At 38.5% G+C, this 243793-nt stretch overlaps 1 protein-coding gene across 2 annotated transcripts; it reads left to right on the forward strand.

Moving 5' to 3' along the window:
- The first annotated feature begins 51598 nt into the window (after positions 1-51598).
- NOX4 (NADPH oxidase 4) lies at positions 51599-231706 on the forward strand. Of its 2 annotated transcripts, XM_061406013.1 has the most exons (18): positions 51599-51729; positions 52440-52535; positions 86308-86418; positions 88217-88301; positions 93573-93670; positions 99223-99250; positions 107132-107204; positions 109292-109372; positions 126784-127000; positions 129538-129702; positions 129819-129881; positions 151127-151187; positions 179421-179502; positions 206461-206580; positions 208103-208211; positions 212358-212426; positions 213830-213930; positions 231567-231706. In XM_061406013.1, exons 1-18 carry the CDS (start codon positions 51673-51675, stop codon positions 231685-231687), a joined length of 1737 nt encoding a protein of 578 aa, XP_061261997.1. In that variant the 5' UTR covers positions 51599-51672; the 3' UTR covers positions 231688-231706. The 2 variants fall into 2 exon arrangements, with proteins under 2 accessions (XP_061261997.1, XP_061261998.1); XM_061406014.1 differs by lacking the exon at positions 51599-51729 and having other exon boundaries at positions 52449-52535; positions 86312-86418.
- Positions 231707-243793: the final 12087 nt, after the last annotated feature.

Genomic DNA, 243793 nt, shown 5'->3' on the forward strand with positions numbered 1-243793 from the left:
GCCTGCCAGGCTCCTCTGTCCATGGACTTCTCCAGGCAAGAATACTGGAGTAGGTTGCTGTTCCCTTCTCCAAGGGATCTTCCTGACCCAGGGAAAGAACCTGGGCTTTGCAGGCTCTTTACCGTCTGAGCCATCTAGAGAGGAATTAGGAAATACTAAATCAGGAAAATAAGGTCTATGCTATGCCCAGAACAAAAGCCATTCTTCAGAATGGCTAGGAAAGAGTCTTCCTGTCAGATCTAATCACAGGGCAGTGCCACTGAGAGTAAGCATGTCCAGTGTGTTTTTGGAGAATTAAGAAAAACATAAAAACAGTAGTTGAGACTTGGAATACCTGAGAAAGTGGAATTAAATCTGCCCTTTGTGTAATAATTTTGTTCTATTTGTCCTCTCAACATAGTTGGGCAGCTGGAGATAAGATAGACACTGTGAGACGAGTCAGGTGATAAAATCAGACATCACTATGTGGGCACTGTTAGAGAAGGGTGTGGAGAGTGATAAGAAAAAGCAACCTGGGATGATCCAGTGGAGCTAGGACAAGCTGTCTAGAATTAACAATCTTTGCATTCTGAGTCATGCACTCAGACTCAGGAACCACTTTCCTGCGCAACAGGAATCTGTGCAGGAAAGTGTTCCTGACTCTGAGTGCATGAATTTATAACCTGGGGGCTTGTGTTCAGAGATGGGGCTCTGGTTCTTGGGAGTTCAGTTAGTCAATATAATTAGCATTCATTGTTATAACAAAGAATCTTAATGTTAACCACTAATCTTCACCACTTAATGGAAAAACATTTTATCTCTCACTCACAGTGAACCAGTTGGAAGCAGATCTAACTGCTCTTCTGAGCAGCTTTACTCCAAATAGTGATTTGGGGAACTGGGGCACCAGGTAATTTTTTCTGAATTTCCAATCTGAGTGAGATAGTCCTAAATGATGTCACCTTAGCACAAGGGCCTTCTTTTTATTGTTGCAACAGTCTGAACTGTTGTATCTTTGTGAGGCTTCTCCCACTAGACTGGGAAAACTTAAAGGTGGCAACTGTATCTTTAGTCTGTTTTGGGTAATGAAATATGTTTGGGGGGGGGGAAACAAAAGAAGAAACAGAAAAGAAAGGAAGGAAAATATGAAAAACTCTGTTTTAAAGGAAGATTATATAGAAATTACAAAGAAAACCAATTTAAAGAATTCACGTAGATGGCAATGGCACTTATTAGTAATAGGGTGATAAGGTTGGAACTGTGGCAAGTAATTTAAAAAATGCCATTTATTGAGAGCCTACTATTGTCAGACACTGTGTTTGGTACTTTACATAGTTTTTTCTAATCTATACAACCATGATTTGAGATCTATTGCATTATTTCCATTTTTAAATATCTAAGGCTTAGTGAGACTAAGTGACTTCACCAAAATCGCTCAGACAGGTGCATCCGGGATTCAAATTCAAGTCTGTTTTACTCAGTTTGTGTAAGTCTTAATACTGCTTCATCTGAAATCTTAAAATTATTGTTGTATGGAAAGAGGTTTGGCCCTAGGTATGTGGGTGGGGTCAAGTGTATGGCCTCAAGGGTCTCATAGAAAAATGCAGAGTTAGAGATTTACCATATCTTTGTAAGAAAAGACTTAGGCCCCTAGGGGCAACTTGATCTTTGTGGTCAGTGAAATTTTGCCTGTTAATTCTCTTGATAAAAATCAACTCTGGCATATATGATGTTAGAACTGTTGAACTGTAATAAAGAGAGGCAGCTGGAGCTAACTTAAGCAAAGCAGGATAAAAAGGATGTCATGAAACCCAATGGGAAGAGTGAAGCTTGGCCACAGGAAGTGAGTCTTAGCGAGGCAGTAGTGAGTGGTGGCGTGAAATGAGATCTTAATTCCCTGCCCAGTAATTGAAGCTGGGTAGCCTGAATGAGAACCAGGAATCTTAGCCACCAGACCAGTGAGTGCTAAAGACTAGAAGCTATTTTTCCCTGTATCTCTGAATGCATTTATCACAGAGGCATAAACTGTAAATGCAGGTACAACATTGATTACTAGAGACCTCTGGTGTTCTTGGCTGGAGAATCCCAGGGACGGAGGAGCCTGGTGGGCTGCTGTCTATGGGGTCACACAGAGTCGGACACGACTGAAGCGACTTAGCAGCAGCAGCAGCACAAGTAGGAGAACACAGAGAGAAACAGTCTGTTTAGTTAGGATGGAAGCAAGGCAGAGCTACACACCTGGAAAGAAAGGATGTGGGACCCCACTAGTAAGCAGTTGGTTGTCATTTATATGGGTCAGTTCTTCCAAGCCTTTGTTCACCTTCAGCCAAATATCTGGTTTGTTTTTCCACACCTGATCTATCCTGGGACCCTTCCTGGGTTGCACATGCATCCCTCAGCCAAGACAGATCTTGGAGTGAATGCTTCTGGGAAGATCAAGATGCATTATGTCCTGGCATTATCCCCTGACTTTTCACCTACAAGGAGCTTTTCTGTGCATGCGTAGTGTCTTCTGTGTCCTTAAAAGGGAGGGATCAGAGATCCCTTAATCCTTTACTCAAACAGGGTTTTGCTCCTGCCATGATTATTACTTTAAGGTGCTTATAAGAGACAAAGACAAGCTATTTACCCTGTTTCTGTTGTCACTTCCATTTTGGAGAGCAAACAGGAGGCTGATCATAAATGCCTGAACTGGAGCCCACCAATCTCTTGTCTCAGAAAATGCTAACGGGAGACTGATTGCAGGTGCCTCGTCTTAAACCCACTTCTTTGCGCCCCGTGAAATGCAAACAGAAGGTCAGCTGCAAAGGTCTAACCTGCAACCCATCTATCTCCTGCCTCAGAGGGACTGGGATTGGGTTCTGGAAATAGAAACTATTGACAGCCCAGGCAGAAGTCTCTCTTTCTCACTTCAGCTTCTCTCTATATATGTTTATCCTTTTTCTGTACAGGTTGTCATCCTCTGCTTCCCAGTCTACAAAGCCACACACATTTCTTTTAATTTTACTTCTTGGTCATTAATTTTACTTCTGTGTTATTAATTTCAAAAAGCCAAATAAGGGATCCCAATTAGTTCAACTGGTATCAGATGTCTATTCATGAACCAATAAATGCTGACCAAGAAGGAGAGAAGTGAAGTAATGAAGTGATTGGTAATCTAAAAGAAACAGTCTTCTTGAAGAACGAGTATAGATTAATTATGTGTGTATGTGTAGTAGCAGAAGTGAGGGGCAGGAACTTAAGGGGTCTTTATGCTAGGCAGCGGAGAAGGCAATGGCACCCCACTCCAGTACTCTTGCCTGGACAATCCTATGGATGGAGGAGCCTGGTAAGCTGCAGTCCATGGGGTCACAAAGAGTCGGACACGAATGAGAGACTTCACTTTCACTTTTCACTTTCATGCCTTGGAGAAGGAAATGGCAACCCACTCCAGTGTTCTTGCCTGGAGAATCCCAGGGACGGGGGAGCCTGGTGGGCTGCGATCTACGGGGTTGCACAGGGTCAGACACGACTGAAGCGACTTAGCAGCAGCAGCATGCTAGACAGACATTATGAAGGTTCTACTACAATGACCCTGCTTATAGCTTGTGGCTGAAAAGAATATGGCATCTGGAGCCAAGCAGATCTAAATTTGAATACTGTTTGGCAACTTATATAACCTTGTATAGATCATTTTAGCTATTTTTTACTTATACTATTGGGTTTATAATTCATTTTTTCATAATTACTATGATGCTTGACAATAGAGTATGTGAAATAACCAGCAGACATTGGGTGCTAAAAACTGATATTTGCCATTGTTATTAAAGTTCTTTTATATTTTCATTTATTTCTTTTGTGTCTTTCATTTATACTAAAGTGAGCTTCCTCCTCCCCCAATTATATCAGTATCAGATCAGTCGCTCAGTCGTGTCCAACTCTTTGCGACCCCATGAATTGCAGCACTCCAGACCTCCCTGTTCATCACCGACTCCCGGAGTTCACTCAGACTCACGTCCATCGAGTCAGTGATGCCATCCAGCCATCTCATCCTCTGTTATCCCCTTCTCCTCCTGCCCCCAATCCCTCCCAGCATCAGAGTCTTTTCCAATGGGTCAACACTTTGCATGAGGTGGCCAAAGTACTGGAGTTTCAGCTTTAGCATCATTCCCTCCAAAGTAATCCCAGGGCTGATCTCCTTCAGAATGGACTGGTTGGATCTCCTTGCAGTCCAACGGACTCTCAGGAGTCTTCTCCAACACCACAGTTCAAAAGCATCAATTCTTTGGTGCTTCTTCACAGTCCAACTCTCACATCCATACATGACCACAGGAAAAACCATAGCCTTGACCAGACGGACCTTTGTTGGCAAAGTAATGTCTCTGCTTTTGAATATGCTATCTAGGTTGGTCATAACTTTCCTTCCAAGGAGTAAGCGTCTCTTAATTTCATGGCTGCAGTCACCATCTGCAGTGATTTTGGAGCTCAGAAAAATAAAGTCTGACACTGTTTCCACTGTTTCCCCATCTATTTCCCACCAAGTGATGGGACCGGATGCCATGATCTTCGTTTTCTGAATGTTGAGTTTTAAGCCAACTTTTTCACTCTCCATTTTCACTTTCATCAAGAGGCTTTTTAGTTCCTATTCACTTTCTGCCATAAGGGTGGTGTCATCTGCATATCTGAGGTCATTGATATTTCTCCCGGCAATCTTGATTCCAGCTTGTGCTTCTTCCACTCCAGCGTTTCTCATGATGCACTCTGCATATAAGTTAAATAAACAGGGTGACAATATACAGCCTTGACGTAATCCTTTTCCTATTTGAAACCAGTCTGTTGTTCCATGTCCAGTTCTAACTGTTGCTTCCTGACCTGCATCCAGATTTCTCAAGAGGCAGGTCAGGTGGTCTGGTATTCCCATCTCTTTCAGAATTTTCCACAGTTTATTGTGATCCACACAGTCAAAGGCTTTGGCATAGTCAAGAAAGCAGAAATAGATGTTTTTCTGGAACTTTCTTGCTTTTTCCATGATCCAGCAGATGTTGGCAATTTGATCTCTGGTTCCTCTGCCTTTTCTAAAGCCAGCTTGAACATCAAGAAGTTCACAGTTCACGTGTTGCTGAAGCCTGGCTTGGAGAATTTTGAGCATTACTTTACTAGCGTGTGAAATGAGTGCAACTGTGCGGTAGTTTGAGCATTCTTTGGCATTGCCTTTCTTTGAGATTGGAATGAAAACTGACCTTTTCCAGTCCTGTGGCCACTGCTGAGTTTTCCAGATTTGCTGGCATATTGAGTGCAGCACTTTCACAGCATCACCTTTCAGGATTTGAAATAGCTCAACTGGAATTCCATCACCTCCACTAGCTTTGTTCATAGTGATGCTTTCTAAGGCCCACTTGACTTCAGATTCCAGGATGTCTGGCTCTAGATGAGTGATCACACCAACGTGATTATCTGGATCATGAAGATCTTTTTTGTACAGTTCTTCTGTGTATTCTTGCCACCTCTTCTTAACGTCTTCTGCTTCTGTTAGGTCCATACCATTTCTGTCCTTTATCGAGCACATCTTTGCATGAAATATTCCCTTGGTATCTCTAATTTTCTTGAAGAGATCTCTTGTCTTTCCCATTCTCTTGTTTTCCTCTATTTCTTTGCATTGATCGCTGAGGAAGGTTTCTTATCTCTTCTTGCTATTCTTTGGAACTCTGCATTCAGATGCTTATATCTTTCCTTTTCTCCTTTGCTTTTCACTTCTCTTCTTTTCACAGCTATTTGTAAGGCCTCCCCAGATAGCCATTTTGCTTTTTTGCATTTCTTTTCCATGGGGATGGTTTTGATCCCTGTCTCCTGTATAATGTCACGAACCTCAGTCCATAGTTCATCAGGTACTGTCTATCAGATCTAGGCCCTTAAATCTATTTCTCACTTCCACTGTATAATCATAAGGGATTTGATTTAGGTCATACCTGAATGATCTAGTGGTTTTCCCTACTTTCTTCAATTTAAGTCTGAATTTGGCAATAAGGAGTTCATGATCTGAGCCACAGTCAGCTCCTGGTCTTGTTTTTGCTGACTGTATAGAGCTTCTCCATCTTTGGCTGCAAAGAACATAATCAATCTGATTTCGGTGTTGACCATCTGGTGATGTCCATGTGTAGAGTCTTCTCTTGTGTTGTTGGAAGAGGGTGTTTACTATGACCAGTGCATTTTCTTGGCAAAACTCTATTAGTCTTTGCCCTGCTTCATTCCGTATTCCAAGGCCAATTTGCCTGTTACTCCAGGTGTTTCTTGACTTCCTACTTTTGCATTCCAGTCCCCCATAATGAAAAGGACATCTTTTTCGGGTGTTAGTTCTAAAAGGTCTTTTAGGTCTTCATAGAACCGTTCAACCGTTCAACTTCAGCTTCTTCTTCTTCTTAAGCTTCTTCTTACTGGTTGGGGCATAGACTTGGATTACTGTGATATTGAATGGTTTGCCTTGGCAATTAACAGAGATCATTCTGTCGTTTTTGAGATTGCATCCAAGTACTGCATTTTGGACTCTTTTGTTGGCCATGATGGCTACTCCACTTCTTCTGAGGGATTCCTGCCCGCAGTAGTAGATATAATGGTCATCTGAGTTAAATTCACCCATTTCAGTCCATTAGTTCACTGATTCCTAGAATGTCAGCATTCACTCTTGCCATCTCTTGTTTGACCACTTCCAATTTGCCTTGATTCATGGACCTGACATTCCAGGTTCCTATGCAATATTGCTCTTTACAGCATTGGACCTTGCTTCTATCGCCAGTCACATCCACAGCTGGGTATTGTTTTTGCTTTGGCTTCATCCCTTCATTCTTTCTGGAGTTGTTTCTCCACTGATCTCCAGTGCATATTGGGCACCTACTGACCTGCAGAGTTCCTCTTTCAGTATCCTATCATTTTGCGTTTTCATGCTGTTCATGGGGTTCTCAAGGCAAGAATACTGAAGTGGTTTTCCATTCCCTTCTCCAGTGGACCACATTCTGTCAGGCTTCTCCACCATGACCCGCCCATCTTGGGTGGCCCCACGGGCATGGCTTAGTTTCATTGAGTTAGACAAGGCTGTGATCCTAGTGTGATTAGATTGACTAGTTTTCTGTGAGTATGGTTTCAGTGTGTCTGCCCTCTGATGCCCTCTTGCAACACCTACCATCTTTCTTGGGTTTCTCTTACCTTGGGCGTGGGGTATCTCTTCACGGCTGCTCCAGCAAAGTGCAGCCTCTGCTCTTTACCTTGGATGATGGGTATCTCCTCACCACCGCCCTTCCTGACCTTCAACGTGGGATAGCTCCTCTAGGCCCTCCTGCGCCCGCGCAGCCACCACTCCTTGGACGTGGGGTTGGTCCTCCTGGCTACCGCCCTTGACCTCGGACATGGGGTAGCTCTTCTCGGCCGTTCCTGTGCTGTTGCAGCCTGGCATTCTTGGCTGCTGCCCCTGACCTCGGCGTGGGGTAACTCCTCTTGGCCGCTGCCCTTCGGGCATGGGGTCCTCCCGGCTTCTGCCCCTGACCTCGGATGTGGGGTAGCTCCTCATCCCCGAGCTTAGTGCGCCCATTGCAGCTGCCACCGTGCTTAGTGCACCAAATATATAGGTTTTATAATATCCAAAATCCCAAGAAACAGAAGCCACTGTGCTATAAATATTACCTGCACAGATTGTATCATATCCGTTATTTGTACACTGTGTCTAATTTGGTAAATAACTCTCAGTTATTTTCCAGTCTTGGATAAATTTACCACTGAAAGATTTCTAGATTGCCATTGAAAAAATGAAAGCATTAAACCATCTGGAGACAGGGTTTTAGACTTTGTAAACTGAAGTTAGAGTAAGGTCACATCCCTGTCCCTTTGGCACTGTACATCTGGTCACAGTTTATCTTTCATAAAGTGATTGGTGGTTGATATTTTGTGCTCTGCTCTTTTGATGGCATCTTCAAGAATCTTGCATTTCTAAACAGCTCAGGAGATATTCTGGGATTAGCATGAAATAAAAATATACATCATATTTGTGGTTTTTAATGAATAACCTTTGGCTTCAGGACTGTCTGGGATCTGTTCCCAGGTATTTTACCTGCTTGAATGTCTTCTAATATTATTGTTTATTTGGTATATTGAAGGTTCATATATTCAGGTTGCTTTTCTTGATTTCCCCAATGCATTTTTTCATCTCTTGCACGGACATTGGTTTTAGTTAACTTGATGATGGTTGTAAATTGAACACATTGTACTTTCTTCTTCCTACCTTAAAGTCAGCCTCATCACAAAGTCACTTTAAAAAAAATTCTTTTGAAAACTCTTGAAAAGAATGCAAATCTTTATTGAGGGTCTCAAGGGATTGATGAGAAAGGGATTAGATGGTACATCGAACACCAAACTTCTAAAAGCATAGTAATAAATGCCACATGTTTATTTTTCAGTGCATGGAGATACAAATATCAACATATATGAAATTTAGAGAAAGAGATCAGAATTAATGAAAACATGCTCAGTGTCACATGATTAGGAAATAGCAAAATAGGATTCCAACTCAGGCCTGTATGGTTCAAAACTCTATGCTCTTAATCACTATATGTAGCTCATACTCACATCAAATATGAAAAGGTATAGAAAATATTCACTGCCTTTAAATTTTATTCTAGGAATTCTCTTACAAAGGAAAGCTCTTTTCCCCAAACACCTTGATAAGCTCTGGAGGCACAAAGGGGCCTAAATACTCAGTTGACTGCAACCGAGGCTTCAGAGAGAAAGAAACATTGTGTGCTGAATATTCCTATTTGGAAGAATTTTTCACACACCGGTTTCTGACTCCAGGCATTTCAAATATTTTTTTCTCTATTATGCACATGTCTACCAAAGTTAGAGTAAGTTCATGTCTTTGTCCCTTTGGCCCTGTAGCTTCAGACCACAAAGTTAAGTATATTGTCAAATGGACAGAGAAATATTCCTACAACAGAAGAGCTTATAATAAATATAAATGAAAGTGAATTATAAAGGTATTTATCATTAAGTTCAAACCATATGAATTCTCAACTCAGTGTTGCCTTACTTACCTAGAAGACATTGATGAAAGAAATTGAAGATGACATAAATAAATGGAAGGATCCACTGTACTCATGGATTGGAAGGATTAATATTCTTAGAATGACCATACTACCCAAAGCAATCTAGAGATCTAATGCAATTGCTGTCACAATACCAATGACATTTTTCACAGAACCAGGACAAATAATTATAAACTTTGCATGAAAAAGCAAAAGACCCTGAATAGCCAAAATAATCTTGAGAAAAAGAACAAAGCTAGAAGTAACACACTCCTCAATTTCAAATTATTCTACAAAGCTACAGTCAAGAAAACTCTATGATACTGTCACAAATACAGATACATAGATCAATGGAACGGAAGAGGGAGTCCAGAAAGAAACTCATGCTTGTATGTTCAATTAATCTGCAACCAAGTAAGCAAAAATATACAACAGGGAAAAGGCAGTCTTTTTATTATGTGGTATTGGGAAAACTAGACAGCTACATGCAAAAGATCTAAATGGATTTCTTTGTTACACCATACACAAAAATAAACTCAAAACAGATTAAGACTTGGGTGTAGGACTTAAAAACCATAAAACTTCTAAAAAAAATTAGGCAGCACACTCTTTAACACCACTCTTAGCAAGAATGTTTTTTGGGTCTGTCCCCTCAGGGTCAGGGTCGGGGAAAGAAAAATAAGCCAATGGAACTACATCAAACTCAAAAGCCTTTGTACAGTGAATAAAACTATTAACAAACAAAAAGCAGCAGCCTACTGAATGGGATAAGATATTCGCAAGTGATATATCCAATAAGTGGTTAAAATGCAAAGAACACATACAACTCAATGCCAAAAAACCAACAACCAATCAAAAAACCGGTTAGAATGCCTGAATGAGTACTGAGTACTGAGTGAAGTCGCTCAGTCGTGTCCGACTCTTTGCGACCCCATGGACTGTAGCCTACAAGGCTCCTCTGTCTATGGAATTTTCCAGGCAAGAGTACTGGAGTGGGTTGCCATTTCCTTCTCCAAGAAGATCTGAATAGATATTTTTAAAAGAACATATGAGGATAGACTGCAGACAAATGAAAAGATGCTCAACATCAGTAATCGTCAGGGAGACACAAATCACATCCACAATGAGATAGGCCCTCACACCTGTCAGAATGAGTATCGTCAAAAATACAACAAACAACAAGCATTGGTGAGGATACAGATAAAAATACACAATCCCACTTTTGTGTGCTCATGGTGGGATTGTAAATAGTTGAAGTCACTATGGAAGATAGTATGTCTATTCCTCAAAAAATTAAAAATAGAACTCCCATATGATCCAGAAATGTCACTTCTGGATATCTAATACCCTCCCTCCAAAACCTACTAATTGAGAAGATATATGTACACCTATGATCATTGAAGTATTATTTACAATAGCAAAGACATGAAAGCAATCTAAATTGACATATAAGTGAATTGATAAAGATGTGATATACTTACATATATATTAAGGTACATATACACATAATGGAATAGTACTCAGTTGTAAGAAGAAAAATCAAATCTTTATATTTGTGACAACATGGATGGATCTAGAGGGTATTATGCTAAGTGACATTTGTCAGCCAGAGAAAGACAAATATGCATGGTCTCATTTTTATGTGGAATCTAAATAATAAAATAAATAAACAAAATGAAAACAGACTCACAGATATAGAGAACAAATGGGTGGCTGCCAGAGGGAAGAGAATTTGCAGAGGGATGGTGACTGCAGCCATGAAATTAAAAGACGCTTACTCCTTGGAAGGAAAGTTATGACCAACCTAGATAGCATATTCAAAAGCAGAGACATTACTTTGCCAACAAAGGTCCGTCTAGTCAAGGCTATGGTTTTTCCTGTGGTCGTGTATGGATGTGAGAGTTGGACTGTGAAGAAGGCTGAGCGCTGAAGAATTGATGCTTTTGAACTGTGGTGTTGGAGAAGACTCTTGAGAGTCCCTTGGACTGCAAGGAGATCCAACCAGTCCATTCTGAAGGAGATCAGCCCTGGGATTTCTTTGGAGGGAATGATGCTGAAGCTGAAACTCCAGTACTTTGGCCACCTCATGCGAAGTGTTGACCCATTGGAAAAGACTCTGATGCTGGGAGGGATTGGGGGCAGGAGGAGAAGGGGACGACAGAGGATGAGATGGCTGGATGGCATCACTGACTCGACGGACGTGTCTGAGTGAACTCCGGGATTTGGTGATGGACAGGGAGGCCTGGCGTACTGCGATTCATGGGGTCGCAAAGAGTCAGACACGACTGAGCGACTGAACTGACTGACTGACAAAGGAGGTGGAGAGGAGTAAGAGGTACAAATGTCAGTTATAAAATAAAAAATCCATGGGTATGTAATTTATAGAATAAGGAATATAACCAAGAGTATCATAATTACATTGTATGGGGACATATGGTTGCTAGATTCATTGTGGTGATTATTTCATGATATGTAAATGGTAAATAATTATGTGTCATACCTGAAATTAGCATAATATTGTATGCTAATTTATTTAAAGTATATTTAATTTTTTTTAAACAGAAAATTTTGAAGCTAAAAATAAAATTTCTATAGCATTATTTAAAATGTCAGTTTTCTCCAAATTGATTCACATTCTTTTGCATTTGGCTCTTTCATTCAGCATAATCATTTCATGATTAATACATATTGCTACCTGTATAAAAATTGTGTCCCTTTTGATTACTGAATAGCATTCTATCATGTGGATATACTGCATTTTTACTATGAGCACCTATTGATTGATGTTTAAATTAGTCTTAGCTTCCAGTTTGGAACTACTACAAACTTTATGAACATCTATGTACAAATCCCTATGTGGGCATATCTTTTATTTTCTTGGATAAATGTCTACCTGTGGAATAGCTGAGTAATATTATAGATGTATATTTAACTTTATAAGAAACTTCATAAACCAAATGGCTTTGCAATGTAGTTATACCATTTTACATTTGCACCAGCAATGAATAAAAGCTTTAGTTACTCGATATCCTGCTAACATTTAGTATTATTATTAACAAAAATCTTTTTAAGCTATTTTAGCAGCTATATCCAAGGTATTTCATTTTGGTCCTAATTTGCATTTCTCTGAATTGAGTATTTTTAAGTGTTTATTGGGCTTCCCTTGTAGCTCAGCTGGTAAAGAATCCACCTGCAATGCAAGAGACCCCTGATCGATTCCTGGGTCAGGAAGATTCCCTGGAGAAGGGATAGGCTACCCACTCCACCACTACTTCAGTATTCTTGGGGTTCCGTGGTGGATCAGATTGTAAAGAAACTGCCTGCAATGTGGGATACCTGGGTTTGATCCCTAGATTGGGAAGATCCCCTAGTGGAGGGCATGGCACCCACTCCAGTATTCTTGCCTGGAGAATTCCTAGACAGAGGAGCCCGGTGGGCTACAGTCCATGGGGTTGTGAGGAGTCAGTCATGAATGAGCGACTGACACATCACACACACACACACACACACATACACTACAATGTACACTTGAATATGTAAAGTAAGTAAATCATATGGGAATATGAGGCCATATTCTGCAATGGTCAAAATGCCAGAGAATATTAGATAAACTTTCTGAGTCTTGGGGTTTTTTCACTTACAATATAGATTAAATTCTACATATTATATTGAAATAAATGGTACAGCATAAGTAAAATGTTTATACTTAGTAGCTAATCAGTCCTTTCTTTCCCCTTAGTTTCTTTTAAGTAATTATGTTTCTTTCCTTTAGTAAGTATTCCCTCAAATATCATTCGGGAAAAAACACTAAGAACTTGGATCTACTTGACCTTTGTAGTAACTAGGTATTAAGTAGTGCTCTGCTCTGTGTTTAAGGTTAACCAATTTTCAGGTATAATTTTTGGATTTTTTTTCCACTTTTTCTCTTTTTTTAAATTGAAGTATAGTTTCCATCAAATTGAACAATATTCACTAATGAAAATAATCATAAAAATGTCATATATTTTTAAATTAATATTTTTGGAGTATAGTTGATTTACAATACTAATTTCTGCTCTACAGCAAAGTGATTCAGTTATACATATACATATGTATATACATTCTTTTTTACATTCTTTTCCATTATTTTTTTTAAACTTTTTATTTGTTTTTAATTGAGGGACAATTGTTTTACAATATGGTACTGGTTTCTTCCATACATCAACATGAATCAGCCATATGTATGCATAAGTCCCCTCCCTCTTGAACCTCCCTCCCACCTCCCATCCCATCCCACCCCTCTAGGTTGTCACCAAGCACCAGTTTGAGCTCCCTGAGTCATACAGCAAATGCCCTCAGGCTGTCTAGTTTACATATGGTGCTGTGTGTGTTTCAATGCTGCTCTCTCCATTGGTCCCACCCTCTTTTTCCTTGCTCTATGTCCCCAAGTCTAGTCTCTATTTCATCTCCATTATTGCTGAAAATAGGTTCATCAGTAACAACTTTGCAGACTCCGTGTATATGATATTTGTTTTTCTCTTTCTGACTTACTTCACTCTGTATAGTAGGCTCTAGATTCATCCATCTCTTTATTGATTGATTTATTTATTTTTTTGTTTGGGGGGTAGAATTTATTTATTTATTTTTAAATTTTATTTTATTTTTAAACTTTACAATATTGTATTGGTTCTGCCATATATCAAAGTGAATCTGCCACAGGCATACATGTGTTCCCCATCCTGAACCCTCCTCCCTCCTCCCTCCCCATACCATCCCCCTGGGTCATCCCAGTGTACCAGCCTCAAGCATCCAGTATCATGCATCGAATCTGGACTGGTGACTCGTTTCATATATGATATTGTGCATATTTCAATGCCATTCTCCCAAATCATCCCATCCTCTCCCTCTCCCACAGAGTCCAAAAGACTGTTCTATACATCAGTGTCTATTTTGCTGTCTCGTATACAGGGTTATCATTACCATCTTTCTAAATTCCATATATATGCGTTAGTATGCTGTATTGGTGTTTTTCTTTCTGGCTTACTTCACTCTGTATAATAGGCTCCAGTTTCATCCACCTCATTAGAACTGATTCCAATGTATTCTTTTTAATGGCTGAGTAATACTCCATTGTGTATATGTACCACAGCTTTCTTACCCATTCATCTGCTGGTGGACATGTAGGTTGCTTCCATGTCCTGGCTATTATAAACAGTGCTGCAATGAACATTGGGGTACACGTGCCTTCCATTATTGTTTATCACTGGATATTGACTACAGTCCCCTGTGCTATAAAATAGGACCTTATTGTTTATCCATCCTATGTATGAATATCTATATAAGTTTGCCTCTGCTAATCCCAAATTCCCAATCCATTTCTTGCACTGTTCTCCTTGACAACCATAAATCTATTCTCTGTGTCCGCGGTTTGGTTTCTGTTTCATAGGTAGGTTCATTTGCGTCATATTTTAGGTTGTATATATAATTGATCTACAGTACTTTTCTTTCCATTTCTGATTTACCTCACTTAATATGTTAATCGCTATTTGCATCCATACTTTACTTTTTTATATTCTCACTTATGTCTTTTCTCTTATCAGGGGTTGTCTTTTGTCCTTCTTCGGGGTTATCAATATTCTTGCCACTTGAGAGTATTTTAATTTCTCATATTGGGTCTAATCTTTTATTTCCAGGTAATCTATACACATAATTAGTTAAACTCATTATAAGAGATGCTGGTATAAAGACATGAAACTCTGAGCTCACTCTTGTTACCCAAGAGCACAAGTTCCAGGGATACCTAGTTTAATTGCTTGAAAGACTGCTTTTTCCTACTCTCTGGATAACTGGTTTTCGAGAAGGACCCTACAATAAATTGTGGATAAACTAGTATGGATTGACTCTACTTTCCTCAGTAGACATTACTGTTACATTCAAGAAAATTAGGAGTTTACTTTTAAAAATTCTACAATCAATAGTAGTTCTCATTCAAAAACTCTAATAATTTTCATGTCATTTTTCAGTATTTTTCAAACATTTGCCCCCCACTTTATTTAGACAATTCAAACTTCTCTTGCATCTGGAATGTGTGTTTGTGTTTGCTGATGGATAAGAGAGATACATTTTGCAATATAATTCCTAAATATTTTCTTTTGGTGGGGTTATGTAATGGAATGTTATTGAATGCTAGACATTTGGGGGAATAATTAGTATGTTTCTTTTTAAATCAGTAAATATTTATCAAGCACTGACATGACAGTATGTACTTTGACATGTAGCAAGGGGGAAAATAAGGCTTTTTGCCAAATAATTTTTTTCTCAAATCCTCCAGGCAACAACTGTACTGTCTAAGCCCTTTTGTCTACTCAGAATCATTCTACCACTAGAAAGCTACCCTTCCTTCAACACTTCCCAGTTCTAAAGAGACCATCTGTCATAATGCACCGTCTGTAGTAGTCCTATTCCTTACTTTAGTATTTGGTCATAGCTCAGCAGGTAAAGTACTCCAGTATTCTTGCCTGGAGAAGCCCAGGGATGGGGGAGCCTGGTGGGCTTCCGTCTATGGGGTCGTGCAGAGTCGGACACAACTGAAGTGACTTAGCAGCAGCAGCAGCAGGTAAAGAATCTGCCTGCAATTCAGAGGACACAGGAGATGTGGGTTCAGGGTTCACTCCCTAGGTTGGAAAGATCCCCTGGAGGAGGAAAATGGCTACATACTCCAAGATTCTTTTTTTGAAAAATCCCATGGACAGAAGAGTCCGTCAGGCTACAGTCCAAAGGGTCAAAAAGAGCCTGACATGACAGAGGAACTAAACCCATTGTTTGCCACTGCTTAGCTCCTGAAATTTTGGCTTAATAAATCTCTTCTTTCTGGAATGTTTCCCCTTACCTTGATATCTCAGAGCTTCTTTAAAGATGTCCTTGATTTCTTTCATTGGCAGAAATTTTCACCTTTAAAACGATAAAAACTTGTATAGGTCACAATTTATGGCACTTGTTACTTTTTATCCAATGCTTCATTTATCTTCTGTTCAAAACCAAAATCACCTTGAAATCTGTTGTTGCATCTGCAAATCTCTCCCTAGAACATAGTACAATTTCATATAGAAGATATCATCTATCTTGAAAACCTTCCCCTAGCATCCTGCAAACCAAATGGAGTGTTTATTTTTTATGCCTCCACCATACCTTGCACTTATTCAAATCACAGCACCTCTCATAGGGTTCAAAATTTTTATGTTGGCCTGTCTCCCTTATTTTTCTATAATTTAGTTAAAGACTTGAAATGTGCTGATTACCATTTTATGTGAACAGCCTCACTCAGTAAGTAGGAATGTAACAGACACTTAGTATTTATTGAATTAATGAATAAATGCAAGGCATTGTAATCCAATGTAATGACTACAAGATATTCTTTACAAATTACAGTTTAAAAAATTTATTCCAATCCACATCTTTTTGGTAAAATTTCAGATCATAGTCACAGGTGGACTTTTAAGTGAAAAACTACTTGAATGACAAATTAGGAAATTGTAAAAAACAAAATATATATTAGGTACCATCTCGTTGAGCCTCCTTGCCTAGCCAGTTGGAGTACGGCAGCCCTGCAGTTTAGTGGAAATACTCGTGTCACCCAGTTCATGAAGGGCAGATTTTCTCATTGCCTCTTCCATTTTTCCTTTTGTCAAACCATACAGCTTTTCATTTAGTATTGGATTATCCAATTTGGCAAAAATTCTGGGAAGGGATTTCAGATTTTTGTTTCTTAGTGGAGTGAATGCTGCTGTGGACTCATTCCTCAGTTACTAGAGTGTCAAAGAGATAGAGAAAACCCAGACCAAAATGCTTTTGATATACTCTTGCAAGGAACACCAAAATTGCTACTGCGTATCTCTAAATATATATATGTGTGTGTGTGTGTATGTGTGTGTGTGTGTATATATGAAGATCACTAAGATAGAATTCCAAAATAATCATACTATTTTTGTTAGGGTAACTACTAGTTCTAATTTTGTTTTCCTCTGATTTTACTGCTTTCCTTACCAACAAGTAACATTTTTGCCTCCAACTCTCATCCCACTGATTTTTTATAATCAGTATAAGAAATTCGATAATTGAATTTTTATGATTATTTTCTTTACCTGTGCAGAAAACATCTGAATTTTACTGGTAAGAATTATGATCTGTTCCTATTAAAAACACAAATAGTTTCCTCTTATGAGATGTTTGTCTCTTTCCAAAAAAGCTTATTTTATTTTTTCTTCTCATTTCCATTCTTTATTCTTCACTTAAATTTTTTTTTAAGTCTGTCTCTACTTCTATTTTGATTTTCTTTTAGTGTTAAAAATAATCTTAGGTCTATTCAGCCAGTTCATTTAATCTTTGTTATTTGGGATTTAAAATCCAACGTGATGTAAAGTCAAAAGTTTCTGACATTTGCTGGAATTACTTCATTTGAGACTCCAGATAATTTTAACTTTGAGTTTTACAAATAGTCTGCCAGTGATTTAATTTTATTCACTGAATCAAAATGTATTCAGCACCTACTATGTTGTAGGCACTGTGCTGGGTGCTGGTCATACAGTGGTGGACAAAACAAACATAATGCTAATTCTTTCGTGCATGTAGCCTCATGAAAACTATATATATGTGAAGTAATAAGGGAGATAAGCACTGAAAAGCATATAAGTGTTTTCAAATCACATAAAAGAAGTAATAGAAGGTTTACCTGGTCAAGTAATGTTTATCCAGATATCATATATTGATGTAGGCAACCAGATAACTTGAAAACTTGATGAACAACTGGAGCTGAAGTTAGCAAATATATAAATTTTATAAACTGGGTCAAATATTAAAAATAATTTAAAATCTCAGAAGACACTCCAGAAAACAAAAGCCAGTAGAGCTTACTATAGAAAAGTTGGAGCTGAAAAGGGCAAGAAATGCAAGCTTTCTGGCATAGAGCACGCCCCAACTTGTACACAAATATTCCTAAGAGTTTTTTCATTCTAACCAAAATTTAGAAGCAATCCAAATGTCCATTAACAGGTAATGGATAAAAAATGTTATGTTATCCCCATATCATGGAATAAAAACAATAAAAAGAAATGAAAATTGGGAAAGGAATATGGTCAAGGCAGGAGGAGAAGGGGACGACAGAGGATGAGATGGTTGGATGGCATCACCCACTCACTGGACGTGAGTCTGAGCAAGCTCCATGAGTTGGTGATGGACAGGGAAGCCTGACATGCTGCAGTCCATGGAGTCACAAAGGGTCGGACACGACTGAGCAACTGAACTGAACTGATACTACAGTTTCTAACCAAGGAGAAAAGACATAAAATAGAAGGCATACAAATTGTGATGGAAGAAGGAAAACTATCTCCTTTTGCAGATGACATGATCATGCTTATAAAAAATCCTGAGGAATTGGCATAAAAACTATTACAGCTAAGAAATGAGTTCCAAAAGTTTACAGTATACCAATTAAAATTCCATACACTAGCAATAAATAATCTGAACAATGAAATGAGGAAATCAATTTCATTTACAATAGTATCATGAAAATATTTATAAATAAATTTTACAAAGGACACTTGTATATTAAAAATTATAAAATGTTGTTGAAAGAAATTAAAGAAAACCTAAATAAATGAAAATATATTCCATGCTCTTGAATCAGAAGACAATATTTTTCAGATGACAATATTCTCCAAATTGATTTATAGAATTAATGTGATCTGAATCATAATCTCAGCTGGCTTTTTTTGCAGAAATTAACAAGCTGATCATAAAAATTTTATAGCAATGCAAGTTCAGTTCAGTTCGCTCAGTCATGTCCGACTCTTTACGACCCCATGGACTGCAAGCAAGCCAGGCTTCCCTGTCTATCACCAACTCCTAGAGTTTATTCAGTCTCATGCCCATCAAGTCAGTGGTGCCATCCAGCCATCTCATCCTCTGCTGTCCTCTTCTCCTTCCACCTCAATCTTTCCCATCATCAGGATCTTTTCCAATGAGTCAGTTCTTCACATCAGGTGGCCAAAGTATTGGAGCTTCAGCTTCATTATCAGTTTTTCCAATGAATATTCAGGACTAGTTTCCTTTAGGATTGACTTGTTGGATCTCCTTGCAATCCAAGGGACTCTCAAGGGTCTTCTACAACACCACAGTTCAAAAGCATCAATTCTTCGGTGCTCAGCTTTCGTTATAGTCCAACTCTCACATCCATACATGACTACTGGAAGAATCATACCTTTGACTAGATAGACTTTTGTTGGCAAAGTAATATCTCTGCTTTTTAATATGCTGTCTAGGTTGGTCATAGCTTTTCTTCAAAGGAGCAAGTGTCTTTTGATTTTATGGCTGCAGTCACCATCTGCAGAGATTTTGGAGCCACAGAAATAAAATCTGTCACTGTTTCCATTGTTTTCCCACCTATTTGCCATGAAGTGATGGGACCAGTTGCCATGATCTTAGTTTTCTGAATGTTGAGTTTTAAGCCAACTTTTTCACTCTCCTCTTTCACTTTCATCAAGAGGCTCTTTAGTTCTTCTTCACTTTCTGCCATAAGGGTGATGTCATCTGCATATCTGAGTTTATTGATATTTCTCCCCACAATCTTGATTCCAAAGAGTAGGACATGACTAAGTGACTAACACACTTTAACACATATATCTATTCCTTCTCAGATTTTTTTTTTCCCATATAGGTTGTTACAGAGTATTGAATATAGTTTCCTGTGCTCTACAGTAGGTCCTTGTTGGCTATCTATTTTTTATATATGAGTGTGTATATGTTAATATCAACCTCCTAATTTATCCTTCCCTCCTTTCCCCTTTAGTATCCTAAAGGAGACCAGTCCTGGGTGTTCATTGGAAGGACTGATGCTAAGGCTGAAACTCCAATACTTTGGCCACCTCATGTGAAGAGTTGACTCCTTGGAAAAGACCCTGATGCTGGGAGGGATTGGGGGCAGGAGGAGAAGGGAATGACAGAGGATGAGATGGCTGGATGGCATCACTGACTCAATAGACATGAGTTTGGGTAAACTCTGGGAGTTGGTGATGGACAGGGAGGCCTGGCATGCTACAGTTCATGGGGTCACAAAGAGTCTGACACAACTGAGCGACTGAACTGAACTGAACTGAACCAGAAGTTTTTTTCTAAGTCTATGAGTCTGTTTTGTACATAAGTTCATTTGTATCATTTTTTTAGATTCCAGATATAAGTGATATCATGAGATATTTGTCTTTTTCTCTCTGACTTATTCCACTTAGTATGACAATCTCTAGGTTCAACTGTGTTGCTGCACATGGCATTATTTCCTTCTTTTTTATGACTAACATTTCATTGTATATACATACCACATATTCTTTATCCAATTCATCTGTTTTGTGTTTGTTTTCAAATGAGATTTAAAACCAAATTTTACAGTGCGGGAGACCCAGGTTTGATCCCTGGGTTGGAAAGATCTGCTGGAGAAGGAAATGGCAACCCACTCCAGTACTCTTGCCTGGAAAATCCCATGGATGGAGGAGCCTGGTGGGCTACAGTCCTTGGGGTTGCAAAGAGTCAGACAGGACTGAGGGACTTCACTTTCACTGTCACTTTCTAGGGGACACAATGAGTTAAGACAAAGCTCTTCTGGAATTCCTTTCATGAATGTGGAAATATGGTAACAAAGAGTTTGACAAATACTTCTGCAAAGATTTCAGTAAAATCATTTATTCAACATGTTTTCAATGCCAAATATGTTCTGGGCACTCTGCTAGATCCTGGTCATGCAGTGGTGTGTAGCTCAATACAGAGTCCTATTCTAACAATACTTGAGACCTGCTGTATAGCACAGGGAACTATATTTGATATTTGACAATAACCTGTAAGAGAAAGTAATCTGATGGTACTTGTATATGTTTATATACAGAACAGCAGCTGCAAGTGTGATTAGTGGGAGAGAGTCACAGAATAGATTTAGAAGCACATGGTAGGTTAGGTAAGGATTCAATGGCCAAGAGGTGTTTGATTTGGGATTAAAATGAACATACTGGTTTAATCAGGGCCTCTCAGATGGCACTGGTGGTAATAAGAGTCACAAATTCTATCCCTGGGTTGGGAAGATCCCCTGGAGGAGGGCATCGCAACCCATGCCAGTATTCTTGCCCGGAAAATTTCAAGGACACAGGAGCCTGATGGGCTATAGTCCATAGCGTCACAAAGAGTCGGACATGACTAAAGCAACTTAGCACACATTGATTGGTTTAATAACTAGGAAATAATGCAATATGTCATGAAATCCTACAACATATCCAGTAAAATGTTTTTTTAGAAAAGTGCTTGGTAGAGCTCAGAGTCAAGCTCAGCAATACCAACACCTACTAATGATATTTATAATCTGCTTGTAAGAAGATTGGTGGTCCTAGTGAGAAGGTGCTCCTTTCATATGTTTATGAGTTCACTAAACTGTGATGATGATAAGGGAAGTAGGGTCTATTTGGAAACAGGTCTGAGGTATGTGTGGAGCCCACGGAAAATCTGGAGAGCGGTTCTCCTCTTTGGAAAACTTTACTTTGCCCAAATAAATGCAAGCCTCAGAGAACATGAATCCTAGAGAATACTGTCAATGTTTCTGAATCCTTAAATGTGCTCCAAGCTTCAAAGTTGGTGAGATTCAGTGTTCTTTGAGAGAGGACTTAAACTGTCTTCTGATACACAGTTATTTGTAAACAGGAATCTGTCTTTGTCATCATGTTTGCAGTTAGCTAGAAAAGGACTAGTCTTAAACATTAACCCTTACTTATGAAGTTTCTACCAGAAAATCCTTCTCCAAACTCTCCACTAAAAGGTGACATGGACTCCGAAAGAGACATGTCACATTGCTGCATACTAACATAACACAAGTAGTTATTTCTAGAAAAAAAATGTTGCGATGTCAAACAATCCAGAAATGTTTATCTAGGATCAATGAAGCAGCAGCAGAACTGTATTAAAATTAAGAATGGGCTTCCCTGGTGGTTCAGTGGTAAAGAATCCACCTGCCAATGCAGGAGACACAGGTTAGATCCTTGATCCGGGAGGATCCCACGTGCCGCGGAGCTACTAAGCTGATGTACTACGAATATTGAGCCTGCACTCTAGAACCCAGGAGCCACAACTAGTGAGCCCAAATGCCACAACTAGTGAAGCCTGTGTGCTCTAGAGCCTGTGCTCTGCAACAGGAGAAGCCACCACATTGAGAAGCCCAGCGCTACAGATAGAAAGTAACCCTCACTCGCTACAACTAGAAAAAAAGCCTGAACAACAACGAAGAAGCAGGACAGCTGAAATAAATAAATAAATAAATTGGAAAAAAATTAGAAGAGACTTTATCTACCCTGAGATACTGAAGAGAGTGAGTGGACTGCAAACTCAGAGAGGCTTTAATTAACAGATTTCTTTTAGGAGTGAACAAAGTTTAAATCCTGGAGTAGGATTTTTACAAGTTAAGCACTTCCTAGGTCCAAGGAGTGTTACTCAAATAATATGCATACACAGAATGTAAAGTGATGCATCTTTCGGCTAAGATGGAAAAATGACTTTTTTTTTTTTTTCAGAAAAATGTATCAAACATTCGAGGTTTGTGGGACATTCTTTTTTTTTTTTTCTCTAATTTTATTTTATTTTTAAACTTTACATAATTGTATTAGTTTTGCCAAATATCAAAATGAATCCGCCACAGGTATACATGTGTTCCCCATCCCGAACCCTCCTCCCTCCTCCCTCCCCATACCATCCCTCTGGGTCGTCCCAGTGCACCAGCCCCAAGCATCTAGCATCATGCATTGAACCTGGACTGGCAACTCGTTTCCTACATGATATTTTACATGTTTCATTGCCATTCTCCCAAATCTTCCCACCCTCTCCCTCTCCCACAGAGTCCATAAGACTGTTCTATACATCAGTGTCTCTTTTGCTGTCTCGTACACCGGGTTATTGTTACCATCTTTCTAAATTCCATATATATGCGTTAGTATACTGTATTTATGTTTTTCCTTCTGGCTTACTTCACTCTGTATAATAGGCTCCAGTTTCATCCACCTCATCAGAACTGATTCAAATGTATACACAATAGAGTATTACTCAGCCATTAAAAAGAATACATTTGAATCAGTTCTGATGTGGGACATTCTTATCTTTTCATTTTCTATCCATTTTTCTTAAACCATTGCCATCTGCCATTATATATTAACACTAAACTCAAGTATAAAATAATATCTGCTTTGGTAGAAAATTACATGGTTTGATAACAAACAGACTGGTTACAAATAGGAAAAGGATTATGTCAAGGCTGTATATTGTCACCCTGCTTATTTAACTTATACGCAGAGTATATCATGAGAAACACTGGACTGGAAGAAACACAAGCTGGAATCGAGATTGCCGGGAGAAATATCAATAACCTCAGATATGCAGATGACACCACCCTTCTGGCAGAAAGTGAAGAGGAACTAAAAAGCCTCTTAATGAAGGTGAAAGAGGAGAGTGAAAAAGTTGGCTTAAAACTCAACATTCAGAAAACGAAGATCATGGCATCTGGTCCCATCACTTCATGGGAGATAGATGGGGAAACAGTGGAAACAGTGTCAGACTTTATTTTTCTGGGCTCCAAAATCACTGCAGATGGTGACTGCAGCCATAAAATTAAAAGACGCTTACTCCTTGGAAGGAAAGTTATGACCAACCTAGATAGCATATTCAAAAGCAGAGACATTACTTTGCCAACAAAGGTCCGTCTAGTCAAGGCTATGGTTTTTCCTGTGGTCATGTATGGATGTGAGAGTTGGACTGTGAAGAATCCCCAAAGAACTGATGCTTTTGAACTGTGGTGTTGGAGAAGACTCCTGAGAGTCCGTTGGACTGCAAGGAGATCCAACCAGTCCATTCTGAAGGAGATCAGCCCCGGGATTTCTTTGGAAGGAATGATGCTAAAGCTGAAACTCCAGTACTTTGGCCACCTCATGCGAAGAGTTGACTCGTTGGAAAAGACTCTGATGCTGGGAGGGATTGGGGGCAGGAGGAGAAGGGGACAACAGAGGATGAGATGGCTGGATGGCATCACTGACTCGATGGACGTGAGTCTGAGTGAACTCCGGGAATTGGTGATGGACAGGGAGGCCCGGCGTGCTGCGATTCATGGGGTCGCAAAGAGTCAGACACGACTGAGTGACTGAACTGAACTGAACTGAAAGTATAATCTTTCATGTTCTTTTATAATAAATATTAATAATATCACTTTGGGGCACTCTCAATCTGCACAATTTTGAAAAGCGTTGATCTGGGGCTATAGTTGTGTTTAGTTGCTGAGTTGTGTCTGACTCTTTGCAACCCCATGGACTATATAGACCCCGGCTACTCTATCCACAGGATTTCCCAGGCAAGAATATTGGAGCGGGTTGCCATTTCCTCTGCCAGGAGCTGTAGTAGTCTCAGTCTATCACACTCATTGACAGAATCCTATCTCAGGTATATGGAAGAACATTTTGTAGACTTCACATATTGCCTGGTGAGTTGGCCTATGATCGACCCAGGCGAATAGAAGCTACATCCTGGGATATATATATGTATTTTTTCATCTCTCAACAGCAAATATAGGCTTCTTTGCTCTGCCTGATTTATGAGGAATGCTCCTGCTGTCATCTCCTAAGTAGCTTAAATCGTTCTTCTGTATAGAATCTCAATGATGAGGGTGCCTCCTAGAATAAGTCTGAGAGTGTGACCACTTTGGCAAGCCTGATACTCTCTGTTCTGGCTAGAGGCCCAACAAGTGCTTTGCAGATGGCTCTTCATGCCTTCAGATTAAACCAAGATCTACTTCTTCAAAAGAGACCACAGGTTCCTAGAAAGAAAGCAGGAAGCTGTTTATTCACTACTCTGTAGATTCTGATTATCCTCATTACAGGAGGTTGTGCACATTTGTACTACCAACCACCCCAGGTCACCCTTTTGATTTATGAGGCCTAGCAGAGTCTGGCATAAAGAAGGTAGAGAATTTTGAGTGAACCTTGGTCATCTTTACACAGAGTGACATCAGCGGATGGATGGCAGCTGGTTAAAAATCAGGAGACACTGACATATCCATGCTTTAGTTCTCTCTCAACCCCTGAATGACTGTACGCCCTTAGACAAGTTACTGAGCCTTGCTAAGTCTAAAATTTGTCACTTTCTATCCCAGCAGTTCCTTTTCCTATGCTTTCAAGGTTGATTCTGACCGATTAATTATTTCTTCAGATTATGTTGCAAAATTCAGTTTAATTCAGTAATGAGGTTACAATGGCTCTCCCAGGTGGTTTTATATGCTTCTTTCCTGAATCACTGTATATTTGTTTTAAATTTGCTGGTGGATCAGTAAGTAAGGAATCTGCCTGCAACACAGCAGATGAGGGTTCCATCCCTGGGTTGGGAAGATCCCATGGACAAGGAAACAGCAACCCTCTCTAGCATCCTTGCCTAGAGAATCCCAGTGGACAGAGGAGCCTGGCAGGCCACAGTCCATGGGTTTACAAGAGTTGGACACAACTTAGCAACTAAACCACCACCACCACCACCATATATTTGTTTTACAGTTGCTAGTGTGTAAATTCTCCATGCCTCCACTCCACTTTTATCCTCATCTAATGCAATTTGGGTCTTCTACAAAGGCAGAACCAGCACTAGGCAGACGGTTTCATCTTGCTTTATCATTCCAGACAATTGCTGCTTCTACAAGAACCATTACAAATGGCAGTTGGGGCTGGGTGAGGCAGGTGGCCCACATTGGCCCCTGACATTATAGGACACTGACCTTTCATTCCTTTGAAGTCAATTTTTATTCGAGATTGAGACTATTTTCAATTAATTGTGCTGGTTAATGTCTAAGAGACACTATTTGTTATATTAGTAATCAAGATAGATTGTGTCTTTTGCACTTCCATTATCTTTGGGCCATGTAATTCTGTTGGAAGAAAGAAAGTAATTAGGTTTGCTCAGAGTGATTTATTCTTCACAAATATATTCTGCTTATTGTTTCTGATTCTATTGTTTCTTTTCTTGAGAAGCAGAATCATGGCATTTACCATTTAAAAAAAAACAAAAGCAGCGTAAGAGACATATTTCTATGAAGTCCTCAGTGACATCATGATCTCAATTTGGATCTGAATTATGCTTCTTGAATAATATGAAAACATTAATTCTTCCTCTGTGCTGGAGCTTTCTGTCTGAAAGTTTGTATAGTATAATGGAAACCTTATTCAGTTATACAACTCTGAGTTTAAATAATAATACTTTGCTGCTTTGTGAATTTGGCAAGTGGTTTAATGTTTCATAGCCCCAGTTTTTCTGCCCATAAAATGGGGTTAATAATAGCTATCTTACAGCATGTTGTAAGCCCTATGTAATAGAGCATCCATAACAAGCCTGGCACAGTGCCCAGTAGATTGCTGATTTTAGTTTCCTGTCTTCACTTTCTGACTTCACCCTCATAAATCTTTCCTAAGAAATGTCCCTACTTTGGCAGCCTCTGGTCAAGTCTGAGAGAATGGGAATCTATGACATGTCATTGGGCAAATGGTCATGTCTTGTTTCAGTAGCTGCAATCTGGCACCATCCTGAGTATATAACAATCATAAGTAGATTTTTAAAATATGCATAACTACCTCTATTTTCTCAGTGTAAATAATCTTAGGAAAGCAAAAGAAAAAAATGGCTCAGAGATGTTGATGATTAAAGTTACCATCAGGTGTATTTGGAAGCTCTGGGCTCTCTGCCCCCAGGTCGGCCAAAGCAGCATTTTTTCCAGAGAGCCAGGGCTCATCCGCAGGGCACGTCTCATCTGTAGTACAGACATACCAACTGTGGAATAAGGGTTTGGACTCCTGTCTGTAAATCTGCATGCTATTAAGATCTTACATCTAACAGTGTCTTCAGGGTTAGGGGAAAGTTAATTTGTATATCAATAGCTATTGCCTTGTACCATTTGAAAAGCATGTTTGTTTGATCTCCCTAATTGTACACATTCTAAATGAACGGCTGCTTAGTATAAAAATAAATCTCCCTCTATATAAACTATAAAGGCAGATACAAGGTCTGAATTGGTTTATGTGAGAGTGGATGTCTAACTATTTAGATTTTATTTCCAAGTTATTTAGATTCCTTGACCTTTGAATTAACTTGATTTTTCTAACAAATCATTTTTGTTTTTAAAGTCCCATCATTGCTATTCGTGGGGGAAAATAACCCTCTAGAAGCTTTCTTCTACTGAACTTAACTATGAACTCTCTAATACTTACCATATGCAAAATACTAAATTGGGCACTGCAGAAAATGGGAGAAGGCTAAGTGAAAGCAATTAGAGCAAAGGAGAATATTACATAAGGTCGTTCAAAGTTAGAGAAGCCCATCATTTAGATACTGGATTGCAGTGAGGGATAGATTTAAGGATGACTTTTAACACAAAGTCACCTACATACATATACACACATCTTTAATCTCCTTTTAATACTTAAACAGGCATACCTCAAAGATGTTGTGGGTTTTGTTCCAGACCACTTCAATAAAGTGAATATCTCAATAAAGCGAGTCACGTGAATTTTTTGGTTTCCCAGTGCATGTTCCAGTTATGTTTACAATATACTACAGTTTATGCCCCTTCATGGATCACAGCTTTGTCATGCAAAGGGACTTGCATAACTCAATGAAGCTACGAGCCATACCATTCTCAGCCTCCCAGGACAGTTGGGTCATAGTGAAGTGTTCTGACAAAACATTATCCTAAAAGATGATGCTGTTAAAGTGCTGGGCTCATTATACCAGCAAATCTGGAAAACTCAGCAGTGGCCACAGGACTGGAAAAGATCAATTTCCAGTCCCAAATAAGGGCAATGTCAAAGAATGTTCAAACAATTGTGCTCATTTCACATACTAGCAAGGTTATGTTCCAAATCCTTCAAGCTAGTCTTCAACATTACGTGGACCAAGAACTTTCAGATGTACAAGCTGCGTTTAGAAAAGGCAAAGAAACCAGAGACCAAATTGCCAACATTCACTGGATCATGGAGAAAGCAAGGAAATTCCATACTTGTGCTTCATTGACTACGCTAAAGCCTTTGACTGTGTGGATCACAGCAAACTGTGGAAAATTCTGAAAGAGGTGGGATTACAGAGCACCTTATCTGTCTCCTGAGAAACCTGTTTGCAGGTCCAGAATTACTGTGGACGGTGACTGCAGCCATGAAATTAAAAGATGCTTGCTCTTTGGAAGGAAAGCTACGGCAAACCTAGACAGCGTATTAAAAAGCAGAGACATCACTTTGATCCATGGGCTGCAGAACAGATGCTGTGTCAGCAGACATGAAAACATTAATCCCACCTCCACCAGAGCTCTTGGGTGGCCAGCTGCATTGTCAATGAGCAGTAATATTTTGAAAGGATTTTTTTTTTTTCTCCTGAGCAGTAGGTCTCAGCAGGGTCTTAAAATATGCAGTAAACCATGTTGTCAACAGATGTGCTGTCATCCCAGCTTTGTAGTTTCATTTAGAGAGCACAAGCAGAATGGATTTACATAATTCTTAAGGGGCCTGGGATTTTCAGTGTAGTAAATGAATACTGACTTCAACTTAAAGTCATCTGACCAAGAGAGTCAGTCTGTCTTTTGGAGCTTTAAAGCCAGCCATTGACTTTTCCTCTCTACCTATGAAAGTCCTACATGGAATCTTCTTCCAATTGAAGGTTGCTTCATCTACATTGAAAATCCATTGTTTAGTGTAACTAACTTCATCAATTATTCTAGCTACAATTTCTGGACAATTTGCTTTAGTTTTTTTTCCCTTAGCACTTGCTACTTCACTTATGACTCTGATGTTATAGAGATGGCTTCTTTTCTTAAATCTTATGGACTGATAACTTCTGCTGTGTGTGTGCTCAGACACTCAGTTGTGTTTGGCTCTACGCGACCCCATGGACTGTAGCCCACCACTCTCCTCTCCGTGGGATTCTCCAGGCAAGAATCCTGGAGTGGGTTGCCATTTCCTTCTCCAGGGAACTTTCCTGACCCAGGGATCCAAGCTGCCTCTCTTCCATCCCTGCACTGGCAAGACATTCTTCACTAGTGCCACCTGGGACCCCTGCTAGCTTCAAATGTTTCTTCTGCAGCTTCCTTACCTTTCTCACCCTCAATAGAATTGAAGAGTTAGGCTTGAGGGAACACTTTGACTGGTTTGATCCTCTATTCAGACCATTAAAACTTCCTGCATATCAGCAGTTAGGCTACTTTGTTTTCTCAAAATTTTAATTTCCTTCAAGAACATTTCCTGGGACTTCCCAGGTAGTCCAGTCGTAAAGAATCTGCCTGCCAATGAAGAGGATGCCGTTTCAGTCCCTGGTCAGGAAACTAAGATCACCCATGCCATGGGGCAACCAAGCCCGTGTGCCACAACTAAGAACCGATACAACCAAGTACATTAAAAAATTTTTTTAAAAAGAAAAAGAGCATTTCCTTTGCAATTACAACTTGGCGAACCAGTACAAGAGGCCCAGCTCCAGGCCTATCTTGGTTTTTTGATGTACCTTGCTCCCTAACCTCAATTATGTACAGGTTTTGGTTTAAATGAGTGATGTGTAACTCCTCCTTTCACTTGAACACTTAGAGGTCACTGCAGAATGACTAACTGGACTAACTTCAATATTGTTTTTTCTCGAGCATAGGCAGGCCCAAGAAGAGAGGAAAAGTTGCAGGAATGGTCTGTCAGTGGAGCACTCAGAACATACACAGTTTTTATTGATAAAATTTGCCATGTTATATGGGCACGGTTCATGTGCCTAAAACAACTACAATAGTAGTATCACAGGTCACCATAACAAGAATAATAATAATGAAAAAAGTTTGATGTGTCATAGTATTTCAGTGGTGTTTGACATATGCTGTAAACTCCACACTACATTATTCATATTTTTGTTCAAAGTATCAATTTATATACTGCTGCTGCTGCTAAGTCGCTTCAGTCGTGTCCGACTCTGTGCGACCCCATAGATGGCAGCCCACCAGGCTCCCCCGTCCCTGGGATTCTCCAGGCAAGAACACTGGAGTGGGTTGCCATTTCCTTCTCCAATGCATGAAAGTGAAAAGTGAAAGTGAAGTCGCTCGGTCGGGTCGGACTCTTAGCGACCCCATGGACTGCAGCCTACCAGGCTCCTCCGTCCGTGGGATTTTCCAGGCAAGCGTACTCTAGTGGAGTGCCATTGCCTTCTCCGAATTTATATACTAAGAAGATGTAAATAATATGAAAAAGTTTATATACTTACCCACAGAGTCTCCTTGCAGTGATTATCGTTCTTTTGTATACATTTATGCTTCCATCTGGTATTGCTTTCCTTCTGCCTCACAGCCTCCATTAACACTTACTGTAGTGTGGATCTGGTAATGATAAACTTTTTCAGGTTTTGTGTATCTGAGAAAATATCTATTTAACTTTCATTTGTGAAAAGTATATTTGCTAGGAATAGACTCATATGCCTGGATATTTATTTCTTTATTTCTGATAGCAAAATTATATTTTACATTGAAAAATATTCTTTTTCCAAAGATTTGCCTGAGGGAACACTATGTATTTGGTATTTAAATTTAAATTTGCCATGTTGAGTATTCCTGAGTGACCCCACAGGTGATGGTATGGTATCTATGTCTGTGAATTTTGGCTAACCTTGAACCTATTATTACAAAGGATGTATGCTTGCTGTGCAGAGTGACCTGGGCATTTTATATTAGATGCTAGACTTTGTATTTTACCTTATTGATGTTGGACATTCTTATATTTCTAAATATATTCTTGAGATTTTTCCAAGGTCACAGTTAAGTTACATGGGAAGAGTGATCCTTTTTGACTGATTTTGTCTTGTTTTGTAGATCAAAATGACATTTAATCTAAGGCTAATCCACAGAGGATCTTTTCGAGTACTCTACTCAAAATCTGGTGAATTACATATTCTCCAGGCAGAATGGTGGGAAGAGGCACTGCTCCTGGCTCTGCTTGACCAGTGACCACTGCCCCCTTTTATCTTTCTGTAGTTCTTTTTCTGTGCTCAGGCAGGTTTTTTCACACTGATCAATACTGAGGGGCGGCCACTGAAGATTTCTGGAATTCTCTATTAATGCATCTGCTCTTCTATGTGAAACCCTTTACTCTCCCAGACTCTCAGCTTCATCCTATCAATTCAGGAGTCTCTTGGGTTCCAGCAGTGTCCTCACTCCCCACATCTCAACCTAGAAACTTTTTAAAGGGAAAGACTGGGGCAATCATGGGATTGACCTTGCATTTTTTCCCATTTTTAGAATTCATTACCCTTCCTCACCTCAGGTTCAATATCTTGAAAGCATTGTCTCATATATTTTGTCTGGTTTTTCAGTTGATTCAGATGGGAGGTGGGAGGAAGGTCTGAGAGGGAGGGGACATCTGTATACCCATGGTAAGGTCATGTTGATGTCGGGCAGAAAGAACACAATACTGTAAAGCAACTATCCTTCAATTAAAAATACATATATTTTTAAAAAGGAACACCAAATCTATTCCTTGTTTCACTGTTTTGACTGGAAGCAAAAGTCCAATTACTTGTATTTCAATATTTGTATGTTAATTATAAGTTGTGACTCTACTTTGGAGAACTGGTATCAGTTTTCATTGCACTAGTAAATTAAATTATTGTTTCAAGATCCCTGTGCTTCCCTAACATTACCCTTGCATCAAATAACACAACATTCTCTCTTCACTGAACACCCCTATTCAGTTGTCTTTTCCCTAGTCATATTAGCATGCTAACCCTGAGGTCTCTCAGCTTAAACATTAGGTTTTTAGAAAGGTCTTTCCTGACCCTTGCTTCCCATTTTTCCCATATTATTCTTGATCAAGCATTTTCATTTTTATTATGATCTATGTATTTCTAATTTTATTTTTGTTTACTCATTTACTAATTACTTATTTGAGTTTAATCTTTCTCTTCCCAGTGATTTTTGTCTTCCCCTCTAGTGGGCCCAATTTTCTTAAGGTACTTTACGTCTAGCAGGGAAGACAGACATTAGCAGTTTCTAACCTAAAAAGCACCATGTAGGAGAAAATTAAGGTGATATTGAAGTTTTTAATGAGGGGACCTAACTTCTCTGTTAGGTTTTTCTGAGAGAGTAGTAGTTAATCTCAAAGACCTTAAAGATGAATAACAGCTAGTAAAGAGTGACTGAGGAAAGGAAGAAGGAATTGTTATACTTAGTCTGGAGAAAGACGCTTGTTGCGGAAGCTAGGTGGGCATAGAAGGAAAGGTGATAGGTAATATTCCTACCTTAAATTTGAACTGGAATTCCCAGGTGATAATACTGGTAAAGAACCTGCCTGCCAATGCAGGAGACAGAAGAGATGCAGGTTTGATCCCTGGGTTGGGAATCTTCCCTGGAGGAGAGCATGGCAACCCACTCCAATATTCTTGCATGGAGAATCCCATGGACAGAGGAGCCTGGCAGGCTACAGTCCATAGGGTCACAAAGAGTCAGACATTACTGAAATGACTTAGCATGTATGCATGCAAGTTTGAACTGTTACCATGTTAAAGAAGAATTAACTGTAGTCTCTACTGCTTTAAAGTTCAGAGATAAGACAAGAACCAACATTGTTGGTATAATGGTGAACATAGCCACCTTCTAGAGATAAGACAAGGGAATTAAGAAGATAATTAAAGTCATGGGATTTTGACACAATATCAGGAAGATCTTGGACACCTGGAAATGTCCAAACCAATTGCTTTTAAAATATAACAAGTTCTCTGAAATTAGAGATGCTCAAAGATTGTATGATCAATATTTGAAGGTATAAATAAGCCTATTTTTCAGTAGTTCCAAATGTAATATTCTAGTCACCAGTACCCTGAAATATAATTTATGCTGGGACTTAGACTAGCAGTTGAATTTATTCATTCATTTGTTTGACAATTATATGACAAATACCTCCTAGATGCCAAGTATCATTCTAGGTACAAAGTGAACAGAAGAGCCTAAAATAAGCCTGATCCCAGTCCTTAAAACTTGTAATCTAGGAAGTGTCAGGTCCAGATATACTAGCAAGGTTTCACATTAAATATTCCACAACTGAGCACTGTTCTGAAACATCTTTGTGTTGCTCAGGGTGGCTAGTATAAAGCTTTCCTTGAATGGAAGAAGAGCTCATCAGTGGATACTAAATTTAACTATCTCTCCCACACATCTGAGCTTCCTCTGGAACTTTTCCTTACAATTCCTCTACCTTGTTAACTAGTACTTACCCTGAAAGACTCAGCTCATACTTCACCACCTTCAGAAAGCAATCCTTGAACAACTGTCAATACTCCTAGCAGATGCTTTAGTGTTTTCTCCTCCTGGGTCAGCGCTGTTCCAGGACAAAGGGTCATCCTGGGCAGGATGATTTGGCATTATCTCAACATAAGCTGTAATAACTTTTGCTTATGGATAGGAGCTAATGAGCATGTTGTGAGACAAGGGTAAAGTGTCCGACTCTTTGTGACCCCGTGGACTGTGGCCCACCAGGCTTCTCCGTCCATGGGATTCTCCTGGCAAGAATACTGGAGTGGGTTGCTATTTCCTTCTCCAGAGGATCTTCCCAACCCAGGGATGGAACCCAGGTCTCCTTTAACGCTTTAACCTCTGAGCCACCAGGGAAAAAGCCAGAAATGGACCTAGAGGCTGTCATACTGAGTGAAATAAATCAGAGAACGAGAAGTATCATAGGACATCCCTTACATGCAGAATCTAAAAAGAAACGATACAAATGAACTTGTTTACAGAACAGAAACAGACTCACAGACAGTATTCCCAGGTGGCTCAGTGGTAAAGAACCCACTAGTGGTGAAGGACCCGCCTGTCAATGCGCGAGATATTAGAGACACGGATTCGATCTCTGGGTCAGAAGTCTCCCCTGGAGGAGGGCATGGCAAACCCCTCCAGCATTCTTGCCTGGAAAATTCCATGGAGAGAGGAGCCTAGGGGGCTACAGTCCAGAGGGTTGCAAAAAGAGTCAAACGTGACTGAGCACACACACACACAACACTCCATAAATAACATAGAGAATGAAAGTATGGTTGCTAGGGGAGAAAGACGGAGGAAAGGGAGAGTTAGAGACTTTGGAATGGACAAGTACACACAGCTATATTCAAAAGGGATAACCAAGAAGGGCAGAGGGAATTCTGCTCAGTGTTATGTGGCAGCCTGGATGGAAGAAGAGTTTGGGGGAGAATGGATCCATGTGTATGTACGGCTCAGCTCCTGTGCTGTCCACCTGAAAGTATCACAGCACTGTTAATCTTCTACACTCCAATATAAAATATTAAGTGTTTTTTTTAATTAAAAAAAATACCCAAATAGATTATCTGGTGTCCCAGACTTCTCACTTTCACCCCTTACCTGTCAGTTTTCCAAAGAACAGATCAGAAGCTATTTCTACCACTAGATTTGGGAGGGCTGATGATGTAAAACCCCTTTCAGAGCACTGTCGCCAAGGTGATCCATATCTTAAATGTTTCATTAAAGCATCTCAAAGTTTGCCTTCAGTCAATAACAGTGGTAAGGAAAAAAGTATTTGCATCACCAGTTATCTGACTTTAGGCAGTTTCAGTTTGTAACATTTCTTTCTTTTTTTTTTCTTACTTTCTGTAAAACACAAAGTAAAACAGCCATTTTAAAAGGGAAAAAAAAAAAGGAGTAGAGACAGAAGGCCCTTCTCTGACTCAGTACCATTCTTTTCTGTTTCGTTACCACCCATACTGTGTTTACCAACTGGGCATATACACTACTCAAAACTGCTTTAAGTAGAAAAACTCTAATTCTGTAATCTTCTGACCGCAACCTCCATTGTTTTGGGGATTCATTTTTTAATATTTTTATTACACCTCTTCAACTATCCAGAATTCTACAGTGTCCAGTTAATTGTCCTATTTTTTCCTTATCCACTAGCCTCTTCTTCATTTCTTATCCCCTGTCTCAGGCACTTTGGCCATCTCTATATTTCCTTGCCCCTTTGCCTAAAAAATATCACGCTTTAGTTAGTACAATTCTCTCCCTGGGTCAATGGCTCCATGTTCTTGAAATTCATTTAACCACAATGGCACAATAAAGCTGAGAGATTGCTCTATAATTCATGACTACTACTATAATTCGTGACTATAATTCATGTCAGTTTTAACTGGCAGTATTCCTGTGTTTCTCTGATTAGCTGTCTTTCCTACTTTCTACAACTACTATTTTAAACCTTCTCTATTCTCTCTAAACTTTTGATCTCTTGTCTCACTTCTGGCAATTTCAGCAGGTAAAACTTTTTCTATTTTGCAGAAAAAAATGGAAGCCATCACAGGGAGACCACTTCAACTTCCCATTTCCAACTTCATAAATCTTCCTGTGTCTTCACCACCTTTTCCTTCTTCCCTTCTGTTAAAAGATGTATTCTTCTTCCAATTAAACTCTTCCTGGGTTATGAATTTCATATTCTTCTTTTTAGGAACTTTTCCTATTGACTAACTTCTTAATTTCTTCTACTATTTTTGTACTATCTGCTTTCTACTGGATACTTTACATTGACATTAAACACCCTCTCCCACCACTAGAGAAAAAAAAAAAAACCCTGATTTTTTCCACCCCTTTTAACTACTCTCCAGTCTCTCTTCAGCCCTTTATAGCCAAATATCTGAAAAAATATCCATTTCCATTTCTGGCATGCTAAGTAGCTTCAGTCATGTCTGACTCTTTGCGACCCCATGGACTGTTGCCCTTCAGGCTCCTCTGTCCACAGGATTCTCCAGGCATGAATACTGGAGTGGGTTGCCATGCCTTCCTCCTAGGGGGTCCTTCCCAACCCAGGGATCAAACCTGCACCTCTTGGGTCTCCTGTATTGGCAGGTGGGTTCATAACAACTAGCATCTCCTGGGAAGCCCTTCCGTTTCTTAGCTTCTATTAATTTCTCAGTCCACTCACTTTGGTTTCTATTATTCAACCAAAACTAGTACACTAAGCTCTCCAATGACCTCTGGGTTGATTGTGTTAGTAGATACTTTTAGTCTTCACCATATTTGACTTTTCTGCAGCTCTTCATATAGTTGAACGTACATTATTTCTAGAAGTACCATTTCGTTTTGGCTTTTTGACGCTGAGTGCTTCTGTTCCACCCCTACCTCCCCACCCCCACCCCCGCCCCGCCCCAACCTCTGCTCTCTTCGTCACTTCTCTCTTTTCCTTCCTTTTTTCTATGGGTGTTATATGTTAAATAGCCTCAGTGCTCTGTCCTGGGCTTGATCCCATTCCCTTTCCCTCTTTCTCTCTTTTCCTCTCTTTTCTTGTTATGCTTTCTACCTTAATGACTTAATTCACTCTCATCATTTTAAATACAATATGGATGTGAACTGCTAACTTTGTAATACATAAAGCAGTATATATTTTATATCCCAAATACATATATTAAAATTTAGACCTCTGTATCCAAATGCTATTCAGTATTTTTTGTATGTTTCTTATAGGCAGCAGCACAGACCCATTATTCCAAATTGAAATCCTAATTCCTCCCTTCTCCACAGTGATCATGTCTATGGTGCAATCTAGTTTAGTAAATGTCATCTATACCAGCTGGCTGCTGAAGGCTGAGAATATAGTATGACTTTTGAAATCTCATACTTCTTCATCATCAATGTCCAAATTAATCACAATTTTGGTAGTTCCTAGATTCTAAATATACCAAAACTCTATCCATTTATTTCTATTTAAACTGTAAAACCCCTGTTAAATTCACCATCATATCTCACACATCTGCTACAATAGCCTCTGACCTGGTCTTGTATCCGCAGCGAGTGAGTGAGTGAGTGAGTGAGTGAGTAAAAGTCATTCAGTCATCTCCAACTCTTTGTGGACTATACAGTCCACGGAATACTCCAGCCCAGAATACTGGAGTGGGTAGCCTTTCCCTTCTCCAGGGGATCTTCCCAAGGCCTGGCTATTGCCCTTCAAATACCAGTTTAAATACTGCTTAATGAGAAAAGATTCCCTAGGACTCTTGAATAGAGAAAGTTTGTTTATTTTATATCTTAACAGTGTTGTCTACCTATCTCAGTAGAACTTCCCACAAATGAAACTAATTATTATTATTTATTATTATTATTGGCTTGCCTAATGGCTCAGATGGTAAAGACTCTGCCTGCAATGCAGGAACCCAGGTTCAAAGTCTTTTTTTTATCAGGTTCTGAAAGTGGCTCCTTTTAATTATGATAAACTAACACTAAACACATCTTGTATATCTTCTGTAAGTCCAATATACAATGGTAGAGTTAAAAGCTCCCCAGTTAAAGTACCCTGAGAAGGACAACATCACCTATGGAAATTGCAGTCAAGAACACACACATAGAAATATTATTCAGCCATAAAAAGGAAGGAAATTCTGACATATACTATAAATGTGGATGAACATTGCTAAGGTTGACTTATGCTAGTGAAGTGAAAGTTACTCAGTCACGTCTGACTCTGTGATTCCAAGGGCTATACATACAGTTCATGGAATTCTTCAGGCCAGAATATTGGAGTAGGTAGCCTTTCCCTTCTCCAGGGGATCTTCCCAACCAAGTATCAAACCTGACTTATGCTAAGTGACATAAACCAGACGTGAAAGGACAATTATTAAATGAATTCACTTATCTGAGGTACTTAGAAGAGTCAAATTCATAGAGAAAGGAAAAACAATTGTTGTTAGCAGATTCTGGGGAGAGGAGAATGGAGAGTTATCGTTTAATAGATACAGGATTTCAGTTTGGGAAAATGAAAAAGTTCTGGAGACAGATGGTGGTGATATTTGCATAGCAATGTGAATGTACTTAATGCCACTGAATTCTACACTTAAGAATGGTTAAAATGCTACATCTATGATGTATATATTTTACCACAAATAATTTTATAATTAAAAAATAAAGAAAATCATCCTTTCAGAAATGTAAAAAAAAAATGAAAAGCTCATAGTAGTTTTCATCCAGAGCAGATGTTAAATTATCCTGGGCAGGAACTGTGAAAGCTTCCTGCTGGGGAAGTAGATTCCTTGGTTAATGAGTCTGCCAGACTTGAAATATCTCCCCTGTTTATTGGCCCCTGTAATTTTGATTTTGTGTGTGTGTGGGGTGGGGGTTGGATTTTTTCCCTATCCACTATCCGTATCAGAAGGCAGCAAGAAAGAGTGTGCTTTACTTAGGGCAACTTTAGGAGACTGAGTATTGTGTTAGAAATTTAACAATCATAGACTCTTGTATACCAAGCTTGTGGTTTCTTTGGTAAAGACATGGCTTCAAAACCTTAGTAGAAAAATGAGAACACTAATTTAAAAAGATATCTGAATCCCCATGTTCACAGCAGCATTATTTACAACAGCCAAGATATGGGAGCAACCTAAGTGTCCACTGACGGATGGATAAAGAAATTGCAGTATATAAATACAATGAAATATTATTCAGCCTTTAAAAAAAAAGAAATCTTGCCATTTGACACAACATGGATGGACCTTGAGGGTCTTATGCTAAGAGAAGCAAATCAGAGAGAGAAAAACAAATATAGAATAATCTTATTTATACATAAAATCTAAACAAAGCACACACACACACAAATAAACTCAGAAAAAGATTGGTTTTGTGGTTCTAGAGGTGGGGAAGCTGGGCGGCAATGGGAAGAAAGATTGGGCATTGGATGAAGGTTGTCCAAAAGCACAAAGTTCCAGGTATAAGATAAAGAAGTACCAGGAATATAAATAGGACATGATAAATATTATTAATACTGCTGTACGTTATAAATGAAAGTTGAGAGTAAAGCCCAAGAGTTTTAATCACACACAGAATTTTTTTTGCTTTTTCTTTTTCTGTATCCATATGAGATGACGGATGCTAACTAGATTTGCTGCAGTAATTGTTTCCCAGTATATGGTAGATAAACCATTATGCTGTACATTTTAAATGTATAAAGTGATATATGCCAATTATATCTCAATAAAACTGAAAAATCACAATAAAAACGTTAGTATACTTTTTGTTTCTATACAGTTCCATGCAGAATAGCCACACTAAAAGACATCTTTTGGACAAATTTCCATAGAGATTACAGAAAGTTTTCTAGAATTTTATTGTGTTGTTTGCTCTGCTCAGCTTTCTTTCCCTTAACTTAATGTCAGCCATCCTAATGCCATATGAAACTAAAGTCTTGGCAAGATGGTTGGGAAGCTAATAGTCTTAAATGCATATTTTCCCTCTGGCTGAATCTGATGAAAATGTTATATCGTGCTGTTTGTGGAATAGAAGCAGTTGACTTTTCCAACCTTGTAAGGTCCCAGACTAATGGCATTTTAATCCATTAAAAAGCAGGTCAAGGGTAGAAAGACTTTCCATTAGCAGAACTATAGTCTCTTTCATCTCTATTTGCAAATGGACCATTTCTTGTCTAACTTTGGTGCATGCCTTTTGAAGCACTTTGCTAAAAATTCCAAGTAACAGCCAACTTGCACAAAAATCTGCATTTTTAAAGCCTATTCCTCTAGAGCTACAAGCTTGTGGTCTGTTTCCAAGTCAGCATGTATTTTTGAGCGGTATAACAAAGGCACCTCTTTCTAGCCTGAACATCTCTCAGCCTGCTACACAACTTGCTAACCTGATGTCACATATTTTGATTTTTATGATGATGGTAACCCACTTCCAATTTCTATAATAATAGTGTACAGGCTGAGTAAATGTAACCTTAAATATAGTGTGTCAGGATTTCATTTCTTTCTCTTACAACAATCAAGAAGAAAGCTATCCAGGCGGGCAACTGTGACTCACGTAATCCAAATTCCTCGTATCTTATTTCTTTGTTATCATTCAAAGTATTATCCCTACCTTGATGTTTGAAGTGTATTTCCAGCCTGTGGGGAAAGGGAAAAAGGAAAATGGAGTGAAAGCAGCTTCCTTTGTGATGGGGAGGTACATATCCCGTTGTTCACATCACATTTGCAGAAATAGCCAGTGCCTACTACTGACTGCAAGGGAGGCTAAGCCATGTCATTGCTAGGTGGGCATGTTTGATTTCGCTGAAACTCAGGTGATTCATTGCAAAAATGAAGAAGAGGAGAATAGAGAAAGATTTGCGGACTCAGCCACTCCAATGAAATCCCACTGATACAGAAGTAATTGGGTGATAAATTATTGCATCATAGTTCAGAATTCAGTTCAGTTCAGTCGCTCAGTCGTGTCTGACTCTTCGCTACCCCATGGACTGCAGCACACCAACTCCCAGAGCCTACTCACACTCATGTTCATCGAGTCAGTGATGCCATCCAACCATCTCATCCTCTATTGTCCCCTTCTCCTCCCAGCCTCAATCTTCCCCAGCATCTTCCCCAGGGTCTTTACAAATGAGTCAGTTCTTCACATCAGGTGGCCAAAGTATTGCAGTTTCAGCTTCAGCATCAGTCCTTCCAATGAACACCCTGGTCTGATCTCCTTTAGGATGGACTGGTTGGATCTCCTTGAAGTCCAAGGGACTCTCAAGAGTCTTCTCCAACACCATAGTTCAAAAGCATCAATTCTTCAGCACTCAGCTTTCTTTATAGTCCAACTCTCACATCCATACATGACTACTGGAAAAACCATAGCCTTGACTAGATGGACCTTTTTTGGCAAACTAATGTCTCTGCTTTCTAATATGTTGTCTAGGTTGGTCATAGCTTTTCTTCCAAGGAGCAAGCGTCTTTTAATTTCATGTCTGCAGTCACCATCTGTGGTGATTTTGGGGGCCAAGAAAAAAGTCTCTCACTATTTCCATTGCTTCCCCATCTATTTGCCATTAAGTGATGGGACTGGATGCCATGATCTTAGTTTTCTGAATGGTGAGTTTTAAGCCAACTTTTTCACTCACCTCTTTAATTTTCATCAGGAGGCTCTTTAGATCTTCTTCACTTTCTGCCATAAAGGCGGTGTCATCTGCATATCTGAGGTTATTGATATTTTCCCCAGCAATCTTGATTCAGGGAATGGCAAACCATTTCAGTATTCTTGCCTTGAGAACCCCATGAACAGCAGTTCAGAACTGAACATATGTAAATAATTGAGCATGTATAAACTTGAATTAAGGACTATGAAAGATCAGTGGAGGCACAGTGCTGCCTTCAGGGAGAAACTGATTCAAAAGTGGTTCCAATAAAGAATTGATTCCCAGGTGGCGCTAGTGGTAAAGAACCCACTTGTCAATCAGGAGATGCAGGTTCAATCCCTGGGTTGGGAAGATCCCCTGGAGGAGGGCACGGCAACCCACTCCAGTATTTTGCCTGGAGAATCCCCATGGACACAAGAGACTGGCAGGCTGCAGTCCATAGGGTCGCACAGAGTCAGACAGGACTGAAGTGACTTAGTGGGTATGAAATTTGCTAGGCTATACATAGTTGTATAAGGACATAGAGACATTTAAGTTTCTTTGTCAGTAGAAGCAAGAGTGAGTCATGTTTTTGAAATTTCCAGTCTCAGATTCTTGGAGAGCAGGCAGAGAGTCTGAAGGTTAAATTCCACATAAAGCTGTTGAGGAGGAAGGAAAGACAAAAGTCAATTTTTATTTTCTTTCATGTTCCTGAACTTGTTTTCCATCCAGTCTAGCATAAAACCTTTCCTACTCTAGACTGAAAAAAACATACAACCTAAATGTTGGAAATTATGTTTTTTCAGTGCATTTTCTAAGGACTGAAGCCCAGAAGACAGCCTTTCAGAGCTCTCTCTGAGGGACAGCTCAAAAGAGCCAGGATCATAAGAGTTCAAACAACAACGACAGAAAACAGGTAGTCAAAAATGAAAAGACTACTGTCAATTAAAGAAAATCAGACATCTCTAGTTAATGACATGGTGCTTTTGCTATGCATGGGAAGACACAGATTCTGGGTTCATTGAAATCATTGCTTTTATAAGCACCCTCTGGTGGCTCAGATGGTAAAGCATTTGTCTGCAGTGCAGAAGGTCTGGGTTTGATCCCTAGGTTGGGAAGATCCCCTGGAGGAGGAAATGGCCACCCACTCCAGTATTCCTTCCTGGAGAATTCCATGGACAGAGGAGCCTGGCGGGCTACAATCCATGGGGTTGCAAAGAGTCAGACACAATTAAGCAACTAACACAGCAACCGCTAACTATCTAGGGACAGTATCCTGCTTTTTTTACACCCTGAATCCCCTCAGGGTGCACAGAGGCTACGAGCTTGATGGCTGCAACTTCCTTTGTGTACCGACAAGATAGCCTACATTTTTCATCCACACTACACTCTGGGCAATTAGAATAAAATTCTGTAAGTGCTGATTTTCCACTTGGAAAATAACCTTAATTGTTATTGCATGCTAGAGTTTCATTCACTCATTCACTAAAAATATTTTGAGCTCTTACTATATGCCAGGCTTTAGGTAATGAAGAAAAATGTCCTGTCTTCAGTGTGCTCAGAATTTAGTTGGAGAAAGAACCTAGAAAACAAATCATCAAATTCGGCCTGATAACTATTCTGAAGGGGCTTCCCTGGTGGCTCAGATGATAAAGAATCCACCTGCAATGCAGGAAACTTGGGTTTGGTCCCTGGGTGGGAAAGACTCCCTTGTCCAGGTAATCTATCTATCCTAAGAGAGGGCTACACACAGAGGACTACAGGCTCACAAAAGGTTCCTGATCCCACTGGGAAGAATCCATGTGAAACTTTAAGAAGAAAGGATACTCATCTTGAGCTTGGAGACTGAGTGAGCATCAGTAGGTCTGGTGTGCCAGGAAGCAAGAACACCATGCATACATGGATGAGACTCTGAGAAAAAAAGAGTATATTTGGGGGAGAGAAAGAAGTAACGACATCAGAAATTCCATGTGGGTGTAGAAAAGGAAATACTGTGTAAAGATTACTGGAAGAGAATTTGGGAAATTTATTCTTCTCTGGGCTTTAATTTCTTTCACTCAAAATAATTACTGAGCATCTACTCATGTTTCAAGTCCTATACTCGGCCTCAGCATAATAAGAATGAGCAAAAACAGAAATGTACTTACCTTTGGGGAGTTCACATTTTATGAAAGAGATAGGCATTAATCAAATAAACTCATAAACATATATAAATATACACTATCAGGCTGTGCAATGACCCAGTGCTCTGTGTGTGTGTATGTGTGTGTGTGTACAGGCAGGGGTTGGTGAGCTCAAAGGGCTGAGAAAAGGATTTTAGTCTCCTCCCTAACAAATTAAGTAGAAGTTAGAATGGTCTCCAAAGTCTTTCCTATTCAGATGTTTTTTAAGACTTTAAAACATACTATTCAACATGGATTGTAATAGTTGTAGCTTAAGATTTTTATGGTATGTTTAGAAAGTGAAGGAAGACTGGGAAAGAAGTCCCATCTTATTTCCTCGACATTGCAAAGATGTTTGAGAATGCAATCAGAAACGTGGAAGCAGGTGTTAAGATCATTTTTTTGGGAGGTGGGGGGCTCCTGGGACACTTCTATTTAAAACTTAAAGAACAATAAAATAACTCACACATCCAGGAATTATTTCGTTAATGGCTGCATTCAGGAAATGCCACACAATAAAAAGAAATAATGATAACGAATAGACAAGACAGTGTTTTGAGAATGTGCACTGTCTTAGCACACTAGTAATTTTCTACAGACCTCAGATTGTTGGAGAGTCATGCCAACCATGGCTCAATCTGGGGGTCAAAAGTTTTACGGCTCAGAACACATGGAAATTCTAATTCAGCAATGACTAAAGGGTGTAGAGGAAGGAAATGCCTCAGTGACCTTGTTTCTGTCCCTGTGATTCAATTCCCTTATGTATAAAATTAGGATGAAGTTAAGCATGGGCCTACCCATCTTACAGAAGAGATTTGAGGGTGAAATAAAAAATAACTAGAGGGGTTGTGGGGGAAGAAATGTAATGAGTTTCTATAGAAGTTAGAGGCAATCAGTATTTCTTACAATTATTTTTGTGTTAAAAATAAATTTTCTTTAATAAGCATGGCAATGGTACTTTTATTTGTTTGTTTTTCATTTTAAAAATTGTCTGCTTGCAGTAAAAAATTGTTTAGTCTGTGTTGATTTCCATTTATTTTTGCTTTTTGAAATTTTATTCATCTATGACATTCAGAAGTTTGGGAAAGTATTCTATGTAGAGCAGTTCTGAACAAGAGTTTATTATTATTTGTTTTTATTCAACAAACTTTTATTGAGCCTCTTCAGTCTGGCATTCTTAAATTGCTTTTACATTAGCAAGCTTTATTTTCCAACAAAGTATCTTATCCTTGAGGGTGTAAGAAGCTCTCCAGCTTCTTCAGTTATTTCTCAGGGAATTGACCCAGCTGTGTGAGTGCACGGTAGACATTCCTAAAGGCCTGAATCAGAAGATGGTTTACACTTGTTTTTGTGTTAAAATGACAATGAGTCACTGTCTGGAACTTGTCGCCAGATTTGCTAATGTTAAGCCTTTAGGCCATTTCTTGCTAGTTCCCTGAGGGGTCCTTCTTCCTTGACAAGGGTTCCAGGGACAAGGTGTAGCTGCCCTTTCTTTTTAACTTGGCTGGCAGTTATTCACACCTTGAGGATTCTTTTGCCCACTCTACCAGTTACACTGCCTGCTGGGACAGAGTTTTCCTACCTTCTTCTTTTCTATTTGTAAGAAAAATACACAGGCTCTTTTCCATTTTTGAGTTTAACACTCATGACTCCTCGTAAATCAGATAGGGATACCCAAAACAGTAAACTCAGTCGAGTCACAAAGGTTAAGAAAGTTTATTGAGTTCTATCTGGCATGATTCCTCGTCTATAATTTTTGACTACTTGACAGAAAAGTAAAAGTTCCAACTTTTATATCTTAATGTGAATTTCCTCAAAATTCCTTCTCTCAGGCTGGCATATCTAACCGGGGAAAGAAAATTAGCATCAATTAAGCTACTTCAGGGGCTTCCCAAGTCGGGCAAGTGGTAAAGAATTCACTTGCCAATGCAGGAGAGGTAAGGGACATAGGTTCAGTCCCTGGGTCTGGAAGATCCCCTGGAGGAGGGCATGGCAACCTACTCCGGTATTCTTGCCTGGGGAATCCCACAGACAGAGGAGCCTGGCTGGCTACAGTGCTTACGGGCTAGTTCATAGGGTTACAAAGAGTTGGATACCACTGAAGTGACTTAGCACATGTATGCAAGTTACTTTAGGGCTAGAGTAAGCTGAATAGTGACCACCCAGATATACCACAGCCTAATCCCAGGATCCTGTAAATATTATTTTTTATATAAGACAAAGAAGGTTTTGCAGATATAATTAAGGATCTTTAAGTGAGGAGATTCTCTTGAATTATCTCAGTTCAGTTCACTCAGTCATGTCTGACTCTGCAATCCCATGGACTGCAGTACCCCAGGCCTCCCTCTCCATCACCAACACCCAGAGCTTGCTCAAACTCATGTCCATGGAGTCGGTGATGCCATCCAACCATCTCATCCTCTGTCGTTCCCTTCTCCTCCCGCCTTCAATCTTTCCCAGCATCAGGGTCTTTTCCAATGAGTCAGTTCTTCACATCAGGTGGCCAAAGTATTGGAGTTTCAGCTTCTTCAGCATCAGTCCTTCCAATGAATATTCAGGGTTGATTTCCTTTAGGATGGAATGGTTGGATCTCCTTGCTGTCCATGGGACTCTCAAGAGTCTTCTCCAAAACCATAACACAAAAGCATCAATTTTTAGGCTGTCAGCTTTCTTTATAGTCCAACTCTCACATCCATACATGACTACTGGAAAAACCAGAATTAGCTGGGGGCCCTAAATACAATCGAAAGAGTCTTTATAGAGGCAGGGGGTGATTCTGTTGTAGGAAAGGGACCTCTCCCAGGGCCCAAGAGTCTCATCTAATACTCGGGAATGAATTGTCCAAGGAGACAATGCTGACAATGTAAGAGACTTTATTAGGAAGGGCTGCCAGGGCAGAGAGAAGCAGGTGAGGGAACCCCAGAGAACTGGTCTGTCACGCTGCTCACAGTCTCAGGTTTTATGGTAATGGAATTAGTTTCCAGGTTGTCTCTGGGCAATCATTGTGACTCAGGGTCCTTCCTTGTGTTGTGTGCATTGCTTAGTCAAGATAGATTCCAGCAAGAAGGATTCTGGGAGGTTGGTAGGACATTTGGATTGGCATCCCCTCTCTTCTTTTGACCTTTCCTGAATTCTTCTGGTTGTTGGTAACTTGTTAGTTCTGCATTCCTTACCGGGACCTCCTGTGCAAGACAATTCATGCAAGTGACTATCGTCTTGCCTGGCCAGGGTGGGCCATTACGGTCAGTGGTTCCCCTTACAATGACATATACACACTGGAAGAGGAGAAGCCGTGTGATCGTTGAGGCAGAGAGTGGAGTGATGCAGCCCTAAATCAAGAGACACCAACAGAATCAGAAAGGGGCAAAGAGCAGATTCTCCCCAAGACTCTCTGAAGGGACTGTGGCCCTGTCGACACCTTGATTTTCACCCAATCCTCTGACTGCAGACTTCTGACCACCAGAACTGTGAGAGAATAAATTTCTATTGTCCAAATCCACTAAACTTGTGACAGTTTGTTACCACAACCCCAGGAAGCTAAGATAGGTGCCCACTGGTCCGAACCACATATCCTATGTTTGTGTTAGAGGTGACACCCGTAAGGAAGAGTCCTTGCCCTGCTGGTTATTTTCTGATGTTAATTATCAAGCTAATCAGAAATGGCCTTTGAGCTAAGATCAAATATTGGTATGGGGGCTTCCCAGGTGGCACAGCGGTAAATAATCCACCTGCCAATACAGGAGACACAGGAGACGCAGGTTCTATCCCTGGGTCGGGAAGATCCCTTGGGGGAGGATATGACAATCTGCTCCAGTATTCTTGCCTGAAAAATTCCACAGACACAGGAGCCTGCTGGGCTAATGTCCATGAGGTAACAGAGTCAAACACGACTGAACGACTGAGCACATAAGCAGAAACTTTTCTTTCATTACTGGAAAGTTACACTTGAGAAACTGGAGTTTGAGGGAGCCACAAAAATAAGGATAATATGCTTAACTATTAATGCTATTCATTAATCAAGCATTCTGAAGTTCTGGCTATATGACAGTGTTTGTCCAAAGTCCTGAAATAAACAAGATCTCTGCCCTTGAAGAGGTCTGTTGATGAAGGGAAATAGACACACACACACACACAACTAAAATAATATGTGGCAAATGGAGTAATGACCACATGTCTGGAATATTATAAACACACTGAAGAATGCATAGACTGCAGGATGCATCTGTGCGAGCACAGAGGCAGGGTGGGCCAGGGAAAGCTTTATGGCAAAGGTGTGCCTTTGAGCCGACAGAGGGAGTTGACTAGTAAAGCAGATCAAAAGGGAAAACTTTTCTCAATTTTTTTCAGTGGATTTCATATTTTGAGGGACACTGTCTACCAAAAAAGAAAGCTTCTGTATAAGTAATAAATAATAGACCAAGAACATCTCTAATTGACAGAGTTTATAATCAGTGTAGGATGATCACTATTATTTTACTATTATTTCAGCCACGAGCAAAGGTATTTGTCATTTGATATTTTTTTCTGTGAAGTTTTTTCCAGGTAAAAGTGTGATTTTTTTAAATTATGATTTTTAGACTATTGATACAGCTATAGGATTGTCTCTTCATTATTTTCAAGGACAGTCTTCCTTTCTTGAGAAAGACAGTATCTACCTGCACTGAACAATATGGCCTAGAGAAAATTATATTGAAAAGAACCTCATTCATGAGAGTACCTTCCTGCACATGGCTTTAGTTCTGTTCCTTGGGGATAGCTTGCAGTATCATTTCCTTGTAAGTCAATAGAAGCAGTTAGGACTTAATCCCCTTTTACAGAGCTCCTACAAAACAATAGTGATAAATATAATAATCAATGTTTGTATAGCATCCTATTATGGTACCAAAGAGTTTCACAAAAGTATCTGATTATGGGTTTTTTGGAACTGTAAGTAAAACCCTGTTTTTTCATCTCATACAGGTTTCTTGTGTCTCTCTCTCCTTTCTTCATCTTTATTGTGATGTTCTTACTTTCAGTTAACATAATGCTTTGTTGAGATATAATTGACATGTAACTTTGTTGAAGTTTAAAGCATACATCAGGTTGATTTGATGCACTTATATATAGGGAAATGATTATCATTCAAGCCTTACCTAACACCTCCATCACCTCACATAACCACCCTTTTTGTGTGTATTAAGAGAACATTCAAGATCTATTCTTTAAGCAACTTTCAAGTATGTAACATTGTGTGGTTAATTATCATCACCATGGCTGTGTATTAGATCTCAAAAAACTATCCATCTTATAACTGGAAGTTTGTGCCTTTTAACTAATGTCTGCTCATTTCCCCCTCTCCCTCAGGCAAATTTCTTAATCTCTTTTAGCTTCAGTTTCGTCAACTCGGAAGTGAGGCGGCTCTTATCCACATGGAGAGCTATGAGAATGAAGTGAGATTTTGTACATGAAATACCCAGGACAGTGGCTGACACAGTAAGTACATGGTGAGAGCTGGCTCCATTATTTTTGTCATTTTTTTTTCCTGAAAGTAGTTAAACTTTTATAAAAATTGTGTTTTATTCTACTGTTCTTCAACTGCTTCACTCCTCTCAACTCATGACAAGAACCAGCTCATTTTGCCAGAATCTCCTCACCTCCCATCTATTGAAATTAAGGCTGGAAGATGGCTTCTTCAGGGTGAACTATGAGGAATACCCATGTGTCTCAGAATTAGACCTGCCTCCAGTGGTGACACTCCTTGGCTTCTCCCTGTGCTCTTCTTCTGGTCCTTCAGGTATCACATGGTGGATAAAAACTGGCTGTTACTTATGAATAACGGGCTCCCTAGCTCCAGAAAGATTTGAGGCAGTTTTCAGGATCAGATCATGCATCAAACAGTAAAGTTATATGTTAAAAGAGATGACAAGACTATTAGAGCTCTTTGTGAATTGTAACTGGGATTTGACACAGATTTGTTTTTTGAACTGAGGGTTACAGTCATTAATCAGTTCACAAAATTAATTGAGATAAGTACACTCCATGAGGTAAACAAATGATGATTTTTGTGGAATTTTTAGTTTCAATTATATATTATTGCATGTTTGTAAAATGTATTTCGCTTTAAAAAAAGAGAGAGAGAAAGATAGCTTGAGGGCCATGAGATTAGGCTGCTAGTGGTTTACTTTTTCTGCCACTAGTGGCTAGAGGTGAGAAAGTTCCTAATTTAACAAAACTTTCTCCAACACTTATTTTCATCTGACATTCTTTCACGTGCATGACTTTTTGTTTCTTCCCTAATACTGATAAGCTGCAGTGTAGGATAGGTAGCCTGGGAAAACACTTTCATCTCCCTTCCCCCGGCCTCTGGTACAAGTCTGAGGGGATTCTTATTCCTTAACAGACTCTGATAGCAGGTAGTAAAAAGCACTGAATAGAGTGAATCGGAGCTTCCCTAAAAGCCCCTGAAAATTCCGTCAGTTTTAACCATTAACTCCCTGGACTCTTGACTCAGAAGTTTCTCTAAAGCTCTGCGTCGGTGCTTAGGGATGGGGGTGGAAGGGCGAGTGAGAGAGTTTGAGGTCAGGGTTGTGGTGGCCGAGGGCGGGCTGGGCACGGGACGCGGTCACACCGGTGCTTCTTCCGGCTCGGGTTTCCGCCGGAGGCCTCGGAGAGGGACCTTTGAGGGGGCGGGGGGAGGCGAGCAGTAGGGGTGTGTGTGAGTGAGTCCAAGGGGCGGCAAAGGTCCAGCCAGTCAAAAAGAGTAGGGGTGTGTGTGTGTGTGAGTCCAAGGGGTGGCAAAGGTCTGATCAGTCAAAAGGAGAAGGGGTGTGTGTGTGTGCCTGAGTGAGTCCAAGGGGCGGCAAAGGTCCAGCCAGTCAAAAGGAGTAGGTGTGTGTGTGTCTCTGTGTGTGAGTCCAAGGGCGGCGCAGGTCCTCACTCTGTCTGAGCAACATTCTCCACATCTTGCTGTGTCTTTCCAAGTGGGGCAGGCCGGTGTATGTGTGTGTGTGTCCAAGGGGCGGCGAAGGCCCCCACTCGGCTGAGCACCATCCCCCACATCTTGCTGTCTATCCAAGCGGGCCAGCTGGTGTGTGTGTGTGTGTGTCATTGTGCGTGTATCTGTGTGTGTCTGTGTGTGTCTGTGTGTCTTTGTGTGTGTGTCTGCGTGTGTCCAAGGGCGGCGAAGTTCCCCACTCTGTATGAGCACCATCCTCCACATCTTGCTGTCTTTGCAAGCGGGCCAGCTGGTGTGTGTGTGTGTCATTGTGTGTGTATCTGTGTGTCTTTGTGTGTCTGTGTGTGTGTGTCTGCGTGTGTCCAAGGGCAGCGAAGGTCCCCACTCTGAGCACCATCCTCCACATCTTGCTGTGTGTCTTTCCAAGTGGGGCCTGCCGGTGTGTGTGTGTGTGTGTGTGTGTGTGTGTGTGTATGTGTGTCCAAGGGCGGCGCAGGTCCCCACTCTGAGCACCATCCTCCACATCTTGCTGTGTGTCTTTCCAAGTGGGGCCGGCCGGTATGTGTGTGTGTGTGTGTGTGTGTGTGTGTGTGTATGTGTCCAAGGGCGGCGCAGGTCCCCACTCTGAGCACCATCCTCCACATCTTGCTGTGTGTCTTTCCAAGTGGGGCCGGCCGGTATGTGTGTGTGTGTGTGTGTGTGTGTGTGTGTGTGTATGTGTCCAAGGGCGGCGCAGGTCCCCACTCTGAGCACCATCCTCCACATCTTGCTGTGTGTCTTTCCAAGTGGGGCCGGCCGGTGTGTGTGTGTGTGTGTGTGCGTGTGTGTGTGTGTGTATGTGTCCAAGGGCGGCGCAGGTCCCCACTCTGAGCACCATCCTCCACATCTTGCTGTGTGTCTTTCCAAGTGGGGCCGGCCGGTATGTGTGTGTGTGTGTGTGTGTGTGTGTGTATGTGTCCAAGGGCGGCGCAGGTCCCCACTCTGAGCACCATCCTCCACATCTTGCTGTGTGTCTTTCCAAGTGGGGCCGGCCGGTGTGTGTGTGTGTGTGTGTGCGCGTGTGTGTGTGTGTGTATGTGTCCAAGGGCGGCGCAGGTCCCCACTCTGAGCACCATCCTCCACATCTTGCTGTGTGTCTTTCCAAGTGGGGCCGGCCGGTGTGTGTGTGTGTGTGTGTGTGTGTGTGTGTGTGTGTTCAAGGGCGGCGCAGGTCCCCACTCTGTCTCAGCACCCTCCTCCGCATCTTGCTGTCTTTCCAAGCGGGGCCGGCCTCTGGAGGCTGCTGGGCCGCCTCCCGGATCCCAGACCGGGATATCCCGGGCGGCGGCGGCCACAACAAGCTCTCCGCAGACAAAGGGCGGGCGCGGCGGGGAGCGCGCGCTCGGAGCGCGGGTCCCGGCCGCCAGGGGCGCCGAGCAGACCCCGCGCCGGCCGCAGCCGCGAAGCCCGGAAGAGCCGGCTCCGGGCGCAGACCCCGCCCGGGCTGGCGCAGCGCCGTCCCCGGACTCCCACTCGGTCTTTGACCCTCCGTCCCCTCCCGGCCCCCCGGCCCCCCCGGCCGCACCGCTGGAGCCGCTGCGCCCGCGGCCGCCGCTGCTTGTCGGCCGGCTGGCTGAGAGCGCGGCGCGCGGGCCGGCGGCATGGCAGTGTCCTGGAGGAGCTGGCTGGCCAACGAAGGGGTTAAACACCTCTGCCTGGTAGGATGGCGGGCGAGGGTCTCCCGGCGTCTTGTTTCTGGGGCAGCGATCTTGATTCATTCTCTGAGCGAGCGCGGGTGGGAAGCTGGAAGTTTTGCCTCTAGTGCAAAACATCCTCCACTAACACAAACTTTCTGCCGGGAATACCTGGACATAACCATCTCCTCCCTCCCTTCCTCCAAGCCCTCGGAACTTGCCTACACTTTGATGCGAGAGCGGATGCGGAGGAAGGGAGATCCCAGTTAGTTAACACAGCTTTTCCTTTAACCCCTTAAACATCTTCACCACCCCCACCCCCTTTTCTCTTTTCCCAGATTGTTTCTGTCGGATTTTATTTTATACAGCAGAGCCCTCTTCTTTATTATCTATTCTTCATTCAATGGATATTTTTAAAGCTTAAACATACAATGCTTGGGACTTGGTGATGTCACTCATCACTTAGTCTTGTTTTACCTCCAGGGGTTATCTGTGATCTTTAGGATAACTGTTGCAGCCCAAATTCTTAATCTCAGGTGTACAGGGGCTGAGTGAGTTCAGATACGTTTTCCTCTTAGTGGTTTGCAGCTTGCTGGTCAATTGAGAAAGCTTTTGGCAACGACTAATTGAGGTTCCATTGAGCGTATTGTGTCCGACGAATGTACTTGAATGTACTCCATTCATCGGGTAGTACTTATTTTTAATTCTTTTATCTCTTTCTCCATATGATTTAGCTTATCTGGCTCTCCCTGAATGTCCTGCTTTTCTGGAAAACCTTTCTGCTGTATAACCAAGGGCCAGAGTATCACTACCTCCACGAGATGCTGGGGGTAAGTGGGTCTTGGGTGACCTGGTGGAGTGGGTATAAGGTGGGCAGACGATGCTACAATTCTTGAGCAGTTTTTCTGTTTATTGAAGAAACGTTCGGTGGGTTGTTCACTTCAGGAGCGTTTGTTAGTTTCTAAAGTGGTCACGTTTTCATGATTTATCATTTAAACTCGTGGAAGTTACAATGATTGACTCTTAAGAGCCAAAGATAATCTTATAAAGAGAACTGCTAGGCTAGTAATACCTGAGAAAAGTTGTCACTTCTTGCCAGCTGCAAAGTGCCCTGAAAGGTCTCCTTCACTTAAGGGACCAACCGATGACAGGCTTTTCATTCTCACTAATCAAGTCTTCAGCTTGCCCATCAGCTTATCCAGAGAATTTCTGCACTGCTTCCTTTTACTGTCAGTTCTCACACAGTATGTGTCTAAGGCAGTTATTCATTCTTGGGCATTTCTCAAATGCTTGCCCTGGGTTAGTGGCTGATTATTATTCCGGTGTTCTGGTCTAATAGGAGAACGATATTGTGCAAAATTTTGCTCTGATTTGTCTCATGTGTCAATATTTTTCTTTTTTTATATATTCCATGATGCTTCTGTTTTCATTCTTCCTCTCCTTCCCCTTCCTACTCGTCTCCTGAACAAAAATGGTATCACTGTGCACATCTTACTTTGTATAAGGAGACAGCCTTTTCTAAGAAACAAACAACAACTATAAGACATTAAAAAATCTTAGGGCATATGAAAAAGCAGATTTGGCATTCCTTTTCATTGGAGAAGAAAATGCATTCTGAACAGGAGGTGCATCATTTTCTTTTTCATGGTTTAATGACTGTTTACAATTATGATTAGTTCAGATGAATTTAGTGGAACCAGTCTTCCATTTCCTGTTTTTATAGTTACAAATCCTATCTCTCTTTAAAGCTCAGCTTTTATAGTAGTGCTTGGCACATATTAAGATTGTGATAAATTGAGGGTGAACTAATTGATTTATATTTTATTTTATAGAGTAAAACACTGTTTTCATTATCTGTTGTTCACACAGATAATGGTATTTTTAAAGTTTAAAAATTGGTATTTTTAAAGTTTAATAACTTTTAAAGACTTCTTTTAGAGCTATTTAGAGTTCACAGTAAAATGGAGGGGAAGGCACAGATTTCCTGTATGTTCTCCTATCCCCACACATGTGTAGCCTCTTCCATGATCAACATCACCCACCAGAGTGGTACCTTTGCTACAATTTGATGAGCCTACATTGACACATCATAATCACCCAAATCTGTATTTTAAAAGGATTGATAAAAATAGTCACAAAGATTAAATTCCTAAATCTGAACATTTCTTTCTTTCTTCCTACCAACCCTCCTCCATTCAGCCATATAGAAAACTGTCATGAAACCTTCACTTTTCAAATGGGCACATAAAGAGTAACTTCTCCCCTTTGTCTTCAAGTTGCTTACAATCTAATGGAAGCTCCAACAAGTAAATACATGTAATTCAATAAACAAGTTAAAATTTTTTTCTCTAAGAAATGCATGAAAGTTTACTGGTCTATCATGTTACTTTGTTTCTTAGAAATCCCCCTGGGGTGTAAATTAGCAAACAGGAGGTTTTGCAGTGCAACATAGATCTGACCTATTCATTATATATTACTTGATGAACAACTTGGAGAAAACTCTTGAGAGTTACAGTGGCAAACTTTGCTTTGGAAAATGGTGAATCTTGATCAGGATGTAGATGTAATAATATAAAATCTAAGCCTCGACAACTTGGAAAGACATAATTGAACTTGGAATTTCAGCTTTATGACATAGTATAAACTAAAATGATAATTTACTTAAAAAATAATTATGTTGGAAACCAACAAGTTAGTTTTTTATTAGTTTGGATGCTGTGTAACAACTTCAAATATATTTTGGTTACAACTCATATGAAGAATACACACACACACACACACACACACACACACATATACAACCCAACTAATTGAATTATATGTTTCACCTCTCTCTACATCATCCCACTTTAGTGGTTTTATTTGAATAAGATGATAGGCTAGTGAGGTTCAGTGGTGAGGCCCGCAGAATATAGGCCTGGTACTAAGCAGGGGCTCAATAGATATTGATCAGATGAATGAAGACAAAAAAATAATAAAAGGACTAAACGGAAGACTGTGAGTAGCATGTGCAAGAGGCAGATTGAAGAAGAGCAGGGTCATTGTAAATTAGTTTTCATAGAAACATAAGAATCATCATAGTTCAGTTCAGTTCAGTCGCTCAGTCGTATCCGACTCTTTGCGACCCCATGAATCGCAGCACGCCAGGCCTCCCTGTCCCTCACCAACTCCCGGAGTTCACTCAGACTCATGTCCATCGAGTCAGTGATGCCATCCAGCCATCTCATCCTCTGTCGTCCCCTTCTCCTCCTGCCCCCAATCCCTCCCAGCATCAGAGTCTTTTCCAATGTGTCAACTCTTCACATGAGGTGGCCAAAATACTGGAGTTTCAGCTTCAGCATCATTTCCTCCAAAGAAATCCCAGGGTTGATCTCCTTCAGAATGGACTGGTTGGATCTCCTCCTTAACCATGTAGTTAGGAGTCCATATTTTATGAAGAGTCACTGGAAAAGGACAGCTTTTCTTTTTGACATCATGACTAAAGAATAAAGATGACTTTCACATGTCTTACTTTTCATTAATCACCTATATGAATTTTTTAGTCGTTAGTTTATCTACACCATTTGGAATAGATATCTGTCATTTTAGTGAAAAAGCAGTTCTGTCTATAGTTTGACTATTTGCTTAATGAAGGAGTATTTAATTTTATTTGTCTTAGGCTTATCCTTCCTAATCTTTTGATGATTGTGGTACTGTTTCATAGTAAAAGAACTTGCAAGCATTTTTTTGTATTTAAAGAAATACAGCAGAACAATGAGATATAATTAATTTTTAAAATAAATATTGTAGGTGCCCACATTTTACATATTTAATAACTGTATAGTATGAACTTTATGCCTTAGAGCAGTTTTTCTTAGAGCCTACCAAACACTCACAAGAACATGGTCCCACCATGACAGAAATCCTGAAAAGGACACAGGTATTCTGATAAGTCTCTTTTAGGTAAATTTTAAGTTCATAAAAATCATGATGATATTTCTGGAAATGAGCTTGATTGCTACCACTTTAAAACACTATGGAAACAAAGCTTCCATTTGTTGAACATTTTGATAATAGCATTTAGTCTAAGGTTGTCATTATTCATCTGTAAAATGTAAGGTAATAATAAAGTTGGGCTAATATTACAGGAAGAAAGTGTCCATAGGATATAGCTCATTTGCAGGAAGACACAGACATTGAGAAGCAGTAAATTCTTCGCAGTAGTCTAAAAATCTCTGCTTTCTATTGAAAAACAATTTATTTGACTGTTTATTTAAACTGATGGTATACTAGTCACTTTAGAAATACTGTGTTTAACTAGGAAACTATCCTTCCCCATTGTACCTGGGGAAGTATAGGCTGAGGAATCTGAATGAATGGCTGCTCAAATCCCTTTGGACGGTCACTGTCGAAGTTAGGATTTAAATGCAGTGCTGTCTGGATTTTTACTTTTTTTTTCATACTGCACAGATTTTCTAAACCACTTCACTGGCCCATCTCAGATAGTCATGTCACTGGTTAGTATTGCTCTTTATCAGTGCTGTGCCTGATATAATGTGACTCATACAAAACTTAAAATTTCCCAGTAGTACTTCAAAAGAGTAAGAAGCCAATGACATTAACTTTAATATATTTTATTTAAAATAATGTATCGTAGGTATTGTAATAGATTGAAGCATTCAACATGTGGTCAATACTTCTAAAAATTATTGATGAGATATTTTACATTATTTTTGTCTGTTCTTTGAAATATAGTATATATTTTCCACTTATATACATCACAGCTCAGCTACTAGAATTACTTGGTGTGTCTTTAAGTTTCATAAGATTTTTATAGATGAAAAAGTGGATTCACTCTTTCATCTGTAAGATATCCAAGTTTTTCCAAATATAAAGATTTTCCACTGACACAAGTGAATATCAGTTTTTTCAATTTAAATTAGTAAGATTAATGAACCCAGAAATCCGGTTCCTTGGTGGCCTTGGACACATCTCACATGCTCAGTAGCCACACGTGATTAGTGGCTACCATTTTGGACAGTACACATGCTGGCCGTGGGGAGATTTTATTACCTTCATGGCCAAATGCATTCATCATTTTGCTTTAAGGCAAGCAGCTAGCCACCAGTCAGCCATGTAAAAAGAAATCAGGGTATGGGTAGTCCTCTGACTCCCCCTTTCCTGAACAGGAGTTAATTTTGAATGGGAACTTGTGGGCTCTAGTAATTGGTGTGTAACTGTAAAAATATTTTTGACTTAATCTTCTCTGCTTCCTGGGAGGTGGGAGCCTTTGAGAAAAATTATTTAATCCTCAGAACTAGAGTTATTTTTATTCCTAATAGGCTAAGTGACTGTTCTCAGACCACAGTTTAAGGGTTAAAAAATTACATAAGAACTGCTAGGGAAAAGAAGATCGTAAATGATGGAAGATAAAATAATCTTGGGACTTAATATGTCTTAGTAGGGATTTTCATCAGAACTGTTTTTTCCCAGACTGGTTTGACCCAGGCCTGGAGGCTACATGGTCACGGCTGGTTTATGCCTGAGTTAATGTGCTTATCAGACTGTGCACCTCCTAGGAGATGTTTAATTATGACATGCTGTGAATATTGGAATCTTAAAATTAGCTAAGAGGGGGAAAAAAGTCTTTTGAAGAAAACCAAAGCAAACACTCAAATAAACAAACCAAACAACAACGTTTTTCATCTACGGTGCTTTAAATAAAGGACTCCATTGATTACTTAAGATGAAATTTGTTTTTGATTTATTTCTTTTCAAGGAATGGAAAATGTATGTAGTACTTTAATAGCAAGTGCTAATGTGTTGTGACAGACTCTGAGAGTTTCCTAAATTTTTTGAAATGTTGAGGCAAATTTAACTCAGGATATTTTCATATCAGGAGCCTTCATATCATAGGCACCTATTTCTGAGTTCTATTTCTGACATTTTAATGATTACAGGATGTAATTTAATTGGTATAAGCATTTTAATTTGAGAAGAAAATGCATTTTGTGGTACCAGATTCAGTGTGTCTTTATTTTATTATTTTTTTCCCCAAAGCTAACATTTGTGTATGGATCTTTCAGTTTCAAACTAGTTTTTCTCAGAGTACCATAATGAGAATTTAATTTTTTTGCTTAATCTCACAATTTTTGTTTTAGATCTGCTGAATGGACATGAAGATTTTTTTTTCTTATTTTTAAATTCTTATTGAGATACCTGTGTCATTTAGAAGAAAGTTGTAAGCATTGAGGTTTTTCGAATTGTACAGTGATGATCTTTCTTTGGTCAGTCATTATCCTTCAAGCGATTTAGAAGCATTAACAATTCACCCTCTCAAGTGTCCTAGGAATTGTATCAGAATTAACATTTCTCAGAGACAGAAATCTGATGTCATGTGAATTTCTTAAGGTTGGAGATCGGCGTCTCTGTGTGAAGAACCTAGGATTTTAAGTCAGCATTGGTTTTACAGCTGACTTGTGTGTGTGTGTGTGTGTGTGTGTTAGTCACTCAGTCATGCCTGACTCTTTGTGATCCCATTGACTGTGGCCCGCCAGGCTCCTCTGTCCACGGAATTCTCCAGGCAAGAATGCTCGAGTGGGTATCCATTCCCTTCTTCGGGGATCTTCCTGACCCAGGGATCGAACCCAGGTCTCTCATGTTGTAGGCAGCTTCTTTAACATCTGAGTCACCAGGGAAGCCCACATCTGGCCTGCTGCTGCTGCTGCTAAGTCGCTTCAGTCGTGTCCGACTCTGTGCAACCCCATAGACGGCAGCCCACCAGGCTCCTCCATCCCTGGGATTCTCCAGGCAAGAATACTGCAGTGGGTTGCCATGTCCTTCTACATCTGGCCTAGGCATCTGTAATTCTGCTGAGAAGGAGTATGTGCCTCCTGTCAATTTCAGAAAGGGCTTGATCATTAACTCTTTCTTTTTACTGCTCAGAATATTGTGGTTTCAATTCAAAGAATACTTTGCAATAAGTTGTTTTTTGTTTGTTTGTGTTTATTCTTAACATTCTGCTAAAGTGTTAAGCTTCTTGTTTATTGACAGGTGAAATTAGTTCCATTACACTGAGGCAGTCGTGATGTACTTAATTCATTTATAAGAGATAGAGACTCATGTAATTTTAGACTTGAAAGAGAACTTTGATGTCTTTACTTAGATTTTCCCAAATAGAAAAATGAGACTGATAATGAGCTCATTATCACCAGCTCAACTGGTGGCTTGGTCACTCTCCTGGTTCATTGTTCCTCACTCCAATGTTCAGCCTGTTATAATGAATGACTTGATAGACAGACGTATGTAAGATACATTAAACTCCATACTCTGTAGGTCACTAGCTTTTCTTGTTTAAAGGTGTTGAACTGTTCAAGAAGTTATGGAAAATTATTGACTTACACCCAGGATAATGTATATTTCCAGCTTTACAGTTGTTTTATACTTGTTTCAGACATATCCGTAAGGATTATGATATGTATTTGTATTTTTTTTCTGATTACATGATGTTTGCTAGAATTTTAGCACAAGGTTTAACTTCTTTGTTATACTTAGCTAAATGTGCATTGTATAATTCTCTTTTATCAGTTCAGTTCAGTTCAGTCACTCAGTCGTGTCCGACTCTTTGCAACCCCATGAATTGCAGCACGCCAGGCCTCCCTGTCCATCGCCAACTCCCGGAGTTCACTCAAACTCACATCCATCAAGTCGGTGATGCCATCCAGCCATCTCATCCTCTGTCGTCTCCTTCTCCTCCTGCCCCCAATCCCTCCCAACATCAGAGTCTTTTCCAATGAGTCAACTCTTCGCATGAGGTGGCCAAAGTATTAGAGTTTCAGCTTTAGCATCAGTCCTTCCAAAGAACACCCAGGACTGATCTCCTTTAGAATGGACTGGTTGGATCTCCTTGCAGGCCAAGGGACTCTCAAGAAGCTTCTCCAACACCGCAGTTCAAAAGCATCACTTCTTCGGCACTCAGCTTTCTTCACAGTCCAACTCTCACATCCATACACGACCACAGGAAAAACCATAGCCTTGACTAGACGGACCTTTGTTGGCAAAGTAATGTCTCTGCTTTTGAATATGCTAGCTAGGTTGGTCATAACTTTCCTTCCAAGGAGTAAGCGTCTTTTAATTTCATGGCTGCAGTCACCATCTACAGTGATTTTGGAGCCCAGAAAAATAAAGTCTGACACTGTTTCCACTGTTTCCCCATCTATTTGAAATTAATTTCCAAGATTTTCAATTTTATTTCCCTCATTTGATTATTAATAATATCAATTCATTGAGGACAAGCACCAGGTATTAATTGCTTAGATTAATTTATTTAATCTTTTCATCCATCCTATGGAGTAGATATTTTTAATTCTTAATTTTGAAGCTAAGACATTGAATTAGAGAAGTTCTGTAACTTGCTGATGAATGACAGAGCCAGATCTCTAGCTCAGACTTACTGATTCTAGAACTTGTACTGTTAACCACTGGGCTCTTTTGCCTTTAGTCAATGTTAGTGTTAGACTGAACCATATGGGATTGCCATTTTGATGGAACAAAAATATCAGCAACCTCATATATGCAGATGATACGACTCTGATGGCAGAAAGCAAAGAGGAACTAAAGAGCCTCTTGATGAGGGTAAAAAAGGAGAGTGAAAAAGCTGGCTTAAAACTCACCATTCAAAAAGCTAAGATCGTAGCATCAGGTTCCATCGCTTCATGGCAAATAGATGGGGAAAAAGTGGAAACAGTGGCAGATTTTATTTCCTTATTCTCCAAAATCACTGTGGACAGTGACTGCAGTCACGAAATTAAAAGATGCTTGTTCCTTGGAAGAAAAACTATGACAAACCTAGACAGCATATTGAAAAGCAGAGACATCGCTTTGCTGACAAAGGTCTGTGTAGTCAAAGCTATTGTTTTTCCAGTAGTCATGTATGGATGTGAGAGTTGGACCATGAAGAAGGCTGAGTGTTGAAGAATTGATGCTTTTGAACTGTGGTGTTGGAGAAGACTTGAGAGATCCAACCAGTCCATCCTAAAGGAAATCAGTCCTGAATATTCATTGGAAGGACTGATGCTGAAGCTGAAACTCTAATACTTTGGCCACCTGATGTGAAGAGTGGACTCATTGGAAAAGACCCTGATGCCGGGAAAGATTGAAGGCGGGAGGAGAAGGGAGTGACAGAGGATGATGGTTACATGGCATCATCGACTCGCTGGACATGAGTTTGAGCAAGCTCCAGGTGATAGTGAAGGACAAGGAAACCTGGTGTACTTCATCCATGGGGTGCCGGAGACTTAGCAACTGAACAACAACAATCAGCCATTTCATGTGATTCAACCTCATACAAACTATAAACATTTATTAATCACATTTTATGCCCGGGATAGCTCAGTTGGTAAGGAATTTGCCTGCAATGCAGGAGACCCGGGTTTGGTTCCTGGATGAGGAAGATCCCCTGGAGAAGGGATAGGCTACCCACTCCAGTATTCTTGGGCTTCCCTTGTGGCTCAGATGGTAAAGAATCCACCTGCAAATGTGGGAGACCTGGGTTCGAACCCTTGGTTGGGAAGATCCCCTGGAGAAGGGGAAGGCTACCCACTCCAGCATTCTGGCCTGGAGAATTCCCTGGACTGTAGAGTCCATAGGGTTGAAAAGAGTCAGACACGACTGAGCGACTTTCACTTTCATGCACCAGGCACGGTTAGTTCCTTGGTCTTTTGTAATCTCATTTAATCTTTCCATATTAAATTTAATCATTATAATAATCCCGGAGGATAGGAATGATCACTTTTTACAGAACTGAGAAACAGATTCTGAGTGGTTAGGTAACTTCCCCATGGTTACCCAGCTAACAACCAGAGAAGCCCAATTCGAGCCCACGTTTGTCTCATATTAAAGACCACACTCAGTCATGCTGCTCCTCCAGGGAGGGTCTGAGACAAAGAGGGTTAGAGCCTGGAATTTTCTAGTCTTTCTAGGTAAACCGTTTGTATGTATGGTTGTGTGTTTTGTCTTAATAAGTAAAGGTAAGACTACAGCTTATGGATTACTCTTAACCTTGCAGCAGACTTGAACGCCTTATTCTGGGTTTTTTATCTCGGTCACTGTTAGGTCCGACTCTTTGCGACCTTATGGACTATACTCCACCAGGCTCCTCTGTGGGATATTTCAGGCAAGAATACTGGAGTGGGTTGCCATTTCTTCCTCCAGGAGATTTTTGCAACCCAGGGATTGAAACCACTTCTCCTATGTCTCCTGCATTGGCAGGCGAATTCTTTACCACTGAGCCCCCTGGAAATCCTAGCTGACTGCATTAATTTGCTTAGGCTTCCATAACAAAGGACCACAGACTGGGTGGCTTTAACAACAGAAATTCATCTGCTCACAGTTCTGAAGGCTGTATACTTTCTCCTACAGAGGACCCAGCCTGAGGCAATGAAGCTTTTGGAACTGCAAAATGTTGTAGTACCTTGGGTATTGTTCTAGTTCATTTGTCTCATTTGATAGATTTAATACAGGGCTAAGTTGAATATGGACAGTAGGTCTTTGAACTCTAGTCAGTGTTTCTAGTTTATCATGCTAAGCATTGTGTTGAACACAAAATTGGTTTCAAAAGTGCATAGGTAATTCTGGGGAGGAAAAATCAATGATCCTTTATTCCTTATTCACAAGATTGTAAGCTTTGGAGCTATATGGATATGAGTTTGAATCCTGGCTCAGGCGTTTATGTCCCTTTATGATTTTGGCGAATTACTTCTCTAAATCTAAGTTTAACTCATCTATAAGGTTAAGTTTAACCTTCCTATTAGGTTGTTTGTTAGGATTCCATGAGAAAATGTTAGTGCAGTCTTTGGCCCTTGGTGCATATGTGCATAGCAAAAGATAGCATTATTGTGAATATCAAGTAATATTATTTGATGTTAATGGTATTAATACTATTAATAGCAGTAAATGGTAATATAAATTATTTATGCTTATTAATAAAAATATTAAAATAATTCAGAGAGAGATGAGATAGGAGGAATTTGCTGAACATATGGCAGATGACATTAGGAGAGAGTGACTTTTCCTTTTCTTTGACCTCTGGCTGCCCCCCCTGATCCTTCTGGACAAAGGAAGGCTGCACATTGCTATTTGTAATTGGCACAAAATTTGCACCAGCTTGGTTATGATTGCTGAGTGAAATTTCATCTTGAGATAGAGCACATTTTATTCAGAAAAGCTTTTATTAATCTTTACTGAACTTTGGAGTCTTCAACAGAAAAACAAGGGAAGTAATGCCTATTTCCAGTAGTCATATGTTGTGAGAGTTGGACTATAAAGAAAGCTGAGTGCTGAAGAATTGATGCTTTTGAACTGTGGTGTTGGAGAAGACTCTAGAGAGTCTGTTGGACTGCAAAGAGATCCAACCAGTCTATCCTAAAGGAAATCAGCGCTGAATATTCATCGAAAGGACTGATGCTGAAGCTGAAGCTCCAATACTTTGGCCACCTGATGCAAAGAACCAACTCATTGGAAAAGACCCTGATGCTGGGAGAGATTGAAGGTGGGAGGAGAAGGGGACGACAGAGGATGAGACGGTTGGATGGTATCACTGACTTGATGGACATGAGTTTGAGTAAACTCTGGGAGTTGGTGATGGACAGGGAGGGCTGGTGTGCTACAGCCCATGGGGTCGCAAAGAGTTGGACACAACTGAGCGACTGAACTGAACTAAACTGAATGAGTGTTTCACAAGATTACTATGAACCTTAAAGGAAATTAAAAGAAATAATAACAATAATAGCTAGGGCCGACATTCACTGAGTTGTTCTTCTGGGCCAGATGTGATAATTTCTTTACGCAAAAGAGGAAGCTGAAGCATGGAAATTATAAATAATGTGCTCAAGGATTAAAGTACATTGAGCAAAGCCTATTATGTAATAAGAGTTCCAGAATGCAGCTTTCCTTCCCTCTTCTCTCATCCTTCATATTCATATACCGAAATCCACTTATCTGTTCTGTATTCCCATTAAAACATGATGAAATGATCCTACTTATCTCAAGAGTGTTGTACTGAGCGTTAGGTATGACTTAACCAATAGCAAACTACTTTGAAGAATTGAAAGCATCACAGAAGTAAAAAATAATGGTTATTATTACATATTGTTTCTGTCTGCTGTTCATTCTTCGCAGCTTTTAAGGCTCCAGCCATTGGTACCTTAACAGAGCTCCTTTGGGAGTTGTAAAGGATGGTTTGGACAAAGAAATGAGAAGATTTCATTTTCGTGACAGAGAAGCAGCAGGGTACCCTTAACATCTAATATACTTTACATTTATAGTTTTGATTATTGAAGTGGGAGATTAAAGGGCTGTGACTTGTAACTAATAATTGCCAAGACATGAACTAAAAGTGAGACTTTAGAATAAATTACCTGGTATCTATGTCTTAATGCAGCTTTTTGATGTGATAAAAGTTGATGTAATAAACAGCCTTGCTGTTTTTTTGGTTTTTTTGTAGTTTTTTTTTGGTTCTGGAAATGGGGTTAAAGAAAAAGTACATAGAGAAGAAGATGGTATTTCCATGACCAATCAAATTTGTTTACAGTTTTAGAAGTTGAGTTTGACAGTGACTTCTATCTATGGATAAATGATTTCAACACGTATTTTATAGGCAAAAGTTTCATGCTTTGATGGTTTTCATTGATTTGGACATTGTTAAAGGTCTCCAGACACATATCAAGAATACCAGAGGTCTAATATAGTTTAAGGCAAGAAGAGATGAATAATGTACACAGTGAAAGCATCTTATATATCTGAGATTTTTAAAAAATGGGTATGTGAACACCAAGATACATTTAAGAAATGATCTACGGTGAATGCCTTTCTGACTACAGTCATTTTTCATATGATAGTATTTTCACATAGCTGATTTTAAATTTCAAGTAATTTTTTTGAATATCATCTTAGAAAGCTCAGGTTCATTGGAAGGATCTGAAGTAGTAATGGTCCAAACAAGTTTCTTTTTCCCCCCTCCTTATATTTTGGCTCTTTGTTGACTTCCTTTCCCCGCAATATACCCTCTCTTATGTGCCTTCCAATTGGCATTTTATCCTGAGTGAACTCTCTGTCACCCCACCCCTTGCAGGAATTTGGATTTTAAGGATGCCCTAAAAAGAGATAGTTGTGGAACAAGAAAATAAGAACTGTTTGTTGAAAATACAATACTGATGAGATAGGGTGATTAGAGTATTTTTTATCTCTCTCAGACTTTCCTTGGCCAAGTTACTTTTGATAAGTTACTTTGGGCTTTTAAGCTGTGTTAATTTTCTTGGTTTGAAAAGCATGGGCCCCAAAGCACATTAGTAAAGTGCTTAGAGTTATTCAAACAAAGGTGAAGATACATTTTTCTTTTCTTTTTTTCCCATAGCTCAGAGTATCTAAAGGGAAAACCAAGCAAATATCAGCAGTATATAATAATGGATTCCAAATTGGAAAAAAAAAAAAATCACTCATATAAACCACAAGAATGCAGAGCTTCCGTGTGAAAGTTCCTCTTCCACTTGGGAAATGGCATTCTTTATATTGGGTTTCCCTGGTAGCTCAATACACTCCAGTATTCTTAGGCTTCCCTTGTGACTCAGCTGGTAAAGAATCCGCCTGCTAATGCAGGAGACCTGGGTTCCATTCCTGGGTTGGAAAGATCCCCTGGAGAAGGGAAAGGCTACCTACTCCAGTATTCTGGCCTGGAGAATTCCCTGGACTGTATAGTCCATGGGGTTGCAAAGAATTAGACATGACTGAGCGACTTTCACATTCTCTATATTACATTCATTACCTACAGCCAAATTTTTCTGGGATTTGGGCCTTGGCTTGGATTATGTAAAACCCACCATTGAACTACTCAGCCGTTTTGATCTTGTGCATTTTTTAAAAAACAAGAGAGTGAAAAATGAGTCAAATGAAAATCTGAAAAGTTTAGTTTCTTGGATGATAATGCATCTACAGGGTTTCCTTAATTTTGATTTGCCTGAAGAAAACTGGTCTTAGATTTGTACTGGTTTCAAAGCTTGAGTGTGTTATGCGTAAAGGAGAAAATACACTTTGTTCAATCCACAGATTTTAGATACATGAAATTTAATTTGTCTTGTATGGTACTTATTCTAATTCTTGTTAAAGCCAAGAGTCTGCTATTGCCTTTTCCTTAGCACAGAGAAACTATTAGCTTAAATTTCAAGTATAGTAATATCTGTGAAAATTTCAGATTATCAATGGCAGCAACATAATACAGTGAAGAGAACATGAATTTTGGGGACAAATTGACCTAAGTTGAAATCTTGACTTTACGTCTTAATAACTGTATCTTTAAGTAATTAATTGAAATCTTCATAGTCTTACTTTCCTCAGTTTTAAACTGAGAATTATGTTATTGAATTGAACTACATAAAAATTCCAATGTTGAAACATTTTGACTTAAAAAATGGCAATTTTGCATAGGTTAACCTTATTTTCTCTTTTATAGGAATATTATTATTATTATTATTACTGATTTGAGATAAGCATAAAGTAAGATGAGGAAGAAATGAATTGTGTTTCTTACCTTCCTTCTGATGCCAAGTGATAGTAGACAAATTCATGAAAATGCTAGACTCATTTCTTTCAGGAAAAACTGTTGAAGTTCAGAATATTTTTATATTGAAATATATTTGTAAACGTTTCCTAATAACTGAAAGTTTCCTAAGTAAACTAAGAGAAGTTAATGTCCAATTTTGTGGAAATGTATAAATTCTGAAGAATTGGGTTGGCCAAAAAGTTCAAGTTTTTCCATAGGATGGTATGGAAAAACCCAAACAAACTTTTTGGTCAACTCAATATTTAAGATGATAGTTTGCAAATTATAGTATATGTTTTTTTTTTTCTTCTTTATGGTTTCAAAATGATTTGACTGCTCGGTTGTGTTCGACTCTTCATGACCTTTGGACTGTAGCTTGCCAGGTTCCTCTGTCCATGGGATTGTCCAGGCAAGAATACTGGAATGGGTTGCCATTTCCTCCTGCAGAGAATCTTCCTGACCCAGGGACTGAACCCGAGTCTCCTGCGTCTCGCTCGTTATAGGCAGATTTCTTTACCTCTGAGCCGTTGGGGACTGTCACAACTAATTGCTTTTCAATTGGCAGTAGTTTTCAAATTTTAGCTCCAAATTTGTTTATCTTTTTAAAACTTTCCATTGAGCAAATCAAAGATTGAGGTTCATATGAAGAAGACCAATTTCATAGGACACTAGCAATAGATCCTCTCTGGAAAAACAAAGGATTTAAAAAACCTATGTTTCTGCTATTGGGTAGAGAGCGTTTAAATATATACCTTAGCTTGCAGCACCCAGTCTTCATAGGTCTGTGCAAGGCCCCTGCTTTCTTTCTTACTGTTTATTTGTCTACTAATTCCTTAATCACTCCTTGATCTGCAATCCTGTTTTCCTCCCAACATTGGCAACTTTTCTAATAGTGTGTGGACATGTATCCTTCTATTGGTGTTTTATATGCATGTAGTTTTTGCTTGCTTTTTTAATCCACGAGAATGGCTTTGTGCTAAGGACTTACTCTCTTTCTTGCTTTTCTTCATTTTCTTCAAGCCCATTGTGTTTCAAGGGCTTCCTTGGTGGCTCAGTGGTAAAGAATCCACCTGCCAATGCAGGAGATGTGGATTCAATTCCTGGGCTGAACAGATCCCCTAGAATTAAGAAATGGCAACCCACTCCAATATTCTTGCCTATAAAATCCCATGGACAGAGGAGCCTGGTGGGCTACAGTCCATGGGGTCACAAAATTCAGACATGACTTAGTGACTAAACAGCAACAACAAATTATGTTTCAGAGTCTCTCTATGCGACTGTGCATTTCTTCGGTCCTTTGCCTCTAGCTGCGATGGCACCCTACTCCAGTACTCTTGCCTGGAAAATCCCATGGATGGAGGAGCCTGGTAGGCTGCAGTCCATGGGGTTGCGAAGAGTCGGACACGACTGAGTGCCTTCACTTTCACTTTTCACTTTCATGCATCGGAGGAGGAAATGGCAACCCACTCCAGTGTTCTTGCCTGGAGAATCCCAGGGACGGGGGAGCCTGGCGGTCTGCCGTCTATGGGGTCGCACAGAGTCGGACACGACTGAAGCGACTTAGCAGCAGCAGCCTGCCACATTTTACTTGCTTGTCCTCCTAGAAATAGACAACGTATTCCCCACTACTTCAAGAGACATCATGATGAACACAGAGCATGCTATTACAGTGTGAATATTTTAAGGTAGTTTACTAGTTTTATAATTAAAAACTGCCTACTGGGTTTTCTTGAGATGGAAGACTACAAATTTGTTCATATTGTAACAAATATAAAATTTTGGAATTTACTTTATTATAATGGTTTTAGTTAGATGACGATAGCGGAGGTGATATCACACAGGGTACAGTTCTAAAAAAATAAGACATTTGATTATAATAGCTTGTTTTCAATGAGAAATCTTAGGGATATTGGGTGACTGAAGGGATTAATGAGGTGAGTGTTTTAATTATTATTTAATTTCTATATTTACATGGCTTCTTTCTTAGGTATTACCCATACTGTTAACCATCTAAACAAAAGATAGCCATATTAACAGTTACAGTAAAAGGAACAACAACAAAAGAACATCGGATTTTGAAATACTGGGAAACTGAACAAACCAAGGAGAGAACATTAAAACAGTAGGTGAATACAGTGAAATGAGTTACAGAAAAGACAGGTTAAACAAAGTTGTGTTACAGCAATTCACTAACTTTCTGAGCTGTAAAGTATTAACAGAGAACTTGCACCTGCCTAAAGGAGAAGGAAATGGCAAGTCATTCCAGTATTCTTGTCTAGGAAATTCCATGGACAGGAGGAGGCTATGGTGGCTGGTGGCTATGGTCCATGCGGTTGCAAAGAGTCAGATATGGTTAAATGACTAAACACCACCACCAACCCAAAAGACTAACCAAGGTTAGAAAGGTTAGGAGCATGGAGTGTAAGTGGAGGATTGTTTGGTTTGTTTTTTGTTGTTTTGTTTTGTACATGGCAGCATATCAGCATTTTATTTACTAATATTTTAATACATGTTGAAATACTTTTCTTTTTTTTTTCAGAAACTGTTAATTAAGTGTCTTAACAGCACATAAACTAATCACACTGTAAGAAATATAATATGGCACTTGAATAATATGCAGCTTGAATAATCTTTAATGTTTGGGCCTCTTAAGCGTTAAAGAATCAGTAATTTTATCTCTTAGCCCTCCCATGCCCTCAGTAGTTCTTCTTTACAATACCTGGAGCCCTTTTTTCCCTTGGTAGCTCTCTGTCACTCATGATTTACCTTCTTCCCTGTTCCTGTCCTGTCCTGTCTTGTCCTATTGATCCTGTGCTTTAAATGAACATCTTTCCATTTATCTGAAGGTTAGAATAAAAGAGGTCAGCAAGTTAATGTCCTTCTGAAAACTTCCTCTTTAAGCCATGAAAATATGAAGCTAATGTATAAAATTAAGGAAAACAATAGAAAATACACAAAAATAAAAATGAAAATTGCCCCCTATTTTCATTTAAAGGTAATATTCCTCCTCCTCAAGTTATACTTTTAAGACATTCCCCCTTTCTTTTCTTTAGAAAATAATTTTCTTTTGACTTCCGTATGAATTAAATATTTTTTCATGTATATTTTTCATATTTATCCCTTTGAATATAAGGGAAAATGCAGAAAAGTAATTTATATCTCAGCATCCGTACATACCCATGGTTAACATTTTAATGTGTTTTTTAAATTCAAATTTTTAAAAATAACAATGTGATCATTTCAAATAAACAGTTTTGTACTCTCTTTTAAAAATATAACATTAAATATCACATCAGATTTATCCCTGTAATCACAAGCTGTTACACATGCATTATTTATTTTTAATATTTTACTGAAGGAATAAAAACACACCTCACTTAAACATTCTTATATTTTTGGACATTCAACTGGCTTTTGTTACTTCACTTACCTAGAAAACGCTGTGAAAAACATCATTGTGTAGAATACCCCTTTGGGTATGTCCTTTGGGTATATTATTAGAATTTCAAAGTATGCTAACCCATTTCACTTATTGTGAATTTTTATTTATCCATTTGATTCTTGGTGCTCAATTATTAACTGTATTACATTTCAAAATACCCACCTCCCTATGAATGCCAATAACACAAAATTAGAAACTTCTTTTAACTTCTAAGAGATAACCAACTGTATGTATAAAATCTATGTCAATTTCTATACCTATGTTTATGCTTGTATATGTAGATTAACATTTGTATACATGCATATTCTTAATTCAATAATATCACATTTTTTATTATTATTTTTATTATTTTATTCTATGTTACTTTATTTTTAATGGCTACATAGTAGCACATAATGTGTATGATAATTTGTTTTATATTTCTCTGCTGTTGACCTTTTTAGTTTTTTTTTTTTTTTACATACACATGGAAATTTATTTTAATTATGTAAAACATTATATAGTAGCATTGTATCACAGACTGTACTGCAGTGAATATTTTAGAAATTTATATGTATCCTTGGTTCATTTGTTTGCTATTTACTTTCTTAAGAAAGTTCAGGCTGTGATATTTTAATCTTACTGTTAGGAGAAAAAAATTAAACTTTGTTTACATTTTTCTTTACCAATATATCACATTATATTTGATTTACTCTATTGTTCTACCAGCAGATGGACTAATATGGCCACTGCATGTTGACCAATTAAACACTGAAGAGTTTGGTAGAAGACTCTAATACTTAAATACGTGTGCAGCAGGAAGTTAGGTAAAGGATCTGTAACAAATGACCCATTCATTCAGTCCGTCTTCATCTTACCTGCTCTGTTAGGTGTGTGCGCCTTTGGCTCCCCAGGTGGTGCTAGTGGTGAAGAGCCTGCCCACCAGTGCAGGAGACGTAAGAGATGCGGGCTCGATCCTGGGTCAGGGAGGTCCCCGAAGAAGGGAATGGCAACCCACTCCAGCATTCTTGTCTTGAGAATCCCACGGACAAAGGAGCCTGGTGGACTACAGTCCATAGCGTTGCGCAAAGTTGGACATGACTGAAGTGACCTAGCACACATGCAATGTATCCCGAGTTCTTACTCTTAGAATTGATAACTTCTTGAAGCTATATGCATAAAATATATATATATGTATGTGTATATATATACATTTTTTTTTTCAAAGAAGCACTAGGAGAAAGCCTGATTCTAAGTTGGAAGTTATGGTTAAATGATGCTGAATTAGCCAAAATTGCTAGTATTTTGAAGACAGAGATGGAACTTAAAGACACTTCTGTAGATTCAATTGAAAATGTTATTAACAAATAGGATTTAATTCAGCAGTTGTAAGATAGATATGTTTAAGTAGGTTATGCTTGACAGACATGTGAAAAAAATCTTAATGTTGAATATCCTATATTCAATATATGAGTTTTAATATATATTGTTATGCATAGTCTGATTAAAATTCTAACCAAGTGAGTAGGAACCATTGATATGAGTATTGTTTTCTTCCAAAAGTTACTCCATATGCTCAGGTTATTGGTTATCTGTTTTGGCTTATAAATTTTAGGAGGAATTTTGATAAATTGAAAATGGTGTAAAGATGTGGAAGAACCATACAAGAAGGAAGAGTAGCTTAGAGGTAACTATATAGTCAGCAATTGTGATCAGATGTTCTGAATCTGTGATAATGGAACAACAAGTCTTCCTCTGCTTTTTAGCCAACCAGTCTCTGCAAAATACATTTCATTCCCCAGTGTTTTTGTGTCGGAGGAGGAAGATGTAATAATGACATAGAATCCAATGGTCTGTAACTCTTGAGGCCCTTGTTGTTGGGCCTTAGAAAGGAGTGGAGGCAAAGAGACAGGTGTGAGTATCCACAGTCATGTCATAGATGAATTGTAAAAATTCCATTTTAATAATGTTTGTCAGCTAAAGAGGTCAACTGATTTTCACTTGATACGTGTTCACCTTTTAGAGCAGTTCCATGAAGGAAAGTGGAGGGCATTTTTATTGCTGTTCTGTTAAATTCTTCAGTGCTCAGTTTTGGAGACTAGTGACCTTGGCAGAGGTCACAGGTGGTAGGTGTGGTAAAAATTTCATACCTTTTAATTGGTGACCGTTCACCAGACAGCATTGCCTTTAAAAACCCATGAATGTGTTTGTGTGCAGTTCTGACTACCATTTACATTGAATTAAGTTTTTCCAGATAGACGCAAAGTCTAGAAGTGAATCTCTTCTGCTGTCCAGGCTTTTGGCACAGGAAAGACAGCAGAGAAAATCAGGACGGAACTGTCCTATGTTAGTCTTGCTTTCTTCTCTCTGTAGTAGCTAAATTTCTTTCTGATTCATAGTCGATTTCTAAGGAAAGACCACATTCTCACTGAAAATGGAAGGAAGTTCATTTCTAGAAAGTGCAGAATGAAGTATGTTGTTGTTTTAGTCACTAAGTTGTGTCCCACTCTTTGCGACCCCATGGACTAGAGTTGGCCAGGCGTCCCTGACAATGGCATTTCCCAGGCAAGAGTACTGGAGTGGGTTGCCATTTCCTTCTCCAGAGGGATCTTCCTGACCCAAGGATCCAACCCACTTCTCCTGCATTGGAAGGCAGATTCCTGATCACTGAGTCACCTGGGAAGCTCTAGAATAAAGTATGATGACATATAAAAAGGAAAGATTTGAGTTAAACATAAAATTTCTGGATAAAGTATCAGAATCAACATTACACTTTTGGTGGCCCCTTAAGTTATATGGGAAAACATTTTCTCCAAGCATCCTTCTTTCAAACTTCTTTTACAGACAGTGTTTTAAAAAAAGGCAGTTTATAGATAGGAAGAAAGGCCAACCTGAGTCAAAAATTACATCATAGTTGAAAGTCTCCAGGCAGTAAGTTGACAGAAACCAGCTAGGATCATTTGGAATGAATGAAAGTTTTTTTATTATGGCATGAAGGGGCATTCATGAGCTTTTGGATATACCCCAAGGGCCCTGAATTGGTAGCTTTTATTGGGATTTATTGAGAAATAATTACTCCAATTATTATTAACTACTTTCTGGTTGCTCATGACACATTATTCATTATTGTTTCCATGTGAACCTTATGAAAATAGGTAATCCACGTTTGAAGTAGCTCTTCTTTGAAATATATTTTTGTCTATAAGTGCAATCTTGCTCACATGGAATGTTCATCATATTCTAAATTAATATCCTTATCATAAATTATTATTGGTTTAAACCAAACATTTAAATTAGAGCCACAGTTTTCATTTATAGATACAGAAAAAATAAATTGTTCTGATTTTCTGCCATGAGCCCTTTTATTTACTATAAAGGCAATAAAAAATGCCTACCATTGCCTTGCAAATCATATAGACAACCTCATACTTTATGAGGTTGTCTCTTCTTGCTCATGTATTTGTCTCATGACTACTTTCTTTGGCTTTCACTGCTAAAGGAATATTTTCCCCAAGGAATATTTTTTTGAAATAATTTTCTTTAGTTTTGACCATGCATTTTTGAGGTTCCTAAGAATAGGGGTCAGTTTGGGCTTTTCCACTTACTATACTGCCCCTTTCTAGCTTTGTGGGGGAAGATAAGCATGTGATAAATAGGTAAACCATTACAATGTATTGGGTCAAGTGTTTCAAAATAGGTATAGATAGCGAAAGGCAAAAGGGAAACTTTGAGAAAGATGCCTCAACTTTTTCAGGATATTGGAAAAGGAGAAAACTTTGGAGATGTAAATGAGGATACTGTTGGGGATGTTGGCTTTAGGAAGGCCTCCGTGAGAAAATGAGCCTTGGGCTGAGACTTGAGGAATAATGGGAGTTCATCTGATAGCATAGAGGTAGTTAGAAGAGGTGTAATGGCATCATGATAGAAGAAAGGCAACAGCTAAGCTGCAGGTAGGGAACTGAGATATGCAATAAAGTGTGCAATCGCTGGTCAGGATAATGCATCCAGGAGCTGAACTGAGTTATATAATGCAAAAGTGCGTTATAACTGAGTGCCCTTATGGTTTCAGCAATTTGGCTTATTTACAGGCTTCTAGTATAAGTTGGATCAACAAGAAGGTTGGACTTGATGACAGTCCATCAGAGAGCTCCAGCGGCCCTTAGCGTTTTCTTCACATTGGGTGTTGCTCAGTTCGATACAGAAGATCCCAGTGCCTAGAGTGGTGGGTGTTGGGGAAGTGGAGACACGATTGGTATCTCGGGAAACTTGGTTTGATGGAAAGACCAGGTCCTGGGTTCTCATCCTAGCTGTGAACTAGATAGATCTCTTGGGTAATCACTTTTGGTTTCGGTTCTTTTTTCTTTATTTCCAAAATGAGGGCATGAAAGGATCATCTCAGAGGCTCACTCATTCGGGATCCACCATACATTAATTGCATTCCTACTAGTTACCTGGAACGCTCTTTATTTCTTTAGATACACCTGAGTGGTATCTAAAGTGGAGATGTAAAGCTCATCTCCTATAGCTCCAAGCAGAGCTGAGGATGAAAAGACAGTCTTGGAAAGAGTGATTTTTAAGAAACTCTGCCCTACTTTTGCCTGGAAAATCCCATGGACGGAGGAGCTTGGTAGGCTGCAGTCCATGGGGTCGCTAACAGTCGGACATGACTGAGCGACTTCACTTTGACTTTTCACTTTCATGCATTGGAGAAGGAAATGGCTACCCACTCCATTGTTCTTGTCTGGAGAATCCCAGGGACAGGGGAGCCTGGTGGGCTGCCGTCTATGGGGTCGCACAGAGTCAGAGACAACTGAAGTGACTTAGCAGCAGCAGCAGCCCTAAGAGCATTTAAATTCTATAACTAGACCTAGTTTGTAGATGGCCAGAGATGGGACCATAATAATAGCTTCTGTTAACTTCTTATTTGCCAGATACTGTACTTAATATATGTACACAATTAATATATATTAATATATAATTAATATATGTGCAATATATATATATAATTACCCTTTGGGGATATTATTTTATTTTTCGTTTTATAGATGAGGAACATGAGACAGAAAGGGTAAGAATATTACCTAAGGCCACACCACTATTAGTTTGATGCAAAAGTAATTGCAGTTTTTGACCGTGAATTTTAAATCATTATTACAAGGTTCAAACACATCTTTATTCAAAATTGGAATCATTACAATCAACACATTTTTGCCAATGAGAAATAAGTTTGTTTATTCCTGTAGCATAAAAATCCATGCTTCAGGAACTCTTTGGAAAACATTTTCTGCCTCCTACTGGCTGTGGAAGCGTTTTCCCTGAAAAAAGTTGTCGAGATGCTTGAAGAAGTGGTAGTCTGTTGGTGAAAGGTCAGGTGATTATGGTGGATGAGGCAGAACTTCATACCCCGATTCGTTCAATTTTTGAAGCATTGGTTATGAGAAGTGAAGCATTGGGCCCTTTCTGTTGACCAATACCAGCTGTAGGCGTTGCAGTTTTTGGTGCATATCATTGATTTGCTGAGCATACTTCTTAGATATGATGGTTTTGCCGTATTCAGGAAGTGGATCAGATGGGCAGCGAATCACCGAACAGTGACTGTGACCTTTTTTTGATGCAAGTTTGGCTTTGGGAAGTGTTCTGGAGCTTCTTCTTGGTCCAGCCACTGAACTGGTCATTTTTGTTAGTTGTTATATAAAATCCACTTTTTGTTATACGTCACAATCCGATCCAGAAATGGCTCATTGTTTTTGCATAGAATAAGAGAAGATGACATTTCAAAACGACGATTTTTTTTTTTAAATTTCCGGCCAGCTCATGAGGCACCCACTTATTGAGCTTCTTCACCTTTCCAATTTCATTCAAATGCTGAATGACCATAGAATGGTCGACATTGAGTTCTTTAGCAACTTCTCATGTAGTTGTAAGAGGATCAGCTTCAGTGATTGCTCTCAATTGGTTGTTGTCAACTTCTGATGGGCAGCTACTATGCTCCTTATCTTCTAGGCTCCTGTCTCCATTGCAAAACTTCTTGAACCACCACTGCACTATAAATTTATTAGCAGTTCTTGGGACAAATGCATGGTTGATGATGAGAGTTGTCTCTTCGCTTTAGACCCGTTTTGAACTCAATAAAGAAAATTGGTTGAATTTGCTTTTTGTCTACCATCATTTCCATAGTCTAAATAGAAAATAAACAGCAAGAAACAAGTAACTAGCAAAAAAGCATGAAACAAGAAATGTGCATTAACATGATTATAACATAACCACATTTATTTAAGAATGTATTCCACTATCAAATGGCAAATTTCTTTTTTTTTTTAATTTATCAAAAAATGTTTTATTTTATTCAACAAAAAAATATTTTCTGAGAACCTATTATGTACCAGTATTATACTAGGCATGGGAAATATTTCGTTGGCCAAAAAGCTCATTCAGGTTTTTTCCATAAAATCTTATGGAAAACCCAAAAGACTTTTCTGGCCAACCTAATACAATGGAGAACAAGCCACCTTGTCAGATTCTTTTTTTTTTTTTTTAATTTTATTTTATTTTTAAACTTTACATAATTGTATTAGTTTTGCCAAATATCAAAATGAATCCGCCACAGGTATACATGTGTTCCCCATCCTGAACCCTCCTCCCTCCCCATACAGTGCAAAAACTGAAATTGTATTTTCATCAACGTAATAGTAAAAGTATTTAAACTCAGGTCTGTCTGTCTTCAAAGTGAGAGGTCTGTCTGTCTGCAAAGTGATTCTAAAACAATGACCACCAAACCTGATTGTACCTACTGCAGGAACACCTACAGATCTAAAGAATCAGAATTTCAGAAGGTACAACAGAGATAATATTTGTTTTTAAATAATCCATCAAGTAATTTTAATGTGTGATTAGAGAAATATTAGATAAAGATTTATATAAAATGACAGGAAAATCCAGTGGTTGAATAAAAGGCTAACCAACTGGAAGAATAAGGATGTTTTCTGGTTTATTTAGAAAGAGCATTTGAATTCACATCCCTGTTCTGATGAGCAGCATGTTCTGTTCTTAAGGAAGTAACCGAGAGTATGAAGGGAGGCCTGGGTTCCAGAACTGTGTCTTTATGAACTAACTAGCAATGCAGACAGAGGCAAAAAGGTTGACCTGTATGACATGTAAGGCCTCATGAAAGAGCTAAGTTCTATGATTATACAAATAATTAAGAATTAGGTGTTGTGTAAGCTTTATTCCGGTGGGCTGCTGTCTCTGGGGTCGCACAGAGTCGGACACGACTGAAGCAACTTAGCAGCAGCAAGCTTTATTTGGTTTGATTAAAAATATTTCCTTGGAGAAAAAGAGTTAATAAAATTGACCTCAACGAGTACAAATTTACATAATTTTTGACAAACATAAAATACCAGGTCAGAATATAAAAAAATCTTTTGTAAACCTCTATGCTAATTTTTTTAAATTTTTTTCCTTGAAATGACTAATTGTTGACTCACCAAGAGGTAACTAAGAAAATGACTAATTATTAAAGATTACTAGTAATACTACTCTGGCCTTTTCAGATCCCTTTGGACACCAGTTATACCTAGATATTTACATGTGGAATGTCATTTATATTTCCCTAAAATTGCTGAGAAAATTCCCAGCTGAGAGAAAAATGTTCATTTTGTTAATTTACCAGAAAAGGTAGTTTGCAAGCCCTCTCTAAAGTCAACTATTTCAGCAGAATTTTGTTACAGTTTAATAGTTCTGTCAAAAGCTTGGTTGAAGATGAGGAAAACGTGAATGTAAAAATTTCAGCTAAGGCAAATTTGGAAGGAAAAAGTAAAACTAGAGCATTCACTTCTAATATAGTACAATGGGCTAACACTAATACAATCTTACATTTATGTACCTGCTCTCTCACACTTCTGTCCGCCCCCCCATTTTTTTTTCATTGCAGGATAGAGGGGTTGTTTCTTGATAGCAATTCATGTGAGAAAATTGTAAACACAAGATGAGTCATTATGCAACATAGTTCCTCACAATATAACAGTCTTGGAATCAGCAGAACTTGCCCTTAGTGAGAGAGAGCATAATCTTAACTACTGAATTCTGGTAAATTGGAAAAGGTCACTGAGATGATCGTTGTTGTTCAGTCGCAAAGTGATGTCCGACTCTGCAACCCCATGGACTGCAGCACGCCAGGCATCCCTGTCCCTGACTGTCTTCAGAGTTTGCTCAAATTTGAGCAAATTTGCTCCATTGAGTTGGTGATGCCATCCAACCATCTCATTCTCTGTCATCCCCTTCTCTTCCTGCCTTCACTCTTTCCCAGCTTCAAGGTCTTTTCCAATCAGTCAGCTCTTTGCATCAGGTGGCCAAAGTATTGGAGCTTCAGCTTCAGCATCAGTCCTTCCAATGAATATTCAGGGTCAATTTCCTTTAGAACTGACTGGTTTGATTTCCTTGCTGTCCAAGGGATTTTCAAGACCAACACCACAGTTTGAAAATATCAATTCTTCAGTGCTCAGCCTTCTTCATGGTCCAATTCTCATATCCATACATAACTACTGGAAAAACCATAGCTTTGACTAGATGGACTTTTGATGGCAAAGTGATGTTTCTGCTTTTTAATAATACACTGTCTAGGTTAGTCATAACTTTTCTTAAAAGGAGCAAGCGTCTTAATTTTGCGGTTGCAATCACTGTCCCAGAGAAGGCATTGGCGCCCCACTTCAGTACTCTTGCCTGGAAAATCCCATGGATGGAGGAGCCTGGTGGGCTGCCGTCTATGGGGTCGCACAGAGTTGGACACGACTGAGTGACTTCACTTCCACTTTCATGCATTGGAGAAGGAAATGGCAACCCACTCCAGTGTTCTTGCCTGGAGAATCCCAGGGATGGGGAGCCTGGTGGGCTGCCATCTATGGGATTGCACAGAGTTGGTCGGACACGACTGAAGCGACTTAGCAGCAGCAGCAGCAGCAGCAGCAGTAGCAGCAGCAGTCACCATCTACAGTGATTTTTGGAGCCCTAGAAAATAAAATCTGCCGCTGTTTCCATCTATTTGCCATGAAGTGATGGGACCAGATACCATGGTCGTAGGTTTTTGAATGTTGAGTTTTAACCCACTTTTTTCATTCTCCTCTTTCACCTTTATCAAGAGTTTAGTTCCTTTATCGTTTCTGCCATAAGGGTCGTGTCATCTGCATATCTGAGGTTATTGATATTTCTCCCAGCAATCTTGATTCCAGCTTGTGATTCATCCAGCCCAGCATTTTGCATGATGTACTCTGCATATAAGTTGAATAAGCAGGGTAAGAATATACAGCTTAACGTACTCCTTTCCAAATGTTGAACAGTCTGTTGTTCCATGTCTGATTTTTTTTAAATTTTATTTTATTTAACTTTACAATATTGTTTTGGTTTTGCCATATATCAAAATGAATCTGCCACAGGTATACATGTGTTCCCCATCCTGAACCCTCCTCCCTCCTACCTCCCCATACCATCCCTCTGGGTCATCCCAGTGCACCAGCCCCAAGCATCCAGTATCGTGCATCAAACCTGGACTGGCGATTCGTTTCATATATGATATTATACATATTTCAATGCCATTCTCCCAAATCATCCCATGTCTGATTTTAACTCTTGCTTCTTAACCTGCATACAGGTTTCTCAGGAGATGGGTAAGGTTGTCTGGTATTCCCATCTCTTTAAATATTTTCCACGGTTTGTTGTGATCCACACAGTCAAAGGCTTTAGCATAATCAATGTAGCAGAAAGTAGATTTTTTGGGGGGGAATTCCATTGCTTTCTCTATGATCCAACAGATTTTGGCAATTTGGTCTCTGGTTCTTCTGCCTTTTCTAAATCCAGCTTGTACCTCTGGAAGTTCTCAGTTCACATATTGCTGAAGCCTAGCTTGAAAGATTTTGAACATTAACTTGAACATTACATAGCATATGAAATGAGCACAATTGTCTTATAGTTTGAACATTTTTTGGCATCCCTTTCTTTGGAATTGGAATGAAAACTAAACTTTTCCAGTCCTGTGGCCACTACTGAGTTTTCCAAATTTGCTGGCATATTGAGTGCAGCATTTTCACAGCATCATCTTTTAGGATTTGAAATAGCTCAGTTAAAATTCTTTCACCTCCACTAACTTTGTTCGTAGTAATGCTTCCTAAGCCCACTTGACTTCACACTTCAGGATGTCTGGCACTAGGTGACTAACCACAGCATCATGTTTTTCTGGGTCATTAATACCTTTTTGTATAGCTCTTCTGTGTATTCTTGCCATCTCTTTTTAATCTCAGCTGCTTCTGTTTAGTCCTTGCTGTTTCTGCCCTTTATTGTGTCCATATTTGCTTAAAATTTTCCCTTGGTATCTCCAGTTTTCTTGAAGAGATCTATGGTCTTTCCCATCTATTGTTTTCCTTTATTTGTTTGCATTGTTCTCTTAAGAAGCCTTTCTTACCTCTCCTTGCCATTCTCTGGAACTCTGCATTAAGCTGGGTATATCTTTCCCTTTCTCCTTTGCCTTTCCCTTCTCTTCTTTTCTCAGATACTCGTTCGTAAGGCCTCCTCAGACAACTCCTCTGAGACAACTCCTCAGACAACTGCGTTTCCTTCTCCTTGGGGATCGTTTTGGTCATTGCCTCCTGTGCAATATTACAAACTTCTATCCATAGTTCTTCAGGAATTCTGTCTACCAGGTCTTCCCCATTAAATCTGTTTGTCACTTTTACTATATAATCATAAAGGATTGGATTTGGACCATACCTGAATGGTCTAGTGTTTTTCACTACTTTCTTCATGGGGGGAATCTTAAAATTATCGCAAGAGTTTTAGAGGCCTAAACAATTGTGTTAACCCAAAGAAAACAAGAGTGAGCTAGAAAACCATCCTATTTTTCTTTTCCATTTTTTGGCAGTGCCATGTGGGATGTAAGATCTTAGTTCGCGTTAGGAGTCGAGCCCACACCTCTGCATTGGAAGCACAGAGTCTCAACCACTGGACTGCCAGGGAGGTCTTGAAGCCATCCTAGTTTTAGCTTCAGTTTTTTAATGTTTATTTTAGAATATTTTTATCCAGAGTGGCCTTGTGGGTAGAAGTTATACAGACACATATTTCATGTAAGTGTAAGAAAACAAAATAGATGTTTTTGATGGTAGAACTGTTTGCTCTCTCTGGACATATTCAACAAAGGGTGTGGATTGCCTTTGGTTAGGACTCTCAAGAGAGTAGACACTGGGTTGATGGTGTCATGTGGGTTAGACCATTTTAGTTCTCCGATTTTAGATGTATATGTTTTAGGAAATTATTTAGCAAAATAAACTTACTGATAAATAAACTATTTAGTTGAAACTGAATCCTTTCTATATGTACAGTTCATATATAATTCCATAAAATGTATTTCTTGTCTCAAACAAAATTTCACTATTGTGATGGTTAACTGCACAAAGTACTGCCGTTGCCCAAATTATGTTTTTCCAATTAGTTATGCACATTTCATTCAGTTATCATTGCCAGATTCTAATGTCTTCTTACCACCTCCCTGCTCATGACATAATGCTCTGCAACTGATTTTAGGATAAACACACACATTCTTAATATGACCTATAAAGTTCAGCAAGGTGTAGCCCTACCTGCTTCTCCAGTCTTATGTTATACCATTCTCCATTTCCAATCCAACTATATTGGGCTGCTATTGATTTCTCACCTATACAATGTGCTCCTGTTTTCCGCACATCAGTTTTCATGCTGGGTTTTTTTTTTTTTTCATAAATGTTCTTCTTGTTCCTAAATGACTTCTGCTCACCGTTCAGATCTCAATTCACTTTTCATTTAGTCCAGAAAGCCTGCCTGATCTTCCTATTTAGATCACATTCCCTGTTATATATATATGCTCATATTCTGTAGTTCTCATTCACTGCATTGATCTCAGTGTATTTTTTATAATTTACATTTGATTGTGTAGCTGTTTGATTATCATCTGTTTTCCTTACTAAAATATAACATCCTAAGGAAGAAAGCATGTTTTGTTTTACTTAATTATTGAACTCCCTGTACCTTGTGATATGTATGTATCATAGTAAATGTATGTTGAGTGAATAATATAAGTGGAATAGGTAACACCTACTATGGAAGTACAGGAGAGACTATTTAGAGAAAGGATGGGATATACTACCCTAATCAATAAGGTAATTTTATATAGTGCTTGCATTTTTTAGACCAGTTTTACTTTTCACAAAAGTCGTGAAAGCTAGGATTTTTATAGCACATCATATTATTTTAATTCTATGGATAAGAAAATTTTATTTTTCTTAACTTTACAAATAAGGCCAGTTAACTAGCAAGAAGAATAGTTATTAAGTAACAGATCTAAGATTAAAAAAAGAAAAATGAATGTGTGCTTGAGATTTTAGGAAAATGACCGTGTACTTGTTGTTATACTTAGATACTACATTCTTTTATGTATGTGTGTGTGTTAGTCATTCAGTTGTGTCCTACTCTTTGTGACCCCATGGACTGTAGCTCACTAGGCTTCTCTGTCCATGGAATTCTCCAAGCAAGAATACTGGCATGGGTAGCCATTTGCTTCTCCAGGGGATCTTCCTAACTCAGGGATCAAATCTGGTTTCCTGCACTGCAGGCAGATTCTTTATCATCTGAGCCACTAGGGAAGCCCCACCACGTTCTTTTATAATTTGCTTTATATGGTATCTTTTCTTATAGGACTGTCTTAGTTCAGGCTGCTACAACAAAATACTGGGTGACTTAAACATTTATTTCTTTCAGTTTTGAAGGCTGGGAAGTCTAAGAACAAGATGCCTGCAGCTTTGGTGTCTGTTGAGAGCCCTTTTCCTGGTTTGCAGATGGCTTCCTTCTTGCTGTATCCTCAAGGAGGAGAGAGGGAGCGCTGGTCTCTTCCCTCAATGGCAACCCACTCCAGTATTCTTGCCTGGAGAATCCCAGGGAGAGAGGAGCCTGCTGTCTATGGGGTCGCACAGATCGGACACGACTGAAGCGATTTAGCAGCAGCAGCAGCAACCCCATCTCATCTCAGGGCTCTAGTCTCATGATCTTGTCTAAACCTAATTACTTATCAAAGGCTCCACCTTCAAATACCATCATGATAGGGTTTCAATGTGTATGTTTGGGGAACACAAACATTTAGTCCATAGGAAGGACCAAACTATGTATTATTTATACATACTCTAAAATATTCTAAAATATATTTCTAGTTTTAGAATTTTAAACATGGAATTTTCAGTTACATTTGAGACTTGCCTGCAATGCAGGGGTTCGATCCCTGGGTTAGGAATTTCCCCTGGAGAAGGGAATGGCTACCTATTCCAGTATTTTTGCCTGGAGCATTCCATGGACAGAGGAGCCTGGCGGACTATAGTCAATGGGGTTGCAAAGAGTCAGACACAACTGAGCAACTAACACTTTCACACTTTTTGAGATCTTCACAGGTAAGATTTGAACCATGAAAGTTATGCTGCCATCTAGTGATAACTAACCTGAATGAAATTCGAAAACTAGCATAGCAGGTTAAGCTCTCCAGGAATGGTAGAACATGTCATCCACATAGAATGGGCTGGACACATAACTTAGGCAGACATTTCTTTTTAGTGAACATTTGAAGTAGCTGATTCTTACGAAGATCATGAATTAATAATGACTAAATAAAACAAATCTTAGCTGTAGAATATTACCCATGTAGTAAGTGGATTAGATGGTTTCCTATGATTGTGCCACTTAACTGATATCTGTCTCCGTTTCCTTACTGTCTTGACTGCTTCTGAATGAGAGAATTTTGTACTCTGATAACCTAATAAAAAGGAATTTTCATCTTGGTTTAAAGAGCTAACCATGTTCAGGAACAAACATATATGAGGAAATGAGTTCTTGGTAAAATTTCCAGTTAGATTTTGCAGCATCATAAGGAAGAAGTGGAATGCTAAAATAAGCTTCATTTATCCCAAGTAGACACTTAAAGGCACTTTGAATTAAATTACTGTGATTTAATGTAAACACAGCAATAAAACACTTCCAGATATTCAATAAATGGTTATAAAATACAAAATATATAAGAATTTTCTTTAAAGCACTAAACCCCAAAGAAAATTTGAATAATTTATGTGTATTTCTTAAGACTTGAACATACATGATAGATTTTAGCTGATGTATTTAAGTGAGTTTTTGTCCTAGTACATTAGAACTGCAGATAAAATTATCATTAAAAGCCCTCAAGCTAAAATTTTTTTATATGAACATCCAGATTAAAAAGAGATAACAATTCTTCTATTTCTCTGGAGGCCTAAACAACAAAAACTTATCCCTCTGAAATGATCATTTTGCTCGCAGATGTGAGAAAATTATATTTAACACTTTTTTTTTTAGATAGTCCATAGAGGATTGTTTCTCTTTGTCCATTTACTGGTATACTCATTGAACTGTATCCCTGAGGTGTTCAAACTCATGGTGGAGAAATAGCCTAATTGGAAAGATTAATTACTTTTCATATAACTCAATGAAAATTATGGCTTTCCTGACCTGACTTCTTACCCTGTCTCCCCTTCAGGAATAATATTTCATGTGCTGACAGTAAACACTATGTAACAGAGTTGCTATTTTGCCAGGAGTTAAGTTGGGAATTTCAGGATCATGAGCAATTTTAAGATAAGTAAAGCAGTTGACTTACACCTATTTCTTTTTTAATTAATTAATTAATTTTACTTTACAATATTGTATTCGTTTTGCCATACATTGACTTGAATCCGCCATGAGTGTACATGTGTTCCACATCCTGAACCCCCCTCCCATATCCCTCCCCATCTCTTCCCTCTGGGTCATCCCAGTGCACCAGCCCCGAGCACCCTGTATCATGCATCGAACCTGGACTGGCGATTTGTTTCACATAAGATATTTTACATGTTTCAATGAAACACATGAAAAGATTCTCAGTGTCACTCATTATCAGAGAAATGCAAATCAAAATCACAATGAAGTACCATTTCACACCAGTCAGAATGGCTGCGATCCAGAAGTCTACAAGCAATAAGTGCTGGAGAGGGTGTGGAGAAAAGGGAACCCTCTTACACTGTTGGTGGAAATGCAAACCAGTACAGCCACTATGGAGAACAGTGTGGAGATTCCTTAAAAAACTGGAAATAGAACTGCCATATGACCCAGCAATCCCACTGCTGGGCATACACACTGAGGAAACCAGAATCAAAAGAGACACGTGTACCCCAATGTACACCTATTTCTTAGTTGATACCCTTAACATAAAGTAGCTTTGTGTTTATTCCAAGACAAGTGCACAAATATGACGCCATGTCTTGTTTTCATGTGACACACTGTTTGTATGAAGAATGTAGATAGTATCAGACAACAGCGGATGTCAACATAGCAGGAATTTGATTTAAAATTAGTTGCCAAAAAGTACTGGATCATACCAGAGGGGTGTGCTTCTTTGAAAAATACGTTGTATAGTGTAGTTATGATCAGCTTTGTATGAAGCACAGATGATCTGGGATCTCTCTTGGTTCTGGGTTAGGGAAGACCTTTTTTTTTTTTTTAAATATTGTATTTGCTTATTTTGTTAGTTGAGTTGCAATGTTATGTTAATTTTTTCTGTACAGCAAAGTGATTCAGTTATGCATATATGCTATACATATATGTGTATTCTTTTTCATATTCCTTTCCATTAGTGATTATCACAGGATATCGAATATAGTTCACTGTGCTATATAGTAGGACCTTGTTGTTTATCCATTCTGTATGTAATACTTTGCATCACTAACCCCAAACCCCCAATCCGTCCCTCCTGCACTCCCCTCTGCCTTGGCAACCACAAGTCTTTTCTCTATCTGCAGTCTGTTTCTGTTTCATAGATAAGTTCATTTGTATCATATTTTAGACTCCACATATAAGTGATGTCATATGGTATTTGTCTTTCTCTTTCTGACTCACTTCACTTAGTGTGATCATCTCTAGGTCCGTTCAGTCCAGGTTGATACAGATGGCATTATTCCTTTGTTTGGCTGAGTAGTATTCCACTGTATATATGTACCACATCTTTTTTGTGTGGTATCAGGGAAGCATCAGGGAAGAACTTTAGAGGAGGAGTACTTAGGAGGAAGCCTGAAAGATGGGTGGTGTCAGTTAGGTGGAGAGCTTAAAGGCAGATCCTAGTGTGGAAAGGAGTTATGTGGAGGCTAAGAGTGCTCTAGAGGGTACACAGTTGAAAAGGCCTTTGTTTGAAATTCTTGTTAACTTATCAGTGAACAAAGGAGTCAACTCTGCACTTGTGTGGATGCACAGAATATTCTGAAACTTTAGGGCTCTTACCACCCAGAACATTATAGGAGGAGTGGAATAAGAAATTGACCTTGCCCTGAAATGATGTAATCAGGTGATGAGAGCACTAGTAGAAATGAAAGGAGGCTAAGTTTTATGGCAGTGCAGAAGAGAAAGAGTCCAGCTCTCTTTTGGTAAGAGAGAAGGTAGAGGGTTATTCAGGAGCTGGCGTTTGCCATGGTTCTGCAGGGTGAGGTCAGCAGTGTGTTTTTAGTTTACTTGTGTCCTTAACTGTGTTTTGACTCTTGCCTTATTTGTTCAGCTAGGATTGTGTCTAAGCAGAGCCTCTGCATCTGTTCTTAACCTCAACTGCAGCCTTATCCTCTTACCCATGTGCCGCACCCTCCTGGCTTTCCTTCGAGGATCGCAGAAGGTAAGAAAAAAAAAAAAGTTCTGGTCCCTGATTCCAGCATAGCAATTAAGTGTAAAAGTATCGCGTTAGTCCTACTTAATTTTCATGGTCTGAATTTCTGCTGGAGTGATTTCTTCAAAGATGATCCTGATGTAATAAATACCCATCATCTGTTAAGGTGATCACTGAACTATTCTACAACAGTAAGTTAGGGCAGTGGGTAATAGAAAGAGTATCAGATACTGTGCTAACATATATAGAATTCACATATATACTTGTCAATCCTCGCATGATTTGGGGGGTATTGCAAACAAAGAACCTGAAGCACAGAGAGTTTAATTAACTTGACCAAGACCTTAGGACTAGTGAGCTGAGATCAGCCCCAGTACTGAACTCTTTCCACTAAACTATTCCTCATTGAAGTCTTGTAGTTTCATTTAATTAAATGCAGGTGCGCACACTAGAGCCCTATGCTGTGCTTAGTCGCTCAGTCATGTCTGACTCTTTGCGACCCCATGGACTGTAGTCAGCCAAGCTCCTTTGTCTATGGGATTCTCCAGGCAAGAGTACTGGTGTGGGTTGCCATTTCCTCCTCCGGGGGATCTTCCCAATTCAGGGATCAAACTGAGGTCTCATGCACTGCAGATGGATTCTTGACCGTCTGAGCCACCAGGGAGGCCCAAGAGCCCCACGGGCTTTCAATAATACACAGGATGGCTGCTGGCATTGGTGGCAGTTTCTTAAAACACATTCCTGTTTTGAGCTGTGTCAGTGACTTGAAATAGAGTTCTTGGATATGATGTGACGTCGTGTATGATATTTAAGTGTAAAAGAAAGGATTTGAGAAAAGAGAAAAGCTCTTTGAAAGTTAAAAATCCGACTGAAATTGTTTTCTGCCTTCTCTTGTCCGTGTGTGTGTGTTTAGGTACATGTGTGTTCACTGCTTTCTTCACTAAGATAGTTAGTCACTACTGGATCGATACTGATATTTCCAAAGGAGTTGTTAACATGAGGTCATTTTGATGTTCTGTGAAGTTCGTGTAAATGGATTTACTGCAGTTAAAGTTCTCAATCTTTTCATGAAATTATATTTAGAAACTCTTTACTCTTAATGCAGTAATTTGTGGAAATAACTCTTTCTGTAGGTTGCCAGCTACTGCGAAATGCTAGGTTTAGATCCCTGTGGCTGGCCATTGGCATGGTATGAAGAAAGAGAAAATAAATGACAGGAAATGGAAAGTGCCCACCTAAGTCTCAGCGTTTAATAAGACTTAGAGAATTGTCCCCCAGTGTGAAACATAGTATGTAAAGATGCTTGACGTTTTATTTTTGTACAAGATCAAGCAGGCATTTAAACCTGTAGATGAAATTGTTTTATTTTAAAATAATCTTAGTTTTTGACCACAAAAGGAAATCACACATATTGTAAAATGAAGACACTGCAGAAATATGCAAAGTTATCAGTGAAGGGTCCCCCTAATGTTGCTCTGCCAGCACAACCACAGTTTGAGAAAAATGCCTGCGAGTATGTTAACATGTACAGTAACATTAATTTTAAACAGTATAGGATCATTGTGTAGTTTATGTGTTGTAACATTTTTACCTAACAATATATCTTGTGTGTCTTTCCATATCAATACTAAGCCTCTTCACATTCTCTCTAATGATTTGAGTGTTGTACTGACTAGAGAACACTTCATCTCATCATACTTCATCTCATCAGGTTTTAATTGATAGACCTCTGCTGTATTTCCAAAGCTTTGTGCATGTCACTGATTTGCTGCATCACTTTTATCATATTAAATTTTTTTAAATTTAGGTTCCAAGCCGGAGAACCAGAAGATTGTTGGATAAAAGCAGAACATTCCACATAACCTGTGGTGTGACTATCTGTATTTTCTCAGGTGAGGAAAACCGCAAGATGTTAAGTATTATGTTAGGACATTTTATGGATGGCATTTTTATTATGTATGCTTTTCTTATTATGTAGCTTAATTTTCTCTTCCATGTGTGTAAAGAAATGTATCTAGTGGCATTACAGAAAATGGGTAGGTCAAGTATATTTCTATATGTATTCAAAGTTTGGTCCTTGAGCTGGTAATGATTGTTTTTCTTAAAGGAAATAGTTTCATTTAGAAAGATTGAAAGAAGGTGATTAAAAGTTTTCAACCTCTAAAAGTAATGACATGATAGAAGTTTAAATTCTTGAAAATTAAAATGTGAAATGTGCATTCATAGAATATGATTCCTTCAAAATTATATTTGTTAAATGTTTCTTTGATATTACTACTTGGGCAGAAGAGCAAACGTCAAAATTGTGGAAGTTTATTCTGCTCAATTCCAAGATTAAATGTAAAGTGAGAATATTTGATTTTTAAGAATCATTTTAAAATAAATGTTTATCCTGAGCAAAGTTTTGAAACAGAAAGTTATAAACATTTTTATTAGGTGTGTGCATGCTGTCACTTCAGTCATGTCTGGCTCTTTGTGAACCTATATATAGACTGTAGCTCACCAGGCTCCACTGGAGAGAATCCATGGGATTCTCCAGGCAAGAATACAAGAGTGGGTTGCCATTTCCTTCTCCAGGGGATCTTCCAGCTCCAAAGATCAAACCTGTCTCCTGCATTAGCAGGCAGGCTTTTCACCCTAGTGCCACCTGGGAAGCACATGGACTCTGTCAATGGATTGTATAGTCTGTTCCCAGCTGCTCATCTGCCTTACTGGGAGACATAATCTCTCTGATCTTCATTTTGTTGTTAACCGTAAAATGGATTGACAGCAGCACCTACCTCATGGTTTTAAGAGGAAAATGAAAACATGCATGTGACGTTCTTAGGATAGAATTAATTATTATAATTTACAACCTCGTGAGTAAATTATCTCAGTGCTACTGTGTTTGTTTGCTTAGTCATTCAGTCGTGTCCAGCTCTTTATGACCCCTGAATTATAGAGACCTCCAGGCTCCTCTGTCCATGGGGTTTCCCAGGTAAGGATACTGGAGTGGGTCACCATTTGTGCTAAGGATTAGGGTTGGATTAAAGCTAGAGAGTGATAGGTCAAAAATGGAGGATGATCAGGAAACATTGGTACATTCTTAACTTGATTTTTTTCTAGATGGTAGTTTTGTCCAAATATTCCATCAGTTGGAGAACAACCCCAAGACTGAGATAGTGTAAAGTCTTGCCATGACTGAGCTTGTGATTCAGAGGGTTTGCATTCTGCCGCTCACTAGGGGTCTGACCATAGCTAAGTCACCGTTCTTTTCTTCTTGATTTAAAGATTTATTTATTTTTGACTTTGCTGGGTCTTCACTGCTGTGGGCTTTCTCTGTTTATAGCAGGCTTCAGTAGCTGTGGCATATGTGGGATCTTCCAGGACTAGGGATTGAACCTACGTCCCCTCCATTGGCAGGTGGATTCTTAGCCACTGGACCACCAGCAAAGCCCCTTAGCTTACCCTTGGTTTTCTTATCTGTAAAATAGGGATGTATTATCTATAAAACAGGATTAAATGAGAAAATCCACACAAAGCACATCACTTTTGCTCTGCTGCCTAAAATCAAAAGCTGTGAATTCTTTCAAACTAAAAAACATTTTAGGGTCTTCCCAGGTGGCTCAGTGATAAAAATATGCCTGCCAATGCAGGAGACACAAATTCGACCCCTGGGTTGGGAAGATCGCCTGGAGGAGGAAACGGCAAGCCACTCCAGTATTCTTGCATGGAGAATCCCATGGACAGAGGAGCCTGGTGGGCCACAGTCCAGTTCAGTTCAGTTCAGTCGCTTAGTCGTGTCCCACTCTTTGCGACCCCATGAATCACAGCACGCCAGGCCTCCCTGTCCATCACCAACTCCTGGAGTTCACTCAAACTCATGTCCATCGAGTCAGTGATGCCATCCAGCCATCTCATCCTCTGTCGTCCCCTTCTCCTCCTGCCCCCAATCCCTCCTAGCGTCCAATGAGTCAACTCTTTTCGTGAGGTGGCCAAAGATTTGGAGTTTCAGCTTTAGAATCATTCCTTTCAGAGAACATCCAGGACTGATCTCCTTTAGAATGGAACGGTTGGATCTCCTTGCAATCCAAGGGACTCTCAAGAGTCTTCTCCAACACCACAGTTCAAAAGCATCAGTTCTTCAGCACTCAGCTTTCTTCACAGTCCAACTCTCACATCCATACATGACCACTGGAAAAAACATAGCCTTGACTAGATGGACCTTTGTTGGCAAAGTAATGTCTCTGCTTTTGAATATGCTATCTAGGTTGGTCATAACTTTCCTTCCAAGGAGTAAGCGTCTTTTAATTTCATGGCTGCAGTCACCATCTGCAGTGATTTTGGAGCCCAGAAAAATAAAGTCTGACACTGTTTCCACTGTTTCTGCATTTATTTCCCATGAAGTGATGGGACCAGATGCCATGATTTTCGTTTTCTGAATGTTGAGCTTTAAGCCAACATTTTCACTCTCCCCTTTTACTCTCATCAAGTGGCTTTTTAGGTCCTCTTCACTTTCTTCTGTAAGGGTGGTGCCATCTGCATATCTGAGGTTATTGATATTTCTCCTGGCAATCTTGATTCCAGCTTGTGCTTCTTCCAGCCCAGCGTTTCTCATGATGTACTCTGCATATAAGTTAAATAAGCAGGGTGACAATATACAGCCTTGACAGACTCCTTTTCCTATTTGGAACCAGTCTGTTGTTCCATGTTCAGTTCTAACTGTTGCTTCCTGACCTGCATACAGGTTTCTCAAGAGGCAGGTCAGGGCTACAGTCCATGGTGTCGCAAAGAGTCAGATACGACTGAACGACTGAGCACACACACACACGAAACCTTTTAAGGAAGGTGAATGTATCTCTTAAGGATATATTTCATACAGCTGTTACCTAGGGAAACTTTTTCAGGAGAATTAAAAAGAATGGGATTTCCTCTTAGGATGCCTTTGAACTTTGGAGACATAAAATATGTAGTGAACAAGTAAGCCTTCTGTTTATAATAGAGGGATTTTTTTCCTATAGATTTTAGAAATGCTGAAGCTGTAGGACACAGTTTTGCTTCAATAATGTTTCGCATCTGTGCCATAGTAAGGTATCACCTAGACAGCCTTTTTTCTTTGGAACCCTGTCTTTGCGTGCTAGTTAACCACCTTCAGTTTCCTGTCTATTTACTTGTAGGACCCTTTTCCTTCCTTTAATCTGGGCACTGGCACTAGTTTATGAATCCTTTAAATAATCCCTAGATTATCTAGCATTCTATCCCTTCTCTCTCACTTTCATTTGTCTTTGGGAGTAATTCAGAACACTTGGCCATCTACATATATCTCATATGCTAGGTCGGATTGGTTGTAGAATTTTCACTTTCCAGGCCATGTCTTTTTTTGAATCACAACACTCCATAAAGTATAAATTGTAATGTTTTACTCAGCAATTTTGGTTCATTTATCTTATTAAGTCTCTTATTTCTGTCATCACCATTTTACAGAAGAGTAAACTGAGGCATTAGTAGGCAAGTGATGTGGGCAAGAAAACAGGTTTTCTAACTAATTAAATGTTGCTCTTTCCAGTACATTGTAATGTGCCATTAATTTTAACCTTATTTCATCTATAAGGAAAGCTTGAGAAGGGGGGGAGGCTATTATAGTGCTGTGCAAAATGTCATTTGCTTCTTTCTTCTCTAACCTCATGATAATTTTCTTTTTTCTGACCATGCCAGAAGGAATTTCTCTTCAACTCTCTAGTAATTTCCTAACTCTTTGGTATAAGCTCTGAGTCAGTTGACTACTCATTAGCGCACCATTGTAGGCAGATTATTACATGGTGATTATTATCTTCCTGAGTTTTTGGCCCGTGAAGTTGTTACCAACACTTTTACTCCTGGATTGAAACACTATGTCTTGAATCTGTGGACTGTGAAAACTGTTAACTGGTTAAAAGCCTTTTCATGGGCTTTTATCTTAGGTTGAGTGTCAGTGAAGTATTCAAAATATATAACAGGTTTGGAGCTGTAGGAGAGGCGAAAGATCAGAAAAGATGTAATACAGCAGTTCCCCCTTATCCATGGGATACTTTCCAAGACTTCCAGTGAATGCTTGAAGTCAATGATGATATATCCTGTATATACTGTTTTTTGCTATACAAACACACCTGTGATAAAGTGTAGTTTATAAATTAGGCACAGTTAAAGATTAGCAATAATTACTAATGTTACAATTGTAACAATATGCTATAATAAAAACTAAATGAATGTGATCCTCTTCTCTCTCAAAGTATCTTATTGTACCAATTTAATGCCTCTTTCATCTTAAGTAAACATGCGCTATGGCTGGTCACTTCTGCATTTTAAGGTGTGACAGCAAAGTGAGCACAAAATTCTTTTTCCTTTCCCATTTCTGGGATAGAAAATTCACTCTTACTGTGGATCTTAGCAACCTCAACGTAGGAAATTTATTTTCCTTATTAAGTCAAGAACTTTCACCTCTTCACTTAAAGGAGACACTTTACAGCTTCCTTTGGCGTATCTGAATTGTTAGCATCACTACTCTTGTAGTTTGGGGCCATTATTAAATAAAACAAGGGCGACTTGATCACAAATTCTGCAGTATCTCAAACTGTGGATCTGATAACCAAGCCAGTTACTAAGTGGCCAACGGGTGGGATGTGTTGGACTGAGGGATGATTCACGTCCCAGGTGGGGTGGAGTGGGACAGCCAGAGATTTCATCACACTCAGAACAGCATGCAATTTAAAACTTATAAACTGTTTATTTCTGGAATTTTCCACTGAATGTTTTCAGACCACAGGTAACTAAAGCTTCAGATAGTGAAACAATGAGTAAGGAGGGGTTGCTGTATTCAGGAGATGCTTCAATGAATAAATAAATTCCTGTATTATTATACACACATGTGTGTGTATGTGTGTCAGTGTGTGTTGGTATATTTCTAACTCTTGACTTATTAGGGTTATTTTATTTTGGCTTTTGAAAATTCTGTTTCTTTACGTTATTTCTCATGCTAAAACTGTGTGTAATTAAGATTCTTTGTGCTTTTAAGACTTCCCTTTTAATCGAACATTTTATTGCCTATATGGTTGTCAAAGTGTGACCCTGTCTTTATGTAAGGAGAGGAACCAACTCCCCTTTATTGAGTGTCTCTGAAAACCCCACTGACTGGTGTGACTCCGTAGGTGTGCACGTGGCCGCCCACCTGGTTAATGCCCTCAACTTCTCAGTGAACTACCGCGAGGATTTTGTCGAACTGAACGCAGCAAGATACCGAGAGGAGGTGGGTGGCCTCTGTCTTCTCATTTTCCTTTCACTTATCGTGAGATGACTAATGAGGGTCTGTGATTTTCGCAGAAAATTTGTGCCTTGCTGCTCCTTTTAGGTGCTTTTAAAATGCACTTGTCAAGTTGAGTTTTATTCCTTTTCAGTAGAAAATATATGTAATTACTATTTCACAGTCTCTCCTGCTGAACCTGAAAGTTCGAAGAGTGTCTACTTACTGCGCTCTGCAGTGTTCACATGGTTGCCGCTCAGGCCTGCCTTCTGCCTTCCAACCGTTTTGTCTAATTCCCATCACTCAGTGGAGACTGTTGGGGAAAAACACAACAGGGTAAAAATTTTTCAGGAACTCGTACTGTGCTTGAGGAGGAAAAGGGCAGAAAAGAAAGTTGACTGTTTGATGATCCTAGACCATCAGTTGATTTTACTTAAAAATATTATTGAATTTTAATGCTTTACTTTGTTTTATTTTGTTTCGTAATCCTTATAATAGGTGACCTTGGGCTGAATTCTGTAGGGGGCAATATCTAACTTAGAGGTGCTCTTCTCCATGTGGAGCTGCCCATAAAGTGGAATTGTATGTGCAGGGAGCCGAGCTGGACCAAGAAACAGAACTTGCACAGCCCTGGTTAGATCTCTGTTGCTTGACACTCTCATGGTGTCCTCAGGCTGCCTTTGGTTCCCAAAGCCAAGACTGCATCAACACCAAAATGTTCAGGGTCCCCTGTGATCAGAAGCCCGCCCTGTTCTGCTCAGTTTGGTAGTGACTTAATAGCTTGTTCTCCCCACTCCATCTTCCCCTTATATATCCCCAGAGCTCTCTAGATTTGTACTTCTGTGACCATGCGCTCGACCTCCCTCCCAAGACAAGTCAAAGGCCAAAGTAATGTCAAACAAACACGGACGTAAATCATTAAACCAAAATAACAAGTAGCCCTAGATTAATCCCTTAACTATGCTAGTATCTTTTAATATACCAGTGTGATTGTGTTGACCTGGGGTAGAGGCAGCCCCTAATATTTTTCACTGCTGAGCAATCTGTATGCAGGTAAGTTTCACTCCTGAGAAATCTGTATGCAGATCAAGAAGCAATAGTTAGAACCGGGCATGGAACAATAGACTGGTTCCAAATTGGGAAAGGAGTGCGTCAAGGCTGTATATTGTCACCTTGCTTATTTAACTTACATGCAGAGTACCTCATGCAAAATGCCAGACTGATTGAAGCGCAAGCTGGAATCAAGACTATCAGGAGAAACATCAATAACTTCAGATATGCAGATGACACCACCCTTGTGGCAGAAAGCGAAGAGGAACTAAAGACCATCTGGATGAAAGTGAAAGAGGAGTGTGAAAAAACTCTTCAGCATTCAAAAAATGAAGATCATGGCATCTGGTCCCATCACTTCATGCCCAATAGATGGGGAAGCAATGGAAACAGTGACAGACTTTATTTTCTTGGGCTCCAAAATCACTGCAGATGGTGACTGCAGCCATGAAATTAAAAGACGCTTCCTCCTTGGAAGAAAAGTTATGACAAATCTAGACAGCATATTCAAAAGTAGACATCACTTTACCGGCAAAGGTCTATATAGTCAAAGCTGTGGTTTTTCCAGTAGTCATGTATGGATGTGGGAGTTGGACCATGAAGAAAGCTGAGCGCTGAAGAACTGATGCTTTTGAACTGTGGTGTTAGAGAAGACTCTTGAGAGTTCCTTGGACTGCAGGGAGATCCAACCAGTCCATCGTAAAGGAAATCAGTCCTGAATATTCATTGGAAGGACTAATGCTGAAGCTAAAGCTCCAGTAACTTGGCCACCTGGTGTGAAGAACTGACTCCTTGGAAAAGATCCTGATGCTGGGAAAGATTGAAGGAGGGAGGAGAGAGGATGACAGAGGATGAGATGGTTGGATGGCACCACTGACTCGATGGACATGAGTTTGAGCAAGCTATGGGAGTTAGTGATGGACAGAGAAGCCTGGTGTGCTGCAGACCATGGGGTCACAGAGTCAGACACGACTAAGTGACTGAAATATTTTTAAAAAGTTCACCAGGTGATTGTAGAGTATATGCTATACTTAGTTGCTCAGTCATGTCCAACTCTTTGTGACTCCATGGACTGTAGCCCACCAAACTCCTCTGTCCTTGGGGATACTCCAGGAAGTATAGTGGAGTGGATTGCCATGCCCTCCTTCAGGGGATCTTCCCAACCCCAGGGGTCGAACACAGGTCTCCCACCTTGCAGGAGTATATCTGGCATTAAGAACCATGGAGATGCCAGTGGAAGCTCTGCATGTAATGATTTCATCCCAGAGAGAGCCTCCCATCTCTCCCTATCTCCCATCACTTGCCCTGATCTTATGGGGTTACTTGTATCTTACTACTGCCATGAAAATTCTTTTTTAATCTTTTACTTCTTTGCTTCTCTCTTCTGCTTTATAATTAATATGTCTTCAATAACTGTAATGATTTAATAATTTCATTTTAATATACTTTTTCTTAAGATGCCAGTATTCTAGTCATTTTAGGATTTATAGGTATTAAGTTTATTTCACTTTAAGAGAGATAGATAAGAAAAGCTGTGGTACATATACACAATGGAGTATTACTCAGCCATTAAAAAGAATACATTTGAATCAGTTCTAATGAGGTGGATGAAACTGGAGCCTATTATACAGAGTGAAGTAAGCCAGAAGGAAAAACATAAATACAGTATACTAACGCATATATATGGAATTTAGAAAGATGGTAACGATAACCCTGTATACGAGATAGCAAAAGAGACACTGATGTATAGAACAGTCTTATGGACTCTGTGGGAGAGGGAGAGGGTGGGAAGATTTGGGAGAATGGCATTGAAACATGTGAAATGTCATGTATGAAACGAGATGCCAGTCCAGGTTCAGTGCATGATGCTGGATGCTTGGGGCTGGTGCGCTGGGACGGCCCAGGGGGATGGTATGGGGAGGGAGGAGGGAGGAGGGTTCAGGATGGGGAGCACGTGTATACCTGAAATTTTTTTAATTTTAAAAATAAAAAAAAAATAAATTAAAAAAAAAAAAAAAAAGAATACTGGAGTGGGTTGCCGTTCCCTACTCCAGGGGATCTTCCCAACCCAGGGATCAAACCCACATCTCTTGTATCTCCTGAAAAAAAAAAAAAAAGAGAGATAGAGCCTTAATGTACAATATTTTAGAACTCCCAAGTAAGTGAAAATTGAAAGCTTCTCTTCCAAAAGTAGCCACAGGTAATGATTTTATGTTTTATTATTTTGAGTGGTGTTTTATGATAAATATTCTTTAGCTATAGCAATTTGTCAATATATGTATTGTGACTTACTGTATCATAAAATATACATCTACCTCATCTTCTTCATATGAATATACCATAATTTATTTTTAGTCTTTTTCTTATTCACGAATGTTGAGCTGATTCCAGGTTTTTGTCATAAACTGCATGCTAATAAATTTATTTTTTTTTGTACAGTTCTGCTAGGCAGATTTATAGAAGTAATTTTGGTTTCAAAGGTACACAATTTTTAGTTTTGTTGGACAAATTACTTTCCAAAAAACACTTCCAGTTGATACACTCTACCAATTATACTGCAATGCTTATTTCTATATCTCACTCATTTTTTAAAAAAAAATACTGCTGATAAGATGGATAAAAAATAGTAATTCATTTTAATTTACATTTTCCCTTTTTTTCCGCTTCTTTCCTCCCTTCCTTCACTTCTTCAATCATATCTTTTTCCCCTTGTTCTTTCTTTTAATAAATATTTTGGAGTGCTTAGTAGGTATCAGGCCATGTACTAGATTCAGATGAAAAATACACACACATTCACACGGAGAAATAATGCATATATAAACAGTTGTATTCTTCTGTGACTTGTCTTGGAAAGGATGGGTTTGTGTCATGCACCTTACTGTTCCTGCTGTGTGCTCACACTCTTGTTTTCTCCACGTCCCCAGTGACCCCTGCATTCTCCAGTTTGTGACGGGTGGTACAATCCTGATGGAATAGCTCAGTTGGCCTCATCTTGTCATCTGTGAAACAGTCTCTTACTCTTATACCCTGTCTTCATTCCCTAGCAGTTTTATTCATCTTCTGACGTTTCCTAGCTAATTATTCATATTTCTGGTATTACCACTTTGTTCAGTCCATCTTGTATTTTTCCTAGTTGTTTATGTATTAGGTTCCTCAAGATTATGGGCCTTCCTAGTGGTTCAGATGGTCAGGAATCTGCCTATAATGCAGGAGACCTGGATTTGATCCCTGGGTTGGGAAGATCCCCTGGAGAAGGGAATGACTATGCACTCTAGTATTCTTGCCTGGAAAATTCCATGGACAGAGGAGCCTGGTGGGCTACAGTCCATGGGGTCACAAGGAGTCAGACACAACTGAGCGACTAACACTTTGATACTCTAGATTAGTCTTTAGTTATGTTTTTAACGCCATGTTTCTAACTAGAAGCCATTGGACCTAAGCTGGATGAAGAGCTATTCTTGGGCAAATGGTCCTTATTCAGGGTCCCTGAAATTATTTAAATGGCTTCCCACTTTGTATATAGCTTGGTCTGACCACGGATTCAATGGAGGCATGAGAAAAGTAATTCATAAGTTGTATAATATTAGGCCCCTTTGGATAAAAAATTAATCCACATTCTACTGGGCATTGATATAAGATTTCCAGAAGACAGAAGGGAGTTTATTTCAGTCCATTATTCAGTAGTTAAAGGAAATATTACAGGAACAATGTTAATGTATTTCTAATTAGAAGGAAGCTGTCTTCCTTATTTGAATATTATCAATACTTTTCATAGTAGCATTTGAAACATTTTAGTTCTTAGTGTTCTTTGCATTGAATTTGCACAGCATAACCCCCTCTATATATTTTATTACTTTTGATTCTCACTGTTTTGACACTTGCTAGGTGCAGTTAGCAGTTGTGGTAGACAGAGCATATATTAATGTTTCCACCTTATAGCTAAAAGTATTGAATCCCAAAATAATCAAAGGGTGGGCTTCAGGCCACACCCACTAGCCTGTAATTGGCCATTAAGATGAAAGCTTGGACCTTCTGACTTCTCATCCAATATTCTTCCCTTTTCAAATGGATAAATTTCTTGGAATTGGATTTTGTGTGTATGATAATCTCCTCTGGGCTTCTCTGGTGGCTCAGACAGTAAAGAATCTGCCTGTAAATTAGGATAAATGAATTCGATCCCTGGGTTGGGAAGATCCCCTGGAGAAGGGAATAGCAACCCACTCTAGTATTCTTGCCTGCAGAATTCTATGGATAGAGGAGCCTGGCAGGCTAAAGTCCATGGGGTGGCAAAGAGTAGGAAATGACTGAGCAACTAACAGCACCACCAGCATAATCTCCCCTAGCATTGTAAAAACATTATGGAACTTAATTGAATCTCTGTTATTTCCGTTGGGAGGACAGTATCCTACATGCCTAACACATGGCTCTTATCGCTCACAGACTCCTTGCAGAATTTTGTGTTGATCAGTGTTGTATTTTTCAGACATTTTTTTTTTCTTTTTCTTCAGGATCCTAGAAAACTGCTCTTCACAACTGGTAAGTTGTTATCACTGCAGCTTCTATACCATGTTTATATATATGTCAAAATACAGCCTGGGAAATGTTCATGTCAAACAACTGGTCAAGCATAAGGTTTCAGTGAAACCAAAGGGTAAGGGCAAACCATCAGGGTTCAAAGGAATGAAGAGTAAAATTAAGCACAGTGTATTTGCTTTTCATGTAGTCTTTCTATGGAAATTACGTAATACTAGTGGAGAAGGCAGTGGCACCCCACTCCAGTACCCTTGCCTGGAAAATCCCATGGACAGAGGAGCCTGGTGGGCTGCAGTCCATTGGGTTGCTAAGAGTTGGACATGACTGAGCAACTTCACTTTCACTTTTCACTTTCCTGCATTGGAGAAGGAAATGGCAACCCATTCCAGTGTTCTTGCCTGGAGAATCCCAGGGACGGGTGAGCCTAGTGGGCTGCCCTCAATGGGGTCGCACAGAGTTGGACACGACTGAAGCAGCTTAGCAGCAGTGGCTTAGGAGCGCCTGCCATGTGCCCACTGTTAGGACAAGTACTATTGGAGAATACAGAGGGAACAGGTTTCTGTTTTTTGAAGTTTTGGAGAAAAAACACCAGGCACTCTGAGTATCAGTGTAGTTCTTAATATTTAGTAATTTAGTAGGATATTTTCTGATCCTAAAACCTATAAGGAAGAGGAGAAACAGTCACTAAAATAAGTTATTTTTCTTGAAATGTGCCTCTGTTCTCATTTTTAATTTATTTTCCCTTCTTAAACATGTCCATAAAATCTCAGTCTAGACTATTAATCTGTTAAAGTGCATTTGAACATCTCAAAATTTGGCCCTGATATTAGTATAGTTCCAACTATTTTTTCTCTTTCTCAATCTTACATTTATAATAATGAAAAGGAGACTATATTTGGGGGACTTTGGGCACCTGTTTCAGAGACACGATGATTGTGGATGGGAGATGGTCTGTCATAAAGTCTTGTCTGTACTAACTTATTAAGGATCAGAATTTCATACAGGACTGAGACATGGCTCTGTCAAATGCATTGTTTCTTTTTTGAATCAGTCTTATGATGAAAAATAATAATATTTCAGGTGTTTCCCCCCCTCATGTCACAGCTACATATTTATATATTTTTTTTCTGCCTATAGATTATGATATTTGCCATTTGCAAAGTACATATTTCACAGTTTTTTCCTTAGGAACACAATTTAGTTTTGTTTACAACTTTGCTCATTGAAAACATGTTTTTATTAAAGCCTTAAGAATTGGATGAGAACAGAAGGGAGGAAAAGCAGAAAAATAAAACCTTATGTATGAATGAATGTATTTTTTGGTTCATATGGATTAATTTAAGAGAAATAAATAAGAAGTTTGTTTTAATATTCTTTTACTGGATAGAATATAGTTGAAGCCTTAGAAATGCTTTAAAAAGTTTAGTTTATAAAAGTATAAAAAGATCTCATATGACAAAGATATTACATTAAGAAACTTAGTAAAGTTAATGCTTATAAGTAGGTGGTCTCTCCCTCTGCATGAAACACCGTCATCCTGTGTTCTTTCTCAGAAGTTCCTATGAGTGTGTTGGGCCAAGTAGAGTAATATTATACTTAAAAACACAAATTCCTGGTTTCAGCGTAGAGAGAGACCAAATTGGGACCTGGCGATGTGTTTTATTAACCTTCTCAGTGCTGTTTTACCTTTACTGAGCATCTGATTATACTCCTGAGCATAACTTCTCACCACTACCTACTTGTTGCCTCCTCTCTTACTCTCTTTTCTTCACCTGTTCAACTCTCACTCATCCTTTATGTGTCAGTTGACACACCCCATTATGCACAGATTTCTCCCTAATTCCACTAAGCAGAGCTGATCCGTTCTTGGCCTGGGACCCTAACAGTACATGGTAAATACTATGAATAGTTGGTTTCCTTCCATATACTGTAGAATAATTTATTACCTACATATATGGTGTTTTCCACCGGAAATCAGTTTCTTCACAGTGGAACAGGGCCACTTGCAGAGGATGGAGAGAAAACATTTTGTGGAGTTTCTCTCAATACAAGCAGCTTGAATTGCCCCAGATCAGCATGTCAGTATCACTTTGGTGCCCAGTTCCATTAAGTTTGATGAAAGAGAGACTATACTTTTCATCAGGACCCATTTATTTCCCAGGAACACAGACCCAGTCCCCCTAAATATGATGCTAAAGCTCCTCCATGGAATTTTGACTCACTAAATAAATGTTAAAACATTCCAATTAAGAACTTATAGAATAAATTTAATAGATTGAATTATTCAAACACTTAAAAGTGCATGTATCTCCAAATTTGGTAGTACTTTGTATGATGAGGATAAAACACCAAGTATCCAATTTCAATTAGAAAAACCCTCATAAACAAACACAGTCATGTCTCCAATTATCTTGGTAAAAACAGGATGATGAATACAAGATGGTATATTTCTGACTACATCTGGGTAGGGATGAAAATGATCTTTCATTTCATCTATAAATGGCAGTGTAGTGCAATCATTCATTTTATGGGCTACTAATTAACCTAATATGCATAGATCAAAAACAATAAGAGTAAACGTAATAAGCATTTTTTCCCTAAGAAAACAAGTACAGATTTTCCTTTATAACTTGAAGACTGAGAGAGTTCACAATGTACTTCATTTTGTTAAGTGACTTTGCCCAGTGAACTCAGACTAGCCCAATACTTTCTAACCTGTGCTTCCTCACTCTTGGGATATGTGTGCTAATAGAGGCTAATTTATTGGGACTTGGCTGAGCTGTTATCCAAGGCTAGGTTAGGATGTCCTTTGATGTACCTCGAAAATACTCAGTTTGGCTCTCTTTCAACACTTAATACCCTGTGTTGCAATTGCCGGCTTATCCTTTCTCCCACACTGGACTGAAATTTATTTTAGGGCATGATTCATTTTTACTCTAGCACTTGACACTACAATACAGATGCCCAGAAAGTAGTCCCTGAATGGATAAAAGTCATCTTCTTGGCCTTTTTTAAAGGGAGCATAATTGCTTGATAATGCTGTGTTAGTTTCTGGAAAGGGTATGGAGAAAGGGAACCCTCTTGCACTGCTGGTGGAATGTAAATCAGCCACAGTGGTGGCTCAGATGGTAAAGAATCTGCCTGCAGTGCGGGAGACCTGGGTTCGATCCCTGGGTTGGGAAGATCCCCTGGAGGAGGGCGTGGCTACCCACTCCAGTATTCTTGCCTGGAGAATTCCATGGACAGAGGAGCCTGGTGGACTGCAGTCCATGGAGTCTTCAAAGAATCAGAAACAACTGAGAGACTAACACTTTCATGAAGAACAGTGTGGAGGTTCCTTAAAAACTAAAACTAGAACTATCATATGACCTGGCAATCCCACTACTGGGCATGGTGGTGGTGGTGGTTTAGTTGCTAAATCATGTCCAACTCTTGCGACCCCATGGACTGTAGCCTGCCAGGCTCTTCTGTCCATGGGGATTCTTTAGGCAAGAATACTGGAGTGGGTTGGCAGTTCCTTCTCCAGGGGATCTTCCCAATCCAGGAATCAAACCCAGGTCTCCTGCATTGCAGGCCAGATCCTTTACCAACTGAGCTATGAGGGAAGCCCACTACTAGCTATAGACTGTGAGTAAACCATAATTCAAAAAGACGCATGAGGGGAAGAACGTACTGCTGCTGCTGCATTGTTTCAGTCGTGTCCGACTCTGTGCGACCCCATAGACGGCCCACCAGGCTCCGCTGTCCCTGGGATTCTCCAGGCAAGAACACTGGAGTAGGTTTCCATTTCCTTCTCCAATGCATGAAAGTGAAAAGTGAAAATGAAGTTGTTCAGTCGTGCCCGACTCTTAGCGACCTCATGGACTGTAGCCCGCCCGATTCTTAGCGACCTCATGGACTGTAGCCCACCAGGCTCCTCCGTCCACGGGATTTTCCAGGCAAGAGTACTGGAGTGGAGTGCTATTGCCTTCTCAGGAAAAATGTACACCTATGGTTAATTCATGTTGATGTATGACAGAAATCAAACCAATTTTGTAAACCAAACAATCAATTAAATAAGTAAATAAATATTAAAAAAAGACATATGTACCCCAGTGTTCATTGCAGCACTATTTATAATAGCCAGCACATGGAAGTAACCTAAATGTTACATATGAATGGATAAAGAAGATGTAGTATATAATATCGGAGAAGGCAATGGCACCCCACTCCAGTACTCCTGCCTGGAAAATCACATGGACGGAGGAGCCTGGTAGGCTGCAGTCCATGGGGTCGCTAAGAGTCAGACACGACTGAGCGACTTCACTTTGACTTTTTACTTTCATGCATTGGAGAGGGAAATGGCAACCCACTCCAGTGTTCTTGCCTGGAGAATTCCAGGGACAGGGGAGCCTGGTGGGCTGCCGTCTCTGGGGTCACACAGAGTCGGACACGACTGAAGCGGCTTAGCAGCAGCAGCAGTATATAATATATACAATGGAATATTACTCAGCCTTAAAAATGAATGAAATTGGGTCATTTGTAGAAAAATCATCTGTTTTTAAACTCTTCTACCTGTTACGGAGATATTCTCTGCAACATTCCAGATAATTGGTTGTCCAGTCTCTGTTTAATTGCAGTGACAGAAAATCTTAGCTTTTTTTAAACTGAAGTATAGTCAATTTTCAATGTTGTTGTTAAGCGTGTAGCAAAGTGATTCAGTTATACATGCATATATATGTGTGTGTGTATATGGATATATGTATTTTTTCAGATTCTTGTCCATTATAGGTTATTACAAGATATTGAGTATAGTTCCCTGTGCTATGCAGTATGGCATTGCTGTTTACCAATTTTATATATAGTAATGTACATATATTAATCCCTAAATCCTAATTTATCTCTCCCACTCTCTCCTCTTTGGTTTTTGAGTTACTCATCCCACCATTTTTTTGGACCACTGTATCTGTAATTTTTTTTCTTCTCGTTGCTAATTATAAGTCAGTTTTTCTTCTTCATTGTTATGAAGTCTATTACTTTATAAATTGCAAACTCTGGAATTTTTGTACTTCTGGGAGAGAGAAAGGAAAAATGAATTCTTTTGAAAAGAAAGATAACTTTATAAATCTGAAAGAATATTAAAAAACATTGAATTGATTCTTCTTAGTTTACAGATGAGATTCAATGAGATTGGGATTTGGGTTAAGGGACAATAACAGGGCTATAATTCCAGGATATACACATATGCCCTAGGTTATTTGAGGCTTCTATTTCATCTTGATTTCAAATGGCTGAGGTCAACTATTTCACCCAAAGTCTTTCTAATATGTTTTCCATGATCTGCTCTAAAAGGAATGCTCAAGTTCAGTGTTTGGGGAATATCTGTTCAAATTTAAACTGGTTTCTTGACTTTAGTACCTCTCAGAAAATTTACATTAATGTGCCCTGTGATTCTTCAAGGAGTAGTGAGAGCACTTTTACTGGAAATTAATTCCTAAAAGAATTGATGTTCAAATAATACCCTTTGGAACTTATACCTCTATTCTAAACATGCTCCATTTTTTCAGGTGTTCTGATGAAAGTGATTTGCAGACATTCTAAAACTAATTTCGGCACGTTTAGGACTATATAAAGGAAACCGTGTATGTAGACACAGTAGACGTTCATGAAGCCTCAATGAAATTACTTGAAAGGCCTCTCCAACCACAAATTTCACATTACAGAGCCCTCTGGGATTCTGTCATTTATTTGTTCATTTGGGCAGATACGGATTTTTTCTTTTTTTTCTTTTTTTTTTTTTTTCGGATTTTTTAAATTACTTGGAGCCAGAGAGAGGGACCTTCTCTCTTTTTTCTTCTTTAAATTTGAGTTATAACTGAAGTACTCTAAATTATACATATGTAAAGTATGTTATTTGATCACTTTTGACATATGTATATACATAAGAAACCATAATCAAAATCAAGATAACAAATATGTCCATCATTCTAAAAATGTTTTGTGCTCTTTTGTAATGCATCCTGCTCTCTATCCCTCCTGGTTATGGATCTTCCTTCTACCACTAAAGAATGCTTTGAATTTTCTATAATGTTGTATAAAAGAAATCATAGAGCTTATATTCTTTCAGGGTTTTTCTTGGGGGTTGGGGAGTCTGGTTTTTTCACTCAGACTAATAATTTTGTGGTTCATAGGTATATGTCATTTTTTTAAACTGCTGATTAATTTTTCAGGCACAATAAATAATTATCCATCCATCTGTTGATGGAGACTTAAATTGTTTATAGGCCTTGAGTATTAAAGTGGTTAATGAATATTTTTGAACAAGTTTGGGGTGGCTATGTGTGTGTTTTCGGGGGATAAGTATTTGGAAGAGGAAAGGCCTTGTCATTTTGTAGGCCTGCTGTTCTTTTTAAAGTGAAAAGTGAAAGTGAAGTCGCTCAGTCGTGTCCGACTCTGCGACCCCGTGGACTGTAGACTACCAGGCTCCTCAGTCCACGGAATTTTCCAGGCAAGAGTACTGGAGTGGGGTGCCAAATCCTCCTGTGTGAACTAGTGTACTTATCTTGGTCTTCTGTTACCCCTAGGAAGTAAAGCAATGGGAGAGACAATAGCAAAGGGAGTGCCCAATGAAAGAATTTAGAGGGGAGATGATTTGGATTGGGGCATTAGGGAAAGGCAAGTTTTGTTAGGCTTCCAAATCTGTGTACTGGGAAGAGTGAAAAGGAGGGTGTACTCAAGTATTAAGTTCCATAGACCGACTCCCTTATTTCTCATGTGGCCCTTTTCAAGTGGAAACTTGTTTCTACTGCATTGGAATTTCCAATATTATTTTCCAACCATTCTATACCCTCTGTGACCCTAAGGATGCCTATCAGTATTGCCCTGGTGTCATCCCCAGCTTGTTTGCTTCTGTTGATGGCTCTCACTCCCTGATGGGCCTTCTGTTGCACAGGTGCCTCCTTGTCAAGAAGAAGAGTAGGGAGGTGTCTATACTTCTGGAGACAGAAGTGTGTTAGTACCTTTTCTAGAAAGATTTGAGATGGACTTTCTTAGCTAGGTCATTTAGTACTTACTGTTGCTCATGTGATTGTAAGAGTAGATAAAGGTAACATGGACTTTTTTATTTGATAGCAATAAGATAATAAGAAATGAGACTATTGTGATTTTTCGCTCTTTGATATAGCATATCACCTATTCTTTTTGGATGTCCTCTAATGAGCTAACACTAGGCTTGTAGCAATCTATTACGCCAGTATTAATTTTGTAAAATGACATGTTTGCACGCTTTTTTTTTAAGAACAAATGTTATGTAATTACAGAAACACTGATTTTAAAATATTTTCCATTCTAAGGGGAATTATGTCTGAGAGTATTCTTAAAAAATCAGCACTGTAACTTTTTCCTTCACATTCACCATGTTTTGTTCTACACTTGAAGTTGTGGTTTTTAGAACTATTCAGGTTTTGCTTATTTTTTCTGGAAATTTTTTCTAGATAGTGAAGTCCAAAAGAAATTATTTGACATTGACTCTGATGGAGAAAACCAAAGTAGTTAGGATGTTGGATGTCAGCTGTGTCCTGTTGCATTACTCATTGCTGTTTGCTGTAGTTATGTTCCTGTCAAAGTGTGCATGTAGTCACCATTCTGATCGGAATATTTGAAAATACCAAAAGGGACTTTTCTGTGAAAGGTGGAAAAGATTCTACTTTGCCTTAAGTACCTTGAAACTAATGCTAATTCAAAAAAAAAACAGGTTTTTTTGACAGAGAACATGTAAGGAGATAGATGATTTCAATTAGGCTTCCCACAGAGCAGCCTAGTACTTTGAATTTTAAGGTAATAATTTTTTGTACTTTTTTTCTCAGTATGACTTAAGTTAAAATGTACTTATGTATATTTTTATAGTTCCTGGCCTGACAGGGGTCTGCATGGTACTGGTACTATTCTTGATGTTTACAGCTTCAACATATGCGATACGGTGAGTGTCAGAGCCATTATTTTGATGTTTCTTGGTCAGACTATTTAGATTTCCTTCAGATTATCTTCATTTTCATATGTAGAAAATGTCTTGATTAACCCAAATGCTTAGTCAATGCAGTATTCTGTTTCCTGTGTAACTAAGAGGGAACTAGAGACGTTTCTATATATAATTTCCTGTTTTGGAAAAATTTTTCAGTCAAATATTCTGAGTGATAAGGAATTGTGTATGGGGATGTTTCAAGTAAATATTCCCAAGTGGAATAAAAGGAAGATGTGGCTTAACTAAACATTAAAAAAAATATGCCTCAGTAACTTAGAATAGGGCATTACTATGATGTACACCTGAAACTAATATAATATTATAAGAAAATTATACTTTAATTAATAAAAACAGAATAGGACTTACTTGCAAAAATGACCAAGGCCTTGAACTAAGTGATAGTTGGTAGAAAGACCTGAAGAGGACTTTGCCATATGTGAGAACCTGCTAAGTAATAAAGCTGCCACTGCAAGCTTGTGAGGAAAGGAAGGCTGAAGTGAATGAAATTCTAGCTCCATGACAAAGTTACCTGTGAAAAATTGCACCGCTGAAGATTTGGAGGAAACTTTAACTTATAGTTATCAGTGCTCATAATGGACAAGGGGAAATATAGGAAGTATTTAGCTATCTCAAAATATGAAAACTGAAACTCCTGAATGCCAATATACATTATAAAAATTAAAAAGTAGCATGTTCCTGGGAACAGTATTGCACTCATATGGAACTGTGCGTGCGTGTTAAGCTGCCTCAGCCGCGTCTGACTCTGTGAGCCTGTGGACTGTTGCTCCCCAGGCTGCTCTTCCGTTCTTCTTGTGAGAATACTGGAGTGGGTTGCCATGCCCTCCTCCAGGGGATCTTCCTCACCCAGGGATCAAACCTGTGTCTCTTATGTCTCCAGCATTGACAGGCGGGTTCTTTACCAGGAGTGCCTCCTGGGAAGCCCTTCTTTGGAGCTAGTACATTCTTAAATTTGAATAGTTTACTTACAACAGTTGAGAAATATGCTGTAGAAATGGGTAATTTCTACGAACAGGTAAGTCACCGAAGAATTGAAAGCAAGTAACACAAATGAAATAATACCCAATTCCAAGATACCGGAGATGTATATAGTTGAGTCTGGGTCTGGGGAGACAGGCACTCCTACACTGTGATTGGGTTCTTAATTGATAACCATGTTTTATAGAGCAATGAGTGGTGTATATAAAGAAACCTTACAAACTGTGTGTCCTTTGACGTAATTCTACTTCTAGAAATGTAGATTAAAAAAGATCAGATATATGCAAGAGAGTGCATGTTATAAGGGTGTTACTGATCTTGTTTGTGGTAGCAATCTGTGACTGAAGTAAATGTGACTGTATTGATTATTGCCTAACCCAGGGGTTCTAAAAGGTTTCAGGGGTTGTTATCAGAATCATCTAAGCTTTTATCAGATAGCTTCCCTGAACATCCACTCAGATATATGAAATAAGTAACTGATAGTCTTTTTACTTCTTTCAAACATTTTATAGGTTGTGTTTATTGTACCCCTCCCTTTTTAGAATCTTGGTCCTCCCCCAGGCTAGTAACGCAAGATATTAAAGTTATATACTGTCTAGAAAAATCATATAAAATTTTGATGAACATTTATTTAATTTATCTCCATCTGAATTTCCTTTGAACTACTCTCAAAATACATATTAGGATAGAAACATTAGTTGTTTTTAAATTGAGAATATTGATAAACAAAGGCAGCAGTAGTACACATTAGCAGACTGTTGCCTGCTCCTTAACCTTACATCATAATAATTTAAAAATAAACACCTGATTTTAATTTTTTCCATGTATCTTTATTTGAAATACAAAGAATCTTCAAGATGATAAAGTGTTGCTTATAATTTTTGTCAGTTTTCTGCAATGGTATGTTAATATGTTGATATTAATAGCTAAGTCTCAGACGAACTCATATTTCAACTTTCAATAGTGACATGTATTTGAAAGGATGCATGCTTGTTTTATTGAGATGGAGTAGGAAGTGAAATTGAAATTAAGTTATTTGTTTTTTTCAGAGTTTCTAACTATGACATCTTCTGGTATACTCATAATCTCTTCTTTGTCTTCTACATGTTGCTGATGTTACATGTATCAGGGTAAGTTTAATAACTTTTAAAAATCACATGTGCTTAAAAATGGGGTAATGACAGATGAGTCTATAGAAATTTTCACAGGAAATGGCAAAATTGTTTGGTTACTGGAATTGAGGGTAGTGTCAAGAGTGGGATGAATTGCTCTATTTTGGACATAGCATGTTTTAATGAAACTAGCCTAAAAGTATATTAAAATGGAAAGACAAAATTACTTCTCCCACAATGTTGTAGATTTTAAAGCCTTCTATAATTATATCTTTTTCTCTAATTTTAAAAAAAATTTAATTAGAGGGAATATATGTATACTATTATAGTTATATCTTGATAAACTTTAAAAGAAAATGAGCAGGAAGTGAAGAACTTCAATATATTTAATGTTTGAATTTTCAGGAATTCCTTATGTCTTGCTGCTGCAGAGTTTGTAACAATGGAGTTACCAATTTTTAGTTTAAGAAGTCCTAAGGGCACTAGTATTTGCAGAGAAAGCCAAGGATTTACAAGGACCAAAGGAAAAAACATCTGTGAAAAACACCAGAAAATCAGAGGGAAAAACAATAGCTTCCAAGTTGTTACAAAAAATATACCCCAAATTCTGTGAAACCTTATGTGGACCCAAGCAGTATACTCAAATGTATGGTGCTTAAAATAATTCATTATGTTAGAGGATGTAAGTAATATACTTTTTGTGTATGTTCATGTCTGTATGATTACCACAGTGGACCTGTGGTTTTAACACTCACACTAATATGACACAGTAGGCTATTGTTCGGCACCAGATTCACTTGGTTTAGTAGAAGGATACAGGACTGGAAACAGAATGTCAGCAGGCTAATGTCAGATGCATCTTCAGTGGGAGTCCCTCTAGATGTTCAGGAACTGTTTTCCACCTTCTCTGCATTACCTCCTATGTAGTAACTCAGTTTTAAGGTGAGATCGTATGGGTAGATAAGGACTACTTTGCCTTGGGGAAGGCTCAAGCTCCACAGGAATCAATCTCTTGATAACGATCCAGCTTTCCTAAAGGGATGGTCTCAGTTGCTAGAACACACTGCATCAGGAAGCTGAATCAGCATCCTCCTCGTCCAGATGTGTTCCCTCTGTAACAAACAATGCTGACTGGTAACACAGCTGTCACTCCTTGTTTGTCTTAACCCGGAATGTTTCCAGGGAGACAGTATGTGGAGAAAAGTTCAGGCCTGCTGTTAATTTTTTCTTCAGAATGTTTTATAATATACTTTCTCAGTACAGTAAATCTTATCCATAAATGGTATACTTATCTCAAGCTGCATGTTCAAAATGTTTTTCCTCCAATTTTGGAGGCCACTGGTTTAGATATCAGCATTTTATGGACCTCTGTCTCCCATGTCCTGGTTTACTATCTCCCATGTCCTGGTTTAGTTTGTTCTGTATCATGGTTCTAGAACATATAATTGTAGAGCATTAGACCCATGGACGGTGGAGCCTGGTAGGCTGCAGTCCGTGGGGTTGCTAGAGTCAGACACAACTGAGCGAGTTCACTTTCACTTTTCACTTTCATGCATTGGAGAAGGAAATGGCAACTCACTCCAGTGTTCTTGCCTGGAGAATCCCAGGGATGGGGGAGCCTGGTAGGAGGCCATCTATGGGGTCGCACAGAGTCAGACACGACTAAAGCGACTTAGCAGCAACAGCAGCAGCAGACATGTGGCTGGGCTTCTCTGGTGGCTCAGATGGTAAAGAATCTGCCTGCAGTGCAGGAGACCCGGGTTCGATCACTGGGTTGTGAAAATCCCCTGTAGAAGGGGATGGCAACCCACTCCAGCATGCTTGTCTGGAGAATCCCACGGATAGTGGAGTTGGCAGGCTACAGTCCATGGGGTCACAAAGAGTGGAACACAACTGAGAACTAAAACACACACACACACACACACACACACACACAGATATATGGCCACACGTAATCCCGACTTCCAGCTGGCCATGGCTGCCACACGGGGAGAGGGCCACAGTCAGTGGAACCTCTGTGTTCTGTTCTTTTCCCTTGTGGGGCTAGCATATTCTGTAGCACCAAGAAAGCCCTTGGTAGAGAAAATCTGCTTTATATTCTGTTCTTTAAATGGCTTGTTTGGTTGTCCAGGGCTATTATCATTAAAGTGGACTATGACTAAACGTATGTGCTACTAATGGTAATACTAATTTAAAAGATTTGCATAATGTTTACTATATGCCAAGCATAAATTCAAAATGATTTAGATGCTTTATACTATTAAAGGATTATAGTTCTATAAGAATAAATAATACTATTAAACACCCTTTACATAAGAAAATAGGTTTAGGGAGAGTACATAACTTGCTAAAGTTTGCTTAACTGATGTATTCTGCTTTCAGATCCAGGCATTCTGACTCAAAAACCCATAGTGTTTTATTGTTTTTTTTTTTTTTTAGAGAGTTCAATGCTTCTAAAAATTTGGTTTTAAGTTTTTTTCCCAAACTTATTCATTTTTAATTGAAGGAAAATTACTTCCCAATATTGTGTTGGCCTCTGCCATTCATCAACATGAGTCAGCCATAGGAATACATGTGTCCCCTCCATCTTGAACCTCCCTCCAGCCTCTCACCCCTTCCCACCCATCTAGGTTGTAACAGAGTCCTGGTTTGAGTTGCCTGAGTCATACAGCACATTCCCATCAGTTATCTAGTTTACACATGGCAGGGTACATGCTTCCATGTTACACTCTCCTTTAGTCCCCCCACCTCCATCCCCTCACCACCGTAAGCCTGTTCTCTATGTCTGCATCTCCGTTGTTGCCCCATCTTTCTAGATTCCATGTATATGTTTTTCTCTTTCTGACTTACTTCAGTCTATATGATGGGGAACGCCTTTGAATCAGTTCTAATGATGTGGATGAACATAGAGCCTACTTTGCAGGGTCTTAAGTTTTTATTTTTAAAGCTTAATATCTTGATTTACCTGGGCTTGCTATCTCTAGCTATAACAGATTAGAGAAAAATACAGTAACTTGCTGGTAAAGTTAGTTATGCATATTTTTGCCTTTAAGCTGTACTAAATTAAAATTCTGAAGAGATCTGTTTCTTTGTATTTCAAATAGAGTCACTTTTCAAAGGTTCAAGCATTTACATAGACTTCTGAAATTTAGAGAGTAATGAGTTCTGTCTCCATTATGGGGGGAAATGCAATATATATTTAAATCTTGATTTTACTTTTGTGGAACAGGGGTCATAAACAGAAAGTGACTTTAATTTATATAAAGAAATAACCAAACACTTCTAAAGAATGACTTATATATTCAATCTATTATACCAACTGAATTAATAGTTCTTTGCATATTATAGATAAAAATGAAGAAAATAATTATTCTAATACTGAAATGTGTCATGCAACAAATACACAATACTTTAAGCATTCTGTAGTATACATATTTTATGAAGTTTAATTTTTAATTGAGAATAATTGACAAATAAAATAGAATATATTTAAAGTGTACAAGCAAATTAATACCTCTATCACATTACACAGTTACCTCTTTTTCTGGCATGAACACTTGAGATTTACTCTCTTAGCAAATTTCAAGTATACAATATGGTATTATTAACTGTAGTCACTGTGCTATAACTCAAATCTGTAGAATTTACTCATCTTCTAACTAAAAGTTTATAATTCTGTGAAGTTTAATTTTTAATAAAGCTACATAGATTATGCTTCTGGTATGGGGAAAAAACTACTACTGATAAATCTTACAGTTTTTTCAAAATGGAACATTTCTCAAAATGTTCTTTTTTATTGCAAAAGATCTATCTGTAAGTAAATCTATTGAAGCTATTATTTGTTCTATTGTTGAAGACTTAGATATATTTTTATTTATAAAATGCTTTGTTAATTTTACTCTCTAGCTTTTGGTTATACAACTAAAGTACAGCTATTCAAAACAAGCTTCTTGAATTTATACTGAAGTTTCTAGTAGAGTATGCTTTAGATTTGAACAGAAACTCACTATTTGCTGGTCATTTGCTTTTTCTCCATCAATATGTTAAGTACAATAATAGGGTATAGAAGAACAATGTAATATATAAGCTTTAGTCTCCAAGCATTGATTATTATTTTGAAATTAAAAAAAAAATCAATTGAAAGTGCTAAAGGCAATTTTAAACTACATATTTTCCAAGTGTAAACATACTTTATTTTCCAGAATTCTAGTAGTGCAGAAAATTGAAGGATCAACATAGGCTAGAAATTGTAGACAGTTTTTTAATTCAACAGCAAAGCTGTTTGAAATTGTTGACTTTTATAATAAGGAGGAGCAGTTGCTTTATATAATTTTCTAAAGTCAATTTTATTTTTATAAAATCTCATTTTGAAGAAAGTTCAAAAGATGATTTTGACCAAGATTCTTTCAATCTCCCTACAACATATCTAAGTAAATTTCTAATTTTGAAAATCCCATTCTGTTTTTGGAAAGCTCTAATTTTTATGAAGTTGTTTCTTGTTTGAAATAGATTCCAGAGCCCACATTCTTAACTACTAAATCAAGCTGGCTATTGGCATGGCTTCCCTGTATCCCATTTAAAACTGGAAATTGAAATTAAATGTGGTTCTCCTGGGGTATGCAATCTATATTGGCTAAGTGGAAGTCTTAGCTTTGCTCAAAATATTACACGCAATATTATTTAGGATCCAATTACCTTGATTGTTTGCTGTGTGCTTAGTCGCTCAGTCGTGTCCGACTCCTTTGACCCCATGAACTGTAATCTGCCAGGCTCCTCTGTATGTGGAATTCTCCAGGCAAGAATACTGGAGTGGGTAGCCATTTCCTTCTCCAGGGGATCGTCCTGACCCAGGAATCAAACCTGGGTCTCCTGCACTGCAGGCAGATTCTTTACCAACTGAGCTACAAGGGAAGCCCAGTTAACTTGATTGTGTATGCCTTTAGCTTAACCTAGTTTTTATTCTTTTTGCCTATGTATTAGATTTTTTCCATTAGTATTTATAAGCATTTCTATTGCCTGGCACCCAAAAAAAGAATATTTCATATATACTAAACACAATTATTGGAAAAGGCAATGGCAACCCACTCCAGTGTTCTTGCCTGGAGAATCCCAGGGACGGGGGAGCCTGGTGGACTACCGTCTATGGGGTCCCACAGAGTCAGACACGACTGAAGCGACTTAGCAGCAGCAGCAGCAGCAGCAAACTCAAATTATTTTTCAGCGATTAAATGGATTTTTAAAATATATTATTTTTTCCCTAGGAGATCAGTGTGGCATGGCAATTAAGAGCTTACATCACTTACTAGCTATAGGACCTTGCCAGATAATTTGTCCTTTCTTGTTTATCCACTACATGGGATTAATAATGGAATATCCATATGATAGAGTTGTCTCATAGGTTTAAATAAGTGAATGCAGCAATGTAGGTAGAATATAGATATACTGAATAAATGTTAGCAGGAAAAAAATTATACTTGCACTAATATAAATAACTGTGTAAGGAAGAAACTCCACATTTATTTGGTTGAACAATAATTTTTTTTTAAGAGCCCAGATTTTCCTATTAGCAAAGTAATCTGGTAAATGTGTAATGAAAATTGCTTAGCAGATCAGAGAATATTCCTTGAAAGGGCAACAATCTTTATAATGTTGTTAGATCTCAAAAGGGCAATAGATTTTAATGATAAAGGTTTATTTGAGGACTTTAAGACAAACCTTCTCCTAAGGAATTTTTTTCCTCATTTTTAATATACTTTTATAGGAGATTGTTATTTTTACACTGTATTTAAAGATATTTCAATTCAGAAGACATTCAGAAAAAATATTAAAAAGCCAAAAATGTTTCCTCTTTCCAGACATAAATGTAACTGGACATTTCTTTCTTCATTTTCATTTGAAAAACTCATCAAGAGGAGAGCTATACTGCCATTCTCACTTACTGATAAAAGGGATATTGGAGGGAAAAGCAATTATGAATGTCACAGAGTCTCAGCCCAGAGCCTCACCGACTCCTTTGAAAGGCACAAGGAGGGAACGCATTGTAAATGAGATTTGGCACCTTAGCCTCTCAATTTTAAGACAGCACTCCCACTGGCTTTAGCTCTAGGAAGTGTTGTGTGGGTGGTAATTGTATTTTACTTTTTATTTACATAAGAGGCGAAATATAGTGTGAGAATTCTGGAAAAGAAAGGGGAAAGGTCCTCCTCAGATGTGTGGATGACAGTGAGAGCCAAATAATAGTAAATATTAATAACTGAGCCAGCTGGACTTTTCAGACCATATTTTATTATTATACATAAATGATACCTGAATTATTCTTTTAAACAGAGATTTCTGCCATTTGGGACTACTTACTGGCATGAGTTCATTGTAGAGCATGATTTATATTCTGCTTAAATCATTTTTTCAGAAACTTGAAAAGGAATGGCTTTCTATGAGTGTGTTTCGAAAAACATTTATTCTTTAAACCCAAGGAACACAGTGAGTGGCCTTTGTCAATAAGTACGGTGAACCAGAGGCATTGTCAGCTTCGTAGGAATTAAAAGTCACGAAGTTAACCTGGAGCAGACAAATACTTATGAGATGAGGCTTATTATGTTGGTTTATCTTTCTTCTACTATGCCCTCAGGAGAAGGAAATTAAGAATATACTGTTGAAGGTATTTATGAAACATAATGAAATGTTAGAAGTTGCTGGTTCCCAAGAATCTTCTCTTTTAGAAGCGCTTGTACTAAGGTCTCCTTTTACCCACTCTGGTGTGGAAGGAGGAGAGGCTTGTGGGATTTTCTTCCTGGGGAGAGGCACCTGCCCTTCTTAGAATGTCAGATGGAAACTTGGCAAAGCCACGTGTAAGGAAGGCCCGGAAGCTGTGGGTTAAGCCAAAAGTATTGGAGAAGGAAATGGCAACTCACTCCGGTGTTCTTGCCTAGAGAATCCCAGGGACGGGGGAGCCTGGTGGGCTGCCGTCTATGGGGTCGCACAGAGTCGGACACGACTGAAGCGGCTTAGCAGCAGCAGCAGTACAGCATCACCGACTCAACAGACATGAATTTGAGCAAACTCTGGGAGATAGAGGACAGAGGAGCCTGGTGTGCTGCTGTCCACTGGGTCGCAGAGTTGGACACAACTTAGCGATTGAAAAACAGCAACAACAGAATAATAATGGGCTTCCAGGTGGTGCTAGTGCTAAAGAATCCACCTGCCAGTGTGGGAGATACAAGAGACACCAGTTCCATCCCTGGATTGGGAAGATCCTTTGGAGTAGGAAATGGTAACCCCCTACAGTATTCCTGCCTGGGAAATCCCATGGACAGAGGAGCCTGGTGGACTACAGTCTGTAGGGTCACAAAGAGCCAGACACAACTGAGCACACGCAGACACACGCATATAAAACCTTAGGTAGAAGGGAGAAAGTCAGGTGATAGCTGAAGTTGTAGTTGAACAGTAGAAAATCCCAGTGTTCTCTGCAGCCTATCTCCATTGTGCATCTGTGAGTTAGAATACCAAAGAGAAAAGAAAATTCAACAGAGTGATATATCCTAGGTAAATTGCAGTGGTTTTGAAAATAGGGTTATTTCCTTTTTAAAAAGCTTTCTGTTTTGTGTGGGGATGTAGCCGCTTCACAATGTTGTGGTAGTTTCAGGGGCACAGCAAAGAGTCTCAGCCATACATATACATGTGTCCATTCTCCTCCAAACACCTCTTCCATCCAGGCTGCCACATAGCACTGAGCAGAGTTCCATGTGCTAGACACTAGGTCCCTGTTGGTTAGGATAGGACTATTTCTTACTGATCTTTATCTGTGAAACTCCTTTCACAAGTCCTCATTTGCTCAGTATTTGCCAGATTACATGGAATTGTGTTAATTTGCCTTTATCTAGGAATGTGTTGTACTTCTAGGCCCTTACAGGTTTCTTCAAAGTATTGCAGACAACAATAAAAATAATCTGTGTATTTGTTTAAATGTCACTTGGCTTGCCATTCTGGGCCTGTCACTTACATTTAGTGTTGTTGAGATAATAAGTTATTATGGCAACTAGAATATCAATTCATGTGCCAGAGGAATTAACTTTGAAGTCTTGACTATTTTGGTTGTATTGTAGACTGGCATATTTTTATTGGAGATTTTGTGTGCCTCTGTGGCTAAAAATTCTTTGGATCATGGGAGAAATTTTTTCATCTCTTTGTCTTCCTTCACTTTTTGGTTTTTAATTTTTCGCTTAAATATATAGTGTGAGTAAAATTCCTGAGAAAGTAAGTCTTTGTTGTATACAATCCAAAGTCCCCTTCCATAATATTTTTATGTTTTCCGTATGTTAATAAATATAATGTTCTATACAACTATGACCTTTAAATATGTGTGTATTTTTCTCATTTCTAATTTCCTATTCACAGGATTTATTTTCATTCTTAGGTAAAAATGATTTTTTATGTAATAATTCCTAACTAAAGTCTTATGATTTATTTCCATTTGTTGATATTTTATCCTGAAAGCCAGGTAGGTGTGGGGATTGAGATTATGGGGTATTTTCTGTCATAAGCATGCCACATATATAGATATATGTAAGTAATATATACAAGACATTTTCATGTACATAAATTGATTTTTACTGTGTGTGTGTGCGTGTGGCATGCTCAGTTGTGTCTGACTCTTTGCGACCCCTGAACTGTATCCTGCCAGGCTCCTCTGTCCATGGGATTCTCCAGACGAGAGTACTAGAGGGGGTTGCCATGCCCTTCCCCAGGGGATTTTCCTGACCGAGGGGTTAAACCCACATTTCCAACACTGACAGGTGGATTCTTTACCACTGAGCCACCAGGGAAGCTCAATTTATACTATAAGCTATACTTATTAATGAATTTTTAATCTTCTAAACTGTGAGTTTACTTTCTCCCCATTTTGAGGATAGAAATCGTGAACTTCAGACTGAATACTTTCTCATGTAATTTTAACCTAGGTTTTTCTCCTAGGGCCTTATTTATAATAACAAATGGTTCTGGCTGGAGGTACAGGGTAAGAAGGTTGGAGAGGAAGGAGAAGGAACAAGGGCTAAATTTATTATAAGCAATGTTTCCAGTACATCAGTGTTTTTCTGAAATGTGGAATAATCCTTTTATCCCATGCTGCCATTTTAATAAAGCCTGAAAGCAGAGGAAATATTAACAAATATTAGATGCTAACATATTTTTTCCTTCCCAAGAGATCAAAGCCCTTTCCTTTATAAACCTGTTAAGTAGAGGACAACAGGTACTATCTCTCTTTCAGCTGAGGAAGCTTATTAGAATGACCTATTTTACTTGCACACTTAAGGAAGGTTTGAATCTCACTCCTAGGTCCTTAGATTCCAAGGCTTTGTTTTGCCAGCCACACAGAGTCTGTGGCAGGATACCTAATTCCAGGGCTTACTACAAAATGAAAATGCAGGGCCCTTTGATAATAAATTGCTAAGCATTTGAAGATGATGGCGACAGAGCACTTAATCAATTACAATGTGTCTCTAAGAGTTGGAGAAGGCAATGGCAACCCACTCCAGTACTCTTGCCTGGAAAATCTCGTGGACAGAGGAGCCTGGTAGGCTGCAGTCCATGGGGTCCCTAAGAGTTGGACATGACTGAGCGACTTCACTTTCACATTTCACTTTCATGCATTGGAGAAGGAAATGGCAACCCATTCCAGTGTTCTTGCCTGGAGAATCCCAGGGACGGGGGAACCTTGGTGGGCTGCCATCTATGGGGTCGCACAGAGTCCGACACGACTGAAGCGACTTAGCAGCAACAGCAGCCACTCTCAGAGTAGGAGCCCTTGAGACCACAGGGGTCATACATCCATTTTGTTGCTCCAGTCAAGCTGAAGGATGCAAATACATTCAGGCATCCAAAGCAGGAGCCCAGGAAAGAATGCAAAGGCAAGTTTCTAGCCAGAAGCTGGCTAGACCAGACAAAGTGAGGCTGAGAGTAGAAGCTTTGGTTGGGTGAATATCCAGACATTTACATTTTACCTGAGATGTACTGGGTACTTAGCTTAGAAAAGCACTCTACCTTCAGAGGATGCTGAGATAGGCTTGACTTTCTTGATGACTTAGGTTAGGATGGACTCAGTTCAGGGCAGGACTGAGATCTCAGGTTGGACTTCACAGTACTCAAGGGTGAAGAGGGATACTCTTAGTTGTAGACTAATTTAGTGCTGTTCCTTGCAAAGGTGAGTGTACACACATGGTTTATTTTACTAAATGCCATTTGTGAAAGTCTAGACATCTTTATTGAAGTCAGAACGAGTTCAAACTAACGTCTCTGTTAAAACCAGATGACTCCTTAATCAAAAGTTTCAACAGACAGAACAAAAATTGTTTATATACTTCAGGAATTTATTAATCCATTCAATGAATATTTATTAACACATTATGAATTACAGGCCCTGTTTTAAACACAAGACAAATCTTTGATCTTAAGTAGTGTACATTCTAGTAGATTCCACAGAATCCAGTGAATTCCAGTGGGTTTTGAAATATTGAATTTGGGTGTATTTTGTTATTTTCTTAAGCTTTTTGTTTTTTGTACTTGAAGCAAAGTGAAAAGAACGGCCAGTAATTAGGTATTATATTGTTTTCTATAAAGAAAAGGAGCATTTTGTATGTTATAGAATACTAGGTAAAAAATACATTCCTTGTGGGACTTTTTCCTCTACTTTAAAAAAGGATTAAAATCATTAAAAACATAAAGGTCTCATAAGCTACACTGCCTTTGTTAGAAATTTGTAACTTGCAATTAAAGTAGAGATGATTTTGTGACACTCCTTTGGGCAGGCACGGTGTTTTGTAGTATTTAACTTTTACTAGAAAATGTTCTTGTGAGTTCTGTGTTTTAATCTGGTAAAGATTTATTCTGTGTACCATATTACTTTCAATGACTTTGTCACAACCAGGCATTAAAAAGTTAGTAGTATAACTGAAGTATTTCTTGAGGCAAAATGGAAAAATAGAAGGAAACCTGTTTTGTGGAAATGCTGTTGAGTGTTGAAAGTGCAGCTTGAAATCCTTATGAGTGCAAAAACAATTGTGTCCACAACCACATATTTTGATAAACCATAAAATCCTTGATTTCTCATGATTGAAGAACACTAGACATTCCCACAGATACTTAAAAATCTCTCTTTTGGAACATAATACCCCCCCAAAAATTAGTAATAAGCATTCTTATTCCCATAGTCTGTGTACCTCCATCCCCTACTGTACCCTGTCTTAACTTGGCAAGACTTTCTGCTTCCAATTGACTAACATCTTTTTCTTTCCTTTTTCATTTTCAAATGATTTTTCATTTAATTTTAAGAGATACAACAATATAAGAGTGTTCCTTTTAACTTTGAGATGCACTTGCCATATTTAAAAAATTATGTAGTTATTATTTGCTTTGAAAAATTAATTAGCTAGAAATACATTGAAGACTCAAAACATGAAAGAAACTTGCTGGAGAGTTGAAGAGATTTGGCAATGAGTATGGTTATAAGGGAAATATATAATGCACAAGATATTAGCCCTTCTACTAGTTTGGGCATAAACAGTATATTTTGTTCATTGTAGTCTCTCATATTGGAATTCATTTCCCTATCCTGTTACACTGGGATCTCCATTTCCTTCAGTTGCTTATCCCACAAAGCCCTTTCCAGAATGTCATAATCAGAGTTCATCATCTCTGTATATTCTTTAGAGGTCATTACACATCTATATAGCATTACTGATTTTGGGTTTTTGTTGCTGTTCTTGTTTTCATATCTAATTATACCCATTAAATTTGTGGAATGGCTATTCAGTTTAGATTAATTAGAGTGAAATAATATGATAAATTCAATTTTTGCCTGTACTACCACATTTCAACAGCTACAGGTAGCCCATGGCTGGACAACACAGATTTAGATCATTTCCACCATCACATAAAGTGCTTTCGGGTGGCAGTGCACCAAACTGTAAGCTTCTTGAAGGCAGAGGCTATATCATTTAAATTAATCAGTCCCAAAACTTAAATAATAATCAGTGTGAAATAGGTATATCTCAGTGGGGAGGTAGGGCAATGAGGAAGATCAGGATTACTTGGCAGGTACAGAGGAGAGCTGTGCATTTTTTAAAGCATTACTTCAAATGAGCTTTGTTATTGCATTAAACTCTAAAGAAAGGCAGGTATATTAGGTCTGCTGAAATACGTATAGGTACTAGGGACTCAAATAAATCATCGAGACCACATATGGAACTCAGTTTTAACAAATGTTGTCACACTGAAGTAATTAGATTAAAAGATTATATTTGATTTTATCTATCAATCCCATGTCTATAATATTTAATGTGCATTACTATTCAATATTCACCTGATATGAAAAGCTGACTTTCTGGAAACGACCTTGGTGTTGGGAAAGATTGAGGGCAGGAGGAGAAGGGGTCAACAGAGAATGAAGTAGTTTGATGGTATCTCTGACTCACTGGACGTGGATTTGAGCAAACTCCAGGAGATGAAGGACAGGGAAGCCTGGTGTGCTGCAGTCATGGGGTTGTAGAGAGTGGGACACAATTTGGCGACTGAACAACCACAAAATTCAAAATTCTTCAGAGTGAAAGTATTTTAGGAGCTTGAAATATATTTTTAAAGAGATGTTTTATTTAAGGTTGCATGTTCTAAGAATTTCTGCACTTCAGTTCAGTTCAGTTGCTCAGTTGTGTCCAACTCTCTGTGACCCCATGGACTGCAGCACGCCAGGCATCCCTGTCCATCACCAACTCCCTTAGCTATCTGCACTATCCCGTAGTTCTGCACTAGTACCAAAGAAATGAACACTCGTTTTTCACTAATACAATGAAAAGGTAAGTTTATTGCATTTCATTGAACTTTAAAAATAACATAAAATTATTGGCTAGCTAGAAATATACTATTTCCTTTTTTTAGATATATACAGTCATGTAGAGCCATAAAATTGTATTCTTTGCATACTTAGGCCTTTGATTTCAGAGTATTGTTCATAAGCAGAATGCAAATTCTGCAGGGAGAGCAAGCCTGGTACACGGGAAGAGCATGGCCTTTGTCTGACTTGACCACTGACTGACAGTGTGGTCTTGGGCAGATTACCTAACAGCTCTGAATGTTTTCACTCATTCTAAGATGAGGAGACTGATCTTTTTTTATTCTTATTTTTATTGGAATATAGTTACTTTACAATGTTATGTTAGTTTCTGCTGTACAGCAAAGTGAGTTAGCTATATGTATACCTCTATCCCCTCTTTTTTGAATTTCCTTCGAGGCCACTCATCTGTACCACATACATGTATTATGAAGTTTGTGGAAATAGATTAAATAGTAAAGCAGCAAGCACCTGTCTGGCATGTACTACCTCTTCTTTTGATACTAAGTTCAAAACCTGCCACTGTCCTACCTTTTGAACTCCTCAGTATCTTTACCACCTAATTTATACAAAGGGCTTCCTTGGTAGCTCAGATGGTAAAAAATCTGCCTGCAATGCAGAAGACCCAGGTTCAATCCCTGGATCAGGAAGATCCGCTGGAAAAGGGAATGGGTACCCACTCCAGTATTCTTGCCTGGAGAATTCCATGGACAGAGGAGCCTGGTGGGCTACAGTCCATGGGGTCGCATAGAGTCAGACACCTCTGAGTGACTAATACACACAGTTTATACAAAAACCCCAAGATTCTGTGCTTGATTTTTTTTCTGATGAATGGTAATTTTTGTTTGTTTATCATTGTCTGTCTGTAGATCTTTTTTCTTTAGTATGTGTTCCTTCAATGACAATAATTATATTCTGAGACAAAGAAAATACCACTTTAATGGGCATAGACATAGGTAACCTATGCCATTAAACTTGAGAACAGCTTAAAATAACATAAAGCTCTCCAAATTAAAAGGGATTTTAGAAAATTTTGTGCTACTTTATGTACCAGGAACAACATTGTTTATTTGATTGGACTGGTCTGAAGATTTGTGATGCTGGGGAAGATTGAGGGCAGGAGGAGAAAGGGAAGACAGAAGATGAGATGGTTGGATGGCATCACCGACTCGATGGACATGGGTTTGGGTGGACTCCAGGAGTAGGTGATGGACAGGGAGGCCTGGCGTGCTGTGGTTCATGGGGTAGCAAAGAGTTGGATACAACTGAGCGACTGAACTGAACTGAACTGAAGATTTGTACTGCATGGCAACAACATTTATCCTAATAAGGACCATTTGTACATGGGGTAATTTCCAACCTGATTGCTGTTATGATTTAGGAGAAGGAATAAATTACATTCCTTTGCCTGGTGTTCAGCAGCCCCTTCTCTCTCTCTTTCTCTCTCTCTTTTTCTCTCACTTTCTCTGTCTCTTACACACACACACACAGACACACGACACTCTATCTGACCTAATTTCCAGGCTTTTGTTCATATTGAACCCCTTTCTTGGATGTCTCCTTCTTTAACCTACTTATTTTCTTTGTGTGACATAGGTTTTTGGAATGAGGGAGATCAAGTTTCTGAATACCATGCCATTCCTTTCTCCAAGGGATCCTCCCAACCCAGGAATTGAACCCAGGTCTCTTGCATTGCAGGCAGATTCTTTACCATCTGAGCCACCAGGGAAGCCCCATGCTTTGACTACTACTGACTGAATCTCTTACCTGCACAATATGGGTTTCTCATCTGTAAAATGGGAATAAAAACACCTTGTATGTCATTTTGAAGTTTAAGTGGGAAATTCGTTGTTATTGTTGTTTAGTTATTTAGTTATGTTAGTTATGTAGTCACTAAGTCGTGTCTGACTCTTTTACGACCCTGTGAACTTTAGCCCACCAGGCTCCTCTGTTCATGGGATTCTCCAAGCAAGAATACTGGAGTGAGTTTCCATTTCCTTCAAGGGATCCTCCCAACCCAGAGATCTGACCCGTGTCTCCTGCATTGGCAGGCGGGTTCTTTGCCACTGAGCCACCAGAGAAACTCAAGTAGGAAATAGATGTTTACAAATTTTCTGACATACTTTCTTAGTAAATATTGATCTGTCCATCCTTTATCTTTTTCGAATGAAAGTTTTGAGGATCTAGTGATCCATTGAGTTAGCATGCTGTATAGTAAGAGGTGAAAAGCCATAGAATTTGAGTCAAACCTGGGTTCACATCTTAGCTCTGCCACTTACTTGCTGTGATATTACTTAATCTGTTAAAATAGTTTCTTAATTGATAAAAAGTTATTCCTATTTACAGTAGTTGTTGTGAGGATAATATGAAATGAATATAAATTGTTTTGGTCTGGACCTCATACTTACTATACATTACTAAGCTGTCATTAAATCATTCCAATCAAGTCATCATCTGTGGTCTGAGTTATGTTTAGCTTCTCTAAAGATACCTTCTAAACTGGATCTTAAGTTTCTGAAGGGTTAGGAGCCAGGTTTGAGTATTTCTTGAACTTGGTAGCACCATGTAGGATCATGCCAGTTGCATTATCCCAGTTTGTTCAATTTATGGCCAATAGAAAAACTGTTCCAGATTTTTGGCCTGTCTGCCTGTCAGCCACTACCCTCAGGGTAGTCAGTAGGAGCAGCAAGTTTGGGTAACTCATTACTTGTAATCAAAGCTGTACCAAATTATCAGATTTTCTAAGTAGAATGGCACAGCAATTGTATTATGTGACTAGAATTTTATAAAGAATTACATACTTCTCTCATACTTGTACAATATCTGTGCATTTCTTCCATGCTGCTACTGCTAAGTCACTTCAGTTGTGTCTGACTCTGTGCGACCCCACAGATGGCAGCCCACCAGGCTCCTCCATCCCTGGGATTCTCCAGGCAAGAACACTGGAGTGGGTTGCCATTTCCTTCTCCAATGCATGAAAGTGAAAAGTCAAAGTGAAGTCACTCAGTCGTGCCCCACTCCTAGCAACCCCATGGACTGGAGCCTACCAGGCTCCTCTGCCCTTGGGATTTCCAGGCAAGAGTACTGGAATGGGGTGCCATTGCCTTCTCCTAATTTCTTCCATACTTAGACCATATTTACATTACTTCAAAAAAATGTGTGTGTGGCCTACCCTGGATATTACGTAATGTAATTCACTACCTAGAAGCTCATTACATGTACTGTGTGTTCTCTGATGATTAGTTATGGGAAGAAAGTAAAATAAAATGAAAAGTGAAAGGGAATTGAGCATAAGCATCAGGAGAAAATGAGAGAATGACCAAGTTGAGTAGATGGTACATTCCACCAAAGACTTAATCATTGCTTTCCTAACTCTCATATGTTAGATCTATTTCATACCATTATTCTTGTTATAGTCTTTGTTGTTTTAAAATATTATCTTTGTGAAAATCATTTACATAATTATTGTAGCTGTGGTAAACTTAAAGATGTACTTTTTAAATATACTAAAATTATTTGGGTAATATAAAACATGAAAGTTTAGGGTTAGGGTTAGCATGAAGGGCAATTTTAAAACACTCGTAGCCAACCAAGAAAAAGAATTTTGGAAACTAAAATTTTAATATTTTCAAAATTAAAATAAACATTTCAATGCTTTTCAAAGTCTTAGTTTTTTCTTCAAGATTTACTTATGCAAAAGAAAAAAAACTCATATAAATCTATGATTTGATGCACTATCCCTATGAAGTAGATCTTACTTAACTCCTTTTGATAAAAAATACAGAACAGAGAAAGTTGAAGACTTATCTTAAATCTCACAAAATATGAAATAATCAGAATGGGATTTTAGGGTTTTAGGTTTTCCTTCCTGATTCATTATTGTGGGCCTTTACTGTGGTTCTTGTTTATGGAGAAATTGAAAAGTACACAGGTTTAGGGTCTTATGGAGTGTATTAATTTTTTTCGGACCATAGGAGATGCACGTTTCCAGTTTCTGTTATCGTGTTTGTTTAACATTTCTCTGTGAATCAGCAAGGCTTGTTTTGTCTCGTCTTAGCCAAATCAAATGTGAACCCTGTACTTTTCCATTTGTGTTTGAAATTATAGTGAAAGTACTCATATTATAGTGTTTATTGAAGTGAAAACTTCTATGTGATTGTATAAATGCTTAATAGACTTGAAATAAAAGCTGTCAAATTCAAGAATATTTGGAAAGATTGTATGCCTCTTCCCTACCATGGATTTATGGATCAGGGTTATGCCTCCAGCATACATGCAGAATTGTCATGGTTTCCAAATTCTATATAGTATCTTCTGTTCATATGGTATATTTTGGGGGAGGGACAAATTTTTTAATTTAGTTCCACAGTAATGAATTTGTTAAGATTTTTAAGATTTCTCAATTACTGTTATGTAAGACATATGAGAAGCACTTCTTGAATAAATGGTATGTGGAAGTCAACAAGAAAAAAAGGTTATTTTATTATACTGTGACTGTGATTTCAATTTCCTTTTTATCTCTTTGTTTTTATTTTTTTATGAATTTTAGAGGGCTGCTGAAGTATCAAACTAATTTAGATACCCACCCTCCTGGCTGCATTAATCTTAATGGAACCCACTACCAGAATACTCATTTACCAGAGCATCTCTCAGAACATTTTCACGAATCTTTTCCTGGAGGATTTTCAAAGCCTGATGAACTTACCCAGAACACATTTGTGAAGATTTGTATGGAAGAGCCCAGGTTCCAAGCTAATTTTCCACAGGTCAGATTAGTCCTGTGTCTTTACTGATCTCTGCAAAGTCCATGTTCCTATAAAAAATTGATCAACATTGCATTTAAACATGTTTTTGAAGGTAATACAGCAGTTATTCCTCCAGAAGAGAAGGTTTCAGGCTGTTTCAGTAGCAAATTAGTACGTGTTATTACATAATAGCCAGCCTACTGTTCAATGAGATAGACCTATGATATTACAGAATATAGAAAATTCCTGTTTAACTCATCATATGATCTTTGCAAATTGTGGCACTGATGCTTGCCATAAGAAAGGTGGCAAAGATACGTTCCTTATGCATTGAGAAAAGTAGGTTGAATAAGAACAATAATAGTGAAAAAACTAGTATTACTAATAATAATTATTACAGTATAGTGTAATATTATGTATAATATTATGAACACTAAGCTGTAAAATAAATTTATTGAATGCTTAGTATCATCTGCTAGGGGCTGTGCTAAAATATACTGTATGCTTTTTTAATATTCACAATAACTCTTTGAAGCAATTACCATCATCCTTAATTTTCTGATGAGGAAATTATGGTATAATATTATTATGGTACAATATTATGTATAATATTATAAATACTGAGTTGTAAAATCAGTTTATTGAATGCTTGATATTATCTGCTTCAAAGTCAAGTCAAGTCGCTCAGTCGTGTCTGACTCTTTGCGACCCCATGGACTATAGCCCACCAGGCTTCTGCGTCCATGGGATTTTCCAGGCAAGAATACTGGAGTGGGTTGCCATTATCTGCTTGGGGCTGTGCTAAAATACATTATATGCATTTTTTTTAATATTCACAATAACTCTTTGAAGTAATTATTGTCAGCCTTAATTTTCTGATGAGGAAATTGTGGCTTAAATATGTAAATATACTCTGACCAACCTCTATAAACTAACATGTAGGAGAAGAAGAATACAAAACCAAATTACCTTGCTCTTACGAAACCTCTTCCCCAAATAGCCAACTAGTAGTTTGGTAAGAGTCATAATCTTCCCTTGTAGCCATGGGAGCTGCCCATGTGGATATTACACCCTGTATTCTGTGTCTGTACCAAATGAAAGTCGGGAAATAGTGAAATTGAATGTCTGTTTTAAGAAGAAAGGGGAGTCGAAAGATAGTGATCTGTAGATGCCTTTGGAATGAGTGTGTTAGTCTTGTTTTCTTATTAATAACAGTCCTCTAGATTTCTTTTAAGCTTTACAATCTTCAGAGCTTTTCTGGCTTCACACAATGGTTTATGTTAGGGAAGGCAGGTATTGTGAGTCCCATTTTACTTGTGTGATGCCCAAAGGCTAAGCAACTGTCCCAAAGTTGCAGAGGTTGTCCTGTGATGCTTACTCTGCACACAGTTCCTAACTGTTGGGTTGGCCAAAAAGTTCGTTTGGGTTTTTCTATAAGATGGGAATGCAAAAATCTGAATAAACTTTTTGGCCAAGCCAATAAATGTGAGGAGCAGGCATGATTTGCATGGAAGGAAGAAGGACCTTCTGGAATAACTCTATAGATTAGGTTTTAAAAGGTGACCATGAAAATACATTTGGGTTGGGGGCCTCCAAGTTTTGAGGGAGATAAAGTGTGTAGTTGTAGGAGAAAGGTTGACCACACAGGCTACGCAGTTATCCTGGGATCAGGGTTATGCCTCCAGCATACATGCAAAATTGTCATGGTTTCCAAATTCTAAATAGTATCTTCTGTTCATATTATATTATGTAAAAGTAAATTGTGAACAACACATGTGGTATGCCCATGCTTAAAAATATGTGCATATACATATTTTACATTGGTTATACATTTTGTATATGTATATTATGCATGCATATTGTGTGCATTAAAAATACCTAGGGTTCTCATTTTTTTAAACAAATATTTGACTGGTACATTTTTTACTAAAATACTCCAGATTTACTTGAGCTTTTACTTCTCTTTCTTCTTCCTTTAGAGAAAGATATTGTATATATACAACATGTATTCTTGTGGGCCCAGAAGGATATATGAAACAATAAACCACCTGTTAATGGTAGTTATACCCTTGATAGTGGCAAGATAATTTGGTTTTGTATTCTTTTTCTCCTACATGTTAGTTTATAGAGGTTGGTCAGAGTATATTTACATATTTAAGCCACAATTTCCTCATCAGAAAATTAAGGCTGACAATAATTGCTTCAAAGAGTTATTGTGAATATTAAAAAAATGCATGTATTTTAGCACAGCCCCAAGCAGATAATATCAAGCATTCAATAAACTGATTTTACAACTCAGTATTTATAATATTATAGGATAGGGTAGGGTCCTGACATTACTTTCCCTTCTATTTTATACTTTACTCTTGTTTCAGTAAGTTGCAGTGAGCATCTGTTGCTTTTTACTCATTTTTCTTTACACTTTGTTATTTCAAATACAGATTAAATTATCATTGCTGTATTATTACTGTAATGTGTCAAATAAGCAGTGAGGCAGGATATAAAGAGTCCTATAACACAAGTATTTCTTAAAGTGTATTTCAAAAATTCTCCATTAGACCTGGCTTTGGATTTCTGGACCTTTGTGCCTATATTGTGCTGAAAGGCTTTACAGGTGTATCCGGAGCAACAAGCCAGTCACCATCATCTCAGTCACAAGTCATCCGTCAGATGTCGTGGAAATCCGAATGGTCAAAGAAAATTTTAAAGCAAGACCTGGCCAGGTGAGTCAGTGTCCAGCAACTTTTAAAATACCCTTATTCTGTTTTTTCAAAATTAGCATTATTAAGATATTTGAACTTCTTTCTTGGTCATTTAAAAGTTGTTTGTTGTTTTTTAGTATATTATTCTACATTGTCCCAGTGTGTCTGCATTAGAAAACCATCCATTTACTCTCACAATGGTAAGAAACTTGTTTTTGGATTTTCTAATGTTTCGAATGAAATGCATCTTTCTCTTTGTGCGTGTATGCACTCCACCTCATTCTAAAAATCATTCAAGGCTGTCACAATATTCTTAATGTTTAAGTAAACCATCTTTTTACAAGAAATATAATTACCTAGACAGAAACTTAGTAACCATTAATTATTTTCTTAAAATTTAAACTTCAGGAAATATTATGTTTAATTTATAAAATATTTTTGATTCAAAATGCAGAAAATTTCCTGAATATTTAGACTCTTCTTTTTATAAAATATGTACCAAATTATAAAATGTACATGATTTTCTTTAGAGAAATTAAATTTAAGGAACTAGAATACTGTGGGTTGAGATGGAAGCATAAGAAAATGTTTAGAAAAGAAAAAGCTCAGTGTAATTGGCATCTAGGCTGTGTATGGAGAAGGAAAAGGAAAATAAAATCAGAAAAATAAAATAGAACAAATAATGCGGGGAAATCTAGCTAAATCATGGTATCATCAAATATTGTTAGCCCATTTCCTAATATTATTTTTTGCCTTATACAAATGGCATGAGCCCATTATGAAAAAAGTAAATAATTCAGAAGCATATAGGATCACATCATAACTTTTCCTCATTACCCCTCTCCCAAGTCCTGTTCTTGAGTTTGACAAAGTCTTACAGATATTTTCTTACATTCTTTGGCATATATGGGTGTCTGCCATTCATTTGCTGGATCCTTTGTTTTAAAGTTTTCTTTTTTCACTCACCAATAGATCATGGACAACTTTCCATGTTATGTATTTGTAAATGCCTCATTATTTTTAATCACTATATGTCACGGTAGAAACACAATGTAATTTATTTAAGATTTTCCATTGATGATGGAGGTTAGGATTTTATTCAGTTTCTAACAAAAGTAACTGAGGCAGGGACCACGTGTTTACATGTTAGAATTGAACAAATTGTGGGGGGAGGTCCAGGAAAACAGCGTGTTGACGTGCTAAAGTTTAGAGATGGAGTTCTGCTGGAATTGGCTGTGCTGTCTGCAGGTCACTTCAATCGTGTCCAACTCTTTGTGACCCCATGGACTGTAGCCCTCCAGGCCCCTCTGTCCATGGGATTTTCCAGGCAAGAATACTGGAGTGGGTTACCATGCCCTATCCAGGACATCTACCCGACCCAGGATAGAACCTGTGTCTCTTATGTCTCCTGCATTGGCAGACAGTTCTTAATCACTAGCATGACCTGGAAAGCCCCCGTTGGAACCGCTGTTAAATGTAATGTATTATTCAAGTTGAAAACTTGGAAACCTTGGCCAAGTTACTTCATCTTTTTTGTACATTCATTTCTTAGTGTAATATTATTATAAAAACAATAGCTATTCACACACACCTTATGAGTTCAGATGAACTACTACAAATAAAGCACATAGAACACAATCTGAAATGTGAAAATTATCAAGCATGTCAATTTATGTTAGCAAGTCTTATAATTTTTATTTGCAGTTTGAATTTGCCCCTTGAGAGCATGTAATTGTGAAGATGGCTAGGCCAGAAATATTTGTATTTAAGGAATAACACAAACCAAGAGAAAGTGTCAAATGTTTAAAGAAAAAGCAGGAGTTATTTATCTAATCCCTTATGATTATGCAGTGGAGATGAAGAGTAGACTCAAGGGATTAGATGTGGTAGACAGCGTCTGAAGAACTGTGCATGGAAGTTCATACTATTGAACAGGAACCAGTGACTAAAACCATCCCAAAGAAAAAGAAATGCAAAAAGACAAAGTGGTTGTCTGAGGAGGCTTAACAAATAGCTGAGGAAAGAAGAGAAGTGAAAGGCAAGGAAGTAAAGGAAAAGTATACCAAACTGAAAACAGAGTCCCAGAGAATAGAAGGAGAGATAAGAAAGCCTTCTTACATGAACAAAGAAATAGAGGAAAACAACAGAATGGGAAAGACTTTCTCTTTTAGAGATCTCTTCTAGAAAACTAGAGATATCAAGGGAACATTTCATGCAAGGATGGGCATGATAAAGGACAGAAATGATAAGGACCTAACAGAAGCAAAAGGTATTAAGCAGAGGTAGCAAGAGTACACAGGAGAACTATACAGAAAGGTCTTAATGACCTGGATAACCATGATGGTATGATCACTCACCTAGAACCTTACATCCTGCAGTGTGAAGGCAAGTGGACCTTAGGAAGCATTACTGTGCATGAAGCTAGTGGAAGTAATAGAATTCTAGATGAGCTATTTGAAATCCTAAAAGATGATGCTGTTAAAGTGCTGCACTCGATATGTCAGCAAATGTGGAAAACTCACCAGTGGCCACAGGACTGGAAAAGGTCAGTTTTCATTCCAGTTCTAAAGAAGAGCACTGCCAAAGAATGTTAAAACTATCATACTGTACTCTATCAATTACCAAATTGTGTTCAAGGACAGAAGAGCCTGGAGGGCTACAGTCCATAGGTCCACAAAGAATTGGACAAGACTGAGCAACTGATGCTTTCACTTTCTTTCAGCAAGGTAAAGCTCAAAATCCTTGAAGCTAGTCTTAGCAGCATGTGAACTGAGAACTTGCTGGTGTACAAGCTGAGTTTAGAAAAGGCAGAGGAACCAGAGTCAAATTGTAAACATTTTTTGGATCACAGAGAAAGGAAAGGAGTTCCAGAAAAAATCTACTTCTGCTTCATTGACAATAGCCTCTGACTGTGTGGATCAGTTAAAACTGAAAAATTTTTAAAGAGATGGGAATGCCAGACCAACTTACCTGTCTCCTAAAAAAACCTGTATTCAGGTCAAGAAGCAGCAGTTAGAACAGAACATGGAACAACAGACTAGTTCCAAGTTGGGAAAGAGTACATCAAGACTGTATATTGTCATCCTGTTTATTTAACTTATATTCAGAGTACATCATGAAAAAAACTGGACTGGATGAATCACACGCTGGAATCAAGATAGTTGGGAGAAATATCAACAACCTCAGATATGATACCACTCTAATGGTAGAAAATGAAGAGGAATTAAGAGCCCCTTGATGAGGGTGAAACAGGAGAGTTGGCTTAAAATTCAGCATTTAAAAAATGAAGATCATGGCATCTGGTCCCATCACTTCATGACAAGTAGAAGGGGGAAAAGTAAAAACAGTGACAGATTTTCTTTTGTTGATCTCCAGAATCATTGCCAATTGTGACTGCACCCATAAAATTGAAAAGACACTTTCTCTTTGGAAGCAAAGCTATGACAAACCTAGACAGCATATTAAAAAGCAGAGACATCACATTACTGACAAAGGTCCACATAGTCAAAGCTTTGGTTTTTCCAGTAGACATGTATGGATGTGAGAGTTGGACCATATAGAAGACTGAGCACTGAAGAATTGATGCCTTCAAACTGTGGTGCTAGAAAAGACTCTTGAGAGTCCCATGGACAGCAGGGAGATCAAACCAGTCCATCCTAAAGGAAATCAGTCCTGAATATTCATTGGAATATTCATTCAGCTGAAGCTGAAACTTCAATACTTTGGCCACTTGTTGCGAAGAACTGACTCAATGGAAAAGACCCCAATACTGGGAAATATTAAAGGGAAATACTGGGAAATATTAAATATTAAAGCACCACCAACTCAATGGATATGAATTTGAGCAAACTCTGGGAGATAGTGAAGGATGAGGAAGCCTTGAAATCCCAAGGTGTAGAAATATGACTAAAAGGTTCAAAGTTTTATTGTTATTGTTCAGCTGCTCAGTCCTGTCCGACTCTTTCTGACCCCATGGACTAGAGCTCGCCAGGCTCTTCTATCCATGGGATTTCCCAGACAAGAATATTGGAGTGGGTTACCATTTCCTTCTCCATCAGAGTGTGTTGGATGAGGCAAAAAGGGTGGATGCCTGGGATTCTGTATCCATCATAGTTTTTCTTCTCTCTTACTTTCTTCAATTAAGACAAGATTTTTCCTTATTCTTTCTGCTGCTTCTAGGACATTTCTTTGGTTCTCTTAAAGGAACATGGTTCTCTGAAGATTCCCTAACAAAAACAAGGGGAAAAGGACCTAAAATAGTTTGGAAAATAGTGCTTACAAAAATCACTTAAAAATTCACAATGTCTTTTACCCCATTAATGGTTTATCAAACATTCTTTAACAAATAGTGCCATTAAATTTTACTCATCCATTTTTTAAACCCATTTTTACTTTCTCACTCTAAGTTCTTTGTCTAAACTAATCTCTTTGCCCTGGGAACCAATTATTGTGTCTTCCATTTATTCACACCCCAAATACCACACATTCTCTTGACCTTTTCCTCTTATAAGACACTGCATATTCTCTTCAGCAATTAGTGCCATTAAATTACTTGTTTAATGCCTGTTTCTCAGGTGGTAAAGAATCTGCCTGCAAGGCAGGAGAACCAAATTCAATCCCTGGGTTAGGAAGATCCCCTGGAGAAGGGCGTGGGAACCAACAACAATATTCTTGCCTGGAGAATCCCTCAGACAGAGGACCCTGGCAAGCTACTGTCCATGGGGTAGCAAAGGATTGGACACAACTGAATGACTAACATTTCCTCCTAGACCATAAGATTCAGGAGCCCTTTGAAGGATACATTCATAGTTCAGTGTCTGGTACACAGAGTAACACAATATATATCTGTTGAAAGAGTAAAAAACACTTAATATATAGTCAGTGTTTGGGACTTACCTTGAGAAATATTTAAAAGATGGATTATCTTTTCCTCCCATCTCTTACTTGAAAGATAAAGGCAGAGAAAAGAAAAAGAGGAATTAAGGAGAAACATATTGAAAAGCAGAGACATTACTTTGCCAACAAAGGTCCGTCTAGTCAAGGCTATGGTTTTTCCTGTGGTCATGTATGGATGTGAGAGTTGGACTGTGAAGAAAGCTGAGCGCTGAAGAATTGATGCTTTTGAACTGTGGTTTTGGAGAAGACTCTTGAGAGTCCCTTGGACTGCAAGGAGATCCAACCAGTCCATTCTGAAGGAGATCAGCCCTGGGTATTCCTGGAAGGAATGATGCTAAAGCTGAAACTCCAGTACTTTGGCCACCTCATGCGAAGAGTTGACTCATTGGAAAAGACTCTGAAGCTGGAAGGGATTGGGGGCAGGAGGAGAAGGGGACGACGGAGGATGAGATGGCTGGATGGCATCACTGACTTGATGGACGTGAGTCTCAGTGAACTCTGGGAGTTGGTGATGGACAGGAGGCCTGGCATGCTGCGATTCATGGGGTCTCAAAGAGTCGGACACGACTGAGCGACTGAACTGAACTGAACTCAAGGAGAAGCAAGAAATGCTTTGGCTGACATGACTGTCAGTCAAAGAGCCAGCTTCCAGTCAGATTCTGAGTCTAATCTTTAAGGTCATCATGACTATCTTTAGCTACGAAAAGGAGCGGGAAATGTACTTGTGACAAAGTTGGCTGGGGAAGAACCACCAAAGTCAAGTGCAAACAGTTTCCTGAGAATGTCTGGTCAGAGCCAGCAGGTCATTTTTCACTTCTACTGCCCCATTCTCAGGGCTACCAATGGAAAATTACTTGTTCCTAATTTCTGTTGGTAATTTGACATTTTGAACTGTGGTGCTGGAGAAGACTTTTGAGAGTCCCTTGGACAGCAAGGAGATCAAACCGGTCAGCCCTAAAGGAAATCAAACTTGAATATTCACTGGAAAGACTGATGCTAAAGGCAGAGCTCCAATACTTTGGCCACCTGATGAGACGAGCTGACTCGTTGGAAAAGACCCTGATGCTTGGAAAGACTGAAGGCAGGAGAAGGGGGCGACAGAGGATGAGAAGGTTGGATGGCATACCAACTCAGTGAACATCACTTTGAGCAAACTCCAGGAGATGCTGAAGGACAGGGAAGCCTGGTGTGCTGCAGTCCATGGGGTCACAAAGAATTGGACATGACTGAGCGACTGAGCAACATTTGCCAAATGCTCTCAGTATTTTTAGGTTTGCCTTGCAACCTGTAGGTCAAAATAGATCTTGTCTTTGCAAGTGTATGTTTTATATTCACATCCATCCTTATTTTAAACATGGGTTTTTTTTCATATGTTTTGATTATGCCTTATTAAACATCAATTTAAGGTTTGATTGTTTTAAAGATAATTATATCTCATAGATATTTTAAATTGCAACAATAGTTGGCTTCCCAAAAGAATTTTCAAGGCAAAGGAAGATTCTTTTCATCAGACCATCTGTGTACGATGCATTTTGTGTAGGCTTAGGAAACGACTTGTAGCCCTCCCAGATTTGGGGTTTTGCTAGCTGGCTCACTCCTACCATCCCCTAAGGGAGTTTCTGTTTTCATAAAAAAGAAAAGTGGTGAATCGTCTTGCTTCCTGGAAATGAATTTGAGTAAAGCAAAAACATTTCTGGGCTAAATGTTACATTATGCTATTATGTTAATTTACTGTCTTTTCCTGCCATTTCCTTCTTTTGTACAATTACTTCTGTTTGGCACTTACATGTAAAATGAATGCTTTTCAAGCATTTTCACTGGCTAGTTCCTTTATGGGTTCCTTTGAAATAAAACAAAGCAAAACAAAGGGACTTCCCGTATGCCAAACCCCACTAAAATTTTATACACATCTTGTCTTTGTCAAGGATAACAGTACCTACTAATTAAATGCCTAAGAGGTTCCTTCTTAAACTTTGAAAATATTACATTATTTAATTCTTCTACAATTCCAAAGATGTGTATTATTAACTCTGTATGATGCAGAAAATAATGTGACTCAAAGATATCAAATAACATAATTGATTAGTGACACAGGCAAGACAGAAACACAGATCTGCCTGTCTGAAAGGTGTTGTCAGCTATTCCACCCTGGCTGGCTCCTGCCTCACTCCTGACCATGTTCAGTGCATTCCTATTTCTAAAATCCTCTTGCTTTAGGACATACATGTTGGAGTCAACAAAAAATAATTATTGTTTTAAAGAGGAATTTACTGAAACTATAAAAATGTATTTTCAGGAGAAATATGCAATTGAAAGTGTTATATTGTCTACACTACTCAGCTCTTCTAATATTGTGGAAAGTTGAAAGTCAAGTAAATTCCTCTGCTAGAAAAGTCTAATACTTACTTTAATATAGTGTGCCAATATAAGGAAAATTTAAATATATAAAATATACACTGGTCACAAATTCAAGTTGCTTGAATTTCATCTAATTTTTAAAATGGAGATTCAGTTCAGTTCAGTTTAGTTGCTCAGTCATGTTCAACTCTTAGCGACCCCATGGACGGCAGCATGCAGGCCTCCCTGTCCATCGCCAACTCCTGGAACGTACTCAGACTCATGTGCATTGTGTCGGTGATGCCATCAAACAGTCTCATCCTCTGTCATCCCCTTCTCCTCCTGCCTTCAATCTTTCCCAGCATCAGGGTCTTTTCCAGTGTGTCAGTTCTTCATATCAAGCGGCCAAAGTGTTGGAGTTTCAGCTTCAACATTGGTCGTTCCAATGAATGTTCGGGACTGATTTCCTTTAGGATGGACTGGTTGGATCTCCTTGCAGTCCAAGGAACTCTCAAGAGTCTTCTCCAACACCACAGTTTAAAAGCATCAATCCTTTGGCACTCTCTTTATAGTTAAACTCTCCCATCCATAAATGACTACTGGAAAAACCATAGCTTTGACTAGATGGATCTTTGTTGGCAAAGTAATGTCTCTGCTTTTTAATATGTTGTCTAGGTTGGTGGTAGTTTTTCTTGCAAGGAGCAAGTGTCTTTTAATTTCATGTCTGCAGTCACACAATCTGCAGTGATTTTGGAGCCCCCAAAATAAAGTCTGTCACTGTTTCCATTGTTTCTCCTTCTATTTGCCATAAAGTGATGGGACCAGATGCCATGATCTTAGTTTTCTGAATGTTGAGTTTTAAGCCAAGTTTTTCACTCTCCTCTTGCACTTTCCTTAAGAGACTCTTTAGTTCTTCTTCACTTTCTGCCATTAGGGTGGTGTCATCTGCTAAAAGGGTGGTGTCATCTGCCTATCTGAGGTTACTGATATTTTTCCCAGCAATCTTGATTCCAGCTTGCGCTTCTTCAGCCTGGAATTTCTCATGATGTACTTTGCATATAAGTTAAATAAGCAGGGTGACAGTAGACAGCCTTGACGTACTCCTTTCCCAATTTGGAACAGTCTGTTGTTCCATGTCCAGTTCTAACTGTTGCATCTCTACCTCCATGCAGATTTCTGAGGAGCCAGGTCAGGTGGTCTGGTATTCTCATCTCTTTAAGAATTTTCCACAGTTTGTTGTGATCCACACAGTCAAAGGCTTTGGCATAGTCAATAAAGCAAATGTATATGTTTTCCTGAAACTCTCTTGCTTTTTCAATGATCAGCAGATGTTGAAATTTGATCTCTGGTTCCTCTGCGTTTTCTAAATCCAGCTTGAACATCTGGAAGTTCATGGTTCATGTATTGCTGAAGCCTGGATTGGAGAATTTTGAGCATTACTTTACTAGTGTGTGAGATGAGTGCAATTGTACGGTAGTGTGAGCATTCTTTGGCATTGCCTTTCTTTGGGATTGGAAGGAAAACTGACCTTTTCCAGTCCTGTGGCCACTGTTGAGTTTTCCAAATTTGTTGGCATATTGAGTGCAGCACTTTCACAGCATCATCTTTCAGGATCTGAAATAGCTCAACTGGAATTCCATCACCTCCACTAGCTTTGTTTGTAGTGATGCTTTCTAAGGCCCACTTGACTTCACATTCCAGGATGTCTGGCTCTAGGTCAGTGATCACACCATCGTGATTATCTGGGTCATGAAGATCTTTTTGTACAGTTTTTCTTTGTATTCTTGCCACCTCTTCTTAACATCTTCTGGTTTTGTTAGGTCCTACTATTTCTGTCCTTTATTGTGCTCATCTTTGCATGAAATTTTCCCTTGGTATCTCTAATTTCCCTGAAGAGATCTCTAGTCTTTCCCATTCTATTGTTTTCCTCTATTTCTTTGCATTGATCGCTGAGGAAGGCTTTCTTATCTCTCCTTGCTATTCTTTGAAACTCTGCATTCTAATGGGTATATCTTTCTTTTCTCCTTTGCCTTTTGCTTCTCTTCTTTTCTCAGCTATTTGTAAGGCCTCCTCAGAGAACCATTTTACCTTTTTGCATTTCTTTTTCTTGGGGATGGTCTTGATCACTGCCTCCTGTACAATGTCACCAACCTCCATCCATAGTTCTTCAAGCACTCTGTCTATCAGATCTAATCCCTTGAATCTGTTTGTCACTTGTGCTATATAATCATAAGGGATTTGATTTAGGTCATACCTGAATGGTCTAGTAGTTTTCCCTACTTTCTTCAATTTAAGTCTGAATTTGGCAATAAGGAGTTGATGATCTGAGCCACAGTCAGCTCCCGTTCTTGTTTTTGCTGACTGTATAGAGCTTCTCCATCTTTGGCTGCAAAGAATAAAATCATTCTGATTTGAGCATTGACCATCTGGTGATGTCCATGTGTAGAGTCTTCTCTTGTGTTGTTGGAAGAGAGTGTTTGCTATTACCAGCGTGTTCTCTTGGCAAAACTCTGTTAGCCTTTGACCTGCTTCGTTTTGTACTCCACGGCCAAATTTTCGTGTTACTCTAGGTAACTCTTGGCTTCATACTTTTGCATTCTAATCCCCTATGATGAAGAGGACATCTTTTTTGGGTGTTAATTCTAGAAGGTTTTGTAGGTCTTCATAGAAATGGAGATTATGCTTTTACATCTGAAAATGGAAAAAGTTGGTGCAAAGATAAGGTACAGAAGCACTGTAGTATTTTTCATAATTTCAGTCAAAATAAAGCTAAGTTTTGAGCACTGGTTTAATAGAAACCCAAAGACTGGAGTTTTCATTACTTAGAGTGCTTCATCATTTCTTATACTTGACATTGACTTTGCTACATAAAGAAGGCATGCTAATTTGATGGGTCTTTTCAGAATGTTGTGATTGTTTTTTGCTATAGCACTTGCCTTCTCTCAGGGTACAACCAGCAGGCACATGTTTGGTGACTAAAGTTGATGGAGATCAGAGGGTGTTGTGTAGACCATAGATTTTGGAATCCTGAACAACTTGGATTAGATCCACCACTTACTAGTACTATGATCTTGGACAAGATAATTAACACACGTATCCTCTGTTTACTTCTTTATAAAATATGGATAATAATAATAACTGGAACTCAGCATTCAAAAACTAAGATCATGGCATCTAGTCACATCACTTCTTGGCAAATAAATGGGGAAACAATGGAAATAGTGACAGACTTTATTTTCTTGGGCTCCAAAATTACTGCAGACGGTGACTACAGCCAAGAAATTAGAAGACGCTTGCTCCTTGGAAGAAAAGCTATGACAAACCTAGACAGCATATTAAAAAGCACAGACATTACTTTACCAATAAAGGTCTGTCTAGTCAAAACTATGGTTTTTCCAGTAGTCATTTTTGGATGTGAGAGTTGGACCAAAAAAGGAGACTGAGCGCCAAAGAAACGATGCTTTGAACTGTGGTGTTGGAGAAGACTCTTGAGAGTCCTTTGGACTGCTCCGAGATCCAACCAGTCCATCCTGAAGGAAATCAGTCCTGAGTATTCATTGAAAGGACTGATGCTGAAGCTGAAACTCCAAGACTCTGGCCACCTAATGCGAAGAGCTGACTCATTTGAAGAGATCCTGATGCTCGGAAAGATTGAAAGTGGGAGGAGAAGGGGACAAAAGAGGATGAAATGGTTGGATGACATCACCGACTCAATAGACATGACTATGAGCAAACTCTGGGAGATAGTGAATGACAGGGGAAGCCTGTTCTGCTGCAGTTCATGGGGTCTCAAAGAGTTGGACATGACTGAGTGACTGAACAATAATGTAGCTCTGAATATGAATTTAAAAGATATCAGATCAGATCAGATCAGTCGCTCAGTCGTGTCCGACTCTTTGCGACCCCATGAATCGCAGCACGCCAGGCCTCCTAAAAGATATAACCAAGTGCCAAGTGTGGTGCTCCGTACACAGTAAGTGCTAAGTCAGTTAGAAATTGTTATGATTTTTTTTCTGATAATGACTGACCAATCAAAATGGAATTAAACTGAATTTTTTTTTTTTTTTTTTGCTTCTTTCTCCATCATGAAATAACTGATTGAGCTGTGATCACAGAGTGGTTTAGAAATGGTCGTTTGAAGGACTGGTGGTGCCTCTTGTGGTTTACTAGCCCTTAGGATTGGATGTTTTAGGTTGGGCTTCCAGAAAAACAGATTGAGAGTAGAGATTTGCATGCCAGAAATTTGTCAGGGAGTGTGCTTAGATCAAGAGCTTCCTAGGTGGCGCTAATAGTAAAGATCCTCCCTGGCAATGCAGGAGGCATAAGACAAATGGGTTCTATCCTTGGGTCAGGAAGACTTCCTGAAGGAGGGCATGCCCAGCCACTCCAGTATTCTTGCCTGGAAAATCCCATGAACAGAGGAGCCTGTTGGGCTACAATCCTTGGGGTTGCAAAGATTTGGACATGATTTGGGTGACTTAGTGTGCCCGCACACACAGGCACAGGTCCACATGTGGTAAGGAGTGAAGGACAGATGAGGCAAGATAAAAGTTCAGCTGTGATGTAGATGCGACAGAGGCCTCAGCAGGTCACACAGGAGCTCTGGGAGGAAAATGATAGTCCTGAACTGTCCTTCCTTGAAGTCAGGAGGACAAATCCTTATACTCCCAAATTACAGTCCTTGGATTTGATGCTTAGACATGGGTGGAGAAGCTTTCTGCTGTGAATGGTGATTCCTCGGGAGAGTCTCAGAAGTGAACTCAGCAGGCAACACTTTTTAGCAGCTAGGAGATAGGGGAGATGAGAGTTTTAATGCTGACAACTGGCCAAAGGGAGGAGGGAGGAGGACCTGAACAGTTTCCACTATACATGACAGTTAGATGTTGTTGTTGTTCAAGTACCAAGTCTGTACCACTCTCTGCAACCCCATGAACTGCAGCACGTCAGGCCTCCCCATCCCTCACCATCTCTCAGGGTTTGCCCATGCCCATTTCCATTGAGTCGGTGATGCCATTCAACCACCTCATCCTCCGTCACCCTCTTCTCCTCTGCCTTCAGTCTTCCCCTGTGTGAGGGTCTTATCCAATGAATTGGATAAGTATTGGAGCAATGCAGGAGACCCGCATTTGATCCCTGGGTTGGGAAGATCCTCTGAAGAAGGAAATGGCAACCCACTTCAGTATTCTTGTCTGGAGAATTCCATGGACAGAGAAGCCTGGCGGGCTACCGTCCATAGGGTCACAAAAAGTTAGACACAACTGAGTGACTAGCAGATAGATATATTTAAATTTATGTATGTATATGTGTTTTTATGTTTTTATAACTATGAATATGTAAAAGATGTATTAAAATATACCTTTTGTGAGATAATTCTATTTTCAAAAGTTAAACTTGAGACACATATAAATTCTAGTTTATCGAAAGTTCTTGAACTTTAAAAATGTGTAGTCCAAACAGCAGATTTACTTGTTTCTTTGGCTGCTGTGGGGGAAGGAGGTACCTAAAGCATAAATTATTTAAAGGATCGAAGAAACCAAAGTAACACAGTTGATGACAAAGTTGAAGTCAAAATTCAAGTTTTCTGGTTCTTCTCCATCTTTCAGTCTTTATTGGCTTAAAATCTTGGGTAGAATTCTCATTTTATTTTTGACCAAGTAGTTGATCTCTTAAGTGTTTTCTAGCTGTTCTCTGTAATTACCAAAGTTGGGATTTGCTACCAAAACAAATGCATTAAGGAATGCTCTCATCTAATTTGAAGCATAAATCAGAGATAGTTTTAAAAAAGCCAAAACTTAAGAAAGCATGAAACCTATTGCTTACTACTGAGTGTAGTATCTCTTAGTATTTAACTGAGGTAGATATTAATTATTATTAATTTTATGTGAATTTCAAATAATACAGAACATGATTTTTATAGTAGTAATTGATTAAAGTTTTCATAATATCTCTATATCCTTTCATTATTGTTTTTTATCCAAAATTAGGCATGTGCTTTCCTGACATCTGTATTCTAAGTTGTATGATTCATTATTTTTAAGCTTGGATAACCTGATTTCACATATTTTTCCATGAGTCACAGGAAAGTCTAGTTGTTAGTCTGTTATTGTCTGTACTTTTTACATAGCATGCCTGCATTTCCCATCATTTTTCTGCTTTTTGTTTTTCATCTTTCATCCAGTCACTTGGGTTTAGTCTTTCCCATTTTCAGTGAAAACCAGACAAGAATGGCCATGGATTTCTTAAGACTGGCAAAGTATTTTTTAAAATTATTTATTTAATTCCATGGATTTAAGTAAAACCAGAAAGTCTTCATCGGTTGTTTTGATCTTGGGTCTTGGTCTCATCTATTTGACTCTTAAAAATTGCTTTTCTCTAGGGTTTAACAAATCTTTTGCTTAGGTACATTAGAAACTCAGCTGAGATAGATGATAGATTAGCAAGGCAACAGTGTGTCTTAAACATAGAGCAGGCACGGTGATAGGAATCGCTCCAGCAGGTCACTAGTGTTTGGGAAACTTAACAGGGTATCTGAATTCTCTGAAAAGTTGGTATTATCTAATTGTTCTAGTTTGACTTTTTCCCTGGAGAAAATATTCTTTCGGTGCCTGATATGAGCCTGCATGATATATGAACTCAAATAGGTCAGTGTATTCAGAGCAAACCTGTTGTTTAATATTAAACTTGATCTATTCAATTGGTATTTTTGAATGCTTCCTTTTACTTAGGTACCAAAGAGAAAATGATCAATAAGATCCTTTCTTGACTTCAGATCTCCGTTCAGCTACTGCCCCATTTCTCACTTCTTTAATTCTTCTCCTCTTATTCCTTCTTAAATCCACCAACTTTTGCCCATACCACTCTACTTAAACATTTCTGAGGTCAACAGTGCCCATGTTATGTCTAGGTCCAAGGGTCATTTCCCAGTCCGCAATTGGATTGACCTTTCAGCACCATTTGGCCTAGCTGATCACTTCTTTATTGACACACTGCTTTCATTTGGCTTCCAGGATATTCACTCCCCTGGTTTGTGTCCTTGGTTTCCGGGTACTTTTACTCAGTTTTTTTTTTTTTTTTTTTTTGCTGTTCCTCATCATCCCATGACCTGTAAATATAAGAACACTCCAGTGTCCATTCCTTGAATTTCTTTTCCTCTCCAGCTAGATTCCTTTATTTAATGGTCTTATCTAATCTTGATGTATCTGTATACTATCATCTTCCAAATTTATGTCTCCAGCCCAGGCCCCACCTCTGAAATTCAAGAACCTATATTCAGTTGTCTTCAAGGAACTTCCACTTGGGTGTCTAACAGACATCATAAATTAACATTTCTAAAATTGAACAATCTTTTCCTATCTTCTCCTGCTTCAGTTAATACCAGCTCAGTTGTCCAGGTTGCTCAAGTTGAAAATCTGGACATTGTTCTTGACTTTTGTCATTTTTTTTTAAAAAACATAGTCAACAATCCACCCACGGATTTTCTTGGTTCTGCCTCTGAAATATATTCACCATTTCTGTTGGTGTCACCCAGGTCCTGTCTACGACTCTCTTAATAGCCTCCTGGTAGCTCTCCATCCATCTGCCTTACTCACCTACCATTTAATCTTAATTGAAGTGAAAACCAGATCATGTCATTTTTCTGTTCAAACACCAGGCAGTTCTCACCTTGAGTTAGAGTTGGTATCTGTTGACTTGTATCTGTGTGTGTGTGTGTGTAGTGTGTGTGTGTGTGTGTGTGTCTGAGTGAGTTGGGGAGGTCAGAGATCAGTGTGTCTGGAATACACTAAGACAAAGGAAAGATGGTAGGAGATAAGGTCAGAGAAATCACGAGGAGTCAGATTTGGTAGGTTTATATAACACTGCAAGGGCTTTCGCTTTTACTTTGAGAGAGGAAGGAGCCATTAGAGGTCTCTGGGTGGAGGAAGGACATCATCTGGCTTACTTTTTAACAGGGTCACTCTGGCTGCTGTGTTAAGATGAAGGGAGAAAGGAGCAGAGCAGAGGACCAGTTGGGAGGCTGCTGAGGTCATCCAGTCGGGGTGTGATGATGCTCAGAGTGGAGCTGGTGGCAGTTCCTGATATATTTGAAAGTTAGAGTTAGCAGGATTTCTTATTAGACTGGGTATGTGAAGGACATAGAAGAGGTAAGGTTTGGTTTGGTTTGGTTTGGTCTGAGCAACTGGAGCTGCATTAACTAAGATAGGGAGGGCTGTGGAGAGAGCAGGTCATGATGAGGATTTGTAGAGCTCAGTCTGGGAGGTGTAAATGTGAAACGGCACTTAGGCTACTTGTATTAAATCTTTCCTGTGCAGGTTGTTCCTGCATCCTGAGCCCTTTTTGGCCCACCTCTGCTTGTCCAACTTGTGTTTGGTCTTCTGGGAATAGAGTTGCCTGCCTTGTGCTTGAGGTGACGTAATTTGGGGACATCAAGTTATCCCATACACAGACATGGACACTTCTCTTTTTTAATAAATTATATAAAGCCAAGCTCAGCTTTCTCCTACTGTCTCTTTAAGACTTGAGTTTTCCCAAACTTATGTAGGAAGGATGGACTTTGTTCTCAAGGTGATCCCCTTTTTGAAGATAGTGGGATTTCAGCTCTGAAATTTGTTTCAGTCAGTTCCCAAACCACCATCTCATCCACATTTTATCTTTCAAAATATGCTTACATCTTTCCATTGTTGGTATTGTTCCCCATGTATTGTCTATATTTTTATATTCTTAAACTATTATCTTAGTGGGTTGTTTTTTTTTTTTTTGAGGGAGTTGAGATAAATGTACACATTCCATTGAAGTCAGCGAAGATCTCATTTACATACATTTCTAGGAGCTTTCTGTTTAATATTTAGCATATTTTTTCATGTAAATATATGACTAAATACTAATTTTTCCTTCAAGTAAAACAGTAAATACTGAAATGTTATATTTGTCAAAATGTTTAGCGTCAAGATGTCACACTAACTGTGATGGGTTTTTCACTTCTGGCTCATTATCTCCTGTCCTACTTTTAGAACAGTCCTCAGTTGTGAAATTACAGGAGCTCCTGTAACTTTGTAATACTTAAAACATAAATGTTGAATGAATAAATTTTAGAAGAATCGCCCATTGTTGAAGTCCTTATTCACTCTCAGGTTAATTCTCCAGTGTCACATTAACTGATACTTAAATGCATATCTGCTGAGTGTAAGATGATGTGGAATATATAATGATTTAGAAATAATTCTTGATCTCAAGACACTTAAGTCTATTAATATCAGAAAAAAATTATACCAAATTAAAGAAGTGGAATCATAATAAAGGATGTAAAAGTCAAGTAATTTGGAATTTCAGGGAAGTTAAGAATTTTTGTTGCATGGGAAAATGAGATTTCTTCATGAAAGTGGTGGCCTTTGAGATACGTCTTAAAGAATTGCTAATGTTCAGTATGAGAGATGGGAATGAAGTCATTATTAATAGTATGTGGGGAAATGAAGAAACAAGAAAATATACTAGTTGATCCATGTTGGTTTAGCTGGATTAGAGTGAATCAAAGAGAAACAATGGAATATAAAACTGGAAAGGGTTTGGAACAAATGTGGTTGGTCATAGACTGTAGGAAAGAAAGAATACGTGGATTTTCCTATGAAAGTGTTAGTTGCTCAGTCGTGTCCTACTCTTTGCAACATGTACTGTAGCCCACCAGGCTCCACGGTCCGTGGAATTCTCTAGGCAAGAATACTAGGGTTGCTGTCCCCTTCTCCAGGGGATCTTCCCCACCCAGGGACTGAACCCAGGTCTCATGCACTGCAGGCAGATTCTTTATCACCTGAGCCACCAGGGAAGCCTATAAAATGTATTTTCCTATAAAAGGACACGAAAGGTTAATCAATAGGAGACTGCTATGATCAGATATTTTCTTTGGTAATATGATTTGAAAGAACTTGAAAGTTGATTGAATTCTAGCAGGAAGAGAAATACCTGGCAGTACTCTGAGATTTGAACCTCTTTTCTGGTAGGATGTAGGTTCTATGTCCAGATCTATGGGAATTAGAAAAAGATAATTTGGAAAATAAGATAATAGTAATTTTGGATGTGTTATAATTTAGAGTGAATTTCAGGTGAAAATTATCTAGCAGGCATAGAAAATGTGAAGCTAGCACTTTGGAAAAGAGATTTAAAAATAAAGATGTGATAATAATGATTAAAGAACATCATATTCTGTGATCATTTTCTCTGGTTTAAGATATTTGTTACATTAAAAATTTAATGCTTACTATAATAACATGCATTTTAGAATTATTTTTATTTTTTATTGCAAACCTCTTGATTTAAAAAGAAACCCCTTGTGGCTTTCAAATTTCTTTTCCTGTTGGATAAATTCTTGTGCAGTGACATCATTTTTACATTTTGTTCTCAAATGTAAGATGATTATGTAATATCTGTTTATATTTTTGTCGGACAGTTATAAAATCATTAGTCATTTGAGCACATTAGAAACCCAATATCATTTTGAACAAATAATTTGAAGAAAAGATTTGTTTTTCTCTAGGATATCAAAGCACACTTTCCTCCAGGGCTGTTGTTGCAAATTCTGTCACTTTATCTGCTACTGCTAAGTCACTTCAGTCGTGGCCGACTCCGTGTGACCCCATAGACGGCAGCCCACCAGGCTCCCCCATCCCTGGGATTCTCCAGGCAAGAACACTAGAGTGGGTTGCCATTTCCTTCTCCAATGCATGAAAGTGAAAAGTGAAAGTGAAGTCGCTCAGGCATGTCCGACTCAGCGTCCCCATGGACTGCAGCCCACCAGGCTCCTCCGTCCATGGGATTTTCCAGGCAAGAGTACTGGAGTGGGGTGCAGTTGCCTTCTCCTTGTCACTTTATCTACTTCTCCTTAAACTAGGTGATGACTATTCTGCTACTTACATTAAGGTCAACATCAGCCATACTCCATTCTTTTCCCCTAGGAAACTTAAGTGAGACTAAAGTAAGACTCAGCAATGCTTTGATGTTTATATTTAAAATTAAACTTTTAAAATATTTAAAATCATAAATATTAAAAAGCATAATTTTTAAATAAATGTGTATGAAATGAGTTATTTTCTGTCTTCAATTTACCTCCCAGGAGTTAATATTTTTTAAATATATATTCTCGTCAGTGTATTTCTGTGTATTGAGGAAGAATACTAATATCTGTTTTTATTTTAATAATGTGAACTTTATTACATGTATTTTCCTTCAATGTTTTTAACCAAAAATTTGTCATTACCATATTTCTTTATAATGTTCTAAGAGAAGACAACCATAGATATGAATATTATTTATTCCCTTTCAGAAGTTTTCTAAGCAACTTTAAAAAGACAGTGAAACAACATTAAAAAATCTCTACACTGCTTTAGACAACATCAATGAATCCGAACATTATTTGTGGAAAGCTACTAACATGTGATTCTAAGATTTTCAGTCATTGTTTCAAAACACACATGCAGAAGTCATTCTGTGTGCTATTCTGTTCTGGCCTCCTTCAAATTTGGGGTGATGTGGTTCGGAAAAGACTCTGTTAAAATCTATCTTCTTAATTCCTAGCAAGTTTGAGGAAGTATCAGTGATTTATAACGGCATTATTCCCAAGAGTTTGGGAGAAACAATATTGAGTTTCCTCTACTCACAACTAGATCAGCTTTTAAAGCTGTCCTGATGCATTTGGCCAGCATTTAGAAGAGGGAGGTTTAAAGACTACTACAAGACATGAGGGAATGTTAAAATCGTATGTAGTTATCATTCATAGGATCTGCACTGAAAGAATAGAACAGAGATGTGAATATTTGGCAAAATGCACATTTCCTTTAGAATACATGATAAGGTTAAATCAAGCCAGATGCACACTCAGACATACAAAGACTAACTTTGTTGCTCCCTGTTCTGTCTTCTTGGCTTAGGTCTTCTTTTCATAACCTGAGATTTAATTCACAGTAAGGGAAACATCAAGAGACATGTGGACAATCAGATTAGTAGCCTAGAACTCTGCTGAGAGCCTTGCTTTCCGGCGGCTGCAGCTTTTACTCCATAGAAGCTCTGGCCGGCATTAAGTAGTGTGAAGCCAGAGTGGTGGGTGGTCTTTACAGATCACATCATTTTGTTTGGAGATTTACTAATGACAAAACTAATTGGAGTTATTAAAAATTAAAATGTAATTTAAATAATTTAATATTAGACCCAAAATTATAAGTAGAATAATATAATTTTAATAGTATCAATAATATTTAAATAGTATAATTTTTGTAATATTTTGATGTGTTTCAATATTTTAAACTACTATTCATAGTAATAATCCTATTAGAAACACTGACTCTCAAATTGTGGTTTGGAAATTCCAAGTTAACAGTAGATCTCAACCCTGAACATGTGCTTTTTAGTTTACAATTTGTCATGAACAGATGATGAATACCTAACTATTTATTTAGTGTTTTCATTGACTTCCAGTCTATGATTCTTCTGTGATGAGTTTTTACATATCTCCATGGTGTCTTCACCTTCCTTTATCTCTTTTCCTTAGAGCATCCTTATGTGAGCTATATTAATTGGTCAACACGGTGAGCTCGAGGATCTTCAACTTGCTTCATGTAACGCGTTCTGTATTACAGGGCCCTCAGAGCCACTGCCATTTTCTTTTATCTGTGCTTTAACTTCAGCCCATATTTTTCTTTAATTGATATTGTTGTACATTGATTCTAAGGGCTTCTCCAGTAGCTCAGCTGTGAAGAATTCACCTGCAATGCAGGAGAAGTGCAGGAGACCAGGGTTCACTCCCTGGGTTGGGAACATGCCCTGGAGAAGGAAATGGCAACCCACTCCAGTATTCTTGCCTGGGAATCCCATGGATAGAGGAGCTTGGCAGACTACAGTCCGTGGGGGTCACAAAGAGTTGGGCAGGACTTATTGACTAAACAACAACACATTGATTCTACTCATCTTCAACAATCCTTTTTTCTCCTCTATTCCATTTGATTTCTCAGGCAGTCCTTACCCATTTTCCATATCTTTGCTCTAGTGGAGACAGTGGCCTGCCACAGTTAAGAAGTGTAGAGACAGACCTGGATCCAAACTCTGTCTTGGATCTACTCTACTCAATTTTCTTAACTATACAAGACAACTCACCAGGGTTATCATGAGCTTTTAGAAATGAACTTGGCAGTGCCTTTGGCCCACGGTACTCAATGAACACTGTGCAGTCACATGCACATGATCCCTTACCCATAACTCTTACGTTAGACGTATTTTCAGAATTCAGAATTTCTAGGCTTTTTAAAAAATAAAAATATACATATTTAATATATTACATAAGATCTTTAACAGGATATGAGGCAGCATTCTTAAACAAATGAGTATTTCATTAGGAAAGTACTTCTGTATAAAAGTTCATTAACCTCACATCATTACCTTCCCATCAATTCAGTTGGATAGTACCACCAAATGGGCCATTTAAAAAAACTCATTTTTGAGAAATTTTGAATTTTAGAATTGTGGAAGGAGGTTTGGATTCTTAAAAGGAGATTCTGCATTTTCTTATTGTGAACTGAAAATTATTCTCCCATTTTTGCTATGTGGCTATTTTCTATATTTCCTAACGTGGGACCACAGATAGTTTTTCTTACCTCCAGTACCACAGTTCACTCCCTTTTCCAAGTACGCTTACATTTTATGCTAGATTTTTTTTGAGAATTAAGGGACAGAATGAAATAAAACTCTTTCAGTAGGAGTTCCTTCACTGGACATAATGAAATCAGGTCATGCTGATAATTTTTTTTTTTCATTTCACTGGAATTTATTAGAATGTGAAGTGTATAATAATATCTGTAAAGAAAAAGACACTAAAATCATTAGTCTCCATTTCTTCCTTTGTGGTTAAAAGCTGTGTCCTCATAAATATTTCCACTCAGAGGATACTTAAGCAAGATTTGTGATTAGATACCCTAGCAGTGTTAGGCTATGTGTATTGTTTGTTTTATATAAATATGTATGGATTTTTAGAGAAATGGATATGGTCTTATTGACTGCTTGGCATTGCTTTATTTTTCCCCCACTAATGAGGATCTGTATAGATTTTTAGTCCATTCCTTTCTATTTTCTATTGATTTTGGAGATATGCTATGAGAAGAAAAGTAGTAATTGAATCACAGTCTGGTAATACATAATTATTATTCAGAATTGATTCCAGTATTTATTTATTTTTTAGTGTCCTACTGAAACCAAAGCAACATTTGGGGTCCACCTTAAGATAGTAGGAGACTGGACAGGTATGTAGAACATAGAGTTTTAAAATATATGCTTTGAAAATAGTAGGTCGAACAATAATTTTAATGTTTAACTAATGGAACGACCAACATGTTTAGAAATGTATGATGTTCTCAAGCTGCTGTTTTGTTTTCCTTCTTCGCTTGTACATTTTTGATATTCAAGTGTTATCTTTTTTCCTTGTAAGATGTATTTTTGGAGTTGGGATACCTTGGATATCGGTAATCGTTAATAGTGTGTTGTTCACGTGATTGTAAATCATAGATTTCTACCTGCTTGTCAGATGTACTGGCAACAGTGAGAACATTGAAATGTATGTTTTAGTGAGTGTGATTTTAAAATTAGTGTATTTACTTTCAAAATATTCAACACCTAGGATTCAGTTCAGTTCAGTTGCTCAGTCGTATCCGACTCTGCGACCCCATGGACTGCAGGACGCCGTCCATCACCAACTCCTGGAGTTTACTCAAACTCATGTCCATTGAGTTGTTGATACCACCCAACCATCTCATCCTCTGTTGTCCCCTTCTCCCACCTTCAATCTTTCCTAGCATCAGGGTCCATCACCAACTCCTGGAGTTTACTCAAACTCATGTCCATTGAGTTGTGTTGTCCCCTTCTCCCACCTTCAATCTTTCCCAGCATCAGGGTCTTTTCCAATGAGTCAGTTCTTCGCATCAGGTGGCCAAAGTATTGGAGTTTCAGCTTCAACATCAGCCTTCCAGTGAACACTCAGGACTGATTTCCTTTAGGATGGACTGGTTGGATTTTCTTGCAGTCCAAGAGACTCTCAGGAGTCTTCTCCAACACCACAGTTCAAAAGCATCAATTCTTCGGCACTCAGCTTTCTTTATGGTCCAACTCTCATATCCACACGACTACTGGAAAAACCATAGCTTTGACTAGACAGACCTTTGTTGGCAAAATAATGTCTTTGCTTTTTAATATGCTGTCTAGGTTGGTCATAACTTTTCTTCCAAGGAGCAAGCATCTTTTAATTTGCAATCACACAAATCTAGTTCCTGCATGACTTTTTGCATGATATTATCTGTATATATATATATAACAAATCTACAACATCTTTGGAATGATGGTCATTTATAATAGCCAATCTGTTGGTGATATTTTGCTCTTTTATTGATTTTTTTTATTATTATCTGAAAGGTACATTGTATTAAGAGCTGTGAGTAAATAAAAGAAATATTATACCTTCTTATATTCCCTCAGCCCAACAGAGTGACTGACAAGTGAGTGATCAGTAAATGTTAACTTGTTGGCTGATTGTTTCTTTTGGTTTCCCAAAGGAAAGAATGCAAATGTAAATAAAGAGTAATTTTTTAACTGAGTCCTGAACTAGGAGTTGGTTTGTGAAAACCATAGGGAATCATAAAAAGGCAGAGTCAGTGTGATCTAGGGCCATACGAGAAGCTTCACAGAGAAGACAGAGTGTAAGCCCAACTTGAGAATCAGGCAGGTGAAGAAAGAAGGTGACCCACAGCACTGTCAAAAATCAGGCAAGGTAAATTTGCCCTTATTCAAGAAAGGTAAGTTTCTTAAATAAGGCTATCAGAAGTAAAGATAATGTTTTGGGGAGTAGTATGGTAAAAGCATTGAGTTAACCTGGTGCAGGTCTTGAATGCCTTGACAAGGTGTTAGGACAGCCTGGAGATGTTAGGGAACATTTGAAGGATCGGAAGCATCATAATGAAAGTGGTGCTGATAACTTGCTAGTGGACAGGGTTAGGATCAAGGGAAGACTGACTGGTCCTGGAAGGCAGAGGAGAAGGAATCAGTGCAGGAGTGAGGCTGGAAACTGAGGATGTATTTGCAAGCGCCATTTAAGAAGTTAGCATTAGAAAGGGAGGCTATTTATTGTAAAAATCAGGAAAGGCCAAGACGTTTTGTAACAGAGAAGGGATATTTTAGAAAAATATGTTTAAAAAGTTTGTGTGATACACTTAAAAATAATAGTGTATATAAAATTCTTTGTCTATAGAAAGAGCAGTCAACTTGGAATTGGAGATAAGAAGAGAATGGGGGAAATATGCAGCATAGGATTTAATGGGCAAACGACAAAACTAATCCAAAGATATTTGAGCAGTGATGACCTATTTGGAATCAGTGAAAAAAATCAGGCTTCGGTTCATATTATTTATTTGATAGCTTTCGAAAGAGATTATGGTAGTTCATTGTGAGAAGGATACTAATGATGAATAGAAATAGTAATTCCCATAATCCCAGAACTAGTTGATATAAGTAAAGAGTTTTTTTTGCATTGTTTGACAAAAAAATGAGTGAAGTTCTTCTCTGGTAAGAATCCCAATATAGTAAGAATTAACTTTAGCAATGAATGATAATTGATAGAGTTCTATATCTGAAGGGAAACAAGTGCAATGAAGTCATAATTTAATTCATCAGGGTAAGGAGAGAGTTTATCATGGCTTATTACTAGCTATTGTTACCGAGTTTGTTCATAAAGTTATTTTCTATTGTCATTATCTCATCATTTATTTTAAAGTTTTCTATTAGGAGTTCTTAATAGTTTTAATTTTATCCTCTTTTTAATGTACAGTGCCATAGAGGGGGAAACAAGCCCATTCTCTTCAGAGAGTTCAGTTCCAGTTAGATGCTTTTCAATTAATAGGCTTTATTGGTTGTTGACTTTAAATATTTGTTGATTTGGGGGAAAATGTCAGGCATTCATGCAGAGAACCACGAAATAATTCTGCCACTGCCACTTTAGTTCAGAAAATGTTTTGGCTGTCTTATATAAATAATTATGGAAGGAAAAATGGGAATAGCATTGCTGAAATCAAGGATTATTGATTTTTATTCTAAAAGAATTGATATTATGTATTACTCCATATTAAAAGCAGTAGGTATAGAAAATATACCAAAGAGATGCTTAAGAAGTTGAATAACAGAGGTTTACTTTTTAAACTGACTGAGAAATGTTTTACTGTGACTAGTTCTTCCCTGAAATATGTTCTGCCTGCTGAGCCACAAGGGAAGCCCAAGAATACTGGAGTGGGTATCCTGTCCCTTCTCCAGCAGATATTCCTGATCCAGGAATAGAACCAGGGTCTCCTGCATTGCAGATAGATTCTTTACCAACTGAACTACCAGGAAAGCCTGATATGTTCTGCCTAGGCAGTTCTAAAGAACAGGTTTAGTACCACCTCACGGGTCTAATCTAAGTCTAATCCACCACACCCAGCTGTAAGAGTACCCAAGAAGTAAATAAAACAGCTATATAGCACAGGACAAGGAGGCAACAACCTTTTGGGGCTTCCCCAGTGGCTCAGTGGTAAGGAATCCGCTTGCAGTGTAGGAGACACAGAGAGGTAGGTTCAATCCCTGGGTTGGGAAGATCCTGTGGAGGATGGCATGGCAACCCACTCCAGTATTCTTGCTTGGAGAATCCCATGGACAGAGGAGCCTGGTGGGCTACAGTCCATGGAGTCGCAAAGAATCAGACAGGACTGAAGTGACTAAGCATTCACGCTAGTTGCATCTCCTAAGTATGTTAAAGACTCATTAAGTTTAGAAGACTCTTCAAACCTCTTTAATTCTGAAATTCAGGTTTTTCCTTGAAATGATGATGATAGAGGGGTGGAGTGAATTATCTGAGGAGATTTCTCTTTGAAATGAATTAATACCTATTGCTTTTCTCGAATCAGTCCTGCTTCCCAACTTCAAATGTATGGTTACATTTTGATTGCCAATTGGCCTGATTATCATTCTCATAGTCCCAAATATTTTTTTACTTTCTTCGTTAGGTATCATTACTACTGGATAATGCCTCACCATTGGTTATTTTAATGGTTTAAGTAGCAGGTTACTCTAGAGAGATGTGACTTTTACTATAAAACATCATATACCTAATATCCACATGTAATTAATCTGAAAATCTTGTCATTTTTCCACTCAGTAACTAATGGATTCATGATAATTGGATGGACATCCAACAAAAGGCCAGTTGTGTGTATCACATAATGGTTTTTCCTTGAATCTTGGTTATCAGTTCCCATCCTGTCTATTTGTAAATCTTGCTGCGACCTAAAGATATGATTAACTTGAGAACTGAAAGTGGGAAAACAGGGCCATGTACCATTTTGGATTTGCCTTGTCGCATAACACATGGACACTTACACTACCGTGATCTTAAGTAGTGGTCTCGTTAGAGACTGGTCCAAGAAAGAAGGGATAACTGTCTGTCTCTGGTTTCTTCTACTCATATCAGCCAGGCATGTTTTATACTTCTTCATCTAGATGATTGCTTTTGAAAAGATTAAAACAGAATATGTATAATATATTCTAAGTATTTTTTTTTCCATTTAGGGGAGCCTCTTGTCAGATTATGACTACTCTAAATTATAATAATGTTATTATTTTATAATGACATGTTCTGGAAAAATTATGACATCTACCCTACCCTAAATATATCTGTGAATAGCTTTGGTTGTTGCAAAATGCAAAACAATAAAAGTACTCCTGTTGAAGGACATGCCAAAAGAAGTGATCTATAGTGACAAGAAATATACTTTTGTTGTTTCTATGACTAGCAAATTATAATGGTTAGTCATTTGTGGAAGACAGCATTTAATTATTTGTAAGTTTTGGCTAATAAATATTTATTAAACATTTGGTTTATGCCAGATGCTGCACTAGGTTCTATAGATACAACATTGCCCAAAATAGCCAAGGTCCCTGCTCTCATAGAGACTGTGTTCTAGTCAATAAAGACCTCCCAGAAACAAAAAAGCAAATCAATGTGTAGTGTGTTAGGTAGAGATAAGTGCTATGAGAAAAGTAAAGGTAAGGGAGTAAGGAGTAAGAATGGTGAAGGGTGGTATTGCTGTTTTAGATAGGGGTAGAGCTATTTTAGATACGGACTTTCTGAATAGACAGATAAGTAGATAAGGGAATACATCAGGTGGATTTCAGGGAAAAGTACATTTAGACAAAGGGAACAGTAAATGCAAAGTCCCTGAGGTGGGGGTAACTTTGGATATCCAGGGAAGGCAAGGATCCCAGTGGGGCTGGAATACAGTCAGTGAATGATGGCGGTGAGAAATGAGATCAGAGAGGAGAGTCGGGGGTGGTCAGACTCTATGGACTGTGGAAGGACTTGGATTTTAATCTGATTGAATTAAAAGCATGATTTTGAAGTCTGCATCTGAATGATTATTTTGTTCTAGTCACATTACCTAGTGTTTGGCAAGCCAAAAAATTTTTTGTTTTCAAAAAAAAAAGACTTGAGTTTAGGGAGGAAAAAGCAAATGGTGATACCTCTGAGCATAGAAAACAGCTTGAAAAAAGAGAAAACAGGTCAAACTTTTTTGATGGAGGAGGAGGTGTAACATCATTTTGAGATGCCTCAGTGGAGATTCTATCTCCTGCCACATGGCCCTGGTTTATGGGCTCCAGTAGCCTCACCTGCCCACTGTGTTTCCCACCAGCTCGTATATGGATGGTAGTAGAGAAGGCAATGGCACCCCACTCCAGTACTCTTGCCTGGAAAATCCCATGGACGGAGGAGCCTGGTGCACTGCAGACCATGGGGTCATGAAGAGTCGGACACGACTGAGCGACTTCACTTTCACTTTTCACTTTCCTGCATTGGAGAAGAAAATGGCAACCCACTCCAGTGTTCTTGCCTGGAGAATCCCAGGGACGGGGAGCCTGGTGGGCTGCCGACTCTGGGGTCGCGCAGAGTCGGACACGACTGAAGCGACTTAGCAGCAGCAGCAGCTTCCTGTTACCCTTTGTATTTTTCCCCTAACTTTAATATGGCTTCCCAGTTCTTATTCATCTGAGTCACTAGTTCCCTCTCTCAGATTCCTTCCACTTAAATGATACAGAACCCTTTCTGGATTGGGCTGGACCCGCACTATCACAGAAGGTCAGCAGATCCTCTCTGAACAGAGCACTGAATCACCGAGAGGAGTGATACACGGGAGAGAGAAGAGGGACTGAAAACGTCCTTAAGCAGTCAAACGTTCGTGTCCAAGGACCAGTAAGAAGTGCAGGTTTGCTGGAACTAAGTGGAAATGTTTTAGGGAATAAAGTCTGAGAAATGCCCATAGACTGGATATGATAGGCATTTGTAGGATTCAGTTTTTATTATAAATGTTATGGAGACTCATTTGACGATTTTGATTAGGGTATGACTCATATTTTAAAGTGGTGAAAAAGAATATGATGGGGTGGGCAAGAGTGGAAGTCAGGAGATAAGACAGAAACTCTTGCTGACGTCTAAACAAAAGAAGTGCTAGTTACGCACAGGGTGACAGAGACTGGAGCTTGAGAAGTGGATGGATCTTGAAGGTGTATCTTTCAAGTTTTGTGGATCCTTTGGAGGTGGGTTATAAAAAAAGCTATGAAATGTATATAACGCCAAGGTTTTCAGTTTCCTTAAGTTAAGTGGACTGTGTTGCTGCTTATTAAGATAAAGAACACTGTGGCATATTAGGAGGATAAGAGTGGACATTGAAAGTTCAGTTCCATACATTTTAAATTTGAGAGCTCTAAGCTAGAGATCTAAACTTGGGAACCATTAGTACCTTCATGGATTTAAATCCTTGACGCTGGTCAGGATCACCTAGGGCAGTAATTCTCAATTATGTACAATCCAGCATCATGTTTTATAACATTTTATATTCCACTTTTCATTCTTAAAATTAAATGCACAGATATTATATACACAAATGATTTATAAAAAATCAATAAAATGTTCTAACCTTAGTTAGAGCTGTGTAAGTAATTTATAGTAAATAATTTATATTCAGTATTTAAATTTTTAGGCATGACTGCACTGGAAGTCAAAATGAAATAGGTGACTTATAGCCACATACAAAATGAGTATGAATAAGACAGTTCCAAATGCAGGCTCCCAATGCCAAATACTGTCGAGGCCCAGTTTCTTTATGTGGTATGCTTTCAAAATGGTAAACATCTTTTGGTCAAGTTCTAAGCACAATAGAGTACAATATTACTTTAGTTTTTAGTGTGGTTACAATGCTAGAAATTCCAGTGTATGTTTAAATCATGTAAAATCTTTGCATTTTTTATAATTATAAATGAGTTTTTCATTTACATGGAAGTCCAGAAAGTCATTTGAAAAGCATATGGGAGTGTGACCATTTCTTGTTGCACAGTATTCTCCACAAATTGCGGGAGTTTGCAGTTTCTGACCTCTACTCTGTAAATGTCACTAATATATAACTGTGAAAGCCCAGTTGCCTCCATGAGCTCTCAAAACTGCCCGTAAGAGGTGGTACTCTTGATCAGGAGCAACTAGTTTAAGAAATGTGTATAGATGGAGAAGAAATCTAACTAAGCCCTGAGACATATCAACATATTGAGCTCAGCAAAGGTGATTAAGAAAGAGTGATCACTGAAGAAAAAGAGGAACGTGGGGCAAGTCTGAGTCCTGGATACCACAGGACAGTGTTTGAAAAAAGAACCAGTTGGGACAAATGCTGCTGAAGAGTGGAGTAAAATGAGGGCTGATCTAATGCCCTTAGGAATCGTGATTTAATGGAGTGCTGGAAAGAGAAGATAAAAATAGAAAGAAAAATTGGAGATAAGTAGAGACAAATCTGGTGTGTTGGAGTCACCTCGTATGAGCTCATTGGGTTATTGCGTGCTTCTTTTCCAATTCTGCATTCAGTGAAGTCAAGTTTCATAGCTTTAAGTCATCCACAATGTAACTATTCACTCCATAGAAATCAACAAACCCCATGAAGTAGGGGTTAGAAAAAAATTTAAGACCTGGCTATTAAATATTTGTTAGCATATCACTGGACAAATTCTAAGGAGTTTGGATGCAAAAATGAAGTAAAGAAATAGGGCAATAGTTGAATGGGGGGAAGACATAGGGAGAAGGCAGATATAAGTTTAGAGTGAGTATAAAATAAATGTATGCATTTTTATCTGTTTATGTATATGCATGCTAAGTCACTTCAGTCGTGTCCAACTCTTTGTGACCCTATGGGTTGTAGACCGCCAGTCTCCTCTGTTCATGGGAATTTCCAGGCAAGAATACTGCAATGGGTTGCCATTCCTTCTCCAAGGGATCTTCCTGACCCAGGAATCGAACCCACATCTCTTATGTCTCCTGCATTGAAAGGCAGTTTCTTTTACAATAGCACCACCCGGGAAGCCCAATTTATATATATATATATATATGTATGTATATATATACATATATATATATAATATGTACATATATTGAATGTGAACAATTATATTTATATATGCCTGAGGACAATATGAAAAATAAGATTGAAGTAGAGATGGAAATATAAGGGTAAAAGACTTGTGGAAGCTTCCTGATTGATGCTTTTGAACTGTGGTATTGGAGAAGACTCTTGAGAATCCCTTGGACTGTAAGGAGATCAAACCAGTCAATCCTAAAGGAAATCAACCCCGAATATTCATTGGAAGGACTGATGCTGAAGCTGCAATACTTTGGCTACCTGATGCGAAGGGCTGAAAAGACCCTGATGCTGGGAAAGATTGAAGGCAGGAAGAAAAGGGGATGACAGAGGGTGAGATGGTTAGATGGCATCACCAACTCGATGAACATGAGTTTGAATAAGCTCTGGGAGTTGGTGATGGACAGGGAAGCCTGGCGTGCTCCATGCGGTTGCAGAGTTGGGCTCAACTAAGCTACTGAACTGAACTGAACTGAAAGATGTAAATATTGATAGTGCTGGAGAGTTAGAGGGTATAGTTACAGGAGCAAAGTCCATAAGGGTCTCCTGATGGATTCTAAGAGAACTGGGTTCCAGTGTACAAGTGGAAGAGCTGACCTCTGACAAGGCAGCTGGGCAAGCTCATGCTTTACAGAAAGACAGAGAAGATGGTTTAGAGCATCTCTTCTGATTGAAGTGAGTGGAATGGGATTTCTCTTCTGACTCCTTCTGTGTTCTTGGTGAAATAAATAGTAAGGTTGTTTCTGAGAATGAGGAAGTAGGGAATACTTTGAATTTTGCGGAGAAGGAAGAAAGTATAATGTGTCATTTGAAGTAGTAAATCAGTGAGTGAAGCATGATGGCCTTTCTGAGCAGCCTACTGAGATATGTGGTTCAAAATTTAAAGTGAGACAAGTCAGAATAATTGTGAGTTTTTTCCAGGCATGGCACTTCTTCAGATTAGCTATTGAGCAGGTGGGGAGTTGGATTTCACCAGCATTGGTCCATTCCTGATTAAATTCACTATAGCTGTCACCTCCAATCCATTCTCTGCACTGTAACCATAGAAACTTCAAAGCATGAATCCAATTAAATCCCTGCTTTTGCTTTAAACACATTAATAGCTTCCCTTGCTCCTAGGATAAAGCAAAAAAAAAAAAAAAAAATCCTTCCAATGGCCTGGAAAGGACTCCTTGCACAGTCCCCGACCTACCTTTCCTCTTGATTGAGTTTTTTTCTCCTCTGCACAACAGTACCCTCGGCTTTTCTGTCCCTCTTGCTTCCCTTGCCGCCTCCCCCACTTATGTAATCCTGATCCACATGGCCACAGTACTCTCCACCACCCTCTCCCACCCCTATGCACATAGGCACCTAGTATCTTTAAATCATAGCTCAGGAGCCACTTCCTCTCCGAAGCCTTCTAGACGTTTCAGTTTCTTGTTTCTTATATGCTGCTGTCAACTATATTTCTTGAGAGCGCTTATCTCCACTGGTAACTGTATATTCAAAGTGTGATCGTTGGTATAACAAGTTTTCTCCAGTATACTAAAAGCATTATCATAGTACATAGTAGGGACCTGTGTCTCTTTTTGTTCACTGTTGTACTCAAGGACCCATTAAAATGATTGTTTTAAATAAATGCGAATATTTGATAAGGGAAGAGAGGAAGGGAGGAGGAAGGTGGAAGGAAAGGAGGGAGAGAGAAGGAGGAAGGAAGGAAGAAAAAGAGGGGAAGGGAGGGAGGAGGAAGGGAGGTGAGAAAGCAGGTAAGCAAGCGGAAAGGTGTATCCTTTGCTTCCTGAAAAATCACCACCGGTGGGGCAGTGCTCAGATATATAAAGGTAATACTGTGGGCACCCAAATGAAGGAGGCAAAGGAGAAGGGGTGGCAGAGGATGAGATGGCATCACTGACTCCATGGATGTGAGTGTGAGCAATGGAGATACTGAAGGACAGGGAAGTTTGGTGTGCTGCGGCTCATGGGGTCGCAAAGACTTGGACACAACTTAGTGACCGAATAACAACAATAAGGTGCCTTAGGAGGGAGATTTGGGAGGCTTTCGGCACCAAAATGAGTGTAATGGAAAAAGCAGGACTTGTCGAGAGTGAGAGATTGTTCCAGAGGGAGAAACAGCTTGAATGATAGTTCAGAGGGGTGAATTACCATGAAAATCCAGAACAATATATATCATGCTGTTGGAAGGCAGGCTGGAATGGTATCCAGAGGTCATGTGATGGAGGAGCTTGTAGGAATTACTAAAACGTGTGGCTTTTTTTCCTAAAGATGTTGGTGAAAAATGGAAGGGTTTAAAACAGGAACTGAAATCAGATTTGTACTTACATGTGTCGCCCTACTGGTATTATACAGATTGGAAAGGAGAAAGACTAGGTCAGAAGCAAAGATACCAAGATCAGTCATGGTGTCAAGCAAGCTGTGCATGCATGGTAAGTCACCTCAGCTTGGCCTGTTCTTTGTGACTCTGTGGTCTGAAGGCCACCAGGCTTCTCTGTCCATGAGATTCTCCAGGCAAGAATACTGGAGTGGGTTGCCATGCCCTCCCTCAGGGCATCTTTCTGATCCAGGGATCAAGCATGTTTCTTTTGTCTCCTGCAATGGCAGGCAGGTTCTTTACTGCTGGGAAGTAAAGAACTTGGGAAGCCCGTCAAGCAAAACGAGGAGATAAGAATGCTGTTTTGTGACCAAAGAAGTTGGACTGAACAGTAACTGTAGGAGGGCATTATTGTTAACCTTATAAAAATCATCTTTGGGAGAAAATGCAGAGAAGTTTGGGGGTGGTAGAAATTGCCGTGAATTACTCAGTAAAGTGGAGGCCAGTAAGTAGAGAGAATCCGTGTTCAAAGAGAAGCACAAAGCAAATGGGCCTATTTCTAAATTGCCTCAGAAGTCTGAGAGGGATTGAATTTATACTGGTCTGGCCTTTTGTTAGTGGTGGGTGATGAGTAGCAAATCCATAGGCAATTACTTGTATATCTATCTGTCTGGGTAAATGTGAGCAAGGTTTTGACAAGCTGTGTCCTGAAGTATGTATTATTTGTATAATGAAACACATTGTAACTCTAGCCTCATGTGAATCTATGTGGAAATCATTGAGAACAATTAGTTAATATGATATAATTTAACATAACTCATTTGCTATCACAATATAGGAAATCATTCAATAAATATGAGCTGCACTTAAATCCCATATTTCATAGTCTGAGAATTCAAGGAAATTTTTCTGTCAGGGAAATGAGAAATTTGTATTACCATTTAAATGCCCATCTGTTCTCAGGAGAGAGGATAAATTGTTTTCCCCTTGGTTTCTCAGTTTATGAACATGAAATTTATGCTGTCATTTTTTAGTAGATGACAGCTCACTTATAATGCCACAGAAAATATAGAGATTGCTTAGTAAATGACTGGAATTCACTACTCATTAAGTTCCATTCTAGTTCAGTTACTTTACAACTCCAAAGATAGGGAAAAATACAAAATTTTTGCTTTTTTAATCCAATAAAAATATTACTTTTTATTTTTGAAAATAAGTGAATTATTCAATTCCTGGACCTGGAAATAGAGTTATTATAGCAAAGTGGTTTGTTTGCATGGATTGTTATGTTTTTATTATGAATTGTTTTGTTCCTAAGTTTGGCTTCTCTTTTATCTACTATTTTCTGCTTGATTTTACTATATAGTATTAAGGAAAATAAGAATAGTAATGGGCTTCCCCAGAGTCTAATGTTTAAGACTGTGCTCCACTAAGGGGGCACAGTTGGATCCCAGGTCGGGGAATTAGGATCCGGCATGCTATACAGCACAGCCAAAAAAAAGAGTAATGAGAAATTTTCTTGGTAACATAATTTCTTAAGCAATGTCAAAAATATGACAATAATGTCCTGGGTGGTCAAGAGAGAATATGTCATTTTGCCAAGCTAGTCTGGTGGTAATGAACTAAATAATTTCAAAGCCAAAAAGACAAGCATTTTGTTACATTTTCATTATCTTGAGGAACATTTTTAAGTACTCGTTTGTTTGATGTAATTGCTAAGCACTTTATAAAGGATGCTAAATGAATATGGTTCCTGTTTCCTATTTGTAAAATTGTAATTTTTAAAGCAAAACTGTAACTTAATGGATTATAATCATGCAGGCAGTGTTCTTTAAGGTCATCCAAATGAACACACCTAAGACATCAAGTATGTTAATGCCAAAGGAAGATACTTATCTTCCAGTGATTCAAAGGCAGTCGAGTCGGGGAACTTTGGGAATAGAGTCTAGTAAAAATACTATTGCTCTTATTATGATTTTTGAACTTTAACAAAGGAGGAAGGTGGGATTTCATAAATATATAAACAGAATGGAAAAACTAAATACTTCCATGAAATGAGATTTTGAGACAATTTGGGGGTGACAAATTATGGACATGGAATGCTAAGGAATACCAAGAAATGTAGTTTGAGTAGGTAATAGAGTTAGGGAAGAAGAGTTTAAATAAGATCTGTCACAGAGTACTGAAAAAGAGGAGGCGAGCTTATTTTTTGTTGGCACTGTGTTAAGAAACTAATAAAATGTCTTGAGATAGAGCTACCAAATAATTAGAAGGAAGGGAAAGGCTAGAAAGTCCATGCAGAAAAGTTTGTATGTCCTAGACATTACCTGCTGCTGCTAAGTCGCTTCAATCATGTCCGACTCTGTGCGACCCCACAGACGGCAGCCCACCAGGCTCCCCCGTCCCTGGGATTCTCCAGGTAAGAACATTGGAGTGGGTTGCCATTTCCTTCTCCAGTGCATGGAAGTGAAAAGTGAAAGCGAAGTCGCTCAGTCGTATCTGACTCTCAGCAACCCCATGGACTGCAGCCCACCAGGCTCCTCCATCCATGGGATCCTCCAGGCAAGAGCACTGGAGTGGGGTGCCACTGCCTTCTCCGAGAGTTGTGCTGCTGACTGGAGCAAATAAGGAAATAGGTTTTAAGAGTTAGATTGTCCTTCGGGAATAGTCACCTGACCTGTCACCCTTTCTCCCCCAGCTCCTTTCCCTCATTTGCGATCTATTCGTCTGACATTACGCTTGCACAATGACCGTGAAAAGCTTTTGTTGCTGCTGGAATGATGGACCTTTCCGTGCTGGTTCGGTATATTGTGTCAAGATGTAGTACCCAACCGTGTACACTTTCAGAGTTGGCAGAGAGCATAGTAGAAAAGACAACCAGGGTTAAGAGGCAAACTGAAAGGAAATGAAAAGTACCTATTTCCCTTTTTCAGGCCTAGGAATCCCTTTATGTGAATAGATACTCCTTGCTTCTTCCATAGAGCAGAAACAGAGGCAACAGTTTTCAGTTATCCTTTAAAAAGAAATTCTTAACTGCATTTATTACATATTGTATTAATTGTTTATGTAGCTAGAGGAGTTGGCCTTTTTTACGTAAACTTCCAACTAAAGAATCTCCTGAGTCTCTTGAAGGCAGCCATTTTGTGTTCACTGTTTTTTCATATTAAAAGGAAATCAAGAGGAAAAAACTGATATAACTTCAATGAGAATTGAGAATCAAGTGACGTAAAGAAAATTAAAGACTTTTAGAAGCTTCCGCATCAGTCCTTCCAGTGAAAATTCAGGATTGATTTCCTTTGAATTGACTGGTTTGATCTCCTTGCAGTCCAAGGGACTCTCAAGAGTCTTCTCCAACACCACAGTTCAAAAGCATCAATTCTTCAACGTTCAGCCCTCTTTAAGGTCCAACTCTCACATCCATACATGACAAAAAAAAAAAAAAAGACTTTTAGAAGAATAAAATAGTTGAAAGGGACATGCAATTTTTTTAGATTAAAGGCAAGATATTTAAAACTCTTAATTCTTCCCCAAATAATTTACAACCTTAATATAATTTCATTTAAAATGAGAACTCAAGATAAAAAAATAATTTAATTATTTGAAGAAAACCCACAAAAACAATTAAAAATGAGTAACAAGAAAGTCTAGAAAAATTTGAGTAGCAGTATAGGACTGGCTCTATTAAAACATGTTATAAAGTGAAATCGATTTTAGAAACAAGTTAGGAATTTACAAAGCTAAATCATATGCTTAGGAAAGTGAAAGTGTTAGTGGCTCAGTAGTGTCTGACTCTTTATGATCCCGTGGACTGAACCCCATCAGGCTCCTCTCTCCATATAATTCTCCAGGCAAGAAGACTGGAGTGGGTTGCCATTTCCTACTTCAGGGGATCTTCCTGGCAAAGGGATCAAACCCCGGTCTCCTGCATTGCAGGTAGGTTCTTTACCAATTGAGCCACCAGGGATGCCTCATATGTCTAGGAACTTGAAGCTGTGAAGTGGATGAGCTGAGATTTTAACTCAGGCTCATATTATGCTAAAGAATGTGCTTTTTATAATTTACTACACTGTGTCCAATATAGTTCAATTAGTTTAAGCATTGTGGCACTAGAGCAAAAGAGACAAGAAATACATTAAGAAAGGAAAGTAATCTAGAACAGATCCTTTAATCCCTGGAAATACATATCATATGATAAAAGAAGCTACATAAATCAATGCAAAGTGTTAGCTTGTAAACAATTAAAGCATTTTAAAAAATTAAATCTTCTTCTCCGATGACCAAAAATTACTTCCAGATATGTTAAGTGCGCGTGTGCCTAGTCACTCAGTCGTGTCCGACTCTTTGCAACCCCTGGGCTCTAGCCTGCCTGCTTCAGTACCTAACCTTATTATGCTGAAAATAAAAATAAAAACAAAGTTTTTTACTGGTAGGCATATTTTGTGAAGGCTTCTTCAAGGGATAGGAATCCAAATTGGCCCTGAAATCTTGATCAGGGTTTGGTTAAAGGAAGGAGAAGTCCTGGTATCGGGAATACAGGAGGAAAAAAACAAAACAGGGAGATAGGGGGAATCCCAAATTTGTCCAAGGAAACAGCCTAATGAAGGAAGTGAATTTATATATTTGCTTGTTGCTCTTCCCTAACCCATCATTTCATAGGCTTGTCCTTTGACCAGGAGATCCTGTGTTTAAGAACAGAGAAAGCTACCATTGCACAGTTGGTTTTGATAGGTTTCAAAGGCCCATATATTTCACACCATTAATTTTGTGTGCCCCAGGTTTTAGGTTAGAACTTCATAAAAAACATAAAAAAAAAAAAAAACCTCCAGTTTCTTTGGATCTTGGGTAAAATTGCCTATTCCTTTTTGAATATGTACCCAGGGGGTATTGAGTTTGTGCAGAAAGCAAGGACTGAATTAGTATCAAGCTGAGCCTTGATCACTTTGAGGTGTTTCTTTTGTTGAATGCCAACATTGTCAAAAAAGTGCATTTGCTGTGACAAATGAAAGAAAACATTTTTCTTGAGACGAAGATTGTGGAAAGCTTAGTGGCAATAATCTGTGCATCAGAAAATGCCTCTGTTACTTGCTTTCACTTTCCTTGAACCTCCGTTCTTTTTTTTCCCACCCTGTCAATTTTTGTAGTTTAGCCTCAGTGGCAATAGAAGAGAATACATATTCTGTAAGAAAGCCAGTAATAGACGTGGCTTCATTGATGTATTTAGAGGCCGGCAAGACTGTTTGCAGTTCTTTCAAAAGCTGCTTTTGATTTTTTCTTTTAATAGTATGTTTAACAAGTAGGAGCTAGAATAATGAACGTTAAAGGACTAGACTTTTATCACTGGGCTTGCTCTGAAAATAAGTGTCCATTAAATAGTTTTTCTTTGTGTTCATTGCCTACCTTCAGACCTTACAGTGCTGAAAGTACCAGATGTGTAGACACACAGATTGTATGTATGACCCTGCTGCATTTTTCTCTTATGTAATCCTCAGGCAAGAAGAAAACAGGGGAGGTGGGGGCAGAAAGGGAGTGCAGTATTTTCTCTGTGGAGAATGAGGCAGAGGGATACGGTAGAAAGAACACTTGACTGTGAGTTTTTAAGGTTTGCTTTTGTTTCTGTTTTTTAAATCTCTCTGTCTTTTGCTAGCCATTTGGCCCTGGGCCAGTTAGTCACCAGTCTGGTTTTCCGGTTGCTCACCTTGAATGTGTTGCATTGATATAATTTTCTAATTTCCCAGCTCATGGCTGATATAAAGCTGTATAATTCTTTGCAGAGAAATATATCCTAAAATGCAGATAAAATTCTACATAGAGTAAAAATGATAATAGATTCATTGAGATTTAGTTGAGAAAAATCTCACAGGGAATATTGTGGAGAATAAATGCCAAGTATGGGAGTTTTATGTTTGTTTTCTTTATAGCTCCTATTAGGGTATTTATTCATTTATTAGCTCTAGTTGTATGTACTTAGCCCTGTGTTCTTATCTTCTGAGGTTACAAGTGTAGACTTGCTTTTTTCCCTCCTCGGGTAACACAAGTATAGATTCTGTTTTTTTGTGTGTTCCTTTGACATTGGCCTTAATATTTGTGAAGAAGGTAGTTTTATATAACCAGAGCATGCAGCTAATTATTTTTTACTTCTAGAATTGCAGTCCATTTTAATTTGAGTCTTTTATCAATAGAAGATTCGTCCATATCTTTAATAGAAAAATATTCTTGCTCTGCAAGTAGATTTTCTAATTTATCTAAAATAGTATTAATTTGATGCCTTTGATGTTGCTTTGAAAGCAATATTTTAAATAGCAACTATTGTTATTCAATACTGAGTTACCATGGTAATAAAGAACATTCACTTGATTTAAACTTTTCAAAAAAGGAAATGTATACTCTGTATCTTTCTAGTTAGTTTGAATGTACTTCTGAATTTGCCCTTTAATTCTCATTTTTTGAAGTAATTTGTTTCTTCTAAGATTAGTGTGCATATTTCTTTTCCTAAGAAAATAAAACACCAAATTTTAACAAACCATTAATTTCTTTGAATCCCTAGGAGAACAGCTTTTTTCTTGCCCTCATTAAGTAATTTTGTAATTATATTCTAAATTCTTTTTCAAGCAGATAGGGAGAGGAAAACTTTTTCTTACTCCCCTTCTAGATTCTTTGGCTGGCTGAATATTTAAATTAACATAAGCCAGATTAATGAGGAAGAATTTTTTTATTTTATATGTATGAAAGAAAGAATGAAACTCAGCTCCTAAAGAGATGAAGCTCCCTGGCAGTTAGAAATTGAGTTTTATATTCCATGCTGAGCTAAAGAGAAGTGTAGCATCTTCAAAGGGGAGGAAGAAAATTCACAGGAAGATGGGAAGAACAAATGTTTGGTAAATAAATGATTTCCATGCCATGCAGATGACTGTCACATTTAAGAGGTTATCTCTGGTAATACCTCTCTTCCTGGTAAGGCCCCTTATCTAAATTCTTTTATGTAGTTAAGGGGGAGGTAAAAAGCACTTCCTGAGTCTGTTCATCCTTGATTCTTCTGGTTTGAAATAATCCCCATGCCTAAGTGGCACATTCTGGGTTGGCCTGCCCTGAGCCCCATTGTGGCTGTAATTGCCTTGAGGTTCTTTTGTTGTCCTGGCATTTCCTTGTGAAAAAACAAGTTTGCCCTTGAGAAGTAGAATTTGTTGTTTTTTTTTTTTTCCCTGTGTGTGTGACAAATAATAGGTACTTAATGGAAGTTTATTGAGTCAATGAATAAATGAATAAAGGATGCTTTAACTGATTATATGTAAGACAGAAAAAATGCTAGCAAAATTATTCACTTCATCTAATATAAATAAGAAGGACTTCTTTCTGGCTTATTTCACTTTTTTATAAAACTTCCCTGCCTCTTTTGCTTTTTATTCCCAGTGTATCTGGGCAAAGTTGGTGGTTCTGTTCTTCTAGACCATTAGAGTACATATTTGTTACTCACTTGTTTGCAATGTACATCTTTTTGGTAAGATATATATCTTCCTTACTAGACCTTTAGTATATTGAGGATGTAACGTGATGCCTGATATTTACTACATAATCATAAATGTTTGCTGAAAAAATAATTTTAGATATGCAGATTTTGCTTGTGTATTTAAATAGTCCTTCTTAAATATTCAGTTCAGTTCAGTCGGTCAGTCATGTCCGACTCTGCGACCCCATGAATTGCAGCACGCCAGGCCTCCCTGTCCATCACCAACTCCCGGAGTTCACTCAAACTCATGTCCATTGAGTCGGTGATGCCATCCAGCCATCTCATCCTCTGTCGTCCCCTTCTCCTCCTGCCCCCAATCCCTCCCAGCATCAGAGTCTTTGCCAATGAGTCAACTCTTCACATGAGGTGGCCAAACTATTGGAGTTTCAGCTTTAGCATCATTCCTTCCAAAGAACACCCAGGGCTGGTCTCCTTTAGAATGGACTGCTTGGATCTTCTTGCAGTCCAAGGAACTCTCAAGAGTCTTCACCAACACAAAAGCATCAATTCTTCAGTGCTCAGTTTTCTTCACAGGCCAACTCTCACATCCATACATGACCACTGGAAAAACCATAGCCCCAGATGGACCTTTATTGGCAAAGTAATGTCTCTGCTTTTCAATATGCTATCTAGGTTGGTCATAACTTTTTTCCAAGGAGTAAGCGTCTTTTAATTTCATGGTTGCAGTCACCATCTGCAGTGATTTTGGAGCCCCCCAAAATAAAGTCTGACACTGTTTCCACTGTTTCCCCATCTATTTCCCATGAAGTGATGGGACCGGATGCCATGATCTTCGTTTTCTGAATGTTGAGCTTTAAGCCAACTTTTTCACTCTCCTCTTTCACTTTCATCAAGAGGCTTTTTAGTTCCTCTTCACTTTCTGCCATAAGGGTGGTGTCATCTGCATATCTGAGGTTATTGATATTTCTCCTGGCAGTCTTCATTCCAGCTTGTGCTTCATCCAGCCCAGCATTTCTCATGATGTACTCTGCATAGAAGTTAAATAAGCAGGGTGACAATATACAGCCTTGATGGACTCCTTTTCCTATTTAGAACCAGTCTGTTGTTCCATGTCCAGTTCTAACTGTTGCTTCCTGACCTGCATATAGGTTTCTCAAGAGGCAGGTCATGTGGTCTGGTATTCCCATTTCTTTCAGAATTTTCCACAGTTTATTGTGATCCACACAGTCAAAGGCTTTGGCATAGTCAATAAAGCAGAAACAGATGTTTTTCTGGAACTCTCTCACTTTTTCCATGATCCAGCAGATGTTGGCTATTTGATCTCTGGTTCCTCTGCCTTTTCTTGAATATTGTGGGAAAATTAACTTGTATCTTCTCTTTTAAGAAGCAGGTGTATGTGTGTGTGTGTGCATGCATCTGTGCTGCTTCTGCGTCAGTGTTACGTCTTCCTCAGGAGGTAGAGGAGTGGAGAGTGTTACAAAAGCTGTAACGCAGGGAGTGTGAATGACAAATATCCTTGGAGGTATGTGTATGTGATAGTATACACATCTGTCTTTTAAAAAAAGCATTATTCATATATAAATTCTCTTTAAAATACAAACCAGATATAGATAAAATAAAAGTTAATGCCTTTTTCAACTTCCATCTCCAATCGTTAGCCATATTTATCCTTGATTCTTTGGTATATATGCTTCTAGACTTCCTAGGTATATTATAAATGAAGTTATCTGACACCTTGGAGAGACTGGAAAACTGGAGAGAACATATTATATGTTGACTATCAACTCCTCTATGACATTCCATGAAGGATTACTTTACTACAGCTTTGAGAAATACACTGGTGACAGGCGTTCTATAACCCTTGATAGTGTCTGCGGTGACAGTTTGCAGGCCAAGAATGACAAGCAAGAGAGGCTGCCATTAAAGTGTGCTCTTGAGCTTGGTGGAGATGGTGAGGTGCCAGAGAGGCAGGGGTTAGGAGACAGCAGTTAACTGATGGAGTCAGGATGGGTGTGGTTACCATTATGGGCAGCTTGTCTGGAACCATGGTCAGAACGGACTCACTTGGTGAGACCCTTGGAGCTGACTAACTGACCATGGTACTCGTAGGACTCAAATAGGTGGGCAGCCTAGAAAGTCGTACTTGGTTTGTATGAATGAAAACTCAAGGATTTGCAAACAAAGGTATAACCCGAGTCATCTGCAGAGGGAGTCACAACCCTTCGTCCATTTCCTAGATCTCAGTCTGTTCATAGATTCTGAAACCCTTGATAAAGTGATGGTCAAGTTCCTTTGAGGAAAAAAAAACAGCCTTCTACATGTCAAAAATTAAACTGTAAAATGATCCTCTTACCCCATAACCATTTGACAGGTTGACTGTGCGTGTGTGAAAGAGAAATATTCATCTTTGGGGGAACTAAACGTTAACTCTAAGGTGACCCCATTTTCTGAGGAACCAAAAACCTTAGTACAGTAAACCAGTAAGGTCTTATAGGAAGTTAATAGGGTTTTGGGTTTAGTCTCTGTCACCATAGGCCAGTGGGTCTTTGAATCCAAGTTAATTTCAGAATGCGTGAATTAAATAAATATACTTAGCCACTGTCAGAATCTTCTTATCCATATATTAACAATATTTTCCCCCTTTTTGTGTTATTTTTTCTTAATTTGCTCTTGGTGTTTTGTACTTTTACATAAAAAACGGACATTTCTCGTATCTTAGTGTTAAATTTACCTCTTCATTCATGCCATTGTTTCTTCTTTAACAGGCAGACCCCATTATTTTTGTATTTGCATAAAAATTGTTAAAGTGTGTGTGCTTGAAGACCTCACCCCAAGTCCTAACCTCATGAACCAGAACAAGGACTTGACCAGCTTACTTCTCTCTGTATAATTTCCTTTCTAAAGAGAAGGATGTCTTTGGGAACTATTCCTGGATTTTTGTGATGTAGTAAAGGGGGTGAGTAAAAAATGACTAGACAAGTGAGAGAGAAGAATTTTCATGGGGAGGGATTGAGTTTCATTTTTAAAACACGAGCAAAAGGAAGAAGCAGCAACAGGGAGTTGAGTGTAGAAAAGGAAAGATAGGAGAGTCTGGGGGAAGTGAAACAAGTACCTAGTCTTCCTAATAGGAGAATGCAAGCTAGGGACTCTTGGTAGATAAACTTTGCCTTACATTAGAGAATGAGATAGACAGTGGAAGGATGTACAATGTTTGGGGACACTCAGAATGCACCTTCTCAGTCTTCTTCCCCTCATGGATTCATGGTTAGTTTTTGAGCAATTCTGTAAAACTAGAATAGCCTTATTATCTGTTGATGAATAGCTTGACACAGCGCACAAACACCAGACCACCTGGATCCCAGTTATTATAAAGTCACTTTTTTTTCTTGACACTGATCACCTACTGTATTTTCTACATATTTCTGTGTTAAATTATCATTGGACACAAATAACAAATAACTTCAGAATTAGATGTTGATTCATCCAGAAACTTGAGTGTTTTCATGTATTCAGTGAAATCATTATGGCTTTCAGGATGGATAGTAAAATATAAACGTTTTGTTCTAGTTACATGTTCATCGCCAACTTTCTTGAAAAAAAATTTAATATATACTTTTAAATTAATCGTTATCTTTTCTTAGCTTATTACTGTTGAAATGAAGATCACCAGGGAAGTCCCTGAACACTCTTACAGAGTGGTTTTGTCCTTTATCATGAAACGTGAGTTGCTACGTTTCATGATAAAGGACAAAACCACTCTGAGTTGCTACGTTTCATGATAAAGGACAAAACCACTCTGAGTTGCTACGTTTCATGATAAAGGACAAAACCACTCTGAGTTGCTACGTTTCATGATAAAGGACAAAACCACGTGAGTTGCTACGTTTCATGATAAAGGACAAAACCACTCTGTAAGAGTGTTCAGAGACTTCCCTGGTGATCCAGTGCTTAAGACTTCATCTTCCAGTGCAGGGGTTGTGGGTTCAATCCCTGGTCAGGGAGCCGACCTAACCTAGCACATGCCTCACGGCCAAAAGATGAATATAAAACAGAAGCAATATTGTAACAATTTCAATAAAGCCTTAAAAACTGGTCCACATGAAAAAAATCTTTAAAAAAAAGTGTTCCGGCTACTGTCTATATTAGAGTGTTTAATTTCTATTTCCTATACCTTTTTCGTATCAATCTAATTATAATTTTCTTCATTTCCCACTGGCACTTGAACGCTTGATGGTTATGTGCATCTTAGGGACTACAGCATGGGGCATGGTGCAACTGGCTAGTATACCATGTGACCTGATAAGCCACTTGTTTATTTCTCCCACCATCAGGTTACTTGGTATCACTTGTCACAGGATATGTGTGTTTGAGGGCATATCTGACAGCATTTCTTCTTAACAATGAGCACCTGTATTGCAATGAAGTTTGCATTAGTTTCATTACCTCTGGAAAGGAAATGACTTACTTTGACGTAGCTGTACATACATCCATCTCACCCAGTAGTAGCCAAGAGCATGGCAGAGGCTCTAAGTACAAGGGACTTCCTTGGTGGCTCAGAAGTAAACAATCCACCTGCAATGCGGGAAATGCAGGAGATGCTGGTTCCATCCCTGGGTCAGGGAGATACCCCAGAGAAAGGAATGGCAACCCACTCCAGTACTCTTGCTTGGAGAATTCCATGGACAGAGCAGCCTGGAGGGCTACCGTCCCTGGAGTTGGAAAGAGTCAGACACAGCTGAGCAACTAACACTGTGTACAACGTGGAAGACTGTCAAGCCCACCTGGTGCAGGTTGGGTTCACCAGGAACAGACTCGGAGAAGCAATTTGTGAAGTAACATGCTTATTAGGGATCAACACCTGTGAAAGAAAGAAGACGGGTGGGATTGGGTGGAGAAAGAAACCGAACACCATGTAGTCTCTACAAACTCTCAGCCAGAGTGGTGGGAAGGTCTGCAGTGAATACTACCCATCAGAGTTGCCTGTGTACAGCTCAGCCACCGCAGCCTTCTTGGCTCCGAGTGTCTTGTAAAAAGCATTTCCTTTGTACCTGGAGCTGACTCGGATGTAACTGAGAGCTGGTGACTACCAGCTGACTCTGTTTTTTTCTTTTTCTTTTTTTTTTCCTTTATTTTTGTTTTTTGCAGTGATAGGGAGAAGACTTTTTCTTTTTTTTTCCCCTCATTCCAGGGATATATTTGCATACTGTTTTGTTGTCGTGCAAAATTTTGTCACATTTGTTCCTCTTTGCACGTTGGGGAGGATTGCAGATTGCTTATTTTCCACCAAAAGGAAAATGAAGAATTTGAGTCACAGTAAGTGTACAAAAAAATTGAAATCAGAATTGGAAAGATTATTTTTTCTCGTCTTTGTTTACGAGTAAATATGTACATTGTCTCACGATTGGTCGTCCAGGGAACCCAAATTACTGTAGCTGTGTGCAGCCTGTCTTCCAAGCCTGGTCTCCTCAGAATTCCTTTGTTGATTGAATGAGAGAAAGAAAGAGTGGGTGAAAGGCTACGAAAGCTTTGTTAATTAAGATATGTCCCCCACTGGTAGAAAATCATGGTCAGACATTATCACATCATTAGTCAGCTCATCAAAATACCACTTTGCAGAAAATCCTCCAGTTCTTTTCAGTGGCTTTAATGAAATTGTTCTAAGAAGCCCTGTGAAGGAACTAAGCTCTAGTTTTTGGATAATTGCCATTTTCTTAAGAAATAGACTCTGGGCCTACTGAGAAAGTAGTTCAGCTGGTATGATATTTTGCTCCAAGGGAAGAAGTATTATTTTAAAATTTTTGCTATTTAAGCAAGGCAACATCAGTTTATTTTTGTCTTTTCCTTAGCATTAGATAAATGATGGAATACTAATTGAACAGTTGAAATCTAGGAGACTAAAGAAGCATCAGTGTAAGCATTAGAAACAATTTTTCATATACTTGGACTTTTCTGAGGACAACTATCATTTATTTTTATTCTCATAAAGAAAAATTGTCACCATACTTTTATGGGAAAAAGTTGTTTATTCACATTTAGAATTTATACATATAGTGATAAAAATAGAAGTTTTAAAAGGATAATTTTCAGGTACTGTGTATATTTTCCATTTGTGTGTATGTGAATTTTTTTGACCTAAGTACTCAAGGGTCTGCATGTTCATTTGATATCCTTTACATTTATGATACTCAGATTAAACGATGCTTCAGATATAGGAATATGAACTATAGACTCCATAATTGGGATAGCTTTATAAATGATCTCTTATATGCTACTTTTGTTGTATATCTAGGGTGGTGGGTTTTTGTTTTTTTCATTCTATTAATATAATGTCATCTCCAGACATGTTCTTCCAGATTTATAATCAAATGGGCTTTGTGCTCATGTAAACAAGGATAATCTATAGCTGTATTATATTATGCTTGTTTTGTATTAATTATGTTTTTTCTTTGCATTTAAATCAGCTGGGGAATCACTCAGTAAACTTTAACTTATATTAATTTTTAGCACCCAAGAATATGTCATACTTAATATTGTTGTTTGATTGAACAATTCTTCACTTGATGTGTAAAGTTCATGTCTGCTGTTGGGTTTTGGTTTTATTTTGCAAGACCTATTTTAGAAAAGGCATAATTGGAGGGCAAAAAACACTGCAAATCATTCATTAAGTGGGATGCTACATAAATTGGGTAGTAGTCTGAAAAGCAAGGGTCATGTCATCAGAAAAATTTAGTAGTCATTTCATTGAAATAAACACTGCTTTTGTTGATAAAGATGTATATATCAGTTAATGATAGAATTTGATTTTAAAAACTATAAACTCAAAGAGTAAGTGTACCTGCAGGAGAAAAATAAAGTATGCTTTCTTGGATCTGTGGTCTATAGAGTTACAGCCACCTCTGTTTGAATTTTCTTAGCTCCTCCCCAAGTGTATTATAAGAATTGTCAGAGCAATGGAAACAAAATGCAGAGTAGAAGCCATATCTGAGTCCATATATTTTAATAAATATGAAGATATAATCCACATCCTGCTTCTCAGCCATACTTGGTAACCACTGCTCATGATGTTTACAAATGTTTATTCATTGCTCACAAATGTTTACCATCTTGTTATTCAGTAGCCTGGAAACACTGACTGTCATCAATTGTCGATTTTAAGCACTTTGTTGAAATCACTCACCTTCAGTTAGTGATGGATTTACTACAGTGTGGAGTTTCAGCTTTGTACTGTCTCAGCCTGATGATGTGACTCTGTCAAGGCTAGGGGACAGGTCCCCTGGCATTTTATGGTTGATCGATGATGACCAATGGAGCTCTTCTAAAAAACATTATGATTAACATGAACAAACAATTTCATGTATCCAGTAAAAATGGAAATTGGAAATAGCCTTCCAACTAATATATATCCAGCAACTTAATATATATTAAGTAATGTTCTGTATCCTGGTGGTACAATACCCATCTACTAGGAGGGGGGTGATCAATCAGTCACCTCAGTCGCTCACTCGTGTCTAACTCTTTGCAACCCCATGGACTGCAGCACGCCAGGCTTTCCAGTCCATCACCAGCTCCTGGACCTTGCTCAAACTCATGTCCATCGAGTCGGTGACACAATCCAACCATCTCTTTCTTTGTCATCCCCTTCTCCTCCTGTCTTCAATCTTTCCCATCATCAGGGTCTTTTCAAATGAGTCAGTTCTTCGCATCAGGTGGCCAAAGCATTGGAGTTTCAGCTTCAGCATGCGTCCTTCCAATGAATATTCAGGACTGATTCCCTTTATAATTGACTGGTTTGATTTTCTTGCAGACCAAGGGACTCTCAAGAGTCTTCTCCAACACCACAGTTCAAAAGCATCAATTCTTAGCCACTCAGCTTTCTTTATGGTCCAACTCTCACATCCATACATGACTATTGGAAAAATCATAGCTTTGACTAGACAACCATTTGTTGGCAAAGAAATGTCTCTGCTTTTTAATATGCTGTCTAGGTTGGTCATAGCTTTTCTTCCAGAGGAAGTGTCTTTTAATTTCAAGGGTGGATAGACAAATATACATACTAATAAAAATGTAATGTGATAGATTCCATGAGCATGTAAGCACAGAGTGTCCTATGAGTACCCAGTAGGGCCATCTATTCCACATTTGGCAGAAAGAGAGAAAGAAAGAGGAGGGGTCAAGGAAGCCTTCCCTAGGGATGACTCTGGAGATAATGACCATCTAATCCTAGAAATTTGGGATCAGTATTAGAGTGATAGGTTACTCTGTCATACAGATAGCTTTTTGTTGTAACTGTTTAAGATGGAACTGAAGAATCTTCTTTTCTCTGCACTCTTTTATTTCCTTCTCTTCTTTTCTGTTTCCTGTCGTACTTTCTCTACTTGTCTCGTTCTCTTCCTCTTTCTTTTCCTCCCTCTCTCCCTCTTTCCTTTATTATGAATTCATGAGCACAAAACTATATTAATCACATTCTTGGTTCATGACCCAGTGTCATCATTGGATAATTCCTGGCTCTCATTCATTCAATCACTGATTTATGATGCTATAACAAATACATATGGCATTATTAACAATTGCATACACTTACCTTTTTGCTTTCTCTTATTTCTTCCCCTTACTCCTCCTAAAATGTAATCATTATCCCAAATTGTATATATTATATACCTTTTGGCCCAGATTTGCCAGGTTTGCTGTGTTGGGTAACATACCCAAACAACACATTGTTTAGTTATTTTAACTCAAAAAAATAATATTCTTCTATGTGTAATTAAAAAGCCTCTTGATGACAGTGAAAGAGGAGATGAAAAAGTTGGCTTAAAGCTCAACACTCAGAAAACGAAGATCATGGCATCCGGTTCCTTCATGGGAAATAGATGGGGAAACAGTGGAAACAGTGTTCAGACTTTATTTTTGGGGGCTCCAAAATCACCGCAGATGGTGACTGCAGCCATGAAATTAAAAGACGCTTACTCCTTGGAAGGAAAGTTATGACCAACCTAGATAGCATATTCAAAAGCAGAGACATTACTTTGCCAACAAAGATACGTCTAGTCAAGGCTATGTTTTTTCCAGTGGTCATGTATGGATGTGAGAGTTGGACTGTGAAGAAAGCTGAGCGCTGAAGAACTGATGCTTTTGAACTGTGGTGTTGGAGAAGCCTCTTGAGAGTCCCTTGGATTGCAAGGAGATCCAACCGTTCCATTGTAAAGGAGATCAGTCCTGGGTGTTCTCTGGAAGGAATGATGCTAAAGCTGAAACTCCAAATCTTTGGCCACCTCACGAAAAGAGTTGACTCATTGGACGCTAGGAGGGATTGGGGGCAGGAGGAGAAGGGGACGACAGAGGATGAGATGGCTGGATGGCATCACCGACTCGATGGACCTGAGTTTGGGTGAACTCCGGGAGTTAGTGATGATCAGGGAGGCCTGCCGTGCTGCAATTCATGGGGTCGCAGAGAGTCAGACACGACTGAGCGACTGAACTGAACTGAACTGATGTGTAATCTGCTTATATTAGTTTTCACTCAAGATCCTACTAATATGATTTACTGTGTTTTTATTTGTAACTGAATTCATTGTCTTACTTCAAAGAATATTCCATTGTGTGAATATGCTACAAATTATCCTTTCTCCTGTTCGTAGACAATTGAGTTGTTTCCATTTATGGTGTTCTGAACAGAGCTACCAAGAATGTTCTTTTTCTTGCTGTCTGAGACATATTTGAAAGTTTCTGCAGAATATATGCCAGGCGAATAGGTTATGCAAAATTTAAGCTTAAAAGATAATACCAATTTGTTTTCCAAAACTATTGCATCAACTTGCATTTCTACCCAAAATATATGAGTTTATGTTGATACAGTCCTAACATTTGGTCCATGAGATTAATTCCTATCAGTTGAATGCCACATAATGTGAATGCTGTCTTACAGTATGTGGTTTAATTCTCATATCCCAGGTTACTAATGAATTTGTACATCTCTTTGTGTATTTATTGGTCATATGTTTCCTCTAACCTTTCAATTATAAAATTTTAGTATTAGTTTATACTAATGAATACTTGCTATATTTATATGCATAGTTGTTATGTCATTAAAGTGAAATAAAGACCTATTTTAATACATAAAATGGTAAGTAAATTTCTAGTACAAGAAATGAAATCAGAATGGCAAATTTAAAGAATAGGAAGTAATTTTATTTTGAAATTATTTTATGATTTTTTCATAACTTGTTTATTTTTCTTTTGACAGAACGATTTCGAGACTTACTACTTCCTCCATCTAGTCAAGACTCCGAGATTCTGCCCTTCATTCAATCTAGAAATTATCCCAAGTAAGCAATAAGAGCTCCCTAGATACTATTAAGGGAATGGGTATAATGATGGTCAAGCTTTGGGAGGGCAAAAACAAAATGTTTCCTTTTTTAGGATTTCTGAAAAAGCCTGAATAACCTAACCTAACTAACTAGGGCATTCTCCAGCACTGTAATGGCTCAAGTTCTTCACAGGTGGGTCAGAGAAAAAAGCTTGCTGCACATGTATCCCAGCTGTGGTTGGGAGCTGTTGCCAAGTGCAAGGCACAAGGTATCTGCATCAGTGTCTGGTTGTGTTTCTTTTTTGCTTGATGCTGTATCAACAGAGTCAGATAGTTTGTGAATGATCCCTCATCTGATTTCTGCATCAACAGAGTCAAGTCCTTTGTGGGTAGTCCCTCATCATTTTCCTGTTTTCTATCCATTAATGTGATGATTTATTTATATTTAATAAGTGGTTTTTATTTTTGGGGGCTCCAAAATCACTGCAGATGGTGACTGCAGCCATGAAATTAAAACACGCTTACTCCTTGGAAGAAAAATTATGACCAACCTAGATAGCATATTGAAAAGCAGAGACAATACTTTGCCAATAAAGGTCCATCTAGTCAAGGCTATGGTATTTCCAGTGGTCATGTATGGATGTGAGAGTTGGGCAGTGAAGAAAGCTGAGTGCCGAAGAATTAATGCTTCTGAACTGTGGTGTTGGAGAAGACTCTTGAGAGTCCCGTGGTCTGCAAGGAGATCCAACCAGTCCATTCTAAAGGAGATCAGCCCTGGGTGTTCTTTGGAAGGAATGATGCTAAAGCTGAAACTCCAATACTTTGGCCACCTCGTGCGAAGAGTTGACTAATTGGTAAAGACTCTGATGCAGGGAGGGATTGGGGGCAGGAGGAGAAGGGGACGACAGAGGATGAGATGGCTGGATGGCATCACTGACTCGATGGACATGAGTTTCAGTGAACTCCGGGAGATGGCGATGGACAGGGAGGCCTGGTGTGCTGTGGTTCATGGGATCGCAAAGAGTTGGACACGACTGAGCGACTGAACTGAACTGAACTGAAGTGGCTTTTAAAATGAAACATGTTAGATATGATTTTAAAAATTTTTATATATTCTTTGCCATCTTCATAATTCTTTCTTAAATGGGCCAGGCTTTCTTAATGTGCCTCATCTTCCCAGAGAATAAAGAAGTACCAGGTTTTTATTTTGTATTCTCCCTAAAAGCTGATGTGTGCTGGCATCTTGATCCTTCCTGCAGAAGCTTGAAGTACCCTCTACTTTTTGAATAATCTGACTGTCTTTACTAGCTAGTATGCAATAGGCTAAGAATCAATAAACTATTATCTGAACTAAAAAAAAAAAGTCACCATGTTAAAGAATTAGAGCTTGGTTTACACATATTTAATCAAAAGTCGGACACGACTGAGCAACTTCACTTTCACTTTTCACTTTCATGCATTGGAGAAGGAAATGGCAACCCACTCCAGTGTTCTTGCCTGGAGAATCCCAGGGAAGCGGGAGCCTGGTTGGCTGCCGTCTATGGGGTCGCACAGAGTTGGACACGACTGAAGCAACTTAGCAGCAGCAGCAGCAGCAGCATAATGATGCTAAGTGATTCGTTCTTTGATCAGCTTAGCAGTTTATTCAAGAATTTACTGAACTTTACCTTTAGGATAATTTTTCCCCATTTGCTTAGATATGATAATATTTACTTAATTCTGATCACAAAATAAATGTAGAATCTGAATTACCGCTTCATTGTTTCAGATATTAAGTCAGGTTTAATCTCTAGGAATAATCTTCCAATCTCCTCCCAGTGCCCACAGGACATACATGTGCCTGGACAGACCTTGCATGGGCACACTGCTCTTCATGTTCATGTTGGCAGGGAGCATGGAGGCACCCAAGGAGGTCCATGCACGTCCATCCGTATTTTTGCCCACAGCTACCATTTGCAAAGACCAGTGATGCTTGTTTTGCTACCTCTTAGGCTTACTGTCTGCCTGATGCCATTGTTTAAAGAGGGGGCTCACAGTGTGTTCTCAGCGGGTAATCTGACTGCAGCTGTTTCCGTAGGTGTCCTCAGCTATATCATTTTACATGCATCTTGCTTGTTCTTAGATTACTTTTCTGACAGTGATGTGATCCAGGCTACTGTTTAACAGACATCATGAGACAGTCCTTTATCAGTGTCTCACCCTTGGAGTAGATATTCTTTGTGAAATCTGTAGATTAAAAGAATAAAATCATCCACTGATGCCACACACACCATATTATGGCGTTTAAGCGTGCAGACTCAAACAGAGTGCTTTACCTGCCGACTTGGTGGCCTGGGCGACCTTATCTCTGTGCCTCAGTTCCACCTTTGTGAGAGGAGGAAATTAAATATATTTACCATTCAAGCATGGTACAAAGATCAAATGGAGTAGTGAAAAAATATTTTGAACTGAGCTTGACACATAGTAAATACTGCATTTTAGCTGCAGTTGTTTAAAATTGCATATAAAATTACCTAGATTTATATGTTTTCAAATACTGTAGGAAATAGATTGTTCATTTGTCTTGCAGGATAGCTTTGATGTCAAGATGCTTTCATCAACCCAGCCACGTTAATATTTAGAGAAGTACAATTTGGTCAGGATTTCTAAATTACTGCTAGATGCTGATGTGAGGTACTGCTTCAGTTCAGTTCAGTAGTTCAGACATGTCCGACTCTTTGCGACCCAATGGACTGCAGCGTGCCAGGCTTCCTGTCCATCACCAACTCTCGGGTCCTACAAACTCATGTCCAGCGAGTCAGTGATTGAAACCAACCATCTCCTCCTCTGTTGTCCCCCTCTCTTCCCGCCTTCAATCTTTCCCAACGTCAGGGTCTTTTCCAGTGAGTCACTTCTTTGCATCAGGTGGCCAAATTATTGGAGTTTCAGCTTCAACATCAGTCCTTCCAATGAATATTCAGGACTGATTTCCTTTTGGATGGACTGGTTGGATATCTTTGCAGTCCAAGGGACTCTCAAGAGTCTTCTCCAATACCAAGTTCAAAAGCATCAGTTCTTCAGTGCTCAGTTTTTTTTATAGTCCAACTAGTGGCAAAACCATAGGTTTGACTAAACTACCTTTGTCAGCAAAATAATGTCTCTGCTTTTTAATATGCTGTCTAGTTTGATCATACCTTTTCTTCCAAGGAGCAAGCATCTTTCAGTCTCATGGCTGCAGTCACCATCTGCAGTGATTTTGGAGCCCCCCAAAAAAGTCTGTCACTGTTTCCATTGTTTCCCCATCTATTTGCCATGCAGTGATGGGACCGGATGCCATGATCTTAGTTTTCTGAAAGTTGAGTTTAAGCCAACTTTTTCACTCTCCTCTTTCACTTTCATCAAGTGGCTGTTTAGTTCTTTGCTTTCTTCCATAAGGATGGTGTCATCTGCATATCTGAGGTTATTGATATTTCTCCGGGCAATCTTGATTCCAGCTTGTGCTTCATCCAGCCCAGAGCTTCTCATGATGGATTCTGCATATAAGTTAAAAGCAGGGTGACAATATATAGCTCTGACGTACTCCTTTCCAGATTTGGAACCAGTCTGTTCTTCCATGTCCAGTTATAACTGTTGCTTCTTGACCTGCTTACAGATTTCTCAGGAGGCAGGTCAAGTGGTCTGGTATTCCCATCTCTTTCAGAATTTTCCACAGTTTGTTGTGATCCACACAGTCAAAGGCTTTGGAGTAGTTAATAAAGCAGAAATAGATATTTTTCTGGAACTCTCTTGCTTTTTCTATGATCCAGCGGATGTTGGCAATTTGATCTCTGGTTCCTCTGCCTTTTCTAAAACCAGCTTGAACATCAGGAAGTTCACGGTTCATGTATTGCTGAAGCCTGGCTTGGAGAATTTTGAGCATTACTTTACTAGCGTGTGAGATGAGTGCAATTATGCGGTAGTTTGAGCATTCTTTGGCATTGCCTTTCTTTGGGATTGGAATGAAAATTGACCTTTTCCAGTCCTGTGGCCACTGCTGATTCTTCCAGATTTGCTGGCATATTGAGTGCAGCACTTTCACAGCATCATCTTTCAGGATTTGAAATAGTTCAACTGGAATTCCATCACCTCCACTAGCTTTGTGAAGTAGCCATCATAGTCAACAAAAGACTCCAAAATGTAGTACTTGGATGCAATCTCAAAAATGACAGAATGATCTCTGTTCATTTCCAAGGCAAACCATTCAATATCACAGTGAAAGTGAAAGTGAAATTCGCTCACTTGTGTCCAACTCTTTGCACCCCATGGACTATATACAGCCCATGAAATTCTCTAGGCCACAATACTGCAGTGGTAGCCTTTCCCTTCTCCGGGGGATCTTCCCAACAATATCACAGTAATCCACGTCTATGCCCCGACAGTAAAGCTGAAGAAGCTGAAGTTGAACGGTTCTATGAAGACCTACAAGACCTTCTGGAATTAACACCCCCAAAAGATGTCCTTTTCATTGTAGGGGACTGGAATACAAAAGTAGGAAGTCAAAAGATACCTGGAGTAACAGGCAAATTTGTCCTTGGAATACAAAACAAAGCAGGTCAAAGGCTAACAGAGTTTTGCCAAGAGAACACACTGGTCATAGCAAACACTCTCTTTCCAACAACACAAGAGAAGACTCTTCACATGGACATCACCAGATGGTCAATACTGAAATCAGATTGATTATATTATTTGCAGCCAAAGATGGAGAAGCTTTATACAGTCAGCAAAAAGAAGACCAGGAGCTCACTATGGCTCAGATCATGAATTCCTTATTGCCAATTTCAGACTTAAATTGAAGAAAGTAGGGAAAACCAGTAGACCATTCAGGTATAACCTAAATCAAATCCCTTCCTATTATACCTTGGAAGTGACAAATAGATTTAAGGGATTAGATCTGGTAGACAAAGTGCCTGAAGAACTATGGATGGAGGTTTGTGACATTGTACAGGAGTCAGGGATCAAGACCGTCCCTAAGAAAATGAAATGCAAAAAGGCAAAATGGTTGTCTGAGGAGGTCTTACAAATAGCTGAGGAAAGAAGAGAAGCAAAAGGCAAAGGAGAAAAGGAAAGATATATCCATTTGAATGCAGAGTTCCAAAGAATAACAAGGAGAGATAAGAAAGTCTTCCTCATTGATCAGTGCACAGAAATAGAGGAAAACAATAGAATGGGAAAGTCTAGAGATCTCTTCAAGAAAATTAGAGATCCCAAGGGAACATTTCATACAAAGATGGGCACAATAAAGGACAGAAATGGTATGGACCTAAAAAAAGCAGAAGATATTAAGAAGAGGTGGCAAGAATACACAGAAGAACTATACAAAAATAATCATGACCCAGATAACCATGATGGTGTGATTATTCACCTAGAGCCAGACATCCTGGAATGCAAAGTCAAGTGGGCTTTAGGAAGCATCTCTACAAACAAAGCTAGTGGAGGTGATGGAATTCCAGTTGAGATACTGCTTAGCTGACCACTTAACGTCTTTATGAGTTTCTTTTTTCTGAACTATCAATGAAAACCTGCTAATAAGAGGTTTCTGCGCCTGAATAATAATCATATAAAAATTCTGTATTAAATACAATTCATTTAAGTTACAGAATATTAAGCATTTTCATCTTCCCATAGGTGATTAGATTTAATGTCTCCTTTGGCCGAATCCTACCAGGTGCTGGAGGACACAGAAGGAACAATATGATTCAGTTTGTGCTGTCCTGGGGTGTGTAGAGTTGGTCCAGACAAGGGCATAGTAATGAAAACTCTGGACATGTGAGCAATACCCATGTAAAGGAGGTGGGATGTGGACTTCCCTAGCGGTCCAGTGGTTAAGAATTCACCTTCCAACGCGGCGGGTGCAGGTTTGATCCCTGTTTGGGGAACTAAGATCCTATGTGCTTCGTGGCCAAAAAACCTAAATGTAAATAAAGCAGAAGCAAAATTGAAAGAAATGTAATAAAGACTTTTTAAAAAGTATGAAGAATGTTGGGGTAGAAGATGAGAAAGTTGTGGTAAGAGCCAGTTAGTAAATACAAGTGGGCAGGGAATCTGTGTATGTCTAGGCCTAATTTAAACTAATTTTGCATTATTCTTGGTTTTTAATACTGTCATTTGTTCTCTCATTTATGCTCACTCTCAAATATGCTCTCATTATTCATTATTGAAGATAACTAAAATCAAGGAGTTTGTAATTTTGTGTCAAAGAAAAATTTCTCGAATGCTGTAAGTTTAATCAAACCATTAGTATTTCTTGCTTTTATTCACAGTGAAGTATACCTATTTACAGTATGATTTTTTTGATTCTTTTACTGACTCATTGCATATAGACTCCATTAGTGAGAGATACGTTTTAAGAGCTAAAATATGGGTTAAGAAGTTACCTGCTTGCCTTATATTAGGTGGAGTCACAGAGAGATATTTACAGAGGATAATGTAGCTGACTACTTTGAGTGAGACTCACTTTGCATTGGTTAATATAGACGATAAAGGGACTGTGTAGTTTGGATTGGGGGGATGGGTCTCTAGTGAGTATAATGGCCCTGTAATTTAAACATCTTGTCAAGAGACACCTAATGGATAATAAAACATGGAAAAGGGTGTCCTTTATTTAAGAGAAAAAAAAATCATGGAGAGAACTAACTAGTTCTTGAAATGTCTGTATACATGTGTTTTCTAAGGGAAAGTCACTTAAAAAAAACACACATTACCTACAATGATGCTGGAGACCATTGTTCTAAAATATAACAATGCTAATTGATCACGTTCTTACGTTCATGAACTCAAATTTGACTCATTGCCAAAGCTAGACACATCCATTCTCTTCAGAATGTCAGAGAAGACATTGCACCATGAAAATTCTCAGAGTAGGATAGATGTGTCAGACATAGACGAGTGACAAGAAGGAAATGAATGCATACTCAAAATAAATGTTGATTCATAGTTTAGAGGGAAGAAATGAAGATAATGAAGCTTAAGTTTGGTTGCACATTTCTTAGCTGGCATCACTGTTATTAACTTTACGGATCTAGGTTTATAATATATTTAGAATAGAGGATAGCTATAAATATTCTTATCCTTGCAAATGCAGCTGGGCATGTAGAATGGTTGAGGACATTAGGCAGAATTTTATTCGTAAATGACCTGCAGCCATTTTGACAGTTAGGCTAGCAAAACATATTTCAATGGCTCTGAAACTTTAATCATAATATATATAAAAATATGGTGAAAAAATAGGAATTAAATATTGCATATCTCTATTTGGTTCTCATAAATATCAAATCCTCTGGATTGCTTAATGTCATAAGTGCTTAGAGAGGGGAATGTTATTTACGACAAAATTCAAAGCTCTTTCTTTTTGGCATGGTTTGCCACCAAAGGACAACTTTGATTATTTGGACAATGAAAGCAATCTCCTAACCCAATGTCATTTCCAATGGGCTGCTTATAAATGGCTTAAAATGGTGATATTGAGTAATATAGCTAAATTGCAGAGCTTCAGATGACCTTTCTGGATGTCATCTATTCTCCAAGTTGCCTTCCTTTTTCTTCCCAAAGGAAGTTTTGAGTTCCTCTTCTTCCAGAGACCCTCTCTCCCTCTTGAGTAATTTTTGTTCAGTCTGCACATCTGTAATATTTTTGTCACCTGAACTAAGTTATGCTCATTCATAATAAAAATAACAACATTTAATGCTTTCTACTTGCCAAGATTGTGTTATGAGTTTTATATGCATTATTTCATTTAATCTTTACCATCCCCCTATGAGGTAAGTAGGATCATTTCCCCAATTATACAGAGTTTACAGCTTAAGGGACTAAAACTTATAGGGGTTAAGTGATTTGCCCAAAGTCACACAGCAAAGCTGGATCTCAAACCCAGGTCTGCCTGCCCCCCAAATTATAACTAGTTGTGTTATACTGCCTCTCATTTATTCAACAGTTCATGTCTCCATTCTTCAAATATTTATTGAAAAATTACGTGCATCAGAAGCACTCAGAATTACTGAAAACACAAAAGTGATTAGGACGTAGTAAATAGTTTTGAGGAACCTGGAGTCCAGTGGGAGAAAAGCAGAATCAGAGTTTAGTGGAGAAATTAATGATAGCAATATAATAAGTCCTATAAATGATAGAGAAGTACACAAAATTCAATGAGAGAAGATAAAGTACTTTCCTGTCTAGATAATTCATGTAAAGTTTAATTTTCCCTTTGAGTGAAATCTCAAGAAGTGCTATGGAAACCAGATGAAGAGGCTTTTTGGCTTGAACAAAGAGCATAACAGCATATGGAACCATGAAAGTGGGTGGTTCGTTGAGAGATGATATTTCAAATTCAGTAGGGAGGTGATAAAGGATCAGTGGTGTTGTATAGTAATGGAGAAAAGCCGATAGATGTCTGAGAATTGAGCAGGCACAGTCAGCAGACTGGGATACAAAGAAGAGGTGGGAAGAAGATGGAAAGAGTGAGGGAGGTGAGGGAAGAAGGACTTCAGGGAAGGAATTCAAGCTTTTTCTCTTGCACCACGTCCTGTCTTACTGTCCCTTTGACTAATGACAAGTGGCAGGTCTCTCTGAGCATGACTTTTCCCCTCTCCTTCTCATACAATACTGTCACTGTAGGAAAGAGTCTGTTTCTCCTTTATTCTCACACACAATCCTTCTGACACCAGATGTGTGCGACTTTTTCCCACACCAACCAGTTCTTCCGTATCAGCCTGGTGCCTGGCAATTCAATTCATTTCTGACATTAACCAGAGTTGGTTGCAGAGCCCACCGATTAAGGGCTCAGTCCAGTAAGATTGCTCACCCCCGTTTCAAATGCCAGTCACAAGTAATAAGTCCCCAGGTTACTTGCATCTTCTCCCCAAATTAGCTGTAAATCAGGGTTCCCATGACCCCCTCCTTGGGGGTCCTTTGCTCACAGAACTTAGGGAAAGATGTATGGATTTATTGTGTAATAAAGGATATGAAAAAGCAGGTGAAAAAGCCAGATGAATATAAGCAGCAAATGAGTGAGGTCTGGGAGCATCCTGAGTATAGAGATTCTGCTCCCATAGAGTTGGGATGCATGCCCCCTTGGCATGGAGATGTGTTCACCAAGCTGGGCACTCTCTAAAGCCCTCTTTGTGGAGATGTTGTCACAGAGGCACGATCAGCTAGTAACTTCACTCCCAGCTCCTCTCCACTCTCCAGAGAATAGCGGGGTGGAGCTGGAAGTTTTAAGTTTCTAATCCTGGCCTGGTGTTTCTGGTGACCAGCCACATCCTGGAGGCTACCAAGAGTTGTCTCCTGAGAACCAGAGACATTCCTAGAAGCAGGAAATAGAGCCAGGACATAGGAACTCTGTGTCAGATGCACCTATCATTGAGGAAATTACAAAGGTCTTAGGAGCCCTGTGTCAAGAATTAGAGTTAAAGACGAGGTTCTAGGATAAAAGATTCTCCTGGTATCCAGAAGTACACGAGTTTTAGGAGCTCTTTGTCAGGAACTCGGGTTAGATGGGTAGGTGTTTATTAATATATAGATAGATTTATATGGAGATATTGATACAGATACTTAAGTACTTCCTTCTAATGTTGCTTTGAGGAATGCACAGCACTTAGTGTAATCCTACTTTGTAAAACTTTGTTCAATAAAAGGACATAAAATACCTGACCTTTTTCAAATGTGAATTCCCACTATCCTCATTCCCAGCTCTACTCTACCTTTTCCCAAATCTATGCCTCATCTCAGGGCAGAGGGAAGAGGTTCTACCCCATGGTCTGCTTTATTGTCTTCATTCCAGTCTAGATCCTGCCAGAACTGACCTGCTTTGCCCAACAATGTTGGTTCTGGGTGATGAGAACTGTTTATAGAGTGATTAAAAAGGAAGACCATATCACATCTATTCATAATATTCTTCATAATATCCATAATGTTAAAGAATTATTGTCTTTCATTTTTTCATCTTTAAACTTAGTTTTTTTCTTTTATATAGAAATGATATTACAACACCTGACTGGCAGAGGATGTAAAAAAAAAAACAAAAAAAGTGATATTCTAGCTAGAACGTTCAGTTCAGTTCAGTTGCTCAGTCATGTCCCACTCAGCAGCCCCATGAATCGCAGCACGCCAGGCCTCCCTGTCCATCACCAACTCCTGGAGTTTACTCAAACTCATGTCCATGGAGTCGGTGATGCCATCCAGCCATCTCATCCTCTGTCGTCCCCTTCTCCTCCTGCCCCCAATCCCTCCCAGCATCAGAGTCTTTTCCAATGAGTCAGCTCTTCGCATCAGGTGGCCAAAGTATTGGAGTTTCAGCTTTAGCATCAGTCCTTCCAATGAACACCCAGGACTGATCTCCTTTAGAATGGACTGGTTGGATCTCCTTGCAGTTCAAGGGACTCTCAAGAGTCTTCTCCAACACCACAGTTCAAAACCATCAATTCTTCAGTGCTCAGCTTTCTTCACAGTCCAACTCTTACATCCATACATGACCACTGGAAAAACCATAGCCTTGACTAGACGGACCTTTGTTGGCAAAGCAATGTCTCTGCTTTTGAATATGCTATCTAGGTTGGTCATAACTTTCCTTCCAAGGAGTAAGCGTCTTTTACTTTCATGGCTGCAATCACCATCTGCAGTGATTTTGGAGCCCCCCAAAATAAAGTCTGACACTGTTTCCATTGTTTCCCCATCTATTTCTCATGGTGATGGGACCAGATGCCATGGTCTTCGTTTTCTGAATGTTGAGCTTTAAGCCAACTTTTTCACTCTCCTCTTTCACTTTCATCAAGAGGCTTTTTAGTTCCTCTTCACTTTCTGCCATAAGGGTGGTGTCATCTGCATATCTGAAGTTATTGATATTTCTAGAATGCAGCAATAAGGATTCTTAATTCTTGAATATTTTTAAATCTAGGTAAGCACATTGTTGGACATAAGCTATCCCTAGATAGTAGATCCCAGCCCCTGGGCAAGAATTCACAAGTAAAAACGTTGCCATCAAGACTGCAAAAATACGTGGACCTCAAAAAAAAAAAAATTCTACAGGAAGTGAGGCACTGCTGCATTTGTAAAGACTCCACTCAGACATTTGATAAGTCAAGGAACTCTATTCATGCAAGACAAATGGACAGGAATAAGGATGCCTCAGTGTTGAGTGAGAGGAACTCATTCTAGACTACAGTCAGACTGGTTCAAGGACAGAGCCAAGATCAGCTGTCGCTGGGACGTCAGGCAGCTGAAATCTTGAGCAGGCTGAGGAAGTAAACACTTTCTGGGAGATGAAGTACCCTGGAGTCTCCTTCTCGTGCCTGTGAGGGTTCTTTGCTTTCTTTGTTCTGCCTCATTCTGCATTCTCAGCTGTCAGACGTCTCCTCAGGCTTCAGTTGTTTTCAGGTTTTTGTTTGTTTTTAATAGTTTGTGCATCTGTTTGTTTGTGGTTGTGCTGGGCCTTCGTTGCTGTTCTGGCTTTTCTCCAGTTGTAGGAGTGGGGGTTGTGCTCCACTTGCGGTGCGCTGGCTCCTCTTGGTGACGCTGTCTTCTTGCCAAGCAGGGGCCCTGGAGCCTGGGCTCCGTAGTTGCGGTGCTCTGGCTCAGGGCCTCGTTGCTTCACAGTGTGTGGAATCTTCCCAGACCAGGGAGCAAACCCTTGTCTGCTGCATCTCCTGCATTCGCAGGCGGATTCTTTACCACTGCGCCACCTGGGAAGCCCTGTTCCTGTTTTACGCAGAAATTGTCTATCAGTTGAGAGAGAAAGTGGCCTGAAGTTCTTCCTTTGTTAAAAATCTTAGAATCCTATCTTAATACCCTTGGATAGAAACAGCCTCCCTTTTGCATGCAGTGAAAGTATCAGCTGCTCAGTCGTGTCCCACTCATTGCGACTCCAAGGATGGTAGCCCACCAGGCTCCTTTGTCCATGGGATTCTCCAGGCAAGAATACTGGAGTGGGTTGCCATTTCCTTCTCCAGGGGATCTTCCTGACCCAGGAATCGAACCTTGGTCTCCTGCAGTGCAGGCAGATTCTTTACCATCTGAGCCAACAGGAAAGTCCTTTTTGCATAAGGTGATGTATATGTAACTCCTCAACAGTATTGGCAGAGTTATCAGAGTTAAACCATGATTTTAAGACCAGTTTATGACCTATTTGTTGTTGTTCAGTCTCTGAGTTGTGTCCGACTCTTTGTAACTCCACAGACTGCAGCACTCCAGCATTCCCTGTCCCAAACTGGAGTTTGCTCAAATTCATGTTCGTTGAGTCAATGATGCTATCTAACTATCTCATCCTCTGCTGCCCACTTCTCCTTTTTTCCTTGTGAACCTACAGTGTAAATGAATAGTTTAAAAGCAGTTAAAAATTTAATCAATTCTTAATGTTTATAGTCATATAATTTTGATAATATGCTTGTTTTATGGGAATTCCTTGCCAAATAATTTTTCTCCTTGGAGCCGTTAAATTAATTAATTTTTCTGTTTGGAAAACCTTGCTTGTATAATTCAGAACTCCAAGAAACATATCAATCAAAGCAGTTTTTCAAAAAATGTTGCTTTTATTTATGTATGAGATTGCATTAGTATTCATCACTCATTAGTTACAGAGATTCCTTAGCCCTCGGGTGATTTCTTTCACCTACTGGTGAAATTTTCTTCCTTAAGCTGTTCCTAATGTCTAAACAACATGGGTGACCACCCACCACCTCCTACCAAGCCTTCACTTAAATGTTAAGGGTCTGCCCAGGCCACCATATTTAAAATTCCCACCTGCACCAGCTCACTCTGTATCCTTACCTGCTTTACTAGCACCATCAATGTAACCTGGGCTATTGTTAGAAATACAGATTCTCAGATTTCACCCCAGACTTATTGACCCAGGAAATCTGGGTGTGGAGTCCAGCACTCTATTTTAGCAAGCCCTTCAAAAATTTTTGATGCAAACTAACATTTGAGGACCATTAGAGAAAGATAGAAAGATTCCAAGGACCTTCTCAAATTTTTTAACTCCCTCCCTCCCACTTCTTGTTGTTTTTATTGATACGATTACTTCCTGGGAATGAATGCTCTAAATCGACACCTATCCTCTTTAGGGAAGTAGTTAATCACATTCATCATTTCCCCAGAAAAAAAATGGTCATATGAGGGATGGCTCCAAACTCTTCTATCCCGCAAAGCAGGATTTTCCAGGAGTTCCTCGACACAATGTGCCCTTTTCATATTTTATTTTGCCTTTATGTTCCCTGGGTCAGGAAGATTCCTTGGAGAAGGGAATGGTAACCCAATCCAGTATACTTGCCTGGAGAATTCCATGGACTGAGGAGCCTGGGCCACAGTCCAGGGGGTCTCAAAGAATCAAACACGACCAAGCGACTAACACTTTATGTCTTATCCCTAATCAAAATAATTTTAAATTGATTGTAATCATTAATATGCCATCATTAAGAAGATGAGCTTTGGAGTCAGTCTTACCAGAAATTTAATAATAATCTTTCTTTTTTTTGTTTAAAATGTTATTAAGAAAAATGTTGATAGATAATTTTTTAAGTTTCTAATTAAAACTTATTATTCTATATTAGAGTATAGCAGATTAACAATGCTGCGAGAGTTTCAGGTGGCCAACAAATGGACTCAGCTGTACATCTACAAACTCCCCTCGCATCCAGGCGGCCACATAACATTGAGTAGAATTCTCAGTGCTACACAATATGTCCTTGTTGGTTATTTATTTTAAATATAGCAGTGTGTACATGTCCATCCCAAACTCCCTAATTATCCCTTAGCCTCAGCAACCATATATTCATTCTCTAAGTCTTGATTCTGTTTCCGTTTTGTAAATAAGTTCATTTGATTGTTTCTTTCTTAGATTCCACATATAAGGGATGTCATATGATATTTCTCTTTCTCTGTCTGACTTATTTCACACAGTATGACAATCTCTAGGTCCATTCATGTTGCTGCAAGTGGCGTTATTAGTTTCTTTTTAGTGGCTGAGTAGTATTCCATTTTATACATGTACCACATATTCTTTATCCATTCCTCTGTTGATGGACATTTAGGTTTCTTCTATGTCTTGGGTATTGTGAAGAATGAATGAACACTAGGGAGCATGTATCCTTTCAGATTATGTCTTTTTCCACGTATATGCTCAGGAGTGAGATTGAGTGACAATCTTTCTTTTTAATAGATGTGTGGGCTTGAGGAAATTGCTCAAGATTTTTGAGTTTTGGTTCCCTCTGTAGTAAAAGGGAGATTATACCTTCCTGTGAAAGTTGTGATGTGGATTAGGAGTGAAGGTATATATAGAACATTTAGATAGGCCCTGAATTAAAGGAAGGGCTTCCCTCATAGCTCAGTTGGTAAAGAATCTGCCTGCAATACAGGAGACCCTGGTTCAATTCCTGGGTCAGGAAGATCCGCTAGAGATGGAATAGGCTACCCACTCCCGTATTCTTGGGCTTCTCTTGTGGCTAAGCTGGTAAAGAACCCGCCTGCAATGTGGGAGACCTGGATTCGATCCCTGGGTTGGGAAGATCCCCTGCAGAAGGGAAAGGCTACCCACTCCGGTATTCTGGCCTGCAAAATTCCAAATAAATGTTCAATGAGGAGTATCTATTATTATGATACCTTATTTTAGGTTTCAAGAGGTAAGGGTCTCAGATAGTTATTGACTTTTTCTAAATTAGAATAACTTTTAAAGTAAAAGCTAATCAGATTAATATAAAAAGGAAAATTATTTTCCAAAATGTACATTTGCATCAGCATTAAATGGATATAAATTATAGATTTTTATTATTAATGATAATATCTAATATTTATCACATGCTTACTATGTCCAGGCACCATGTTAAAACTTTTGTCAAGTATATTTACATTCAACTACATAAAACAAAAATATAGCTAAAATGATGGGGGCTTATTTTTCTCATGTGACAACATGTACCAAGATAACTGGTGGCTTAGGGAAATCCCTCACGGTCCAGTGGTTAGGACTCCACATTCTCCCTGCTGAGGGCCCAGTTTCAGTCCCTGGTTGGAGAACTAAAATCCCACAAGCTGAGCGGTGAGGCCAGAAAAGAAACAAAAAAATTGAGAAAAAAAGATAAGTGGTGGCTTATTTTGATTGAGTCAGCATATTACATCTCAGATGTCTGCAACTCCTGTCCCCTTTCCTTCTCTTGATTGTAAGATGCTTCATTCAGCTTCCGCCATCATATTCTCTTTCCAGACAGAGAAAGAAAAGCATGAAAAATATAGGCAAGTTGAGTCAGTGTCCTCCTTTCTAAGGAACTTTTCAGGACCCCAGCCTCAAACATGTTACATCCTATTAGCCTAAAGTGGATCCTATGTCTTTGTAAGAAAAGGTGGGAATTATTAATATAGTCATTTTTGTCTTAAGTGGATGCATTACAGTAACACCACCAAAAACTGGGAATGAGGACAGGAAAACGGATAAAGGGCAGACAAGCAATGGTCTTTACCTTACCTAATTACCCCATTTAAGCCTTATAATAATCAGTGAGGCGTGTATTATTCACATCACCTTCTGTTTACAAAGAGTGTAACTGAGTTACCAAGTGATAGGTGACTTGCTGAAGGTTGCAGCCACTAGCTGGTGTAGCTGTGATTTAAACTTGATTTAGCGCCTACATTCTAATTTACTATAATGCTATATATTAAACAAGTTTTATTCACTTCCTTAAGTTTTTTTTAAATAAGTCTTTTAGGCTGCATTTTCCCTCCTACTCAGATTTTAAAAGACTAATTTTTGCTGTTGAAATCTCTGTACTGAAAGAAATTGCTGTGAAAGTTTTGAGAACAGAGAATTTTACCCTGCGGTAAGCATTCTCCCTTCTAGTGAAGGGGTCGCAAGTGTATTGGGGCTCTAAAGTTAAAGGCAAGTGACCATGTGGAGCATGTGTTGTTCTTTCAGTACTTCTTTCAACCAAAAATTGTTGGTGCCTATTGTACACCAGCAACTGGAGATAACAACTGAGCTAAATAAACTATTTTAACACAGCATCCTGGTTTTCCTGGGTTTTTGAGTTAGTAGTAAAACCCAAGGAGGAAACATGCTGATTCCTAGACAATAAGGCTAGCTATATTTATAAAAATATGTTTTATTTTGTGGTGTTTTGTTGTTTTCAAAGCACTTTTGTGCGCAGTACTTTGTTATACCTATTTATCCTACTTATATTGGGTTAGCCAAAATTTTGTTCAGGTTTTTCTGTAACAGCCTATGAAAAACCCCAAACATTTTGGCCAACCCAGTAAAATTTTCCTCCTGTTTATTGAAAGCTTCTACAATCAAAGAGTAAACATAGAAAATAGAGTGATAGAAACTTATGGGACAGTGATTATTGTTTTTTCTGTCTGAAAAATGTTGCAGCTGGTAAATTGGGTCCCCCACTGAAATTTTACATTTTGGGATTCTGTATTCCAGATCATCTAAGGAAGAGAAAAATGATGGCAGAGGAAGATGAGCCAAACGTTAAAATCCATATACTCACAAAATATGATGATATTACACTTAATTCCCAAAGGCTGTCTAACTTTATAGGCTGAGACTATATTGATGGTATTTCTGAATTCTTTCTTGGATTTTATTTTTAAACATAGTTCTATGTTCATCGTTTTGTTTTGGTTTCGTTTCAGAGTCTACAGTGATATATATGTAACGCTATTTGCCTATCTTCCTTTTCACCCACATTTTTTTCTGTTGGTATTTAGTGCTTATTTTTCTAGAACAGTTATTCTCTGCTCCTGGTAATGCTAATGTGAATTATGTTGGATTTTATTTGTATTCTCTATTAACCATTCAATTTTGGGGAAGATTCACATTCAGATAGCAGACATTACTCTCCAGGTCTTGAAAGAATGAATTCATCACTTTCTACAAAGTCTCAAAGAAGATTCACAGAAGACAAAAGAAAATTAGATGGAAAAATCCCACTTTATTATCAACATTAATGGAGTTCTCTGGAAAGATGCACTGTGTGTGCTTAGTCACTCAGTCGCGTTTGGCTCTTGTGACCCCACGTACTGTAGCCTGTCAGGCTCCTCTGTCTATGGAATTCTCCAAGCAGAATACTGGAGTTGGTATCCATTCCCTTCCCATCCCAGGGATCAAACCCATGTCTTCTGCATTGTGGGCAGATTCTTTATCATCTGAGCCGCCAGGGAAGCATAACAGCAATGCATCTCAGACCTTAATGTGCTTACAAACCACCCGGGAGCCCTAATAAAACACAGATTCTGATTCAGCAAGTCCGAAGTTGGATCTGAGTCTATTTCTACCAAGGTCTCATGTAGAATTGATACTTTTGGCCCAAGAACCACACTTTTAATGGAAACATACCACGTATTAGTCAAAGGCTAAAGAAGGGCTTTTCATTCCTTTCAAGATCGAATTTTATCATAGCTGTGACCAGGGAAGAGAGAAGTGCTCTGCTTACTGAACAGAAAAGAAGAGAGGAGAATAAGGAAGCCTCTCTCCTCGTGGTCACCTGTCTTTGATAGCAAAAGAAAATGTGAAGGCCCTCTCCACCCAGCTGAGTTATCAGTGATTAATAACACCATATCTGCAATGGTTTTTTTCCTTAAAGTGTGTTTCATCTGAACTAAATGTTAACTACAAATATTTTGCTTTTGAATACATTTCCCTCTTATGTCTTTATTCTTTAACTTTCAATTTTTTGTACCCTTATGTTTTATGTGAATCTCTTGAAAGATCCTTTACTCTATTTTATTGTCTTATTCTAGACCAACAGTAATTTACTGAACTTGAGATTTTAGTTAATTTACTTTGAATTACAGTTTATACAATTATTTTATAATGATTATCTGTCCCATATTTTCTGTTCCACTCTCATTGTTTTTTTTTTTTTGGCTGTGAAGACAACATGTATAATAATGATCGAAATCATGGTCTACTTCTTAACTGGATTGAGCTTTCTACACTAATAGAAAAGAAGTGGCAAAGCAAAATACAGCACAAATAAATTTGAGGTTTAAAAGTTTATTCAAACTAAAATTAGCCAGCAATTAAGATAAAGACCTGCTGTACACCTTGCTTTCAGCAGAAAGATAAAGTTGCCATATGGAAAAAAAGAGGAGAGCTAGAAAAAGGATGGGATGATTTGTTTGAGAAAAAGAAATTGCAAAATATTTAAGCCTAAAGGCATGTAAGTGGACAGAAAAGTAAAAAGATTCACTATCATCTTAATAAATAACAGTTCATATTAAATATAAATTTTAAAATAGCACTCTTTGTTGGAAAGGCTGATGTAGTATTCAAGTCTAAAGATCTAAATTCAATCTTAAAGTGTTGATTTTAGCTGAATGTATTCTCTCCAACAGCTTTCAGAAGTAATTTTATTTTAATATGGCTTGCAGCTGGGTTTAAAGATACATTGGACTGGGGTGTGAAATTTGGTTAGGTGCTTTACTTCAAAATTCACTAGGAACTGTCAGCTCATAATTCATGCTTCCAGGTAACTGCCTAGTATGTGGACAGTTTGAAGAGTTTGGCAGCTTTTATTTTATATTATTGAAACTAATTTCCTCCTATTAATAAGCATTTCAAGTCACATATTAGCAGATCAAGGCTACATTAGCCAGTACAAAAAACAAAGAGCAAAAAAAAATTCTCCTTAACTTTCTACAAGAACTAAGTCTATCAGCAGTGATCCAGCTATACGTTTATGTATATGCATGCATGCTAAGTCACTTCAGGCCTGTGTGCCTCTTTGTAACCCCATGGACTGTAGCCTCCCAGATTCCTCTGTTCATAGCATTCTCCAGGCAAGAGTACTGGAGTGGGTTGCCATTTCCTTCTCCAGGGGATCTTCCTGACCCAGGGATCCAACCCACATCTCTTATGTCTCCTGCATTGGCAGGCGTGTTCTTGACCACCAGCGCCACCTGGGAGGCTCCTTATGTATATGTATGTTTGAATTTAAGAGTAAAAAATAAACATTATATAACATACTTTATGCTCAATAATAATCTGACCAGTATATAGAAAGCCTACAAATCTAAGCACACAACACATTAATAACTTTAATACATGTTTGATATTGTAGGAGATAAAAATAATTGCTTGTGGTAATAAGCCACAAAGAATATCCTATCTAGATGAATAAGTGAAGTGAGTGCTGTAACTCATAGCTTATCCCTCAAAGGTTAGGCCATGCATGTGGTAGACAAGAGCTAATGTGTGGGTTCTGAATCGGGTTGGAGGGCAGGTCAGAGATTCCTGCAAATGGTCCAGACTCCTCAAGTAAAATATGTTCAGTGAATAAAGTAGAGGTTAGATAGTTGGCTCTGCAGAAAGAGGTAGTGAAGACAATTGACTTATTTTGTCCTTGATTCTGAGAGGAACTGGAAAATAAATCTCCCCTGATACTTAATAAACACAAGCTCCATCTCACTTGGGTTAGAACAGTGAGTTCATAATATGTGCATAGCCCAATGAAAACAGACAAAAATTTAGTTTAAACTGATTCCAGATTCAGGAAGAGGAAAATGAAAATCCTCTTTTGGGGGGATACATTTTAATCTTCAAAGGATTCCTATACATGAGGCACCAAGGAGCTCATATTTTTAGAAGATGTGGAAACGAATCAGCATGAGTAGTTGTTAGTAAAGTTGTCTATTTAAAAAGTATGAAGCAAATGTTTAATACGTCTAAAGAATAAAAGAGTATTCAAAGAATAATTGAGGGGCACAGTTCTTCCTGCACTAACCTACTGTGTTCCGCCTTTGCCTGGGAAAGTAATAAAGCCACTCTTTCTTTCTCCTCCATAAAAAATAAACTAATGATTGAGACAAAGGACAATCAAATTTCTCAAGACGTTTTTGAAAAACAGCCAATAGAACTTCTAGAAGTGAGAGATAACAATATCACAAACTTGAGCAGTTTATTGCAGCCATGGAGAATTGGCAAATAGAACTGAAATAATTATCCATAATGCAGCACACAGAGACAAATATATGGGGAATATGAAAGAAAGGTTGAGATGTGGGAGATGGAGTGAGAAGTTCACCTTACATTAGAGGTTTAAAAGATAAAAAAAGAGATAGTGAAAGGAGATGTAATATTTTAAGAAATGTTAGTTCAAATTTGGGGCTATCAATAAATCCCAAGCAACAAAATAAAAATAAATTCACTCTAGGAAAAGTCATTATTTACTTACTGAAAAGTAAAAGCAGAGGCCAACACTTAACATAAAAGTAATCAAGGAAAGAAAAGAGAGGAGAAGAAACCAAAAGTTAGACAAACAGTTCAAGGCGGTAGTGTGGCGGGTAATTCAACATTGTTGAACCAGATTCAACAGTTCAAAGGGAGAGACTGTCAGACTGAAATGAGAAAATGAAAGGGGCTGATAAGCTGTTTGCAAGAGCTTCACTCAGAACATGAAGATAAAGACAGGCTGAAGAAGGTAAAGAATACAGCAGAGACATTCTAACCAAAGAAATGATGTTTCAGATATAGTAGACTTTAAGGTAAAAATGTTTTCAGGCATAAAGAGAGCTAATATCTATAGAAAAAAGTTCAGTTGATTATTTCTGTGGTTGAAAGAATTAGAATAAAGTCCCTTTTAGGAAGATAGTATAGTTTGTTGGATTTCATAAACAGAGATGGAGTTTATTCTGGTGGTAGATGTAAACCGCTTATTAAGTGTGTATCCTTGAGGAAATATTTAAACTTCTAGAACCTCAGCTTCCTACTCAGTGAAATAGAATAATACCATTTAACTCCTATATAATAATGACAAATAATTCATCTAACACAGGCAGCTCTGTGCCAGTTACATAGCTTTACTGATATCAGAAAAGTCAAGGAAAAGGGTGTTGGTTTTACACTGCAGCATCTTTACATAAGCAGAAAGATCAGGCCTATACATTTATTTTGGTTAGAAGAATAAGCCTTGGGATGTCTAATTTACTTCAAAGATCAGTTCAGTTCGGTTCAGTCACTCAGTTGTGTCTGACTCTTTGCGACCCCATGAATCACAGCACGCCAGGCCTCCCTGTCCATCACCAACTCCTGGAGTTCACCCAAACTCTTGTCCATCGAGTCGGTGACGCCATCCAGCCATCTCATCCTCTGTCGTCCCCTTCTCCTCCTGCCCCCAATCCCTCCCAGCATCAGAGTCTTTTCCAGTGAGTCAACTCTTCACATGAGGTGGCCAAAGTATTGGAGTCCTTCCAAAGAACCAAGGACTGGTCTCCTTTAGGATGGACTGGTTGGATCTCCTTGCAGTCCTTCCAAAGAACACCCAGAATTGGTCTCCTTTAGGATAGACTGGTTGAATCTCCTTGCAGTCCAGGGGACTCTCAAGAGTCTTCTCCAACACCACAGTTCAAAAGCATCAATTCTTCAGTGCTCAGCTTTCTTCACAGTCCAACTCTCACATCCATACATGACCACAGGAAAAACCATAGCCTTGACTAGATGGACCTTTGTTGGTAAAGTAATCTCTCTGCTTTTTAAGATGCTATCTAGGTTGGTCATAACTTTCCTTCCAAGGAATAAGTGTCTTTTAATTTCATGGCTACAGTCACCATCTGCAGTGATTTTGGAGCCCCCCAAAATAAAGTCTGACACTGTTTCCACTGTTTCCCCATCTATTTCCCATGAAGTGATGGGACCAAATGCCATGATCTTCGTTTTCTGAATGCTGAGCTTTAAGCCAACTTTTACACTCTCCTCTTTCACTTTCATCAAGAGGCTTTTAAGTTCCTCTTCACTTTCTGCCATAAGGGTAGTGTCATCTGCATATCTGAAGTTATTGATATTTCTCCCGGCAATCTTGATTCCAGCTTGTGCTTCTTCCAGCCCAGCGTTTCTCATAATGTACTCTGCATATAAGTTAAATACTCAGGGTGACTTCAAATATAGCTATTCTCTTATAGAAACCTCACTGTCCCAGAGGCTTGTTATACTTTGAAATTTCATTAAAAAATAACATTTCCTTTGACAACAACCGAAAGAGAATATATGGAGGAATGCCCATTTTTGCCAAACTCAGGATTGATCTGAGATCAAACCGGAGCTTGATAGAGATGTGTTTCATAACCTTCAAGGTGCTATAAAGTTGTTCAGTGTTATTATCTACCTAATGCCTATTAAGAAAAAATATATATTTACTTTTACCCTTATATACTGTCCTCTCAGCCTTCTCTTTCTCTGGGCACAGCTAATAGTCACAAGGTCTTTTATGTTTTAGGCTAGCACATCACATAAAATATCTTTATTGAATATATTTCCAATATTCAATCTGTTCTCTAATGTGAAATTTTAGTTACTAAGAAACTTGCACATTTCAAAATGTGCAATTAAACAGTAATTTTATGTTCACAGAGAAACTGGGGACAGCGCATTTCAGAATCATAACAACAAAACTATTCAGCCTCCCCACCCCCATCCTCATCCCTTGCTGGAATTTCCATAATAATAGTTTTTTTTTTTTAACTTGTAAGTGCATGGCTATAAAACTTAAACACCCCTGAACAATTCCAAAATTCGACCCCAGATCACTTTTGCTGAGAAAAACAGACTCTTTTTCATATCCCTGCAAAGGCTGGTGTCAACTGGGGAAAAAAACAGAAATCGTACAACATAAGAGCTGGGAATTGACTTAATTCAGTACCTTAGTGAGGAAAGCAGCCCAGCAAAGAGCCTTTAAGGTAGCTTTGAGAAACGATTTCAAAGAGCTAGGGGTGGAGACCAGCATACACGTGATTTTGATGAAGAGGTTGGTGTAATCGAGCACACATCTCAGTAGAAGCTTGCCATTAGGTCTGAGGGACAGATATACCAATGAATGATTTTAGTGCTTTTTCTAGTGTAGGAAGATGCAAGAATCCAGGTTCATAAAAATTTCTCCTGAAATATTTATACCTATATATGAAAGATTTTTTTTTCTTTTTGCCTGTTTTCCCAGAGCGCAGTGCACGTCATCTTTTCTTGACCCCGAGCTCCTTTCAGGGTGTACCATCGTCAGCAGCTGCAGTGGCTAATGGCTTGGTTCTTGGAGAACTGGATGCTGGGCGACACCCTTTGCTTCACACATTCATTGAGAGAGTGTCTGTTTGTTTTTTCACATTTAGCCCCTGCCTGATGGAGCACAGGCTGCTCAGACAAAGCAGCTGGGTGGCAGTGGTACACCTCCATTTCTCCTTGGACACAGGCAGGGTTAGTTCCAGAAAATTCTCTCATATGACCCATGACTGTCACTGAAGTACCTCTTATTTCCAAGTGGAAAGTTGTATTTAGATCTGAGTTGCACAACCTAACAGGTTCTCTTTACAAACTAGATACGGCCCATCTTTCTTCACTTTTTCATCTCCCTCACACCCTATCCCCCATCCCCATCCGAATATTCCATCTAGGAGGCATGAAACTTCAGACTGGTCATGGCCCCTTGTGGTCTCAAGTGCCTCATTTATTGAATGGAGATGATAATACTGTACTCACATCACAAAATGTTACAGGTATAGCATTATAGTGAAAAGTACAAAGCATTGAATGTATGCAATACGGCTATATAACACACTTCTAAAATTGTGTTGTATTTCCTTCTTGTGTATGTTTTTGTCTTAACCACTTCCCTCTTTATAACCTTTTTAAAGACTGAAGTTGTGATTACTCAGTTCCTAATCTCTTTCTGTTTTTTCTCCTTTTTTTTAATTTCTTTTTTTTTGCTGCAGCAGATAGTACCTGTGCCTTACTCAGAGTAAACCTTCCTTTATTATATGTTGAATTATATAAGAGCACATTAATTTCCCCCCATTTATTTAATCTCCTTCAGATCAAATTCCTACATGCATCTCTCATCTCACACTGAACTTAGTTCATTTCTTGTGTTGATGCTGGACTCTCCAAGGGCTTGATGGTTCTGGAGGCACTCGCTGATGCCATTAAATTAAAGCATGTCTGATATTTGCGGCCCTGTACAATTCTTAGTAGGCTTTTTCCATGTCACATCTAATTGGTACTTGTTTGTTTTCTTTTTTTTTTTTTTTGGATGAAGGAAATCAGAGGTAGGATAAGTAACTTGCCTGTGATACCAATGCTAGTGAATGACTAGAACCCCACGTTCTTGTCTTCTTGCCCAAAGTTATTTCAGAATATCAGAGAGTAGTTATTTAGGGTGCGGGGAGGGTGTGTGTGTGGGCTGGAAAGCAGATAAGTAGGAAAGAGGTAACTTCATGATTCCTTACTCTGTTCTTTGTTAGTCAAATAAAATGTCCTTTGTTATACCTTTTAAGAAGTGTTGAGAATGAAAAATAATTTTTCTTTACCTATCTAGGTTCTTGGCTGAAACCCCCCACAGTAATGAGAGAGATTAACAGTATTAACAATAAAGATATTTATATCATTAGGCTGACTACACAAATTTGTTTTTTTGGACAATTATTATTTTTTAAGAAATTTATTTTTACTAAGAAAGAAGCTTTAAAATGGCAGTGTTTTATATATATGTGGTTTTTTAAACATAAAGGTATCTAGAACTAAGCAGTCCATAGTATGGCAATTTTACAGTCATCAAAGATAAATTTAGGTCATCAAGTCAACACGTATTCAGGTACCAAGAAGGAGGAAAGAAAGGGACAGAGATAAAGAGATGCAACTTTCAAGCAAGACAGCTTCCTTCAAGGAGCCTTCCAATTTTTCTTTGTTTTGCATCTGCAAATACCTCTTTTTATTGTTACACTAAAATCCATTTATAGAAATTTTGGTTAACTGGTTTATAGGTCTTAGTTACGAGGTTATAGGAACACAGCAGTTATTTTATTGAAATTGAAATTGCCACCTGGACATTTCAATAGGAAAAAAAAAAAAAAGAAGGGATGGAGTGATTGGTATTTTTTTAACTTTTTATTTTTTATTGGAGTATAGCTGATTAACAATCTTGTGATAGTTTAAGGTGGACAGCAAAGGAACTCAGCCATGCGTGTAGATGTATCCGCTCTCTCCCAAACCCCGCTCCCATCCAGGCTGCCACATAACACTGAGCGGAGTTCACTGGTCCTTGTTTGTTATCCATTTTAAATGTAGCAGTGTGTACATGTTGTTTTCAAACTCCCTAAGTATCCCTTCCCGCTGTTCTTCCCCCCTGGCAACCATAAGCTCATTCTTTAAGTCTGTTTTATAAATAAGTTCATTTCTATCATTTCTTTTTAGGTTCCAGGTATAGGGATGCTGTACAATATTTTTCCTTCTCTGTCTGACGTACTTCACTCAGTATGACAATCTCTAGGTCTATCTGTGTTGCTGCAAATGGCATTTCCTTATTTTTAATGGCTGAGTAATACCCCATTGTCTGTATGTACTGTGTCTTCTTTATCCATTCCTCTGTCAGTGGACATTTAGATTGCTTCCATGTCTTGGCTACTGTAAACAGTGCTGCGGGTTTTCTAATTGCACTTACATTTAAATCACATTAGGCTGAACATAGTCACGCAGCCAAAATTGATGCAAGTCAGTCTTGGATGTGTAATATTTTAGCTGAGCACTTTGCTTCCCTGAATAACATGTATGTTTTGTTATTAAGCAATAATAACACCTAAATGTCCATCAACAGATAAATGGATAAAGAAGAAGTGGTATATATATATGTAATATCAATGGCACCCCACTCCGGTACTTTGCCTGGAGAATCCCATGGACGGAGGAGCCTGGTAGGCTGCAGTCCACGGGGTCGCTAAGAGTCGGACACGACTGAGCGACTTCACTTTCACTTTTCACTTTCATGCATTGGAGAAGGAAATGGAACCCACTCCAGTGTTCTTGCCTGGAGAATCCCAGGGACAGAGGAGCCTGTTGGGCTGCCGTCTATGCGGTCGCACAGAGTCAAACACGACTGAAGGGACTTAGCAGCAGCAGCATGTACACATACAATGGAATGTTACTCAGCCATAAAAGAATGAAATCATGCCATTTCCAGCAATGTGTATGGACCTAGAGATTATCACGCTAAAGCAAAATGAGAAAGACAAATATTATATAATAATGCTTATATGTGGAGTCTAAAAAAAATGATACAGTGTACTTATTTACAAAACAGAAACAGACTCACAGACATAAAAAACAAACTTTTGATTATCAAAGACGCGGGAGGAAGTACAGATTAGGAATTTAGAATAATACATACACACTGCTGTATATAAAATAGATAATCAACAAGAACCTATACTGTATAGCCCAGGGAACTCTAATCAGTATTGTACAATACGTACAATAACCTATAAAGGGAAATAATCCAAAAAAGAATAGATATGTGTATATGTATAACTGAATCACTGCTATACACACAAACACACAAACTGAGCATTGTAAATCAACTATATGTCAATTTAAAAAAATAAGAGAGAATGGAAGGATGAATATTGAGTGAGCAGTTAACAAGTTTCATTGTAGTTAAGCGGGATTTCATACACAGAGACATGCACATGCACACACATATTTGAATATACAAAGTAATGAGAGATTCCTTTGAGATTGTTGTAGGCTCCATACTAATAAACCTGACCAGAGCAAGAAGAGGAACAGGGTCAGCTTCTTTTCTGTTTACATGGTAAAGGTTTCAAGAAATATTTTTGCTACTGACTTTACCATGGAGAATAGCATTATTGAATTTAGACACAATAAAACAAGATATTTTAATTTAGTCCAGTATATAGTAATAAAATAAATCAAAGCTTTAACTAGTCCTTGGCTCACCATCCTGGTCCTATCTACATTCCCCTTCACGTTAAGTAATATTTCCCTCAAAATAGGAATGCATTGAAACCGATGTACTTGTTTTTATATTCGTAGTTCATAAACAACACTTTTTGTTCCTTTAGACTTATCGCTATGGGAAACAATGAAATGAGGCCTGGGCTATTACAAAGCTTAGACACTAGATTTAGCATACTTGCCACATATTATAGAAACTTAATTTAACTCATTTTCATTTTTTTCCACCCTTGTCTGCCTCTTCCACAGGCTATATATTGATGGTCCCTTTGGAAGTCCATTTGAAGAATCACTGAACTATGAGGTTAGCCTCTGCGTGGCTGGAGGCATTGGAGTAACTCCATTTGCGTCAATCCTCAACACTCTGCTGTACGTCATTTTGATCCATTGTATTAGTCCACATAGAGAGCTGTCTATTTCAGACATCTCTTATAGTAAGAAGTAATTCCTTACAGAATTCTTCTACTTGTTCAAAACACTCTTATTTACCGATTGATAAGGGGAATAAATGAGTGCTTCTCAATATGTGGTCTATGGTTTTCAGCATGTTCTCTTGTAAAATAACATCCTTATCACAATTATGCCTTACTCTGTCCTTTTCCTCTATTAAAGTCATTCCACTGGCCCCTATTTTTCTGCTTTCTCATCAGGGGTAAGTGGCATTACAAATTCATTTAGTCAACAAATATTTTTGACCATTTATGTGCGATTCATATTACAGTTACTGGTAATATAGCAATGACTGAGTAGTGTCTCTGCCCTTGAAAAGTTTACTTTCAAATAGGGCAGGCAAAATATAAACCAGTGAAAAATTCACAAATAACATCATTTCAGAAAATATTAGAAGTGTGGTGAAGAGAAGAAAGATTAATGGGTTATAGAAATAAAGGGTCAGGGTTATTGTAGAGGTATCATCAGGAAATCCTCTCTGAGGAGATGACAAATGAGCACATCATTCCTGGGTCTGTTACTCAGCAGATTTATAACAGACTGAAGAATAGAAATTTCAGAAGTAAGATTGCTTAAGCAGGATATACTTATTCAGTTATTTTAGTTTTGGCTTACAAGCAAAAATTAATTGACAGGGATTCTCATGAAACCACAAACAAAATCTATTCCATTCACTTTTCAAGAAAACACAATTTTCATTAAAAGTCTGTTTTATGAAGTACGAAAAAAGAAATAATAATTTGAAGTGATGTGTTTGAATGATATTTTGATTTTAAAACCTTGATATAAATTTGGGACCTTTTGAGAGGTTCTTAAAAAAATAACTATATTCCAAGCCAGAAATTAGTTGTTTCTGAAAACATATTGCAAGTTATTTGGACACCTAAAGTTTAAACAAGGGAGTAATATTTTGTTAACCTCAAGCTTACTTCATAATTATAAGGAGAAATCCAGACTTGGAATTGTGAATTGCTGGAATGCATTACATAGTAGGTGGTTGTGAAATCTCTTTCTTTAATGATTATTAAGAAGGGGATAAACAACCAGCTTTCCGGAATGGTTTTGGCTCATTTTGCCTGGAACCCAGGGCAAGATGACCATTGGCGCCCTTCTGAGTGATAGAATTAACAGAAAAATAAGAAAACTTTTTTCCTGAGATGCAGAGATTATCCAGGAGTTTAGTTTATTGCCAAGTGGAATGGGTAATATGCATATAGTATCCACAAACATGAACACTTTAATTCATGGATTATATTGTATCTCTGACTCAGTATATTGCATTTTAAATTGAGAATTAGAGTAAGTGGTGTATCAGATACTAGAATGTAGATGACTGTTTTCTCTGTAGATTACCTACTAATGAGAAGCAAAATTTCAAGGATATAGGGATTCTTAATTCTTTTGCCATCATAATCAGTCCTGTGTTATTTCATTTTTAAAGGGATGACTGGAAACCATACAAGCTTAGAAGATTGTATTTTATTTGGGTATGCAGAGATATCCAGTCCTTCCGCTGGTTTGCAGACTTACTCTGTGTGTTGTATAACAAGGTAAAATTAGGTTTCTTTTTACTTTTGCAGTCTTTTAAATTTTAAAAGTAGCCATTTTATTTCAAATTATAAAAGTAATAGGTGCTCATTATAGAATAATATGCAGAGGAGTAGTGAGGAGGAAAAATATCCCTTAAGCTTAAAAAAAAAGATAGAATCTTTTAATAATTTGGTGTACATCTTTTCAGATATTGGTATCTGTGAATTTGTATATCTAGGACATGTTTTAACAGAATATTTTAACATGGAAATGAATGCATATGGTTGGTAATACATGCATATCGAAAACATATTATGCAAATATGAATGCAAATGGGATTGTGACTGAGGACAGATGGAAGAAAACATCTGCAGACAATTACTGTAACACTTTTCAGCCTTTATTCTCATAGTTCGTATCTCCAACTTCAACATTCCAAGTGGATCATCAGCCAACTTCTGGCCCAGTGTACAGAATTTCAAAAATCCCGAATTCTAAGCTGTATTCCTTCCAGAGATGAAAGCAGGCATTTTCATCTATCTTACCTGTAACTTTTACTTGTTTATTAATATATCTATTTTTTAAGTTATTCAGGTAATACATATATGCATCGTTGCTACAGATTTTTGTAATCTACATGAAGTAACATCACCATCTAATCCACATAACCAGATGTTACTCATGAGCATTCTGAAAATTCTAACATACTATTTGTATTGTTCCGCAAATTGCTTTTTTTAAGTGTATTTCTATCTAACCAGACACAAAAGGGCAAATATTGTGTGATTCCTTTCATATAAGGGACCTGGAGTAGTCTAATTCATAGAGACAGACAATAGAATGGTGGTTGCCAGAGGTTTCCCAGAGGGAAATGGGGCGTTACTGTTTAATGGGTATAGAGTTTCAGTTTGGGAAGATGAAAAAATTCTGGAAATGGATTGGTGATGATGGTTGCACAACCATATGAATATATTTAATGCTAATCAACTGTATACTTAAAAACAGCTAAAATGATCAATCTTATGCTATGTGTATTTTACCACAATAAAAAAAAAAGTGCAAATTCCTGGGACTCACCAAGGGCCTGCTAAATCAGGAGGAAAAAAAAACAGACAGATGAGAAGCCACTGAAAGGATTTGAGTAGACCAATATGATTGTAGGTCATCTTGAGAGTATATGTGAAAATACAATTCTCGGAGTACTGCAGCTTCCAGAGGAGCAGAAAATGGGTAATAAGTCAGGAAAGGAGATTAATCAGAGTGGCCAGTGAGGCGGTAGGAAACCAAGAGGTAGTAGTTCTGTACTTAAGGTTAAGAGAGGAGAATCTTTCAAGAAGAACATCATCACCGCTTTCAAGTGTGTGTTTTCTCTAGATTAATGTCTAAAACTGGGCTTCCTGAGTTGGAGGCTGTGAGGACTTTAGGAATGAATTTAAATTTGTAATAGGTACTGACAAAATGTCCCCCAAAGATGCTAAAACAATTTACATTTCCACCAAAGGATATAAGAGAAATTTATTCCAAACATTATATTACCAATCTTTTACATTTCTAGTCATTTCTTAAACAAGGGGATCTCACTGTATTTTTCCTTGAAACAAATGAGATTGAACCTCTCTTCCTCTGCTTATCAACCACTTGTATTTCTTGATGGAGTTCCCATTTCTACCTTTGCCTGTTTTTCTAGATTAAAATTTTCTTTCTTGAAAAGATATAGAACTTATAATTGCATCCAAGAGCACATTTAAATAATAGATGCTTTATAGGGCAAGTAGCAGAGCAGGAAAGGAATAAAGGAAATAAAAAATATATAAATGGCTGGATATTCAAAGTAGTTGAATCTTAAAATTTCTTCTCAAGTTTTTTGGTGGATATGTTTAATACTTAGGAATCCATGGAATAAATAATAAAAATGCTTAAAACTAGTGTAAACAATGGGGTGTTGATTATCTTCTACACACACCTCTGCACACCTGTTTTGATTTTTCACGTCAAGAGCTGGGGATGGACATGGGTCCTTTGACCCTCTGAGTGTGATGTTAAAAGGAAAAGACTTTTATTTTCTGCATTTGCAAATGAGTTACCAAATTCAGCATGTGTGTGTGTGTGTGTGTGTGTGTTTTAGTAAATACTGTTTTTTGTCTACAATGAGGGATTAGCTAAAATGGAGACATTGATGTTTAAAATGTGTTATTTAAATCTGCATTCTTCTCTCTGGAGCCTGTGGGCACCGAACACATTATTGATGCAGCAGTTATTGGCGTGATCTCAGAGCAGCATCCCGGGAGACATTTAAGACAAAAATCAGTGCAAGTCATGTGTTTTGTGAGGGGCTGTCCATTACTGGCACTTGGAAATTCCTCCATTCCTTCACAGTTAAGATTCGTGCATCCTGATTCAATTCATAAAGGGCTTTAAAATGACTTTACTGTTTGGATATAACTTGAGGCATCTGTGGCATGGAATATAATTATTATATTTTAAGAATATTATGGGTTCTGAGAATCATCACTTATCACTTTCAAAATAAAATAGGTTTTTATTGGGATTTTATAATTTAGCATTGCCACCTGTCAGAGAATGTGTAGTTTTAGTTCTGGAGGAAATCTGTGAGATGAGGTCATTGTCCTAATGAGGAAACTGGGGCCTATGTAAGTTGAGTGCCTCTCTAGAAGTCTCAAGGTCAGACAGTGATAGCAATAGAAACACGTCTCTTGGTCACCTGCCAGGTGCCCTTACTACTGTAAAGGGTGCCAGAGGGGTTCTATAACCTCACTTAGTCACTCTGTATTTGCAAAATAACTTTTTCCATTCCTAAAACTTTGAGCTTGAGTCCCAATATATCCCTTAAAAATCATTATTTTCATGCTCTATAAAAACAGTTGTTGTTGAGTTACTAAGTCATGTCCAACTCTTTGCAACCTCTGTCCTCCACTATTTCCTGGAGTTTGCTCAAATTCGTGTTGAGTCAGTGATGACATCCAACCATCTCACCCTCTCTTGCCCTCTTCTCCTCTTGCCCTCAGTCTTTCCCAGCATCAGTGTCTTTTCCAATGAGTTGCCTCTTCACACAGGTGGCCAAAGTATTGGAGCTTCAGCAATAGTCTTTCCAATGAATAATAGCAACAGGACTTGGAATCAGTTGGTTCATTTGCTGCAATAAGGTCCAGCAAACCTGTACCCTCTCCAGCAAGCCTACTGTGCACACTGATGCTCAGTAATAGTTTGGCTGCTGCAGAAGTGCTGGTCTCTTCTAGGCCTTTCCTTAGATTCGACACATCAGATACTCATCTCTGTTCTCCAGGATGTACCATGGTTGTTGTGTTCCTTCCTTCTCCTGATTTTGATTTCTTTCCCTTCTCTTTAGCATTTCTTTGTTTTAGGGAGGTGAAAGGAGGCCCTAAGAAGAATAACATTTTTTTAAATGTAGATTTCACAACTCAGGATTCAGCCAGGGCAAGGCCAGGGTCGTGAGCAGATTCGTTTTGCCTTCTGGATGAAAGAAGCATCTGGGTCAAAACCCTTTTACCCCCTTTGTTGAATTCACTTTTCTTTGGGTATTTTTCTTGGTCCATTTATTTTTCAAGATATCAAAGTGTTTGAGAGCTTTCCCAGACGCTTTTATTTTGGCACATACACTCCCTGCCTCATACATTTTTATATAAGGGAGATCAGTGCTGCATAGGAAGGAAGTAGGAATGATTCCATTCCTACCTTATTTGTTTTCATTTGTTTTGGTTTCTGTGATGCCTAGCATGCATTTTGTGTATCACTTTTGACTTTTTTGTAAAGAAAATCATGTTCTGTCTGAGTGAAATCGTGAGTAAAATTTAGAGACTCAGCAAATAAAATAAATGAGAGGATTTAAAGGAATATTACTATAGTATTTAGCATATTTGATTTTGTGTCTATGAAGATAGCAGAACTAATCCCATCCATTTCCTTCATCATAACTAATTAAATCTGTCAGGGACAGGTTATTAATGTTAGAATGCCATGTATGTGGTACACATATATGTATGTATTATACACATTTGCTCGTAGATGTTGGCTGTGGTAAGACCAGATACATCTTAACAGATTGCAGAATCACATATGTTAGGTTAGGAGAGAATCTGTGAATACAGAACACAGTTTAATGTCTATTTACTTTTATGTCCTCTCAGTTTTGGCAAGAGAACAGACCTGATTATGTCAACATTCAGCTGTACCTCAGTCAGACAGATGGGATACAGGTATGTGACTGGATGTTATTGTAAATTAAACAAGTCTCTTGAGAACAGATGATTTACTGTAGGGGCTGTGTTGGAAGAAAATTTCTGCAGGTGGTTTGAAGAGACGATTCCCAGAGGAAAGCCACTTTTGGAATGTATCCAGCAAACTCACGGCTCATCCTTGAAGTCAACCGTTTTCTGCCTTTCATCTGTCCTCACCTGGGACTGAAGTGGACCTTGGAGCTCATCTCTCTCCTTTTCACTGTCACCTCACCTAGAGATGAGAACACAAGTGAATAGTTTTGTGATTGTGTTCATCGAGGGGCGGTTTTATGTGTCAAGAGAAGATAAGGTCATACACAATTAAGCTTGTTTCTCTTAAAGGGAAACTAAAAAACGAAACATCCATCATGCATTATTTACTTCACTGCTAGACGCTGTATTGAGCATCTCATACATATTATCTCATGTGATTCCAACAGATTCAAGAGGTAAATGATATTGTGATCCCCATATCATAGGTGAGGAAACGCTATATAGACAACACTGAAGAGATGGATAGCCATGTAAACCCGGGCGTGAATGCTTTCACAAGTTTTATTGTTGTATTTTCCATCATATATTTTCTGTAATTCTTTGAATGCAAAATATGAATGCTTGTCTGTTACTTCAAAACTAATTTACGCCTATTTTTTTAGTCAGATTTCTACCCTACTTGGTACGTAAAAACATTTTATTCTATACTGTCATGAAGCAAATCAGAATCATTATGCCTCATGGTTTTGCAGTGATTAAGATATGAAGCATAAATTACATCTGGTTCTCAGTTTGTCTCTCTGGGACTCGGACACTTCTCTTTCTCACTTGACTCTCTTTACCATCAATTCAGATCTAATACTCTTGTTAATTGCAAACAGCAGTCCATTAGAAGTTGTTTTGATAGATCCCAAATTTGCAGCTCTGCTGTATTAGACTGTCATGTTCAGGATCATTTCCCCAAATTTATGATGATAATTTGCAGTATCTTACTCATATAATGAGCCAAATATGACAACTTTGCAGTACAAAAATGCTTCAACAAAGCTTATGTGTTGCGCCCTCTTTGAGATGAGGCAATTAGAATGCATTCTTTAATGCTGCAGTTGCTTCATAATGAAGCAACTGACTGAAGTCTAGGAAAGTCAGTCTAGGAAAGTCAGTCATTTGTACTAATGGTTTTCAAGAAGATAATGGATTTTAAAGGGAAAGAGGGAGGAAATGGTGCTTCTAAATGATTATACTTAATAGGTTGCCATTTGACACTTATATTCTTTATGTCACAGCAATTTGGTAGGAAGCCACAGAACCAGGAAAGATGATGTTATAGAAATGAATTATTTGCCCAATTCTGTGTCATATAAAGCATAGTGCTTTCTTTTTGGCAGAAGATAATTGGAGAAAAATATCAAGCACTGAATTCAAGACTTTTTATTGGACGTCCGCGGTGGAAACTTCTGTTTGATGAAATAGCAAAATGTAACAGAGGGTAAGGACTTTCCTCAAAAAATTTGACATGTGGCTAATGATCAAATTAAAATATTAAAGATTACTTACTAATCGGTTTGAAAATTACAGAGTCACTTAAATACTCAACTATCACTACTGAAGATGGAAGCAAAGCAAGAACCGCCTCAAGTATCTGTAATGCTAATAATTAAAATTTGGCTTAAAAACAGTCTATAAAGTATTTATGAACCAAACTGTCATACCTACTTTTAAATTTGCGTAGATCCCATAGCACAATTTAGGTCATCACTGGGAAAGTTTTTGTAAATCACATTAGCAAACAAGGGAGCTCTTCAAATAGTTTTGATGCATTTAAAAATTAGATTTTCGGTACATTTTTACCAGAATGAATACATTTTTTAAAAAACTTAGTTTTTAAAACTCTTAGAGATTTTAATATTTCTCTAAATCAGAAATATTTCCAAACATATTTTTTCTTGTAAGCTATAATTCTATAAAAAAATCTTAGAGTTACGGGCTATCTGTTTATGATCTGAAGAGATTACAGTTGAAAGAAAGCATTCATTTTGGGGTATAGACTAGGGACCCTGTTTGGTAATCTGTAAATTACCATCAGATCAGATCAGTCACTCAGTCGTGTCTGACTCTTTGTGACCCCATGAATCACAGCACGCCAGGCCTCCCTGTCCATCACCAACTCCCGGAGTTCACTCAGACTTACGTCCGTCGAGTCAGTGATGCCATCCAGCCATCTCATCCTCTGTCGTCCCCTTATCCTCCCGCCCCCAATCCCTTCCAGCATCAGAGTCTTTTCCAATGAGTCAACTCTTCGCATGAGGTGGCCAAAGTACTGGAGTTTCAGCTTTAGCATCGTTCCTTCCAAAGAAATCTCCTTCAGAATGGACTGGTTGGATCTCCTTGCAGTGCAAGGGACTCTCAAGAGTCTTCTCCAACACCACAGTTCAAAAGCATCAATTCTTCAGCGCTCAGCCTTCTTCACAGTCCAACTCTCACATCCATACATGACCACAGGAAAAACCATAGCCTTGACTAGATGAACCTTTGTTGGCAAAGTAATGTCTCTGCTTTTCTATATGCTATCTAGGTTGGTCATAACTTTCCTTCCAAGGAGTAAGCGTCTCTTAATTTCATGGCTGCAGTCACCATCTGCAGTGATTTTGGAGCCCAGAAAAATAAAGTCTGACACTGTTTCCACTGTTTCCCCATCTATTTCCCATGAAGTGATGGGACCGGATGCCATGATCTTCGTTTTCTGAATGTTGAGCTTTAAGCCAACTTTTTCACTCTCCACTTTCACTTTCATCAAGAGGCTTTTTTGTTCATCTTCACTTTCTGCCATAAGGGTGGTGTCATCTGCATATCTGAGGTTATTGATATTTCTCCCGGAAATCTTGATTCCAGCTTGTGTTTTTTCCAGTCCAGTGTTTCTCATGATGTACAGGGCAATGATCTATACAAATTCTAAAAGCATTTTGAAAACCATATACACATTCACACATTTTAAAGTTGGCATTGAAAAAGTTTTATCAGAACTTTAAATAGTTCCAAAGGCTGCAATTTCTAACATATTGCAGATATTGACATTTTAAAATTAATAAAACTTTTAACATATCTGCTGGAATCTAAATATCATAGTTTCTCTATACCAACCTCATATATTTGTGCCTTTTGTAACTTTCATGGTCAGTTAGAAATTTTATATCACTCTTTTGTCTACTGGAACTAAAACTTCTATCCTGTCTAACCTGCAGAATTTTACCAAATTCAGTATAATTTTGCACTTTAACGAATCATACTTTTACTGGTAAGCTAAACATACTTATGCAATAAGAATGTATATAAATTGAAGATTTAATTTTTAAAATTTCCTGTGACTCTAAGGAATCAGTGATCATTTTTTTATAATTATTAATATATAGTTGATTAATTCATAATTTTAAAGGTATATTTGATAAATATAAAAGGATATTTGATTTTAATTGAATGAGGCAGCCTGTTAGATGACAAGTTTTTTTTTTTAAACTACAGTTTACAAATTTATGGATGAATATAATGTATTGAAATAATCTCTGATTCGTCATGGTGTTTTGGCGACACCTTCAGAGACTTTGTTTTAGGAATCATGGTTTGAAACCCCTTAAGCAAAATCTAAAAAGGAAAACAGTGACCCATGTAATTCAGACTGCATCCGTGTTTGAAAGCACTTCTGCATTTCCTTCCCTTTGTGAAATAACTGTGGGTTAAAGATGAAAGCAAAGATGGGCTTGATAAAGGACAGAAATGGTATGGGCCTAAGAGAAGCAGAAGATATTAAGAAGAGGTGTCAAGAATACACAGAACTGTACAAAAAAGATCTTCATGACCCAGATAATCACGATGGTGTGATCACTGACCTAGAGCCAGACATCTTGGGATGTGAAGTCAAGTGGGCCTTAGAAAGCATCACTACGAACAAAGCTAGTGGAGGTGATGGAATTCCAGTTGAGCTATTTCAAATCCTGACAGATGATGCTGTGAAAGTGCTGCACTCAATATGCCAGCAAATTTGGAAAACTCAGCAGTGGCCACAGGACTGGGGTCAGTTTTCATTCCAATCCCAAAGAAAGGCAATGCCAAAGAATGCTCAAACTACCACACAATTGCACTCGTCTCACACGCTAGTAAAGTAATGCTCAAAATTCTCCTAGCCAGGCTTCAGCAACACGTGAACTGTGAACTTCCAGATGTTCAAGCTGGTTTTAGAAAAGGCAGAGGAACCAGAGAAAAAATGGCCAACATCTGCTGGATCATTGAAAAAGCAAGAGAGTTCCAGAAAAACATCTATTTCTGCTTTTGACTATGCCAAAGCCTTTGACTGTGTGGATCACAATAAACTGTGGAAAATTCTGAAAGAGATGGGAATACCAGACCACCTGATCTGCCTCTTGAGAAATCTGTATGCAGGTCAGGAAGCAACAGTTAGAACTGGACATGGAATAACAGAATGGTTCCAAATAGGCAAAGGAGTACATCAAGGCTGTATATTGTCACCCTGTTTATTTAACTTCTATGCAGCGTACATCATGAGAAACGCTGGAGTGGAAGAAGCACAAGCTGGAATCAAGATTTCCGGGAGAAATATCAATAACTTCAGATTTGCAGATGACACCACCCTTATGGCAGAAAGTGAAGAGGAACTGAAAAGCCTCTTGATGAAAGTGAAAGTGGAGAGTGAAAAAGTTGGCTTAAAGCTCAACATTCAGAAAATGAAGATTATGGCATCTGGTCCCATCACTTCATGGGAAATAGATGGGGAAACAGTGGAAACAGTGTCAGACTTTTTCTGGGGGGTTTCCAAAATCACTGCAGATGGTGACTGCAGCCATGAAATTAAAAGATGCTTACTCCATGGAAGAAAAGTTATGACCAACCTAGATAGCATATTGAAAATCAGAAACATTACTTTGCCAACTAAGGTCCATCTAGTCAAGGCTATGGTTTTTCCAGTGATCATGTGTGGATGTGAGAGTTGGACTGTGAAGGAGGCTAAGTGCTGAAGAATTGATGCTTTTGAACTGTGGTGTTGGAGAAGACTCTTGAGAGTCCCTTGGACTGCAAGGGGATGCAACCAGTCCATTCTGAAGGAGATCAGCCCTGGGATTTCTTTGGAAGGAATGATACTAAAGCTGAAACTCCCGTACTTTGGCCACCTCATTTGAAGAGTTGACTCATTGGAAAAGACTCTGATGCTGGGAGGGATTGGGGGCGGGAGGAGAAGGGGGCGACAGAAGATGAGATGGCTGGATGGCATCGCTGACTCGATGGACATGAGTCTGAGTGAACTCTGGGTGTTGGTGATGAACAGGGAGGCCTGGCGTGCTGCGATTCATGGGGTCGCAAAGAGACAGATACGACTGAGCGACTGAACTGAACTGAACTGAATGATGAAAGCATTTTTTAGAAAGCAGAGGTCCTTTGTAATACACAGCGTTCTAGTTAAAGGTGAAGTATTGGATAAAGAAAAAAGTCAATTCATTTTGGTAATATTCTTTCCATTCTTTCCTCAAAATCACTCACCTTAGATGAGGTAATCTTCTCATACTCACCTGAGTCTTCCCATGTACCACAGACTCCTTCCCTAATGACATTTCAGTTCAGTTCACTTTAATTGCTTAGTCGTGTCCAACTCTTTGCGGCCCAATGGACTGCAGCATACCAAGCTTCCCTGTCCATCACCAACTCCCGGAGATTGCTTAAACTCATGTCTATTGAGTTGGTGATGCCATCCAACCATCTCATTCTCTGTCATCCCCTTCTCCTCCTGCCTTCAATCTTTCCCAGCATCAGGGTCTTTTCTAATGAGTCAGCTCTTCGCATCAGGTGGCCAAAGTATTGGAGTTGCAGCTTCAGCATCAGTCCTTCCAATGAATATTCAGGACTGATTTCCTTTACAACTGATTGCTTTGATCTCCTTGCTGTCCAAGGGACTCTCAAGAGTCTTCTCCAACACCACAGTTCAAAAGCAGCAATTCTTTGGTGCTCAGCTTTCTTTATGGTCCAACTCTCACATGCATACATGACTACTGGAAAAACCATAACTTTGATTAGATGGGCCTTGTCAGCAAAGTGTTGTCTCTGCTTTTTAATATTCTGTCTAGGTTGGTCATAGCTTTGCTTTCAAGGAGCAAGCGTCTTTTAATTTCATGGCTGCAGTCACCATCTGCAGTGATTTTGGAGCCCAAGAAAAGAAAGTCTGTCACTGTTTCCATTGTTTCCCCATCTATTTGCCATGAAGAGATGGGACTAGATGCCATGATCTTTGTTTTTTAGAATGTTGAGTTTTAAGCCAGGTCTTTCACTCTCCTCTTTCACTTTAATCCAGATGCTTTTTAGGTCCTCTTGGCTTTCTGCCATAAGGGTGGTGTCATCTGCATATCTGAGGTTATAGATATTTCCCCCAGCAATCTTGATTCCAGCTCATGCTTCATCCAGCCCGGCATTTCAAAAGATGTACTGTGCACTCCAGTACTCTTGCCTAGAAAATCCCATGGATGGAGAAGCCTGCTAGTCTGCAGTCCATGGGGTCGCAAAGAGTTGGACATGACTGAATGGCTTCACTTTCACTTTTCACTTTCACACATTGTAAAAAGGAAATGGGAACCCACTCCGGTATTCTCCCCTAGAGAATCCCAGGGATGGGGAAGCCTGGCGGGCTGCCACCTATGGGGTCGCACAGAGTCGGACACAACTGAAGTGACTTAGCAGCAGCAGCACTCTGCCTATAAGTTAAATAAGCAGGGTGACAATATACAGCCTTAATGTACACCTTCAGACAAGCATTCCTTTATTTTCATAGTCTAGTGCTGAAAACCTGGATAGTTTGTTTCCTTGTTTTGCTCGTTCAGCTCAAATCTAAAACCAAACCCCAAAACAGTAGAGGGTGATTGGCAAGAAATTACACTGGGATTTTTGGTTTCTTTGGTTAGTTCTGCAGAGTTCTGCTTTGTTATGCTATTCATATTGCAAGGGATTTTGTATGTTTGTTCCTTTGTTTGTTCATTTTCTTAAAAAAACAAAGCTGGTTTGAGAAGAGCAAGTGTGTACCACGTACTGTTGATGCAACAGTATTAATGCAACACTTTAACTTTGTGTTTTTGCTTGGGATAGGCACTTAAAATGCATTATTTTTTGAAAGATTTTTGTGTAGCATTACTAGGACAAGAATGGATCAACATCTTAAGGGCTCATTAACTGGAAAAAGGCACTATTTAAATAGAAGTCTGCATTTTAGATGTAAAATTTTGGTTTAATTCATTGACATGAATTCCTGAGAGAATATAAAGAAGTAAAAATAGAGAAGAGAGGCATAGAAATTTGCACAAATGTTTGAGAGTGGTCTCTTCCTTGTATGTCTTTCTAAAAATAATTTGTTACACCTGAGATTCAGTTTCCTATTGTTTATAATAAATATGTATGTCATTTCTTAACTTAGTTGCATGTACACATCATGCAAAGGGGGAGATAAATAATTAACTTTATGTGAGCTTTGGAGTAGAGAAAACTCTTCTGTGATTGGATGAAATGTCTGAGATGTATCTATATTTTACTACTTAATGGTATTTTGAAAATAAAACAAATTAAATGTACCTAGGTTTGGTCTCTGACATTTGCTCCTGTGTCCCTGAGTCATGTCACTCAAACTTTCTGAATCTGTAATACAAGGAGTGAATAATCTCTAGGAGTAAATAAACTTTCATTATATGAGATCATACGCTTTAATAATGCATGGAAAAACAAGTGTTGATACGATAGGAAAATATTCACAAATATATTGAACACTTATGGAACTAGTTGCCAACATCTGTCCCCAAACAACATTGTCTGCTGGCAGCTAAGTTTGTCTCTACTCATCTCTACAAAGTTTTTGTAGGCAAATCTCTAGATGGTTGTTGGATTGCAGTAACCTATTGAAAATTTGTGCAAATGAATTACAAAGATGAGTTGTAGATCTTGAAAAGGTGTAGGATGTCACTATTAGTGAAAGTGACATGGGAAAACCCTCCAAATAACACAAAGATCTCCTAGAGTTAAACACTTAACAATTGGATGACAAAATTTTTAAAAAAATCATATATGGTGCTTTAAAAATAATGTTTCTGTTGTGAAGTATTTAAGATACGCCTTTAGGAAATCTGCAAAATTTGAAAATCTAAATCTACATTTGCCTATGAAAGCCAAGAAAGCAAATGGTATCTTCTCGTCATAATGCAGTGTTGACAGAGACTATATACAAATTGTATACAAACAGAGACTGTCAAAAATGAGACAAAATGTCTTATTCCCTTTTCATCTTAATGACAACTATACTATTACTGTTTTTTTGATGATTATATTTTTTCGGTAGTACAGTTTTATTCATTTTAAGTAAGCCATTGTGTCTAGCCCTGGTTTTAATGGTAACCTACATTTTACCAATGTAATAATTTATTTTCATACTTTTTTTTTTTATTATTTTCTTTCTTCTGCTCCTTTGGGTTTAATTAGCTCTTCTTTTACTAGTCACTTTAAGATGGAACCATAGCTCACTGATTTAGATCTTTGTCTTTTTATAATAAAAATGTTTAGTACTATAAATTTCCCTCTAAATATCATTGTAGCTACATACCACAAATTTTGATGTGTCTTATTTTTATCTTTACATACATCAAAATTTTTCTAAATTTTTCATGTGATTTCATTCTATCCCGCTGGTTATTTATTTTTAAAACCTGCATTTGTTTGTTCATTTTCGGCTGTGTGTGGGCTTTTCTCCAGTAGCCGTGTGTGGGTTTCTCTTTGCGGTGGCTTCTCTTGTTATAAGCATGGGCTCTAGTGTGCTCAGGCTTCGGTCATTTCAACATATAAGCTCAGTAGTTCTGGCTCTGGATTAAAATATTGTTCATTTGTCCAGCTTTATTGAGAAATAATTGACATACAGTTGTGTACAGTGTAACAACTGGATATCTCTCTGTTGCAAAATGACTACCAAAATAAAGTTAGTTAACATATCACCTCACATAATGACAAAGTTTGTGTGGCGAGAACTTGTAAGATCTACTATCTTCCTAGCTTTCAAACATACAGTGTAGTATTACTAACTATAGTCACCATGCTGCCCCTTACATCTAGAACCTACTCCTCTTGTAGCGATAAGTTTGTAACCCTTTGTCTGTCTTCACTCACCCCCGACCTCCCCCACCTGCCCCTGGCAACCTCCAACTCACTTTCTATCAGTTTGGGGTTTTTAGATTCCGCAGATGAGTGAGATCATACAGTATTTGTCTTTCTTTGTCTGATTTATCTTACTCATCATGATGCCTTCACGTTTCATCCATACTGTTGCAAATAGTAAGATTTTTTAATTTTTTATAGCTGAATTTTATTTTGGTGTGTGTGTGTATCGCCTCACATCACAGTTTTCTTTGCCCATTCATCCATCTGTGGACACTAAGGTTGTCTCCGTGTCTTGACTGTTCTAGATAATACTGCCATAAACATAGGGATGCAGATAACACTTCAATGCAAGTGATTTCCTTTTCTATGAATATATGCACAGTAGAGGGATTGTTGTATCATATGACAGTTTTTATTTTTAATTTTTTTTGAGAAACCGCCAAACGATTTTCCATATGGGTTATATCAATTTACATTCTCAGAAGTGTACAAAGATTTCCTTTTCTCCACATCCAGGCCAACATTTGCCTTTTGTAAAAATGTCTATTCAGTTCTTCTACCTATTTTTTAATTGTGTTATTTGTTTTTTGACATTTTATGAGCTGTTAATATATTTTAAATATTGACCTTTTATCAGTCACATCATTTGCAGTCATTTTCTCCCATTCAGTAGGCTGTCTTTTCATTTTGTCAACGGTATCCTTTGCTGGGCAGGAGCATGTAACTTTATATGGCCCCATTTATTTTTTTAATTAATTAATTTCTTTTGATTGTAGAGTAATTACTTTACAATATTGTAGTGGTTTTTGCCATGCATTGACATGAATCAGCCATGGGTGTACAAGTGTCCCCCGTCCCGAACCCTCCACCCACCTCCCTCCCCATCCCACCCCTCAGGGTCCCAGTGCACCAGCCCTGCTGTCTCCTGCATGGAACCTGACCTGGCGATCTGTTTCACCTATGGTAACATACGTGTTTCAATGGTATTCTCTCAAATCATCCCACCCTCGCCTTCTCCCACAGTGTCCAAAAGCCTGTTCTTTACATCTGTGTCTCTTTTGCTGTCTTGCATATAGGGTCATCATTACCGTCTTTCTAAATTGCATATATATGCGTTAATATACTGTATTTGGTGTTTTCCTTTCTGACTTACTTCAGTCTGTGTAATAGGCTCCAGTTTCATCCACCTCATTAGCACTGATTCAAATGCATTCTTTTTAATAGCTGAGTAATAGTCCATTGTGTATCTGTACCACAGCTTTCTTATCCATTCGTCTGCCAGTGGACATCTAGGTTGCTTCCATGTCCTAGCTTTTGTAAACAGTGCTGCAGTGAATATTGGGGTACATGTGTCTCTTTTTATTCTGGTTTCCTCAGTGTGTATGCCCAGCAGTGGGATTGCTGGGTCATAAGGCAGTTCTATTTCCAGTTTTTTAAGGAATCTCCACACTGTTCTCCATAGTGGCTGTACTAGTTTCCATTCTCACCAACAGTGTAAGAGGGTTCCCTTTTCTCCACACCCTCTCCAGCATTTATTTTTTGTAGACTTTTTGATAGCAGCCATTCTGACCGGCGTGAGATGGTACCTCATTGTGGATTTGATTTGCATTTCTCTGATAATGAGTGACGTTGAAGATCTTTTCATGTGTTTGTTAGTATATGGCCCCATTTATTTTTACTCTTGTTTCCTTTGCCTTAGGATACAGATCCAAAAACATGTTCAGTTCAGTTCAGTCACTCAGGCGTGTCCGACTCTTTGCGACCCCATGAATCACAGCATGCCAGGCCTCCCTGTCCATCACCAACTCCCAGAGTTCACTCAGACTCACGTGCAAAAACATGTTACTGTGATTTATATCAAAGAATGTACTGAGTATTTTTTCTAGGAGTTTTATGGTTTCCAGTCTTATATTTAGGTCTTTCATCTGAGATGATTTTTGTGTGTGGTTTGAGAAGTGGCTCTAATTTCATTCTTTTTACATGTAACTGAACAGTTTTCCAAACACCACAAACAAATTCAGCAATACATTAAAAGGAGTATACCCCATCACCAAGTGGGATTTATCTGAGAGATACAAGTATGGTTTAATAACTTTATATCTTGTATGGTTGGTATATCATAAACCAACATGAAACTACATTAAAAAATTGAAGAATAAAAATCATATCATCTCAATAGATGCAGAAAAACCTTTTGACAAAATTCAGCATCATTCAGTGAATTCAGTAGCATTCAACATACTCTTCAAAAGATAAAATCTCTTCAGTGGATAAAGAGGGAACATAATTTAACATACTAACCCTGTATGATAAGCCTGCAGCTAATATCTTACTCAGTGGTGAAAAGCTAAAAGCATTTCCTCTTATTGGATTATGATTATTATTATTTATTTTTGCTAGTAAATTATATGAATTTCTTCTATATTTTATATATTTCAGACATGTAGTTTGTAAATATGTTCTCCCATTCCCTACCTTGCCTTTTTATTTTGTTGGTCATTTGTTTTACTGTGCAGAAGCTTTTTAATTTAATGTAATCCTGCTTGTTTATTTTTGGCTTTGTTGCTTGTATTTTTGTTGTCAGTTTCACCAGAAATTATTTGGTATCAGAAATTATTGCCAATACCCCTGTCAATGAGTTTTTCCCCTGTGTTCCTTCAAACATCTAATAGTTTAAGGTCTTGATGAAAGTGAAAGAAGAGAGTGAAAAACTTGGCTTAAAACTCAACATTCAGAAAACTAAGATCATGGCATCTGGTCCCATCACTTAATGGCAAATAGATGGGGAAACAGTGGAAACAGTGAGAGGCTTTATTTTGGGGTGCTCCAGAATCACTGCAGATGGTGACTGCAGCCATGAAATTAAAAGACACATGTTCCTTGAAAGAAAAGCTATGACCAACCTAAACAGCATATTAAAAAGCAGAGACATCACTTTGCCAACAAAGGTCCATCTAGTCAAAGCTATGGTTTTTCCAGTGGTCATGTATGGATGTGAAAGTTTGACTATAAAGAAAGCTGAGCACCAAAGAATTGATACTTTTGAACTGTGGTGTTGGAGAAGACTCTTGAGAGTCCCTTGGACTGCAAGGAGATCCAACCTGTCAATCCTAAAGGAAATCAGTCCTGAATATTCATTGGAAGGACTGATGCTAAGGTTGAAACACCAATATTTTGGCCACCTGGTCAGCTCCAAAGAGCTGACTCATTGGTAAAGACCCTGATGCTGGGAAAGATTAAAGGCAGGAGGACAAGGGAACGACAGAGGATGAGATGCTTGGATGGCATCATCGACACGATGGACCTGAGTTTGTGTAGGCTCCGGGAGTTGGTGATGGACAGGGAGGCCTGGCGTGCTGCAGTCCATGGGGTTGGAGAGTCGGACACGACTGAGTGATTGAACTGAAGGTCCTGGAGTCAAGTCTTTGATTTCTTGAGAGTTAACTTTTGGGGTAGTATGAAATAGGGTGCAATTCCATTCTTTTACATGTGAGTATCCAGTCTTCCCAACACTGTGTATTGAAGAGACTGTCTTTTCCTCTTTGAGTATTCTGGCTTCCATGAATTGAGTTATAGTCAGGGCTTCCCAGGTAGCTCAGCTGGTAAAGAATCCACCTGCAATGCAGGAGACCCGGCTTCAATTCCTAGGTTGGGAAGATCCCCTGGAGAAGGGCATGGCTACCTATTCCAGTATTCTGGCCTGGAGAATTCCATGGACTGTATGGGGTTGCAAAGAGTGGGACATGAGTGAGCAACTTTGACTTTCCAGCAGTTTACCTTTGCTTTCTATTTATCTCATTTGTTCTTTCCTCCTTTTTTTACTTTCTTTTCAATTTAGTACTTTTTTATGATTCCATTTTTTTCTCCTGTAGTGGCACACTAGCCTTACTTCTCTGTTTGACTTTAGTTACTTTCCTAAGGAATTTTTCCCCAAGTTGTAATCCTTGAACAACATAACTTGGAAACTTGTTGGAAAAACAAATTATTAAAGATCCAAGATCTGCTGAATCAGAGCATCTAGGAATAGGGCCTTGCTATCTGTGGTCTGTGAATTATCTTAGGTGATGCTAATGAAGTTGATATTGGAGAAGCATTTCTATAGCTTTATATTGTATAACATTAGCTTATCATAGTGTATTTCAAACAATATTATCCCACCTCATGCACTTCCATCCCCCTACATCTCTTTGGCTTTTGTTCTTATTCATCTTTTTCTACATGTACTATAAACGCCATAATTCATTACTACTTTTGTTTTAAATATCAATTATATTTTAAAGAGATCAAAAATTAGACAAAATATTCAGTATACTTATTTACAGATTCACCATTTATGGTGTCCTTCATAGCTTTGGGTAGATTTACATTTCTTTTTTTTCTAGCTGCATACAAATTGTTTTATTTCATAATATATTTACTCTAAAATGTCATACCTACAATGGTTTTTGATTACATTTCAGTTTTTAAATTTATTTTTATTGGAGTGTAGTTGATTTACAATCTTGTGTTTCTTTCTGCTATAGATTTACATTTCTATATGATTTCTGATGAATTCCATTTATATACCTTAAAGGGCTAATTCACTGGTGATAAATTCCCTTACCTTCTGTTAGAAAAGTTTGTATGTCTTTAATCTTGAAAATTACAATATTTTTGTTTGGTATAGAATTTGCTTGAGATAGAATAGTTGACCTTATTTGGTCTTTTAGCACTTTGAAGATTTCACTTCATTGCCTCTGACTTAACACAGTTTGTGACAAGAAGTCTATCCTTCATCTCCTTCACCTTCTACTTACTATTTGTAAATGTGTCTCCACCCCTACCTCTGCCAGCTGCTTTCATGTTGTTCTCTTTGTAACTGATTTTCAGAGTTTCATTTGTTGCCTATAATGTTGTGTGTATGTGGATATCCTCCTTCAGTTCAGTTCAGTTCAGTCACTCAGTCGTGTCCGACTTTTTGTGACCCCATGAATCACAGCACGCCAGGCCTCCCTGTCCATCACCAACTCCTGGAGTTCACTCAGACTCACATCCATTGAGTCAGTGATGCCATCCAGCCATCTCATCCTCTGTCGTCCCCTTCTCCTCCTGCCCCCAATCCCTCCCAGCATCAGAGTCTTTTCCAATGAGTCAACTCTTCGCATGAGGTGGCCAAAGTACTGGAGTTTCAGCTTTAGCATCAGTCTTTCCAAAGAACCCCCAGGACTGATCTTTAGAATGGACTGGTTGGATCTCCTTGCAGTCCAAGGGACTCTCAAGACTCTTCTCCAACACCACAGTTCAAAAGCACCAATTCTTCAGCGCTCAGTCTTCTTCACAGTCCAACTCTCACATCCATACATGACCACAGGGAAAACCATAGCCTTGACTAGACAGACCTTTGTTGGCAAAGTAATATCTCTCCTTAGGGTTCATTAGATCATTGGATTTGTTTGTTTTATCAAATTTGCAAAAATGTTGGCAATTATTTCTTCATTTTTTCTTTCCTTTCTGTCTTACTTGTCTTGAGACTCTGATAACATATGAAAGATTGCCTGCTATTGTCCCTTTTGACCTTGAGGCTCCATGTACTTTTCTGCCCATTTTTGTTCTTTCCTGCTATATCTTCAGGTTTGCTTATCTTTTCTTCTTCAGTGCATATTCTTCTGTTAACCCATTAGGTAACCCGTAGTATATTTATCATTTTAAATTTACATTTAATCTCTAGAATTTCCATTTAGGCCTTTAAAAAATCTTTTTCCTTTCTCATCAAGCTGATGCTTAACCTTAAACATATGAAGCATGTTTCTCATCACTGTTTCAATGACCATATCTGGTAATTCCATCATTTCTGTCATTTTTGTCCTGATCATTTTTGACTGATCTTTTCTTCTTTATTAGTTTGCTAGGCCTTCCATAGTAAAATTCCACAGGGTTGATGGGTTAAATAAGTTTACATTCTCACCATTCTGGGAACTGAAATTTAAGGTAATAGCAGGAAACAGTGACAGACTTTATTTTGGGGGGCTCCAAAATCACTGCAGATGGTTCCTGCAGACAAGAAATTAAAAGACGCTTGCTCCTTGAAAGAAAAGCTGTGAGAAACATAGCGTATTAAAAAACAGAGACATTGCTTTGCCAACAAAGGTCCGTGTAGTCAAAGCTATGGTTTTTCCAGTAGTCATGTATGGATGTGAGAGCTGGACCATAAAGAAGGCTGAACACCAAAGAATTGCTGCTTTTGAATTGTGGTGTTGGAGAAGACTCTTGAGAGTCCCTTTGACTGCAAGGAGATCAAACCAGTCAATTGTAAAGGAAATCAGGCCTGAATGTTCATTGGAAGGACTGATGCTGAAGCTGAAGCTTCAATACTTTGGCCTCCCAATGCGAAGAGCTGACTCGTTGAAAAAGACCCTGATGCTGGGAAAGATTGAAGGCAGAAGGAGAAGGGGACGATGGAGGATGAGATGGTTTGATGGCATCATTGACTCAATGGACATGAGTTTCGGCAGGCTCCAGGAGATGGTGAGGGACAGGGAGGCCCGGCGTGCTGCAGTACATAGAATCCCAAAGAGTCAGACGTGACTAAGCAACTGAACAACAAAAACAAGGGTTGATTTCCTCTGAGACCCTCCTTGCATTGCAGAGGACCACCCTCCTGCTGTATCTTCACATGGTCATTCTTTTATCTGTGTATGTGCATCTCTAGTGTATCTTTAATGCCTTCTCTCATAAGGACCCTACTCAGATTGCAATAAGGTTCACCCTAATAACATCATTCTAGCTTAATTATGTCTTTAAAGGCCCTACATCCCAATATAGCCACACTCTGGGGTACTGAAGGTTAGAGTTTCAATCTGTGAATTTGGGGGAGGGGCAAGATTCAACCCCTAACACTTAGTTACAATTCATAATTTCTTGTTACATACATTTCTGGTAATTTTTTGATTTGGGAGGAATGACTCACAAACTGGAATCAGGATTGCAGGGAGAAATATCAACAACCTCAGATATGCAGATGATATCACTCTAATGGCAGACAGCAAAGAGGAGCTAAACAGCCTCTTGATGAGTGTGAAAGAGGAGAGTGAAAGAGCTGGATAAAACTCAACATTCAAAAAATGAAGATCATGGCCTCCAGTCCCATCCCTTAATGGCAAATAGGTGGGGGAAAACTAGACAATAACAGATTTTATTTTCTTGGGCTCCAGAATCACCACAGTTGGTGACTGCAGCCAAGAAATTAAAAGACACTTGCTCCTTAGAAGAAAAGCAATGGCAAGCCTAAACTGTGTATTAAAAAGCAGAGACATTACTTTGCCTACAAAGGTCTGTACAGTCAAAGCTATGTTTTTTCCAGTAGTCATGTATGGATGTGAGATCTGAATAATAAAAATAGCTGAGCACTGAAGAATTTATGCTCAAACTGTGATGCTGGAGAAGACTCTTGAGAGTCCCTTGACTAGCAAGGAATCAAACCACTCAGTCCTAAAGGAAACCAACCCTAAATAGTCATTGGAAGGACTTGCTGAAGTTGAAGCTCCAAAACTTTGGCCACATGATGCGAAGAGCCAGCTCACTGGAAAAGACATTGATGCTAGGAAAGACTGAGGCAAAGAGAAGGGGGCAACAGTGGATGAGATGGTTTGATGTCATCACTGACTCAATGGACATGAGTTTGAACAAACTCTGTGAGATAGTGAAGGATAGGGAAGCCTGGTATGCTGCAGTTAATGGGGTCACAAAGAGCAGGACACAAGTGAGTGACACAACAACAACAATTTTGTACTTTTAGATGTCTAATGCCAAAATTTATTTATTCTTTTCAATACTGTTGCACTTGTTTCTGGCATACAGTTTTGTTACTTGGCTTTAGTTTGATCTTTCCAGAGCTGGCTTTTAAGCTATGTTAGTAATGTCAGGAAGATCCCCTGGAGGAGGAAATGGCAACCCACTCCAGTACTCTTGCCTGGTAAATCCAATGGACAGAGGAGCATCGTGGACTACAGTCCACCGGGTTGCAGAGTTGGATGCAACTGAGCACACTTGCACACACAGTATGAGGCCAGAGCGCCCTGCAGTCTAAGGCTGAAAGTAAGGTGAGTAGGTGAAGTCATTCAGTCATGGACTGTAGCCTACCAGGCTGCTCCGTCCATGGGGTTCTCCAGGCAAGAACATTGCAATGGCTTGCCATTTCCTTCTGCAGGGGATCTTCCCAACCCAGGGATCAAACCCAGGTCTCCCACATTGCAGGCAGACAGTTTACCCTCTGAGCCACCAGGGAAGCCCAGTCTAAGGCTAATTTTAGCAAATCCTGCCTACCCTTTGCAAATAAGGTAATACCTTTTAAAGTCTCCTATCCATTGCCAATATATGTAGGTATTTCCATTTTAGCTTGTGGTAATATGAATTGTTGATAACCTTATATAAACTCAGAATTTTTTGGCCGGCTTCTTCCTAGTAGTTCTTTGCCCAGCTTCACAAGGAGATTAGCACTCAGCCAAAGACTTCAAGATACTTCTCTGCAGATCTCCAGAGCTTCTTTCTTTTGATTTCACCTCACTTTCCGTATAGCTGCTTTAGTCTTCATGAACTCCATTCCTTTCTCTTTAACTCAGTAAGACCACCAGTCTCTGCATGGGTTTCCCTCTTATGAGCTTCAGCTTCTTTTTTAAATCATTTGTTACATTATTTTTAATTTTTTTTTTAATTGGAGGATAATTGCTTTACAATGTTGTGGTGGTATCTGCTGTACATCAGTGCAAATCAGTCATAATTATGTATATATCCTCTCCCTCTTGAGCTCCCCGCCTTCCACCCCTCTTGTGCTTCATCTTTTAAATCACCTTCAGGCAACAAGTAGAGACAATTTTTGTGCTCACCTTATTTTTTTCATTTTTCTTAGGGATGAACAGTTCTGTGCTGCCTGTTGGCCCGTATCTGGAAATAATAGTTTTATATATTCTTTGTTTTGTCCTATTTTTTAAATGGAAGAGGGTAAATCTAGTCCCTATTACTCCATCATGGGTGCAAGTAGAAATTTATTTTGTGGTTCTTTGTTTCATTTTTCAAGGTTAAAAGTTTTCAATAAGCCTATATTTTCAGTATTTATTATAAATTTAGGTACCCATTTAAATGGATTATTTTTCTGTTCAGCAACAATTATTCTCAGATAATGAATACATACTGTATTTGTCCAAGCTGTGATTAGAATCATTAATCATTTTGATATCTTAGGAAGAATTCAATACAGATCAACAAACTTTGAAGAAAATCAATGTGAAATAGTAGTCATTTCATAGAATGTATTTATTCTATTTGTTAGGAATATGTATAATTTGTCTACTGAAATATTGGTGAATAATAAAACCTGCTTGGCATTTGTTACAATTATTGTGGAACATAAATAAAAGAAAACGTATCCAGATTAATATTCTTTTTGTTTTAATGTGGACATAAATTAGTCACTTAAAATTATTCTTCCAAATGGGTAATAGCTTCCTTGTCTTTTGTCTTATTCACCACGTCTGGTAAAAATCCATGAGATCTTTAGAGAAGAAAATTGTCTGCAAAGCATCAAGTATGAGAAGAACTGATATGGTCCAGGGTGGATGGGAATCTGTTCATATGTCACATGTGAGGCAGTTGAAATCTATCAGTTGCTGCTCTTGACTTGATTTCTGCTCTCATCAGTGACATGCAGACTGCTCAGTCTCTCTGATAATTAACAAATATGTGTTATATTTTTTGAATTATCTTGATTTCTAGCATAGAAAGCATGAGGTAAATAAAATATCTTCTCTTAAATTTGGTAATACAGTGGTTGGAAAATTATTTGAATACAAAGATGTATACATCAAGAAATTAACTTTATTAACACTTTAAACACACTACTGAAACATACTTGTCATGTTCTGCCTGATTTTCCATCTGATTTTCCATTTTCTCTCTTTGTCTTTCCAGGAAAACAGTTGGTGTTTTTTGCTGTGGACCCAATTCGATTTCTAAGACTCTTCATAAGCTGAGTAATCGAAACAATTCCTATGGGACAAGATTTGAGTACAATAAAGAATCTTTCAGTTGAAAACCTCTGAGATGAACAAGGACTCTAAAGAAGGAATGAGTGCAATTTCTAAAGCTTTGAAATGCAGCTGAATCAAACAGCTATGTCATGCCAAACAGTAGCAAGGTTTTCTTATTTATGATTATTTAAAATGGAAATGCAGAGAGAATGTGGCAGGATGACAGGTCACATTACACATTTAATCTGGAAACCAAAGAGGCCCTGAAGGATATCTGATGTGATTATTCACTTTTCACTGCTCAGATTAAAAGAAAACTATTAGGTGCACACTGTTGATTTTTATGGCAGATTCAAGAACTCCCTAGTGAGGAGTTGCACTTGCTCATTGTGAGGCTGATAGCCTTGGTTCTCTTTTAAATTGTTTTTGGTTGAACAAATGCAAGATTGAACAAAATTAAAAATGCATTGAAACTCAGATTACATTTTCTACATGAGTATAAACAGAGAAGCATTGATTTAGAACAGCTCCAGGCCAACATACTAGGTGTCTGAAAATACAGCACAGGATTCTGAGTTGATACGGGTACTCTGTGCCGCTTGCTCACTACTGATGCTAATACTTGATATCTGTAGGCTTTATGCTCAATGAACCTTTTGCAGATGCTGATATAGTATCTATTGATATAATATCTATTGATTTTTTTAATATTTTTCTTTCATCTTTGTTCCTGCCCTCCCTTGGCATGTGTTAGACACGATGATTTAATCACTCCTTTCCATTCCCAATTTATTTAATCTATACTATTGCATTTTAATGAGGAAATGTCATTAATGTAAATTATAAAGGGACTTACAGACTGATAATTTTTTTTCCTTTTTCAGCATTTTGACCTCCATTATTATTTCCTTTTTTCCCCAGTGTAGTTTATCTTTAGGTTTTAGTCTCTTAGTCTGCATTTTGAAGACCAAAGGGTATTGTGTCTGCCAGTGGTCACTGAGATATAAATTTTTTCTCTTTTTTTCACACATTGGTTTATAATGGAGACAAAGTGTGGTCACTTCCTTGAATAGGAAACCTGTATTTTACTCTTTATACAAGAGGAAATACTTAATCAGTTATGGAAATTTAAGTTCTGAATCAAGAATATTAGTGTTGCACTGTCTGGCATTCTGGGTCTTGATACAGAATTACTGAGTTTAAAGTCACTGTAGGGACTGTGCTGTGTGATCCTATCAGCTTATGCTCCCTGTCCATTATATTCTCAGCTCAGAAAATATATTTCACTACCTTAAGAATTAAGGCATTTTTACAATTTAGTAGTTTTCTTTTGTAGACTTGCTATGAAATATAGCACATTGCTGAAATCAGCAACATAGCTTGTCTTGCCTTTGTTAAAATTTTCCGTGAGATAACATAACATGACAGATTCTACTGTCATCTTTTTGCTCTGACTCACCAGTAGCAATCAAGCATGCTAAACCACCGAGCATTAAATGCCCATAAACATATTACAGCTATTTCTTCCTCTCCTTGGAACTCTTTCTTGTTCTCTCTGGAAGGAAAGTGAGTCAGAAAAAGATATGGGAAATGTGCAATGTTCCTGCAGATTTAGCTCTGAAGGCATATTTAATAACCAGTACATCTTGGCAATACTTTCTCAAATAAAAATAATTTTCATAAAAACACATAACAGGAGAAAACTGGTAAAAAGAAAAGAGTTAGTACAGGCTTACATGCAACATTCTTTACTAATTATAATTTATTTATGTGATTATGTTAATAAATCTCATTTCAGTAAAACTGGCGGAAGAAGAATGATCTTTCCAAGTAGGTCTGCTATACTAGATGAAACTCTGCCTATTTTATTTATTCCAGTGGATGTTCAAACGCTGAGTGTTAGACATAGGTAATTTTTGCTTCTGTAAGTAGGAATGAAGCTAGGACTTCGTCCTGTGTGTATGAGAGCTTTGTTTTGTTTTGAGGAATTCTTTTTCTGGGGCTAATTCTTATCAGACTGATCTTTAAAAAGTAATTTTAATGACAATAAATGTTAAAATTGAAATGGTATCCTTAAAATCTCTGTAAGCTTCCTTTAGGTTGGCAAAAGATAAAGCAGGCAGAGTTTTTTCACGAGATGGCACAAAGTTGAGTGTGCAGCAGTGTAACCGTAGGCATTTCAGTCCTGGGGCTGTTAATGTCCCTGGCTAATGGTGTGACTACGGAAAATTGCTCTTCACTCTGGGATGAAGATGTCTCGTTTGGACCAGACCTGTAGTTATTAGTCTTTTTAGTAATGTATATTTTTGAGAACTTGATTAAAATGAATATTGTGACACACTTACAAAATATTACATTTAATTTTGGCAGGCCCACAATCTCCAAAAGCAGTGGCTCCTTTTTGAGAACCTCTGAACAAAATAAGGGTTTTACGGGGTTCAGTGGGTTAAGAATCCACCTGCAATGCAGGGGACACAGGAGACACAGAAGACACGACTTTGATCCCTGGGTCAGGAAGATCCCCTGGAGGAGATCACAGCAACCCAGTCCGGTATTCCCAGCTGGAGAAGGCCATGAAAGAGCAGCCTGGCGGGCTGCAGTCCCCAGGGTAGCAATAAGTTGGACGTGACTCAGCTACTGAGCACACACACAAACAGAGGATCATCTTTATAATTGTTAATTGTTTTTAACCTATACCTTTCAGTTCTCTGATTTTTTTGGAGGAAACTATCAATTTTTTTATAGGATTGTTCTAAGAAATGAACTATGTAGACAAAGGAAAGGAAATTCTCTTTATATTCCCCCAGACCAAGAATCCAGTGGAATTTACCATTCAGTTTTTAATCTTTTTTGGATCTCCTGTTTTGTGTAAGGGATTTTGTGATTTTTACGTATCAATTTTATAATAGTAAACTCAGATTCACACACATACACACAGACCCCACTCACGTACATTTAGAGCTTGCTGTTTTTGTCTTTTGGGGTGTTTTTTCATTTTGTCTTTGTTTTTTTAAATTCAAGTTAAAGTTTAGATGATTGATAGTGTTATTTTTTTTTAATTTAGTGACTTTAAACACCACTCAGGCATTGTGATGGTATAAACGTTTAAAACAAAGAAATAAAGCAGTGTAAACAAAGCATAGGCTGAATTGATTTAGTCAATGTATCCATGTTACTCATAACCCCCAAATCAGAGTTTGTTTGAAGCATTAACATCACGTAATGGATTTAAATTATAAGTCATCATTAAAGAGGCTTGCTGGAAGCAAATGGGCCAGGATTGTCATCAATAGATCAAGTTGGTGATAAAGAATATTATACTAATAAGAAAAAAATTTAAGTAAAAAAGATGTGTTTCTTTTCTTTAAGGATGGTAAACTCAGTGGAAGAGTAATTTTTCTAAACACCCCATGAGACACATTTTAAAGTGCTTCTCCGATAAGCAGATTCCTTTTCTTGTGTTATCCAGGATACTTTAATAGTAGAAACATAAAGTGATGAGATGGTTGGATGGCATCACTGACTCAATGGACATGAGTTTGAGCAAACTCTGGGAGAGAGTGAAGGACAGGAAAGCCTGGCGTGCTGCAGTTCGTGGGGTCACAAAAAGTCAGCCACGACTGAGCAACTGAACACCAAAGTGCTGAAGCTGGAACTACTCTGATTGTGCAGTTGAAGAATCTGAGGCCACAGGGAGATGAAAACTTGCTTCAAGTCATCCATTGAGTTTGTCACAGACTAAACTTTAGTCATCTCTGCTACTGAAAGGGGCTTTCCCCCTCCGTGTGACAAATACATCTAATAAGTCACATCTGTTGGCTTGAACCTCCCCGTAAACTCTAGTGCTAGGTGGAAAATAATGTATGAGTGTTAATTCCACATTCAGATAAAGAAAATCAGTCTTTCCCCCTATGTCTTTGTAATTTCTTACTCAGTCTTATATGTTTTGCTGATTAGAACCTATTTCCAGATAGCAGTTTTAAAATGTGTCAGTGGTGGTAAAGAGATTATGTTTTCCAGGAGTTTATGGAGAAATATGTAGCAGTATAGTTTCTAAGAAATGCTAATATTGTAATTTTAAATTTAGAGTCATAGACCAAAGTCATAACTTCAACAGCTTTCTAACCACCCAGGGAAATGTTGATATTAAAACAAATGACTTTGGTTCTCTATTCACATGACCATAACACACTTCTTGTTCAGGAGAAGACAGTCAGTTTTTTGTAAACTCCTGAGACAGGAAATAAATGAAATCAAGCATAGTAAGATGGACATTTAGTTCTACTACCACAGAACAATGAAAACTCTTTTTCCTTGTCTAAATCTCCCCTCCATTACCCCAACTTCTTTATTTCATTCCGTAGTATTCTCAAAGGACAGAGTTGCAAAAGCTAGCTAGATGAGGTTTTCCAAAGAAAAAAAGCAGACTTCCAATACTTAGCAAAGAAGTGTCCAATAAGGGAAAAGAGAAAAAAAGGTCATGTGAATCATTTAAAATTAGCAGAGTTAAGCAGCATTGTTTTAGAACAGACACCAATAATGTTTCTGAAGCTAATACACAGAATTTTTATTTTCTCCTATACAAAAGTTTGATGTTCTTGTTTATAGAATCTAAAAATAGATTTTTATTGTATTTTACACTGGTGCAAAATACCCAGTAGTCTTAATGCAGAGTCTTAATACGGTAATTTAAGAATTGGTAAGGGCAGGAAATGCCTCATAGGAGCAAAACTGGAAGAGAGAAAAGGGGAATCAAAGAAAGAAAAGCTGTTTAACAGATCAGAACACATTAATGCTTTTTTTTTTTTTTTTCATAGCATAGATGCTCAAATGTGTGACAAAACTAGCTATTACGCTGGTTTGGAAAAATGTAAAGAATATTGTCTTTGGTTCCTCTTTAGGAATCTTCTCATTATCATTGTTACTTGAATTTTTGTAGACACTTTACTTTTGATCAGATTTCTATTTGACTTCTATAAGAATTAGAGCTTTGATGAGCTGCCAGTTGACCTGGAGACAACCCCGATATTTTGATGAGGACCAGCACCACATAAATGCTTTAGTAAATGTGGCAATAAAGGGAGGCTGCCACACACTGCTTCACCTGCCCGTGCTGCGCATTGACATTCTGTCACTGCAAGGTCATATTTCCCAGCACTTCTCCTTCTACCCAGAGAGTGACATCTTCCTAAAAAGGCAGATGCTGAGAAAGACGTTCTGCTTTATCAACGGTGTATCTGTTCACCTATATCAGCACATTCATCTAAAGATAGTTATCATTTTAGGATAACTATAAAATTCATTTTAGTGGTGAGAAATATCCCCAAGGAATAATATGGGAGGCAAGCTTGCCTACTGTATATATACAGCACAGTGTGTGTGTATATATATATATATGCGCAATTCTCTCAGTCGTGTCCGACTCTTTGTGATCCCATAGACTGTAGCCTGCCAGGCTCCTCTCTCCATGGGGATTCTCCAGGCAGGAACACTGGAGTGGGTTGCCATGCCCTTCTCCAGGGGATCTCCCCAACCCAGGGATCAAACCCAGGTCTCTGGCACTGCCGGCGGAGTCTTTACCATCTGAGCCACCAGGAAGCCCATATATGTGTGTGTGTGTGTGTGTATATATATAGGGCTCAGCTGGAGTGGATACCTTGGAATATTTAACCACTTTCTCCTTAGCCAATGGATTGGCTGCTATATATACTCAGCTCTCCAGCTGAGCCTTGCGTGCTAAGTTGCTTCAGTTGTGTCTGACTCTTTGTGACCCCATGGACAGGAGCCCACAAGGCCCTTCTGTGCATGAGGATTCGCCAGTCAAGAATACTAAAGTGGATTGCCATGCCCTCTTCTGGGGGATCTTCCTGACTCTGGGATCTAACTTGTGTTTCTTAAGTCTCCGGCATCGGCAGGTGGGTTCTTTAACACTAGCAACACCTGGGAAGCTGAGCCTTCAGGTATGCAAAATCCCTTATGACACGCGGGCTGGAACCTGACCTGGGTTGAACGCCAGGTTCAGTGATTAGATGTGCTACACAGTTTAAGCTGCAACCCCCCAGAGACTATCCAGTTCAAGAAAATAGCAGCTCTTGAGTCAGCTTGGCATCGTGACTCACATACCTGGGTACCCACTAGGTACAGTTATATTCTTATTTAAAGGTAGCCAATATTTGCTCACCTGATGGCATTAGGAGAAAAGTGTCTTTATGGTCTTGTTCTTTTCATTAAAATTTAAGTTCAGAGTTGGGAAAAGTAAACATCACTTTAAAAAGTGGGAATAATTGGCAGCAGTTCTGTTCTTCCCTGAGAGTGTGCTAATTTTATCATTTTATTCAGCCACCTCCAGTGTGTAGAGTGAACAGGATCCTGGGTTAGAAATCAGAATACTTGTAGCCTTTAGCCCTGAAAAGTATTCGACCACGTGCATAAAAATAGAAATGATATCTACCTCTACTAAACGCACAAGGATGTACTATGGCAAGCATGCGGAGGAGAAGGGGAGAGGGTGGTGAAGGATACATTCCGGGCAAATCTTCCTTAACAGGTGTTTTGATAGTACAGTCAAAACACTTCTCTATGTAAAAACACAGGCTTTTCTGAGTCACAGCCATTGTTAACTAAAAGAATTTATATTTTCTGGGCAAGTAGAGAAGTACCCACAAGCAAATCGGCACCACTATCTCTCTCTCCTGAGATTTCTATAAAAAAAGCCACCTTTTTGTCCTGTATAACTGCCTTCTGAATTCCTCTTGAGTATTTTACATCAGGCACAATGTGGCTGGAGATAGCTGTATTTATCTATGAGAGTTGAACTAGGAATTGTTGGAGGGTGATACAAGTTACCTGCTTATTTAAGGTTTGATGGAGAAAAATCAGGTGCTTTTGAGACATCCTAGTGAATTAAAACAAGGCCTTAATCTTAGAACTAGAAATAATTCTAAAAAAGCTTTGTAGCAATAATTATACAAAGCACCTGCATTGTAGCTATTTTTTCCTGGATGGAAATAAAATTATCTTTTTTCTTACTCTTAACAAAGACACCGTATTATATATTTTCATCAAAGCTTTGTAGATATTTGTATTTAAATTATGTATATGCATATGTATGTGAGAGAATATTTTTATGATGGATTTAAGGAAAAATTGCCTATATGAAATGACATTCTACAATAATGTGTAATGATACTTTTCAACTTTCATTAATAAGCATTCAGTAGTGGCAGGTTCACAATTGGAGAAAACATAGTTCACTTATCACAATGTGAGATGCTCAGAATTCTAGGCACTTGGTTCTTGTTGAGCTAAATGGAAGTGTGATTTTATACAGTGCTGGAGAAGAAGCACTATGTCAGATTCAATACTTAAAGAATTGGGAAAAAATACACTTATTTATATATGTAAGTTTATTGTTGTAGAATTATGGTACATTGTAGAAAACCTTCATTGTTTTGGTAAGCAAATAAAGGTTGGGTAAATATTCCTAAAATTCCTTTCATTATAAATGAATTTCATGCCTTTGGCAGTAATAATCAAGAATTTTTTTCCAGGATTTTGAATATGTTAGTCTTTTTTCGTCCTATGAAAGACCAAATGATCACACTAGTAGTATTACTTGTGAAGCTATTAAACGAGTGATATTTAAGAAATGTTCTTTGAAAGATTTTGAATGTAGTATAATTCCAAGCTTCTCACCGCTCTTGTAACTTTCAGTTCAGCAGGATGTATAATTGGGAATTATGGAATTCTAGCCTCTAAACTTACTATGCTGGGTTTGGGGTTTGGATTTTATTTTTGGTTTCTTTGTGTTTTGGCATTATTCTCCAAGCTCATAATTATGCTCATTAAAACACTGAAATATTTATATAATTTTAAGATGTCGAAACTATGTATATTTCTTCTTCAGAAAAATTAATAAAATATAATATGTTCATTATGAATTCTAATGATGAGTTTTCATATTTGATTATTGACAATTTCTATTTGCCATCAGAAGATCTCCACAGAGATCAGGTTCCTACAGGTCTCTGCCATCACACCCCTGTACAAGGCCCTCTAAGCAGAGTCCAGGCATTCCCACTCCTGAGGGAATTCAATGGCCATGTCCTCAAAGGTCAACTGTTCCTAAGAAAAAGCCATTCCAGACTCCAGTTTTTTCCTTTTCCGTAGGCCACGTGAGTCTTTGGAAATTTATATTGAAAGTTTGAAAGATGTTGTTTATTGCTTAGAATCAGCATACCCCTTCCTGCGCCACAACCATACATACATGGATGACCTCACCATGTGGAATAGACAGTCCTCTGCTGCCCACAGTCACAGGAGGGATTCAGCACAGCAAACTCCCTCACAGAGACTAATAAGTGAGGTTTGTGACACTTCCCTTCAGATCAGGCTCGCCCGGGAGTTCCCTGGTGGCCTAGTGAATGGTTAGGATTCTGAGCTCTCACTGTCATGGCCTAGGTTCAATTTCTGGTGAGGAAACAGGTCCTGTCAGCCAAGAAACTTTCCACTATATAAGAAGAGGAGAATAAGGCACTCGGGCCTGGAATAAATCATAGCAGTAATGGCAACATCTGATTTACTTGAGGTGGAGGAGCAGGTGCTGGGATTTGAGGTCCCTGGAGGGTTCCACATCAACCTGAATTATAGCAGGGTACCATGCAGCACAAAGTTTTATTCCATATTTTCAGAAATGTGCCAAAAGCAAAACCAGAATGTGTGGTTATTTTACCGAGAGTAATATTCAGGTGGTGTTAACGAGCCATGGCTTTCTAATATCCCTGTCTGCATGTAATACAAAATGTTTGGTTGTTATAACAAGATTTAAACATACTGCAGGGCAAATCGTATTTTCTAAAGCACAGGAACCACTTTTAGTAAAGAAGCCTGACTGGATAAGTCTTATTGTAAGATGTTCTGTTCCTCCTCCACTCACCTCAGCTTTATTGAGAATTTCTGTTACCTTTAGTTTCTGTAGGGCTTCCCTGGCGGCTCAGACAGTAAAGCGTCTGCCTACAGTGCAGGAGACCCGGGTTCGATCCCTGGGTCGGGAAGATCCTCTGGTGAAGGAAATGGCAACCCACTCCAGTACTCTTGCCTGGAAAATCCCATGGACAGAGGAGCCTGGTAGGCTACAGTCTATGGGGTCACAAAGAGTTGGACATGACTGAGCGACTTCACTCACTCACTCAAACATTGACTATACTGTAAATATTTACACCCGTACAGAAAGTCCTGCTTGAAGAATTTGGTTTATTTTCCCCAATATGTCATCATCTCCATTTTTTGAAATTTATGCATTACACGAAATAAAGAATAATAGGATAATGGCTCACAGGTATGTCTGACATTTAAATAGGTGGAATATGAGCGGTCTGCTTTGTTGCAGACACCTGTGTTCCAGTATCATTTGAAAACTAGCTGTGTGATTTCCCCATCAGAAAAATGCAGACCAGAATTTTCTCTAAGATTTATTCCATCTTGTGTTTCTGGGCTGGCTGTGAACCTGTCATTTTAGAGTGGACAGAATGAGTAAAAATGCTTCAGTATACATGATTACGGTCATGTTTAGGTTCTAAAGCATGCAAAATTGGAAAACCTTCTTGCATCAGGATAAAAAATATTTGCTTCAGAGTAAAGGACTTTTTGGTGGCTCAGTGGTAAAGAATCTGCTTGTCCTTGCAGGAGACAAGAGTTCAATCCCTGGGTCAGGAAGATGTCCTGGAGAAGGAAATGGCCACCCACTCCAGTATTCTTGCCTGGAAAATCCAATGGACAGAGGAGCCTGGTGGGCTACAGTCCATGGGGTCACAAAGAGTGGGACATGACTTAACAACTAAACAACAATGACAACAACAAAAGACATTATGCTGTCTGCATCTCTAAATGTATGCTCTTGATGTTCCATTGTTATTCATTGTTTTCTTTCATCTAAAAGTCATTCATTGATCAAATCAGCTGCCACAGTGCCCTCATTTATAGAGCTTTTAGGAGTAGTGACTTAAAAAAAAAAAAAGGAGTAGTGACTTGTTTGTAGGGTTTAAGCAGATTACTCTTCACTACATGTAACTGCATTTTTCTCAATCAATTCCTACCACGTTACAATCCTTCAAGGGCTTTATTTTCAGGGTAGCTGCCTTCCTGAGATGGTGTCTTGCATCCTGTGTTTTGCTAAGCGGTCAAGCATTCTATAATGAGCATTCCAATAGGTCAAGTTTAGACGCATTTAAAAAGCAAGATTAGCAGTTATGTGCTTGCATTCCCCATGTGCATTATTTGCTTTGTATCACAATGGGGTCATGAGTGCATATTTTAATAGCATTCGTGTTGTAAAATTACTCATCAGCAGTGGCCAGAAAGAACACAAAAGATAATTGGGAAAAAATGCTTTGGGAGGGTGTGCAAATCAAGGAGACTTTGATGCAAACCTCAATTCTGAAGATTAAAAGTTCCTTTAAAATGGCTTTCCTTATTCATATTGATTACCTTGCTGTCAGGAATGTGTTTGCCAGAGCTCAAAAATATGAAAATGTATGACAATAAAAGTTTCTCATCAGGCTTTTTATTAGGCAATGAAATGTACAAATCTTTTGAAGTGGCTTGTGTTGCAGAGACCCTGTTTGCAGCTTGGTGGTAAATATGTCATCTACTGGGAGATATAAGCCAATATCCAAACCTGTTTTTGCATCTCAGATATAGACCCCATGGTATTGTATAAATAATATTTTTTTACTTACAATGACTGTTAATTGTGACAGATTCCCAAGTCACCTGATATACATTTTGACAAGATGATTTTGAAATTTAATTCCAGGTTTGTGCTGACAGAAGACTTCTGTAGGAGGTATTGATTAGTAGGCAAATTTGGACTTCAAGTTTTTAGAATAGTTCTCTGCCTTGGGTTTCTTTTGATTCCCTGGTGGCTCAGATGGTAAAGAATCTGCCTGCCGTGCAGGTGGAGTCAATCTCTGAGTCAGGGAAATCCCCTGGAGAAAGGCATGGCAATCCATTCCAGCATTCTTGCTTGGAGAATTCATGGACAGAGGAGCCTGGCAGGCTATAATCCATGGGGTCCCAAAGAGTCAGACACCAATGAACGACTAACACTTTCACTTCTGGGTTTCTTTTATGGTGGTGGTGAGAAATGGTTAGTTATTTATTTACATCTGTAATAGGATACTTGGGGGAAAATACATTTTCATCTTCCAAAGCAGATGGAAATAACATTTCTAGCAATGTTCTACAACTGTGTTGCTTCTGTTAAGCTTTGCCTTTGGAGTAGTTGTTGTACCTTTAACCCTTATCTGCTAGTAACAGGAAGTGTATCCCAAATTAGATAAGCTTGCAGACAAGCCCTGGGAGCTATGACCATACTCTGATGTTGAACTGTGACTACAGTTTCTCTTCTCATTTGTCTAATATAAAGTCCATTCCTCGCCTATTTCATTGAATCCAGCTTTAGCCTGAAACATTAAACTTAAAAGCTTTTGCACAGCAAAGGAAACTGTAAACAAGGTGAAAGACAACCCTCAGAATGGGAGAAAATAATAGCAAATAAAACAACTGACAAAGGATTAATTTCCAAAATATACAAGCAGCTCATACAACTCAGTATCAGAATAACAAACAATCCAATCAAAAAATGGGGAAAAGATCTAAACAGACATTTCTCCAAAGAAGACATATAGATGGCTAACAAACATATGAAAGGATGCTCAGCATCGCTCATTATTAAAGAAATGCAAATCAGAACTACAAAGATATCACCTCACACTGATCAGAATGACCATCATCAAAAAGTCTACAAAAAATAAATGCTGGAGAAGGTGTGGAGAAAAGGGAACCCTCTTGCACTGTTGGTGGGAATGTAAATTGATACAGCCACTACGGAAGACGGTATGGAGATTCCTTAAAAAAAACTAGGAATAAAACCACCATATGACCCAGCAATCCCACTCCTAGGCATATACCCTGAGGAAACCAAAATTGAAAAAGACACATGTATCCCAATGTTCATTGCAGCACTATTTACAATAGCTAGAACATGGAAGCAACCTATTGGAAGGAATCCATCAACAAATTCCATTAATCCATGGAAGTTGTCCATCAACAACTGAATGGATAAAGAAGTTGTGGTACCTATACACAACGGAATATTACTCAGCCATA

The sequence above is a fragment of the Bos javanicus genome, chromosome 29 (genome assembly GCF_032452875.1).
Source record: "Bos javanicus breed banteng chromosome 29, ARS-OSU_banteng_1.0, whole genome shotgun sequence".
Lineage (NCBI taxonomy): Eukaryota > Metazoa > Chordata > Mammalia > Artiodactyla > Bovidae > Bos > Bos javanicus.

Excerpts from the sequence above, each read along its gene's own strand:
- NOX4 (XM_061406013.1), top strand. The coding sequence starts at position 51,673 with ATGGCAGTGTCCTGGAGGAGCTGGCTGGCCAACGAAGGGGTTAAACAC. Across the intron at positions 127,001-129,537 it reads TCCAAGCTAATTTTCCACAG|ACCTGGCTTTGGATTTCTGG; the intron begins GTCAGATTAGTC and ends ATTCTCCATTAG. Across the intron at positions 129,703-129,818 it reads TTAAAGCAAGACCTGGCCAG|TATATTATTCTACATTGTCC; the intron begins GTGAGTCAGTGT and ends GTTGTTTTTTAG.